Raw genomic sequence first — 275,364 nt, 5'->3', positions numbered from 1 at the left:
TGCTACTTGTCGAAAATTAAAATAAGAGAGCTTATAGCACGACGAACAAGAAAAATGAACAACGGGAAGCGAGACAAAATTATGAAGCAGCCAGATTATTTCATTGTTACCTGCAGGTAAGGCTGCATGTAAGAAAATCTTAAATGCTACTTCGACGGTATAAATATTTTATATGGAGTAGGTGTTGACGTTGCAAGTGCAGCAGATGTGGAACGCATCATGCAGGACGTGATGATTGAATATTAGTTTGAAGTCTCCTCACCTCGCTGAAAAATTTCGCCACATTTTCGGCCGGAAATCGGAAAGCGAACAGCTACCGACTGAACCGGGAAAACGGTGCATATTTACAAATTACAATATACTATTATGTAGGCAGGTTACCGAATCCGTTGTATCATCGGTTCCGACCGGTATGCTTTCCCATAGACTGTCTTGGCGGTAATTTATACGAGCGACCACTATGCCACATTCGTCGGATCGACGACATATACCCATCGCCGCTATATATATGATACACACGCATTGTATTATATTATATACACTATATATTCTCTAATAATAATAATTGATCGTTACGCGATCTCATCCGGATCTCGTTATAAGGCTGTTTGCTATACGATATATGTATAGGTATACATAATATATATACTGATATATAATATATATTATTATATTCTACCCGTGTTATGTACTTACGTTTATTGTACATTTGTATACACACACACACATATGTATATATATACTACCAATGGGCGACGACTATATGCGATAGGGATTTTGATACGAACTCTAAACATATACGCTCTGGTGTACACGGCAACGTATATATATATATATATATATACATTATGGTTTATATAGTGCGTATACTGTTTTGTGTATGTATAGATATATATACTGCAATGCGCGAATGTAAGCGTTAACTCGAATGAAAATAATTACGAAAAAAAATACACACTCGCGATACATATTGTAAATCAAGGCGGTCGCCTATATTGCTCGCAATATATAGGTACATCGCTCGTGGGACAGTGGCAGAATATCTTCCGTGATCCACGTACATAAGTGTACATTATAGGTGCTTATAGAAAACTGTTTTCTCGGAGATGGCCAACCGATTTTATTATCACGTAGCAATAAATGAATGTTTGACATCGTATATAATATAAAGGCTGTCGATAGTTGATGATACCTACCATAATATTATGTGTAGGTATACACGCTGACACGGCATTCAGATTTCCAAGTTGAAATATACGTGTATTGTTATAAACAATTTAAACAAAACACATTGCTTTAAAGTTTTGAACTCAACGTAGGTATATATGATATATAAATATATATGATAACATAATATAGATAGGTACTTAGAATCAGTGGCACTTACGTAAAGATGCACTTAGTGCATATTCGTACTATCGGTACGAACGTTTATCACAATCCACAAATCGACAAATAAGTAATGATACAGTTTTTATCAAATTAAAATTCCATATTATTACATAACTTTATCTAAACATTACCAAACGTATAAAATCAAAAGGTGCCAGAACCAAGTGCATTAAACTTATTTGGGCATTATAAAAACAACATAATTTCTTTCATTTGTAACTGGATTTCAATTAAATATGATTTACATATAATTCTTGAATCCTATCTGTATATCTTTAAATTTAATATAATTTATCTTTTAATTATTTTATTTTATTCATGATTTATAATCAATGTATTTAATATTTTCATCTCGCTTGATAAATCATTTAATTTTACAATTTAATTTATTTTTATATGCAATATATATATAGTATGACAATTGAATTGAGTATACGATTACTCAATTTGAATACAAAATATTGAAGTGATTCATGATTATTATTAAAATTTCATTAAGTATTTTATATTGTGTTATCTATAAAATATTATTTGATATTTTTGACTAGCTGTTATCTGTGGGTGCAAAATAATACTTTTATCCCCTCAGAAAAATTATCGTGGGTGCCACTGCACCGTCATGCCCCCTACTCCAGCCCAAAAACCTGCACCACAGTGATCTTTAGATGATTTTTATTTACTAGTTGGTATAGGTTAGATTAGGTGCCCTATATCGAATGAAATAAACAGATAAATAAATAATGGTATCCACTACAATCATTGAACTGTCACTAAAAACCAAAAGTGTATAATGATTTAATTTATCATGCCCGCAAAATATGTTTACCATACACATGTATTGTAGATAAATCGATACAAATATTGAGATTTTATCCGTGGCCCTTCGCCAATAATTGTGTTTTAAAATATTTGGCACATAATAATATGGAAATGCAGGTACGGATAGTGAGCACCTATTATACCTATATCATTTCTCATATTTTGTTCATGAGGCCTGCATTTAAATATTTTTTTTTCTTCAGACGCGTTATGTAATGTCAAGACTGCAATCTGCGATGACAATCACTATAAGCTGCTAGTTAGTTAGCTGCTAGTCGCTGACCTCTGACTATGGTGACAATAATAATAATACATTACATATTATACACATTTTTTCTATAATTGCCTACAAATTGGTCCACACTTCACTCGGTTGCATCCCACGCGATAACATGTATAATGTATACTACTATATAGATACCCTCGCCGCAGCCGTATCGAAATATTCGTGTCGCCACTGTTGTCACTTTATTATTATTACACGAAAACACGATATAAATGTCGTATTGGAGGCGGACAACACAACAATATTATGGTTTTAGGCCGCTGCAGAAGTCCATATAATAGTAGGTGCATTATATTTATTTATAATGTACACATTATACGCATTGTATGACATTTGTCCATAGCATTAAAAAAAAAAAAATAGTATTGAACTATAATATGACAATAACTTATACTATAGATTATTATGTTGACATAATATTATATAAATGGATTTAATCGGTTAATGGTTTAACCAACTGAAATTTAAAAAAAAAAAAGTTTAATTTTAAAATGTTTTAATAAATCTAAACATTGAAGTAAATTCAATACATGTCGTAATATCCATATAATGAATATTAAGATAGGTAATTTTTATAATAGACAATATTTTTACTATACAAAATATAGATAGTCATTTTGTGATTTAAACAGGAATATATAGTTACATATATTGAAAAATTTGAGTTGGACATTTGATTACATACCTTCAAGAACTAAAAAAAAGAACATATTTGTAATGGCATCTATGCTAGTTACAAACACACAAGCCAATAATTATTGTTTCGAATAACTTTCTCGTTAGCGATTAATGTATGAGATTATTGTTAATTTTTAGTTTATGGTGCTTATAAATGTTGAACTAAAATAAACTATAAATACAACTCAATCTTATTACACGCAGTATACGAAAATGCAGAAACAGAATTATGAAAACATTTTGAAATATTTTATTAGAAATAAAATATAAAAAAATTAACTAAAAATGATTTGCTGGCATTTTATTTTCTGTTAAGGGAACAAGATATCACTAGAAAATGAAAATATTTCATAATCTGTATGACTGTCAACTGTATATACTTATATAATATTATAATATAATATATCATTCAATCTGTACATAAAATATATAAACGTATAAAACTGTAGCCAACAATACAAAATTATATATACCTAAGTATATTTTTATACAACCAAAATTATTAGGTACATTATATTGTTAAACTGTCTCTATAATATTCGTAGAATCATATTTACAAGTTATTCGTTTAAATTTAATAGTAGAAAAAACTATATTATACATTACTATATAAATATAATACATATATTATTCGTATATATACTGTACCTATAGTAGGTACATACATTTATGAGACACGTGTAGGTATTATAATAATATTAATGATACAATAAGTGTGAAGGTTAAATTACTACAACGAGAAACTGCATAAAATAACCAAATATAATATAATAATAATGCTAATTCAACGATGTTCAACCCAACAATATTATAAAGTAGTATATGTTCAGGACATGGGTGTACATCTTGTATATATAGCAGGTATTATAATCTCGTATAGACGTATAGTGTACATCACCGATTTTGTGTATAGGCCTATAGGCGTAGGTATTGCGTATAATGGTTACTAAATTCACCTGCAGTAGATACAGATCCTTTCAACGCATATTATTATGGTAATAGTGCACGAATCTCTCCACATTTTGTATTTTAAATAAAATAGATATAATACGAATGTGAAAAGCACATAATTAGATTTTAATAGGATTTCTATTATTTTCTTAATACTACTTAATAGTTAATACTTATTCATATTTATTTTAATGTATACGTCATATTATTTACTGAACAATCGCTAAACTGTTTTTAAAAAACTACAAAAAATTGGAAAACGTACTTGGTTAGTACGTTTTTTATTACTTATATTTATGTATATTACTTGAGCACATGAATTTTTCAAAGTAAGCAATATATTATAAAATATGCTGTAAAGCACTACAGAATACGCCGTATGCTTGACTGGATTGATACTCCAAGTAACAGGAGTACGAGTTTTTTTTCGAAAGAAGCAAAAAACAATGATCGCAGAAGGCGGAGGACTTCTATGAATGCCCACTCGGTCCAACGACAATCAAGACTATAATATTACAATAACGTTATCGATTTACCTTATTCTCATTTCCTTTATTATTTTCATTTATTCGTTATTTTTCTGCCCTATTTGCATACACATTAATCTTCACCTGCTACGATCTATTCAAAAGTGGCATCGACACCATTACCCGGAGATTATATAAATAAATTTCAAATAATCAGCGTTAACAGCTAAAAAAAATAATAAAAAATTTCTTCGTCTTCATCTTTGATCGCGCTCGTTACGTCGGTGTACACAATAAAGAAGGTACGTGTACAAGTGTTGGTACAGCGGTCAGAGGGGAAATTATTTTTTTCCCTGGATGATATTTTATTCCGTCAGACACCATGGGCTGCCGTCGCAGTTGATTGGTCCGACGTCGATTATTATTGTTACCTACTGCTGATCGCGAATCGGCACAAACGCGTCTGGAAACGGAAATATATAAATATAAATGAAAAAAAAAAAAACTTTTGCTCGTTACTAGTCTACTGCTGATATTGTATCCGGTTCTAGTCGAGAAAATCTTGGACAAAAATAATATACTCGTTCCAGTTTAATATCGTACAAAGTAGCCGAGAATGAACTGAAATACCTGCCAATGAAAATTCGAGAGTACTTTCAATACCGATTTAAAATCGTTAAATTTAAATTGCACATATTAATATATTATATTCCATTTGCCGTATTTAAGTATCATCGTATAAAACAAGTCAACATAGTATACCTAGGTATAAGCCATAAATGTATAACCTAACCTACGCATATTAAACATAAATCATATTGGAATACATACTGAAGATTTTGATAAATAATAATTTTATTCAGTATTGTCTTTAGTTTGTCTGAACATAAATCGCCCCACTTTATATATCGAACTATATACAATGTTTAAATACGCCAACTGCAAACCATTCATAAATCATTAAAATTAATATAGACGTTCGTCGCTCGTTTAATGGTTGCCGTCTGTAAGGTTATTTTTTTTAATGTGACGAGTGGTATAGGTAATATTCGTAAATTCTGCAAAGATTTTTTTTTTACTCGTCTGGAAAAATTTATGACGCCAAAATTATTAAGGACACGATAACCCGCTGTTTCACGACTACCGTGGCAAATATAATGATATTACATACCACGCAAGTATGATCTCTAACATAGCGCCGAAAAATGGTTTTCACCGGTCGACCAAGAATATAGAAACAAAAATAACTAAAAATGCAAATGTTATTTGTTTGTATTATATCTCAACTCCCAACATACTAGTATAGAAGCAATGGGTTTCAGGGCCCCACATGGGGGGGCCCGGGTCAGAAAGATCCATGGTATACTGGGGCCCGGCGTTCATACAAGTAATTACTTCAATATATATTGAAAAAATGTTCGGCGTCCGGATTTAATTCTGTATCAGCCAAAAATACGATGTGGGGACCTGATGGGCGTATTATATAAAATAATAATTTTCAGTATGGACAAAGTCACCATTAGCCAAGTACAGCCATATAAATTTGCAGCTGATATAAATAATAATAAACATTACATACTACATATGATATGATAACGATTTTCGTTAAAGGTACACGCATAATTATAAAATTAGGAGGTGGGTACACGCCATGTACCCCCGTGTACCCTCCACTACACCACTGTACATATCCTATTATAGAATATATTATTATCTATATCTGTGAGAACATCGCTAACATAGCCATAACTAGACATTTTTTAGAGAGCCGTGTGCAGTGCTGATCCTAGAGGGTAGGGAGCTGTGAAGCCACATTGCAAATTATGTGTTCTGAATATCATTTTTTCTACAAATAATCATAATAAAATTGTCCTAATAATACACAAACTGCGAGTAGTAGGTACTTGAAAAATTATTTATTGTCGTCGGCGATCGATGATGGCAGAAAAAGTATGATATTACTTTTTTTCGTAATTTAATTATTAAGACGAGAAGTCTGATATAAAAATACCTTCATATTTGATTTTATTAAATTTATGGTTACAAATTTAGATTTTTAAATAAAACCTTGAAGTTTATAAAATTGTATGAAAATAAAGCAAGTCACCTGCAAGTCCGATAGAATATAAAATAAACATAAATAGATAAATATATAGATATTATATTTATATAAATATATATGGGCCCTGCCATTGTATACCTAGGCCAGAAATCCATCTAGTCAGCTGCACTGGTCGTGTGATTACAATTAGATATGACATAAACTGTACAAGTAGATTGAGCAATTTTATTTAAAAAATATTTAGTATTATATTATAAATATTATGTAAAATTAATTTTTATATACCTAACCTTACAATGAGTATTGTTATAATAGCAAGTCCTAACAATTCCTTGTTAGTTGTTTATTCCTCAAAAATTTAAAAAAAAAATCTATAATGTCGATATACTCTTGTAAATAGTTTAAATATAGGCTTGCCATTGGCCCCAGTTTTTACAGCATGTCCCGGTTTGTTGTGTACTTGTGTGAGATTTATTAGTGTCGCGGTCGGTCATTAATTTTGTCCCGGTTTTTGGAAGAGAACGAAAATAACTTTAATAATATTTTATTTAATAATAAAAGAAAAACATAAAATATTATTGTACATAGTATTTGGGCTTAACTTATGATTGTAATGAATTTTATTTAAAAATTAATAGTACCTAGGTAACATAGCTGTATTGAAAACAATTTATTCAACGGAAAAGTATGACATTAGCGATTAGCTTATTACTAATAATTAATAAATGTAAATGCAGTAAATGCAGTAAATGTAGTTTATGTAAAAAATTGTATTGGTTAATACATTTTTCAATAAAATAATGGATATTATTAATTTCCATATAATTATAAAAAAAGTAAGGGATTATTTTTATTTTTATTAGCTTCTAGTATTAAAACTATATGATGGCTCAACATTTACAATTGAACATGATAATAAATTAACTATACAAAAAAAGGTTACTTACTTAATATGATATCCCGGTTTGGTATTTCAAAATCTGGCAACCATATAATAAAATACGACAGTGAAGAGAAATCCATTTTTAAAAATAGAACGCACTATCGACTTACAATGTAAAAATAATTTTAAAGCATAGGTGGTTATCAGTAGCCAGTAGGGCCCACGTTTATATGAAAATACATATTTTACTGTTATAGGATAAATCAAATTCATAAGTGATAAATTCTTTCAGATGATTTTCGATACGCTTATATTGGTTGTATAAATTCATATAACTCCGAAACCTAGTCATTAGTGTTAACCACTTATCAGCGAGTATACAATTTAAATTCTAATTTTCATAATTCATATAAACTTAAAATTACATATTATATATTTAACTATATAAGTATAATATATTGCATTCTAAATGATTAACTAGACTACTGGAGGATGAGGTATTGTTCACCAGAGCATCCAATCCTTCCTGTAAGTTATAAATTCTACAATTATATATATCCACTAAACCGCCACTTGCTGATGTATAGTAATAATATATTATTTAATTTTTTTTTTTTATTAACAGAATCAAATCCACGGCTACTGTGGCTATTGGACGAACATTATATTTACAAAATTATACATAGTAATACATTTTTATGTAGAGATACAATATATAAAGGAGAGAAAAAAATGAAACATTGCGTTAACTTATTGTATTAAATTTTGTTAAGAAGTCCTGTGATGCGGAGAAATTCCAGGGTAGTTGTGAGGTTGCTCTGCTCGGGACTGAGTAATTCGGAGAGCTGGTCCGGAAGGTTCAAATCTCTCCTTGCTTTTTCGTAACATCGGCAATCCGCGAGGAGCTGTTTAACGGTGAGAGGGGAGCCGCAGACGGTACAATCAGGGGGTTCTCTCCTCTTCATGAGGTGTTGGTGGGTTATATGGGTATGTCCAATCCTGAGGCGAGTAATAACTGCCTGGTGTTTCCTGGATATGTTTGCAGGGAACGGCCAAGGGTATGTGGTTCTTTTGATTTCGTATAATTTGGTTGTCTGTTCTGCCCATTTTTTTTCCCATTGGTCATGTACATCTTTAGCAATGATTCTCTTAACGTCTTGATGTATAAAATCCAAGGACGTGAAAGAGAATATATTATTATAATAACGTGTACCTATATTGTATATAATATACAGTGACCATAGTATTACACATAGACATAATACATGTATGCACAACCGGTCACCGATCGAACTATAATCGCGTTATTTAGTGTAATGCAAAAATAAATAAATGTATAAAAAAGCAACAATCCACCGAGTGCCGAGCCCGGCAGTTAATAATTCGCGTTGTGTACTTGTGTGTACATAATAGGTTCGGGGACGACGGCGGCAGAGTCGGGGGTGTGCCATTCGATGCGAAATGTGTGTAGGTATATATAGATTATAAATTTTTTATAACATATTATTATACTATACGGGAGAGAGATAAAAGCTACTAATAAAAATATCATACATTTTATATTATATTATATAATATGTGTGTGTGTGTTTGTCGAGTTTCGCAGTCATGAATCTTGCGATCGCTCTACAGTTAAAACATGGGTAGGTATATATGTGTGTGTGTGTGTGTGTGTAGCGCGTGTGAAATTAATGTTTTTAACAACCGGCAGCCCGCGTGCCAATAAATGAAAAATGAACGGTGCCCAATCAACGGAGGCAGAAACCCTGCGGCGCGCCGGAGCCCAGGACGAGGTGATCACCACTGCAGTCATATCATAGCACGCTGCCACTGCGCAGGACGACGTAGTAGTCGCGTCGTATTATCGCGATTTCCAATCGTCTACGCGCGCTCGCACAATACGCTCAATGGCCACTGCTGCACACGACACACGCGACACACATAATATATATTATTATTATAATGTTCTACTGCGGCGAACCCGATCGACATTTTTATACTTCCTACCCGTCTGATATATATTATTATATTATGTATATTTATATCATACGAGTACACTATATTATACGCGTTATTACCCATTATGCTATATTTTATATACTCGTATGGAAAAATTATTTTAACCTTATGAATTCAAAATGTTTGTAGATTTTTTTCCCGTAATATAACATTAGTATAGGCATACATTGTCTGCGTGGGTGCATTATAATACGCTCACACAGGAGTACAGGACTTAACAATGAATTATTTTGCACTACCTATATAAAATATAATTATAGATTAAAACGCGGTTGCGTAAATATTATAATCATTGAAGGGTTGATAATTAACTCTATTTCAAGATTCATCGACTACCGAAAGGATATTATCTGAACACTAAAATTATGAAAACTTACACTTATTAATTATCACTGTTATTAATAATAACTTATTACGCTCGTCTTACATATAGTACAGAAACGAAATAGGTCGTACAACTTATTGACAACAACTCAACGTGATGCGTTTTTAATTCAGCGGCGGCGCCAAATTTTTTTCCGAGTGGGCAATATTTTTACAGTGATCATAATATGAGAGATATAACATAATACAGACTATGCCTTCAATATACTACAGGTTATAATATTGTGTAGTTCCCTGTCAGCCATCAGATAGGTTCGGCAGGGTCCTTTGATTGGATTCACGGATCATCGCCGTTAATGAAGATCCTGCAGGACTCTATCGGAGGATTATGTTATGTCTGTATGATTAATAATTACTTTATTGTTTGGTTGGTGGTTGGTCTGATAAACACGGTAAGTATAGTTGTGATTCGTACATTGCATTCGCTTGGCACATTTTGAGTACCTATTTGATACCCAAAAGTGTACGCTGCAATCGCAGGCTACCGCATTAATCGCGTTTTTAATGGTCTAAGCCGGAACTATACACGGCTTTTTGACGTCAACGAAAAGTGGCGGAAAATCCATAGGTGACAGGCCGGGGCTTTCGAGAACTTTTAGATTTACACGTTGTATTTGTATGGCTATGCCTATATAATATTATGTAAATTAAGGGGATTAGAAGCGGTGATTTTCTGTCTTTGTCAAACACACGTGAAACATACAATACGCCTGATAAAAATTAAAGTACTTCTAGTTGCTCGATTTAAAATATGTAAAGATTTTTGAATTGGTATACAAGTTAACTTTGGATCGGTCGAAGCATATTTTTAATATTTTTAATACAAAAAAAATTGACAAATTTATAAAATTTAAAATATTTATTCTTATCAAAATATTGCTACAATTGAAAAAGTGCTTCGACCGATGCAAAGTAAACTTTTATATCAATTAACACATCTTTACATATTTTAAATCGAACAACTAGCACTGCAGTACCTTAATTTTTGTCAGGCGTATTGTATGTCCCACGTGTGTTAGACAAAGACAGAAAATCACCGCTTCCAATCCCCTTAAGAACAAAACTACCAACCGAACCGTCTTTATGTATAATATTCTGTATTATTACTAAAGCATAAATGCTACATACTTAAATAATATCTATTACCTATATGTTATACTTAGATAGGTAGGTACCTATTAAAAGAACCGTGGGAAACTGCGATAACACACCCTCGCATATATTTCACCATTTATAGCAGCACCGCTGAAAATGTGGCACTATAAACGGCGACGTGCTGTTGTGGTATACGCGTATTAGGTATAATATAGCCAATATAGGTAGTCTGTAGTTCCTACCCGCATATTTTACCTGCACGATTAAAAATTATACGCCATACGGTAGAGTCTATCTGCAGGTATTTTGATTACAGGTAGACACATAATATGTATTATACTGAACACCTATATAAGCTTTAAGTCCGTGATATACGCATTGAATAGGTACATTATCATTGTGTAAGCACAGTATTATGACAACGTTAATAATAAGTGCCTACCTATATTATAATCGCAAGCACATTCAGCTGCAGTATAAAAACAACGATACTAGTGCGTGTACACGCAATAATACGCAGTCATAACGACATGCATGATGGGCATTTATATAAACTTTTATCATTATGTTATTAGCCGTTGAGTAAAAACGTTAAATGCGCTTATAATAACGTGTACCTTCCTACATTAATTTACAGTAGGTAGGCAGGCACTTTATATACTCACCATATAGAAATACTGCAGTATAAATGTGGGCATAATAGGTACTATTGCGGAATATTATTAGTATGATATAATTGTCGTATGGTACGTGACACTCGTATTGTCCATTATATAACTGTTGGCCGCACATGTTATTATAATGATATTATGTACATACAGTTACTATATACCTATGCATAAACTATAATACATTTGTAGGGAAATCACGCGTATTAATATCTGCGGTCAAAAACACAATAAAATATAATACGTTTACATTATATTAATGACGACAAGTATATACTAATAACCGTGTGCTGCTGTCGTGTGCAGTTTTGTGTGTGTGTGAATAGTGATTATAAAATACAAGATATTAAATAAAAACATATTATTTATTATAATATACGCGTTTATGTGCATGGTAGGCCGTGTCGAGAATCGCGTGCTCAAATGAAATTATTTCGCACGCGTGTAAACCACGCAACAATATTAATATATAATAATGAGCGGATTTTAATATTACAGCGTACACATTTTATTGAAAACTACCAAGTCTACAACGTCGAGTGTCGACAATATAATATAATATTATGTGAAACATTGGACTACCGCAGTGGTTGGTGCAGCGTTGCAGCGTTGCAGGCCTGCAGCCAGCAGTACAAGTACACAGATTTGATTATTAATATAAGACGAATCAGTATTATATATTTTTAATGTCACGTTGTTTATACCTTTTATATATTTATATACATGTATATTATGACGCATGAGATAATATAATATCTAAATATAGATTGTTGATAAATTAATATTATATGTTACATACGAATAAACATATCTATATGATATCATGTACCAATTGCGATTAAATAAACCATAATAATTAATAAGTCGTATGAAAAAGGAAAAATTGACCTTTACACCTAGTAAAAAATAATACGCTAGGTAGAAAAATTAGTAGGAGTAGGCTTACACCCACGCGTTCTGTTAAGCTAGCTTAAGATCTATAATTTATCATAATATTTATACCATTAGTCATAAGATTGATGTTTGGTAAATTTCAAGGCGTATAAAGTAATTATATCCGGCGAACAAAAGTCCGGTTTATTTATTATACATATGTCGTAAAATGGTCGTGATATACGATTGCGAACGGACCTTTTCCCGCATCACGATTGCGAACATTTTTGCCTGCCTTTTTCGTTTCAGGGTTGCCAGATTCGTTGTGAGTAAATTATATTTAAAGGTCGCCACACACTGCAGCGGTAGCGGTGACGGTGGCGGTGGCGGTTACGGCAAAATGAAGCCGGACTCAATTTTACCGCCACCGCGGCGGCACCGCCAAGACAAAAGAATTTTACAGCCACCGCTGCAGTGTGTGGCGACCTTTATACTATACAAAAGATTTTATGAATATATTATTTTAAGACAGTTTTATAACCCCCACCCTACAACACTAGCAATGTTTTCATTTTTAAAACAAACACAAGAACAAACTTTGACAATAATAAATTTTATTAAAAACACAGTACATAATCCTATGTCCAAAAAAGATAAATCCAGAATTGAATCAACATTAAAAAAAATTGAATGACTATAAAATCCATAAGAATCTAATTTTATATTTATAAAAACTGAAAATTCCTACCAAAGATAAAATTTAAATAAAAAGTAAAAATACAGAAAAATTATTTTAAAAACTATTAAAATGTTTAAATTTATTTGTGTATTTATTTGCTTGTAACATATTTAACGTTATTGAACAGTATTATTAATATTTATATAGATTTGTTTTAATCAATCTAAATAATTTTATTTTAGTTTGTAACGTAGTTATAATGTCACATTATATTATATATATATTTTTAAATCAAATTAAGACTAGAAGAAATCGTGTCTAATTATAATCCAACACTACGCCAGACCAAACAATTATTAAAATTTAGTTTTATTCTTTAATGTATTCCGTCAACAATTTAATTTTTAAGCCCAAAGAAAAACGATGATGATAACATGAACAGCTTTTACAGCTGTTACTACAAAGGTAGGAAAATGTAACTGTGAGGCATTTCTGAGAAATTTAGGAATTTCAGCCAGTGGGCCAACGCATTATTTATCATTTATTATATAAATTATTACTATTACACATCGCGCATATTATGGTATATGGGTATAACCATATTAAGCACTTAAATGAAATCATTTCAATAGGGTGCTACATTTATATAATTTGTATTTGTATAATACAGTGGTTCTCAACCGGTGTGCCACGAAAAATGTCTAATAATTATTTGTAACTATGCTAGTAAAAAATATTGAAAACAGTAGTTTATTCCATTACATTTGTGTTGAGTGTGCTGCAAAAACTTGTGCTGTATAATAGTGTGCCATGAATCAAAAAAGCTTGAGAACCACTGGTATAATATGTCAGTGATTATAAAAAATAAAAAATATTTGTAAAGTAGGTAGGTAATTGAAATTTGTCATGGATAATTTGGCGACGTCAAGTCAGTTCAAATTCCACGCGCAGTCGGACGCCTTTGAAGAATCAAAAACGTGTTCTTAGTTACTCCGACACTACACGCCCATTGTGTACCCAAAAAGGTAAAACGCGCGCAATAGTACTTCACCGGCCAATGGCAAGTCCCAATATGTCAGACGACCCGAAACATCGTGGTATCTCACGTTGGGCTAGACGTCTCTGCACACAAGACGCAGTGGCGCTGACTAGTATTTCATTTGGCCAAGTATAAAATTTAGTTACCACCACCACACGTTGTAAATTCAACTAACATAAAGTCACTCTAAATAAAGCCGGATTCACAGTTCCACACGATGAAAGTTGGTCTCGTACAGTTGAACTTTATCATTCATGTATGATTATAGTGCCAGAGCTGCTCTAACGATAGTTCGATATTTAAATAGAGTGACTGTTCGCCCCATAAAAAGACGTGTTCGTTCAGTTCATTGTCACTGACAATACATGTAACGCAACGATATAGGTATGATGACAAGCATTTGTGTAGTGTGTACCATATTTTGTTTGCATTCCATTCATCGTTTGCGTTCGGAGCGGAATGGCCCTCAGGTGACGGCAATGATATCAAATGAAATGCTATTGAGATTTGAGAGTAAAGGCGAATTCTTTCTTTATATTATACTATTGTGTACCATTCGTTTGTGGCCATTGAATGAACATTGAAAACACACCTTACGTTCTTATAGATAATACAATTGATTTCATAGCATTACGTTGTCCATTAGCTTGGCCGTAACTATGAATGTACAAACGAGAACGAAAGTCGTTCGGTTCGGCCGACAGAAAAGTTTTTCGACTTTACGCTGTCAAAACTTGGCTTCGGACAGCAAGGATGGACGAGAACCGTTTAATAGATTTATGCTTATCAAATGTATATCAAAATATGAATATTTATGAGAAATAATAGAAATATCTGCAAAACCAAAAAAGAGGGTTGGTGTTTGTAATCTAATAAAATATTGTAAAACCAAGTAAAATGTATATTTTTAAGTATAAGTGGTTATTTATCGACTAACTTTGCATTCCAGGTTAGGGTATTCTCAATGACCATTACTCAATAATTTGGCGCGGGCTAAAAAAAATGCCCCCCTGGCAAGTACCCCTTTAAAATTATGCTTAATTAGCAGCACAACTATGACTGACACTCATGAAACACACCCAACAAACATGTTGGACATTGTTGGATTAATATCAGAATTTGTTGGACATTATTTTCGCAGGAGAGCTTTTTTCAAAGTTGTGCTGCTGTAGTATATTTGGCAGCACAAGCCACAAGCGGAGAGCCCCTGCGAAAATAATGTCCAACAAATTGTCAGATTGGTCCAACAATGTCCAACAATTCACGTTTGACATTTTTTATACATTTTGATGACACAAAGTTGTGCTGTTGTAGTATATTTTGCAGCACAAAAATGTCGAAAGCTCTACCGGCGAAAATAATGTCCAACAAATTCTGAGATTGATCCAACAATGTCCGACAAGTATGTTGGATGTGTTTCATGAGTGTCTGTCATAGTTGTTATGCTAACTTTAGGAGGGTCTGGCAAGTCTCTGAAGCCACGCTTGGTTGCTCGTGGCATACAGTAAGCTGTGCTTATCGAAAAAAACCTATACTTTAACGGGGCGCGGCGCAGCATCGATGTTCAGTCTTCAGTACCGATAACCTGTGAATCACGTGATACTATAATATTAATATAATATTATTATTGTCTATTGACTTTATTGTATGCAGTGGCACTGTGTTCGACTATATTACCTACTTTGAGCAATATTATGTCACCAAAATCCTTATATTTATAAAAGATCAGGCCTTTTTTATGTACCAATTTTGTGACGACGACGCTATTTAACTTTTTTCCAATTTTTTTCACAAAATTGTTCCAAATAGCTTCCCGAGTGTCACCTCGTCATCCGATTTTAAATGGTTGAAATTGGCAACAATTCATTTTTACATGTAATTTGTATAATATATTCATATAATAATAATATTAGCAGTCGACTGATAACGGGAAATACGGTACGGCACGACGGCCCGAGGGTTTCCATCTACCTGGACCTGGACTCTGACCTTTTTTGGGTGTGTATTTTATCGGCGTTTAGATATTATGAATTATTTGGAGGTTATATATTTTGAGTTGTAAATTGTACCAGAAAACAGTGACTAACTCAATCACGTTAACTAAAACTAATAATTCATTTCTTATCGATATGGGAAATAGAATCATTTGTAAGTATTACTATTATTTATATATATATATTTTTTTTTTTATATAAATCAGCTACTACTACTATTTATCGCTTGATAGCATTAAATAAAATAATTTTTTTTTTTAAACACAACGATGGGTGTTGATTTAACAATTTAATTTTGAGAAAGCAAAAACTACACACGTTCGAAGCAGGGTAATTCAGCTAGGTATAGTAAATAATAAAATACAATAATGACTACCTTAGCATCGTTAGATTTTAATTTTTGTTTTTACTAAAACCGTTGACGGCTACAATTCAATACAGGTTTATGACTGTATAGGTAATATTAATGGTTACTTAGTACGGGATCTGTGCTTAATATATTAAGAGGACGCTACCAAATATTTGCTTTCTCCGTCTTACAAGTGGCTAACATGGAATATTTACGCTTAGCAGATGCAGATCACGTTTAACTCCGTTAGTTTAAAATTTAGAGTGAATTTATTATGAAACTTGATGGTAAGAAAATTATATGTGTTCGTTGGTTTTTTACGATAACTTGGTTTTTAATAAGTTATGAGCATTTTTAAATTTACGCTTTTTATATACACATGACTTGCTACAAAACTGAACTACAGTAAAAAAAAACCCACATATGAAAACAGATAATGTTCTTTCCACCAAGTTTCATAATAGGTCGATTCACTTTAATTTTTAAGCTAACGGAGCTAAAAGTGATCTGCTGAACGCAAATTCGCTATGTTATGCATTTGTGAGACGGAGATAACAAATGGTTGTGTAGCGTCCTCTAATTATGGGTAGTGATTTGAGACAACGCAACGGTATAGGTAATGCATAATATGATGTTTTGATGAGTGCATCTATAAATCTAAAAAAAGTATAATGGTTTTGGGTAAAAATAAAAAGAATTTATACTTTACGAAAAACTTTCAGAAATTAAAAATTAGAACAGTAATCGGAAAAATTTAAAAATCATTCACAAAAGTAAAAACTGGTGTACTTATATTATACAAATATATATTTTTTTAAATGTTGTTCAGTGTTTTAAAAAAAAGCTACATAAATTATTTCTAACACCATTGAAAAATAAAAATATCAAAACTATACAGTTGTTTTTTTATAAATGGTTGTCGCAATCACCCATCACAATATATTGGAAATTATATTTAATCAGAAATTTCTAAAAAATATACGGGAGACCATTTCAAGATGACTACGTATTTCACTTTCTACGTGATGACCTGCCCTCCTCATCCCTCTTTTCCACAAGGGGATGAGTGTTAGGTATCACGTGCTTTCGAGAGGTCTATTATCGTCTGTCACTCTCCAGGCCTCCACAAATGCTAATGTCTATCTGGACGTATTTATACATCATGTTTGACTGGTGCCGACACGTGGTAGAACGAACGACCGTTGATTCTTAGTTTAACGATAAATGATGCTTGTATTGTGCATCTGACCGCTAGATGTCGCTATACGAGTACACTGTTACATGTAAATATACTGAAGGCCGTTCTTACAATGTCCGGTTAAGTGTCGGTTAAGACTAACCGGTAGAATTCTATCGGTTAACTCATGATAAATTCTTCCGGTTAGTGTTTCAGGCACTAACCGAGCATTGTAAGAATGGCCCAAAGTATATTATAGGTGAAACAACTTATAATTTAGCAATTCAAATTTCAATAGCAGATGATCGAAAATTATTAAAGATGAAAAATAATTTATCGATAATTGCCTTTAGTTAATATAGACATTCATTTTAGATTCTGTGCGATGATTGTACCTTTCGAATTTTCCATAATGAATTCTAATTATTTTTTCTTATTACTATGTGCACGATAAGTAATTGAAATAAATAATAAGAAATAGCATAAATTGTGGTGAAATATTATTAAATTACCATAAATGATGATTACCCACACTTCAAAAAGAGTCAAAATATTTTGAAAATTTCATCATATATAGAAAATTATTATACAAACATTTGGTAAAAATTAAAAGAATCTATGGTTTTGATATTAGGTCAGAGCGTATTTATCGGAGGGGGGGTGGGGTTAGTGGGCTGCAGTCCCCACAGGAAATTTTGAGAAAATCTAATGGGGTCTGGACCCCCCCCCCCCCCCCCGAAATTTTTGTGCACCGGCACATAAAATCATTAGGGCTCAGCCCGTAAATTTTTAATAAATAAATAAAAAATAAAAATAAATAAATTATCATTTTAATTAAAATTAAAATGAAATACGTGTTACTCAAAAAAAGGTTATTGTTTTGTATCACAAAAATAAACCACTATAGAACGGTCAAATGTTATTATCTATGGGTCGAATTATATTGCGGAGAACCGACGGCCGACACACTGTCACGTCAATAACGTCAATTATTATCGTACAATATTATCGCAGATATGTGATATTTGTACATGTTATCGGAAATCTCGTATTGGGTTTCATAGTTTCATGAGATATTACTATATTAGTCATACATGAGTATTGAGTGCGACTGTGCGAGACAAACGTGAGTTCCGTTTTTGGCATAGTTTTATATAATAATATATTGGTACTTTGACGTTATTTTGATATATATATTTTTTTAATTTGACTTAAGTATTTGTATTAATTGTCACGAAGCGAGGAGCATTAGACAAATTTTTCAAACCAGCAGCTAAAAATCCGCGGTTAGACAATGACTCGAAACGTGAGCTTGAAGAAAATACGACGGTCACAACTGAGCTAACTGTGGATGTAAAAAATGTGAGTACTATTAATATGGATATCGGAACGGTCTCAATAGAATTATTTGAAGAAAAAAAATCATACCTCCAACAACGGTTTATTTAAAACTAACGTTATGAATTTCCTACTGCTTTAACCTACTGTGACATATGATTTTCCTGTTCGTATATTTAATGGGGAAAAACTTAAATTTCAATATCAATGGTTCCAAAAATGGAATTGGTTATCATACTCAAAAGTATTGGACGGGGCATTTTGTAAATATTGCGTTTTGTTTTGTAACGAAAATGTAGGAAAAGGATCCCATGAAAAGATTGGTTCACTAGTTGCCAAACCGTTTATTAAATGGAAAGACGCTATAGAAAAATTTACGTCCCATTCTAAAGCGGATTATCATCGATTCTGTATAAATGCTGCAGATAATTTTAGTAATGTGGTTAATGGTAAAATGAATGATGTTGCTACACAATTAATTTCACAAAGAAAACAACAGCGAAACGAAAACAGATTAGCTCTCAAAACCTATTATAGAAACTATAATTTTTTGTGGCGAGCAAGAAATTCCTTTCAGAGGTAATAACGACAGTGGTCCATTCTGACTTCAAAAACCAGCAAATAAGGATGGTAAATTTCGTGCTTTACTTCGGTTTAGGACTAATTCTGGAGACAACAATTTGAAAAAAACATTTATTAAGTTGTCAACAAAATGCTACCTATTTAAGTCCGGCTATCCAAAATGAAATCATTGAAATACGTGGAAACTTAATAACAAAACAATTAGTCACTGACATAAACAAAGCTGGTTGTTTTACAATTTTATGTGATGAAACTTTAGACGTTTCTGGAATAGAACAACTTTCTCTGTGTGCTAGGTATATAAATTTTAAAAACAAACTACGTGAAGATTTCTTATGTTTTATTCCAGCCTATGATGTTACTGGAGAAAATTTGGCTAATTTAATTTTGGAAAGTGTGAACTATTAGGTTTGGATATGAATAATTTAATTGGGCAAGGATATGAGTATATGACGGCGCAGGAAACATGAGTGGACAATTCAATGGGATTCAGTCTAGAATACGGCAAAAATATCCAAAAGCAATGTTTGTACATTGCGCAGCTCATAGACTGAATTTAGCACTCTCGTAAACTTTATCAATCTCTAGGGACAAGGATGTTATAAATTTATTTAGAAACAATGCCTTAGCCGGCCATACTCTTAAAAAAAATATTTCAAAGTATGTTCCTGAATCTAAAAGAACTCGTTTGGTTGGTTTATGTGAAACGCGTTTTATAGAACGACACGATGCTATCAATGTTTTTGTTGAACTTCTTGAGCCAATTATAATCAGTCTTCAAGATATTCAAGAAACAAACCGCTCAGTATCCTCAAGTGCATCTTCATTTTTAGCTGCAGTGGAAAAAAGTAGTTTTATTATTTCTTTGTTAGTTTGCGAACGCCGAACATCTTTTAAACTTTACGCTTCCGTTATCGCATTACCTACAAGATCCTGCACGTGACCTTTCATCTGCTATGAACTACGCTCACGACATTATAAATAAACTAAAACATTTAAGAAATAACTATATTGAAACATTCTCATCTATTTTTCAAGATGCTAATAAATTGAGAAAACTATATTTTGATTCAGAAATTGTATGTCCACGCATTATAAAAAACCAAAAACACAGAGATAATTATGATTGTAACACACCGGAAGAATACTATAGAACATCGATATTTGTACCATCGATAGACGGTTTCATTTTAAATTTGGAAAACCGTTTTAAACAAAACAATGTTGTTTTATCATCGATTGAAATCTTATTGCCAAAATTTGACTTAAACGAAAATGTTTCAAAACTTAAAAATTTTAATATATATATTATTACGAAGATCGTATATCGGAAAAAGCGGTTTGTTCTGAATTTTTATTATGGTGTGAAAAAAGGGTAAATGTAGAAAAAAAACCCACTGAAATGATGGATATTTTGGATGCATGTGATGCAAAGTTTTACCCAAACATACATTTCTTATTGAAAATCTTTGCAACACTACCAGTTTCAACAACAGCAGTTGAACGCTCATTTTAAACACTAAAACGCTTAAAAACATTGCTTCGTAACAAAACTGGAAATGAGCGTTTAACGGGACTTGCTCTTCTGTCAGTACATTGGGAAGTGTCTATCTCTACAGACGAAGTGCTGGATGTAATGGCTCAAAAAAACAGAAAATTAATATTATAGACATCACTACGACACTACATCAGTGGAAAATTTTAAATAATAATAGATTGTATTTTGTATTGTATTTTAACTTGTAACTTGATTTTCATTTGTCAGCTAATAAAAAAAAAAGGTTTTATACATCAATTAAGTATAAAAATTGTACTAACAATTTATTTCGACCCCCCCCCCCCCAAAAAAAAAAAAAAAAATCCTGGCTACGTGCCTGATGTTATACGTTTGTAAGACGGAGACAACATCACATGCGGGTGTGGCGTACTCTTAATCTTTATTGACTTGGTCCAACCTGCCAAAAAGGTTTGCGCACGCCTATATGCACATAATTATACATCATCATGAATATATTACATATTAATTGTATAGGTAAGTATTATTATAATATGTCACTTATTATAATCGAATGATAAGTGCATTATTTATTTGATACTTTTCGTTATTATAGTTATTAAATACAGTTGTTTTTGATTAAGACAATTGAAAATTCACAATTGTATGCAAATAATTTTTGTTTTCTTATTAATTTGTAGGTGGGTACCTAATCAAATTATTTTATTAATATTTTACCAATGTATAACTTTTCAATAATGTTGTCTTATTTCTGTCTTAAATGTATTTAGATATTAAACATATGCACATTATATACTATTTTGATACTATATGTACTTCTCATAGATATTAATTATTTTATAATATTTACATTTGTATTATAATAGACATATCTTAGTACAGCCTTGTTTCAATGTTCTTTAGATCATTTCATAAACATATAGAATCTATAATTAAATTGGATCAAGTTTTAAAATATTTTTAGATCTAAAGCCATTTACTAGACAATATTAATGATGATTAACTGATTAATGCCACATTAGTTTATTATTTAACAAAAATACCATGTATATGAAATGGAAACTCGGTGACCTGTAAAGTAAAAATGAATGAAAGCAGTAAGCACTCCCTATAGCTTCCTGTCAACTCCAATCTCGAGTTTCCCTCTTAATTGTTCTTATTTTCTTGCAAACACTTTAAGTCAAAAAATCAATATTAAATTTAGAACTAGTAATTTGAAGATAAAACAAAAAAAAACCTGTGAAAAACATCCCTATTGTCAAAACTCGTTTGCGCACACATTTTCCTTCTCACTTTAACAGGCTTAGGACTGTCTGTTTCAAACTTTTAAACAGGCATGATTAAAAATGTATGTGTGTTACATAAATCGTTACAACATCATTAGTCAATATAAAAAATATAAATACAAAAATATACTACAATTAATATGAAGTATCGTCGTAAGGTTAGGTTACGTTAGGTTATAAATGAAATTTGTATAATGGAATTTATTTTCAATATTTTTTATATCATTTATAACTTATAAGATAATATTGCTATAAAATATATGATAATTTGTACTGCAGTCTGTGGCGACATATACATGTGAATGTGTTGTAGTTGTGCGCAAACAAGTAATCTATTTTCAGGTAAACGACTGATTTCGTCATGCGCAAGCGAGTCATAGATTTTTAGGTAAAAAATTTTGAATGTGCGCAAACGAGTTTCAGCAAAAATTATACCTAAAATTAAAATGTACCCAGTAAGGTGGTATAATAGTTTGCTTGCCCATACATGATAATCCGTCAATTACTATCAAATTCGCTTGTTATACTAATTACTAATTATTAACTGTATAGATTGTAAATAATTTTAGAGATAAAAAAAAGAACTAATAAGTACATGAAAATTAACCATTTAATAACATGTATTTATAAAAGTAATTTTGTCATAAAAAAATATTCCATGTAGCTGTACATTATTTTATAAAAATATTCAAATTTATTCAATTCTTATATAGGTATATTAATATTTGGTACAAAAACAATATATACATTTATAAATCTCAAAAAATCATTAATATTTAATTTCCGATTGAATATAATTAACTTTACTATTTATATACATTTTAATTTCAATTTTAAATATTGGTAATTTTTATTTATACAAGTATAAAAATAAATTAACTGGAAGACATTTTATTTATTTTTGCCGATTTTGCACAACTTAATAGTACCTATTCAAAACTTAAGATATTTTTGTTTCCTTAATGCGAATAAAAATTACTGATTATTGGATCTTCCATTTCAACAGTAACTAGTACATCTTTGAACTTGTCCAACAATTTTAGTAATTCTGATCGCCTGATATTCTCTAAATACATTATTTCTTCTAAATGATGTTCGCCAGAAAGATAACCTTGTTTCAACAATCTCATTAATAAACGAAAGTCATCAGGATTTGCCGATGCAGGTATATGCATCAATGCTATTTGTTCATCTTCGTCCAAACTGTGAAACATTTCTTCAGCACTTGACATAGAAGAACTATATCCCCCTGAAGACAACTGCAGCCAATTTTCAGATAGTGTCTGGTATGTAGTCATTGGTGCTTCAGATTGGTGTTTGTTATTGTAGTCATGAAATTCTAATTCATCATTATAATAACCCTACAAAAAAATATCTACTTCAGAATGATATTAAATAGAAAACATATGATGATATTTACAAGTCCTTTACTGGATGGCATAAAATACACGTATGTATGAAATTGTAGTAACATTTTGTGCTGTAACAGCCAAATTATTATCTGGATTGTTGTTGAACCACTACTTTTATCTTCGATTGGACACATTTTATACTGCAATGATGTTGGAAAGGAAAATTCAGCCATAACCTATTTTTAAATTTAATAAGTCAATAAAATAAAATTTTCATAAAATGTTATACAGGATGAAATTGTTCGACAAAAACTAATTACCTCCAATAATTTTTGTCCAGGAAACTTCTTTTCAAATTTTTTGGCAAATTTATTGTTGCGTTCGGTTGGAACATTAGGAGCAATGGCATACATGTTTGTTTCGGATAATGGAAATATTACAATTGCGTCACCCCAATAAATCAAATGTCCAGCTATATTAAATACCTGTAAATATGTTAGATTAGATTGATAAGAATAATATTAAATACAGACACATTAACAGTTGTCTCACCTGAGCCAAGGTAAGATCCGAATCAGCAGATAAGGTTTCTAAACTTTTGACTGGGTTATACATATTGATTAGTCGAACAATTGATGGACTAGAATCTTGTGGTAATTTATCCAACAAAACTTTACGATCGGCCATTAACAGCAAACCATGATATGGTCTCAGTCCTTTTAAACACCTTCAAGCACAAAACATACTAATACTGATTTGCATCATCAAATCAAACATTCTCCCACTTGTTAATAGATTCCGGTTCAAAGTATTGTCCGTCTCTATAGAAATGATGAACCTTGTGTGGTAAACAGAAGCTGACATCTACCCAGTCATTCACTTTCAATTTGATTATACCATTAGTAACAACACCTTCAAACACAGATTTCAAATCCTGTGCCAATGAACTGTTCTCGAGGATACTTTCGAAATGTTTATTATTGTCGGCAGATGAATCTAAGTCGCATTCACTATAAGGAAAAATAATCTTGATGATTAAAAGATACAATGTTTCAGATTGTTCTTGAATAAATAATACTAAAATTCAAATTCACCAACTATATTAATTAGTTGGTACCTACTTAACTATTTTTATTTCAAGTAAATACCAGAATCCAGAGTCAATAGATATTTAAATATTTCAATAAAAATTTTATCCTGTACATACAATATTAAACAGCAACTGATTGTACAGCTACATAAAACTTTTTTGAGTTCTTCAAATTATATCAAAGTTGATGTCAAGTATTTAAATATTCCTAAAGACTATTAAGTACATTGGCACATTGTAATTGAAATAGGTTTTTATTTAGGATAAAAAATAATTTATAAATCACATCATCATATTGTAGTAGTAACGAGGGATAAATCACTAATTGAGATCTCACGGTCGTTTTGAAACTCATGGTATTTTAGAATCAAAAGTACATAATTTGTTGCAGTGATTTACCCTTCGAGTATCATCATACATTAATTATATCAACAGTATAAAATAATTGCATATAGATTATGCATAAGATATTACTTAGTACTCATGGCCATGGTATCGTGAATGTAGAGCATATCTTTTATTTGAGAGGATAGATATGCACAACGCTTTTCTTCGTGACGCAGGGCGACACATAATACTTTGCTTAGATCATAGTAGCAGTTTGATATCTGACGGCGGGCAAATGCATCTAATGCAAAAACAATGTTGATCATAATGATTGATGGGCTCTGTGGTTTTTTGTTGTTGCTTTCGCCGCCATTATCACTCCCACCAGTCACAAGCTGCATCGGATGACCAACAAATCGAACATTGTTCACTTTCAGTTCAAACTTGCGATCACACAGCTCCATTTTGACAGCGAATAAGCTAGATATGACATCGTCAGTGAAGATAGTGAGATCGTGTGGTCGTGCTGTCTTTTTCAATACCGAGTATTTGTGCAGAGACCGTTTACGATCGCTCAAGCTCTCCTTGACGGGTCCACCGAAACTGTGGAACGGGTAACGGAATAACAGTTTGTCACCTTTGCTGTCGTTTTTCACCAGATAAATGCACATCGGATTAGTTTCCGAGTCGGTCAAACGGAATGGCGCCGAAGACGATGAATGTGCGGGTCCCCGGTTTGCAGTCATCTTGAATTAAAAATACTTCCGTACAAATAATCAAATAAGTCTTACGCGGTTTTCAAAAATCGGATTAACATTTTTAACCGACGAATATGCTAAAATATAATAATGATTAATGAAAATGAATGGTACTGTACTACGGTCTACTGTCAGTGATCAAACGTGAACGTCTATTGGAATATTGAATAACGCCATAACGGATTCCGTGATAAACACGCCTTTACTGTTATCATGCATTTTGAAAATAAAAACATGGAAAACACAATCGTGATATCTATTTATATATAGAATCTTTTATAATCACTTTCATCTTGCGATGGTGGTGTAATGGTCAGCATAGTTGCCTTCCAAGCAGTTGATCCGGGTTCGATTCCCGGCCATCGCAGTCATTTTTTGCTTTTTTTTCCGATTAATTTAATTTTTGTATTGACACTGAAAAAGTGAAAAATATTCAATACTTAATAGCGAGTTATAAAATATTAATACTACTAATTCTTAAGATGTTTCACTGAAAACTTAAATTTTTAAGAATTATTATATTTTTTCCTGTTAGGTACAAATAACTTTACATATAAACACAACACTTTATCGTAATCAACTTTAATTTTCTTGTAATTTAATATGCTATAATATTATATTGAAGTGTACATGAAGTATGGGCGAATATTTAAGTATTAAATAGACAGAAATTCAGAAACATGCTCAATAGGTACCACGCATTTTTGTGCACATAATAAAATATATTAAATACTTTAATACTACATAATGCTCTAATAATGCTTAAGCAAGACAAATGTTGAACAAACTTATTTCTTCTATGATGTCTTCTGTATTTATCATTTAAAAATGTTATCCATAAAGTCGTAACTAGGCATTTGCATATTTATTTATCGTCAAAAATCCAAATCTGTAATTTTATGATACATTTTTAGACATAGGTATTAATAATATTGATTTTTTTGACATACTATTGAAGGTTATAGAACTAAAGCTTTGATTTTCAGAAAATATTTTCTTTTTTGTAACATTTCAACATTATTTAAACGATAATCAATTCCTAAGCCATTTTATTATTTGAAGTATAAACTGTTAAAGATGTGTCTATTAAAGATATATTAATTTATTTAATGGTTATAAAAGGTAATTCTTATTTAAAATGTTTTTTATTTATTTTTAATATTTACTTAATAGGCCGTTAGAAAAAAAAATTATAGAGCTTATTCTTATATCATATTTTAGTGTTTTTAAGTGCTTGTATAATTTGTTCTTTTTTTTTACTGTATGACGTGGCATGTCCTCTGTCTTAGTCCTTAGTCTAATGTTAATCTTAAATCACATTTTAAATATTTTTATTTAATTTGAAAATATAACTAATAATATAAAAACATAGCAAATATGCAATTCTGAAATGCTTACAGAATAATGAATTATAATATTAGAGCATGGATTTCTATACAACCACATATTTTTATCCTTTTCTTTATTTTGGATTTTTTTCGATATCTTCACGAATCATAATAGTTTGAATCTAATGCATATTTCTACATATTTAATCAGGGGTCTCATTTGGAGTAAAGTCATGGGGTAGCAACAGTAGAAACTCTGAGGTGGGAGAGCTACTGTGCTTTAGCCCTCCCCTCTCCCTCATGAACCAGTGTGAAATCTAAAAAAAACTTTTCAACATTAAATTAATTAAGACAACATTAAACTAATTAATCAATAAATTAGTTATCACTATTTTTTTTTTGTCATAGAAATAGATTTTTTTTTAAAGTAATAATATAAAAATATTATACATGTAGTGATTTTCTGAAGAAAAAAGACAAGAAAATTGTATTTTTTCAAAAATGTCTTGTACTTTATACTGGTTTGTAGGGTAGCATAACAATCAATTTGCTACTCCTATAAAAATGGTACGGTAGCAATTTCTACCCCTCATTACCCCATAATGACGACTATGTATTTAATGGTTATTAAATATTATTTTGCATATCTTTTTTAGCACTAAATAATAACTGAAATAAAGATAGGATAGATAATCGATTACGATAAACGTTATTTTGTGTACCTATATCAAAAAATCTAAAACAATGTACGAGGTGTGGCAAATAAATAACGAGAATTTTTAATTTTATAACATTTATTTAATATTTACAATGATTAATACACCCATGCCTTCACAGTACTCTCCTCCGAGTCTAACACACTTGGTCCAGCGTTCTTCCCATTTCTGGAAGCACTCCTGGAAGTCTCCAGAAGTTAAACTCTTCAAAACCGTTGTTACGGCATGTTGAATGTCCTCCAAATCCTCATAGCGATGTCCTTTCATTGGTTCCTTTAACTTTGGAAATAGCCAGAAGTCCAGTGAAGCCAGATCAGGGCTGTACCGTTGGTGGGGGAGCGTTGTTATGTTCCTACTGGTCAAAAACTGTTGAACTTTTAATGATGAGTGTGCAGACGCATTGTCATGGTGAAGGACCCAACCATTTTTGGCTAATTCCGGCCTCACACGAGACATTCTATGACACAATCGCTTAAGAACTTCAATATAAAATACTCCTGTCACTGTTTGACCTTGTGGAACAAATTCTTTGTGCACAACACCCCTAATATCGAAGAAACAGATCAGCATGGTTTTGATTTGACGTTGCATCGTCTTGCGCTGATTCTCGACTTGATGCAAAACGTGATGCCCATTCGTACACACGTGGTTTTGATAAGCAGTCATTACCAAACACACGCTGTAATTTACGAAAAATTTTGGCCGTTTTTTCACCAGATTTCACCAGAAACTTGGTGACGATTCGTTGCTCGTTTTTCACGTCACACATTTTTGTACGTCACGACACTACACTACTAACTTTAAAAAATCGGAGAGCACAAAATATAACACCGATCACTATCAAATTTGGCAGACTTGTGTATTACCTCGTGAACTTAAGGTCAACAAATTTTCAAGGTATTAGTGTTACCACTATAGGAGATAGAAACAAATTCTCGTTATTTAATTGCCACACCTCGTATATTAAGTTTGGAAAATTCCTTAGACATTTTTTCAGTAAATATTAAAGTTATTAATTTTGTTTAATTTGTAAATTAAAAAAAAAAGCGGATAAGTCGTGGATGTCGCTCTGCTGTACAGTAGGATCAGTAGGTTACAAGTGGGTTACTGTAATAGTGTAATGGATGGAATTAAATTTGAATCCAATATTATTATATCATTGTATACGAAAAACGATTCTGAGCGGAGACGGTTTATCTGTCTAGGATATATTATAGATTATTAAAAAATTTCAAATCTTAGATTTAAAAAGAAATTTTTTTATGAATTTCTATCTAAGATAATTTGAACTTTGCCGTAATTTTTACGTATTTAGTCAAAATTTGAACTATAAATGCTTATAAAAAATAATCAGTCCTATTTATGTTTAATATTTTTCAACTGCTATTATTACAATGTGTTAGAAGCCTTGTATTAAATTTTCAAGTTTTCTAACCAACAAATAAATTTTTATCGATATCTATAGAAAAAAAAACTAAAAAAGTTGAAAAATTAAAATGTCAGTAAACATCTCAAAACAAATCTAAATGTTTTGAAAATTTTATCATATATAGAAAATGCATATATAAAAATTCAGTAAAAATTTCAAGAATCTGCGGTCATTTGTTTTAGAGTTACACCAAAATAAGAAAATCGCCAAATGTGAAATCTAGAGAAAATCCAATGCTGTAAAATTTAAATTTCAAATGGTCATAAAAATTTAATTTGAATTTCCGGTGGACATTTTTTTTGTGATAAAGATTTACAAGCTTATAAAGAATCTTGTATTAAATTTTCAACCTCAGATTTAAAAAGAAATTTTTTTATGAATTTCTTGTTTAAAATAATTTGCGAATTTTTGTGTTTTTGACGTATTTTGTCAAAATTCAAACTTTGAATGCTCAAGGGTTAGGTGTCTTGTATTAAATTTTCAAGCTTTTCTACCCTACAAATACATTTTTATGGATATTAATTTTAAAAAAATAATAATGATCGAAAATTGCAAATACCTATGAATAGTTCAACTTAAGTCGAACTTTTTTGAAAATTGCATGGTGGATAGAATATACTTATATCAACATTCGGTGAACATTTTATGTATCTATGGTCAATTATTTAAAAGTTACATCAAAAACCAAAATCGATTTTATCGAAAAAACTGATTGTGTGTAAAATTTCCCATTTTTCACTTAATTTTTAGTTTGTCTATCCCGATTATTTAGAAAAATATTATAATAATTTTTTTACTTTTGACCCCCCCCCCCCCAAAGTACCAACTAGATTCACTTTCTGGTCGAACGAGGTACTGAAGTCAAAAATCTAAGCACTTTTACTGCCCCAAAACGTGATGACACACAAAAAAAAACACACATCATTGTAATATCAATACATTCCTCGCTCCGCTCAGAACCTAAAATACAATTTTTTTGCATATTTTTATTATTTTAACTGCATTTTATACACCATATTTTAATACTTTTTAGTGAAAAAAACCAGTGCTCTAATTATAATTAATATAAAAACTGTCAAAATTCAATGAAATATTGTAGATATTCATATTTGTCAACGTAATAAAATAATATAATATGGGAACAGGCAATTAGGATAAATAACCATTTCATTATGGAGTTGATTTAGATTACAATATAAAATAAATGGTACTAGTTCAGTGGTCGAAAACAGGCCTGCGTGAGGCGTGACTATTTTATACGACCAATATTTTTTAAGATAAGACTTAAAGATTTGGCTATCAGGTATGGCCATAAAACTTTTTTTAATTTTCGAATGCTTACTGTATTACTAAAAAGATGGTTCCTGGTTTATTTGTGACTTATTAGTTATTATCAAAAACTACAATATTTGGTGTCTATCCAATGTGGGATCTAGAAATCTGGAAGGAGGAATGAAAAGGACAAAGACAATTGATGACTACCATGGGAGTGTATAAAGCCCCCTCCCCAGATGTTATATTTAAATATAAAATCCCTAAAAAAATTCTGGTAAATCACTTGTGCCATTATGTTTATGCTGTATACAATACTGAATCCCAGTGCAATGCATAGACGGTTAACCTGGTTTAAACTGTGTCTACCCCTAGTGATATCTTAAACTTACCAGTTTTTTTTTATCCCACGCATATTTTTCAATTTTCTCCAGTTTCATTAGTTGTGCAATCAATTTTTTTTCACTTTTGTTTCTAAAAACCAGTCTAAAAGATATAAAACACTTGTTTGTATCACAATGTTTTGATATAATAATGATTTTAGTTTTTTCATATTTCCTAATCGAAATTCGGTAGAGCTAAATTGAAAGATAATTGGTTAAAACCCAGATGACAAACCATCACATATCTTATTTAACTTATTATAAAAAATATCGCTATAATCCAACTACATGATGGTAGAATGTAGTAACATATTCTGCGAGTTTTATAATATTATTATATTTATTTTCAAAATGTAGTTGTACAATGAATCCTTAAGAGTTTAAAATGTTGTGTACTTGTATTAAGGCTAAATACTTATTATGTCAGTAAAAAGTTATTTTATGTTGTACCATCATACATATAAGTATGTTCTAAAATCATGTAATTTTGTTTTAAGTATGATTTGTTGAGAAAAATTGCAAAAATACATATAATAAAAAAACCGGTGAACAAAAAAACCGTGTTAAAACAAATTCTGGAATACTTAGGTGGAACTAACCACAGATTATAATAGATTTTTATATAGATTACACGCTTAAAAACACCAGGCAATACCTGAATTTCACTTTTATATTTATTTATTGTTCAAAATTATACTACTATACTAGTTAATATAAATTAAATATAACGTAAATTATGAAAAAAAGTATAGTTAAATTTCAACTAAGATATATTGTTATAAGTTTTTTGTTACTTTTTATTAATATTAGATAAGAAGAATTAAATACTAACTACAGTTACCCAGAGAAAGTACTTAAATATTTAATTGATAAGAACATATTCAATAACAAAATTTTTCACGATTTATAAAACCAATTAAATTTGTTTAGCAGAGAAAGTAAACTCTTATTTAGCAACAAAAGGTACTTTCACCCAATTACAATTTACAACCATTAGTTCAATATATCAGTGATATGTCGTCTGTTTAGGATATACAAAAATGTATGGTTATGAATGATACAATTTTTTAATTCATTTAAATATATTCAGTTAAAAATATTAGTATTTACAAAAACAGTCACATTACAAACAATAAAAATAATGTACTACACTGTATTAACATGTTAATCGATTAACAATTTAAGAAAATAATTTTCACCGATTTTTTTGTGTATATATACATATATATATATATTTGTTTTTAACATAATTACAATTAAATTAAAATCGGGGTGGAGGAATTAAAATGTAGAAAACATTTGTGTCTGTTTAACACTGCTTAATAATTTATGGTAGAGTATAAATGATTCTACCATGGAGTAAAGATACCTTATATCAATCGCTTTCAGACGCAACTGCATTAATTTTTCTCCGTTTTTTTGTTTGTCTTGGTTTTATAACTTCTTCCTCCTATATGAATAGAAAAATCACATAAATACTTAAATTAAAAAATTCATTCAACAAAATTTTTTTACTTACTTCACTAGAATCTTCAGAGCTCTCTGACAGGTCTTTTATCACAGACTTGGCATTTTTTTTATTACTATTACCAAACGTAGGAGCTGCTTTACGACCACGTTTACCACTTGTTGAATTTCTATTGGTAGTTGGTGTATGTGTTTCATCTTCTTCAAGCAACTGAAAAAGGTTGCTAAACAACATGCGCTGGGTATCTGTACATGCAGCTTGTGCAATTTGTAAAGCTTTTTGCATGCCTTCAGCGCGAAACAGTACAGGACAAGTACCCCGACTGCGAATGCGTTCCATGTGACCAAGTATTCGCTCAGCACTAGGTGGCGCTACACCTCCTCTAGAACCTAAACCCTGTCCTGAAATAGAATATATTATATAATACAACTTTTTGTTAGAACAACCAGCTATATATAAACAAAATAAATTACCTTGTCCGCGTTTTCGTTTGGTTGGAGACACAACTGGGCATCTACTAATTAATAGTTGAGAAACAAGATTAGCTACATTATCTCCATGTTCCAAATACCAACTAGATATCACAGATATAACAAATTGGTCATTTAAAGGTTTAATTTCTCTACATAGTATAGGTTTCAATAATTCTAAAGTGGGCCTAAAAAAACGATTTAAAATTTATTAATAATTAATTTTTAATGTAGTGCATTTAAATTAAAACAAAATAAACTTACTTTTCTTTTTTTAGTGTGAGCAAAATACTAGTCAAGGTCTCAGGGTGGTTATTATAGTCTAATTTTGTGATATTTGATAATATTACTTTAATATCAATGTCATGTGCAGACACCAGTTGCCAAAAAAAGTATTGTTCCATTGTTTCCCAATCCAATGAACTAGTTGCTAATGATGGTACTGCGTCAGATCGAAACATGCTTAATTTACCTAATAAATAATTATGTTATTAATTAATAAAAATATATTTTTAAGTGTTAAAAAAAAAATACCTTGTAAAATCAGACAAATTATTTCTTGTATTTGTGAGCCATCAATAGTAGATACAACTAAATGTAAGAAATCTTCATTTCCAACAACAATCTTTGAAAACTGATCATAGACAGCCGGAATCAGCCAACAAAACATTGATGTATCATCTTCTTGGCACAACTGAAGATCACTCAATAAACATTCATTTAATTCAACTTCTTGAGTTTCACAAAATTCTTTATATACATGAGACTTGATACCACTTAAAATAAAAAATTAAAATTAAGATTAATTATTGTTACATTAATTTATTTTTTAATTTTAAACTTACTTAATTTTCCTATCAGAGTTGTTGTTTATTAAGCTGCTCACTTGCAAATAATAAAGTAATAAATATCCAATTCTGGTTTGGTGTGTTCTCATTTCAGCTAGCAATGAAAAAAGTTGTAACCTACGTGAATCTTCTTCAGCAAATTGGGTTAGACTACGGAACATAACAAATATTGGTTTACCAATACTGTCTTCCAATGCACTATAAAATTTAACATAAAATCAAAAATAATTAGTTTGTGTTAAAGTATGAAGGTAATCAATGATAAATAATTCATATTTTGTATTCCTAGATTTGATATATAAATGCATATAGAACATCAGTAATATATAAATTAATAATAATACATAATTTTAGTCAATAATAATTTTTTCAATATCTTCTAAAGTTATTACAAGTATGCTCATGTTTTTTCCACATTTATAAGTATTTTATTTTATACTTAATAAAAAAAATTGTATTAATATAAGTTAAAAGCTGAATATTCCAGCTTCACCCGTGTGCAGTTTTTTTTTTTATGTAAAAAATCTTATATAGTACAAACACTATATAGGTGTATCTCAGTTTGAGTAAAATCAGTTTTAGTGTAGTACCTTAGTTGACAGACAAATTGGCGTCAAGCTATTTAGCTATGTGAAATAATTCAAACTAAACTGGCAACTAAAAACCACGTTATATTATTTAATGTGGTTTAAACTAATTACTCTCTAAACTTTTCTTACATCTCTAAAGCAATTTTTTGAAGTGTCGATAAAATTTGTTTGGCCCAATCAAAATACTTGAAAATTTAATACAATGTTTTTCATAAGTTATTAAAAAAATGATAAGAATACATAGATACAATTTTTTTTTTATTAGCACTTGAAGTTCAAATATTGACAAAAATTCGTCAAAACCGTGAATATTTGCAAATTATTTTAAAGTTGAAAAATCATAAAAATGTTTGTGTTCATAACTAAGGAATAAAAATACAACATTATGTTTTCCATAAGTTTTTCTTCAAGCAGCTATAGAGAAAACTCGAAGCGTCATTATAGGAAAAATGTTTTGAGTGTTTGAGTTTTAAGTTTTTATGAAACCAGGTATATGTATATCTATAATAATATAAGGTATTATGAATTATGATAACTACATGCAATGTTTTTGGAAAAATTGATTAACCATGCCTTATGCGTCCTAATTGAAAAATAAAATATTTGTTTCAAAATAGAATATATGACAATATTTAAATATAATATATCCTAGACAGACAAATCATCTCTGTTCAGAATCGTTTTTCGTATACAATGATACCTATCATTGCATTCAAATCTAACCTACCCTAGTCAGAGGTCCACCCCACCACCTAATGTACAGCAGAGCGACATCCACTTACCCGCTTTTTTTATTTGAGACCATAGAGAAAAGAATTAGATGCATGCTTGTACTTGATCTGCCTGAGTAACTAATGGCTAACATTTATAAAAAAAAAGTTTTAACCGTGAATCTTAAGATTTGAGCTACCTTTTTAAAATGCAAGTAGAAAATCTTTTCTTATCCCACATCTACAACAACATTAGAGAAATCACTATTCCAAATGTCAAGAATATTCTAATAAATTATGTAATTTTTGAAATGTAGTTATAAATGAGTGAGTGGTAATTGGCTAAAATATACATTATATATTAGATATTTATTTTTAAGTACCTAATTATTATTAATTAATGACAACAATTATACAGGTTTTAATAAATTTCTAAATGGATAAAATAAAGATAATATTAAATTTTTTGGTTTGGCCAAAAATTAGAAGGGTATGATTTTGGTTCAAAAGTTTTTCACCTATTAGTATAACCTTACTCAGTTGAGTAATCCTAAGCACTCATCAAATGTATTCTATACATATTGTAGTATTAAATGAAATTAATAAAAAATAATAACTTACTCATCATTAAGGACAGATGGAAAGATCTTTTCTTCAATTTGATTTTTCAATAGACAAGAAATACAAGAGCCTAATGCTGCAATCATTTCTGGATATATATCATCATCTTGTACAATTAACTGAACTATTTTCTCCATAGCTTCACATTTTCTTTCGTTATCCTTTTCAAAATATAAACTTTCAGTCTCTAGTCTCAATTCTTTGGTTAGAGTTTGCAAAGCTTCTTTATCCAAATCAAGAGGAAGTACACTTTTTTCTTTTAGTTTAACTTTCACTGAAATCAAATTAATTTGAGTATTAATATGAATACATTTTTTGAGTAAAGTGAGAAAGGATCTTGGCGTAGGGTTGGGTTTTAATCTCCAACTAAGCTGATTGACACCAGGGACCCATTTCACACTGAACAGTGTATATTTACATACTACATAAAGTTATCCAAATTGTATTTTAATGATTTGGATAACCTTGTATATTTTAATTGATTAGCATACATGGGGTTGTTTTAATAGCAGGTACACTGTTATTTTCAAGAATAATGTTTTTCTTGGGGCTTGTTTCAGATTCTTCGTCACTAAATGAGATATCATCATTTTCTGAAATTAACTCATCTTTAAGTGATATAAGTAAATTATCCATTATGTCATCGTTTTTGATAGGATCACCTGAAATAAAAATTGGATAGATTAATTTATATTGTTTAATATTAAGTATACAATTTATTTTTTATTTTTAACTGTGAAATCATTATATTGAAAAACAGTTAATTTTTATAAAACTTTAAATACATGAAGTTATGAAATTTAAAATTCATTTGGAATCAAGCAGTTTATTTTATATGGTTTTAACATATCGAGTAATTTATTTAAGGCTAGACATTCATTATTCAAAAATATTTTTTTTACATGGTTTCAAGTCATTACAAACAATGTTTTTGTTAAAAAATTATATTTTAAATATTTGTATATTTTTTATTTTTTAAATTACAATTACAACAACAGTGTAAATTTAATATTTAAAGCAGAATTTTTTCCTCAGTATTTTAATACATAAAAGTTGAATTTAGAATTAGTAGTATGAGATATAAGTATTTTAATTTTATATGAACACTCTACTTCGCTCACATACACTTTAAATGACTAGAACCATATCAGATTTTTTTTTCAAACATTTATACTTTTTGAAATAATGAGTGTTCGGTGACAAAGAACCACCCATATTTAACATTGCTTGTTAGTAAAATAGATAAATGTTCAATTTGTACCCAACATTTTTTTTTTAAACAAAAAATATTTCGGATTAAGTAAAATAAAAAAAGTGGATTCACCTATAATTATTATAGAGTAGAAAAAAAGAAAATATAAAATGTTAGAATTTCATGTATAATAATTTCCAAAAAACATCATTACTTTTAGAAATAATAAATTTCCTTTGTTAAAAGATTCACTATTATAGGAATTTCTAATTTAATTATCATAAATAAAAATATATATTACCTTGAACGGCAGGTGGATCACAAAATTCTCGGAAAGTACTTTGTATCATGGCTCTAAGTTCACCATCTATTCGAGGATTTGTAAACAAAGGAACTAATGAAGCCAACACTCTTTTATCAAGAATTTGCCGTAATGAAACAAAAATACCATTGCGTATTCTCTCAGATTGAGCTGGATAAAAATTAGGAATAATCTGAAATAAAAAAATATTTAATAATAAATTATGAACAATGTTATTCATTTTATGAAAATAAATTTACAATTGCCCACTATAAGAAACAATTTGAATATTTCTATTAAACTAATAAATTAGAAGTATGACCTATACCTAAGTATCCAGGGTACTTTTAAACTATGACACAAAATTAAGATATATTTTTTTAGAGTACTACCAGAAAATTTAATAGTTACTTTAAAAACATAATAAGGGGCTAATGTAAGAACAATTGTTTTAACAGTTATTTCTTTGTCTTGTTTATACTCTCATATCTATATAGATGTTAAAACAGTACAGACTCTTCCATAAGACCATAAAACCACACTGTCTACCAGACTATCTCTATCATATACATTTATTCTTCTTTTGTATGCTTGATAATGATGAAAAGTTATATTTTGAATATATCAATGCAATACTTTGTACTATCATAATCTAACCTACCAAATAACCCCCTGCACATGTCTATGAATTGATAAAATAAATTTATATCAGTCATTGTTATCATCTAATATTAGTAAATAGTAATATCAGAATCTATTAAAAAATTAAGTTATAAAATATATAATTACTCGGCATAAAAAGTCCAGCAAACTGGCAGTTACTGTTGGATGAATACGTAATGAGTTAAGCATAACTAAAATTGCTGGTTCTGTAAAAAAAAAAAAATATCTATTATAATGATGTAAGTAATTTAATATAAACTATATAATCCAGTACTTTGATGTAAGTAATTTAATATAAACTATATAATCCAGTACTTTGATTAGTTAAAATACATTTTAATGTAATATGATAAATTAAAATACAAGTTAAAAGGATGAAGCATAATATATATGTTTTGTTTATGCACCAAATTCTATATTATGTAGTTAAGTAATACTAAAGAAAATTTACCAACTAACAAATTTGTAGAGGATAATATGAAATGGGCTCAAGCATAGTTTTTCTTCATCCAATTATTCTAACTCATTATATGAATATGACAAAAAACTTAGTGCTTAGGTCCAGTTTAAAAATATTTAAAAATCCAATAAAAATTATATAAATTTGTTTTAAAATTAACTATCAAAAATGTAATTAAAAATCCAGTAAATAAATTTGCTATTTTGTGTATTTTAAATAGACAATATATTTAGGTGTAATGTTGTCTTAAGATTTTAAACAGCTACTAATGACTTACCAATATTCATAATATTATCATGTTTTGGATCATAACAAACCCAATCATAAAATAGAGCCATTTTGGCATTTGCTAAAGCTATATTTGACGTACACGTAGTAATAAGCCAACCAATCACAGCCCAACGAGGTATAATGTCGGAACACAACAACTCATTTGTAGGATGTATTAGTCCAACAATAAATCGAATTAAATCACTTCTTAGAGATTGTGCTTCAGGTGTATTTAAATACTGCAAGATAAAAACAATATTATTTGAGAAAATAAAACTAATTTTTAATTTTACTTTATTTTGGAACCATTCCTGGTATCTTTTGTGATGACCGAATCGAACTGAAGAAGTGAAGAACACTAATTTACGTTCCATATCAGGTGTTAATCGTGATTGTAAAAACCTTCTAGATGTTCGGGTTTCTAATATTTGTATAATACCTATAAACAAAAAAAAAATAAAAAATAAAAAATAAAATATTTTAACAAAACATAACTTTTTGCTCTAACTATAACTACCATTTGTTAAGCTTGGACTTAATGATTGAGGATTATGTAGTAAATCTTTCCACAATGTTTCAAATTCTTGTATACGTGAAACATTTTGTAATAATCTGATTAGATCTCGCCCAATAACTAAACAATCTGTGAATCGATCACGTAGTAAAGATATAGTGAACACCACTTCTCGATTGCGTAGAGGAATTAAACTAGAGTGATCTTCAATAAAACGTAAAAAAGAATACACAACAGATGCTATCAACCAAGGAAATCTTTCTAACCATTTTCTAAAAAAAAAAAAAACCTCAAACAAAATGTAATTAAAATAAATATTACAATATAAATCATACCTATGATCTTGATAAAGATCAAGAAGATATTCAATGAGTGCAATATTGGTTGAGGAAATGTCACCACCTGCTGCGTTTCTCATCAGGTTCCAACATAAGTTATCTACACCAGCAATGTTGTTGCGCACCATTTCGCGGACTAGCCACAACAGTTGTTTGCGAGGAGGATCTAGAAGTCGACTCCATTTTTCTAATGTAAATTGTTGTAAATGAGATATAACACTTTGCAGACCATCACGTGATAACAAAGTTAAATCTCTGTATATCTGTAAAAAGAATTAATGTAGAATTAATATTATTTTATGTTAAAAATTGCAAATAAATTGGTAAATTGTACAGTCAAGAAAGTTGTCAACAAATAGTTAAATGTATAAAAATGTAGGTATATATTTTTATACAGTACTGAACAGACTACCAAGGAATATACTAATCTAATTGGAGTTATATTAAATACAGTACCTAACCTTTAATCAAAAGCAGTTATGTCATTCTCAAGAGCTATGACCTGTGTATTATAAATATTAAAGAGACCATATTATGGTTCTTTTTACTTAACCCCACCAAAATCAAGAACCTGTTGTTGTTTAGTACCTACTTTAATTCTAGAAAACAAACAAAATGAATACAAATTAAAAAAATATTTGTCTTTTAGGAAAAAAAAAGTAATGAATAAATGAGAATTGAGAATTAATGTTTACTGATTTTCTTGTACATATCAAAGTTTTAAACAACAACAATAACAGTTTTGAATTACTGTGTGATAAGTATAAATTATATTAAATGAATACGGCGCATATACCATGACAAATAATATTTATACAACACGCCACAAAACAAAAATGAAATTGAAAACTTCATAGTACCAAAGTAGGTACATACTTTAAAAACATTTTCAACAATATAAGGCATCAGCTCACGCATACATACTTTTTCAGCATTTTTTGTGTCTAGGAGCACAGCAGTCAGCAGCCCCAAACTGATGACTTCCTCTTGGCTCTTGTCCTTGCTGATGTGGCTGGTGAGCGCGTCATGGTACTCGCGATCGTTGAGGCCAGTCGTTAGGCTCTGGAGGGTTTGATAACATCGTTCATATTTCTAAGGGATAAAACAAAATAAAGACCCGATATCGATGGATACTACGACGACGGTCAACGCACACGGCTCGCGCACACAACGTACGATATTATACGACGACGACGTGCGGGTCGTGCACACACACACGGCACGGCATTGTTATAGTATCATTGCGTACAAGAGTGCGAGCAAGGTACGGCGCGACAGAGCGGTTGATCGTCGACGACTGCGCTTACCTCTTCGATCTCGTCCTTGCGTTCGATCACCGAATATGTGAACAACTTCAGCTGCTGTGGCTGCTGCTGCTGGGCTGCCATGGTTCCACGGTAATACGGCTATCATCAAACAACAATATACCGCAACACCACCACCACCACCACCATAATAATATCACCAAATCCTGTACAGTGTTCTTGATAGTACACCACCCGTTTTGCTGTTGCTGCCGCTCACGTATCGTCGACGCGCACATGGACCAGAATTTCGGTGGCCAGACCCATGTTCCGGCGTGGGAGGTCGGTGGTCCCTGCAGACCACGAGATTATGCGTAGTCTGCTATGACGTTATTGTAGATAGTCACTACCTACCTACGTGTTCGTCGCTCGGTTCGGTGACGCGCGCACACGCGATGCGTCTCGGCGAATGGTCCAATCGACACTACGACAGTGGCGACTGGCGAGCGACGAGTAATGACGACTGATAAGTAATGACAACGGGTCGGTCAAGCCCTAAGCTGAAGTGTTCCGTATGTGTGCGTGACACGATCGAGCCAAGGACGTCTTGAGAGCTGATCGTTGTCACCGCGCTCGAACAATGCACCAACGGTCGATGCAGACTCGGCGACGGTGGTTATTGTTTTGTTTCGTCTTCTGTGACACTATGGCAGCGACCAGCAATTCGCTTCGAGACACGGTGTGACGTTCGCTGAAACGTTTTTCGTTTATTTATGTATTTGTTTTTTTTTCGTAGTCAGTTCGAAACACGATAACGCCGCGCGCCCACCGGACTCTAACGCGCGTGTGTAAGTGCGTGCGATAATGAATAAAATAATAATAATAATAATAATAATAAATAATAATAATAATAAAAAATAATAATATTATAACGTCTCCTCGGTCCTCGGCGGACGACGGACGACCAGTGACGGCGACGGAACTATCGAGTGGGAGAGCGGCGCAAGGATAGAGGATTTTTGGCGTCGCACAAAAAAATTCTGTGCGTGCCTATAGGCTATATTATTATTACGATGGTGCCCGATATCGGCCACACCGCGTGTGGGATATTATCGTGTGTGCACTGTGCGTTGTGTATGTTAATGTGATAGTATTAAAAAAAAAAAAAAAAAACGAAATTTCGAAAGAAAGAGAAACAAATACACCGCGACCAGCCTACGGTGAGAGATAAAGTATGGGCGAGTGCCGAGGGGGAGTGTGCTGGGTGTGATAGCACACTGTGCCAGTGTGAACTGTTAGTGAGAGAGTGTGCGCGCGCACGCTTTTGGTAACGACTACAACAGACCAGTGTCGGCGTGGTCCACTTTAAAACGCGCGGGGCCGCTTGGGCTTCGGGCACTGTTCCGATACTCGATAGCGAATGCTGACTGTCGACTGCCGAGTGTTGAGCCTGACTGCCCTGACTGAATGTCGCTTGAGCGCTGAGCGGCAAGCGCCTCGCGCACCGAGCTACGGCTGTCGAGCCCCGGCGGCACTGCCGCCGTATAGATACGGACAACGACGACGTATGTACTATAAACAATGTTCGGCCGCCGCCAGTAGTAGTACTACGCTAACTTACGTACAGACGGTACACACGGCTATGAGCTATGACATCCCATGTTGTTGCCTGTATTAAGCAGCCGTCGTATTTTTTTTATTTTCTTCTGTCCTCAATATTTGTTCAAACGCCAGAACGTTCCGTTTCTGATTCTTTCCCCCACTCTGGTCCATAAAACAGGAAATATCATAATGATATTGCTCATGAAAAACCGTAAACACGATTAATACAATTTGTCTTTTCTGTTTATTATGATTGTCACTACGCGTTACTTGTCTTATACAACGACATTTCTCATATTCTTATTATAACTTAATCGCACGTTACTGCCAATGTATGAATACAATTTATTAAAGACCTATATGCTGCTCCTCCCTAACAAATTCATTAATATTTAATAATACACTGTAATTAATGGTAATTAATATTCCTACTACCTATATTAAATGCTGTTCTGGACTCCTGCTAGTTGTTATAATTAGGTATCAAACTATCAACGTACTGTCATAGGAAATTTCAGGGTTTTATATTATAGCTAACTTTAGTTGCCTTATTTATATTGTCTCCAGACACGCGACGTAAATACGTAATCCACTATCCATGTTCACGTATGGATTTCGGGCGGCGAGTGGGGTGAGAGCTGAGAGCGTAGCTCACTCTGTCGGGTGACCGCCTCTGCCTTGCCTTGCACTTCTCCCAAAAACGCTCCATCGAACCGGTGTGTGTGTGTGTGTGTGAAGCAAACTCTCTACTCTCTAGTATTAAAGTCGACCATAGTCTACACTCTACAGCCGAATTACCTCCGCTTCATTCGTTAGTCGATGTAATTTTGGTACCACTCAAATCGCATTGCTGCTGTGTGCCTGTGTCCCGCGAATACCAAGCACCTAGAAATTAGAATCGGTCATGTCCAAAATTATTTAATTTTAACAACTATTAGCGTTAAATTCCTCAGAATCCAGACACTTAATTTCACTGTAAAATATATAGAGTAAGATATTATACTCTACTCCTCCAAGGTTTTGAGATATTTGACATCATGTAGGTACAATGTATGCACTATGCAGGTTTTCCTCGACTGTTATGTACCTACTCTAACTAGGCTATATTGTGCCCTTCATGGACGTGTTTAAGGAGGGCAAAACAGGGCCTAGAATGAGTAGAATGACCCCCCTAGAATTATAAATTTATTTTCCAAAGTACTATCTGTAACACTCCAATTTAGTAAACATGGATTACTTTATATTAATTCTAGCGTTAAATGTATAAAAAAATCTTTATTCATTTTTAAAATTAATTCGCTCCTACTAATTTATAGATAAGTTTTTGAAAATAGAGTTTTAAAAATTGATGTGTTATATATAGGTTTAGGTAGGTTACGACCTAAGTATAAAATATTAAGAACCAAATTCGAAGAATAGATATCATTTAATATTTTCACGGATGCAAACTTTTTTCACATGAATATCAAATACAAAATCCCTTCTTTCAGAATATATCTATTACTTTTAAATAGTTGAATAACTTCAGCTGTCTATATAGGAAGACATCGATTAAAATTTCAGGTGGGCAGTGGGCTAACTAATTTTTAACATCAACGTGAATCGTAGGGCTTCGATCTCGCACAAATAAAAATCTATCTGTTTGGGGGACTTAGCCCCTCCAATATTTCCACCAATAACTATTAAAACTTAAGAAAGGAGATGGTTGTTTATAGATAATAATATAGTAGTATAAGTAGGTAACATAAATTTTATTAATTACCTGCCGGCTGCCGGTTATTCTCACCTAGCCGAATCCTGAATTTTGTTGGGTAAGTATGCTGTTTAAATATTGCCCATCCGACAAACAATTACTGGTCAATGTAAATTATAATTAATAAATGAGATGAGCGTAACAATTAGTTGTCTAACGCAATGTTTTTAGTCATAGTTTCATTTTAGGATAGTCAACAACAATTCAGCTTTCGTGGTAATCCTATAAAATATCAATATCTACTAGGATTCGTGCTTTTCTACCCACTAGCACCTACATTTACTAGTAAGTGGAAAATCGGTCTAATTTTATCGCAAATGAACGTTTATTTATAATATTATGAAGTATAAATTATTAATGTGCATTATTGTGAATATAGCCAAAGAGAATTGCATTTAAGCTTTGTATTGTATATTTGTATTATTATTTCTTTAATATTACTAACGCACCCTTCTATGATACAAACAATCTAATCCTACAAAACACTCTGATCTTGAACTACCGAATGTTACTGATGTGGCGATGTGGGATGTGTCCTCATCCTCTTCCAAGCGTTTCCGCTCTCGCCTTACAAACCGCCCGAATCCTGGTAATCCACCAAAAAGACTTAAAACGCGCTGGTGTCACGATTTTATTAGATAACCTAGTTACTCGATAAAAAATAAATTAAAAATTAATGTATGTATTTTATATGTATAAAATAGCCTGACAAATATCTCGTTCAGTGTTAGGTACTGCTTGGTAACTACTCCACTCAAGCATTCACTGCCGAGTGCCGATGTATCTTTTCATTCATATGATGTTTATTGTAATTATGTTTATAGATTGTATATTTTTTTAATCAATGCTAAAAAAAAATATTTATTTAGTATATGTTTGTACATAAATAATTTAACTATAATATTATATCTATTATCGTTCCCCAATTTATTATATGTATAATTATATGTTGTTAAACGTCGAATAGCGTTAATTTAAGAAACTTATGATTTAAATAATAGATAATAGTTTAAGTTTTATTAACTTTAATGTAGGTAATTAGTAGTTGGGTAAAATGAAAAAAATCATTCGTAGCTCGTAGATATATACGAATACTTTGTACAATAATGAAACCATGAAACACGGTAAAGCAGCCGTTATGTTTTAAAGCATATTAAACATAGGCAACGGTGCAACAACGTGACACAAATAAAATATACATCATATAAACTAGAAAATTCTATTGTAATTACTAATTTGTAATCGCAAAATATTTAATATTTATATTAGTGTTATGATTAAATAGCATAGAACACAAACTATAATAACAAAGACAACAATGATTAAATAAATTAAGATGGTTTATACAATAATTATTGTGGGATATATATAGAATCGATAAATAAACAATACACGTACCTTGGTAGTTGGTAGCTAAATAGTAAATACATATACTATAGGTATACATGTTAAGTTTAACATTACGTGTACACTATAGGTATTACAGTATTATTGGCATAAATAAACGTGTTATAAATTATATTCAAGCATTACACATTTACACATTGTGGCTTACCTATAGTTACCTATAACTTATAAATTGTAATTTATTATTTACCTATAAACTACAGGTACAACTATAGATACTAAAACCTACATATTTTGACAATTAATCGTATTAGTAAATAGTCATTAAAGCATTTAAATTTCTCAAACACAGAGTTTTAAATAGTTTTTTATTTTTAAATTTTTAAGTGAGTAAAGCAATAAAATATAAATTACATAGCAATAAACTTTCTGTCGATGTTTCTACATTAAGTACTGTTGTTTTTTTCTACTAAAATAAAGGTGCCTACATACTACAAGTGAAATACAACAAATGCAGTTATTCAACATTTCAATTACTTAAAAAGAATTTCTTCAATTATCAAAACAATATTGGTCTAAAATAGTAAAATGTGAGTATCAACTTATAAATTGTAACATTTTCTATTAGATATAGATGTCTAGTTTTAATAATAACGATTTCTTTGATTGGTTCAATAACTTTAAACTTATTATTATAAATAAAAGTTATATAATAACTAAATAACCTATAAATTGAACCTAATCTAAAATCTAACTGTACAGCCTATATTAATACTTAATATGTTAAATGGTTACAGACTTGCAGTCTGCAGATTAATTATTTATACAAACATTATGTTATTGGAAATATTTTTTCCTTCTATGATGATTTTATTTTTTTTGTGTATTATGTGGTTTGTACTGTTTGTAGTCAATATTGATTCGATATTCTAATACAATTAGTATAACATAATAATACTAATGCATACTACATATAATACATACACATAATGATCATTAGCCATTACTATACCTATGAACTTAAAATATTCTATATAAAATAAAAAATAAAATAAAATTAGAATAAAATGTATTATTATTTTCTAATATAAAATACTGTAGGTACGCCAAATCACTATTATTTGCTATTGTAATAGACAATACTATATATTAGTGTAGTATTATATATTATCTAGTTTCTAGTCCTTAACCAATAAATGTTTATAAATTATATCAAAAACCTACTAATAAACAGCTTCTGAACTTGTATTTTTCTATATTTTAAACTTAATAAACTTTGATATTTGTTTTATCTACACCTTATATAGTTACATGGGCTATCAGTTTACCATTTACGACACATAATCGACACATGACAGCAGTATGGTATATGTCACGTCATGCTTTATTATGACTTGTCATAGTAAGTAGGTAATCTATATTATATATTATCTATATTATCTATATATCCTGTTGTCAAAATAATTTAATAGTTCATTAAATAGTATAAATTACAGTAAATTACTTATCAGTAGTGTGGTAAAGTGAGTGGGGGTAGTAAATATTGATCGTTAGTATAGGTATTTTATCATGTGTTTCCTATTACTTCGGCGTCTTTGAAAGTTTAAACTTTATATTATGATATGTATATGTTACCGTTAATGATGTAAATAAATTAGGTTATAACGTAAATGCCTATAACCAATATCATGAACTTCTAATAACGTTCTATCATTAGTAAACGATATCGTCAATGCCTATGCCTTAATATTAACTGACAACATATAGACGATGTTGTAAAAATCAAATATTTTGTTAGTACATTATTTACTATTATGACTAGGAAATTATCACTATGTCTAATATTGATAGACAATGTCGATAATTTTGTATAACGAAATATTTCAATTGGGCCAGAAATTAAATAATAAGGGATAACTTATACATAATATTAATATTACATAAATAAAATAAATTGAATAATTTATTTTCACAATTGTTATGTACTTTGAAAGCAGATAGATTCTATAGGTAGATACTATACATATACATTGTACATGTTACACAATATGATAGTATCTAAGCATGCCTTAATTCGAATATTGTTATTTAATTCGGGGTGGTCAAACGCGCGGCCCATAAAACCTTTTTTTGGGCCCTCCTTCGTAGATTTATGATTAATAATTTTAGTGTTATAAGTGTGATGAATCAAAAAATTTAAAAACTAAAGTATTGTGAGATAGCGTGGCGGCATTATTAATCTATATGTATATTCTATAATATTATGATAACTTGGGTGTTATATTATTATAATATGTTTGTTATAAAATAAAATACGGATAAAAACTCTCATGTAGTTATGAAGTTATATTTGTTTTGTATAAACTAATAAAGATGCTTATTGAGTCAATTCTTAAAATTTTTTTATAAACTATACATAATGAATAAGTATTTTTTTTAAGTTTAGTTGGCGAAGCGGCAGTCCATACTTCTATACTGTAGGAGGTAGGGCATGCATAAGTTAATACCTAGGGGTCTAATTATTGCATATATATATTATGTGCATGGCTGAAGTAGTTGATATGCGATTTAGTAGGGAGGTAGGGAGTTTTTATAGGATTTTCATCTTTGTGTATCCTTGGTTTAGTTTTTTTATTTATGTTTCTTTACCAAATTATATTATACATATAACACGAACGTCAATATATTTAAATACTATTTAGAAATTAGGTCACCTAGTAATTAATAAAATAGTTAAATACCTATGATTAATTCTGTTTCAGATAATGGTACAGGTACATTGTCACAATAAACATTGTATTGATTGCAATAGTTGGAAATGGACCCACAACTAACCAAACAATTAATTCGAAGACGGTTGATTTTAGAAAATTCTTTGAAAAGTTCGATAAATTATGAAAATAAAATAAATAGTATTGACATATCTTCAATATTAGTAACAGATAATATACCATCAAATAATATAATAAAACACAATTTTCTAGAAAAAATAAAAATATTTGAATCATTTAATGATAATCCAATAAAAAAAACACATAAAAACATTGTAAACAAATCTCGTAGTAATACTGAAATTGTCAATAAATTTAATAATCTGAATAAAGACATAGTATCAAAGAGAATACAAATAACAAATAAACTTGAACTTGATATTTCCGAGAACTTATATTATAATAATAAAAATAAAGATAACTTAAATGAAAAAATCAAACAATTTGAAACATCATTTTTACTATCAGAAAATAAAATCTTAAAATTGAACACAAATTCTTTTAAGGAACATGTGCAATCGTCAAATGAGTTCACTAAATCATTGAAAAAAAAAAGATGCAGTAAATCTGATTATAATAATTGGGAAATAGACAAAGATTGGGTATTCTTTACGGATTATTCTAAGGCAAATATTAAAAAATAAATTATTAAGTAGGAAAAAAATACACTGGAATCATTAACAACAGAACAAAATAAGTAGATACTTAGGTAACTAAAAACCAAATTCCATCATCATACAGTAATGATATATTATATATTAGTGCCTAAATAGATACATGTTTTAATATATATGAGGTCCGGCATTGTTCAATAATATTTATTTGACCATTTTCTCGTTAAAAATTAATTAAATTTAAGTATGGATAACTGCCATACAAGAATGATTACTTCACACAATGACAACCCTACAATAGATAATATTATAACTGGTAACACACCAACATGTAACTTCATTTCGCTTGGTACAGACATTAATAATGAAGTTAAATTACACAATTCACAGCTCTTGTCTACAGATGGTTGGGAAAATTATCAAAAAGAACTTATGCAGTTATGCTTTGAATTTTGGGAAGTAAACGAAACACAAGTCAAAGTAAACAATAGTTTACTACAGTCTGATACAATAAGTGAACTACAAACTCCATCGTCCTTATTTGCCGATAGTTATCACAAAAATGTAATTGGATTTGTACCAGAAGCCACTATTGATAATGTTATTTCATACAATTTTCAAAACAAAGTATGTGCTAAGATTAATGATGATTCTTTAATAAGTAAGTACGAAAACGATCCATATATTCAAGAATTTTCTAAACCTATAAATAATAATATGGATGGGAAAACTAATGAAAATAGTTCAACAACTTTTGATAACAGACTAAATAAAAGAACTAAAAAAAAAATATCTTTCTATAAAAACACGAGCAAACAAGTCAAACCATCTAAAAATGTACAACCGTTAACTTTTGATGGCTATAGATCATGCACTTTAGAAGACTTGTGGAAATATAAAAAATGGTTGGACTCAGTTGATAAAGTTAAAGAATATAATCCAGATATAGATATTATAGATAACAATATCAAAGAAAACAAATATTCTGATAAAGTAAACAATTGCAATACATATCCACTAAATTTTGAAGCAAAAGAAATGGAACAAAAGGTTCGAAAACTTATTAAATCGTTAAGTGAGAAAGATAAATTATTCTCAAGTATAGGAATAAATAATGAGCAATCAACTAGATTTGGATCATCAAATAAACTTAAATATTTTTTTAAAAACGCTTTTCGAGGAACTCAGAACGAATTTGATACACAAATTTTGGATGATTATACAAAATTTATTAATCAAAAATTGCATACGTGGCAGACTTTATTGAATTGTTTAGAAGATATCAGACAAAGGAAATCATCTAAAATTAAAATGTGTGATCCTTTGGAAGAAACGATAAAATATAGGTTTTCTGAAATAAATTATCAAAATTTTAAAGTGACGGATGACTACGACGATAATAATTTCAAATTTGTTGTAATAAACGATAATTTCAACGAAATAGGAAAGCTGAAAAAAAATAAGTTTTTCAAATTGCTCAACAAAACAAAAAGTTCTATAGATTTGCGTACACTTGTTAAACGGCCTACAGACCGAAATATCACAGATAATATCCAAATGAATCATTCCCAATGTACTTCAAATGTAGCCATCGATGGTAAAATACTTAAAATGGACGCTGAGATTTTAAGCATGATCAAAAATCGGAAATCTTCAGCCAAGATTCGAAAAAGTTTATCGGATACTGATCTACCAGTCATGTCATCAGATTACAACAAAAAATCAAAACAAATTGATAATAAAACCACCATAACTAACGGAACAAAATTAATTACTGAAAGGTTGATGGCAGACGAAGAATATAATTGTCGTTGGGACGGCGTGACTAGAGAATTGTGGGAGGAACGACAAGAATGCTTTCAGACGGCTGTGGCTCGTTTAGAATACGTAGGAAGCACGTTTAATGAACAAGGTCGATTGGATGGATTAAAAACCCTATGCAAAGTAGACGTATTGGCGGGTTTTGGTTATTCAGCAGAAGCGGTCGATCTTTTTGTGTCTATACTGCCACTAAGTAAGACTCCTGATATAATGATTCGAAAAGCCGAAGCAGCGTACGACTGGAGGTTTTTCTATCATCTTTCTATGTGGCGTTATTCTTATAAAGATTGAAAAATTAATTAATATGTTATACATATTGCTGTATTTTCTATATTATATACCTATTAATTCCCACATTATTATCACATTTGTGGTTTTTAAATATTTAATATGTAATTCTAATATGTACATGGGCGCCTATTAGGAGGAGGGGACAAGACGAGGCACTTGCCTCTCTGAAAAATGTATATGAACTTATAATTTAATTACTATTAGCATGATTGCCATGATTCAAGATGCAATTAATATTTTCGGAAAAAACCAAAGAAATTCTCAATTTTTATTTACCAATACCGAAATATACGTTTGATTTTATTTTATTTTTTGAGTTTTGAATAGTGCCTAATACCTGTACTTATTAAAATGTATTTTAATTATAAGTATGATATACCACAAAAATATTAATTTTATGAATAATAGCATATTTATATTTATATGTTGAAATTACATCAAACTTATATTCAGCTTAAATTTGAGAACTTTGTTATTTTGCCCCCTCCTGAAAAGTTACCTATAGGCGCCCACTTCTACTAATGTAAAATGCACATAATTAGTTTTTATATCAATAACAATTATTATACTATTTACACTAACTAGGTACTAATTATTAGCATTGCATTATTTTATAATTACATATTAATAATATATAAATATAATATCTATAGACTATAATTTAAAAAAAATATTAAGATATAGGAACTTACGTGAATTACTTACTTTTATGATTTTGTTTGTATATAACTTAAATTACCTAAAGCTTTTTATATGTATAATATTACAGCCAATAGCCAATAGGTATTTATTTTATTAATTTATATAGACAATATAGATGTGAATATGTGATAGGTAATAATAAAAAAAAATAATAACTATTATATATTTAATTCGTAAATGGTAAACCTATTTTATTATTTTTGTTTTTACTTCAAAATATTATACATAATATTGAATATTATTTGATAGGTATTTGTTAATTAAAACAGTTTTAGTCTAGACTCGTGTAGATATCAATATAAAATAGATATTAATAATGTATATGGTTGTATATTAATATATTGTGTTATAATTATTGAAGTGTATTTACATCTACCTAATACCTATATTTTATAATCTTTTCTCAACGACTAAAAATATGTTGTAAGAATTCACAAAGTAAATGCCAATAAGGCTTATTAAATAAGTCATCAGTATAATGGTTGATTATAAGGATTCGATAATTTATTTAAAATTACCATCAAGGCATCAAACACGACGATTCAATTTACAGGTTACTTTAACAAAAAATGAAGGTACATACCTCATAGTGAATTGAATTGCAAAATCGAAAAATACAGATAAACACGTTTCAAAAAAGTAGGCGAATAGGTAATTTTCTAATTTATATAAGGTGTCTAGAGAAATCACGGACCACGGTAATGGATGTGTTCAATTTGAATTCAATGATATAAAATCATTATATCTATATGCAAAACGATTTTGCAGAGGAGGTCTGTCACATCTCACATATACAGGGCCGTATTTAAGGGGTGGTTTGGAGGGGCAATAGTCCCCTCTGGAATATGTTAAGAGGCGCCAATATTTTTACGGATATTATAAAAGTTTTCTGAAAAATTAAAAATTATATTAGTAATTCAAATATAATACATATTTTAATATTAAGGATTTTCAAGTAAGAAATTGGGGTGTATCTATATACAATTTTGAATGTTCTAAAAGTTACACGTTCAATATACAAGCGATACGTAGCTTACGTACAAGCTTAGACTTCGATACGAGTCGGTATACGTAACTATTCTCAGTCGATACAGTATCATTCCTATTTCACCATTTCACGTGTATTTAAAAACGGTGTTAAAGTTCGTGTAAATAAAATACACGGGCAAACGAATAATGAAATCCGTGTACCCGTGTTTTTACTTCAGTCCGTGTATCTGAGTGTTCATGTTAACATTTGTAGATAATATAATTATAGTAAAACCCCCCATAACGGATACCTCCTAAGTCCTAATAGTGGACAATATCTTGTAATATTTTCATTACTTTTCAATATAAATAAGTACTTCCAAATAGTGGAATGCAGAAATAATTTACTACCTATGCAAAATTTCGAAAAAAATTGCATTACCAGTCTATATGATTGTTTTGTACATTTTTTAATCTGATTTTAATAATACATAAAGTTTTTTTAAGTAATAAATAATAATACAGTTTACACAAATAATTAATAAAAAAGTTAAGGAAGTAATTAAATATGACAATATGCTCGATGATTGCACATAGTATAAAAATAAAAATAATATTAATTATTATAGTATTTTAAATAAACTAATAAATATATTTAATAATATGTTTAACAATGAAGAAGAAACCCAAATTAAGGAATTATTATTTAATACAACTTAAATACACGGACTCTCTAGTAATTACATATTTACATGTGTATTGTGTACCCGGATTTTAATTACACGGGTATTAATACATTTAAGTTACGTTGGTTAATATTCGGTCAAAATCGCGAGCTCTATATCAAATTCTTCATCTTGAAAATCTTGATTGTTACTATTATTAAAAAAACCGAAACAAGGTCTATAGAGCATAACTGGACGGTGCCTCCTTGGTTTATCAACTATTACAAATAATAATCGTTAATATCACGAACTATGATTATAATGGACTGGTCTCGAAATGATGAGGAGTGTATAGCGGGACGAGTCGCAAATGTCTGTATTCTTCCTTGATACCTGGGGTTTTTATGCTCTCAAGCGCAACCTGGTTTTTAAGCACGATACTATCATTTATTCGTTGATAACACTATACCGCCATATTTTTAATATTATATTGATAGCGAAAATAATTTATTTATTTATAAATTTATAATTATTATTTGATCTTCGGTAGTTCGATTTCGATACAAGACATTTTAGATTTTGTTTTTACATTTGAAAATTTAAAATGAAAGTAAGGAAGTGTTCAATTCTAGGATGTTCAAGTGTAAAAAAAAATCCTAAGATTTCTCTATTTAAAGTTCCAAAGAATAATTCTTTGGCATGGAATTTGGCAATCAGCAAGTATATTTGCAAAGACAATGTTACACAATTTGTGTGTGCTGATCATTTTCTTCCGGAAGATATGGTGTCTGCATACTCAATCCCACCGGATGTTGCTATTGTAATAGTTAACATTTTTACATTGTTAATTATTTATTATTAAATATTTACTTTTCTATAATCTACAGGAACTTGGAAATAGAAGCAAATATCGCTTAAAAATAGGAGCTATTCCTTCTATTTTTAATTCAAATGTTGAAGATAGAATAATAAATTATGATAATTTAAGACATTCTATTAACTTTGACCACAGCTATGCTAAACGATATTATGGTAAACCATCATGCCGAAAAAAATTATTTGAAAACAGGACTTCTGTGAGTACATTATTCTCTAGTAAAATGTGGTCCTAGTTATTTGATGTGCTTTAACATGCCCAATCTACTGAATGCTGAGCTCCATTATACTTAATATGTATTATTGTTTATAAGCTACTACATAATTTAACTTATTTAATGTTTATGTTTTAAAGGATGTTTTAAACTATTCATGTTATATTCAGGAGTGGTTATATTTGTAGGATACTATAATGTATTTATTTTAAGTAAATAGATACATGGTTTAAATATAGGTACCAAAATATTCAAGCCATGAGTAAACACTCAAATTTAATCTTCTATTGTTTTAAAATTAATTTTACCAAGTTTTATTATAGGCAGGTATCACTACTATTACTTAATATTCTGTTTTACATTTTCCATTAGGAAAGATCTGATGATTTGTCATTATTTAGTGAATTTAAAAGTAATTTCAATAAAGTAGTTTTGCCAGAAGGATGGTCAACATACATTAGTAATAATGAAATTGTTTTTTACAAACCAAATTTCAATGATGGTAAATTGCTGATTGAAAAACAGTTAGTTTTTAAATGTACATTGGAAGTATGTTTGTACATATATCAATTATCTGTCCAAATGGATAATTTAAGCTTCAAACTTGAATATCCTTTTTCCTTAAAAGATGTATCACAGACAATTGAAAAACTGAACCACAAAAATATTTGTCAAAGTGGTCCTAGTTCAATAAATTTTCCAGGTTACTATATCATAATTGTTTTTATTATTATTTATTTTAATACCCCGTGAGTTCTATATAGTTGCTGTAATAACATTTTTTTTTGCACGCATACAGGAATTCGTGTAAAAACGGCAACTTTAGAAAACAACAATGTGTGGCGTCATCTTAAGTGTCCAATTTTAATAGACCGAAGAAAAAGATGTGAAACTTGTGATCATTTAATTCAATATTTTAGAAGGTGTAAGCAAAGGTCATTAGTTAAACGTTTGTCTTACATCGGAAGTGTTCTTACTCCTACAAGACGTAGGACTTTGACAAAAATTTTAAATGACAAAAAAAAATTAAAAAAATCAAATACAAGGTACCTAGCAGTATAGTTCAAGTTTTTGGATATTCCAAGTATAAATAATTTGATAAATGTATTATATTTTCTTAATATTTAATGAAGTATATGTTATGTACATTAAATATATACTAAATTTTCAACAATTTATGTTGGATTACCAAAATAGGAAAGATTAATTATTTTTAAAACAATGCCTATAATCAGGTTCAAGGCCCTGATTAACATACCAAATTGTTTATGATTTTATAAGTTAATTTATTAACATTTATTTATTTATTATTAATTCATTCTCCATATTATGTAGATTACGTAATGTTATTGAAAAATTAAATTTTGAACTGGGAGGTATGCAAGAAAAAATGAAATCATTATCAGATACTTCTGTTAATCAAATACTTGTTTCATCAAATTTAAGTGATCCCCAAAAAATTCTAATTCAAGAAATTTTTAAGACGAGCCAATACAAAAATAAAAAAAACCGACGATATTCTGAAGATTGGATTCTCTTATGTATACTGTTGAAAATTCGGTAGATATACATTATGCATTACATTTTTGGAAATGTGAAGTATAACACATTTTTTTAAATAATTTAAAACTTGTTTGTACCTAAAAACAATAAAATTTAAATTTAAAATATTGCAATGTTGTTATTATTTTATATTATAAGTAGAGTTAGGATGTTGATGACCTAAAAACATACAAAAGAGCCCTAAAAAAGTGTAAAAATGACCTTAAAAATTATCTAAAACACTAATAAGTGTAAAAAAAGTAAGTGAAAAAACTTATTTATAAATAATAAATGCGATAAAAGTAATCACCAAAAAAACCCCACAATAATAATATTAAAATTATTTTTTATTAATAGTCCAAATTTAAAGTTAGATTTTAAATAAATTAAATTTGTTTCCAAACTTTGGTGTAACAATTGCCCTAAAATCTATAATTTAAGAAAAATGCCCAACATTGTACAAAAAGCACAAAAAATGCACAAAAAGACGAAAAAATGAAAAAATGACTTAATAAAATTAGAATATTCTGCATCAATGGTGCATGAAAACATTTTTTAGTTAGGATAGCATTGTATAAAGTAAAAAGAAAAAAAATGCAAAAGTCATCAACATCCTAACTCTAATTATAAGATTGTCATCATTAAAACTGAATAATAGATGGCACTGTTTTCCGAAAACTCCCTAATCATTTTGACATTTCGGTTCCACTGATAATGCTTCGAGACCAGTCCATTATAATCATAGTTCGTGGTTAATATAAAAAAATTACAATCCACTACACGTCATGTTCACGCAAATCCTTTGATGTGATTGGTTGGTTGGGTTAGGTTACCACATGATGAACTACGTTACCGTGAGGTTGGACACAGCTGAACATTTTACGTGTACACGGCACACGCCTTGGAAAAGTACCGCCTTTATGGTAAATTGGTAATAATATTCACTAATCACTATTCAGTAATCAGTTGTAGTTGTTGTAGTCGGTCGTGGTTGCAGCACAGAACTATCAAAAGTTGTTACTAACTTCTAACTTATTCTCCAAAAACTCCAAAAAATTTAAAAAAGGTTATCATATTATTTTTTAACCACTACCGCGGTCTTCACAGATCATTGCTTATATACTTTGTTTTGATAAGAACTAATTGTATTCAAATAATAATTTTATTTATTTTTTTTAACTGGATATATTTATTATTTACTATAATAAATATTAGTTATACAATTAAGTGTCTTATACCCATGTTAATATAAAAAAAAAAATGATTATTTATTCAATATTGTAAATAATTTATATGCACTTAAGCTTTAGAAATGGCGAATAATGATTTGACTAGAGTTAAGGTAAGATTACTATTGGTTTTTGTGTTAAATGTATAGTTAATTTATTTTTATTTTTAGGGAACTTCTATTGTTAAACCGATTGTATATGGAAACACTGCTCAATATTTTGGCCAAAAACGACATGAAGATGGTCATACTCACAAATGGTGTGTATATGTAAGGCCTTATGTAAATGAAGACATTGGCACCTGGGTTAAAAAAGTTCATTTTAAATTGCATGACAGCTATGAAAGTCCAACTCGAGTGGTGCAGAAACCTCCATTTGAGGTCTCTGAAACAGGCTGGGGCGAATTTGAATTAGTAATCAAGATATTTTTTCAAGATACAAGTGAAAGACCAGTAATACAAATTATGATATAAAAAATTATATTTAATATTATCTCACCATGACTTAACTATATTACTTATATACTAAGAGTTAAATGATATCAAAACTCATTAACATCTTAAAATGATTGTTTATTTAGTCAAATATTTTGTTTCTATTTAAATATTTCTAGTATTATAATAGTATGTAGTTAAGTTTATGGAGAAAATCATATTATACACAGTTCTTATACTAACAATAACTTAAATAATAATTTAAACATAACTGTTTGGTATTTAATAATTTATGCTTTTTCATTTTAGTTGTGATGATTTTTGGGGTGTGTCATTTAATAATATATTGTGAAAACTTTGATTCTTGCTTTATGCATTGAGAATTATATTATTATTATTTTTGAAAATATTCTAATTTTCAGGAACTAGTATTTAAACAGTTAGACAACAATTAGCACATTGACTGCCGGCTGCCGTAAATTAATTTGGATTTATATTACAGTAAAACTTCGCTAAAACGGAAAACCCCGGTATTATGGAAATTTTTTTTGTCCCCTTTCAAATTATATAATATAATTTTATCCTGCTAAGACGGAAACAGACACTTTTTTAATGAAAGTTGATAAAAACCCTCACTAAGACGGAAATATAACATGATTTTCAAGTAATAAATTAATTTTTGTATTGTTGATACCCATAGTTAATCGATATACAAGCGCGTATGATGATATTAAAAACTAATAAAATCGATATGTATACAGTATACACTATACAAAATTATTATCTGAGTTGCTTGGTTCAGTATCAAATTGTATATTATTACATTTGTGTCGTTTGTAATCTTTAATTTAATTCAATTCAATTTTTTTTAAATCAAGACGGAAACCTCGTTAATACGGAAAAATGTCATGGCCCCGTACGATTCCGCCTTATCGAGGTTTTACTGTATTAACTTTTCCGTGGCGCTACAATAATGATCTTGAAAATACGCTGGGACGTAGTGGGAAAAAATTGCAATTCTTTTGATGAAATAAACATAATTTTATCATTTTTTTTTTTTAATTCAACAATATACATACAAATATAAATTTACAATGACCCTGAAAAATATCATTGGTGTACCCATGATAAATATTCTTGTGGCCGCCGGCAGTTGTATGGCAGTTATTGTGTTAAATTATAACCAAAAAATAAGTTTTGTTTATTATTTTGCTTTTAGAAATTAAAAGAATGATAGTCGTATTCTAGTAAACATTAAGGTAATTAAATAAAAGCTATATTGAAAACCAAGTATAAAACTTATTTGTAAGAATAAATTTTCAAAAAACTTAATAAATTTCAAAACTTTTTTTATTGAAATATTTGCCTTTTACTTATATTTTATAATGATATATTATTTACAAAATGATTATTCTTATTTATTGAAATCTATTATTTAAAAACTATATTTATTAATTATTATATTTTATAGGTTACACTTTATCATGTACTTAAGTTATATAGCAATGGACCAGACTCTGAACTAAGTGAAAAACCAGTTTTGTCAGAATTTTATGAGGAAATAATTTTTCAAGATCCTTCAACTTACATGAAATTCGTACTAAATGACACAATGAGTAAAAATCCTCCAATTGATGAAAAAAATCTACATTGTATGTACCTACTTTTGTTATCATCTGTAACTTAATTTTTTATTTAAAACATTTTGTTTTTAGATGAAAAAATCAAAAAGACCACAGTTGAAAAAATGATAAAATCTAGAAAAAGAGTACAAGATCACACGGTTATGTATAAAGAACGCCTAAAAAAATTAAGAGAAACTATAAACAAATTTAAAGATGAAATTTGTGCATTGCAATCACAATGCAGTTCATCTACATTGCGATAAATATAAATAAATACCTAGAACCATAGTGATAATTGACATCCTTTATCAAACACATGAATATTAAGTACTTATTTATTCTAGTTATTATATTTTTATCTGTATTTATTTTCAAAATTATGTTTTTTTAAATTTAAATTGCTAAAAGTATAAACATAAATCATGATCTATATTTTATAAATGATTGAAGTTATAATTTTAAAACCATTATTTTTTCCTTTCGTTAGATTATAGAAGGTTTACAAATAATATATAACAAAATATATAATTTATTTCTTAAGTATCAAACAATTTTATAATTTCAAAATGTTTTATTTATGAAATAATATATTTTACGGTGCGTGCAGTGGCTGGGTGGATTTAGGCGTCGGTTGCGACGCGCACCATCGCTGGTTTGAATCCTGATCATGGGCGGCATTGCTTTCTGGGAAGCTCACACTGTCTTGAGAGAGAGGCTCCTGCTCCCCAGCCGGGCATGGCAGACATTTACAGGTGTCCATTAGAAATTCTGCCAAAACTACACACACGTGTTCCAATAACCTATCCAACCTAAAAACCCTACAGTACCCTCCTCAAACCCAATGGCTTATGTTGCAGTAGGTTAAAAAAAAATTATATATTATGTATGGTAAGAATAATATTTAATATAATTTTTTTTCAAAATGTTACCCAGATTTAAATTAAACCAGCTGAAGTAGCTTGTCAACTACACATAGCATTTAGAGTTTAGACCTCGTCATCTTTACTAGTGCAACAATTGAAAAATTAGAATAAACCATAAAAAATCTCATCTGGCTTTTAATTTAAAACATTATTGTATAAAGTATCACCTGTTAGTTGTTACTTTCATTTTTAATTGTTTCTAAGCAAGGCCCAGGTTGAGAAATGATAATATAGGCTAAGCAAGTTATTGAGTATCTATCACCATTGACTAGGCGGTAGTTTTTTTTTAAACGTTTGTCAACTGTCAAATTATATCACATACATTATTTATAATGTTTATTATAAATATTATATTTATATATTTAAAAAAATTTATTCATTTACTGTATACTCTATATTATATAGAATAAAGTAAAAAATAATAAATAATACATTTAAGTATTTATTAATTTAAACATTTCAAATATTATGTATGTAAAATTGTTTTGGTGGTATTAATGTTATTATATTATATTTTGCCAAATAATAGTTATGAAAATGGAAAAAAATGTTTTCCATAACATATTAACACATTAAATTCTATCTGAAAATAAAAGATGAATATTGTTATGAATAAAAACCCAACTCGATAACGTATGGAGTAGTATGGAATTGGAGAAACTGAAGTATTTGTCAGTGATTAGGTTTATTTGTAACATAACATTGACAAAATGAGTTTAAAATGTATTATATATATATAACTAAATATGGGTCGGGGGTGGAGTGGCCGAGCGGACTAAGGCGCACACAGTCGCCGGTTCGAATCTCGGTCACGGGCGGCATCGCTCTTTGGGCATTTCGCGATGCCTAGAGAGAGAGGCCGCCGGCCCCCAACCGGGCATGACAGAAACCCACGAGTGCCCATTCAAAATTCTGCCAAAAACCCACGAGTTAAAACCTTACAGTTCTTTCCCCTACAGTTCCCCAGGCTTATGACCTCAGTTGTCGAAGCCTTAACCATAAAAAAAAAGAAAAGAAAAATGGGTTAACAATTTAAATGGTTTGTGTATAGAACATTTTTGTAATATTGTATAATATATAAACAATAATAATAAGACATCTAGATAAGGACATTTTCGACAGGACAAGAAAAGAGTACATTGGTGATCAAATATGTCATAAAATTATTTACAACTTAGTTATTATTTATTTCAACAAAATCTTTGACGTTATATGGTCGACTGTCACCAGTACACCACTGACTGACACTGATTGTCGAATGACAATAATGACATAATATTCTGTGATGACGACTCAGAATATATTATAAACAAAAATATATTTTTATAAATCTATCAATCAATGGATGACACATTTACACATTGATCATCCCACAGATGTATAAAGTATATATAAATTTATATACTTTATATATCTGTGGATCATCCTTAATCCTTATCAATATTCAATACACTATACTACCTCTGAATAAAATATACTGTGATACTACTATAGTCAATTGTTCACTTCACAGTGATAACGTACTTAAATACTTTACCATAAATTTATTGTAAATTGTGATATAAATATTAAATAATACCTATATAAATAATTATTAATTAGTTAATAAATAAAAATAATATCGATTATGCATTAAAATGTCAGAATGTTTTATTCTTTTAGAATTAAAAAAATATGCTTTTAACGCAGTTTTGATACCTACTTAATTTATTATTATAAAACTTTTTGTAATTCTCATTATACACACAATTTAAAATGTTTAGGAATACAATAATGTTGACAGTTAAATTTGTTAATTATTTTATGAAGAAATTTAATGATTCACCCAAAAGTCCATCCCTTTGTTTTCTCCAATAAAAATATGACATCTACAATGGCATTTCTTTCATGTACAAAATTATGGTATGTATTTGATAAAAAAAAAAATTATTATGTACTTATTTATATTTTCATTGGTTTAACTAAGTATATTCTGAACTTTAGACAATGTATTTACTTTATTTAATCTAGATTCTATATAATATGTAATAGGTAATTTTTTTGCTTTTATTTAAAATTGTTTTTGTTAAAGCTTATCTGTGAAGAATTAGATTTTGTCTTTATGATTTATGTGGCTATGTTATGTATTTAAATAAAGTTAATTATGTTAGATATGTTGTACTTATTAAAAAAAAAAAGTAAAACTTACTTAATTATTAAATAATTACTAATTTTTAAAGTGATGAAAATCTGAATGAAATAAATTATTTTGTGGTATGTTTGGAGTTAACTATGATGTTGAAGACCTAAATATTAATTTTATAAATTATATATTATTTTTAGGTTTTCCGTTTTGGTATCTATTATTACAATAATTGTTTTACAAAATATATTAGCAGTATTGTCAAATTTTAATCAAAATGTATCTTCATTAAGTACTTTTATTAACAATAGTCTTGGATATTGCTTAATATTAATCCCTGGATATTGGCTTTACAAATTTTCAAAAAAACAAGATTTGGGAGGTAAATACTAAAATTGAATGTTTAAATTAATTTAATTCTCAAATGATTTAAGGAATTTGATTTAACATTGTCATTACTTTTTTGATGCAAAACAGATAACCGTTTAACAAGTAAGTTGTTAAAAACATTGTTTGGGGATAAGCATGATTCAGAACCTGAGCAACCTTTATCACCCAGTTACAATGGACCATCTAATTTTAGAAAAGACGTAATAACTTTTGCATATTGTTTTGGAGGCTTGCAAGCATCTTATTTGATTTGGGGTGTTATTCAAGAAAAAATGATGTCTGAGGTAATTGAAGCATTATTAATAATAATTGAAGGTAAACATAATTGATTAGATTTTCTTTTTTATAGTTATTTGTTTTTTTTTTTCTATTAGTCTTATGGTATAAACGAATCTTCAAAGTTCCGTGACTCTCAAATGTTGGTGTTTTTGAATAGAGGTTTATCTACAGTCTTGTCTGGTATATTTTTATTTATGAATGAGGGTATACGATCCAAGAAATCACCACCTTTATATAAATATAGCTATTGTACTGTGTCCAACATTATAAGTTCTTGGTGTCAATATGAGTCACTCAAATATGTCAGTTTTCCTTCACAGGTATGCACAATTTATCTTAAGGATACTTACTATACCATCTTATATTATAAATATTATCAAGGTATTAGCAAAAACTTGTAAAATTATCCCAGTTATGTTAATGGGAAAATTAATGTCTGGTAAAAAGTACCAATACTACGAGTATGTCACAGCAATAGGAATTTGGATTGGTATGGCTATATTTCAATTTTTTACAGAAAACAAACATTCTGGTAAATAATTATTGAGATAAGCTTATAATAACAACATTTTGATATTTATAATCCATGTTTTTTTTTAGACATCACAACTTGCGCAACCGGAGTAATCTTGCTTGTAGGATACTTAACAACAGACAGCTTCACATCAACGTGGCAAGGAAAAATGTTCACTCAATACCAAGTTACTTCTATGCAAATGGTTTTTGCTAATTCATTACTATCATCACTTCTTACAACTATACCACTGTATCAAGTGGGCTCATTCAAAAAAACATATGAATTTATTAAAGAGGTGTCTTATTGACATTAATTTTATATTATTTTATACAACAAAAAGTAACACATTTTCTGTTTTAGTATCCAGCATTTTTAACTGACTGCATAGTTTTGTCTGTAAGCTCTGCATGTGGGCAACTATTCATATATAGAACTATTTCTAAGTTTGGACCAATTGTGTTGACTATAATAATGACCATAAGACAAGTAAAACAAACAATAATTTAATAATATTGAAGTATATTTAATTAAACCTAATTTTATAATATTATTAGTTTTTTAAAATTTTAATAGGTATAATTTTTTTTATAACAATACAAATTTAATTACACTTAAAATTAAAAGTAAACCATAGCTGTAGTAAATTTTATCAAATTTATGTATTTTAATATTTTCCTAAATATAATTAATCACATATTTGTACTTGTGATAACTGTGTTTAATATTTTGGTTCGGTAATTTTATCAATTATTTGTATGATATAAATCAACTTAACTATCAATTTATAAATGTTTTGTATTATTTTTCAGGGTCTATCAATAGTAATTTCCTGTATAAGATACCATCATCCTATTGGTGTAATGGCTGCACTCGGAATCATTTTTGTTTTCATTTCAGTATTTGTACGCTGCTATTGTCATTTTCGTATAAAATCAAAAAAAGTTCCTAATCATACAACATTCAAAGTATAAATAAAGGTAATAAAATTAACTAGTTTATGATTTTTTATAAAAATATCTTGGGTTTATGTACAAATAAAAAGTAACAAATAATTGTTTTTAAATTACAATTTCATGTTGTTGAATCACTGCTTTTGAATGTCAGTAATGAGACAATGCCAAAGAACACTTGAGTTGCTTGAAGCATAAGTTGTATACATCCTAGAATATTTTCCAGCCGAAAAGTTCTTTGTTGCCAAAGCAAAAAATACAGTACTCCTATGGCTGATGGCACAGTTAGAATGAGTGACAGGATGACACATATTGCCTTGTCGGCCGCATTGTCCCGGCGTGATAAAAATGTGCGGAACACTTCAATGAGACATAGAAACACAAATACTGTCATGTTAGTCCCGAGTTCATTGAGAGAAACTGACTTTTTTTGAGCATCATCTATTGACTTGGCACATATCAGTGAGAACTCAAACATAGAAAACATGCCAAAGTAATAGGAATTAAGGTACATTAACACTTCGAACATCAGAGGCGCTTCCATTTTGCATCAAAAAATAATTTTAATACGAACAGAAACGTTTGCCGTGACTCGCTGTCTGCAGAGTTACTATTTTACTAACATACTACACATCTACGCTACTACACTCAAATACTGAATTACTATCTGGCTATTTTCGTCCACATGGACTGACCCTGGTAATCAATAAACTACAATGTTGTCTGGGTTGTATCTCAAAATGTTACAGTTTGAAATAAGGGAAATATTTCTTAACTTCATGTATGTTTTTTCGTTTCTTATTTCTCAACATAATACACCTTTTCGTTTTAACACGAATTCGTACAAGATTCCGCGTATTTTAATGGTTAATAGTAAAATAAAAGGTTTCTTATGATCGTCATTTAATGGTTTTACGTATAACATCGAATTTTGAGTACCCCTGAACTTTCGTTGCGTGGGTATATAATAGAGGGCGTTTGAGAATCCATTTTTAAAATTATAAGTTTTTTTTCAAATAAAACAAACAAGTAATTTTTTATAAATTATTTATATTCAATTAAAATTATATTTAATTTTAAAATTAGGTTATGTTTATTGTTTATTGTGTTCAATTATTGTACACGGGTATATTTTAATTTTGCTGCATGTAAGCTTAAATTACTTTTAACAGAAACATAATAGGACAAGTGGGTATCGCTCTGAATGCTATGCCAGGTACCTGCCATTGTACACAAAAACGATTCTGAACGAAGATGATTTGTCAGTCTAGGATATATTATAATGTTACCTATATTGGCTATATTTAAATTATAATGTTACCTATATTGGCTATATTTAAATTATAATATGTTTTTATACGCTCATAAAATGTTTTCTATAGGTATTGACTCTGGAGTTTTTTTTTACAGTTATTTGATGAAAAAGTTATGGAGGACTTTGTGTTGGGTTTTATATCCTTAGATATAAATCAACAATTTTATGAATTTTAAACTTCATAATTCCATGCACATTTTTGCAATTTTGACATATTTCGTAAACATTTGAACTTAAAATTCTTATATACAAAAATTGTGAATAACAACTATTGAGTTTTTTTTTACTACGATAGTATGACTTATAATAAACCTTGTTTAAAATTTTAAAGATTTTTCTATAAGCATTTCAAAAAAAAAACTTAGAATATAGAAAATATCGAAAATATCAACTGTCCATAAAAAGTATGGACCTATGGAGTCAAAATATTTTAAAATTTAATCGTAAATAGATAACGCTAATATAAACATTTTGTGAAGATTTAAAGTATTTACAATGATTCGTTTTTGAGTTACAGCAAAATAAAAAAATCGATGTTGTCGAAAACTGATTATACGTAAAAATTTTCGTTTTTTCGTTACTTTTTTTTAGGATTTTTCCTGATGTTTTTGAAAACTACTGGAAATCAAAGCATTATTTCTACCTAAAACGTGATGACAGACACAAAAAAAGAATAATAAAAAAAAAAAAACATACATCATTGTTAAATCAATATAAAATAATAATGTACATAAAAAAAAAATTAATATACGTCACTGCTATTATGTCTTTATACTATTTTTATAAATTTATCAAAATAATGGTATATGTATATTAAAATATATTGATTATCTAGCGGTCTTACATCTTTAGCCGGATTCACAGCTACCTATAGCTATGTCTTGTATCGTATCGCGCGAACCGTGGTAACTATGGCTACTACTCGTTACCATGTTGGTTTAAAGGTTGAACTATAAGATGTATTTCTAATACACATTTTCGCCCAAATCATTTTGATGTGATTGGTTAGTTGGGTTAGTTTACCATATGATTAACCACGTTACCGTGTTGTTGGACACAGATGAACATTTTACGTGTAGGTACACGGGCACACACGAGTGTATAGTGTAGTGGATGAATCTGGGCTCTAGTGATATCGCTGATACTTATTACGAATAATACCTATATATTTATCGTAAATTTGTATGAATAGCATGAATATTGAGTGGAAATTCAAGCCAAAGCTAACTACCAAACAGACAAGTAATACATATCAATCGCCGGATGAATTTGTGTAAAATATTAAAATTATTGTTTTTATTTAGAATAAAATATCCAAAATAATTATAGATTATTTAAAACAATTTTAAAAAAATAGATACGGAGAATTATAAAAAAATAAAACAAAAAATATGATTAGCTTTCTAATTATTCACATTCTTCTGCCCATTCTTTGGAGAAATGATTTTTCAAAAGATTTTTAAACTCCTTAAATGTACACGGATCACCGCAAATAGGTATTAAGACTTCTTTTCCTTCTTCATTGTCCCAATGGTCGTAAAAGAACATCTATAATAGAGTTTAAGTTATTGATAAGTATTAAGTATACATATACAGCTGCAGATTAGGTTAGGTTATTGCTACTATATGTATATATATAGTTTTGTATAAGACAGGTTAGTATAATTTATAATTAGTATATATGGATCATACTTTGATAGTGTGTTCATTGTTTATTTCGTCGTGATACAAATGGAAATGCAACGAACCACCAAAATCAGGTAATTTAATAGTGTTTCCTAGAAAGCTCATTGCCGTTTTTATACTGATATCGTGTCCCGAATAAAGATGCATTTTTCTTGATGTATTATCATTATTTGAACTAGATTGCATGATCAAACCAATTTCATTTAACAAAGGTCCTTCAATACATTTTAAACAAATAGACAAATTATTATTTCGAGCTTAAAAATGAATTATGTCAATACCTACGTGGAACATAATTCCTTAAAAAATTTTAATCGGAAAGGTTTAAATTTTCAAGTTGTTTTTATTAGCTTACAGTCAGAGACAATTAGGTATAGCTCGACAATTAAATAATTTACATAATAAAATATAACATTTTACATTAGATAATTCTTTAAATAAACTTACATTGTAACAAGAATGATAAGATAATGATTTGCATATGAACAACATTACAAATATCAAAAATGTTCAAGTTCTACTTTTTAAGAATAAGAAACCTCCACCGCAGATCACGATTATATTTAAAAAAAAATCCATTAATATTTTATAAATTGTATACAATGATTAGAAACCTATCACTTTAAGATACTAAATTTATGATGATGAAGTGGGGTAGAGTATTAGTTATTACAAACGACGATTAGAAGTAAGTAATAATTCTATAAAATAAAATAAACTAATCTATCATAGGTACCTACTATTTACAAGAATACAAATTAAAACTAAAAATAGGTAACAATAACAAATTATGAATCCTAATGTAATTCTTTAAACAATCAATTGGAAATACTAGATTTAATACAAATCATCGCCGGCCTTTCAGAATTGGGCCACCACGTGTCCACGTCACTAACATAGATACACAACGTTAAGTGATTAACGGACAAAACTTTTCTTTGTTGATACCCAAAAATCTACCAATAATTCGGATGTATTCAAGATTGAGTTTCTTCTCAACTCAAATATTATTGTTGAAAAGCCACATTCACCATTCAAAAGCCCTTTATAGTGCTGTACATGCCAGTCTTACGGTCATACTCAAAAATATTGTTATCATGATCTAAGTTGTGTAAAATGTGGAGAAAATCACGTCTCAAATTCCTACCAAGCCACGTGACTCTCCAGTCAGATGTGCCCTATACAATGGCAGCCATATTTCCTACTACAAAGGTTGCTCCGATTACAAAAAACTTAAACGTGTTACTTCTCCAATTAGACGAGATCCACCCATACCTACTCCTTCATCAAAAAACAATACTACCAAAACCTCTTTTGCTATCAATCAGAATTCTTATGCTCAAGCCACCTCCACTAGTCAAAACTAATCTAAGCTTCCTTCAAGTATTGAAACTTTATTATCCTCCTTCATCTCCGAAATTTCTAATATAATAAAACCCCTCCTCTCCCTCCTTGCTAGGTACACTTTTAAATAAGTCAATTATCAACAATTTAAATATATCAAATCGTGTTAATCACGTTTTATCTCTTTGCTTACTATCTGTTAATTCTGTCCATTAACTGTCTTTTAAATATTATTTATTTTATTCTCTGTACATTCATATCATATATTTAAATATTTTATATTTATATATAGATCTTAATGTCATTGTATGTTCAAACTATAAATTTATTGTATGATGTTATATGCTATTTAATACCTACTCTATCTTTGTTTGGTTTTCGGCTATAATTTTATATTTTATACCTAATCGTTACATAATTGGTATTGTTGTATAATTAGCTATTATAGTTATTCGAGAAGCTAATAAAAAAAAAAATTTAATTTTAATTATTTAGTAGGTACATTATTGTAGGTACTTATTAGTTATTAGATTCCTTCATTGAGTTAATTCCTATATCAGGATATATGTTCATCACGAGTGTTCACCAATTTAGGAAACACTGAATTTCTCGGCTGAATTATGTTGGAACAAATCGAATTTTTTTTATAAGCTAGTGGTACATAAATATAAATAGACATTTTCAGATAAATTTCAAATTTTTAACGGTCTCGGTACCGATTTTTTTAATAGCAACCGGAATTTTTTGATACCAAATTCGGATAAACTGAATTTTGTTAAGTCATTTCGACCAATTAACCATGGCTCTAAAACCAAAATTGGCTGAATGAGAGCCATCCAAATTTTAATAAAAATACATTTTTACAATTCATTTTAAAATGCATAAAACCATTTATATATTTATTATAATTATTTATTATTGGTTACTTTCTGAATATTTGTACGTACATTTATAGTTGTAAACAATTTTAATTAAATAATTTTATATCCATATCATGTTAATATTATTTTTAACACGTATAAAAAAAAATTCGTAAAATTATTCAAAAAGTAACCAATAATAAATAATTATAAATGGTTTTATGCATTTTAAAATGAATTGTAAAAATGTATTTTTATTAAAATTTGGATGGCTCTCATTCAGCCAATTTTGGTTTTAGAGTCATGGTTAATTGGTCGAAATGACTTAACAAAATTCAGTTTATCCGAATTTGGTATCAAAAATATCGGTTGCTATTAAAAAAAAAATTGCGTAGCGCATGCGCGTACCGAGAGGGTTAAAAATTTTAAATTTATCTGAAAATTTATATACTCCTAGCTTGTAAAAAAAAATTCGATTTATTCCAACATAATCTGGCCGAGAAATTCAGTCTTCCCTAAATTGGTGAACACTCGGACACACGGTACCTATATTATATTGTGTTTTGTATTAGATTGTTGCAATAAAATGTTTTGCTTACCTATAACAATTTTCTGAAAACTACGATTTTCAAAATACATTGCTGAACTGTTTTCATTCATAACAATTGATTTGATTGTTTCAATGTGGTAAGGCTTTATCCATTCCGGTAGTGGTAAACCATCAGACATCTTTAGGAATAACATAATAATAATACAATATTTAAATTCGTTAATGTATAATATAATAGTTAAATGTATGTTTTATACTTTTTTATGTATGTATGTATATATATATATACCTCACATATCAAAAGGTCGTATAGTTTGAATATATTCGTATAAGAGATGGGTTGACCGCATTTTTCAGATAAATACGACATTAATGCTGTTATATTTGAAGTATCGTCATAATAGTTGTTTAATTGATCACGTAACTTGCTGATCAAAGAATCAAAAGCCGGACATTTTCCCCTTTCATCAAATAACTGTAGAAAATTGTAGGAATGAATCATTATATAGTTTACGAAACTGATTGGCTTATTATTATGAAGGCTTCGTGCATAAATGTATTTATTTATTTTCAAACAATATACCTACCAATAGTATTTATTTTGTATTTTTGAATTAATTATTTATTAATATATATCTTTTTACGAAGCTAATTGATGGTTATTTTTATATTAAAAAAGAGCCAAGCGATTGTTTTAAAATTCACTAGAATTATAATTTATAGCCATATGTTTATATATTTAATATTATATAAAATATAATGGACTAATATGAAAAGGAAAAAAAACTAAAAATTTGCTAATATTGATGCTCAATAAATATAAAACTTATATAATGGCCTGGACGGCTGGTATAAGTATAATATAAATATATGCTTCACGTATTTTATGAATTATTGGTGTGCCGCGAAAATTTTGTAGTAGAAAAAGTGTGCTACATTGTTAAAAAGGTTGAAAACCACTGTATTATACTATTATAGTAATACAGGTATTAATTGAATATAATTTACACTTTTAAGACAATGAATTAATTGACTATAGGTCGAATTCCATAGGTGTATGATGTACCTATACTTAAAAACAAATAATTTTCTGGTAGCATCCCCTAAATATTTTTCCCATTTACATCACTGACAGCCTGACAGGCATACCTCATACTGACTAAAAATTCTATTCATGTTTAATGTTTATACTTCATACTTACATAATTTAATATTATATAAAATATAATGGACTAATATGAAAAGGAAAAAAAAACTAAAAATTTGCTAATATTGATGCTCAATAAATATAAAACTTATATAATGGCCTGGACGGCTGGACCTGTAATACTCTTGTATTTTGTACATAAAAGGATATTGGATATTGTATAATGTATGATTAACTACCAAAATCACATAAATAAGCAATAAATATAAATTACATAGGTAAATTTATAATAATACATACTGAAGTTGATATAAAGCTTATTATATATAAAATCAAATAAGTCATAATAGATTTAATATTAGATTATAGCTGTAGTGCTGAATGATTAAATTTAAGCACCTTATACTAAATTACGCAAATAATTATTTTTACAAGTGTAATACATATTATTATTGTAACTTATCAGTAATTCATAGATATACAACTTAAAAATGATTATTATCTCTTTCTGATTAATTTTACACTTTAATTCAAACAACTTCTTTAATTATTTTTAATCATTTCCCAAATGTAATATTTCAATTCTTAAACTAAGGTTGTTACCAAAATATAAAAACTGGAATTTATGGTTATGGAAAAAATATACATATATATTATTATATTGGCAGTAAACGAAGTTCAATTTTGGTGCAAAAGAGTGACGCCCGATGCATTAACACCATATTACTTGTTTTCTCCCTCAGAATCTCGCGTAACAAAACTAAACCATTCAGTAAAATCGTTTTTGTAGTGATTTATGTATAATTTTACATCTTACAGTAAAATCGCCTATACCAAATACTATTGAAGATAATAATTTTGAGGGTTTGACATATATGTTTTATATTTTAATGTTATTCGCTTATATATCTGAATATTTGATTTTATAAAAATAAAAAATAAATAATGCAGATTTAAATGAATAGGCAAGACCGTAGCAGGAACAAATTTTCCGGGAGGGTTTAAATAAAATAATATTTTCACTGCAGGTAATTAAAAAAAACCAGCTAATAACACTTATTTTTTTTTAACTGACATTTTACTATATCAATACATCATAATTATTTTAGAATATTTTAGTGTAAATTTAAATTATATACAATTATTATCATTTTAAAGAATATTTTATAGCACAAAATCTAGTTGTCGCTTTTTTTCTTTGGCGAAACGATTCATAATATCATCCGGATCGATTTTAATTTGCCTGTGCACGCTCATAAGAGATAAACCTGTGAGCTTTTCTTGAACTAATAAGTTGCGTAAATAATTTTTTAAACTTTTCACAGTTGAAAATGTGATAATAATCTTCAGGTGAATTTACAACGACATTAATTTGATGTTTTTGGTGTCCAACGGTTATTGGTATTTGTATGTCTTCTTTGCTATTAACTGATTTTATAAGATCCTTTGATTTTTCAAAAATCTTGGAAAATGTAGTATCCAAAAAATTATTCAGAAATATTAGGGGGTCGCAAGTATGTTACACAGCACGCACAAAACTGATACAGTGATACTAATTTGTTCCAAAATATTTGTACTGATGTACTTATTTAATGTGTACAATAAATTTATTGATAATGCTATTACTGTGTATATCTACTAGCAATATCATGGAGTTTTTCGATATGAAATGGTAATACAGGCGATAATTTGATAATTTAATGCTCAATAATATATTAAGTACCTTTCATATCCGTCAACAAAACGTCTTCAAATGTATAAATCATACTAGGTCATCTACAAAGCAATTATTTTTGTTATTTCTGTCTCTATAATAAAGTCATTTTAGAATTTAATAAATGCATTCTAAAAAAGAGATAGAAAATAAAAATAACAAGACTCTAACATTAGGCATTACTCATTTGTTGTCATGAAAAGGTAAAATAAATATTGTCCGTACATATGTAATGAAACCTTATTTTCCTGAAATGCATACATTTCATGAAGTGAGTGCGATATGAAACTATGAAAGTATGAAGTATAAACATTAAACATGAATAGAATTTTTAGTCAGTATGAGGTATGCCTGTCAGGCTGTCAGTGATGTAAATGGGAAAAATATTTAGGGGATGCTACCAGAAAATTATTTGTTTTTAAGTATAGGTACATCATACACCTATGGAATTCGACCTATAGTCAATTAATTCATTGTCTTAAAAGTGTAAATTATATTCAATTAATACCTGTATTACTATAATAGTATAATACAGTGGTTTTCAACCTTTTTAACAATGTAGCACACTTTTTCTACTACAAAATTTTCGCGGCACACCAATAATTCATAAAATACGTGAAGCATATATTTATATTATACTTATACATATATAGGTACACTATTTATAATCTACTCTATTACAGGGTTAATTATTGTGAATACGTATCTACGATTAATGATTAGCCTGCCTTTATATTTGATTGTTATAAGTTTTCATTGAATATCGATGATAATACTGGAAAATACAAAATTAACTCTATTAATAGATTTTTCGCCGCACACTTCAAGAGCGCTCGCGGCACACCAGTATGCCGCGGCACACCGGTTGAAAACCACTGGTATAATTGTAGATTATACATACTGTTCCGTGATCTGGCGAATTGCTGTAAATAGGAATAGGCTGCCACACCGTTTCAGAGTTCGACCATTTTTGATAATCTTTTGGCGGATACATTCCAGCCAAAACCATTGCTGCTGACATGAACGTTCGTCTTGTGTTGGTAGTTTTGACTAAAATCTCATTGTCTAAATATAAGTCACTTAAGAAACCATTGTATAAGCGTCGAAATATTTGCCCTTTTTTGTACATATTCTGCTTTCCTTTCTGTTGATTAACTCTGATTTAGAAATGAATACCATACATCACATGCATTTTTAATTTTACGTGTGTTTAAAGAGTAGATTAAAGAGTGCTCCAAAATATTTATGATGCCTTGTTCATCGATTGAAGGTTAATTTATTTAGTACTTGTTACTTTTAATAGATAGGTACTTTCATAAATTCAAAACATTTAAATAAAAATTAAAATAAAGAATAACCTGTATGTCATTGAATATTTGTACCAGATTTTATTCACATTTTGATTTTTTTATGAAAAAAGCGGTCGTTCATTTCAAATATTTCAATCAATTTATATTAAAATCTACCTATATAGTGTTTTAAAAAATGAATATACTTTATAGTGGCTATCTAGCATACTAAGACTATATTTTGTTGGTGCATATAATTAAAATATAAAAAAAATGTATAACTATTTTTCAATTTATTCAGAATCTGAATCATAAATTGTTGTTGACGAATTGTAATACAAAAATAATTGTTTTGGTTTTTATTAATGGCTTGTACCTACACATTTTTACAACAATAACGTTGCAATGATTAATTTATACGTACTTTAGTTAATTCCATTATTCCTTCAGGAAAAGTATTCTTGCGTGGATCAGTGTTGCATTTGAACACTGGTGCTCTGTTTCCATGGCGGAACATCTGAACAAATTTATTTGAGAAGCATGTACATTTTTAATATTTATTCATCTATAATATCTATATGTATCTATTATACTATTTATACTAAAACTAAATATAATTTTTATAGGATATATTTTAAATAGTTAGGATACACACTTACACACTTTTAAAGATTTAAAATTTTTTTGCTTATGAAGTAAACATTTCCACCATTTTACTATAAAATATTAATACATACTATGGTTACAAATTTGAGTGAAGGATCTGAAAATCGCCCTGGTACAACGCTGTCATTACTTTGTTGTCCCCATCGTATAGTGAACACATATAGGACACTGCAGACGACAATGACAGTTAAAGACACACCAACGATCAAGACAATCTTTTTGAAATCAAGTGCCATCCCGTGAACATATGAAAAGTTTGTGGCCGATTCGCGTATAGAATTGGCTTTTGTTTTTTTATTTTTACAACAACAGCATGCACCAATTACGTGATTTATTAAGAGGACGTTGCATCCGCATGTGTTGTCTCCGTCTTACACACGTATACTACTACATATCAAATTTACCTTCACTAGTTTCAATAATGTATTTTTATATTAAAGTAAATTGACATATTATCAAACTTTTAGATAATAAAATTATCTTTGTTCATTCGTTGGGTTTTTACGATATTTTAATTGTTAAATGAGTTATGTGCATTTTCAAATATTCATACTTGACATATATCATTTATAATTTGCAATTAAAAATTGAAATATCGTAAGAACCAACGAAACAACACAGATAATGTATTTGTTTAAATCGTATAATAAAATAGGCAACACATTTTCACAATTTGAAAATTTAAGTTTATCTATACAATATATATGTTGATGTTGTTATTGTATTACTATTGTGTTTAATAAGCTGCAGGACCGGGAATAAGCTTTTCGTTGTGTAACATCGCGCAGGTGATGGAGGTTATCCATTGTATGCCTGCACCTAAATAGTAAATACAGATAACACAATACCTTATTGAAACTAGACAAGCAATTTGTTTTAATGATTTATGATACTGTTAATATGTTATATTCTACTCATTTTCATATTTATAATGTGATGCGAAATTAACGCAGAAACCTATATCAACAAAAATATTTTATTTAAAATGAATTATCATACAAACAATTCCTATATTGTAGAAAAGGGGTGCCTATATAAACTTTGACAGTTCAAATTTTTTTTCGGAAGGAGAACTTTCCATATTTATATACTCGTTAATGTTGTCCATAAAAAGTTTGCATTTACTCGTGGTTGAAATATATAGGTTATAGAAAATAGCCACAGATTGTAATCATCAGATACAAAAAGGCTGCGTAAAAGGATATCACAAATATTAATTTTTTTTATCATCAAAAATAACAGTAGTAAAATAGTATATGATTTTTTTTGACTACTGATGGAACCCTAATTCGATAATTCAATCAATTTTTCGTAGTTATAAAATAAAAAAAATATAATATAATTATTTATAGCTACAATGGGTAGGTGAAAGAATAAACGAAAATTAGAAATTATTGTATAGGTTGTTTTATATTTTTTGACACTCATCTTCCCGTCTTCCAGAGAAATTATCGTTTAAAAGTTTTTTGAACTCTTCAAGTTTGCAAGGATTACCACAAATAGGTATTGAGATTTCTTCTCCTTTTTCATTGTCCCATCGATCAAAATAAAATACCTAAAAAATGTATAACAATTTTTCTAATTAGTTTTTACGTATTACTAAAATTTTAAACTCAACCTTATTCTGTATAAGGTAAAATTTGATCATATAAAACGGTTTATGAATACTAATTAGTGTTATAGGAGATTTGATAAAAAATGTATAATAAAATAATATTTAACTATACCTGTACACATTAGTTAGGTATTTTATCCTAAATTTACAGATCTCCAGCCGCTTGGAGCTATAAATTACCTAGTAATAAAATTGACCGTTGAATTATTCTTAAAGCCCTGAGGTAGCATGTTAAAGTTAAATAGACCCTGAGCGTCTGAGCTGTAGTAAAGGCCAAAAGCTCTTTATCTACATTACTTATCGGTACTTGAAAAAACCCCGAATTTAAATCGACTGTAGAAAACAATGTCATCCCTTCCATGGCCCTAAATAAGTCCTGTGTCCTAGGGAGTGGGTAGTTATCAGGTACTACCCTGTTATTGATTTCTTTATAATAAACTACTAATCTACAGCTGCCTGGCTCTTTCTTTTTAACTAAAAAGGCCGGAGCTGCAAATCTAGAAGAAGTGTGTTTAATGATGCCTGCGTCTAGAAGCTTATTGATTTGAATTCTTAACTCTTCCCTCTGTACCGGAGTTATTCTGTGAGGAGAGTTGAATTTTGGTAAACTACTGTTGTCATTTTTTTAGTTTTATGTGGTAAGGTTCAACTTTAGCCGCTTTAACTTTTGATGGGTCTGAAGCAAATACGTGTATATATTCTTTTATAAGTGATATCACTTTTTTATGTTGTTCACTCGAAATATCATGCGATATATCAATTAACGTGCCTTCCATGTCGAATACTTGTTCTTTATTTTCTATAACTATAGTGCTACTTTGTACATTGTTAATTGTAGGTATTGTATGAAGAAATATTTTTCGAATTCTTTAGTTTATTTTTTATATCTTTCATGGATATGAAATTTTCTGAGATTATTTTCTGATCTGGTATTCTAGATTTAGATTTACCAATAAATGTCCCTGGAATCCAGTGAGTTCCATTATTAGTATTATATAAAACTATTGGTGAGCGTTTACAAGTACCGTATACAAATATTATATTTTTCAGAGTAAATATATGTATCAAAATTATAGTGATTCCCTATTGCTGCTAGTTCATCATCAGACCACCAATAATTTGGTAATGCTTCTAAATCCAATAACTTTAATAAGCTAGCTATTGTTGCTACTTTACTATCTTTATTATCATTAATTGCGTTGCATATGGAATATAATCCACAATTACCATCTAAAAGTACATTTCCCCCCGATTTGTATGATTGGAATATTGAGATTGATTTATCGTGTTTATTAAAATTTGACCTAATTACATCGGTTGTGTTCGTATTTATTTGTTTATGAAATGTTTTGATTTCGTTAATTATTTTTGTCTGATGAGGTGTTTTCCATTCATTCAATATTGTGTTGTCATTATTATGATAGATAAGTAGGTCGATATTTGAATTTCTAAATGTTTTCATTATATGATTTTTTATTGCTGACCATTCTAAGTCTTCGCTATCTACTCCTATTGCCGGGATTGCAATTTTATAATTACTATATATTAACGCAGTTTTTTTTAAGTTATGAATAGTTTGAAAAATTGCCGAGTAAGATGTTTTGTCATCATATTTTTTTTTTTGTTAGCATATAATATATCGTACGCGGTTTAATTGAGAGTAATCCTACTCCCCCTACATCAAAATTGTTATTATTAATACATTTATTGTATATATTATAGTTTTTAACAACGTTTTGTTTGATTTCAATGTTTGTTTTTATATTAGAGGAGATGCAAACGGTATGAATGAATTGTTCTGGAACATCTTTTAAAAGTGTTTCTGTGATGTTTGATATATTTATTATATTTTGTATATTTTCCTTATGATCGTATGCACGGGTTATATGTTCATTAATATATCTGTTGTTATTGTAAATGTTGATGCATAAGCCATTTCTTAAACGAAGAGTTTGATTATCAAAGTTAATAATTGCCCTATGGCTAAAAAAAATGAATTACCTAAAATTACCATACTAACAAGATTTTTTATTACGTAGACTGGGATACTGAATGACACGCCTTCGATTTTGATGATTATGAATGCTTGGCCTACAAGTTTGAGTGGAGTATGATCGGCCCCGGATAATTGAATGTTGTTTGTAGTTTCTATTATTTTTAAGTTTTTTATCACCCCATGTCTAATGCAGTTTATATTTGCAACTGAATCTAACGTTATCGGAAATTCGGCATTGTTTATTCTACCGTTAATGAAGAGTGAATTTGATTTTTCATTGTTAGCAATTAATTGCTGTAAACTTTCTCAGATGCGATTTGCTAGTGTTGAAGGTATATGTTGTGCACTAGCTTTAACATTTAACCTATGTGTTAGTTTTTTTGTTCTTCGTCTTTGTTATATCTAAATCTACATTTTAATGCTGTATGATTAGTTTTTTTGCAAATTTGACAAGCGCCCCTCTGAAAACATTTATCAGCCGTGTGAAATGATTTTTCGCATATTTGACATACTATGTTCTCCCTTTTGTTGATATTTTTTTCTATGTTAGTATTATAGTTTTTATTATAATGTTTACTATCTCGTATAAATTCAATTTTTAATTTATTTAATTCATTTTTTAGTTCCTCAACTTCAGTGTTTGTGTGTTGTTGTTATTTGTTGAATTTGTTCTCTCAATAAAGATGTTTTGATCGAATTAGAATATTATTGTTATAAGAGTCTGCAGATACCATGAATTCTACCGTTTCATATTTCCTAATATTATTTTTTATTTCGTCAACAGAATTGTTATCTAGGATTGATATATATCTAGCTATTCCAGGACGTAGTCCTTTAAGCATATGATGTACAAGTTCTTTTTCTGTCATATTTTTGTCTAGCCGTCTACATAATGAATCCACTTCATTTAAACAAGAAGTTACGCTCTCATCTTCTATTTGTCTTTTTTTATCGATAAGTGTCCTTAATAATTCCTTGTGAGCAATTGGTTCAAATTCTAATCTAAACTTGTCTTCAATAGTCTCTCATGTTAATTTGTTGTGTTTACTTTCTAAATTTTCGAAAAAAACTAGAGCCCTACTCTCCAAGTACATTGGTAAATATGTAATCTTTTCAAGTTCTGTCCAATTATTAATTGTCGAAGCTCTATCAAATTTTTTGAAAAATTCGTTAACATTTTCGTGAAATTTTCTCGAAAACAAAGTCGGACTACAGATTGGAGATTATTTTTTATTCTCGTCAATTGTCATATTTTTGTTTTTTGTTAGTTCGTGACTACTGTGTAAAATGTTATCTTTCAAATATTGAACTAATTTTTTATCTGGTGATATTTTAATTTTATCTATTACGTGGTTGGAGCTTGCTCCCTTTTCGTTAAAGTTATTTTTATTGCTTAAAAAATTATCACTTATATCAAGACAAAGATCCACTTTTTCCTGCACACTAATTAATTTACTATTAACCAGCTCGACCTCCTGTTTTGTGTTATCTAAAACAGTAGACCCAATGGTACCTATTGATGACTCATCCGAATTCAAATCCGAATCTTTTATTCCTAGTTCTATTTCCAATTTGTCTAAGTCAATTCTATTTGATATTGATTGTTTTAAAATTTCGTCAATTTCTCGTTGATCTAAACTTTCATTTGTATCGGTTCTTCTTAGTTCACCCCGAAAAAATCTACCTATACTCTAGCTCTTAAATCAGATACATTCCCTAAAATTTTCAACTTGTTTTGTTCGCAAAATTCTATTAACTTATCTATTTTTAATAAATAAATGTCAGTTACTGTACTAATTTCTATGAATACTGATTTCGTTGTATGGTTAAACATTGCCTAATATACAAAATAGTCTTATTCATTTTTTAGAAATTTAATATATTTCGAGTCCTATTGGGCGCCACTGTTATAATTTAAAATAACAATAATCGCCAGAGGTCTAAATAGGTAATAAGTAATGATAAATAAATAAATAAATAAAGATATAATGCTTACGTATATACGGCAGTGACAGGAACAACACTTCACACAAGACGACCTTCTCCTCGAAATCGTACACATTCTTCACTACGGTCCCAGAGGGTCGGAGTCTTGTGTGTTACTCGCATGGCTATAAGTAGTGAATCGCTTTGACAATTATGCTAATCTATGTCTTTATAATTGACGAGTCACTACTTATTTTGTGCTAGTTGTGATGTCCACTTTCACGGTTGTTTATTAAATAATAAATATCGTACATTTATATAGATGTAATAATAGGTATTACAACAATGTTGTCCATAAAAAGTTTGCATTTACTCGTGGTTGAAATATATAGGTTATAGAAAATAGCCTCAGATTGTAATCATCAGATACAAAAAGGCTGCGTAAAAGGATATCACAAATATTAATTTTTTTTATCATCAAAAATAACAATAGTAAATTAGTATATGATTCTTTTTGACTACTGATGGAACCCTAATTCGATAATTCAATCAATTTTTCGTAGTTATAAAATAAAAAAAATATAATATAATTATTTATAGCTACAACGGGTAGGTGAAAGAATAAACGAAAATTAGAAATTATTGTATAGGTTGTTTTATATTTTTTGACACTCATCTTCCCGTCTTCCAGAGAAATTATCGTTTAAAAGTTTTTTGAACTCTTCAAGTTTGCAAGGATTACCACAAATAGGTATTGAGATTTCTTCTCCTTTTTCATTGTCCCATCGATCAAAATAAAATACCTAAAAAATGTATAACAATTTTTCTAGTTAGTTTTTACGTATTGCTAAAACTTTAAACTCAACCTTATTCTGTATAAGGTAAAATTTGATCATATAAAACGGTTTATGAATACTAATTAGTGTTATAGGAGATTTGATAAAAAATGTATAATGAAATAATATTTAACTATACCTATACACATTAGTTAGGTATTTTATCCTAAATTTAAAGATCTCCAGCCGCTTGGAGCTATAAATTACATAGTAATAAAATTATAGTAATATGCAAGAACTGGTGGTCCGATAGTGGAAATGCTTCAGATAGAAAAATATTTTTAATAATTTGGATTTTTAAAATAAGTACCTAATAAACTTCAAAATTTCTTTTTTTTTAAATTTATTTCAATGATAGGTATGTCCAAAATAGTTTCAAATCATTTCATAGATATTTCAATTATTAATTTGTGTTTATGATAATACAAAATTAGCAACTTAAAAAGTTTCTCAATTTATATTTAAAATGTTGCGAGATAAGCTGTTAAAATATATAGGTACTTAACAAAAACAAAACTTTTTTAGTTAATATACTATTTTAAACAATTATTGATTTTTTGGTGCATTAATTTCTACCTTAACTGTGTATCCATTTGATACGTCGTGATGCATATGGAAATGTAATGAAGCACCGAAACCGGGCCATTCAATTGTATGGCCAAGAAAGCTCATTGCCATTCCTATACTAATATCGTGTCCCGAATAAAGATGCATTTTTCTTGATGTATTATAATTATTTGAACGCGATTCCATGTTCGAACCAATTTCATTTAGCAGAGGCCCTTTAACATATATGAAACAAATTTGTAAATTTATAAATGAATATTTTGTACTTAAAACTCATTACATAAAAACGTGGTTTATAAGTGGAGTGTGTCTGATACCTATCTGAATTTAAATATTGTATGTTTCCATTGTTTTCAAGGCTGATAAGTCTGATAGCCTTAAACAAATAATTTATTAAATGGTAAGGCTAGGTATCTAAAAACCATTTATAGATTAAAATAAATTCAAACTTGGGCAAGTTAATGATTATTTTTATTAATAATTAAAAATTAATTAAAAAACGCGAATTTTTACACACAATAAAATTTGGACAAAATTGATTTTGATTTTAACTTTAAAACAAATGACCATAGATACATGCAATTTTCACCGAATGTTTATATAAGTATACAGGTGATTCTTTTAAGTGGGTACACTAATTATCTCAAAAAGTATTTACTTTTTTCAAAATATTTTTTTACATGGTTTCAAGTTGTTAAAAAACCAACGTTTTTATTAAAAATTATATTTTTAAATATTTTTTATCCTTATCATTTTTTTAAGTTTTTACTTTTTTGAATGACAACATAGAGTTTTAATTTCATATTACAAAGCAGAATATTTTTCTAAGTATTTTGATTCATAAAAATCGAATTTTGGGTTAGTAGTTTTTGAGTTATAAGTATTTAAAATTTAGATTGGCTTAGTGGAGTGTTACGGGGTTACCCCGAAAAATGTTTATCCACTACTGCGCTTGTCAAGTAATTTGCAAGTAATTTTGAAGTTGAAAAATCATAAAATTTTTTGTGTTTATAACTAAGGATTAATAATATAACAATAAGTTTTCCATAAGTTTTCCTTCAAGTAGCTATAGATAAAACTCGAAGCATCATTATAGGAAAAATTTTAAGTGCGTTTGAATTTTAAATATTTACGAAATAGCGAACGATAACGATTTATCTTCATACGATTTTAAACATTTGTTATCATGCAAACAGTAAAAGTCGTAGATACTTGAAAATTTTACAAGTTATTGAGATTGGCATTTTCTTCACATGATTTAATTCATCGAAATATTCTGACTTTTTTTGAGATATTTATAGACAACTGAAATTTCAAATTTTTCTGAAAAATTTTTTTTGAAGTGTCGATAAAATTTTTTGGCCGAATCAAAATACTTGAAAATTCATTAAAAAGTTCCTCATAAATTATTCTTATAGTGATTAAAAAATTATAAGAATGCATAGGCACAATTTTTTTTTATTAGTATTTGAAGTTCAAATATTGACTTAATACGTAAAAATTAAGGCAATGTTCAAATTATCTTAGATAGAAATTCATAAAAGTTTTTCTTTTTAGATATAAGATTTGAAAATTTAATACAAGGCACCTAACATATTGTTACAATAGAAATTGAAAAATTATATAAATTCATACTCACAATTTTTTTTATAAGCATTCAAATTTTGAATGTTGACAAAATACGTAAAAATCACGAAAATTCGCAAATTATTTTAAGTTAGAAATTCATAAAAATATTTCTTTTTAAATTTTTTTTTAATCATCTATAATATATCCTAGACAGATAAACCGTCTCCGTTCAGAATCGTTTTTCGTATACAATGATTTAATATCATTGGATTCAAATAATTTAGTTCCATCCATTACAGTAACCCACTTGTAACCTACTGTACAGCAGAGCAACAACAATACAACATCCACGTCTTACCCGCTTTTTTTTATTTTACTGTACCTAGCTATGACTAAATAAATGTTCAGACATTGTAATTTAAATCATTAAAACATATTTTTTTGTTTTACTGTATAACTATTGACTACGTTTATACATTTTGATCAGCCCCTTTTGAAATAAAATTCTAGATATGCCCCTGTATTAGGTAGTCTTTGAATTACACCGTTTTCTTCATTGAAGAGTTATTATTATTTTTTTTTTTTTTAGTAGGATTTTCTGTCGCTTTTGAAAACCACCTACGGGCTACTAGGAATTTTTAGTTTTGACCCATCAAAGTTCTAATTAAAAATTAGATCTACTAGACTATAAAATACCTAATTGTTCCCCAAATTATAAAGTATAAGAATTATATTTGTACTCTACATTTTCCAAGGTTTAAATTTTAAATTGATTAGATTACAAATCAAGTATAAATACAATATACATAGACAGACATAATACACATCAAACTTAGATAGGTACTTATAATTTGTTTTAGTAAGACCATGAAAATAATAACAGAAATAATAATGAACTTTTATTTGTTAGTCTCCAATAAAATAAATCAAAACAAGAATCTTTGTTGCACTTGACACTATCCATTACAGTAACCCCCTTGTAACCTACCGTACAGCAGAACGACATCCACGACTTACCCACTTTTTTTGAGATTTATTTTTTTACAATTTAAATTTAAAGTGAGTATTAAGTCGATTGACTTGGATAACATGTGGGTTTTTCTCTCACAAAATGTTTTGCTACCTCGACCTCCAAAATCATCATCATCTTCATCATCGGTGTTTCGATAACTCCTTGGTAAAAATCCATAAATCATAGACTAAAGCCACGTCTACCACAAGATGTTTTACTTGAAGCTCAAGAAGAGGCTATTCAGGCTCATAATCAAGCTAAAATGTATCCGTAAACTTATTTTAACAATATAAATAAAAAGTAAATAAAAGTTCTAACCTAACAATAAATACATAGAATTCACTAGATTGCGATAAAAATATATCAATATGTTTGAGAAATGAAATAATTCTATTAATTTATTTAAAAAAAGTAAATGTGTATCCGTATATGTAATATAATTATTTTTATAATTTAATTATTTATAAATTAACGCAACTTGAATTTGATTAAAATTAATTCGCTGTTTATTAAGCTTATATCAATTCAAATTCAGTTGATGAAAATGGAAGCAGTATTTCGAATACCTATTTATCATCATATATACAGACACAAACAGACACACACATTGTTATTAAATTAATCCAGTCATGGAGGGCAAAGTTAAAATAAAATATTTTGCTTACCTACAACTAATTTCAGTATATTCGTATTACTAAATAGAGTTTCTGACATTTTTGAAGAAATTGATTTCATTGTTACGAGGTGATAAGGTTTAATCCATTCTGGTACTGATAAGCCCTCAGCTTTCTTAAAGAGCATTAAAATATCATAATTAGGTATCGTAAATTAAAAATATGTATCAATATTATAATTTATAAATAAATTTGTGTTTTTTTAAACTTACACTACACAAAAAAAGGTCGTATAGAAGAAAAACATCTCTGCTGTTGATCGGTTGTCCACAATTTTCAGATAAAAACGATATCAATGCTGTTATGTCTGCTGAATAATCTATTATTTGTGAGAGGTTTGCTGCAAATGAATCAATAGACGGACATATTCCCATACTACCGATTAACTGTGTAAAACAGCATACAATTTATATTGATTAGAAATAGTTATAAAACTATGAACAAAAGATTTTTGCTTTCATAAAAAGTAGTTTGAATTAAGTAAGTAAAAATTTAAAAGCCAATGAAAGTCTATTTTCCACACCTAACCTAACTTTTATGACAGTATAAGAGGATATTTATTTATTTTTTGCACACCAAATAAATGTGATGTTATTCATACAGGCCTGTCGGTTGTCAGCCCTTATAACTTAATAACCGAATGTTACATAGTTACATAGTATGCTTTTTATAAATATATATTTTACAAAATATTACTAAGAAAATATTCTCTTGTATGTTGTGTAATTTTTATTTATTTATATTTTTTAATTTTTAAGTTATCATTGTTATAAAGTAAAACGTATTCGCTTTTATAATAATATTAAAAAAAAATATTTAGTAGATACATACTGTTCCGCGATCTGGTGAATTACTGTAAATAGGAATAGGTTGCCATACAGTTTCTGAGTTTGACCATTTTTGATAATTTTTTGGTGGATACATTCCTGTTAAAACCATTGCTGCTGACATGAACGTCCGACTGGTGTTGGTAGTTTTGACTAAAATTTCGTTTTCTAAATACAAGTCACTTAAGAAACCATTATATAAGCGTCGAAATAACTGTCCTTTTTTGTACATATTTTGCTTTCCCTTCTGTTAATTAACACCGGAAAAATATTATAATATAATTCAGTGAAAATATCTTTTTAATCTATATAAATATATTTATATTATTTGGTGTTCTCTTTAGATTTTAACCAAAGAAAACCAATGCATAGTATATAGTTATGCTGTATACGTTATAAATAAAACAATCGAGTTTAAGTGGATTACGTTATACGTCTATTTTGTGTCTGGGGAGTCACTGCGTAATAGATATTATGTTAAATTTGAATTCAATAATCATAATACCTATTTAGGTACGAAAAACGATTCTGAGCGAAGACGGCCTGTCAGCCTATTATGTTACTAATTAAATTTTATTATATTATTGTGATTAAAGTTATTTATTTTACTAAAAGGCATTAGTACTGTGGTAATACATTTTTGTAAAAAAAGAAAATTTCATTTGAAAATGTTATTATACGTATAGGTTTATTATCTTAGTGTGTGCAATATAATAATGCAACCATCATAATATACTCTAAAACAGTGGTCGGCAACCGGCGGCCCGCGAGTCAATTGAATACTTTAAATTGCTTTAAATTCTTTAAATTCTACAACAACGAAATTTAATTGAATATCATATCAAAAAAAAATCATGTTTTATAAATATAGTTGAAACGCGTTTCTATCAGTCATATTTTATAATGGTAGATTTAGTAGATATACCTTGACAGTTATCGATGAGAAAGAATAGATACCTACGACGAATATATTTTGGTTATAATCTTAATTTTTGATTGAGTTCGGTAACATAGCATTTTCGTACGGGTATGTACGGTTTACGTAGTGTATAGTAATTTTAATGTGGAAATTGAAAAAATAATAAAGAATATCCAACAACAAAAATCCCATATTCCCATATTAAGCCTAAGCAGTTGTAATTTCTGTACTTTATATTACAATTATAATATTAAAAACTGTAATTTTCATGTTCTATTATTTTGAAGTTTTAAACAGTTATTTTTTTTCTTAGTAAATAATTTAGAGTATATAAATTTTTTATTTTTGTTTGGCCCGCGAACTCTTTTTAATTTATGAATGTGGTTTCGTCCTTTCGGTTTAGGTTCAGGTTTTTACATTTGAAGATTGTACTCTTGATTCGGTTTAGTTTGCTAATCTGGTTATTATATAGTTTATACAACATTTTTTTTATATTATGGGTTTTCGTGGAGTTTTTGAAATCATTGTATACGAGAAAGTGTATTATGTTGTTTGACGTATTTATCTACAGTTTATTTTCCTATAAATTATAATACCAGTGTGTTCTGGAATCCATATGAGTGTTATTTTTAGGTTCATCTAGTTTATCTTGGATGGGAACTTATATATTATAATTTGGGTTGGTTTTGTTTTTTTATGCTATTTATGGCACTTGTAGATAGTCGGGAACGATTAAAAACTTAATGTGTAATACAGGTTAGGACGGTTAGGTGTCAATACATACATATTACATTCAACGCTGTGATCAGCATCTATAATTAATACTATTTGTTACAATTTAATTTATAATTTAAATAGTGCTCCAAAAATTTGATGTTGCCTTATTAATCGATAGTAAGTTTTAATTATTTAATATATATTATGCACTTTAAATTAGTAATTTTTGATTCTTTTGTAAATTAAATTAAAATGTTCGATATCATACAGTTTCAAACTGAATCAATTTTCATCATTTTATGGTATAGTTCAATATAATTTATAGATTTGCTAAGAATTATATTTACTATTTAGTTATAATTATTTTTATATACATTTCAAAAATGCAGTGACGGCCGCCGGGGGCGTCATTTCAATACTTTTCAGGTTAGGGCATAATAATGACCTAATAAGTAAAGACCCAATAGTATAGAAGTTTTAAGTAGTATAGGTATCAAAAAATGTAAAAAAAAAAAACCGCTCGCTTTGTTCTCTACGCTACAATTTATATTCATAAACTCAACGCGCTAAAGTTAGCATTCTCCTTATGCCGAACAGCTAATTTTTGGCGATACAATGTACGAATCACTCTGGTGATCAATTTCTATACGGTGTTGAGTATCTTGTATATCTTAAGTTGCGATATTAAGTAATAATACCTATATATATATATATATATATATATATATATATATACTATTGAGTATTAATAGACTGAATATTGAGGTTCGTATAGTAGGTAGTCGCGGCATTGGGATAACTGAAAATTATCATAAATTGTTTTCGACTCATAATGATTTGTAAGTTGTATCACGGTCTATTATGGTTCTTTCTGGCTGGTTGATGTTGACCTGGCAGCCGGAACGAAACTACTTTAAAATCTAGGTATGGGAAAATGCATACTTTTGCTGTGATTTACTGGCTGCTCTCTTACCCCAAATGATGCCTTTGAGCAGTCGTTCATTTAAATTGATTTAAATATAAATCTCTAAACTTGAAATTTGTAACTATTAAAAATAAATACAAATGTTTGCTGTTTATAATATTAAGATTAGTGTACGTACATAACAAAAAAGTGAAAAAATTAATTCAGTCCTCAATTCACTCAAAATTTAAATTATAATGTTTTGTTAACAATATATAATTATACCTATGATTTAAGAATATATTCTAATTTTTAGTTTCTATTAATGCTTGTAAACATTTCTATAACGTTATAATGATTAATTTATACGTACTTTAGTTAATTCCATTTGTCCTTCAGGAAAAGCATTCTTGTGGGGGTCTGTTTTGTATTTGAACATTGGTGCTCTATTTCCATGACGGAACAGCTATAAACATAATATTATACTAGAAAACCATTTAAATTTTAAATAGTATTTTTTTTTTTAATGTGTTGCGCATAATTTTTAAGGTATCTTATTTCATCTATTACATTACCATTTCCCATAATTATTACGATTACCTTATAATTTATTATGTACATTATAGGAAATAAGAAACATTTTAAAACACGTAGTATTTGCATTTTTTTTTTTTTTTTTGTTTGTTTGATTAAACTAAAATACTAAACTTATTCAAATTTGATATAATATGTATTTTAGATCTGAACTGATATTTTTTTAGAATAGAAAATTTTACTAATGTAGAAAATTGACAAGGTTTTTTAGAAGTGGTACTTATATATATATATATACAAAAAAATAACAATACAATAGTATCTAACAATCTTTTTTTATGACGATAAGGTTCTTAATAAGTTGTTTCTTCGTCCCTTTGTTTTAGTACTTCTAGGGGTGTAGTGGCCGGGCGGATTAAGGCGTCGGTTGCGACACGCACCGTCGCTGGTTCGAATCCCGGTCACGGGCGGCATCGCTTTCCTGGCAGTTCACGCTGTCTGGAAAAGTGGAAAAAGAGGCCGCCGCCCCCCACCCGGGCATGGCAGAAATAGCGTAACGATAAAGATTTTAAACATTTGTTATTATTCAAAAAGTATAAGTCGTAGATACTTGAAAATTTAACCAGTTATTTAGATAGGCATTTTCTTTACATGATTTAATTTTCAAAATATTTTGACTTTTTTTGAGGTATTTATAGACAACTGAAATTTTCAATTTTTCTGAAAATTTTCTTTTGAAGTGTCGATAGAATTTTTTTTGGTCCAATCAAAATACTTGAAAAGGTAATACAAAGTTTCTCAAAAGTTATTCTTATAGTGATTAAAAAATTATAAGAATACATATGCACAGTTTTTTTCAAATATTGACATAAATTCGTCAAAACCATGAATATTTGCAAATTATTTTGTAGTTTAAAATTCATAAAATTGTTTGTATTTATATTTAAGGTTAAAAAATTCAACACTAAGTTTTGCTTCAAATAGCTATAGAGAAAATTTGAAGCGTCATTATAGGAAAAATGTTTTGAGCGTTTGAGTTTTATATTTTTATGAAATCAGGTAGGTATATGTATACCTATCTATGATAATATAATAGGCATTATGAATTATGATAACTACATGCAATGTTTTTGGAAAAATTGATTAACCGTACCTTATTCAAAATGTGTCCTAATTGAAAAATAATATATTTGTTTCAAAATAGAATATATGACAATATTTAAATATAATATATCCTAGAGTCTAGGACCTAGACTGACAAATCATCTCCGTTCAGAATCGTTTTTCGTATACAATGATACCTATCATTGCATTCAAATCTAACATATCATTGTCAGAGGTCCACCCCACCCCCTAATGTACAGCTGAGCGACATCCACTTACACGCTTTTTTTCATTTATTACAATTATAATATTCAGATCTCTACTCATCGTCGTGTCCGGTTATCGTACAGAACCTACACAAGAATTGGTATGTTCTTTTTTATTAAATGAATAGTTATTTGTTATGTAAAAATATTTATGAATAGTAACTTATGGTTATGAACTATTTAAGAATTATAATATTATTATAATTTATAACGTACCACGGCGACGAATTGAAGGGAAGGATCCACTATCTGTCGGGTACCAATTACGATATTTCTGCGTTGTTCATCCCATCGTTCGGACAAGTACAGGATACTCACTAAGACGGTCAAGGACGAACAAATTATTAAGGACGTAGTTTTGCAATCGAATGCTACCATCCTGAACTATAATAGTAAGATTTAACTGCAAACGACGTTCACGTAGATTGATGACCACCAATATTTTATATTACTTCTATCGATCTGTCAGTACCAGTGCAGGCTGCTGTTTATATATATCCTGTATATTTTAAATTTTATGTTACACAACAAATAATGAACATTTAATAGAAATTAATTATTAAAATAACATATAAAATCAATTATTTTAAATTTTGAGTAAGTACCTACAAGGAACTAACAGAAAAACCAAGGAAGTTGCTTTGCTGTGTTTAAAAGTGTCTAGTGTATCTATATACATTATACATATAGTTATCGAGTAGGTTACTGTGATAATGAATGTGTTGAATTTTAGTTCAATGATAAATAATTATTTATGATGAAAAATGAATCTGAGCAGAGGTGGTTGGTAACCATATATTTCTAAAAATATTTTATCCAACAAACGTCAAACACAAAGTAAATTATATGCATCATCCGCAGCTATTAATAGAATGATGTAGTCTATCGAAAATTATGAACATATTGATTCAAAATTCCTTGGAATTTCTAAAAGAAAAAATTAATTGAGGAGAAAACGGGAAATTTTATGTAAAATCGGTTTTTGAGAAAATCGATTTTGGATATTGGTGTAACCGTGTGTTAACTCTAAAACAAATTATCGTAGATACAAGAGATTTTCACTAAATGCTTATATTGATATTTTCTATACTTTTTCAAAAATCTTGAAAATTTAATATGAAGTAACCCATATGTTGATATAATAGTAGTTCAAAATATTAAAAATACATAGATATATTATTTTATAACCGTTTAAAGTTCAAATTTTGACAACATTTACAAATTCTTCAGTTGTTAAAAATGTATAAAACGTTTAAATTTTATAGCTAAGGATTGAAAATTTAAAACAAGTTTTCAAGTAAATAGTTAATTCTACAACAAAAGAAAAAAATCTGAAATCTATACAAACACAGTTTATTTTTTAGATTTATTTTAAGTTCAAATTTAAATGAAATTCGTATTAAATAAGCAAAAATAACAATTTTAGTCATATTATTGTAATTTAAAAATATTATTCGTGGGTAGGTACCCTATTTGAAATTTCTAGAGTATACTTTATATTTTAATTGTAATAGTATAATCACCGTCCGCATCGCGAACGACGCATACCTCTTTATATAGCTCCTCGTAATCGCTGTATTTCTACTTTTTTGTAAACTGATAAGGTTAAAATAATAATAATAATATTTATTGGCCAAAAGAAAAATACAATTTCAATAAGTAATCATTGATTATATACATAATTTGGTTAGATGACCCATCTCACCACTGAGGATAACCTCTTATCGGTGATGATGGAGTACTATTAAGAGCTAAGTATATATAGTATATGTATATTCATAATTTTATAATATTTTAGATATTTTGTAAAATTTAGCTCTATAAATAGCTAACGCCGTGTGCAATCAACTGTCAATAATTGAATCTGCGTTTTCCTTATTATTTCCGTCGTACTTAAAAATATAGTTTTCTAATATTTTAACTAGTGCAATTACCTAATATCGTTGCGCCGCGCATTCAACACGTTATCGCCGTTCACCGGTCAGCGACTTGTGACCTTCGCTTACTAATTATGGCATCCAAAACAAATATAAACAGTTTATCAAATGTGAAAAATAATAAATCTGATAAAAACACTAACACTATACAGCCTGCTCGCCTAGCAAAAACACAAAACTCTGAAATGAACAACCCTGACCACAGTCCACAGCACCCAACACAACATTATACGAACAACCCTGAAAATGAAAACTGCACTACTCAAACAGGTAAAAGAAATCTGTTAAGCTCGTCATCCGGTTCTACACCTATCAATCCTCTTCTACAAAAACTGCTCAACCAAAAAAACAAAAAACTCTTTTCTCAACACGTAATCGCTACAAACCACTTACGATCACCGAACCTACCGACGCGGTTTTTGACACAGTCATAGTATCCGAAGATCCCGATATTGCGGTTCGAACCAAACCACCTCCCTCGATATTTATGAAAGGAATAAATGGCTTTCCAGGCTTCTGTATAACTTTAATTGAGTTGATAGGAGATGATAACTTCATTTGCAAAGCCACCAAAGACCGCTTAAAAATATAGACCACCAATACCGAATCTTATAGATTTCTATTACATTATTAAAAAGATTTTTCTTCTTCTTCTTTCTCGGTTTCGGCCATTTAAGACCATACCTCTAGATAACATACTGCCACCTATCATAATGCGAAATGCCACACATACCAACTCGATGAGAACAAATCCACGAGGATAGTTATCCGCAATCTGCACCCTACTGGCTACTACACCGATAGAACTAATAAAATCTGAGCTCGAGACGCGCCTATTCGAAGTCTGTCAAATCACGAATGCCCTGCACAAGATTAACAAGCACCCACACCCGCTGTTCTTCGTTGATTTAGAGCCGACTGATCACTCTAACCAAATCTACAAATTATCTTCCCTACTGCACACAAAAATTAAGGTTAAAGATGGTTTGATGGATACAAGCCTAAGTTAATTAGCCAATGTCAAAATTGCCAAGATTACGGCCACACCCGGGCGTATCGTGGTTATTCAGCACGCCACGTCTGATGCAGTCCGATTCAGTGTCTGCCTGGGATCTAAAGGGCACACGAGGCAATTTTTTCAAAGGGCCTCTCAAAAATACCCCTTTAACTTTTTTGTTAACAGCTTTCACTGTAGTAAAAAATGTTCAAAATGTTAACAATATCTATGATTATTCAACATGTAACCACAAAATGTGATATGCATAAAAATTAATTAAATAACTTAACAGAACTATAGATTGTTGTATTGTTCAATTTATATTAGTAGTCCTTTTAATAAATTTGATCAGTTAGCCACATTGTCAATCATTTTTTCTCAATATTTCTAAAAATAAATTATCAGTAGGTACTGACGTAATGTTTATAATATGTTTAGGTGACGTGGCTGTAATCAATGGCTTGGATATCAGCACGCAGTACGCACACGATCGGTAAATGTACGTTTGATTAGACATTTATACACTTGTATTTAAACATTTTCAACAAATGAAATAAGGCCTCATCTTGAAAAATACAGGTCGGGGCCTCGGAGGCGATCGCCTCCTATAGCCGCCTACGCCAGGCCGACACTGGTCATATTGCAGAGGAACAATGTTCTGCCGAACACCCAATTCGGATTCAGATCCTCACATTGTACCATTCATCAAGCCTATAGGATTGTCGATGCAATATCGCTCTCGTTGGAAAAAAAAACTTTCTGTACCTGTGTCTTTCTTAATGTATCTCAAGCGTTCGACATGTAGAGTTTGGCATGACGAATTACTGTACAAACTCAAATGTGTTCTTCCCCACCCGTTCTTTCTCCTAATTAAATCTTACTTAACCGATCGACACTTTCAAGTACATTATCGCTCTGCATATTCAGAAATAACCAAAAATAAAAAATAGATACCGACATTTTTTTGTTTGAAATAATAACAGTATAATTTATATATTAGAATAAAATATCCTAGACTGACAAACCCTTCTCCACTCAGAATCGTTTTTTGTATACAATGACATTAGGTATATTGTTGAATTACAATTTAGTACCACCCATTACAGTAACCTACTTGTATCCTATTGTACAGCAGAGCGTCATCCATTTACCTTACTTTTTTAATAGTTTGATTTCAATTTTTTATCTTAAATGTAATTTTCTGTTGATTCTTTCAATATTTATGCAAGAAAAAATATTTATTAGACTGTGGTTTTTAATTTTGTTATAATAACTAAAAATGTAGTTAGTTTTTCCAAATGTTTATTTATACATTATTTCTATGTATTAAATTATTAATCTCGTGTAATTGGATTCTTACCCGTAAATAAATAAATAATAATTATTATTATATATTTATATTATTAATGTTTGATAATATATGTGTGTTATAGTTAACCTTAACTTGTACCAATATAATAACCAATCCATCACTTTTTCGTGGTACAAATAACTTAAAATAATATAATTTTACAAGAATCTTATGAATTTTAGGCAGTCCACATCCTTAACATAAATTTATGTAAAAAAACACAAAACATAATTTTAAAATCAATATATTATCCGCTTATAATTTAAAATGTAAATATATAGGCACATTTATATGTATATTATAAAATATGACAATTTGAGTCATCAAGCTCCATCAGGAATATTTAAGATAAATTTATTATATCATAATAAAAAAGTGGTTTTACTCACATATATCCAGTAATAATAAGTTGCTAAAGCCTAAAAATCCAAATAATTCTTTATAATTACACAAAAAATCAGATATTAATAATATGATCTTAATAAAATGCGCGATATAATAATAAGATATTATGTAGAAAATATTATGAAAACTATATACCTCTATAAAAATATAACAATGAAAGTTAAAAGTTTGGTTAGATAATGTTATAAGATTAAACATAGATATAGATTACTATATAGAATAATGATTTTGACTATCTGTACCGACTATACTATTATGTTATGTAATGACAAATAAATTTAAGAAATAATAGCTCGTGCTGGTTCGACTATTTAGTTGAAATTATTGATATAAATTACAAAAAAAAAAAATAACCTTCACTAATGAATAATGATAACTAGGTATTTTTATTATAATATTCTAGTTTTTTATTACAAGGACTGTAGATTAAAATATATAATATTGTATGGGTAGGTACTTAAAAGTTCGAACTTACCTATACCTATTTTACCTATTTAATCAACAAAATGATACTTGAGCCATGATGTTAATGCATATTATCGAACTATTTAGTATTTGTTCGAATAAATACTTCAAAGTGAGTGCAGAAATTTATGATTAGTTAATAACATTAAAATCGATGGGTTATTAATTTATTATTTGATAAAGTAAACTAAATTACTAGATTTTCAATAAATTATAAATAAATTGAGGTATATTTATGTAAATGGACAAATGGTCTATATACAATCATCATCATATTAATATCAATTTTATGTACATTAATATGAGTGATATGTTTAACACTTTAAAAGTATTGGGTAACATTTATAACTATAATCATTAATCTCGAAAAGTATAAAAAAATTTTTTACATCATTTGAAATCTATAGAGATCTACATTTTAGAAAAATAATGATATTTAATTAAGTTTTTACTCTTTACTATATGAAAACAACACATATTTTTAATTTTATACTCAAAGCATAATAATAATTATTTTGACAAGTGATAATAACTTTGATATACACACATATTTCACACAATTCGTATTCATTATGTACCCAACAACAGCAACAACCCAACTCACTCAGTCATTTAGAGTAGGTATATACAATTTGTTATAAAGTATTAATATAAGTTATTAATGGCATTAGCTATAAATTATTATAATATAAAGTATATTCTAGAAATTTAAGTACCCACGAATAATATTTTTAAATTACAACTATAACTAAAATTGTTATTCTTAATTAATTAATATATAATTTCATCTAAATTTTGAATTGATATAACCATAAAAAAAACGTGTTTGAATAGATTTTAGATTTTTTTTTGCAGCAGGATTAACTATACTTACGTGGATCTTTGTTTTAAATTTTCAATTTTTATAGCTAAAAAATGTATACGTTTTATACATTTTTAACAACTGAAGAATTTGTAGTTTCAATTACATCATTTTTGTCAAAATTTGAACTTTAAATGGTTATAAAAAAAAAAAAAAAAACGTGCCAATGTATTTTTAATATTTTGCAATTGCTATTATATTATAAACTTATAGGGAACCTTGTGTTAAATTTTCAAGTTTTTTCACCAAACGGGTATAATTTTATTAATTAATAATAATTATAATAATAATATATTTTTTAATAGCATGTTAACATAATATATAGAATAAAAACTAAAAAACGGAAAATTTCAAGTTTATAAATAACTTAAAAATAGTTGAAATATTTTGAAAATTTTAACAATTATGGGAATTGTTAAGATAAACATATCGTGTAAATTTCAAGTTTCTGCAGTTATTCGCTATTGAATAACATTTAAATAAGAATATTAATACATGAGAAATTGAGTGAATCTCCAATGTTGTAATTTAAAATTTAAATGCTCATTAAAATGTAGTTTAACTTTCCGGTGGACATTTTGTATTAATAAAAGAACACAAACTCATGAAAAATCTTGTATTAAGTTTTTAAATCTTAGATATAAAAAGATACATTTTTACGAATTTCTAACTCAAAATAAATTGCAAATTGTTGTGATTTTTACGTATTTTGTTAAAATTCAAACTTTCAATGCTTATTTAAAAAAATTGTAACTATGTATTTATAATTTTTTTTTTAACTACCATTGTGAAAATATAATAGGAGGCATTGTATTAAATTTTGAAGCTTTTTTACCCAACGTATAAGATTTTATTATCATTTATAAAAAAAAAAACTACTTACTAAAAAGATTAAATATTTCAAATGTCTATAAATAATTTTAAAAGTTGTGAAATATTTTGAAAATTTTATCATGTATATAAAATGACAGTATAAACATTCAGTGAAAATTTCATGTATCTACGGTAATTTGTTTTAGAGTTACACCAATATCTAAAATCAATTTTCTCAAGAACTGATTTTACGTAAAAATTCGTTTTTTACTTTATTTATTAATTTATTTTTTGGTTATTCATGGTGCTTTTGAAAACTACTTGGAATTTTAAGTTGAAAATCGAAGCATTATTTCGACTACTTATCGTGTAAACAGACAAACAAAATCAGAATCTAAAAGTAAGGGGGAAGTAGACAACCGCTTTGCTGTATGGTAGGTGCGAGAGCATCTCGTCAAGACTCAAAGATGAGTAATCTATATAATGTTGAATAATTTTAATTCAATGATAAATAATAGCATATACGAAAATCAATTTTAAGTCAAGATGGTCTACCATTATAACTAAGACAACTAAGTACCTATCTGTATTTTATGATATATTTAAATTGTTATTAAAGTAATTTATTTTACTATTAGTATAATAGTCTATTTATGGTAATATATTAATATGATACTTTGAATCAATTTTTATCAAAAAATTGCTTCTATAAATTAAAAATTGTTACTGTGTATTTGTGTAGTAAAATATAATAATAATATAACCTCACGTTTAAGTTTCAAGAAGTACCCATCAAACAAAATTACAGGTTAAAAGTATTAAACAATTGCAATAAAATAACTAAAATCGTTAAATATTTAATTTCGTCCAATTTTGAACGAAACAATGTTTATAAAAACAGTACATGATCTAAGGCGTATTACTCGATGGTCTCGCGTCTCGATGATATTATTATACACCGTGTTGGTCGGCAGTTAGTCATGGAATCAGATTATCTGAAAAAATTAAATTAAAATCTAACATCATTTATGGCACTGAAATCTAGCGGTGAAGAGTAAAGTGAATAACAGTTACGAATTTGTGATCGGATCAAAGGTTCTTCGAGTATATTTGTTGACATTTTCACAACGATAACTGCAGATGACGCTGCATTAATTGTGTTAGGGATGCGTAACTGAAATACCCAATATATTATATAGAACGTCCGTTGGAAAAAACGAGTAAACACTAACACAAAATCACTACTTTTTACTTTAAAAAACGAATGAAAGAAATAAACGTCTCATTTTGGTAGTTTGCCTAATTATAGATCTATAATATTATCTTAAGCCTTGGCCATAGGATATAGATAACACCGTTGGCCGCACTGATACCGGGCCTAATTCGCTGGTTCTGTGGTTCGTGGTGGTTCGGCACTCCGCGATTTTGATTTCCGAGTGTTTGTCGTCGTTGTCGTACTGTCAGCTGTTCGTTATCGTCAACTGTTATGATGGCAGACGGGGTTACGGGGTAAACGGGTAAAGGGTTAACAATTATCTTTAGCAAAAACTGAAAATATTTGTTATTGATATTAATATATTATTACTAAAAATATATATCTGTACGTGTCGTTGCCGTTCTTGTTACAATCGTGTGCTTTTAAGTTTCAGTTGTACGCGTGTGTAGTTGGTTGGTAGAAAGAAAGACTAGAGATATGTCGGAGGACGACAATGGCCGTCACCATCGCTTCTGCCATCATTTTTATTGGTAGTAATTGAGCCTTCCAGCGATGGCCGCAGCAGATTCGAAAAGCTCAACGCCGCCGCCCCCGCTGTCGATAGTCGACGAGGACATGAAAGGATGGCTGTTCAAGTGGACAAACTACATCAAAGGTTACCAGAAACGATGGTTCGTTTTGTCAAACGGTGTACTATCCTACTACAGGTAAATATTAATATCAGAACTAGGTATGTTACGACTTAAGATTAAGGCCATGCACTCTATAGTACTGTAACTCATTGTGATTGGATTGACTTTGTCATTTTACGTAGACATATATTTAGAGCAATATTTCTGATTACCTTTCAGGTTTTAGGTTGATACCGACCTCTGTATATGGTATATCTTTTATGTGTGAAGATGTTCAGTATTTTGGTCTGTTATTATTTTCATATGATTTTTAAATTTATGTCAGTAAGTCACAATCAGATTGCCTTTCTTTGATCAGTATACAGTTGTATTGCATTCAGTTATATTCAAACAGCTTTATGTTCCTATGTGGCTTTGTACATGTAACATGTACCTACTTTCCCATTTTTTAAATAACTACCAATTAAAATTTTGATTCCTCTTATGTTATTTAAGAGCTTAAGAATTTTCAACCCTTAGACTTAATTTAAATTATTTATGTATGTACCTATTTTTTAATTTAATTAAAAAATGTTGAAAAAATGAATTATAGTAGCTACCTAACATGCATCAAAACATTTGTTGAAGGAAGTGTACCTACATTGCTCTATAGGTAGATAAGTTGACACAAATTCGATACGTAATATTTATTCAGTTTAAAATAAACAACTCATAATATATCTTATCAGTTCAAAACATAATTAGAGTTTTAATAAATGTTATAAATAGACTTATTATTTAAAATAATCAAAAATTAATAATATTGACATTTATTATTAATATTTTTATTATGTATCAAATTAAACCTTTCATTGTTTGATGTTTGACTGTCAAGTTGAAAATTAAATTGTTTAATTCAATTTTATAAACTATTATTTAAGTTTATTATTAAATAGGTACAAATGTAGATAGGTATTAAATTGTATCAAAAAATTGTCTACCAAATTATAAAACATCATAGGTTTGACTCTTTGTTATTTTATAAATTATATTATTTAATAATTTTAAGTAGGTGTTTTGTTTTATTACAATATTAATTGTTATAATCACATAAAATGTCAAATATAATTTTCATATCTAATATACATATTATTCACCTAAAATTCACATATAATTCCAAGTGGAATCCAACTTATATATTAAATCCGAGTTATACATTCATGCTAATCAATAAAATAACTACCTTTTAATAGAGCCCTTGCTTATGATATGTAGATTATAGGTATATTTGTACATACTTAATAAACATTGGTATGTGGTAGTAATAAAACTTACATTTTATTAATCATTGAATAAGTTGTGGATACTCTATATAAGTGAACCTTTTTCATGGTAACTACCTACCTATTCAAAAATATTATTTTTTTTTAATTTCATATTTGTTAATATATTGTTTGACTGGTTAGAAATTTACAGAAATTGGGTTGGTACTTCATTTATGTATATTTTAAAATAAGTAAAAATAATAATTCCATTTCAATACATTGTTATGAATGAATAATTATTAGGTAAATGTTTAAAACACAATACAAATTGTATGTTATTAGAATAACATGTTTCTGCAGTATTATAATTTTAATTTAGTCTTTCCCTATAGTTATTATCCAAATATGTTACTAATTATTTTGTTACCTACATAATGAAATAAACTAAACTGATTTTTCCTCTATATTGGATAGTAGTATTTTTCTATAAGTACCTACCTTTACAATATAACAAGAAGATAACTTTGGGTAATAAAAAAATATTAGTTTATATAAATTTATCTTTCAAACATTATCTTTATATCCTGTAAAATGTTGTGAGATTGTCTTAAATTTAATAAGTGATCATTTTGGAAAATAGGTATTTATTTTTTAGTTGTAAGCTTTAGTAAATAGCTTCATGATTGCTGTTCTGTTTTTATAGTTAATATATAACACATTCAAAGAAGTAGACTACTCTGGTACATAATGTATTAAATTATAAATGATAAATGTACTGTAAAGCAAAACATTCAAAAAAAATTATTTAAATCTGTAAATATTTAGATAAGAAAATATGCCATAATTTTTAATCAAATCACTATATTTGGGACAATATATAAATATAATATCTGATTTTAAAAATGTAGATAACAATTTAAATTGATATACATAGTCACATAGATAGGTAATAATTATGGTATTTTATATTTGGTAAGGAACTTTTGAATTAAGAAACAACTATAGACATTGAGTACTTAGTAGAATCCTTAAATCTGGAGAATTGTTCTACTGTATAATAGGTTTCAAGAGTACTTTGTCATTAAATAGAATAGGTACTGTTATGAAAATATTAATTTTTAGTTAAGTGATATGTCACTTTTGTCATTGCATATGAAAATCGATTCTGAGCAAAAATGGTATATTATTCCTTATTTTTAAGGGTATTTTATACTGTATAAATCTATTTGTAATATATTATATTGTATTGAATTCTACCAGTATTATTGTAAATATTATTTAATAATTGTTACAATATTTTACTATTATACATATACTTATTCGTACATACCTATTGATGTACAGTTTAATAGGGTAATAAGATTTATATGGTATACAGCGTGTCTCACGCTGATCTGTCATATGGAATAACTTTTGTTGTATTCAATATTAAAAAAAAAAAATTTTCCATATAATTCATAGACATTTGCGCTACATTTTTAGTATGATTATAGACTATGATTTTTTTTTTTTTATACTGAAAATAAAAAACTTAAAAATTAATAAAAATATTTTTGGACAAATTCAAAATAGCCTATTTGTGAATTTGATTATAAGAACTATTTTGATGATAAAAAGATTTATCTAAGTCAAGTAGTGTATTTCTTAGAATTTTTCAAAAATATGATTTTTGAGAATTTTCCAATATGAATATATTTATTAAATTATTTACTATCATATAATATTTATATTTTTTGTCATTCGTTTTATAAAATTGTACATATACACATTATTAAGTATGAATTGAAATCAGTTATAATCACTAAAAATATGTTATTTTGAAAACAAATTTATTCTTAAATTTTAACCAAAACTATTTATATACTGTGTAATCTTTGTTTTACGAAATAATGGAGGTTTAAAAATTCTGATTTTGTAATACGCCTCACAGGGATGAGAAATAAAATAATTTTATTTTTAAATTTTTTTAATGTTTTGTTAAAAAAAAAGATGATTTGAATTTTTCTTGAAACTAAAAAAAAATCAAAAAACAGGAAATAAAATAAAATGGTTTTAGTCAAAGAATAAAAAATAGTCCTTTTTTTGTTCAAAAATATTTATTCAGTGTTAACAATTTGTAGATTTTCTAATTGATTACTAGTAGGTGATATTGATTATTTTACATCCTATTTAACTTATATCCATGATGTACACTGTTCCAGTACAGGTATTCATATACCTGATATGAAGAAGTCATCAAAATTATGGACCATGTATGTAATTATATTTTGTCATAATATTAGCTCTTATTAAGACCACTCCTGAAAAAAATATTAAATTATTAAAAATAATATTATCAATATTTACCTAATTATGCTTATTGTATTTGTTCAAAATTATAATCTAGTTGATTTACCTGATGGGTTTATTATAACTTTAAGCTGTGAATCTGGTTTTAAAAACTTTTCTATAGTTATATCATCAAATAAATTCTTGTGAATTGTGGTTGATACATGAAAAAATAAAATAAAATATTATTATTTATAAGGTAGGTATTTAATTTATAGATTAAAATCATTGATTGAATATACATGTATTTACTTGTATATTTTATTTATATTAGGCCCATGTGCAAGGGGGTTTTGAGGGTTCAACCCCCACACCATGACAAAAAAAATGGTATATTTCATTTTTATCTATTACCTATATGTAATATGCTATTATTTTATTTGTCCACTCCATCTCTAGTACTTAATGGTGATAGCATATCTGGGTCTCCAATTATAAAATATCTCTAAGAGTTATCTTAGGTAAAAAATTAACACGTAACCCGCACATTTCTTCAAAACTACAGCAAGGCTATCAACAACTTAAAACTCTCTAGCACTTAATCAACCATCAAACTGCCTTAAGCTGGAATTGCTCCATGCTTCTTTATAAGCAAATTCTATGACCTTTAGTTCTCTATGCTGTCCCTATCTGGGGTAACTGTGCAAAACTGACATAAATAAGATCCAAGTTTTCCAATCCAAGATTTTACGTATAATTTCCAACACGCCATGTGGTTTATCAAAAATGAAGCTCTTCATACTGACTTCAAACTCCCAACAATAAAAACCTACATGGCTAAATACGTAATCTCACATTAAAATTTTTTGGGCAACTAAACAACACCAAAAGCGCAAAACTCAGTGATAAGTCTACCCTCTGGCATCTTAAGCGTGGACGTCCTCGTGATGCCCTTTCTCAACACCAATAATATCATTAAATAAAAAAAAAAAAAAAAAGAAAATACTACACTTAGTTTAATTAATTATTTTTTCTTGTATCATTATTTATTGATTTATCGATGTAAATTACTTTAATTTGTTGTAAATATCGTAATTAATTTACTCTTACCAATTATATATGTTATATTTTATATTATATTGTCAATATGTTTGATGACCCTGTATGTCAGTAACACTTTATAATAATAATATTATTTGTAATAATGCATGACATAATATAATACAATACTATAATAGTGTTATCTTCAGTATTTGCTAATTAAGAGGACGCCACACCCGCATGTGTTGTCTCCGTCTTACAAACGTAAACATAGCAAAATCTGTTTAGCGTGGGACAACTGTTCTCCCTCAATATTTATAATAGAATTTTCAAAATTTCACAACGCATAGGTAAGAACTTTATCTGTGTAATAGCGTCATTATTTTTTTTGATAACATAAATATAATTTAAGTTATAAGCTTAAGAAAATACATTTATTTTTTCATTAAATTACTTTAAATTATTGGTTTGTGCTATCAAAAAAATAACGATGCTATGACACAATTAAAGTTCTTACCTATGTGTTGTGAAATTTTGAAAATTCTTTTATAAATATTGAGGTAGAACAGTTGTCCCGCACTAAACAGATTTTGCTATGTTATACGTTTGTAAGACAGAGACAACACATGCGGGTATGGCGTCCTCTTAATGATTTATCTAGTTTATACATTTAACTGAATGCCTCTCATACAAAACAGATAGACAGAAGCAGGCATCTCAAACATCCTGTCAGAATAATAACCTTTATTACTAAGTCCAACCTTATCAATAGTATTTAAGATGTAAATTATATAACTTCTAAATAATTTAGATTTAAACCCATTGTTGCCAATGGCCATAGTTGCCGAGGCTTAATTCTAAATAAAAAAAAAGTTTATACATTTTTTTTTCAAACACTCCCCATTATGAAATCCTGCACACAGGCCTGATATGTATAAATATTATTTTTTTTTTTGCATATAAATGTTTATAATTAATTTAAAATGTTTCTTCTACTTATGTGAACATTATTTCATTATTGAAAATAGGGGCTTTAAGTTTTGAGTTAACATGTTTCTAAAAGAGAACTGGTTTTTAACCCATAATTATATGCAACTAATTATAGAAAATTAATAGTACTTTTTTTTAAAGTAATGAAGGGTCTTTTACTAAATCTTTTTTCAATCATTAGTGGATGTTTTGTATGTACTCAAGTATGAATTCATGTATTATCTTACTAAATAAATCATTATACCTTTATTATGTATCCATTTGGATTATTTAATCCTAAGTTATTTAATGTAATATTGTATAAAAATGGTGTTCCCAATGTCCGACGACTAACAAAAGCAATTGCATAGGAATAATATTCTCTCTCTTTTGGTTCAATTGGTTTGGACCATATCTCAATTCCTTGATCCTGAAAAACATTGATTATTTTTAAATGATATGATATGATGTTGTTTGTTTGATATAAAATTAATCATAAATTCATAACAATTATATCAACTGTTAAGTATTTAATCTTTTTCATATTTTGTTCATAGTACATTCCATCATTAATAAATATTTAAAATTATACACAACTTTATAGATCCTTTTGCCTTGTATGCCAAGTTTATCTTGATTTACTCCAATTACTTCGGTATTTTGTAATATTTTCTTGAAGTTTGGTTGGACAGTAGACAATTTATTTGACATAAATAAAGGTGCAGCTAATATAGCCCATAGAGCCATTTGTGTTTGGCTTTGATCGTGACTTAATGCAAAATTTCCAATCAATAACTTTAAAAAAAATCTGTACTAGTATTTTTATTGCTTGAGAATTTGAGTCAAACTGTTTAAAAATATTACCATATCAGGGTCGTTCCAATGTCCTGGACCTGCATATTGTGCCCAAATATCTTGTTTCATTGCAAAAGTATCAAGCACATCAAATAAGGAAGCATATGATTCTTGTATATCGCCATAATTTCTCCATAAATTACACGATTGAGATACCAGTGTATAGTTAACCTATTTTGACAGAAATAAAGTAATTAATTTAATTTTAAATGACATTTACAATATGCCATATTATTTGTTTCATTCAATATCAGTGCATTTTGTGATATAATCCGGTTAACGGTTCAACCAATTATTGAATATTAGATAGTGACCATCTATATTCATCTAAACTGTTTCATTCTTATTAGTTAATGGATCTGTGTTTGCCTGTATACCAGTCCATCTAAAACTGGTAAACCAAATTGTGTAGTTTAAGCACCAATAGTAAATATAGATACTTACATTTATTATTGGCAAAGTTAACCTCAATATTAAAAAAAACTCCCTTAAAGAAATCATCTGGTTACGATCTAACAGCTGCCGAAATAATTAGGAACCTACCTAAGAAATCTATCATATTCTTAACACAAATCTACAATGCAATGTTTAGGCTATCCTATTTCCCTATTCTTTGGAAATATTCTACCATAATACTTTTATTAAAACAAAAAAAACCCCAGACTCTCCAACTTCGTATAAACCAATCAGTCTTTTTCCAAGATATTTGAAAAGTTGCTACTTAAACATATCTTACCTATTGTTGACGATACCAAAATCTTACCAAACTCGGCTTTGCAATCAACCACTCCACCACACATTAAGTCCACACACTAGTAGAAAAAAATCTCCTCTGCTCTAGAAGAAAAACTATTTCACTGGTGCATCTCTTAATGTCTCCCAAGCCTTTGATCGGGTCTTGCATGTAGGTCTTTTATATAAACTTAAAATACTTCTCCTTAGTCATTACTATATAATCCTTAAACCCTATTTAGAAAACTGGCTCTTCTCTGCGGGAGTAGGTTCTACCTGTTCTGTTCATACATTAATCAATGCAGGCGTATAAGGTGCAGTTATAGCTCCCATTCTATTCAACTTGTATATATCTGATCAACCTTCTTTACCCCATACTCTTGTTTGTGACTTTGCCGATGTTAAAGCTATATTAACCTCTAATCTTGACCCTCACCTAGCCTCCAGCTATGTTCAAGACCACCTTCACCTTCTCCAAGTTTAGTACAATATATGGGAAGTTAAAATGTATAAATTCAAATCGATTCATTGTACTTTTACACTACAACAGGGAGTATGCCATGCCCTCCTCCTCAACAACAAATCCCTTCCTATTGCCTAGGGCGTACGCTACCGTAGAGTTGACATTGATCGCCGACTTTCCTGGTCAGCTCACATATACAGTAAAACTCGAACACTTAATGATCGCTTTTGCCTTCTTCGACTATTCTTAACTTCCAAAAATAAAAAACTACCTACTAAATTTCTGCTGTATAAACTACTATACTTAGATCCATCTGATCCTACGGTTTACAGCTGTGGGGTTCAGCTAAAGTATTTAATAAACCGTATCCAAAGATTTCAATCCAAAGTCCTTGAGGTCATCTCTAAAGCTCCATACTATGTCACCAATAATACCTTCACTCTGACTTCTTTATTACTTATAAGTTATAACTAGGGCTAGGATTTATATGCAATAAAAAATTGTAAAATATGCATTTTATTTACCAAAATATGCAAAAACAAATTTTTTTTATTATTTATTATAATTCATAATTTTTTATTACTTATTAGCTCATATTATTACATTGAATATTAGTTTAATTAGACGTAACTTGGCACTTTCACTTTGAACTTTCGGCATACTGGACACTGTTATTAAAACCATTCAAATTATTAAGTATAAACATCTACACATTTACGCAACACGCGACGTACCAATACATTTTTTCTGTGCTATCTCACTGTATAACAATGTGTAAGTAATTCTACCAGTTGTCCGACCAACAATAAGGTAACAAACGGATATTATCTGACCTAAGATAAAATAGGTAGTATTTATGCTATATATTTACGAAAATTCAATGGATAAACCAAAAACTGTCGGTTTCGTGAAGTACCATTTAAAATTAACAATAACTTATAAAAATTAAAAATGTTAGTTAAAAAATATAGAATTCTAAAAAAATCTATGAATATGCAATTATATATGCATTATGTTCAAAATATGCAAAAATATGCAAAAAAAAATTGGTCCTATTTAAACGAGAATAAGCCAAATCGTGGACAAATCTGACAACCAATCAATTTGGACTAAAGGAAAAAAACATGCAAATGCATATAAATCCTAGCCCTAGTTATAACAATTATGTATTTGTTGTTGTACTATTATTATTATTTCTAGGATTAAAATCTTAAATTCATATTCAAGTTGAAGTACCTCCCATTAGGCTTCTACACTCGGTTTTCTTCTGTCTTTTATCACTTAAGATTATTGTTCAATAATTGCAACAGATGTCGTATTATAACATTTTGTAAATTTTTATTAAAAAAAGCATTTATTATATTTTTAGCTCAAAATGATTTAACTACATACCTGCATTCCTTTACCTTCTTGATAAAATGGCCAACAACAAGAGTAAATCATCGGTCTTCCTGTTTCATTTAAATATTTTCCAAACTGTGGAAAATCTATTAAAATTATTAGGTATATGAATTAAATTTATTTTTCATAAAAGTAACTTTATCTGTAATTATTATTACAGATTTTAATGATTTAATTACTCTAAGCATAAAATTACTTGTGTCCATATTCCGTTCATCTGTGTAGCATCCATCTAGTTTCACATAATCAACTCCCCATTCTGCAAATGTCTCAGCATCAATTTTTTCGTAACCTTTAATTCCAGCATATCCTTCACAAGATTTTGTTCCAACACTTTCATAAATTCCAAATTTTAACCCTTTTGAATGAACCTAAATATATAAAAATTACCTATATCAATATTTTAGTAAAAATACATTTGTATTTGCGGAAAGAGTATATAAGGTATTTTGTTTGTATAATTTTAATTTAAAATTAATTTACTAGTTCATTTTGAATAGTTTATAAAGTTATATATAATTAAAGTTTCAACTTTATTATGTATATTTTTTTTCTGTTGCATGGAATTAATTTTATTCTTTTGGAACATTTCATACTCATTAAAAATTGTTACTTAATACATAATAATTATTATTTTTCCATTTTTATTTTAAGTAAAGTTGTTATTTAAAAAAAATATGTTGTTGTATTCTAATTTATAAAGATACATAATAGGTGTTTAAGGTTTTTATTAAAGGTATTTAGGTTGTATTATATGATATATTTTTCAATCAATTATAAATAATCTAAACATCTATGCAGGTACTAAAAATGCATTATCAAATAATAATATAACATTCTGCTTTTATAGTTTCTATGAGAATACTAATAGTTTATTTACTCACATAATCAGCAAGAGCTTTAATCCCATGTGGAAATCGATTTTCATCAGCTTGTAATTTCCCATCTGCTGTTCGATTGTGTGTCATCCAACAATCATCAATTACAACATATTTGTACCCAACTTTATCATAGCCTTCACTTACTAACAAATCAGCTGTAGTCTTAAACAATTGTTCACTATTTAAGAAACATTTTTCATAATGATTGTGTGTTTAATATGTATTTAACTTTAACTTTAAATTTAAATTTTACCTGACACATTCATCTGGAAAAGTATCACAATCTATAGTACACCTAAATCTTTGCCAAGCAAGCCAACCCATTGGTGGTGTTAAAGCTAATCCATTATTAAGTGCCAATGTAATTTTGCAGGCAACTAGTACACACAACCATACACTAGTTGTAGTCTTCCACGACAACATTTTTAATCAAAATAATAACTGCAAGTATTTAATTCACCTAATGATTATTGTACTAATAATAAAATAAATAATTTAAAAAAATTTAAAATTATAGTCAAATCAACTTAAAGTTTAATATTTTAACTCTAATGCTCTTAGTTTTTAGTCTGAATATCAGACAACCTCTGAGATAACCTTATGATAGTTATGACTTATGAATATATAGATAACGAACCATTGTTTGTGTTTTCATGGTATACTAGTTATATGTGTTTAAACAAAACTAAACTAATGAATATTAGTTATTACAGTTTTAGTCAGAAATTTACAAATCATTACCTTCAAGCATAATTTAAAGCCTTGTTAAAAATGGAACAATTTGAAAAAATAAAAAGTTAAACAATTTGATAAAAATTATACTTTTAAAAGATTAACTTAACCTACATTTTTGTTTTATTATTTTATTATTTGAACTTGGTGATATTTATATGAATATTAAAATTAATTTAGTTGAGAGGGATTTGGAGAGAATCAAATTACTTATTTCATACAGAAAACATAAATTCTTTAGATTCAATAAACACCAACTATCTAAATTGAATCCCATAAAAACTTTGCTTCTACAGCCTATATTGTTGCCTTATTATGTTAGCTATACTCTAAAATGATTTTTTTCTTTATTCAGGTTTCACTTTAGTTTGTATATATTTAATATAATATATTATGTTTGCATGTTTAATAAAATATCTGAGGTTTCAACATTTTTAGTTAATGCTGCTATTCTAAATCATATTTATATAACCTTGACTGTTTTAACAATGTGTTGGTCTCTATTTTATATGACCTTAAAAATTAATATTCTTATCATAGTAAACATAGTGTTGTTGTTTTTTCAATAAAAATATTGGAATTTGTATTTTTTATCGAATTATTTGGTTTTGTGCTCAATGTGTTTTTAACTTAATTTTATGGGCAAGATGTAATAGAGTAATAGAATTAATTTTAGTAATTTTTTTTAGTAGGCAGAATTTAAGTATACGTAGTATTCTATTTTTCCCTATTTTTTTAAAATTTTAACATGGTTTATAATACATTTTCTTTGGCTATATTGATCATGGCAAATTTTTAGCAATAATTTAATCAAATTTCTGTAAGCTAAATATTTTAGAGTTATTTTAAGATAATACAATTAAGTTGGCCCAATTTCATTTTTATTAATATTATTATAATATTATATTTGAAAGTATATTGAACATTATGTGAGCACCTAATTATTTAAAAAAAACAATACTCATAATTTTTTTAATAATAGCATAATTATATTGTTATTTTCTAAAAAGAGATTATGTATCAATTATTATTTTTATAAAAAATCTTAAAATTAATACTTTTTGTATATTTTTAAATAATATTGAAGATAACCTAATTGAATATTAATGTCTTAAAATTTTTTTTATGTGAGTCCATTGTTCATAAATATGTGCTCTTAATGCTGTATAGATATATAGTATAACATATTAGTATTTAATTTGTGTAATTTTATGGTGATAAATATTATATATTATTATACATTATAAATATTATATATATATAAATATTTCATTTATATAACATAATAGATACGATACATAGATATATTTTTTAATAATACCTATTCCTATTTTAGAACTCAAGATGAAATATCACAATTATGTCGGGGTACGATTAGTTTGAATGGGGCTACAATACACACTGAAGATTCATGCACAATTGTTATATCTAATGGTGGCACTCAAACATTTCACCTTCGTGCCACTAGTGAAGTTGAACGTCAAAGATGGGTTACTGAATTAGAGTTGGCAAAGGCTCGTGAAATTGGACATACAAATACTGGTAAACGTTTAACATTAAAATATATTTTTAATTAAAAACTTTTTTACTTCTCACTTATTAACTTTTTCTTCTATTATTTAATAGCGCATCTATTTAATAATAGTTACACTAACTTCAATAACTAATTGCTATGTAGAATAATGAGCTATTTAACTTAATAACCTTGCATATTCTTACAATTTGTTCACTGTAATGTAATAATACATATATTCAAATTGTTCATAAATTATATTAATGTAACTATTTTTAGATAGAAGCAAGGAAAAAGAATTGAGTGCAAATTTAGAAGTTTCATCAGTAGTATCATCGTTAAACACCAAATTATCTGAATTGCGATCACAAAGTGAAATTATATCTAAACATAGCAAAGCTCTTCAACGTTGTTTAACTGAACTAGAAACCATTGATATACCTCCTGATATCTCTACAAAAATAAAAGCATGGATGGAACGTGCAAATTTGATACGTATTGCATCAGTTGGTATGGTAACTGTAAGTATTCAAATATGATAAGAAATTCATAGTTAAATTGTTCACAATTTATTTAAGTTAAATAAAAGGAAACATTATTTGTATGGTGTGTTGGTCTCTCTTATGGACAGAAGTGTTACTCTATTCAATTTATAATTTACTTTTCTCTCATAATTTTGAGAAAAGTTCGTTTGGATTTTATGTCAATGCAAAGTGTATTTGAGTTCTATTTCTGAATACTATTGTAATGTTCTTGGCTTATTGTTTCCAATTTAATTTAAACATATACAGTTAGACTCAATATAACAACAACAATTTTAATATCCTACCTTTCATGTTTTTAATTGAATGTAGTAATATAATCAATGGCCTAACTTCAAAATTTAGGGCATATGGTTTTAATGTATTCAAGATATCTTAGAATGATTCATACTTTTGCCGAAATTATTTTATAGACATAGTTTAATATTCTATCTATTAACTCTTAGTAAATAATAACATAGGATAAAGTTTTTATTTATTAAAAATATTTTTCCTATTTTATATTTATCAAAAAAATTAATAAAAGAATTAAAGAATTTTAAATGATTCTGAGTGAAGATGGGTAGATCAGCATTTATTTCTAAGGATGGTTGATATTATTTTATTAGTATTTTCTTAATTTGTTATATTTAACTAATTTTTTCCATCAATTTTGTATATGACATAAGTCAATACTGTAGTAAAGTTTATATAGCATATACTTAAGTTAGAATAATATTAAATATTTAAAAATGTGAACTATATTCAAAAATAATAATATATAATATAATATAATGATAAAAAGTTTCAAATTCCTGAGATTTATATTTTTTTTTTAATTTAACAAAAAAAACAAAGCACATTAAAAATTGTCCTAGAAAAAATTATTATTTTTCATTTAGTTTTTTCATTTTCAAATAAAATAATTTAAAAAGAGAGGAAAGATTCATCAGTGGGTGGCTTCTTTCAAAATTTTCAATTTTCCTTTTGTCAATTAGCTTATTCTCTTATTATGCTGATTGTGTACAGATTGTGTATTTTATTAATAAAGAAGAAAAAAAAGAAAGTTTTTTAATTTTGAACTTCAAATGCTCTTATGATATTCTTATCAAATTTATTCTTATGCATACTGAACCTTGTATTTACTTTTTGAGGATTTTTGATCCATAATCAAAAATTAAATAAATATAAATCGAACAAGAAAAACTAAAAAATACTTTTAAAATGTATATAAATAGCATAAAATTAAGCTTTATATTTAAAAAATTATATTATATTATCTAAAAAATGCTGTCAAAAATATATAGTGAACATTTTAATTTTATAAGTATTTCTATCTGAATTACAACAAAATAACAAAATCGGTTTTGTCAAATTTCAATTTCTTATTGTGATTCCCTCCAAAGTATTTACTAGATTAATTAAATTTGTTATAAAACTTTTTTGAAGGTTAAATATTGAACCAAATTTCCAAAGTGACATGTATAAATTCAATTTTATAAAAATTTAAATGTATTTATAATATTTTTGAATGTTAGTGATAAATTATCATGTACATAAAATATAGTTTTTTTATAATAATTATATTTTACTTAAAAGTTAAAAAAAAATATTATGTATTTCAGAATTGTTCGGAGTATTTAGATTTGGCTCAAAGTCAGGGTAATAAATGGCAAAAGATGTTATATAATGAACGGCGACAGCGTATACAGTTGGTAGAAATGGTGGATCAAATTGCTAGAGAACAGAGTGTTTTGGAGCATGTTGCTAATAATGACAAACAAGGTAATTAAGTATTAATAAAATATTTACCAGTACAAATTAAGATATTTTATATTATATTTACATACAGATGTTGAGATGTATACATTTTAGTATCATATTTGACTATGGTAAAATTAAAACTAAATATATAATAATTTAAACCATTAATTACATTTATGTGATTATATAAAATAATATAATCTTATGTTTATAAATCAATAACATCATGAACTTGTATGAGTTAATTGAAGACCCAATAAAAGTTTATTAATTTACTATTTTATGCGTCACCCCGCGCATCACTAATATTTTTAGAATTTTTTATTTATGACACTATTTGTTTCTTACATCCATATTATATGATACAAAGATGGATTGAATTTAAGTGCAAATTATTATTTTAATAATTAAATATATATTAAAATAATAAAATTGTATTTTTTATGGTAAAATTAAGTAGATTGGTTACTGAATCATTATTTAAAAAAAAATTGAATTTTTTGTGTACAATTAGAATTAAAATGAGAGATCTAAGTTTTACATTAGTTTTACATCTTTAAACTATATTCTCTGTGTAAAAACTTTTTTTGGTGATCAACCACAATCAGAATCATTAAAATATTATATTTGGTGTAAAGTTGTAAAATTAACCCAAACTTTTAGTTAACAATAGAAATATAATTGGTAGGTATATAATAGATAATTATTAATGACATAGTATGATTAATCGTTATTATTATTATTATTAATATAATTATTTGAATCTTGATAACATTTATTTTTTAATTACCAAGTTATTAAAAATTATTAACAATTCAAATCTAGGATAAAATATTAATAATTCTATATCAATGTTTAGATTAATATTAAATAAGAAAGAAATACTTTTACCAAATTTATTTATTACAGTATAATAAAAATAAATGCTTGAATAGTTGGAATTATTTAAAATATAAATCAATAATATTTCCTACGTTTTACTAATAATATTTTATGATTTATAATCATTATTCATTATGTTATCACTGAAATAATAAGAAACATATTTTGTACCAATATTACATATAAATACTAATTACATATATTAAATTAATATATGATAATACTAGAGATCAAATTACCTTTATTTATACATATTGTTCTCAGTTTGATATTCTTTGGTATAACAAAAGACAAAAATTATATTAAGTTAATTAATTATTCCTACCTTGAATATTTTTATCAATTCCATTTTACTTTATAATTATTATATTATTTTATTTGTTTATAATAATGATTCAAAGGTTATATTTACATAACATGTTTTATTTTTTATGCATTATGATAAATGATAACCTATTTATAATTATGAAAAAAATTATTAGTAAAATAAATAATTGTAGATACCATAGTATATTTATATTTTCAACTTAAATCTATGTAATTATATTATTCCTGAGTAATTGTGATATAAATTGTGTATGGTGAACCTGTGCATATAATTCTTATACTATTATAGGTTAAGCTTATGTTAGCTTTATTTATACTTTACTTTTCCATATATTTTTTTAAACTTATTCAACTATATTTAATTTTTTATTATAATTATATTGAAAAGGTTAGTGTTAATAATATATTCTATATATTTTTTTGATTTATGCATTAGAATATACAATAAAATTACAGTGATGTATAATTACCTATATTCATTATGTATTATTATACATTATTGTAATCAGTTTCTTATTTAATATTTGAATACTGTGTTATTGTAATTTTTACATTTTATTAGATGATTCTACCGATGAAGATGATGCTTCAGACAATTGTGAATTTTTTGATGCTCAAGGTGGTGATTCCTTTGATGTAACCACAAATAATTACCTAGTTAACTGTCAGTCTCAAAATATTATCCAACATAAAACTCTTTCAAGCTCACAGGTATTTTTGTAGAACATATTAAAATTATAATTATTCTTAACTAAAGTAAAAATTATTTAAGGTTCTTGAAAAATTAGTCAATGAAGAATTAGATTGTAGTGGTGGATCTAGTAGTGATATTGATGATCCTGTTGAGTCATCAGCTATATTAACAGCTGCAATTCGTTCATCAACTGGTTTAAATACTGATCGTGTATGTTTATATATTATATCAACAATATTATTGTATAAATCTAAAATTATATTATTGTCATTATTAATTGTTTTTAGGATGAAAATAATAAATCTTCTAGGATGTTTCCTCAACTCTCTGAGCATGCAAAAAAAATACTAGAGGACGCGATTAAACATCCTTTAAAACAAAAAGATAAACGTAGATGTAGAGTGACTGACAAGCCAAATCACCCATTACATATTTGGAGTATTTTGAAAAATTGCATTGGAAAAGATTTGTCTAAAATACCAATGCCGGTAATGTAAATTTATTATATTGATCAAATTTTTAGTTTTACATATTGTAATTTTTGTTACAGGTAAATTTTTCTGAACCGCTTTCAATGTTACAAAGAATTACTGAGGATTTTGAATATTCAAATATTCTAGATACAGCAGCTCAATGTAAGGATTCATTTGAGCAGATGGCATATATTGCTGCGTTCACGATTTCATCTTATTCAACAACTGTCAATCGAACAAGTAAACCTTTTAATCCATTGCTGGGTGAAACATATGAATGTGATCGAATGTCAGACCTTGGTTGGAAAGCATTTAACGAACAAGTAAAAATGCTATTTGTGAATTATTTATATATAACGGTTTAATTTATAATTTTAATATAGGTTTCACATCATCCTCCAATTTCTGCTCAGTATTGTTCGGGTAAGGAATGGTCTTGTTGGCAAGAATTTTCAATGTCTTCGAAATTCCGCGGTAAATACTTACAAGCAATTCCTAATGGCATTGCTCATCTTGACTTCCCGGCATCTGGTTAGTTGTGAATATTCAGTTTATTTAAAATCAAATGTAAACTAATTAGTTATAGATAATAAGTTTTCATGAGTGTTTTTTTTTGTAGGGAATCATTATACTTGGACTAAAGTCACAACTACTGTTCATAATATAATTGTTGGAAAACTGTGGGTTGATCAAACAGGTGATATGACAATAACTAATCATAAAGATGGTTCTAAATGCCGTTTGAGTTATATACCCTATAGTTATTTCACTAGGGATCAACAAAGAAAGGTGTGTTAAAAATGTTAATAATCAATATTATTTTAATTGCATAATTATTATTATAAATGTATAATTGTAATTTATATAATTTTTGAATTTAGGTAAAAGGATATGTTATGGATAAAGATAATGAAATTAAATGGGTTATAAATGGTACGTGGGACAATAAAGTTGAAATAGCTCCTGTTACCAAATTTGAAGGTCCTATTGAAAGTCCTACGTGTCAAACTGGAAGTTATATTCTGGCCTGGCAAAGACAAGCACCTCCGTAAGTTTTGTATAATACAAAAACATATGTAAATTATGTAGTCATGATTTTTCATTTTATTATTATTGACATATACAAAGACCTGACAATGAAAAATACTATTATTTCACTGTGCTGGCAAGTCAATTGAATGAAATGGAAGAAGGTGTAGCACCAACAGATTCAAGGTTACGTCCAGATCAACGTTTAATGGAGTTTGGTCTTTGGGATGAAGCTAATATTGAGAAATTGAGGTTAGAGGAAATTCAGAGAGTCAGAAACCGCAAAGCAAATACCGAAGTAGCAGATTCTAATCAAGTCAATGAAAATGGTAAAATATTCAAATACTATTCTGAATATTTCTTAAACATGAAATTAATGATTAGTTAGGTTGTAAAGAATATTATAAATTCTTATAGAATACTACACATAGTAGTCCTTCTAAGAAATATACATTAATATCAACATTTTTTTGCATAGATTATTAATATAAATGTATTGAAAATAATTGTTAATATTCATCAACAAAAAATATTTAAAAAAAATGCTCTTATGTTATTTGCTATGCATAGTTTTGAGCAAATTTCTGATTAATAGTTTATTGCTATAGTGATATCAGCTTCTATATTCATAATTGCTAATACAGATAGTCTTTCTTTTCCTTTTTTGGTCTTTCAGTATAATTTTATGGGTTTTAGAGTTGAAAATGGTCTCTTTATTAAACAGTTACTAATTGGAGTGCATAATAATATTTTTAAAGCAATATTCACATAAAGGAAAATATCTGAATGTTTTTTTTTTATATATATAAACACTGAAATCTATTGTATACTTAAAAGAGAATGGGAAACTTAAGTCCTTAAATCTAAATTGTATTTATTTCTTCAAAACTTAGTAGGTACGATTGTATGTTTGCTTCTGTAATTTTAGTTAATTTAAAAAAAAAATTAATAATTATATAATGAACCTATATTTAAACCATGTGGGTATGTTGTCATCTTAAAGAGACCAGGATATAATATTTATAATTTTATTTTATAGAAGATGAAGATGATGATACAGTTCAAGAAAATGATAACAGTGCTATCAAACCATTATGGTTTAAACGAGATGTGTGTAAATGGACAAAAAAGCCATGTTTTACTTTTACCCATGAATATTGGGAGTGCAAACAGAAAGGAGACTGGAGCAGATGTCCATCTTTATTTTAAATACATGTGATAATTTGTTTATTTTATTAAGCTTAAGCAACATTATATGTGGCCATATGATGTTGTAAACTTAGATTTATTGTGAACAGAAGTATCTTAGAATTTAAGTATACCACCAAAAATTCCAAAATGCTCGGCAAATCTTTTCAAGTTCATATTATCTCCTTAACTATTTTATGACTTATAGCTTTAAGTATTTTTTCCACAATTTGAACTCTGAATCTATCGCACCGCATACATTTTGTAGACGAAATTAGCCTAGGGACAAGATTTCAGTTTATACATTTTCAAATCATTGTTTTAACCTCTTTTTTTTTCTTTTATATGTTTTGTTTGTTACCTAAGTTATTTACAACTTAGTTCTTGTATTATTTTTAATTTATTTTTGTCAATTTACTTCCAATTATTTCTGTTTCTTTTATTCAATCATGGTACAATTAAAAGGTTATATTAAAATTTTTCCTCTTAAAGATATAGTAATATTTTAATTATTTAAATGATAAAAACTGTGTAAGATTATCAAATTTTTAAAATATGTATCTTTAAAATACATTTTTTAATGTGTTTAAAAAAAAATTGAATACTACGCGTACATAAATTGTCATTAGATGTATTTTTAAAGCTAAGTATCAACACTATCAATTTAAAAAAAATTGAGTATAAAAGTTTATATTTTGAAGAAAAAAAAAAAAAAATTGTTGATAAAAATTATTTTGAAAGGTGATAACAAATAACAATAATTATTTTTTGTAACTCAATCAGTTATTAATAATTATTATATCTATTAATGTTTCTATACATTTATTTTGAATTTATTGTTTACACTAAAATAACAAAAATAGGGTTAACTTAAGAAGTTAAATAGATATTGTTTAAAAATGTTTTTATAAAAAAAGTTTTTTAAATTGACAATAACTTGTCTGATTATAAGTTATAATTCATCAACAAGGATGTTATGTGTGCGAATCACTGTTTAGCTCTAAATTATGTAATTAATTTTTATGAGTGGCATAATAATCAACGTAGTTTTTAGGTGTTTTGTTTATAAGCATTAGGAAAAAACCGGAATAAAAAAAAAAAATAATTATCTTATTTGACAAGTATTTTTAATTTATAGCATTCCATTGATATACCTAGTTGTATTTTTTTTTTTTAGAAATCTATTCAAAATTTTATTTTTGTTAAAGAATTCTCATATATTTATTATTTTATTTTATCTTGTTAGGCATACATAAAAACATTGGTGCTTATGTATTGGCTCCAGTTCTCATTTTCATACATTAAATTCATCTATATGCTCGTTATAAAAATTTATTATCCAGATATTGTTTGTTATACTAAGGTTGGCATGTGTAAAGCATAGGTCTATATTATATATATATTTTGTTTTTGTTTTGTTTTGTTGAAATGTTCATACAACTTGTATGACTAACTAGAATTCATGATTATTTTTGTTTAATTTTTAATTTTAAATTCGATTTGCAACTGTTCTCTTCATCTAGTTATTAATAGTTATTAATAGTAATTAAATATTTATTATTTTTAAAATATTAATGTTGTTGTTGGAGATTCACTAATAAGTATTTTTTTTTTTTTTGTAATTTATTTTATATTATCTGTGAAATTACTCAATCTAAAAAAAAAAACATGAATTTAAATTTTTTTTAACTACACATTTCTAAATGAAGTTCATAGTGAATGATTACAATTTAAATACACATATTCTAGTAAGTCGTACAACTTGATCTATGATTTATTTTGTTTAAATTAGTCAATCTGTGTTACCATATAATAATATTCTTTTAACCCAGTGTTTACCAATGTAATAGTAAATATTATAATTTTAGTCAACAGTTTTATTTAATTTAATTAAACTTAAGGGCTGTGAATAAAAATCAAGAATAAATGCTATAAACATAGCATAGGCTATCAGTATTATAAACAACTGTCAACTTCTTATTTGATACATATTATATTTTGATGTCTTTTTATCTGCGTTACTCCTTGTCAACACTAAGATGTAAATTTAATTACTATGCAAGTGCAATATTGTACAGATCAACAAAAATTCATTTTTTTTTTAGTTCAAAATAAAAAAAAAACGGGTGTGGGTATACCATTTCGTTTATAATACAGTTTGTTTTAAGGTTATTAATATTAATTTGAGATAATAACACGTACTTATAGTTTTTTTTTGTTTTATGTATTGTGTTTACAATTTACTAATTTTACTATCAAATAATTATCTTTAGTATGATACTATGATATGATATGATATAATATAATATTATATATTTATGAGAAATAAAATCTATAAAAACAGTGCAAAATGTATTGCTTAATTATTGTTAAAATGTGTTTAGCAATATTATAATTATTATTGTATACTTATATTATACTATATTATACAGGCTTATGAAAAATTATGTTATACAGGCAAGTAGAAAACAAATTCAATGTGTACAATATTTGCTCCAGATCCAAGATTTGTTTATGTGTTTAAATTGTTATAAAAATTATTTCATTCGCATTTAAGGATATATTTTTGGAACAAAGGCGTACTTAACACGTGCATTACCTATTAATCACGGTAGATTATAGAGGTATACGCATGGCCGTATATTCATAATGCAAACAATTGTCCCAGTGGATGTGTTTTATTCGCAGGTTTGCCGGTAGATCACGCTGCAGTCTTTTTGGCCCTAATTTTCATGCTTGAAATACAGATTTCATACAATAAACAAACAAAAACTCATCAAAAAGTTTCATAAAAAACAAAATTGTACATAAATTAATGTAAATGAAGACATGTATTATAAATTCGACGTTATACTAGATAAAATATACATATTAACAAATTAAGGTAAAATTATAAAATCAATAAATAATAATGGACAGTGCTGGAATATCAGCTTGTTCTTTATAAATAATATTTACATCCATAATAAGTCAATAAAAATTTAAAAAAAAATTAAATATATTAGTAATTAATTTTTGTTAGGTCTACCCACTAAATTGTTCTAGCATGCACAATTATAAAGCAAATTTTTGGATTACTATGTTGAAAGTTATCATGTTTAATATTGAATGAATTTAAAATTGTAAAATTATACATAATATAATATCTAAATATATTTTCATGTTATGAGCAAAAAATAAATTATTGTACCTACATGATAATATACTGTATGATTTAGCACTAATTATTTTTTTTTCAAGATCAATTTTTGAGATTGTGGACATATCATCTCTTTTTTTAGGACTTTTCCTATTTTTTATAATTTTTGGTATGCACGATATAGGGCATCCTGGAAATAATGAAGGAATTGCTCCATTCAATAATTTTGGCTTTTTTAATTGCACCTGTCAAAAATATATTTAGAAAGATATATTTTTACTTTGTGATCAAAGAAAATATTTTATAATAGATACCTTTTTACAATAAATAAATGAAAAAATATATATGGATAATTGTATTACCTGGAATACCTATAACTAGCTTCGTTACAGTATCTTTTATTATTTAATAATATTCATGTAAATATATTGGTACTTAATTTAACATGATTTTTTTAGTTATTGCACAGATTGTTATTTTAAATAAAACAAATATTAAGAACATATATTATATTATTAATTTATTATTATTATTATTAAATGCTTTTATTTGTGAGTCTCCCTCTCAAGAACTCCAAAACCATATAATTTCTTCTTCTTTGAAGTGCTTTGAACAAACAAATGAATTTGTGCTTAGTTCAATATCCCTTTTTGGTATAGCTTTTTTACATTTATCAAAATCTGTTTTTTTGTTGTATGAGCTTTAAACATTGAAACCTAATATGATAAATTATATTATAAGACTGTAAACTTTACAGTGTAAAGCATATGTAACCAGTGCTTGAATTGGGGAGGTTGAAGTCTTCTCTTTTAATAATATTTGAACATAGGTACCCCTTTAATTATATTCTAGTCAATAAGGTAGGTAGGTAGGTATATAATTAGGTATCTGCAGTTACATACAATTCTTTTCATTTTTGCACTACTGTACATTTTTTTTAAAATTTAACCATTGGATGTATCCAATAATTATAATTTCAAAATGTATATTATGATTATATTTTAATGGTTTATTTTCCTTATCCTTGCAAGTTGCATAACCAGATTTGCAATATACCATAAAACACTTAACCATCTTACACAAACACAATTGAAAACATTCAAATAAATAAACAATTTATTATTATATTTTAATTTCGTTATGGTGAAAAATGTATTACAAAATAAAATATAATTTATATTTCATTGTAGACAAAATATAATACGTACCTACCTATAATATTAATATCAATAAACATTTTAGTTAGGTCCAAAAGACTGTTACGCGATCTAGCGGTGAAAACCTTCTTAAAACATATTTCTTGGGACACGATTTTGATAGTCGTGCGTATTATACCTCTATAATCTACCGTGCTATTAATCATTGTAGTGGTTCTTTATATTGTCCTGCAGTAGTAGATAATATTTATATTTATTTATAAACGGGCGGATACAACAATTTCACATCATGAATTTACTTACAATTAAATAGTTAATACAAATAATTACATTCATGGATTTAACAAGATAATAATAACAATAATTATATATGAATAATGGAAAGTAGTAACAACTAATTTTACCAGTTTGATGAATGGGGCCCTCATTGAACAACCTCATCATGCGGTCGTGTAAAGGACTATTTCTTCCATAATTTGTAGTGCGCACAGGAACTACGAAAGGAACGTGGTGTCTGGTAATGTGTGAAGGAGCATCAATACAACCATCCATCAGTTTATTCAGAAACTCTATGTTAGCGTTAACTCTTCTGTCTGCTAGTGAGATGAGACAGAGTTCCTGCATTACTAATGAATGTGTAGGATGCTTTATTTTTAATAAATAAGCTGTGCAAGATAAGAATTTTCTCTGAATACGTTCTAATTATTACTGTATAAGGATCCCATAGGACAGATGCATATTCAAGAAGGGAGTGGACCAAAGAGCAGTTAAATGATTTCAGAGAAGACGATAGAGTAAATTCCTTTGATATACGCATTATTAGTCCAACAGTTTTCTTAGCTTTACAACATATCGTTTCAATATGGGAGTGAAAGTTAAGATCTGAGTTAAAAAAATGATGAATTGATGGAAGTCATTGAAGAATTAGTTTTATTGATTTAGAAAAGAATTAGCGCTTGACTTAAATTTATCAAAAGTTTAATTGCTTGTTAATTATTAAAAACAATCGTCTTATTTAAATTTAAAATTGTAGTTAGCTGCACAATGACAAGCACTTTTCTGTTTTCAGCACAGAATAACGATAAATTATTATTTATGAAAAGTATTTCTAGAAATTCCTTGACAAAACTCATAATTGTGGTAAAAAATTGAGCCCAAATTGACATGCATAATGTGGTAATAAAATATTATATTGAAGTAAAAACTTACTACGCCGTATAGGCGTCCGCAGAAATTGTAGGGGCAATATCAGAATTTGAGGATAAATATTATAATTTTACTAGGTATTTTAAAATGATAACCTTTTTTATTATACTCGTATACCTTCAATATGTGTTTTATTATGTTACAACTTATTTTATAATTAGTATAGGTATTACAGTTTAACTGTTTTTTACAGTTTATAGATTCTGATTAACTCTTTGGAGTACATTAGCAACTGGTTCCAACATAGTCTATTTTACATAGAAGAATATTTATTCAGCCATAACAAACAAATAAACTAAAAATGTTCCTTCAAATCTTTTATTGTTCCCATCGTGTTACGAATTTCGGAAACATCGTTTAAGTCATTAATAACTAAATTCAACTTATGAGAATTACAATGAAAAAATTTGCGTTCGGATATTTATCTTCATATTGATATTTTCTGATAATGTAGGTACCTACTTTAAATAGGTAGGTATAGGCGTATACCCGATTTATTTTAAAAATATTCTTCTATTGTTATGACATTCAGAAAAATTCTTTAAAATATTGTCAAAATGTCAATATTTAACAAATTTGCTTCAAATCTTTCTATAGCAATTAAGCATTTATACATAAGCTATACAGAATATTGTGAAGCAAAGATTTATCAAATATGTTTTTATCTTTTTCATTCATGAAAAAGTCCATTTACAATTTGAATAAGAAACAGGTGTTGTAATTGCAGGATGCTAGTAATATCATTGATATGTAGGACGTAGGTAGGTATGAATCTATTAGGTTTACTTTGTTTCACATTTAGACGCTAGTAAAACACCTTTTATGAGGCTTGAACACATTCCCTTGAATTTTTTAAACGATATTTGGATACATAACAGTTTTTAAATACCTACCTACCCACAGCCAAGAATACCTATATTGGCTATATTTATAACATGTCGCTGGAAAAATTCAAATATTGTTACAAAATGTTAAGATAGTGTTCAGAAAGTTTTTGAATATTGTCCACATATTGTCATCATGTTTTGGCAGTGGAAATCATGTTTTCAAAATATTCATAGATAATATTGTTAACACATGTTAGTAAGACATTGCCACAATATTATGAAGTGTATTTTTTCTACATATCTTATGAAATTGTTTATGACAATGTTGGTTACGAATGTTGGAAATATATTTTTGTAATTTTTTGCCATAATATTATAGAATGTATTTTTTTAAACAAATTTTATTAATTCTTTGTGACGATGTTTGATCATAAATATGTTTAATATATTAATGGTATTTGTTTGCCACAATATTATACTAGTAAAATGGGATGACTCCAGACAGATTTGAACGTTTTTTCAAAAATTAACCTTATTATGTATTGTTTCTAAAATTATAAAAAAATATCCCATGTTCCTTAGGTATGTTGAAATCATATAGCAGAAGAATAATCATTAGTTACTAAAGTTCAGACTTTTTTTAAAAGTTGAATTTTGTCCGGAGTGACCCAAAAAATGGAGTGACTTTGGACACGTATTTGATTTCATTAAAAACTGATGTTTCATTACAATGGACATAATAGATATTTAAAAAAAAATGTAATAAATCAAAATAAAATAACTCTATACATTTATCTCAAATACAACAGTATTTATTTAATATCCTAAAAAAATAATTAAATTATAATATTACCGACTTTAAAATTATTTAAAAAGTGAGTATACTCATAGGTAGTACAAAATAAAATGAAAATAAAAGAAGGTGTATACATAGGCGGTACTACGGGAGGGGCAGAGTATGCAACTGCCACTCCTGTGGACCGTACCTCGGGCTTACAATAATAACATTCATATATACCTAGTAATTAGTATAGTAGTATAGTTTGTTGGCTATAGGTGAATTGCGGCCGGGTCATATTTTATCACTAAGTTAATTGCGGCCCGGAAAATTTATTTATTTTCAATTTTGTGCCGGCAGTATCGGCACTATCTTATCTAAGTAGATACCATAACGTTAATAGTTCAAACGAAAAATATTACAGTGTTAGTCTGTTCACCGCTTATAGTATCTATAATATCTACGAAGACTAAAAATTCTGTTTGAGTGTGTTATACAGTTTATTATATTATAAGTGCGTTATGGAGTTTGTAAATAGTGAAAAATCAAAATCAATTATTCTCTACGAAGGCTACAAATTTCGTTTCCACAAAACACTAAAAAACGATGTACAGCGGTGGCCTTGCAGTGTCGAAAGTTGTAAGTGCATCTCCTCTAAGTGTATCTCCTTTAAATAAAATAGTTGACAGTAATACTCACTAATACTAATCATAACCACAATAAAAACGACGAAAAAGTCCTAAATAGGCAAATATTAAGTAATTCTCTGAAAAGAAAAGCCATAGAAGACATTTCTTGCAAACCTTCAAAATTAATTCGTTCAGAATTGAAGAAAGGCGATGTGTTGACATTGACAACGAATGATTTATCATTGATTCGACACAATGTTCATCGTGCCCGTTCATTTGTACACCCCCCTCTGCCAAAATGCATTAAAGAATTACATGCTGCTTTAGAGTCTACGAATATCAAAACTAATATAGGTGAGCCATTTTTGTTTATCAACGACAAAGTTTTCACTTAGGGCAAAGTTGGTGGAGGAAAATCCAAAGTTTAGGACTCACGAAAATGTATAACACAAATACAGATGAAAGTTATTTTTAAAAATATTTTTTTGGTTTGCCATTTTTGGATTCTGACAACATCATTGATTGTTTCACTGATGACTTTTTAGCAATACTGCCCGCTACAGGTGATCGGGTTGTACAATTTACCGACTATGTTTTCGAAAACTATATAGGTATCCCCGGACGCTATATGTTTCCCCCAAATATTTGGGCACAGTTTTCTGCTAGCTGTAACCGTACCACTAACGGCTGTGAAAGTTTTCATTCACACTTAAATTCATCGTTCTACTCTAGTCATCCTAACATCTATAATTTTATTGTTGTGTTAGTAGAAATTCAATCAGAAACGTATATCAAATGTAGAAGCAATGGAATAAAAACCAAGAAAATATGTGAAAAAGAAGCATTTATAAGACAATAGATGACAAAGCTAACACAAAAAGAAATAGAGCAGTTTGATTTCGTCAAGTCATTAAGTTTTAAGTTTTTGCCCAACCAATAATCTAAAAAAAATTCATTTCACCATATATTTTGCCATTTTTACATAAACAATAAAAAATAAAAATAAAATAAATTTTTGAGAGACGAATCAGCCAACCTCCTCGTGATGTCTTCTGGGTAACGCTGATAGGCTGATATGAAGTGATAAATAAAATGTAAAGTGTGGCCGCAACTCGTACATGTGTTTTATAAAAAATTTTTATTAATACATGAATACTTTTATTTTTTATTATTTATTTTTTTATAATTTATACTAGAAAATACGAAATATTGTGATGTTTATATACCATATATAGGCATATAGTATATAATACATATATGTAATATATACATCATTGTATGGCCGTAATTCGTACGTACCTTTCATAAAACCGGTCCGCAATTCGTACGTACCTCTCATAAACCCGGGCCGCAACTCGTACGCTATTTAGGGATTGGGCCGCAACTCATCAACACCGAGTTTGTTGTATGCTGGCACTGAGACTCAGTGTATGTGTTACGGGCAAAAGTCGAAATCGGGCAAACCTCAGAAATGCCCGGTCAAAACGCGAACTGCCCACAATCCTTGGGCAAAATGTCATATTTCGGCTTTTGACCATGAAATCTGGTCTAACCAACCTCATTTGGGCAAAACTGTATAGTGTATACTGACTTTTATTGTAAGGGAAAAACCAAATAATCATAACATAAATATTATTAAACAAAATATATAATTGAATACACTTAAATAACAATAAAAATATAATAATATTAAGTACTCCTATAAAAATTAACAGATAATAATATTAGGTAGTACTCTTATAATGTTAAAATAAAGTATTAAAAAAATTAATACATTTAAATATTAAACTTTATTTCAGCAAACCCGTAGCGCCTTAAATAACTTCACTAATATTAAATACAAATAAATAATGATCATAAAATATTGTAAAAATATAATTGAATACACATGAATAATAATAAAAAAATAATATTTTTGTTTATTGGCGCATTTATAATCGTAATAAAATCGTACGATAAAAATCACTATTTGTATTTAATATTAGCGAACGTATATTATAAAGCACTACAAATTTGCCCTTGAGGCCTTGAGATAAAAGTCAGTATACAGTTTTGCCCAAATGAAGTTGGTCATAACTAGGTTTGCACGGTCAAAAGCCGAAATATGACGTTTTGCCCAAGGATTATGGGCAGTTCGCGTTTTGACCGGGCATTTCTGAGGTTTGCCCGATTTCGACTTTTGCTCGTAATATATTATGCATAATGCAGCAGCTTGTTGGTAACTGAATCCAGATAAAGTGATTTGCGCGAAAAATATAATAATATGTACGATGTACCCATAGTTAATATATTATCTATGTATGTACCACGATTTCATAAATAATAGATAGTATCTTAAATTGTGATATGCACTAATCACGATTAACCTAACCTAACGGTATAGTTAAACTGTTTTCTGCCCCCCCCCCCCTGCCAAGAGGGTCTAGTACCGCCTATGGGTGTATATAGGTATAATACATACTAAGAAATATATTCTTGTATTAATGTGTATGAAGCATAAAATAAGTTATTATTACATTGTAAAAATAAAATTATATAAAAAGATCAATCCTATACAAATAAAAGTTTTTAATAATATAAATTATAATATTTCAAACTTTTGAAAAAATATTTTTAGAAAGTACTCAAAGTACAACTAGTACAAAATACAAATAAAAAATGGTAAAAATAATATACCTATTATGAAATAATAATATTAATATTATAATACTAAGAAATATTACTGACATTACTGATCTGAATAAGTTGTAGAGAAATACAATTCTCATAAAGTCTTAACTGCTATATATGAAGAAAAAAATATATAATACGTGTTTGAAAACCTATTATACCAGCTATACATTAACATATGGTAATACAATATTTGATCTGGATAACTTTTAGGAATATTCTGATAATATGTGTTTGAAAACTTTTTATTGACTAATATTTTCACATCGTTTTTGGAATATTGCTGAACACATGAATATAAAATGTTGCGAAAATATAAGTATTTTCCAATTGCTGTTTGGAAGGTACCTACATATAATAATTATGTTGCAATATTCTTAAAATCCATGAGATAATTTTCAATAGCTGATTATTATTACCTATATGATCTATTGATCTGATATGATTGATATGAATCCTAACTAAATTTATTTAAATTGTGGGATAGGCCATCAGAGGATCCGAGACTTTCTAAGGGGGACGAACCAACCCTGGCGCCATGGCAACATTCAAATTGCAGCCTCCCAAATTCAGGTGGGTAATCTTTTTTTCACTCGAATTGACTTCGGGTGTTTTCGGAGGCAATTCCAGTATACCCAAACAGTCTACTCGAATTGCCTCATAATATACCTTAGATTATCGATAGTTTTTACTATCGATGATATCGATTTCCATAATTTTCAAAAATATTATTTTAAGACATACAGTATTTCCCAGGCATATTAATTTGCCAAATGCAACAATCTTGTCGATCATTGATTATCAGTTAAAGATTAGTTCGTCATCACCGTTCAACACAGTCAGTTTCGTAAATAACAATTACACGCAGTGTTATAAAAATGAACATTATTAGTGTTATTAGTGAAAAAGGTAAAACAATTTTAATTTGTGATGGTTTTAAATTTGGATACCAAAAAAATTTAGCCAATGACGATAAGCGATGGACGTGAATAAAAAAAATATATTCTGCTTATTTAAAAACTAATAAGTGTAATGAAATTCAGTTCGAAAATAGTAAATTTATTCATTATACCTACGTATTATTATTTATTATTATTACATCTGAAAGTCTATTTATTAAAATATTTATTTTATGTATTATTTTCTCAGTTTATTCAATATGTAATATGTAAAGTTATACCTAAATCGATTAATTATAACTATTGTAGGCGATTCTAGTACAATAGGGTCACTACTTTTTTTTCGGGAGGCAATTCGAATTCGTACAACCTTTAAAAAAAAAACACGGGATGCAATTCGAGGGTCAGATGGGACTATGGGAGGCAATTCGTGAGTGCCCGGCGCTACTACTGATAGGTAGTAACCTAACCTAACCTATACAATTAAATGATATAGATAACTATTATACATTCAAATATACTTAATTTAAAGCAAAACGTATTCGAAATTACGGGAAAATACGACAAGCTACAAGCTGATAGTTGACCTATCCCGACTCGACGTAAGGCGAAATACAAAATATTTTATTTATTAATATTGAAGAACATAATTTGTTATAAAGTATGAATTTGAGAGTAGATTACTCGTATAACAAGTTTTCATTATCATTAATGATCGTTATCCACCTATTTATCTGCCTAATTTGTACGTTCCACAGACTGTCTAATATCAGTAATAATAGGTAGGCACCTACTATACGGACATACGGACTGTGGATCAATATAGTTTTCTATACGAGATTATCCATAAACTGATTTAGTTTTTCATCATCAGGCTTGATAGACGTAAAATCTTCAGTAAAACTTATTTTAATATCGTGTTCATTCAGTATGGGTAATCCAAATATATTCTTTAAAAACTGTCCTATTTCTGATACATCATCACAATAATGAATACTTAAATCAAGATTCTGTACTTTTTGCCACCATGCCTGTCCCAGATGAAACCGACAACCTTTTGTAATAATATCTGGCCAAACATTTCTTGCGACCATATGTATAGATTTTTCAAAATCTGCGTACATAATTTCGGGGTTAAGACATAAATTTAATTTTGTACATTCATTTTTTAACGCCAAAAAAACACGAAGAATACGATTCTATTTGTTTATTATTCAATAAAAAAAATACTAATGGTATATGATAACCATTATTTAAACCATGAATGGTAAAAAGTTGTAAAAAAAAATTTGGACAGTACTTAAATGTACCATCTACATATATTGTTTTTACGGTACATAAAGTAGCTAAATTTTTTTTACATGAAAACATAACCAAGTTTTTATTACTGCCATTTACTAGAAGAAATGTTTCATTATCAAATGTTTTAATTTCTAATGAATTTAATGAACTATGTAGGTACATCTTGAATACCTATTAGTTGGTTTTTTGGGTAGTATTGAAAGGAGAAGCATAAATCCTTTTTCGAATACAAGATATGTCAGTCGTCGTTAAAAAATCCGTTTTTTTATTTTTTAGTTCCAAATGAATTAATTTGAGTGGACGTTCACAAAGTTCTTCTTGAGCTTTTCGTTTTACAGAGTTCCTTATTACTTGTCTCATCGTTTTTCCTTCAGATTCTAAATTATGATTATGATTTAAGTTACTATCAATAATTGTCTTCTCAATCATATCTGTTTTCATGTAAGCTGTACACGTTTTGTTTACACAGCACTATCGTTTTACATCACTATTCAACATTTTATGAAATGAAATCTCATTTTATAATAACCATCAATAATTTTAAGTTCTTTACCGAGTTGGCTGATCATACTCGACGGCAACGACATCGACATCTTTCAAGTATATTATAGTATGTAATATTATGTAATAAAATAAATTAATGTAAAATGTTAGTTAAATATATTTAAATAAAACGGTTAGTTGCATACACATCACTATACACATCACTAAACATACTGCACGTGGTTGTCGAAGACTCGTTACAAATAGTAGGTTTTTACGTATTGAATATACCTAGTGTAAATACAAACTAATACAGTGTAATATTATAAGTTATCAATGCATTTTATCCATAAATATAAATATTGTTAGCAATAATATCGCGGACGCACACGGGATATTATACCAATAGTATATTTGCGATATTATCGCGGACGCACATGGAATATACCTACATTTTTAGCGATATTATTGCGGACGCAGTTGGGCTATTAAAAAGGTATGATATGATAAACGGGACGCACTCGGGAGTTGCCCAAAAATATACAATTTATATAATAGATATCAATTACTTTATTTCTTTGAGTTTTTGGTTACAGAATAAACTTAAACGGAATTAAATTTGATAAATAAAAATAAACACACACATCATTGTAAAAACAATACATTTATCACTTATTTGTCAGCTTAAGAGGCATTTTTTAAGATTAAAATATAAAAATTAATATTTTTTACAACATATTTATATTTTTATTTGTCAGTTTAAGATTAAAAATTAAAAAAAATCCAAAATCAAAAGCAAACATGCCGAAAGTCTTTTGTTAATTGAAAAAATGTTCGTTAATTTTATAAACAAATTTAAGGTGAATTTTGTCAAAAAAAAAATAATAGGTTTTAATCAGCAACATTTCAAAACATCAAAAAAATATGCCCTTGGATCAATATCCCAGCCCTAAAAGTTATTACTAAAAGTTAAGATAAATGACAACGTCGCTCGAAAAATCGTTCTCAATCGTGTTGTTAAAAACTTTCTCAATCGTACAACACCGAGTAAGTACCTACTTATTAAGAAAGCAAGCAATTGGTCTCCACTCTGCTGTGCAGTAGGTTTCGAGTAGGTATAATTGTATAGAGTACCTATACCAGAAACCTACGAAAAATGGTTCTAAGCGAAGACGATTTTCATGTAACTTAACATTAAATATATTTTTAGATATAATTATTGCTATAATAAAATAATTTTTGTTTGGTAGATATACTATTATACAGTAATGTAGGGTGAAAACATTGCAATATAAATGTAATTGTGTGTATAAAATATAATAATATCCTACTATAGAAGTCTCAAGTACCTACTACCTACTCAAAAACACTATATATTTTTTTTAATATTACAGCAAAATAACTTTTATTGTTATTCTTCGTTTAAATGTGTAATTTCCTTCAAATTCAATCTTCATTATGTCCATAAAGAAAAATTGTGTGAAAAAAAATTTTTTAGATTTAAAAAAGACTCATAAGTTATGCGAAACATTATTTTTAATTTTTAGTCCTTAGTTTGAAAAATTAAACGTTTTATACATTTTTAAGAATAAAATAATTTGGAAATTTTGTGATTTTGTGATTTTAAAGATATTGTGCAACATATTAACTTTAAATAGAAGAAAATATCATGACTATCGCCTATGCTGATTATGTAAGTTTATTATAACATTTATAACAATTTATGAGGTACCTTACATATAATTTTTATATTTTTTGACCGAGCAAACAATTCAGCAATAATTAAAAATTGAAAATTTTTTATGGCTATAAGTATATAGCTAACAAATTGTGTCATGTATCGAAAATGTTTGTATTAACGTTCAATGAAAATTTAATGTATCTACTATTAGATATTAGTTTTTAAGTTGGAAACACCAAAAAAAAAATAAAACTGATTTTATCAAAAATTAGCTTTGTGTAAAACTTTTGATTTCTCTTTAGTTTTTATTTTTATTTTTCCCAACGCTTTTGAAGGAAATATTTTACTTTTGACCCCCTTAAGTACCTTCTAACTAGTTTTATTATCCTACGAGAAAACAGAAAGCATTGAAAGCACATTGAAATAGATAATCGGATCTTTTTTACCATCCCAAAAAAATGATGACAGATGGAAGAAAAATACCATATCATTGTACAATCAATACATTCTTTCGTTTCACTCAAAATAATCTATTTCATTAGTCGAGTTATTCTGTTACATAAGGTGTACATCAGCATTTCGATTCATTTCAATAGAATTGTTTTCTTGCCAAATGGGAAAAACAGGATATTTTGAGTCTCTCATACAGTGTCGCTGTATTATTATTATCATTGTACGATTTGTACGCCGACCTGCAGGTAGCTATGGGTTATTGGGTTGGGTCTTAATAATATATTGTTGTGGTGTGCATAGGATATATATAGGAATAATTACGTAAACAGGACGTATACGCCTACCGCAAGGGTCTAATCAGTTTAAAAGGGTTTGATCAATTTACCCTACGTACACGTTTTCTGAGCCTATGCACATGATACCTAATAGCAATACGTTATAAGTACATAGGATGATTGACATCTGACGGTAACAAAAAACTCATCGTTTGGAGCTTTTTTTTTTGTCATACTACTTACTATACCATGGAGAACAGTCGGATTCAGTCCGTGAAATGTGGATTGAACGGTGTTATTCTATAGAGGCAGATATAAGGGGCGTTAGGGACTTCACCACTCAAATGTAGGTATACACGTGTTTGATTACTATTAATTTGACACTATTTTAGTATAGTTCAGGTGTTCTGAATTAGCATTGGCGTTTATAGTATATATTTGTTAATGCAGGGGTGGTATACAACTATGTTTTTGAGAACGAGTGTGTGGATGGTTGTTCCCAATTGCTTTATCTGGATCCTGCCTCTCACCACACGAAGGTACCTACACGTGGTTATTAAAATTACTTCTTAAATTTTCTACAAACTTTTTGTGAGTATTTGAATTGAATTTTCTGTAAAGAAAATGCCCAAAGTTTATAGGTGGGTAAATACTAAATTTTGAAATATCCTGTAAAATAAAGTTGATAATATACCTAAATATTATAATACATAGTAGGTAGGTACTTATAAGTATAATATATAGTATATAACCTATTGTACTCCGTGGTATAAAACATCATGACGGAGATACGGTCAAGATTTTATTTTGTATAAATGCACATACGGGTGGGAGGACCAGGTTAGGTCAGGAACTCTATGTCGGAATAGTTACACTTGGGAATTTATTGATTCCGCCGAAATTGCCTGCTTAGGAAAAAGATTTATATTGATTCCGCCGGCTACTGTTTATAAAATCTACATATTGATTCCGCAGTCTACTGTTTATAATATCTACACATTGGTTCAGCCGGACACTGTTCATCCCCCCCCCCGTCTTTGGTTGAATTAAATACGTTTAGCAAAAAATCCAGAAGACAGTAACACCAAATCGAAAAAAAAGATTGTACGCTCAATTTGTATGTATATAAGATTAACCACTAACATGTAGAAATATAGTAATAATTGCTTAATAATTTTTGAATGTTTGGGTAATTCATTTTTTTCGTGAGAAATTTTAAATAATACTGTAACCACATTTACACTCAAATTTAAATTTAAATGATCCCATTGTGAAATATGAATAGATCTAAAATGATACAATGATACATTTTTGATAATTTTTATGGTGGGGGGTTGGTGACACAGACGTTAAGCAATAACGGTCGTTATTAGAAATATTTAAAATTTAATTTTGGTATTTTTTCCTTTTTTTTTATATTTTATTTAAAAATTAAGGGTTATTTACAATTTATGTATGTTATAGTAATACAAATATACAATATGCAAATGAGATAAAATGAAAAAAAATGGGAAAGGAGAGGAGAAAACGCCTATTGTTAGCATCTCAATAGGTAGTTGTAGATATTATATTAAAATATGTATAGAGTGTTATCTAAATGATAATGATCTAATTATAAAATTGAAGTAGAATTTTGCCTTCTGCAGGTAAAATATATCATCTCGAAAGTCGTAACGCTTTCCGGTCGATGCGCGATGTTTAGAATATAGATAATATTATATTACAATATCATAATATAATGGTATATTTTACCGTCAATATTTAACCAAGTACGGATTCAGAAAGTAATCATAAGGGAGAGAATGGAATATTGTAGACATAATATAATATTATATACATTCAACAAAAAAATTTAAAAAAACGAAGTAGGTACTGGTATATTATATATATATATTGAAAATAATACTCTTTAATTATGGACAATTAGTAAAAAGTAAAAACAATTAAAAATAATTAAATATGACTGACCAAACATCTTAGGCAAAATCTAATTTTGCTATTGGTTTAGAAAATCTATTAATGACTTTAGTGACGTCGACGTCAATATTATGGTGTACATTTAAAAAGACAAGTCTACTTAATTTGATCTCTGATATAATTGATCTCAGTCATGTTTTGAGTCTTCGTAGTGAGGAAAACTTCCTCTCAGTCCTTGCCTGGCTTATTGGAAGAGTTATCAAAATAATTAGGAGATTATTGATAAACAGAAATATTTCTTCATCACTTTTTTCAAGTATTTTCGAAACACATATTGAATTTTCCGAATTATTTTCAAGTTTTTCACGCTTCCCTTTTTGTTTCCATAATCGAAATTTTCAACATAACAAAGTACATACCATGTCTTCATCATTTGCAAGAAGTGACTGCAAATTGTTTGCTAATGCTTTAATAATGTTTGATATTTTATTTGTAGTTGAATTATCATTTATAAACTTGTCAGGAAGCTTATATCTATATATTATATGAAAGATTGAAACATTCAAGTTGTTTCGTTGTGAAAAACGTGTTTTAAAATTATTAATGACATTGTCTAATAATGGAATAATTATGGCTAATTTATAATATTCTTCTGTATTATTGATTGGATAATTTGCACGATTCGTTTATCTTGAACAATTCTTTGGAATTATCTCCAAATCAACTTTTTTAGTTTTAACCATACTCTCAGACGATTTAGACATTTCTGTAATTTGAGTGGAAACATTTTCTCAGCATCCTGATAGGATATTCAGTGTATCTTTCATTATCGTCCCGACGATATAACGTAAGAATTGTAAGCTGTTTTATAACAACCTCGAACAACACTTAGTACCATATATTATACTATGGTTTGTGCCAGTCCAAAATGTAGACTCCAGTTTTGAACTTAAAACTTTAAACACATTTTTAGTCACCACAAAATTGTCACAATCCACTGAGTTTTAATCGGTAATTCGCCGGCCCAGTTCGGCCCTGTAACTACTTATTTTAAACACTTATTATTTTTTTCATAATTTTTAATGACTTTTGGAAGCTTAACTAATTTTCTTAGTTAGAAAGCAATTCAACAAAAAAGCTGCAAAATGGGTACTGGGATTTTTAGATTTTTTACCGTCACTTTGAAAATAATTATTTTAAGATTTACATTTTCACCATTATTTATTAAGGTGATATTTACATGTTATTCTAATTTTGACTTTAATTTGTGTGGAATTATAACTTAAAGCAGAAAAAAATGTAAATAAATATTTGTTTATTTCGTCACATTTAATGGATTTATTAATAATTAATATTTAATAACAAATTTAGATGATATTCTTATTTAAGTTATAAGTTTATCTATTAATCGCTCAAATTGTTGTCCAAATTGATCACCAATTCTATTATAAATAGGAATAGAAACATAATTTTGTACTCTACGTATTATATCTGGGATTTTAAATTTAAACATTTAGTACCTAAGTAATATTATCTTTAAGTTAAAGTTAAATGTTTATATTTATGCTACCAGTAGATTAGCCCTATTTTTATAATTGGTAGGGCTATTACCCACCAAAGTTATGCAATAATTTAATACTTAATACATTTATATGTATCAAGTATTTTTGAGTGAATTTATGTAAATTTTTCGTGAGATAAAAAGTATGTTAATTATTTCCAGGATTATTCAAACTTTACAAAGTTTTATATTATTATTCCAATTGATTTAAGTGTTATTTACTTGAAAATTATTACTTTGATTCTTGAATTCTTTAGTGTATCAATTCGAAGAACGTCTAAGAATATCTGTTTAAATTCTGAAAGCAACGTTTTTGCAAGAGTTTTCTATAAGATTGTTGATTTATAGATGAACTATTTAAACACATTATTTAATGTATTCTGTTTAAAATATTTTAATTTATTTTGTTGGCAGGTATTTAGTATTTTTTTTATATTCGAAAATATAATTTAAACACTTGAATTCAGTTTGTATAAAATGGGTGTCTTTTAATACATTGATAAAAAATCATTAAGTTCTGGAGCAGTTAATTACATATCGAATAATATGTACATTCAAATTACGTACCCAGGCATGAATATACAAATACAATAATATATAGTTCAGATTATTTACTTTTTACACTTTCTAAACTTGAACAAGTCTAATGTGAATAGTTTTCCTGACATTGGAATGGTAATCATACAGTGGTGGTAAATATTAAGTTATTATACTTGCTGTCACAACATGTTACTGGTTTTAACCGTGTGTGACTGTTAGTTACTGAGATAACGAGAATTCCGCGGTTCTACCTTTACCGCATGTGTCAGGTCGACGAGATTGTCGTTTTAGCTAATATTTTTGTTATCATGTTCACGTTTTACATTTTAGATTCCATGCAAAACCTCGGAATGTTTTTGTTTTAGGTAGGTGATCACTTTTTGTTGCTATATAGAAGTACTTAAAAAGTTTATTAATATATTGTACATCGGGCACAGATGTTGTACCTTAGGTATCTAGGTCATTTTTAAGATATCCCAGTAGTTTTAGAGAAAATTGCAAAAAAATTGAAGTTTTTGTCACACAGCATACAGCGGTTCAAGGAGAAAAAATTGTATTTACATTACCTATTTTACATTTTTCACATGTTTCAACAATATTATCTCTCGATTTGATTTTACAACATTCGAAAACAAAATAATATCTATATGATTTGAACGAATTAGCTATGAGTGAATTTATTTTATAGTGATGTATGTATTTTTGTCTATCATCACTTTTTGGAGCAGTAAAAGTAGTTCAATTTACATCAAAAGTACATACAGGAAGAACAAAATAATATTTATATGATTACAAACGAGTAATTTTAGATTCTGAGACGAGCGATGAATGTTGCTTTTTTAAATTTATGTATGTGTATTTATTCTGAGTGTTCGAGTGAAGCACACTAATTGTGAAACCAATATAATTGATGATTCACTCTATGTAATTTATTTATCCATATATTTTTTCTGTCTGTCATCACCTTTTGGAGGAAAAAATAATACTTCAACTTTGAGGCTATAAGTTTCTGGTTGAAAATTAGATCTAATTTCTACTATTGTACTTAGTGGAATTTAATGTAGAAAATACTCTGTATTTTTCAAAGTTACCACTAAAAATATAAGAAGCTAGGTTAATTGCAGGGTGCTTGGTAATTTGGTTATATTTTGAAAGCGGTAAGTTGAGTCACGGGTAAAAAAAATAGCAGGTAAGTCGGGTCCCGGTTATAAACCCGCTTACCAACCTAGCATAATTATTAATTTAGGGAACGGGTTTTATTCTAATAAAAAAATCTAAATATGTACAAAATTCAAATACCATAAGTCTGTTTTAATTTTACATAGTAAGTAAGGAGTTACAAATTTTGAAATGTGTTAATAATATCGAGAAATACTTATTACAATTATGTATATTAATAATTCATTAAAAAAATAATCAACTAAGTTTTGTTATATTTTTAATCATTTTTAATCATTCTTGATTAATTTTTATTTTTAATTGTATATTAGTGAATTATTTTTATTTCTATTTAGATTTGTTTTATAATTAAATATTTTTCTAAACTTACCATTACAATCTTGATTTAATAAAAAAGCCTGATTGAATAAAAAATCTATAAAAAAAGCCTGAGTAAAACACCTATAGTTGATAAAAAATAATCAATTTTTAATAAACAATTTATAATAAAAAACTGTATACAATAAAAAAATAAACTAATAGAAAAAATATAATAACCGTAGATACTTTACATAATTTATTTAATTATTTTTATCGGCAGTTTCTGAAGATCATTCAACTTTACAAATATTTTGACTTAATTTTCAGCAGAATATTTAAAAAATGCTTTTTTTTAAATATCATGGCTAATTGATCAATCATCAAGCTTTTAGGTTAGAAGATTATCTGTGTTCTATAAATCGGGTTATTGCGATATTTTAATTTTTAAGCGAGTTATAAGTATCTAAAATATTAGTGTTTGAAAATTCTTATGATTCATTAAGAAATTAAAACATTGTAAAAATTTTATCCAGAAACATAAATAATATTCTTACCTAAAAGTTCGATAATTGGTCAATTCACTCTAATATCAAAACTAACAGTACACTTTTGATACTGGTGATCGAACATTTTATATTTCGTACGTGTGAAAGGCGGAGAAAACACTTCTTGCGAGTATGACATCCTTTTAAGGAACACCAGTTTTTGACGAATTTTAATGTTATTAAAAATTGAATCACCGAAAGTACTTATAATTTTTACTAAATATTTTAAATGCCATTTATTGCATTTTAAAATTGTCTCGATTTTATAGTTTTATTTCAATATATAATGTTGATAATTCCACTTACACTCTACAATCTCTACACTCTAGGCGAATAAGAAAAAAAAACTATTTGCGAAACTCCACCGTTATCTCATCGTTGTGGTGCCATGTGAAACTCTATCTCTCCATTAGTCAAATTTATACGCCTTAAGAAACTTTAAACTAATTTTCGTGGTTGCAGTATACTGAGCGTGCCAAAATGTTGTATAACACTCAATATAATTAAGCCTATAGTGGGTAATTTGCTCTATAAGTCACAAAATTTTTTCATATCACATGATAATTTAGACAATTGAGTTTATAATACTAAACTAACAATGACTAGTTAGAAAGCATCACTGATCTACATGACTGGGTAACCTAACTCATCGCTACATTGATTTTCGAATGTATGATAATATTATAATGGTTCACATTTTTATTGCTTACTATATAGTTTTTGATTATAAAATAGTTAACCGTTCCAGTATATCCTATAAATTTTAAGATAAATACTTTTTTAATTATTATTGTTTTATACGTGGTAGCATCACTGAAATATTAAAAACCTGTATTACGCGACGCATAAGATGTGGCATTATAATCAATACGAAAAATACACGCTGTAGTGACGGAGGCCACATAAGACTTGCAAAACAACCATCATACCATTTATATATTATACATATTATATTTAAGCCAATATTTCACCCTATCGCCACATATGTGAGTATAGTATGGGTATTCGTCGTAAACGAGGGGTTTAGATAGTTTAATACTTTTGATACATATATTTTTATAGATTATATTCGAAGGGTGACGTAAATACTTATAATTTATTAAAAATAGAGTTATAACATTATGATACTTACCACGACTCCAAGTTAGAACTGAGTATCTACGATAAATGGAAATAGTGGACAATTGATATCATTTAAATTAACTCATGACATTTTTAAACTTTTATAAACAAACACGTTTTATACATTATATTACAGATACCAACCTAAACTCAAACTACAGTTTTCAATTGTCACCAATGTATTACTCTATAATCTATAATATTTATGATTACATCGACTGGTTAGTATACTGTGACCTGTAAAAATTGGATAAATTTGAACTGTATACTAGAGTTACTAGAGCTGGAGGTTTCAAATATATTAGTTCTTACAATAACTGCCTACGTTCTGTAAACAACAATATCGTCATGACTGCAATCACCCTTACCGACTCGATGCTATCGCGTTTATCTCTGTAACGACGTGTTTTAGGCCACACAGTCGGCGTTTGGACCCACCCCATTCATTTATCAAATAGACCACCACCGTCAACCACGTCTGCTTTAAACAACGTTGGCAGAGTATTGTAGTAAAACATCAATTTATTTATACAAATGTATACGCCTTTTGCTACTGTCGTATAACCCGTATTCCGAATAATGGGGTATTTGCAGTGTATCTGAATTCCTGAGAACAAAGAAAGAAAGAGAGAGAGAGAGAGAGAAAATAAAATAGATCATACAAAAACGACCTCTGAATTTTTTTTCATAAAGCCTTCATATTTCAAATGTAGAAACTAAAATTTTTGGATAAAATCAAAAACAAAAATAAATTGTAAGGTAAAATTTACAGAACGATTGATAAATCATTGATGATTGAATGTATTGATATTACCTAAAAAGTATCAATAAACATGTTTTTCAAAACTCAAATGCATCAAAATATTTCAAATTTATTAATTGACGTATAGTCATTTAAGTATATAGAACTTTCGAAAGCACTATGGTTGTCTAAGTTTAAAGTTTTTTTGTATTTAAAATTATATTTTATATTCATTACAAATGTTTGCAAAAACGAAATAAAAGAGGAACAATAATATTCAAAGAAGAATATTAAATGTTTTTATACGTGATATAATGTATCATTCTAGCAAACAATTTTTTTTTTTTAACAGAGCCATTTTTCTGTCTTATAAATATCTATTATATAATTATATAAATATAATATCTATTTGTGTATTATACATAATATAGTTCATATATAAGTACCTATATTGTAATTTGATATGTTAAATAAAATGAATGACAATCTTAATATTACTAAATCTGCTGGAAAGAATTTTGACTATTTATGGTTAATATTGTAAACGTGTAATTTCATAAATTATTAACACTAGGTATTTTGTATTTAACGAACATAACACTACAAATTATACAGGGGAAATCAGAATTTCTATTTTAAATAAATAAATTAGACTGTCTATATTATGATAGATGTGAAAATATTACGGTATATATTATAATTCATATTTTAATATGTATATTAGAATTTTTTTTTTAAGTTTATCATGTTTTTCTACATTATTTATCCAAATGTATTTTCCATAAACATATTTTTTTAATTTAAATACAAGCTAATACACTTTTTGTATACAATTAATATTTATATAAATATAATTATTCATTTAGTAGGTATAAGTATTTAATTGAAATATTCATTTAAACATAAACATACCTACCTACTAATATTGAAATAATTGTGTTATATTTGTTTCAAAATATATGATAATAAACATAAGAAATAACATAATTATTATCATAATATCTCAACTGTAATTATGTAATTATAACAAAGTTTATGTTACATACAAAATGTTTTTTATATGCTATATATATATATATATATATATAGTGGTGTTTATTATTTTAGAAAACTGTTAATCAATGTTATTTTTAATATTTCATTTTACAATATATTAATTTAAGTATATAAAATCTTAGTTTTACCATTATACACTATAGTTTATTAACTTATATTTAGTATAAAAATAATATTTTAGACATATATTAAACTTCTTAGTTTAAATTATTTATAAGAACACTTTGAATAGTTAAATAATTTCTCTTCAAAATGTTTAGCTTTAAAATAAAATATTTATACTTAGAAGACAATATAATTATTTTAGATTCTGAGCGAAGCAAGGAATGTATTGATTTTACAATGATGTGTGTGTGTTTTTTTTTTGTATTATTTTCTCTCATCACGCTTTGGGGCAGTAAAAGTGCTTCGATATTTAACTTCAGTACCTTGTTCGATTAGAAAGTGAATCTAGTTGGTACTTTTGGGGGTCAAAATTAAAAAAATTCTTAATATTTTTTTTAAATAATCGGGATAAACAAACTAAAAATTAAGGGAAAACGACTTAGTTGAACTATTCATATAGGTACTTTCAATTTTCGAACATTATTAGTTTTCTTAAAATTAATATCGATAAAAATTTATTTTTTAGGTAGAAAATCTTGAAAATGTAATACAAAGCTCTTAACATATTGTTACAATAACAGTTGAAAAATAAAAGAAATGCATTGCCACATTTTAGATTCTGAACGAAGTGATGAATGTATTGATTTTACAATGATGTGTGTTTTTTTTTTTGTGTGTGTCTGTGTACAGCATAACTAGTCGAAATAATGCTTCAATTTCAAACTTTGGGGGTGGTTTCTGATGTAAAAGTGAATATCCTTGGTGCATTATAGAGGTCAAAAGTAAACATTTTCCAACAGTTTTCAAAAAAATTGAGAAAAACAAAAAATAAAAAATTCAGCACTAAGTTTTCCATAAGTTTCGCTTTAAATAGCTATAGAGAAAATTTGAAGCTTGAATTTTGACATAATACGTAAAAATCACAAAAATCTTAACATTTTGTTATAATAATAGTTGAAAATAAAAGAAATTCATAGTGACAATTTTTTTTATAGGCATTCAAAGTTTGAATTTTGACAACATAGGTAAAATCTACGAAAATTTGTAAATTATTTTATGCTAGAACTTCATAAACAATCTTCCTTTTATACCTAAGATTTGAAAATTTAATACAAGGCTCCTAAAATATTTTTACAATAGCAGTTGAAAAATAAAAGAAATACATACGAGTAGTCACAATTTTTTTTTACAAGCATTCAAATTTTAATTTTGACAACATACATAAAAATACTAATAATCACGAAAATTCGAAAAATTATTTTAAGCTAGAAATTCATAAAAATTTTCTTTTTAAATCTAAGATTTGAAAATTTTTAATAATCTTAAATATATCCTAGACAGACCTAGACAGATAAATCGTCTCCGCTCAGAATCGTTTTTCGTATACACTATACAATGATATAATATCATTGGATTCAAATATAATTCCATCCATTAAAGTAACCCACTTGTAACAGTTGTAATCTACTGTACAGCAGAGCGACATCCACGACTTACCCGCTTTTTTTTCTATTGTTTACAATACCGATTGAATTGCACCTCGTGTTTCTTTAGTTATTAGAAGTTCTGTGAAAAGATAGGCTAATTTGTTGTGGAGGATTTTTTAAATTGATAAAATTTTCTTTGATTAATTAATTGGGTTTTATATGGAAACGCGGATACGATAACTATTGTATAATATGAATATTGAATAGCATATAAGTGGTATTAGCTTACCTATTAATTAGTCGGGTTTTTACACTGAGATTTCTTGTATACCAGAAATATTTTATCAAAATTTCTATAATTTGTTAATGATGTTTAAATAATGAACTTATCTATAAACTTCACGATGGAGTAGTTTAAAATATGTAAATGTCTATATTTACCATTTTTAAATTAACATCGAAACTTAAAATTTTAGAAACTGTTAAATGATTTTTTATTACTGTACTTAAAAATCATATTATTTAAAAATGAATATATTTTAATAGATCTATTATTATCAATAAATTGCTTAAACTATTATCTCATATTCATGTATAGTGTATATATTATACATTTATAAGACTCGTTGACAGTTGGCTAGAAAATAATCTAAGTTTTCCCTTATAATTTTTCTTTTAAAGGTCCATAACATTGAACTACTACGTAGCATTGTATTCCGAAAAATAAGATAAGCACAAAGTTTTTTTCATTCGTGACTTTCTAAACTCAATTTCGAACATTTTCAAAACAAATTTGTTTCCGTCAAAACCACTGAAACTTCAAATGGAGAAAAATCAAACGCCTGATTTATCATTTCGTTCGTATATTGTATAGTGTTATCTGTATAGTGTTAAAGGCCCAATCGATTTTCAATATACCTAACTCACCAATGATAAAACATAATATATATTCAGTTTTTCTCAGTTTCAATTGGAAAATACTTTTTTCCGCTGAATGTGCGTGTGTTTAAGTTACCAGGATTGGGCCAATACGCAATTGTTATAATTTTAAGATAAACGAGGTAGGCAAGTAAATAATAAATGTATACTACACAATATAGAGTTTATAATATTATAATACTAATATTGTTAATCTTAGTCATTAAAATCATGATTTTATAAAATGTTAAGTATAGAAAAATATATATGAGGAAAATTATACAAAATCTACACAATATATATGTGTTCAAAATATTTATAGAACTGTATACTTACGTAATAAATGTGGGCGTATAATATTTGATTTGATGGTATTTAATTATAGGCTGATGATTTTAAATATGACGATTTTACACCAAGACTATTCTCGAATAACCAATGTTGTCGAAGTGTTTTTAAACAGATTAAACTTTTTTTCTTTTAGATTCTGAACGAATTGATGAATGTATTGATTTTACAATGATGTGTGTACAGCATAACTAGTCAAAATAATGCTTCAATTTCCAACTCTGGGGGTGGTTTCCGATGTAAAAGTGAATATCCTTGGTGCACTATAGAGGTCAAAAGTAAACGTTTTCCAATAGTTTTCAAAAAAATCGAGAAAAACAAAAATAAAATGACAGAAAAACGAGAATTTCCGTGGGACAACCTGCACCTATGTATAAACATTTATATTTATAACAATATCAATTGAGCTATGTACCATACAATATAAAATATTGAGTAACCAAAATTGACTATTGAAACCTTGACGTAATTATCGGTATTCTATAAAGTAATTCAAGTTAATTAAAATTATATTTGTAACGGTTATTACATATTATATAACTCTTTAAGGGTTTTGTAATTCACGTAACTTTATTATGTCTTTATACAAATTCTCTTTATTAAGCTTTTACAATATTTTCTTTTATATATAGGATGCTCTTCTGGCTACAATTACGCTTAGAGTCAGGTGTATAGGCGTTGATCATAGCGTATAGGATTCTGAATACACAACATGTACAAATATAATAGGGACAGTGGGTGAAGTTGGTGTAGCGGCGTTAATCCTCTATTGAATAGGATTCCAAATACACAACATGTACAAATATGATAGGGATGGTGTATAATCACTCTCATTATAGGGTCCGCAGCGGTGTGGTCGTTCCTGGGCTCGCTCATCGGCAGGTGATGGCTGTGGAGTGGAGTTGATGGTGGTGGTTTGTCTCGGCGGCGACTGGAAACGGCTGTGGCTCGCACTGTCGACAGCGGTGGCTCGTACTGTAGGATCGTCGGTGTTGATCAACTTATGAACGTAGTAACTCAAACTGACCAGTAGTGTCAAGTTGTTAATACCGCTTTCGGCCTTTCGGCATTCTAGGTCTTGGTCGTTGAGTTTTTCGGCCCGACAGTCAATTCAAGGGATCTTTCCGGTTGCCGACGGGTCGTATTATACTCGTATATGCATGTTCAATGTTCATGGTTATTCTGTTAGTGTAGTATGCGGAGTACGGTGACTGGCGTTTTCTGACTTCTTATTGTGTTATTTTGGAATAACTTGAAGTTGATATGTCTTAACTGATGGTTTGATGAGTTATGTTCGTTATAAAGCAGGTCAAACATGATTTACGGATATATATTTTAATATTTAGTCGCTGGACACAGCGACGCGACGTTCTTATTACGACGCCCGTGCAACGCACTCTGTTAGCGCTGTTATGCCAGTTGCGTCGACAGAAAGCATAGTTGTGTGAAAATACACCACTTGAGTGTGTACTGGACTAAATGGAGAATGTTATACTCGTTACATATTACATTGTATTTTATAAATAGTTAGTATTAAATAATATAATATAATTTTATTTATAACAGTTTATAATACATTTATAATGTGGTTATTTCACACAAAATATAATATTTTATTATAGTAATAATTCAACGTGTCTAACTGTCTAAGTGTAATATATTTATTAAAAACGATTATATAGTTATGTATGGTGTTATATATTGATAGATAGATGTAAAAAAAACTCATCTTATAGTTAATATTATTAAGTTTTAATGTAGCTTGTCAATTGTCATGTATATAAACACGAACGATAAACTATGATAAATTAAATTAAAAAATAATTAAATTAAAATCAATGGAAATATTCATCATGTTAAGTTGGTTACATTTTATTTACCGTATAGGTTTCTATGTTTTAATTTAAAAATAATAAACCAAGTAGGAAAATAATGAAATAATAAAATAATATAAATATATGAAAATATATAAATATAGAAAACTATTTGATACGTTTTAAAACTTGTTTTGATTAATTTTATTAATCGCTTGATTTTAAAGTTTAGAGAGGTTAAACAATAGCAAAAGTTTGAGAGTGCCTTGGAAAAGTTTTCATACATCAGTTTTAATTAACAGTAAAATAATTAAACCATGTGATAAATATTAAGTGAAATTGTCACATAAAAAAGGTCACTAGTATAGGGGTTTAGTGATATGGAAATAATTATCATATTTTTATTTTTATTAGGTTCAAATATAAACGTAACTATATAATGTAAATTTGGAAATAGATATTTTAAGTCCAGTTATCAATGTATTATTTAAAGTTAAATTATTTTCAAAATAAATTTAAAAAAATATTTTATCATATTATGTAAAATGTAACTGTAGCATAAATACGAATTTGCTTACGTAATATTAATATCAATAAAGTAAATAAATAACAACAATAATAATCTTAAGAAAAAAATTTAAAAAAAAAAATTTAAATAATTTAATTATAGTAAAACGGCGTCTTGCATAGGCAATATAGATACATCAGGTCGTACAGTTAAATGTTTTCACCATCATATTATTTTATTAAAATCACAGAGTAATGAATAAATATTACAAATAATATAGGTACTCGTAAAATTAATTAAAAACTAAAAATGAATTAATAATACCATAAAATAACAGAACAATTTAATAATTGATTAAAAATTGATCTAAAAAGATTATTCGAATTAATTACTTGCATTATATAATATTATGCGAATACAATACAACTCTTTGAGGTAGTTATATCTTGTCACCGTGATTTTTGTATGTAACTTGACCAATCCATATTATAAAGTCTATACTAAGTATATTAGTAAGGGCTATACGTTCAAGTACTCTAGTAAGTTATTGCCAGAGAGTAGTGGTTCACACACTCCATGTGTTTACCGAGTCTGAATCATAATGTTTAACCGAGACCATAGTAGAGAAGAGGTATAGCTGTAGAATGCTAAAGAACCGTCCAAAGCTGGGTTCTTCGTCTGTCGTAACATAGTAACCTTACCGGAAGTAAGCTTGGCTCAACTATGGCCATTTTTTGATAGATTATAGTTATAGTGAATGATACCACAATTACCAATAAAAGTCAAACGTCACGGTTAAAGTCGAGAAGTTATTTTCAGAAAAAATTCATTGATGTGGTTAGTTGTTGAATCTAGTGGTTAGTAAGTGGTATACCATACAATGCTATTGTACATAAATATTAACGTATGTACTTTCATACTCTCAAAGGTAGAACCAAATTCTACTCATGGCTCATGTTATAGTAATTACTGCACTTACTATTAAACTACATCAATACAAAAACTTGAAGCATTTCATGCCATTATCATTCCTTGATATCATACATAAAAAATCAAGAAATCACGGGAGGGGGACGTGAAATATCCTTGAAACATGATGTGAATCATCGGATCATTGGAGTGGTCGCTGAGTCATCGTGGTACTTGGAGACCCGTCGCGCTAATGAGACACTCATTAAGTGTTCCAGCGTAATCCATGGTCGTCGTCCACCAGTAAAGTCGGCTGCGGCGTCGACGATGTGGCTGTTACCACCAGCGGCGGTGGTGGATGCTGTGGCACAACAATCGATGGGGGTCGATACGAGTAGCCATTTGCCATGCGCCACCGCTGCCGACATCGACGACGACGACCAAGGCGGCGCCGCCGCCACGGGCATCGCCACTGCAGCCGTAGCCACAAAAATACGCACGTAGTGTGTCAGTCAGTCGCGTACGTACGCCGGCGGCCGGTCCGTCTGTCGTGTCCGTCTGTGTGTCCACACGTTTCCGTGGCCGTGGTCGTCCGTTCATCCGTCCGTCCGCTGCGTCTACCAGCTAGCCAGTGTCCGCTGTCGTGTGTTTACAAAAAGCTTTCTTTTTTTTTGTTCTCGTTGCTACCATCGCCGTAGCATATTTTGAATTTTCTCGGTCTCGGCGCCATTCATTCCCTTGCCACCTGTTTGCCGAAAACGCGACGTGACGTGTTACTCGTCTGATCGTTTTATGCATTCTCTGTCGGTTTTCTTGTTCTGCGACTCTTCGAACGCCGACCGGTCCGCCACCGCATCCGAGTCTTCCGACCGCCGCACTCGATTCCGCCTTCAACGTGACCGTGGCCAGCGACTCGTCGTGATCTACAAAGAAGTTTTTCCGAGCACCGTTCCTCCCCTGTGACGTGTCGCGTGCCGTATCGTTGAAAGTTATAATTTTGTAAAATATTAGACTTATATACGACTTTCGATCAGTTCATTTTCAAGTCTTGTGTGTTTATAAGCGTTGCAGCAGCGTTATCGCAGAGCACTTCCATTTTCCGATGACATGTGAGTAATACATACGATAATTATTATAGTACCTAACTGATTAAGACCATAAGGTCCAACTCAATCATATGACCTTCAAAAGTTTTTATGCATACACCCCGCACAAGTCTGATTTAACGGTATAATATTTAATATGACAGCTCTACAATGACTACAATCATTTTAACACCATAATAATTTTTTGCTATTATTTTGTTTTGCATGACGTGCTCTTGAAATTCGTTTCTCCTCGATATCTCCGTTTGCCCAACCGGGTCTTATCATTTCTTTTATCCTTCTCAAGTCGATTCATTAATTAGTTGGACGATGTGCCACGTGACGCCTACATTCATATCACGATGATTGATTCCTTTTCTAAACCGTTAAGTCCTGGAAATTATTATATAATGAATAGGTACTATGAGTAATGGAGACTATCGTATTAATTGGTATTATTTTTATAATTTGTCACTTATCTTATGCGTTGTAGCTTAATATCACGTGGAATGTGCAGCTCTGTTATTCATAGCCAGCTAAAGAATGCATTATATTTTAATTTACGAAAATTCTAAAAAGTGCTAATTATCCTCATCGATGCAAATAGATATGGTTCATATTTATTACGTTGTAATACATGAAAAAAAGTTTTCTGTTAGGTTTTATTACAATATTGCGTATACCTAATATTGTTTTATCATCAATTGCCATCGCTATTACTATATTACATTAGCCGCTGTACTAATAATTTATAACGTTGAATAAATTGTTTATCTAAGTGCGTAGTGTAAAATATACATATTTATATACTGTATACTTTTGGTTTAAAACTGTATGGTATTATATATACCACTGCACTTATAATAATGTACTGCGATTATGGTTTAAAGGCCAGACCGGTACACTTATAAAGAAAAAGTGGGAACTTTTCTGGATACGAACTCGACGAGGCAGAAGTAAAAGTATCGGTAATACGCGTCTGCAGTGAACTTAGTGTGACAGAGACGAATACGTGGTATACTACAGTATAAAGCTTTCGAGCAACTATTTAATTGCGTATCGGGTAATCGCTAATAGTGTGTAAAATGGGAATCAATGAAAATGTTTCACTTGAATGCCTGTTCGATATCGAATTTATCTTAATACCGTCACATTTACAAGTAAATTATTAACATAAATTATTTATGTGTGACTTTAAATGCAATCGATAGAAGTTTTTAAAATCATTATGATAGCCACTATATTATGTGCCAAATTATTTATAAATTGTTCGCGCATATTATTTATTTACTGAATTTGACAACATTTCAAAGAAATAATAATTTATGGATTATAAATATAATATTTTAATAAGCTAATAGTTTTAATATTAATTTAAAAGCCAAAATTGTATAATAATAAGAATTACCTAATAAAGATTAGGTTCGTTTGCGGAAAATAATATGTTTCATCAAGTATAAATAAAATCTATAATGTGTTTACTTATCCAACAATACTTACACCAAGCTCAATTATTATCTCTTAACTCTAGTATTTTTCACATTTTTAATCAACGAATTTACATATTAAGTTTGGCCTTATTCTACTATAAAACGTTATTAAAAATAATTTTTTAACATAGAGTATTGCATTTTGTTTGCAAATATGACAATTTATTATATGACGTCTGAATTAGATTAAGTGCTTTAATTTTTGATTTTTAAAGATATGATTTTTTCTCTGATCGCATGTATATTGTATAATCTATACCTATAGTATATGATATTTATATATATATATATATATACAATATTTGTTTAGTGATAAGAAAATAAATTTAGTACTAAAATATTTTAATTCCATTGTCTATCGCAAAAAAAATAAAAATAAAAACGAATAAATTAAAATATTTGATGAAGAATTAAAATAATTTAAAAAACAAGTTGAAATATTTTTTTTTTATCATTATTTTTTTTTTTGTTATCAATACATTTTAAGACTATATAAAAACTTGTGTTTTTTGAATAATAATGTGTTTTATGATGCTATTTCTGAGTTAATACTTTTAAATTTAAGAAAAAAAATTATCAAATGTCTAAAAAAATCGAATGAAACAAAATTTCAATTTTTCATTGAATGTTACCCAGGATATCCTTGAGAGTTATCGCAGTGAGGTTCAGTTATCTGTTAATGGATTTTAGATAACAGTAAAATATTAATGACTTAGTTTTATAACTGTTTATCTAACTTAAACTTAAGTGTTTTAAATTTTAAATTAAATATTATTATAAAATATATTATATTATTATATTTTATGAAATTTATTGGAATAATACGTACTATGAGAATTATATTGTTATTGCGAATTTGCAAAGATTAAATTGCTATTATAAAATATTATTTGGTGAATAAATTAATTTGATTTGATAATATATCTTCGATAATTTTTTGTTTTTATTTCTATTTATTTTTGTTTAAATATATTCAATCTGTTTATAATAAAAAACAATAAGTAATAAGGATAACATAGAAAATATACAAACATGAATAATGTGAAGAGGAGACCGTTCAATAACAGAACCTCAGAAAATTTTTTCCCCAATTTTAGGAGATTTCTAGACCAACTTAGATAGTTATAAATATTGAAAAAGTTATATTACATTTTTATTTTCTATATTTGCTTAAGAAAAAATATATACCTCAATATTATAAGGCACCATTCTATTACTACTTGTTGCTGTTGCTGTAATATAGTCTAATACCTGAGTGAAAAATGCGTATTGCACAGTATAAAGATTTCCCCTGTTCTTCTTTATTATTCTAATAAAGCCTACATGAAATACAGTTCTAATTATATAAGATTACTTATTTTATCACTGCTAACTACCATTGTTATAATATTTAACTTAAGAATTTTTTTCTTACAATACTTAGAGATACATTGTTTATACGTAATTTTATGTAAATACTCTTTAATGTAACTAGGTACCTATATAAACATAGATAGGTATGTATATATAATTGTTTAACGCTATGTAGGAATAAATACAAACTAGGTATGCTTATAATTTATAATAATACGATTCTTGATTATAAATTTACTGTTTTAAATTAACATTACTGGCAAGGTACGTAATCAATCAAAACACAAATAATTGAAGTATAAATACTGATCAGTTATTGTTAATATTAGGTTGATAATATATGAAAATTAAGTATAGTTTTCATATCTAATGATTTGTGAGTAATAAATAGTTTCATTAATTAATGGAACAAAACATAAATTTATCAATTGGTTTAAACTTAAAAGAAATAACAATAATTTATTCATGTGAACAAAAAATTATTATTAGTATCGTCCTTCAGTGTTGTGTTATTTTTATGATGTTGTTATTTACTTGATGATATAGTAATTTTTATTATACAAATTAAAACTTGTCTAACTACTACTGTATTGAATTAATTTTTTTACAGTAATTCGCTAAAGGGAATATTTCATTCCAATTTCCATTCTTACGGTAAAAGTAAAATGAAGGTTCAACTATTAAATAACTTCAAAAAAAAAAAAAAAATTTTTGAAAATCAAAGATATTTCTCAAGAGTTGTTCGAATGATTTTGTCTAGCTTTTATACAACACAATGTGGAAAGCGTAGTATTCTGACCAGAAATGTTCATATTTCGTTTCTTGGAATGTATATGGTGTATGCATTTTACATATTTTATTTCCGAAAGAAACTTCGGGTGACATTTAAACTTTAATGTGGTATACAATTTTATTATTTCCGTGAGTTAGACGCGTGTTCTAAACGAACTAATGCGATAAATCAGAACAGCTGCTCTTTGACCCGTAAACACCAAATACTTACGAACCGAATATTTTCGTATGCGTTTGTTTTCATGGTAGGAAGTGGAGAAGTTATGGGGGGTGTAATTTAAAGCCAACGACTGTTTGTATCGCCCTGGAATTTCGTTTACCATTTAGATGTGTATGCCATTGTAAAGAGAGGACAGTCACACACGAATAGCCAGGATAAACAATAGGACCTGATATTTCTTATTCTGGCTATTCATCCAATCTATTCTTCAGATTTCTCTTTTTTTCGAAATTGTTTTACCATTTAGGGAGATATAGATGAGGGCATTTGGTCGTTTGGAGTGGTTCTTCTCGAAATCTGGTAATAAAAAATGGCGATAAAATATTTATTGTCTACAGGCATTTAGCATTGGTGCGTTTGTATTTTCTATAAATTTCATGTAAGTAAAATTAAATATTTGATTTAATACACATAACACATAAGTAATATAATATTCGAATAGCTAACATTGTACATTTAATAAAATATAAAAGTAATACGTTTAACAAAATGTAATTTGTAATTTTTAAGTTTTTAATTATTTTTTGTTGTAGATTCAAAACATTTACAATAGTTGTATACAATATACAATTCATATCATATTAATATTTAAGTATAATAATTAATATTATTATATAATATAATTTTTAAAGATGTGGAATGTGTATATATTATAAAAAATTGATTTTATTTAACGAGATAAAAGAAAATTTATTTTTAGCTGAATATGTTTTTGTAGATTAGGTTAAAAATCTAAATAGTTATTATAGAGTTGCTTTAACTATAACAGACAACATTTATACATTTTAATAATTTTTTTTTGAATTATGCTTCCGCGTTTTAAATAATATATTTATCATAATAATATTGAACAAAGGCGTTTAGAAATCCATTATTATATTGTTCATAAATAAATTACTTAGTTTTAAGTTCATCATATTACATCAACTAATGATATCGATATGGTCAGTTTTAACATTTTGAGATTTTTCATTCTGACATTGGATACAAATATATAATATTCTAATAAGTCTAAATAATTATAAAAAAAAATTTAAAATACAGTTTATAACTAGAAAGTGATCCATTTCCATAGAGTATTAAAAATATTATAATTAATGAGTTTTTAAAACTATTGTGAATGATGAACATTATACTCCATAAGAAATAATATAGTATTTATATTTGTTAAATGATTGTTTTATAATTTGATAAGTACTTATATTAAGATATATTAATTTCATAAAATATTGTTTTTCAGTAACTCAAATTAAACTAAGCTAAATTTTCAACTATAACATACCTAATACAGAAATTAATATAGACCATTAATTACACCATTAATAGTTAAAACAAAGATTAAATTAATTGTTTAGTTAATTTTTAACTATACAATAAAATAATACCTTTTTTAAATGATTACAATATAAATTAACTGTAGATTTTATAGGATGTATAAGTTACAATTTTTAAAAATTATAAATAAGCAATTATTTTCACCAAAAAGAAATCACAACGAGTAAAATTTATCATCATCATCATCCTATTCGGATGAGAATTTTAAAAATACAATATTTTAATGTATTGAATAACCAATATTTAAGACATTAAATAACTTTATGGTGTTCATAATTTACTTTTAAGTAAGTTTTTAATGAGAACATTAATTTTAGAATTACAATGATTTTTCCATCTAATTATAATTGACTAAGTTGTAATTGAATGCTTCTAGAAATATTTTTTATTTGAATTGTTTTTTTAGTACATTTTCGCAATTTTGTATTTTTGATCAAACGTGTGCAACAATGAATTTAAAAATGTGGTCATTTTTTGATATAATATGAGATATAAGTTGTTTTGATAGTTTAGTTAGTTACAAAATAAATACTCAAAAACCTCTTTAAAAATCAAAAACATAAATATTTGTCGAGTAAATGTGTGTAACAGCTGTAAATCATATCCCCAAAAATTAGTACTAGAAATAAATGAGATTTTATCTGTAAATGACTATCATTAAGCCTACACAGACGTTTTTAATATGCTATGTTATTTTTGTCATGTTAGGTTTACATACCTAATCTTTTTTTTTATTTCTGTTATACAGTTTCTTATTTCATTAAGAACTTTAAATATTTTTATGAAAAATTATTATTCCAGTACAAGTTTATTTTATAGTAAATAACCAAATTGGTTATGCAATTTGGTTATAATTGTTTTGGGTTTTTTATACCAAAATACGATTTAAATACATGGTTTTGGCAGACAGTCATATAACCTGTCACAAAAGATTTTGAAATATGATCTAGTTGAGAGTTGAGTAGGGGAGAGAGTTATTTTTTTCGTGTTTATTTCCTTTGGGATTTCGAATATAAAACTTCATAAGTCCTTCACATCTTCGTTGCGTAAATTGTCTACGATCCACACAAATAAGATCTACAATTATGTTTTGTATATTTTTAATTTAAATTTGATTTGTATGTACCTATATTTTAAAATCTGGGTTTTACATTCCTTAAACTATATTAATAAGTTTAGTGGTAAAAGAATTCTATCTTTGTTTTAAACAACTTATTTAATTTTAATGTTGTACTTATTTTGTTGTTTAAACAAAAAATATTGTATACATTTTTCATTTAATTATAATAACAAAATAAATTCCACATTTTTCTTAACCATTTGAATAACCAACAATATTATGAAATAAAGTACTTTAATTCTATCGTTTTTGTAAACGTTTTTAATAAACATTTCCATAAGCATAATATTTTGAAAGTACCTATCAAAATAAAATTTTTTTTTTTTCACATGGCCATCATTTTTGTATGATTTGAATTAAATATTTTCTTTGTTTAAATGTAGTATTACTTCGGACATTTTGTTAGTAAGTTATTGAATTGTACGAGTTGATAAAATATTTATTATATTCTGAGTTATGAAAAACCATTTAGTTTAACTTGATAAGAAAACCTAAACTAATGGTCATTAAAAATTACACATTGTGGTCGAATTATCGATAAGATATATGTCCCAGGCAAGAGTATGTCTTCACGTGCCAAGTTTTCTCCTCATAGACATATATCTTCCTTAAACTAATATGACGTGTTCTGTAGGGTGCAGAATACAGATCACGAGAAAGATTTAATATTTTTTTTTATCCTGTTTTTTGTTTGTTTGTGTGGGAATGTAGTTTTTATACTTTACAAATGAAAAAAAGTGTGAAAATGCCAATAAAAGTCTAACGGCTCGTTGCACATACCCATTGTATAAACTAAACAACAATGTGAGGTTATATCAGAATTTTAAGTTCTGAAGTGTTGCAAGAAAAGTTTTATTTTTATACCTCAATATTAGGTACCTAATCGTATGTAGATATAAACAATATAAAATGAAAATGCTTGAGATTGCTGTTAAGAAAAGTCAAGATTATAAATTCAATATTATTATTAATATTACTAATTAAAATACATGTAAAATAATACAAGTTTATGAAAATATTAATAATAATCAAACTTAAGTGAGTAAAATTACATATTATCAGGTTTTAAATTATTTATATTTATATTTTAATATCGTGCGAGCAATCGTACCGCCACATTTTTAAGACACGGCTGCAATCCCGATTATCTACGTAATTATAAATCATTATAATTGCCTAATAGCCGTCGCGTTATCACGCACGCTGCGCAGTGGAGGGAGTGCGACCTTTATCCACGAGATAAATATGCCACCATTGCCAAATTAAGTTAAATCAAATGGTAAAAATAAAAATACTATTATTAAAAAAAAACAACTAATATACAGGAAGCTCACCTAAATAAACGTACAAATATTTCTGGCTTGAACACTTTACCTCTCTAAACAAATTAAAATAGTTTAAATAACGATGACTTGAAACAACTGACTGGTGACTGGGAAAAGAAACCACTCAAGATCCTCAAAGTCTAACTCTCAAACTAACATACAAAAAACATCAAAACTAAAAAAAATATTTATAACAAGAAATTGGTTTGAAGTCCTATCGCTGAATCAATTGAAGTCGACACAACCGCATCAAACCCAATTCCTGAAACAATCATCCCCGAATCAAACTCATAATGGTCAAAAGAATTTTAGACTTTGTAAGCTTACGTATAGAACTCATAGACCTCGTTGGTGCTGAAAACTTCACTTTTAAGTCGAGCATTAACAATCTCAAAATCCAAATGAAAAATCCAGAATCCTACAGAGCAATCATTCACTTCCTCTAAGAGGACGAAGCAGAAGTTCACACCTTTCAAATGCAAGAACACAAAGCCTACCGTATAGTAATCAGATACCTCCACCCAACAACCAACACAGCAGAAATAAGAACAGCCTTAAAAGAAATCTGCTGTCAAGTACGCCAAATCACAAATGCCTTACATAAATACATAAATCTACAAAAATAAACCTACCTATATTTTTCGTCGACCTAGAACCTTCTTAATTAAATAAAGACATCTTTCATGTATCAGTGACTTCTAAGCTCTTATAAATCCACTCCTCTTCCTTCTTATAACAGTTCTAGCTAAACTTGCAGTACAAAATGGCAAATAATACCTCAACTTCTAAATAATTGTTAGTTCTCCTTTGGAGCATTCCATTGGTATTCATAATCATACAGCCGATCTTTCACTTACACTACACGATAAAAGCATTGACATAGTACTCAAATTCGAAACACATCTTACTAATCTGCGGATGGAACCGCACACGGAGGGTGGCAATAATAATCAGATCCACAATTCTTTTTCACAACGTCTTCTCTCAACTAAGTGAACCCCACATACAATCCTTCACCATACAAATAACATTAGATCATTCCCATATCTCTATCTCTGCAGTATACTGCCCCCCTAACAAAATAATCTCACCAATATTAGTTGAGCAATTTTTCAACACCCTCAAAAACCAATTTATTGCAGGAATTAACCTTAATGCAATACATACTCAATGGGAATGTCACTCAAACTCACCCAGAGGTAATTCTCTAAGACAGGTTTGCATCTCCAAAAAATACTCAATAATTTCTCTCCCCCCCAAAACCCCACATATTGGCCAACTTCACCACGGAAACAACCAGATATCCTTGATATATTTGTCTATAAAATACCGAACATATTTAACACTAGCATAGACAATCTATCAAGTCCCCACTCAGACCACTTACCAGTACTTCTCTAGCTAATCAATGGAATAATAAACTTGGAAAAATTTCAATTGACACATTAACTTAAAATCCTCAAACGAACTTGAGGAATCAATTCAACATCTAACATCATCAATATAAAACGTAGCATGGTCCCCGTGTAAACCAAAATAACAATCAAAATAATTTCTTACTGCCTGCCTATTTAAGATCTCTTATTGTTCAAAAATGTCGAGCTAGAACAACTTGGCAGAGAACAAAATATCCCAACGATAAAACTAACCATAATAACTTATGCACTCTGCTTAAAGACAAATGGCCAAACAACGCTCTGAAGACTTCACTAAACAACAAACCAGTCTCCTCTCTGAAAAAGACTTTGGTGGTTCACTTTGAAAAACAACCAGGAAAATCCTAAAAATTAAAACAATATTATTTCCAATTAAAAAATCTGATGGCAGTCTTGCAATAAATGACAAAGAAAAAGCAGAAACACACAGACAGCACCTCTCTGAAGTCATTACTCTTTAGAGAACATCATTCAACTATCCACCAAATACACCGTCTGGCTGATACTATCGCCTGTTCCCTAGAAAAGAAACTTTACACTTTAGCAGTGTTTCTTGTATTTCACAAGCCTTTGACAAAGTCTGGCACCCTGGCCTTTTTTTTCAAATTAAATTCCTTTTTACCAAAATACTCTAATTATTGCCCAATATGCTGACGACAAAGTAATATACTTCTACCATACCGACCCGGGCTTAGTTTCTACCTCTCTCCAAAACTAATTGAATGACCTATCACACTAGTACTTTCACTGGAATGTCAAAATAAATAAAACCAAATCTGTATACACTACCTTTACTCTCCGTCACTGCTCGTCCTTGGTAAGTTACTATAGGCTATTGTCCGCTTATAAATCATAAATTAGTTTATAGCTGAAGTAAATTAATTTTTTCTATACATTTATTATACTATAAACTATTTAACTGATATTATATTATGTGCATTAGCATCCATGACATTAAATAACAAAGATAGCGTTTTATAAAATGGTAGAGTTTTGGTAGATAGATGCATAATATAACAAGAATATTAGAAAATTTATAAAAACTTAAACCGTTTTTAAAATATTATGTCAAAAACTGCTAAAGTCAATAAATCAACATTAATTAATAAAATATTTGAAAATAAACATAGTTAGATATTTTTTGATGCCCTGAGTTATTTGAGTGTCTATAATAATAATTGTTTTTATAATTTTGATAAATGTTTAAATATGTGATTATAAAGTTTTCACCATGCTGTAAAAATGAGATAACAAACTAAGAAAAAAACAGTTCGTTTTTGACTCCGTCAACAAAATGAAATCTTAAAAATCCAAACTGGGACTCGGATAAAAATGAATATGAACTATCTCATAACCCTTTTAATTTAAATATAAATATTAACTAATTAAAAATAGACTCAATAATCACAAAATTTACAAACATTATTATAGATGCATCTAACTTATCAATTGGACTAAAAACATGCCAAAACACCAAAAAAAACAGTAGCATGGTGGAATAAAGAATGCCAAGAGGCTATTCAAATCTATAAAAAAAAGCCTTAACCAATATGAAAAAACTAAATCTACCATAGACCACACCCAATTTAAAAAAAACCAGAGCGATATCGCATTTTATCAAAAAAAAGGCAAAACTCTTTCTTGGCAAAATTTTACTTCAAGTATAAAACACAAAATTCCTCCAATTATGGAAAAATATAATATATATATATATAATATATTATATTATAATTATATATTTAATTATATATTATAATATATTATAATATAAATTCTATATGAGGCAATCAATACATCACCTTGTCCGAATCTCATTTATACAATCAAGAAAAAATAATATCAACTCAAAATTCCACCGAATCGTTCGCACACTTTTTTCATTAATAAATGATTTCAATAATAATGACGAAAATTACAATTCCGACTTCATCATCCTCAGAAACCTTTCCCATGACATTCCCGTATCACTTTCCAACTAAAATAATGTAGCCTTCAACAAATATTTCGATAATTCTGAACTACTTACAGCACTGCAAAGTTCAGCTTTAGCTTTAGCATAGTAATAGCCCTGGAGCGGAAAACATTCTATACATTGTTATAAAAAATCTGCCACTTATGGGACTCAAAATTTTCCTCTAAATATACAATATGATATGAACCCAGGGGATTTTTCCAAATCAATGGCGCAACGCATATATAATATTCATCCTCAAAACGAACAAAAGCGAATTCGACATAGAACTACATACCGATATCATTGATTGGTACTCTAAGCAAACTCGTTGAAAAAATAATAAAAAAACGTTTAATATGGTTCTTAGAATCATCCAAATTAATCATCAAAGAGCAATGCGAGTTTAGAAAAAATCACTCAACGATAGATGCTTTATCTACGTTACACATCAACATTAGCTTTGCATTCAGACGCAACTAGCATCTAATCATAATATCATTGAACATTTCAAAAGCGTATTACACTGTCTGGAAAAAAAGAGTGCTAACAATACTCCATTTGTGGAATATTAACTTAAACCTCTTCAACATTATTAAAAACCTCCTAACAGACCGAACATTAAAACAAATGTAAAAATCTATGATAAGATCTCATCTACACACTCCATTAATAATGGACTCCCTCAAGGGTTTGTACTCAGTGTCACATCTTTTCTGGTAACCATAAATGACATGCAAACGCCTTTCCAATCCTGTAAAATATACTCTTTTCGCTGATGACTGTAACATCTACTGCAGTGAGTCACAAATCAAAAGTTTAACCCACTTTCTGCAACAAGCACTTAATTCTCTCTCCAAATGGTTTTCAGAAATCGGCTTCAGTTTTTCTTCCACTCAATGCATCTTAAAAAAAAAATTATCCTCAACCATCAATAAACTTAATAAATATTCAAATTTCTTCTCCAAATAGTATTCGTGTCCTAGGGTTAGCTCATTTGAAAAAACTAAAAACTGATTAAAGACGATCAAAATACTCGGAAACAGCACCTGGGGATTTGAGACACAAAGAGCCTTATCACAATTTATAAACCTCTTATACTATCATCAATTGACTATAGAGACATCATATACAATTCAGCAAAAAAAAAAAAAAAATCTAAATACTCTGGATTCTATCCACAATCAAGGCATTCGCTTGATCATTAGAGCCTTCAGGACGAGTCTTGTAGACAATATAATCTCTTACGCAAGAGAACCGCTTCCCCCTACTATAGACGCCATAGTCCCTTTCTAAAATATGTGACTAAAATTAAAAATCTGGCTAATCACATAACTGAAAATATCCACAGCCCTCAATATACTGCCCCCCTGAAGCACAATACTCGAAAATTTAAAAATAATCAGCGATGACTTAGAACTCCAATCACAATCTCTAAACAAAATTTAGCCTCCACTCTCTCCATAGATCTGGTTGCCAAAAATCAACACGCATTTAGCCGAATAGTGAAAACATAATAAAAATAATCGAATCATACTAACTATTTTTCAGAAATAATATCGAAACAATTTCCAAACTAGACACAAATAGATGCTTCCAAAAGTAAAAATAATAGATTGGGCATCTCTGTAATCACAGATTGGGAGAAACATTTTTTGAAACTACCGTTGACCTTTACTATATACACAGCTGAAACTCATGCTATTTACCAAGCAATATTAATCATCTCATCTTCAAACTCTACAAACTGCCACATTGTTACCAGGTACTTTTTGAATGCCCACACTGCAATCTTCAACCCCTACCCGAAAACCGAAATTATCCAATACATTCAGAAATTATTATCTGAAATATACAACCCCACATGTTTCATGTGGGTCCTCTCACACATTACGATACCCGCAAACGAAAAAGCAGACACACCATTTAAACTATATGTTTTATATTATATATCAAATATTAACTTTATACTAAATATAAGTTAATAAACTATAGTGAATAATGGTAAAACTAAGAATTTATATACTTTAGTTAATGTATTGTAAAATTGATATTTTTATTTGATATTCTTTCTACTGAATTCTAATACAGTAGGGTCTCGATAATCCGAAAACAGGCTAATCCAAAAGACGTGGTAATTCGAACGGGCTTGAGAATTATCTTATCGCCATATTATTTACATATGTATGTATTTATAAATAATATTTTCCTGTAGTAAAATTTTTCAATTATGTGGAATAAGGCTACTAATCCATAATGGGAATCAATGAACAAAAAAAAAATCAATATTTTAAATAGTAAAATAATATAATACTCATAATTATATTAATATTTTTATATATTCATTGTCTTTTGAAATTATTAGTTTTTACACGATTAATACAAATAAAAATAAAATTTCATATTTTAAATTACAATAAAATTAATGTTTTTTTTAAAGCTATAGGTAATCTGAACAAATCGCTAATCCGAACAACCCATTTCCCCAATCTCGTTCGGATTATCAAGACCTATTGTAATTGTATAATGAGATATTAAAAACAACATTGATTAACAGAGTTTTTAAAATAATAAACACCACTATATAAATATATGTATACAAAAAACTATTTTTATGTTACAGAAATTTTGTTAATATAATTACAGTTGAGATATTATGATAATAATTATGTTATTTCTTATCTTTATTATCATATATTTTTAAACAAATATAACACAATTATTTAAATATTAGTATGTTTATGTTTAAATAAATATTTCAATTAAATACTTATACCTACTACAAGAATAATTATATTTATATAAATATTAATTATATACAAAAAGTTTATTAACTTGTATTAAGTTAAAAAAAAATGTTTATGAAAAATACATTTGAATAAATGTAGAAAAACATGATGTGTCTGCATGCTATATTAAGTTATAAAATTGAAAAAATGGTATACAGCATCACGTAACTTATAACAAGTTGGTATTATGTAGGCTAATATATCCAAACTTTAGTTAAAACTTTTGATTTGTTTAATCTAAAAAGTTATCTATATGTTTATGGCCTTACCAATATTTCCGTAGTCACGTTAGTTATATAGAGTGGAGTCGTGAGGATAAATTCGATTTTGAAACGTTCACCTTGTGTGGATAGGGTAAGGCTATTATTTTCGACAAGAAAAGTTGGCCTCGTTGTCACCACCATCCACGTTTATTTCATTTCATTCTTTGACCTTTTATTCGGTAATAGGAAAACTGGCGATAGAGGTAATGGATCGGAGAGGAGTATGAGGAAAAAAGTTTTGCCATTATGACTCGGTGGCTATGGCAGTAAAAGATAAACCAATATTAATTTTTATTTACTGCTTGTGCAAGAAAATTCGGATAACTATCTGTTAGAAAGATAGTAAAAGATTCATTGTGCTGAATTTTATAAGAATTTGCGCATTAAGATGATAATGTTTGTTATATTAGTGATATATTAAGGATAACTAAATTAAAGCTTTATTTAAAAATTGAATCAATATAATTTTGATTTTCACCTATTTCTAGAGTACTAGTGACTCCCATAGTTCCATATTTATCTTAATATACAATTTCAACCTCAACCACGTATAAAAGTGGCAGTTAATTATTTTTAAAATTTTTTATTATTCATTGTAGTATAAAAAATAAAACACTATTATAAACGATGAAATGTAAATATGCAATGAAAATACCAATAATATAAATAATATTTTGTTTTAATAAATAAAGCGAACTAATTTATGTTTAGTTCGTTTTTTTAATATTAAGTCGGAAGTTTATTTCATATTTTTAGAAAATGGGCAGAGCTAGAATTTGATATAAATATTTATTTAAATGAATTCATCGATTGGTTGTTTAAACAAGAGATTGATTTGTAATTTCTTAGAATTTTATCATTTTTTGCTCTCTTGTCATTATAAATGTATTTATATTTCTTAGTATTTGACATTAAAATTATGATATATATTTCTTCCCACTATCTCGAACTTATTTAGGTAGGATATTAACATAAATTTGCATGTCGACTATAGAAATCTGTACGTTATATATTTATTAAAATAAAAATCTTTAAATGATAGTTTGTTTTTTTTTTAGCAATGTTTATAAAATTCATAAATTATAAATTTATATAAACTTTATACCTACTAAAATACCATTGAGAGCTTGGGAATAAAGTTCTCTGGAACTCAATCTCCGAATTTTTTTTACATATGTTTTTTTATTGTTAGTAAAGCCATATAAATTCATATGATTGGTACAAATAACTAAATACATTTGTCCTAACTATTAGCTATACGATAATACCTTTAAACGTTTATTATAGAAAATATTATGCTGAAATAGAATAATATGAGACTAAAAGTATACATTTTTCAAGTATGTAGTTAACTTTATATGAGTCTTATTTAGTTACGGATCAATATTGTAATAATTTATTTAGCACGTTATTTAATTTCCGATGGACTTCATAACTATTGTATTGGCATGACACATAAAGCATAAAACAGTGTCCATTTCATACATTGACATAAGGAGAGTTAAAATTTATTTTGTATTAAGGCTGAGTTATAAAATATTTAATAATGCACATTTTAATTTTAATCAGTTTCTTGCCATGCATGATTTTAGATTATAAAATAAATTGCTTAAAACAAGATAGTTGAAAATAAATTCTTTATTTAATACTCTAATGCCGTTTTAAAATGTTAAGTTTAAAGATTATAATTATTTTATATTATATCACGTTATTATTCTTATATTTTGCTTTTGGTATTTCAACTATTTTTAATCGTAGTCAAATAATAATAGCTAGTGATATTCTATTTAAGTTGTAGTTTGATGAATTTTAAATAATAATTTATTAATTATATAATTAATAGTATGCAAATTCTCAATCAATAATAATTCATTTGTCTTAAGATGTAGCTTATCAAAATTTGGTTTTTAATAATTGCACTTACGACCTTAAATTCTCTTATACTTTATTAATATTTAATAAAAATCAGTTGTATAGTACTAGATACACTTTCAATAATTATTTTTATTAAAAATACAAATTGATTACTTATATGTAATTTTATATCAAATTCAAATTAATTATTTATAATTACAGATTTAACTTATGTGTATTTATATTGAACTTAAACTTTATTAAAATCAAAATAAAATATTAGTGTCTATTATTATTAATTTAATAAGAATACATCATTAATTTTTATTTATGTACAATGTGAATGATAGTTGGAGTTATAAAATTAACACAATATACATATAACATTTGTAGAGAAAATAAAATTATGTAATGGCGTACATTTATTTAATATTATCTAGACATGTGGTTAAACATTATTTCATTACTTCGCATAAAACTTTGTGTTAATAATACATTTTGGTAGAATTATCCTGAGGATAGTTAAATAATAATTGAATATTTAAGTGTCAAGGTAGGTACTTATATTATATAGATGTGACAACATCGTATAAATGTATGTATCACATAATAATTTAGTACCTATTATATTTGAAAGTGGATGAAAAAGTGACTAATTTAAATGTCAGTTTTTAATATAAAATTGTTTATGAGAAATTAATTAAATGTTTGCATTTCTAATAAAATGTTTTTTTAATCTTCACATAATTGAATTATAGGTTATACGTTATTAAATTATTATGTATAGAATAATTATTATGTTTATACAAAATTCTACTTAAATATAAATACTGTACAATGGGATTTCAATTCTTTTTTACATTTTATCGGACATTAGTAGGTTTATTTTGTTATACTGAATTACAGATTAATAGTTATTGTATTTAATTATTATTTTTTTACATACCTAAAATTATACAAATTCTTATGAAAAAAGTTTATTTTATTTTATCGTATCTTTATCAGATCCCGTCGGCCGTCAGCATTTTATTCAATGGAATATGTATTCATCATATACAGAAACATTTAAGTATAGTAGTTCAGAATAAAATAATACCGGATTCGGCAACGCTATAAAGTTTACTTTTTGTCAAAAAGCTGAAATAAAAAAGGTTCAAATAAGCCATTTTATATGCAGGGAGACGCAGTGTACATTGATAAATATTTAAATAAATTCTCTTAAATCAAAAACAAATATTTTTTGGTGTACAATATGATAAGATCACATTGATAAACTGAATGTATTGAATATTAATGTATGCATAATATTTATAATCGATCGTTTTCTTAATCTTGTGTGTGGCAAGATTTATCAGGATTATTCTACAATACATTCATTGTGTTTATATTTTAAAAGTGCCAATTTATCGTGTAATTGAGTTTATTTTAAACATAATATTATAATCATATTCAGTTTTTGTAATGCATAATAGCACTACAAATCATGGACGAAAGCAGACAAATTATTTCTCTAGATGAACGATAGTGGTGAATATTTATTTTAAACGGTGATTTACAATGCACGATTCATGGCCAGAATTGGCATACTTACCCTCGACAATACACGTAGGAAAAATTCGAATCAGTATACAGATATTACAAATATTACATAAGATATTGACGAGTTCGGGGACAGAATTTTTTTTTGTAGGAGGGGGGTTTGTTGTTTGAACGAGTTGCTTTGCATACATTCATGTTTATAAGTATTCAAAAACATTTGATTCACATACAATTAGTTATATTTGTGTATTTATAATTATTCATTCTCATCGAATGTATTGATATATTAAAAAACATATAGTGTGAGTCTTGCTATTTATCTTATTGAGTTGTAATAATTGTGGTATGAAGAACAAACTAACGCAACAAAAGCTATGGTTACAGCAAAAAACATGATGGTCTACTGTCTAACCGAGTTTGTGATTTTACATAACTACAATTTATTACATTGTTTTTTTTTTTAACTAGCTCTTAACTATGCTTTAAACAAATTAAACCTTATATAATTTTTAAAATTCTAAATAAAATGTAATAAATTAAAATATTTCTATTTGTAGAACTTAGATTTTTATGTAACTCATGAACAAAAATTAATTTTGTTTTTTTTATTTAGTGTAACTAGGTGTAGCTAAGAAGTAAGAAATAGGTACGTAAAATGTTATTAACAACAAATGATGCGGTTACTACGAAAACAGTTATAATTAAAAATAACAATATCTCAACAAGTCATTTAAATTATTTATCATGCGGTTATATCTTAGAAAAGGATTTTTTAAAGTGGGTAGTTACATTTAATTAATTAAGAAACTGTAAACTTAATCATCAAAGTTGAATTGATGGAGTTTAATGATAGCTAGATAGCTAATGAATGGAGTTTTAAAAATTATTCAATTTTATGGTAATCATCTTATCCGCCTGTCGTTTAATTTGAAAAATGCTTTGTTATCGAACAAATTGCAGTAGGAACGTGTGAAAACGTCCAAAGCATGATATTCAATGAATTGTGCTTTATTTGATTAATATACTTATTCGTGGTAACTTTAACTTATTAATCTAAATATGGTATAACAGTTAATACTTATCCACATTTGTTATTATGAGTATTGAATAAGTGCCAATAACATGAACTATCTTTATACAATTTTTAACTTACGGATATCTGAAAAACTATGCAATCAAAATATTTTTGGCAATGGTTAGCAATAGTTGGCAGAAAAGTATTTTGTGAAACCGTTAAAATTACTAAATAGGGTTTCAAGTAGGTAGATAATTTATTTCATTAATGAACCAACTGTATATTTTAAATAGTAACTATTAAGCACATTGCATAATATATAAATTTATATAGTTGTCGAGAACATATTAAGTATATAATATGTTATGTGCAGTTAATGAAATTGTATAAAATATATTATGTTTGATAAAAAAAAAGAAATTGCTGATGACTTGAATATTAGACCATATGATGGTCGAATGTTAAACATTTATTTTTAAATGTTGTATACCTAATTGGTAGTGAAAATTTAATGAATCATTAAAGTTTTAAAGTTTTATTCAAATAAAATATAATCATACATTTTATAATAATTTGTTATTGAATTTTCGATTGAAGAATGATAAATTTACCATGGCCTAATAAAGTCGTAGTTTTTTTTGCTACCATTTTTATTTAGGCGCACATTGATTTTTAATCATTTTTGATATACGAAGATACATGCCTCATTCTCAGTGCCGTAACTAGGCATTGGGCAAGGTGGGCGGTGGCCAAGGGCGCAGTTTAAAATGATCGCGCTAGGGGCGTAATTTTTATTTCATATAATAAATACTAAAAATTCATTATTAATTTATAACATTAGTTGCCAAGGGCGCACATAAAGCTAGTTACGGCACTGCTCATTCTCTAGACAGTTTTCTGTCTAACAAGGGACATACTATGCCATGACTGTGTTTGGAGGTGTCACTTTTATCCAATCGGCCACCCTTTGGTTATAGTGTTCATTCAACATTGTGGAATTTTATTCATACATGAATAATAAAATTAATGATTTTGAATTATGTTTTAGGTGGTTTTTACTTTGATATCTACTCTTCGGTTGGTAAGTACATTTCGATTATACAGCTTTTAAAATTTTTAGAAAATGGATTTTGATTAAATTTCTTTTGGAAACAATATTCCATTAATATTTTATTGGAAGCTACTGGTAAATTAACCATAACAAAATATACAGCCATTACCTATATGGTATACTTTTTCAATCATTAGATGCATACTTTGTACACGTTTGAATGTTTAATAGTATATTAATTAATGTAAATGATTAATTTATTAGTCTAACAAAACACTATATTATTCGTGAGTTAGGTAGTTCAATTGTTTGAATAATAATAATTTAGAACAATTTAAATTGAATTACCAATAATATGGTTATATGATTATAACTTACTCCTTGAGTGATGGATTTATTATCATTTTCATATTGTTTTGATAAAATTATACCAGAAACATGATATAAATCATCCAAAGTAAAATTAAATATAAAATGTGAATCAAAAATTCTACATACATTTTATTTCAAATACAAGCCAAAATATCATCACTGGAATAAGGTTTCATTAAGTAAGTCATAAAAAAAAGTAAACCTATACAGAAATTAGATGGTATATATTTTTAAAATAAAATAAATACAATATTTAATTGTAATTATGTTTAAATGTAAAATACATTAAAATAAATAATGTTTGTAAAATGCAATATTTAGAATCTGAGCTTAACTATAAACCGGTTGGTCTATATGAATATGTATCTTAATAATAATAAAAAAAAAATCATTCCATTATATTATATTAGGAATTCTACAAGTCATATGTATGATTTGAAAGCTATTATGTAAATATATAATACAAACTACAAAATTATAAAGTGTACATATAAAAAAAAACCAATTTATTTTATCGAAAGCGTTGACAATGATGGCAAATTAAATTATTATTATAATTATTACACATATTAAACGAATTTTAAAAGATTTGTGTGACGTATGATTTAATTGTTTTTTTTCATGAGCACTTATAATTTGAATAATAAAAACTTTAGTAAAAAGCTTTACTCTATAATAGATGTTTGTTAATCTTCAGAGATATATTCATTTAAAACTTTTGAAGTCATATACAAAAGTCTTAATAGTAAGTAAATATTTTTTATTATACAACATAAGTTAGTAGTATGTACATTGAAATTATTTGATCCCCAAACCAGATACTTCGAGAACAATGACATCCTTGGGTATTGTTGTCAAGATTTCAATCTTTTTTAAGTACTGTTCATCAGTTCTTAAACATAAAACATAAATTATTGCAGTAAAATTAAGAAATAATACTTTTATAGTGGTTAGAACAGTTGCAATTGTTAATATATAATAACTTTTCTGTCTGTAACGCTATTGCCCAAAAACATTAAATTTCTTATTATAATTGTTTAACATACTACGAATATTTATCTTGTACTGATTTAACAACGCTTTGTATGAAAATATATTGTTCAACTCTAAATAAAACACATGTATAACAAGTTTTTTTCAGACAAATAAAATGTATATTGTAGCAAAAAAATTATATATGGAATATAGGCCAGTCTTTTATAAACTTTTTTTAATGAATAAATTCTTAATTTCCTAAAGTTTTTGAGTAAAATATATTGAAGTATGGAAACCAATCAACAGGGAATCTTTAACACAATTTAACGTTTCATAAATATCTTCAATTTTTGACGAAATATTAAAGGATTCCAAAATAAAGATAGGTATATCAAAATATTTTTTTACCAACGTGAAATGTTATGTCATGATTTTTTCAACTTTAGGATTTGAAAAACTTGGAATATTCTAAGTAATAAAATATTTTGACCACAGTTTTAGTAGCTAATATTATTGAAATTGATAATAAAAAATGTTTCACCATTTCCGCATGAATCTACTTGGTATATTTTTAGGAAATTTACCCATGATTAATTTCTATTTTCAAATCATGCAATATTATAATACTGATCAATTTATTGATCTTTGAGCAATACTTTAGTGTAAAAATATATCCTATCACCATGATTAAAACAATAATAGTATCCAAAATGTTATCATAATAGAGGGAGAGAGAGAGAGAGAAAGAGAGAGAGAGAGAGAGAGAGAGAGAGAGAGGGAGAGAGAGAGAGCTAAGTTAGAATATCATTAAGTTGTATCTAAATCAATAGCGAGTATCACATTTTATTGAAGTTGGTCAGAACTATATGTCTGTTTTCGTATGCATGAGTTTTTATACCAATGACCAGATTCTTTTCCACGTTTGATCATTTTCGTGCTACAACAAATAACGATGCGCCCACCAGTAGTAGTTTTTGCATAAGCGTGAGAGATTTGTAGCAATGGTAGGAAGGACTGCTGCATAACACACACTTTAATGATCATTTATATTCCACACGCACGCACAAGTAAATATAATATATAGCCTTTATTTAACTCATTAAAAGTAGTGCGCTTCAACTCTCTTAAATTGTAGGTATTGTTAAGAATTAAACTTTATTCTGATTCAAATTAAGATAAATATATGATATAATTTAAATAAAAATATCTGTTGCACTAATAATTACTAATTATTTATATGTGTCCAACAGTCTTGAATTCAATAAATTTAAACTATTTTACGGTTCAACTAATGTATAATATATGGTAGATGGTAGTTTGAATTTTTAATTACTATTCATTAAAACTTTAAAGGAGATCGTCTAAATTGTATTCTTGTAGACATAACAACAGTTTGTACATTTTTATACTGACTAATAACTTTTTCTTTTTAATCTTATGAAAAAGAGTGATCTAGAAAACGCTTTTAAATTTATCCTGAACTTTTTTAACGCTAAAATGTCAAAAACAAATTACATTTTTTTTTTTTGAAAATTATAGAAACTTCGTTCACAAGTCCCTCAATAAATTCAATTAGCATTAAATCTTTTTACAAGTCATTACATTTTCTTTTAAAAATGTGAATGATGATGGATATTAGTCACTTTGAATATAAAATTATTTCAAGATGTCTAAAAAGTTATTTGTCTTGGACGATGATCAAATACAATAAAATAATAAAAATATAAGATTACTAAAAGTTAACATTCAAGGATTAAAAAAATTGTAATATTGTATATTTTGATTTAAAAACACTAAGAAAATTGTATAAAATATATATTATTATTATTAATGTGCTTAACACATGAATTGGTATAACATTCATAAAATTTTGTAATTTTTGTAAAATCAATTTATTGAAAAATTAGATATTGTACTTATGAAATAATTTATCACTGATAAATGTATTTCTGATACAGATATGGTTTCCAATATTGAATTTGATCATCTAAACTAATTTATGATTTTTCTTTACTATTTTTAGTTGAAATATTATTATATTGATTTTATGATTAAATTTTAATACATTTTTTTAATTTTCGTTAAAACTTGAACTCACTTAGGTTTGAACGTGATTGTGAGTAGGATTGGTCTAGTCGATGCGACACCATTTGGTGGTGATACCGTGAACACTTCGTCTACGGAGTGAGCAACAAAACGTTCATGGCCTATAGACAAAATCAAAAAATTGTTTAAGCGAACACCATTTGGCGATAAGCTCACAGACGATTTGATGTCCAACAAGGCGGAAATCGGGTCGACAAAAGTTAATCTATACGTTTATTATTTCACGTCTTGTGAGTCTGTGTGAGTATATATGCGTGTACCTGGATAAGAAGATAACATCACGTTTATGCTTTTATTCTCCGTTACGACTACTTGACCAAAATTTATGTGGCTCGTCGACAGTTTTAGTACAGGGAAGTATACGTGCAGTTTGAATGTAGCAACTGTCTAAACAAAAGACTATAATATCATGTACCATGAATAATAATATTAATTAAATTGATAAATCGGTAGCAATTTTTTACATTAGAATAATATACATATTTCCTTATATTTTTAATATGCAATTAGTTCCTAGAAGAAATGTGTTAAAGATAAGTTTTTTCTCATTTTTCTTTTAATCAAAAATTAGTAAACTACGAAAAAAATATAATAAATAGTAACTGTAGTACATAAAATATAAATTAGTATTTAATTATATTAATATGACCCTCGAGTGTTAAAGTGTGGTTAGTTAATGTTTTTTAGTAGAAATATAAAATATTTATAATCATTGTACAAATAACTTTATATTCTATAATATATAAGTGGTCTTATTTTATTATTTTTATTAGTTAGTTTATAAATTTAATAAAAGATCTTTAGTTATCTCTTTACCTACCATGCTACATAGATGAAATAAATAATATAGGTAGGTAACTACAAAAATGGTTTTTAGGAAAACTCATTTATTACACGTTCATAAATAATATATGCTCATGTATATCAATATAATACCATATTATGGTAAACCATTATATTTTGAAACCATGCAGGTCAAAATTCAACCTTTACCAGATGCTTTTTATGCAGTTATATAGGATGGTAATCCGGGAAACATTCTACTGTTTTGGGAAATAGGTAATAGCTTTAAATTGAATTTTGTATCGGATATTACGAAAATATCATTTTACTATAAATATAATATAGTCCAGGATTTAACGTAAATGTTTCTATACAAGTTCAAACTTTCAAAAAATCAAATAGGTACGTAAATCCTATAGAGTTGAACCTACTGATATTTTGTAATAATTTATGTACCCCAGAGATCATAATACATAAAGAATACTTGATATGGGTTAAACTTAACGAGTGACAGTTTTTTTTAGTGTCCCTTGAAAGCAAATTATATAATAAATCATTAAACTATTTGTGGAATTAATATTTATCGCAATTTGCACTAGACATTTTAAATACTTTATAAATAAGTTAAATGTTTAATATTCCAAATTCAATTATGAATAAAACATATAACTCCTTATTTAACTTAAATACTTAAGATAATAAATTTACCTATTTTATTGTTTTATTCATTTAACTATCAAATCAATGTTACTAAAATTAAATACCGAAAATTATTATTTTTGATATAGGTATTTTGATATAGGTAGTGATTTGGTTTTTTTCTTCTTATAGATACCTTAGGTTTAAAATAACTGTTTTCACAAACAGCGTTTAAGTATCCTATCCTCTCGAATTTTCTGGGCAACATTTCTGTTGGCATTTTTGGTGGATAAACTTGTTTTATATTTATAATAGCTTGCAGTTCGATCTAAAGGCGTACAATAAACAGTTAACATACTATGGGAAGGAATACTTATAATTTTAAATATTGATATTATTATTCAAAGTGGTAAAAGTAAGCCATATTATTATGTAATAAGTATTGCATACTTCAACCAAATCTTTATGAAATAAATGAATATCATCATTTCCAGAACGAATACCACATCTCATTGTTCTCAAACTCTTTATGAAGAACGGACTACCGATTTTGAACGAAATGTTTGCAGGATATCGTAAGCGATTACACATAGTAAACAACCGAGTTACTGTATAATTGTGTGATTGAGAGTTATAAATTTCCGAAGCTGACACCTGAAAATTATCATAGCAATATCTACTAACGTATTTGATCAAGATGTCTCTTTTGGAAGGAACAAGCAAAATAATAAATTATATGCAATAAAAAACAATATAACCAAATAAATGCTTCCTAGATTTTTTTTTATCCCATTAAAATTATACTTATGTTATTTTTTAATGACACGTAACATATTATTTTATTACTTGGAAAATATTATCCAACTCTCGTATGAATAAGTTGGGTTGTATTGAATGTCTTGTTTCCGAGTAAAGTTTAACAACAGTAGATTTCATTTTAAATCCATCTTTTCTTATGCAATATTTTCTGAAATAATTACAGAAATATTTTTGTACTATACTATAAATTTGGCATAAATATCATTAGGTATTTAGTTACGACCTAACTCTTTCAACGTATCTAAATATTTGAAAATGCTATAAAATATTTCATAATTGATAAATTTCAATATTTGAGACTCATAACAAGCATGAAATTAATACTAATATAATTATTATTACTATCAACAAAATAATTAATTTAATTTTATAGATAAATTTCAATAGATTACAATAAATATAAAATAAATAATTATATTTTTGTGATAATAATTTACACAGTTAAATATAAATAATTATAATTGATATAAAATGTACCCAGATGGTTCAAGAGCAGTCACTATTCCAACCGCTTTTCCATTAACTATATTATTTTTTTCATTACGGTTTATGGTTAGTTCTTTAGTCCGATCTAAGGAAAAAGTTACATATCCTAGTGTTTTTGGTTTTAGTTTCAAAATAATAGGCTTGATCTGAAAATGAACAGTTAATATTTGAAAGTAAAAGTTAATTGTTCAATTAAAATTTCATAATTGCACGCGTTGGACTATTACATAAAAAAAAATCATGTAGGTTAACGTATCCAGCCGAAAACTGTGGTATATTTTCAAGAGTTCTTAATTTGCTGAAAATAGATTAATCATGTGTGTCATTAGGATTTAATGATTATAATAAGACGTTGGGTATTTTTATATTACGTTTATATCACGTTTAATGGATGCTGCGGATAGTTTCTTCTATTAATTTCTAGCGGACGTTTTTCTTAAAAAAAATCTAAATACTTTATCATCTTAATGTCTCAGCATATATTTATTTATTTTTTATATAATACATAGATTATATCGTAATCAGATAGTCGAATTTTTATGATAATAACAACTCAATATGAGTCTTAAAATGTATATAAATTATCACGATGGTTATGTGAATATTATTTAAATAGCCATGATATGTTAAGACTTATTACTAAATTATATTATTCTATACAATGAGGGAGTAATTGGTTTTAATTAACTTACTATAAAATATCGAGGATTTTCTAATCCGTCGTAATTGGTAACCCTGAAAGACCAATGATCTGGATAGTCGGGAGTTAATGTGTCAATCAATACTCTAAGAGGTTTATTTTCTGTACTTTCATTGTATATGCGCCAAGATATTTGAACCGGAATTTCACTATTATTGAAAATTTGTAATCGATTTTCTGATTCCATCGAATAGAGGCTAAAGCTTAACAAATAATTCAGAAGCGTTACCTTTTTAACATTTGTATAGTGGCATAAAATAAATCTCATATAATACATTAGGCTTCTATTTATTATTATGTATACAACAAAATATCTTATATCACATTTAACTCATTGAACACAATAATTTTACATTTTTTCTTTCATTTTGGGCATTTTTGTTGATACATAAGTAAAGTAAAAAAATATATGCCGGTAAATATTTTTTCTCAATAAGAGTACTTTAAAAGTTTCGAGTAACTCTTTATATAACACCTTTATTATAGGTTCGTATTGAACACAGATAGAATTTTAGAAAGGTCATTATTTATATTTTCTGTTAGTTTTTGGAGAAATTCAAAAACTTTTGATAATTCGTAGGAATACTTCAAAATGTATGACCTATTATTTTTATCTAACATGTATTTTGGTTGTTTTTTACTGGTTAGTTTCTAAGATAGTTCAGTAGACTAGAAATGTTTATTGTATTTACATTAAACGGTTTTAATTTTTCAATGTATTTTTGTTTTTGAATATAATATAGGCAGTTACCCTAAACACGAAGACTTAATAAATTTAATATTTTAAAATTTTTTCGATGAGACGTAACCGTTTGTATATTTAACGTACTTTAAATAACTTAAGTTTTTAACTAGCTACTTTACATTTATATGATTTGTTTAAAAATAAATTGTTGTGCATATTAAATTGTATCCTCGTTTCAACTTCGCTGTAAATTTAAAATTAAAGGTTAATTAGTTGAGTACCAGTTCCTCTCATAAATTATATTCTAATATTCATCTTTTTAATTAAAAAAAAATATTTTTTTATGCTTGAAAAATGTTTTATAAATACCAGTGTAAACTGGGTTAATATGGCAATAGATTCCCTAATTAAACTCAATACTTTTTTGGTTCAATTTGAACAATTTGATGTGTATTAGTTATTGTGTATTAAACCGGATTCACAGCTACGTCGTACGAGGACATGGTAACTATATTATTACTATGGTAACCATACTGATTTAAAAGTTGAGCTATAGTCAATTATTTATATACTCGGTTATAACTTGGTTATTACAAGATACCAAACTAGTAAGTATAATCACAATATGATTTGATTAACATGACATAACACGACACACAACGTAGCTCTGAATACATCTTTTAAGTTGTAATAGATCCCGACGTATTATACTTAGCCGAACTTAGGTACTGTTATAAACGAACAGTATAGGTTATTATTTAACAATTTTCTCAGAGGGTAACTGAATAAGATTGATATACTTTTTTGTGTCAAATAATTTATAGTACGTTACATACAAATTAACGGTTTTTGTAATTTAGATTCTGTACCTACGAATTTTTGAAAAAGAAGTATAACAGAGTAATAATATGAGACATTTTATATAAGTATCCGTTGGTCTTTGTTTGTTGTCTCAGTTGACTACAAATTGAATTATGCTGTGAAAATATCTTGACTTACTGAATGGTCGGTTTGTGAATGTCTTTGGATAAAGGGTATTCTATAGGGAACGTAATAGCTTTGATGATGAGTGGTATGTGGATGGCCGGTAGAATATCGGGTCCTACGTGTAATTCAATAGTCACCACGTCTTCATAGCGACCCCACGCCGTGGCCAACACCCATACGTACACTTTGAATTCATCTTGTCCGTACAAAATCTTGTCATCTCTCTCTATCCATATTGAACAACGTTTTATCGATGCAATTTCCGAGCTATTTCCGTAGGCGTCTACGAAGTAAATATGATTATAATTTTGAAATTGCTTATTTTACTACCAAGTAAAATGCATTGCATATACTATAATATGTAGGTAGACTTACTCAACACATTCTAAATAAATACCTTGGTGAATTTTAATCACGAAACTAAGAGTACCCATCTGTGTTAATAATTATCTTGATCAGATTGAGATTAAAATTACTTTTATACAACTAAACATGATACGAGTATAGATTAAATAATACAAAAATTGGTTGAGTGTACAAAATAATACATTTAGTAATATGTTTTAAACATTACCTAATATATTATTATATATATTTTTTTTATCGAGATCTTATAACAGAATTAATAGTTAAAATAATTTATTCAACAGTTTTCATGATGCTCTCAAATGTTATTAGAGCTCTCAAATTTAAAACCAAATTTAAAACCAAACTTAATAGTAATTAATTATAGGTGAAAATATGATTAGAATCTTTGAAGTTGAAATATTATTATTACTATTCATAACAATAAACTATGGAGAATTACATTTTGCTATAACATCAGTTGTCGAAATTAACTTTCGTATTACTACTTGTTAATGTGTACTATACATTTAAGTACACAATAATAGAAAATAAAAACTTATAAAATAATATAAATACATAAACACTAATAACTACTTGGAACTGCGACATGCATATTTTATTAACATTATTTTAAATAATATAAATTATAATTTCACCGTTAATAACTATGCGTTTACATAGGATTATAAACAGTTAGTAAAAATACGATATTCATGTAAATATTTAATAATATACTAATAAAATAAGTATTTATTAATATATTATGATTAACATACAAAACTCATATTAACATATTTAACTAAAGAAGATTTATTAGAAAACTATATAGTAGATATGGAAATGTAATTCAGTTTTTATTATTTTGTTTTACAAAGTCAATTAGTTAAGACAGATATACTCTTTACTATATTATGTATTTAAATTGGCTTTAGAAATCTTAGAATGCCAGGTTCTTAATTAGAATTACAGTTTTGATATTTAAATATTAAAAATAGATACTCAGCTAGCACTTCATATTTTTTACATTGTATTAAAATATTATATGGCTTTGTATGTATTTCATAGGTATATACAATTATACTTTGAAGTTCATCACTTCGATAATTGATTTACACAAAGATAAACAGTTTTAAAATATAGGTATATGATGAAAAGTATCAAATAAACGAATAATTAAAATATGTATGAATAGTGAATACACTGAACACTAAAAATGGATTAACTCATACTTAATTTTTTCCAAGCATTGTAATAAAGTATATATTAACATAATTAATCATTAGTAAAGGAAATAATGTCTATTTTATTTTAATATAAATATTGAATATATGTATATAATACCAGGTGATTCTTATATCGTTGGACTCTCATTATTTCAAAAATTATTAATTTTTTTGAAAATATTATTTTACATAGTTTCTAGTTGTTAAAAAACCGCAACGTTTTTATTAAAAAATTATGTTTTTAAATATTTTTTTTATCCTTATAATTTTTCAAGTTTTTAATGACAACATAGAGTTTTAATTTCATATTCCAAAGCAGAATTCTAAGTATTTTGATTAATAAAAAACGAATTTAGGACGAGTAGCTTATGAGTTATAAGTATTTAAAGTTTATACAAGCGGAGTAGTGGACAAACATTTTGCGGGGTAACTCCGTACCACTCCGCTCTGCCAATCTAAATTTTAAATACTTATAACTCATAAACTAGGTACTTATCCTAAATTTGATTTTTATGAATCAAAAATATATCTTGTTCTATGATAATAATCTTACTAAGTTTTTTGAAACTCGTGTTGAATGGTATTACCGAGTATATATATTATTATAATCATGATCTTTGACTGTATTCTTAAAAATTATTATTTTAAATATTCTGAGTGAAGTGAAAATAATATATCATAATAATATCATATTTATTCCATGGGAAAACATTTTTTAGATTTTAAAAGAGTAATACAAGTTTTATAGAATACTCAATAAATTTGTATTTGGACACAGTTATATTTGGAAATTCGAATATGTTATAATTTAAGAATTCTCATTAGTTATTTTGGAAATTGAGAAAAACTAATGATAATTTGGATTTCAATTTAATAAGTACATTAACATAATTGCAACATTTAAGTTAAAAATAACAGTAAGAACTGCTTGGATATCATTAACTAGCTATTATAAACAAATAAAAAATATTTATATATCTAAGATATTATGATAAATAAAAATAATAATAATCTACTATATTTAAATGACAAATTTAGCTGCAACTAATATTACCATTAGGTTTTTTGTTATTCTATTTACAGCATAAAGTATGAGTTTAACTGATCGATAAGTTGTTTTGTGGAAAAAAATGTTTTTTTGAAAAGAAGTGTTTTCGATGTTACTTCGTTGGATACACAATGCACTAATCGAAAATTCCTAAGACATATTTTTTTACTCATTTTGCTCTTAATTTTAAACCACTTAACTTTCCAACATCTTAATTTTATATCTTCATCACTACATTCAATCGGTTTGCTGTGTGAATGCAGTTGTCATTCGGAATCAAGAATGAAAAAAAGTTCGTTTTAATTAGATTATTTTTCAATTGAAATATCTATCCTGCATAGATATTATGGAATACAAAAGTATATCACTATCCATTCAAACTTGCTATAGATTTATGACACTACTAATAATAATAATTGTACGACAAATTTATTATATTTAAATCTCTAAAGTTTAATTTAATTTGAACATTTATATTGTAATATTTTTATCGCTTGTAAAAAAAATTTATATGTTTGAGATGTATTTCCGGAAAATATTATTGTTAGTTAATTTGCTTTAATAATTGTTACTGTAGGTACCTAAGATAATCTGTTGGATTAGGAACACTCTGCTGACTCTAAAACATGTAAATATGTAAGATAGTTACACGAGCTGTAGCTTAATTCTTAATGTCATACCTAGTTTGAATTATTAAAATAGTTATACCTACTTATTACATTATTATTGCACTTACCTACAAGATATTAAGAAAGAGAATAATGGATCAGCCACAATAAACCTATAATAATATGTTATCATTCAATAACGTATACTAGATTCTATGAGGTATATTTTACATACACATTATATGAAATTAAGTGTAAAATAATAATATTATATGTTATACTGAATAAACAGTGATAAAAAAATAAGTCTATTTTTGAAATTTCAAATTATTTTTAAAACATATATTAGATATATGTGATAGATATATGCAGATATACTTAGTTATTGATAATAATATGCATATTCAATTTTTAAACAAATAATTTTCAAAATTTTATTTCTGCTAACGCTGGATAAAATACCATGTAAAAATCACACCTGTATTTATAATAATTATGTTTAAAAAAATGACCACCACTAATGTCAAGCCTAATATTATTATATTCTGTATAATGTTGAAATTAACTATATTTATTTAGTACACAACTAGGGACTAAATTATAACTCATTGCTAAAATCTTTTATAAGTATACCAAGTATCAAACAATAACTTCTCTTAAGTGCTACGCATTATTATATAAATTAATGATCTATAAATGTGCTGCATGGACATTTTTCAGCACTAAATACCGATCGTTAAGTTATAACATACAAAATAGTAAATATATATATTTATATATTAGTTATGTAATATATAAAAAAAAAATGGTTTGAAATTTTAAATGACCGATAATTAAGTGATTTTATTATGCATATATTATTATAGACGTAAATCGTCTAATAGATGGTATTTACGTAAAATGTTATTATTTTACCTTTTTTGATCAATCATATTGAATAACTCAATATTTGGCAACCAATATAAAAAAATTTCAATACCCAGTTTTTGTCTTCCCCACTCGTATGTTTAATAAAATTTGTTATCAAGTTATTTCAGTCTCCCTCGTGTGTCTTTCTAAACGTGAAACTCTATATATTTAATATGGTAATCAATGTCTGCAGTCTTCATTAATGCCCAATATTACGTTTTATAGCAATTAAACGATCGATACAATAATTGATAAGGTACGATAATTTATCGTATTTTAGTTTATACCAAATACCCATGTGGCTATGTACTCACTGTTTATTTTGTCCGTTGAATTAGAATAGCCATGATATCGAACTTTGGTTTTGACTTGACAAGGAATTTTCGTAGTGTTTTGAATAGTTATACTCTTTTTCACGGCTAAAAATAATTTTAAAATACATTCATAAAATAGACTGTCGTCAAACAATATTTAATAGAATATTTTGGATGTTTGTGCCTGTATTGCATTCTATGTCTTTAAACGCCATTACGGGGTGGTAGTAGTCCGGATTTCGTTCAATTTGTTCGACCAACGGTGTGCATAACGGTGTGTCACGTCTCGGCCATTCTCCAAAACGCCATTTGGTCGGTTTCTGGTCTTCCGGCCTATATACACCCCAATCGTATCCGGTCATTTTATGGTTTCCCTGTTAGGTTTTATCAGAGCTTTTATGCTCAACGAGCTACAAACTTTTATGCGTAATCGCTTAGTGGTTTACCGTTGTTATATAATTATTATAAGGAGATTTTTTTTTATCATATAATTTGTGACTGTATAAATGTAAAGTAAACTTTCTGATTTAAATGTTTGTAGACATACTTGATAAGGGTCCTTATTTATTTTCCTACTTAAGTGAATTGAAAAGTTAGCTTGGTTAAGTACCTAACTAGTAACTGTAACTACGTTCATTTAAAATTTAAAAATAACAGATAATATTGAAATTCGAGGAAGGATTGAAGTATAGTATGGAGTAGGTACATAAATTAGTGTCAGTTAGAAATTTACCGTTGAAATCGTTTTGAAAGATTTATAATTATAATATTGGATTAACGATAGCTTAGGATTCTAACAAAAACTTTGACTGATATAATGCCTATTTTTAATATTAAAACCTTACTCGATTTCATATTCTTCTGCATTTTCGGCATCAATATTATTTAAATATTTGGTTGTTGATGTTTGATTGCTTTCGGTTTCTAATAAATCAATTTCTGTATACTCTGTGTTTATAATCCATTGTTTTTTACTAAAAAACGAAAATGAGAAAATAAACAATGAAGGAAGAAAGTTGGAATAATAAGTTGAAAAAATATCCTTTGAAAATTATTATTACATTTTGAGTTAGTAAAAGGTACCTATTACAGATGAAGTATATTGTACAATATTTGTTGGTTAAATTGTTATAAATATAATTTCCAAAATCTATACATAAATTTAAAGGAATACTCATTCCTATTTTTACAAATACAGTGCAACTCTCTACAACGAATCTGAAGGGACCATGTGATTTCTTTCGTTATTGAGAGTTTTCGTAATAGAGAGTAATATTAATAGGCTTTAAATCAAACCAACCAATATAAGTTAACTTAATGCTATTTACGCAATTTAGAGTTTTTCGTTATAACGAGTTTCGTTATAAAGAATTTTCACTGTAATTATAATCAAAATTAATATTAAGTTAATTAACTAACTTAGGTACATAAAAGTAAAATAGTTGGAAAATATATTAAATCAAATGTAAAGTCAATTGTAAAGAAGTAAGAAATAATGAAAGTATAGTTCTTAAAATTTAAAAATTCAAAACAAAGAAATATTGGAAATTGTAATCATAATTAAAGGGAAACAATGATGATCATAGATTTACTTTTACATAATTTGTACATTATAGTCAGGTTAACCTACGAAAACTTAGTTAGATTTCAGTTAGTGTTTATTGTATTTAAAGTTGCCATCGACAGTAGGTACAGTATAGTAACTTCCGTCTTATAAGTTTTAATTTAAGGTATACATATAGATAAAATAAATTACTATTGCATATTTACTATACTAAACTAAATAATATATAGGTACCTATTAATACAATTAAATGATTATTCATGCGTAATAATAATAATAAATAAATATATCTTATTATTTTATAATTCTAAAACAATACTTGGGTATCTGACAAATAAGAAAAAAAATCATATAAATCAGAGCTAATACAGCAATATTGTACAAACTTTAATACAATTGTAAGAGTGTTTTTTTGCCAAATGAAAAAAAATATCAATAAGTTATTATGCTTACTCATCTTGCCACACAATGCTGTATACCGCGTCATACACGTCGACATATGTTACTGTAGCACTAAAATCATATATCCAACATTCGAAACTTATCGTCTGTGGTGCAAGCGCATTGCACTGTACAAAACAAGGTATATGGCATTTGTTTAAATGACCCTAAAAAAAATCAATACGTCTTTGGATCATGTTTCTTTCGTTAGAGTTCAGTGTATATAGTAGCCTTACGATTTTTTTCGGGATCAAAATAAATTCAAATTCTACGTTCGCGTCGCCATTAACAGTCCCACTGCTGGGCTTAAACAGACAATCTATTTTATCCGTATCCAATCCCATTGGGTTGCCCCAAGAGTAGATGAAATCACAATGTGTATTATTGAGCAACCGAATTCCTTTGTGGGTGTGAGGTATGCCCTTGTAAAGGGACTCGGAAATGGTAATGGTGTTAACGTTCAAACGCACATCTGGGAGTGTCGCGTAAGACACGGACTGAGTATGGACCGTCTTTGACCCAGTGAAACGCCATACAGCTAATTGACACGAGATCCCATTCGCCTAAGGGTTGACAAGATATTATTTTGGACTACTTACCAGATGGGTACCTTTCCCTAGGTGTTTATGAATTAATAAAGAAATACCTCGTACTTAACATAGACTAAATTAAGCAGAATTGTATAATCACTTATCCGCAATATTTAACTAAAACTCGAGACTGGAAATGATTCTCATTTCATATTTAGGTACTAATTTTCAAAATATAATTTAGTCTTTTTTTTTATTTTTATTCAGGTGTAGGCATTTAGTAGCATACAAACACTATGTATATATTTCATTTTAATACCTACAATATAATTTTCTCTGTAATAACTTAATTAATAATAAACCGACAATTATTAAACTGCATGGTATTTATTTGATGACGGGTTGATAATAATAATAATAAAATAATATACCTACGTTATTATTGGTATTATGTTGTGGATTTTATTTTAAATACATTATGTATATAGGTCAAGTTATTATTTTTATCCAATCTTCTCATTAGATATTACTTTAATTTACTTTTAACTAAGTATATTTTTAAAAGTTATTAAAGAATATTTCACTCCCTGGAGTAATTATTGTACTGAGAAAATTAAATAAAAATATGACTATTGTCGATTAATTAAGTGAAACTGGGTTATTTAATGATTTTAATATCACTGAGTTTCTATAAATAATGACCTATGGGCTATAGTCACTATTATATTTTTATATAAAAAACATGCATTTATAAAGGTATTTAGGTATGTAATTAAACATTTGTATTTACAGGCATACAAGTAGAATTCGAGAAATTTTACCATCCAAAGTATAATTTAATAAATTAATTATTATAATTACATTTCATGGTACAATATAGTAAATGAATATCACTATATTAGCAAAAAATGGAACTAACTATTCTTAGAATTCATAAAATCATTTAATAATCATAATAATGTGTGATGTGTTAAAAACGTTAGATCGTTAGAACAAAAAATATTGAACGGCAATAGTAAAAATTATCATCAATATGTTAAGCGATATAATATATTCTACCTTATAGTTGCACACCAAATTGTCTACACCTTTAATAATAACATATTATTATTTTAGTGCTGGATTCTAAACGCGTTTTAACGAAATATGTAAATTAGGGTTGAAATAATATAGTTCGATCGTGAACTACTACTTTTGTTTTGTTTTTCTTAGTCAGTGGATGTCATGAGGTACTATAAACGACGTTTAATTTCTTACAAGCTACGCGTCGTTAAATCGTTTTTTTTTTTCGAGTCACCGTTTTTTCTCTTTATTTTCTGCTTACTTGGGTTTCAACTGGCGTCTTAAAGTTTAGCTTGGCCAGCTGTGGAATCATCGTTGTATTTTCGTTTCCGTACGGTCCGAAGGACTTGACAACACCACTCAGACTCAACTCACCGACAGCTGTGTCGAGCGCGTACAGACTCCTTTGCACGTGAAACGGACCCTTTGTGGTCACCTCGAATTCGACGTCGTACGACTCCAGAGTGCCGACGCAGATGTGGTCGAGCGGCGCTATGGCTGGCCGGACGCGAACTACGGGCGTCTGTTCGATCGCGCCGCGCACGTACAGCACTGTCTCGCCGGTGACGCCGTCCCGGTTTTCGGCCGAAAACCTCAACGTCTCCCGCAATCGACTTCCCGGACACAGGGGTTCGACCTGCACGCTGATTTCCACCCGATCCGTGACTTCGAATGACTGAGGCGCCACCCCCACGGCCGCGGCGGCGTTCTCCGGGCTGGGAATCCACGATACGCGCACGGGAGAAGACCCACTATTGGTAAAGGCCACCGTTTCCTTTACGCACAAATCGGTTCTAAAATATTAATAATATTATGCGAAACGAGTCGATATTCATAGATATTTACGTCCAACAACGTCGGACCCACCAAATGTGTGACGTAGAAAATTTGCAATTATTTTTGTATTTATATTTTGCTTAGGTGCCTACCTCAGTTGATGCCAGTTCAAGTCCAAAATTATGCGGTCAGTACATAATGATATGCGCTCTTTCCCTGTATACTCGGATATTACTTCGATTTCAGCCATTACTACTGACAGCAACTAAAAAACAGACCACAGATATTATACGCATTATACGGCCGTATGGAGACATTGGTTTTGAATCAATGTCTACAGTTGTACCTAAGTAAGTAGGTATATCAAGAATTTTTTTCCTTCATTTTTTAAAAATCGATTTTAAATTTCCGGAACATACAGTCATATTTATTCAGATCAAATAAAAACTAGAAATCTAATACCATAATATGAAACGTTGAAACAAAATCGTCTTGAATAATAATATTTAATCAGACGAAATAATGTTTAATTTTCTTTCTTTTTTTTTAGTAGGCATAAAGCATATTGCAATTAGCGTTATATTATTCAATGATATTCACGATGTAGAATAAAAATATGAATTTTCAATATTTTTTATCATTTGAGCATAGCATTTTCTGAAACGGTGGTAATTTATACTGCAATTTCCGTTGATAATAGTCTCTAGCTTTATAATGTTTGGTGTCAAATATAATGATATGTATTTATAAAAAGACTAAGTTCAATTGTAGTGTAAAAATGCTTCTATTTATTTGTATTTAAATGATTAACTGACTTTTGATAGTTACTAGTGAATAGGATAGTAAAATAAATGTTAAAAAAAAAATATTTTACGATCTCAGTTTCTCTGATATCTACAAAAACAATATCCGTTTACGTCTATACATATGTTAAATAATATTTGTTTATTTTTTAAATTTTTATTATTTGATTATTGATAAGTACCTATGTATTATTTGTAATAATAGGCTTATCCTATACGGTTATTTTTACATATTAATTAACTACGAATAACTTAAAAACTATTGTGCATAATATTAAATTGATGCTTGACGCATCATGGCATTGAAGTAGGTATTTCTTGTTCAAAACAATTAGTTACTATTTGTGATATGTTGTTATACGTATAGTGTTTAATCAAAAACATTTGAAATAAAATGTCCCCCTCTAACTATTCGCACGTTAAAGTTATTGTTATTAATGATGTTAGATGCAGACGGTCATCTCATAAAACTGTTCTCGTTCTAAGAGAGAACAATCGCCATAAATTTAACTACATTTAGTTCCATAACATGGAGGCATTATATTTATAATGTACGATTCTACGGGTTTACCACCGTGTTATATTTTATTGAGTAATATTATGTTCAAAGTTACTGAAATGACCGTGTCCAAGTCGTCGGTAAAATGATAAAGCGACAGGAAACCTATCTAATATTAAACTCGCATACTTTTACTACAAATATGTGTATACTACAATACAGTAACTACACATATCGATCTACATAATAATATATTATTATGTATTATATTAACTGTCGTTTTTCACCGTTGTATAACATTCTCACGGCTAAGTGAACATTTTTAAATTTAATTAGTTTTATTCTTATATAACACAATCTTCTAATTCGTCCCTCCCCAAATTAGGCATATTTAGCCAAAATACTGAAAAAGATTATCAAAAGTGAATAGAGTCAATATAATTATAACTCTATGAATATTATTTTAATTTTAAGATAATTTTTGTAAGTATTAAAAATTAGGCTAAGGATAATATATAATGATCCGAATATAGCCCTTTCATTCATATCCAAAAATTTTTTTTTGCATCATCTATATGATTTTATTATTAACTATTTTCAAGTAATATTAAAGGAGTAAATAATGTTTTTTCTCTTGCAGTTTAATTATGTCATTATAATATATACTACAGTCTATATAGTATATGCTTATATTTAAATTACCAATTCAGAAGGAGATTATACAATGTGATGAATAAACTCTTGTTAATCTTAGATAATTAATTAATTTTTAATTAATTATACTTGGATATTTTACCTCTGGGTTGTCCTCTTGTTCTTTGAAAAATATATTTTGATCGTCGATACTTTCTTTGGGGATATCATCAATCATCATCCTTTTTATTTCCATAAAAAAAAAAAATAATAATAATAAATAAATAAACAAACACGTAGGTATAGTTTTATATTTAAACCACTTTATAATTTGGTTTAGTTAGTAGATATATAATATATTTTCGTAAAAATATATAATGTATAGTGTTAAAAAAATTAAAAATATTGATCCAAAATATTTTTAAACTAATAATTTTGTAAACCGGAACTCATAAAATGTAACCATATAATGTGTAACAAACTTATACGAAATAAAGATAAATTTTAAACAAAGTTTTGATGCTATTAACGTTTTATGTATTATTTATTTATTGGTGGTACTCTATCAGTTTTTAATTCTGATATTTTATGTTCTTTGAAGAAAATTATGAAGTTTAACTATTAACTATTAATGACTTTTGTCTAATTTGTTCTTATTGTCTATTCGTAGCTTATCAAGTGGAATAAGGTTATGTAAATAAATTATAATAATAATATTTGGTGATCATTGTGTCATTGTGTAGTTATTAATAAAGTATAAAATAATACTCTTTAATTTTTTTTCTTTTAACTTATGTATAGAAATTAAATCAAAGGCGACTATCGAATGTAATAACTATACTCATTGGTTTGCACACATTTCATTTTTGAAAATTCATAAATACAAATCAATAATAACCGAACTAATTACATTCATTCAATTCACATAAACAAGAGTGAAATAATTGAATCAAAATTGGTGAATTATAATTCGAGTAATTAACTTGTATTTCCAATAATGCAAGATTTCGTTTTAAAACTGGTATAGTATGTCATGTTCATAATGAATTTATTAGTAGATATTCTGTATCCCTTATAAATTACTAAATAATGTATACGTTTAATTACTTTTAGCTATATTTAAACTTCACATTAAAATCATTTTTATTGATTATGCATTAAGTCATTGCGTTTGCAGTATATTGCATGTTAAATATAATTTAATATAATTGCTGATAAGATTACTAATTAGTAATTTGTAATTAAAATTATGCATTACCATATTATGTGTAGTACTCTAGTACTAACTATAGAAAACATTTTTAGAATTTATTGAGTTGATCACTGAGTCGAGTACCTATCTTGAAAATTGTATCGTCTGATGGTAAATAATTATTGTACCTATTAAATTACGAGTCAGATCCCTAAACCATTTGGATCAACAAGGATTATTGGGAAATGGTTAAGATCATAAAAACTGCTGTATATTTTTCATTTTTCATTTGCCATTTATCAAAATTATTCCGAAAATTAATGGATATTAATGGAGATATTTGCATTTATAAAATTCAAGTTGTATTTAGTTTACAATCTATAATAATATAGCAAAATAGCAAAATACAACTTATTGAACTCTTTGTATTTTACCTTATGCGTTTTTCAAAATATCAAATCCAAAACCACAGTTTGTATTGTAAAATTCTACATTCAATGTAGGTACCTCGCACTCCATAATCAGTTATAATATTGACATTGAATAGTAAATGGAAATCATATAAATTTAAAAATATTAACAAGCCAACGTAAATGAATGGTATTTTACGCGGACTATCTAAATAGTTTTATTTTGTGAAAAGAGTTAATTTATCAATTTTAACAATAATAAATTGTATTTCAAATGTATATATTAATCTTAAATTCATAAGTTTTTCATTACATCTACGGAATCTCATATTTTTTACATACCTAGCAAAGATAAAATTGTCAGTAAAATGCTCAATACTTTTCACTATATATCATTAATATTTTAAATAAACATTAGTAAATACGTTGAAAAAAAAAGTTTCGAGTGAACAAATAATAATAAAATATTATACTATCATTCAAAAACCAATACTAAAAGAGGAAATGAAAGAGAAATATTTTTATAATTCATTCATCCGATTATCTAAGATAAAATATTAACCTTTGTGTTATATGCAACACTATATATTTATAATTGTATAATATATATTTTATAAAAATATAAATTATATTATATTCTTAACATATTACGCGTTTAAAAATGCACTCAGCAAATCAAATTAATTGATTAAGGTTTATTTTTTCATCTGAAAAACTATTTTAATTCAAATATTTAAAAACTAAATATCGTATTTGTATCGTAAGGGATTTACATTAATATTTTGAATTATTTTAAATAGTCTTCAACCACTGACTTGAAAACAGATCTTTGTATCTATAAAATTCCATTATTAACGATATTTGGGTTTTTATTACAGTTATGTTTAATGGTGATTTACGAAATTCATCATTATATTGTTCCTATTAGTTTTGAAAAAAATTAGCGTTCATAATCAAGTCTAGGGAGATTATACAATTTTTATAAGTTTTAATAAAACTGGGGTATAGTTAAAATTACGAGTTACCTTTATTTATGGTACACATCAAAATTAATGTACCAAACCCAAAATTAGCATAAAAATACAATCTAGAGTTCTCATTTAAACGTTCTAATTTCAAACTATTTTTGTTTTAAGTTTAACGACTATGACATTCGCCGTAATCCTGTTTTTTTCATTATAAAGAACCCTCCCATGAATTCTATGGATGACATGTACATTTATAATAATGCATATTAAAGCATCTTTTTTATATAAGGAATTTGTCTTATAAATCTGTTTTTTGTTGAAATTCGATCGCACATGCCACAATTAACATAAGTGACTATTTTTATTTATTTATACTTAAGATAATTTTTAGAACCATTCATATTTTAATCCACATGCTTAGAGTAAAGGTACTAAACACTCTGATTTATTATAGCCACACGCATCTAAAACAATTTTTCAAAGTTATTTCCATCAATATTATTCAGCAACTGTTTGCGATGAATCTAACAAGTGATTGTTTTGAGAAAAAATAATGTTTCTAAAACTATTTAATAAAAATTATTTAGCCAAAATATTGAAGTTACTTAAATATATCAATAAAATAACATAATACATCGATATGATACGAATTATTATCCGAATAATTAAACTGAATTATTTTTGGTGAAAATATATGTTGTCGTTTACTATTATTAACTGATCGACGATCTAACGTTAACCTATGCCAATTTTTTTTCTGTCTGTTTTAATTGTTGACTCTTTCCACAACCTTATGCTTGTATCTATTCTCATAGACAAAATATCATCTCCTCATTCATGCTATAGTATGTGTCATGTAAGCGTTATGGTCATTACGGTCATATAATAGTGTCACAGTTGCTTTGTTATAATGTTATTTATGCACAATTTTCGGGATTAATTAATTATTTCAAATATTCAAAAATCAAAAAAATACAAATAGTTATAGTAAATTAAAAAGTATATACATCAATATTCAGTTATGAAGAAATATTTAAATTAATTATACTTAGTAATACGAGTATGTAGGTATTCAATATTTATATATTACATTTTTGCTTTCCCTCACATTATTATGCCATACTAAATTTCACTGATATTATTATAAGACATAAAATTATTGAAACATTTTACAAAATTATATATAGGTCAGATAAGCAAACAGAAATCATTCTTTGTATGAATCAACATCCATATCACCCTGTATTTGTGCCTGGTATACATATACACTGTTATTATTGATGTTGGTTTTGTTAAAACTATTTTTATAAATTAATGCGTTTGATCAATAAAATGTAAACGTAATTACCATTTATAGATTTTATTTAGTAAAATGTTTTTTTGATTAAACGGTTCAACTGATTATATTACACCTTGTTATAATATATAATATATTGTTGTTATATATTATAAACACTAAAAATAAAATAAATAAATAAATTTAATTGATCTATTTTAAGTAATTTTTCTGGTATAATGCAATGTTCTCTTAAACTTTGTGGTACCACATATTATGATAATAACGAAAACTAGTTTGTGTGGTTAAAAACATATATTTTTATCCATAACTTAACTGAAATAGTAATTCTTGTTACACAACTGTTAACAATATTTAGGCATATATTTTATATTATTTTTAAAATCTTATGACATGTTTTTTAGAATTTTTTATTCAGTAAATGACATAAAAAGTAATTTAGTAACGTATAATACCTACTTATATTAATTTTTTTTGATTAATAAATCTTATAATATAATACCGAATCGTCGAAGATTCTTCTAATAATATCAAAGTGATTTAATTTGTGAAAATATTATAGAAATGTATCGTCAAGAGACAATAATTAAAAAAAACTTAACTCATTACACAATATATTGGTTTGACTTGGCGCTTTGGGAGGTTTAAAAAGCACAATTTTAGAACATTATAATAAACAATAAACATTTAGCAATCAGTGTATACTCTATAGTCTATGATACGCTATTTTAACGTTTACTTTTGTGTACCTTTCAACGACATAGATAGGCTTTATTCCGTCTCTATATTTATAATTATTGTTGTTTGGTCTTTTATTATATTATTATAAAACAATGTAAAAACACGTAACACTTACGTGGCGATTACACGATACTTGCCCGTAAGTTGTTCATTGACTATCTCGTCGGAGACGCCGCATTCCACTCGAAACATCGTTTTCGAGAACTTGTCTAATAACCCAGTTGACGGATGAATGTTGAAATTTACTTTGGCGTTTTTGGAACCTGGATTGTCGATTGCATGATTAATGATCCAGCGATACGGATATTTGATACGACTATTTGAGAGGACAAAAAAAGAAAAGAAAAAAGAACAACAACGAAAAAAGAGATTTATGGTATTTTATATCGAACAAGCTAATAATTGATACGTTTTATGTCGCACATTTTCCTCTCACTCGCATGTATTTAAGTGTTGTAAAACTTCATAATTCATTTTTTTATAATATATTTTTTTATAATTTTTTTTTTTTACATACTAACTCGACGTTCGAAAAATGACGTTATTAAAAAAGAACGAGATGCTTACGATAAAACCGGCTCATGCACAAAGCATAATATAGACCAATGTAAGAAATCATTATAAAGGAAAAACTTGCAAGCTATTAGTTTTATTGTTAACGGATGTAATAACTGTATTCATTAATAATGTACTTGTTTTTTAAATATTTTTATAAAAATCATGAGTTACTATTAAAATGGAAATATTCAATAGTTTACCCATGATTGACTAGTATATCGACAAACAAATTTTTTTTTCGTACATCCTTTCAATGCATATTTTTATTCTTATAAATTTCAATGATTTACTGAAAAGTGAAATCCGAATTCAATAGGTCCGAAGCACATTATAATATAGATTCTTGTTTCAAAAATATATTATGATTTTAGCTTAACGATACTTTTCACTCGCAATATTTAAATGAAATGCGGTTTGAATAAATATCTATTAGTTTATTAACTATCTATTCAGTTTTATAAATTACCAGTAGGAATTGGAAGAATTTAGAAGTGTAACAAAAATAGTGCATATATTATTATTTTAATAAAATATGTAAAATAATATGCATCATGCATTATTTTACTAACATCTAAAATTTCAAAACATAAACACGTCTAGCTAAAATCAAAATTTTTCGATAATCATAACATGAAATTTAGCAACAATATTATTGAAGGATTATCTTGAAAAACATTATTTAAATAGTTAAACATGATTATTTGAAACTAATTATAACTGGATTTAGCCATTCAGATTGTACTGAATCTTAGTAAATGTTATTTGCAATTAAATTACATAAGTAATGAATTATTATACACAGTAAATACGATACAAAAAATTATATAAATTTTATTTTAAATTTTTTATAATAATTAGTTTCAAAAATTAGGTATTAAAAAGAAGAAAAATAATAATAATATTAATAATAAAAGTTGTTTACAAAAAAGAAAGTACAAATTTAATTAAATTAAAAATCTTACATGGTTAAAAAAAGATAATATATTAACTAAGATTTAAGAATGGATTTTTTTTTACCATTTTGGTTCCTAAATTATGAAGTAGGTAGGTACGGAAATTGATTAAGATAATAATATGACGACGACTGCGGTAGAGAAAACTTCTGAAATTTTGTCTTGTTTTGACATTGTATTTATATTTTATCTATTCAGTTTCCCCTTTAAAACACATCACGGCTATTTTTTTTTTCTGACATGTCAAAAACAGACCACTGTTTCGATTTCTACTATGTACAATTCATACACAGTCTAAAACATCTCGAACAATAACAAAAAGTGTGCTTTGTGTGTGACTCAAAATCGATACTTGATTGCACGTAAAAATGTCTGTATTTTAAATACTGGCTTACGATTGCAAAGTGACGAAAAATATTAACGATTCAGAGTCAGCTTATTAGTGAATTATACTACACACCTAGTAATATCCACATTTGCACACGTAACACAATTTTATTCGTAGGTACTGTTTTTAAGTAATTAAACAGTGAACAGCGAGTGTTAAGGGTACTGATCAAGATTATTTTGTAAATATTGTCGCGTCACTATAACTTTGGATGGCATTAAATGTTAAACATTAAACCAATATGTGGTACGAATAAAAAAAAAAAAAAAAATGATGTTTCATTAAATATTTAAACGCGTAGAGGTGATTATAAAATATATGGGTTGTACTTATGTATAAGTTGTCTAGCGTAATAAATGTTGCTTACACGTATCAAGTTTTCAGACGGAGATTGTGTTTAATTTATTAAAACCAACGTTTTCAAACAACACATATTTCTCATTGTGTGATTTTATATTATAACAATACATAATATGACACCTATCTACGGTATTTGTTTTTGCGTCGTATGTGCAGTGTCCCGTTGTTATTATTATACAGACTTGTTTTTGGATTGCGATTAGCGAATGCTTTAAAATTTACTGTGGTCCACCTGCAGCTCATCCCAACATGCGAGTAGTATACTATACAATATTGTATACCTACACGCTGGGCACGATTTTAATTTTATCACGTACGACCCATCCATTTTCTACACACACACACAACACACACACACAACACACAACACACACACACACACACACACACACACACACACACACACACACACACACACACACACACACACACACACACACACACACACACACACACACACACACACACACACACACACACACACACACACACACACACACACACACACACACACACACACACACACACACACACACACACACGCACACACGCACACACACACACACACACACACGCGCGCGCACACACACACACACACACACACACACACACACACACACACACACACACACACACACACACACACACACACACACACACACACACACACACCACCCGCCCACCCATCCACCAGATAGTAACGATCCCCCGCTTATGAATACATGGGAATCGGTTCCAGATAATTATAATATATAATAATTGTATCACAATAACCGAAACATTACATCAACATACCAACACACACACAAATATATCAACTAAACGATCGTAGTCGTGCCGGTCACTTGGGGTTATCCTTTAGCGCGTTTGGCTGTACCTCGTGTTTTTCGCGTACACGTACCGGACGACCTCGCCAATTTTTCCCATGTCGAGCACGTAACTTCTTGCTTCCGCCTCGGTGCACAGCAAACCCGGTCCCTACGGCAGGTCAAATAAATAGGTAAAAACGTACACACACCGGTGGACGGCGGTGTATGGTGGTAGCTTTGTAGCTGTTTCGTTTTCCCTGTCCACCACCGGCTTCTTACCGTGAGTCGTACGCTCCGAGCGCCAAACATCTGACCATCGCCAAACACGTTCACTTCTTGCGCGCACGAATTGTCCGCCACGATTATAAATCTGGTACACTGCGAACCCAAAAACACACAAAGTCGGTCGGTTATCGATTTTCGGATGGTTGAGCGGGTTGATGGGGAGTGAGGGGGAGGCGGTTCGTCGCGGAGCAGTGCGCGTCTTCGACCGAGACAATCGGCACGCCGCCAGTACTCGGCGAACGAACGTGACGTCCCTCCTGACGATCGGTATATAACTTCATTATTATAGTCTATATATATATTATATAGGTGCGTAGGTTATTATGTATATAATATACATTTATTGCTACGGATTCACGTAGTCAAATTGAGTCTTCGAGCTGAAGTGCAACGACAAAACGTTCCGCATAACGGAAAACGTTTTACAACTTTGTACTTTGTAGTATCCGGCGCCTTTTGTCTAAATAATTGTGTGTGTGTGTGTGTGTATAGTTTTGCGTTTATAATGGCAGAGTTCACACAGGGATGAAACGACTAGTGTGAAAGGTAAGCGTAAAGAATCAAATTTAGTATATACCAGGGATGGGCAACTCAAAGTAACTAGCGGGCCACTTTTAAGTACTTTAAAATCTAGCGGGCCGCAGTGCATAGGAAAAAACAAAAAAAAAAGGTCCTTCAAATTAACTAACGTTTAATTTTTTATCTTTATTTATTTATATATACAATTATTATTTAATGTGATACTTGAGGATGAGGTTTTATATGTTTATATGAAGTAATTTGAAAATGTAGCGCGGGCCAGATAAAAAAGGTACGCGGGCCGCCAGTTGCTCATCCCTGGTATAGACCATACTTAAGTATTACAAAAATCAGACGCCTTAAAGTTTTATATAATTTTTGGGCACGCCTGGAAACACATGTCTGCACATGGCATTGTAGCTGACGTGAAGACAAATATAAAATGAAAACTAGAATTAATCTCGACCGGAAAACCGAAGAAACTTTAATTTTTATTATTCATATGCATCAAAAGTCGAGAACTGAGGTTTGAGATGAAAGATCATTTTGGAAAAGTTATGTAACAGAACGGGCGGTAAGCTTGTGAATATTACTATTATTATGTAAGTACTCGACGTGTAAACAAAGCCAAAGTAGATAGAGACATCTCAATGGCTTTTGAACATGTACCAAATGTAAATAGCTTCTACATGCAGACCGGTAAAACAATGTGTGTATTTGTAATATAATGAGGATATATTTCATAAAATAAACACGTACGACATACGACATTGATCTGAATAGAAACGAAATAAGGGACCAATAATAGTGTAAGGCCAGTAGGAATGGTAGTAATAATAATAGTTGTAATAATAGTAAGAAGTTTCTAACCGTAACTTTTGGGAAAAAAGCATCTAAGTCAATATGTTTACTTCGAATCCCAAAAGTAGAAAGTCCAAGGGAACAAAAAAATTTTGAGTTATTGAAAAACAAATAATAACGTATTATATTTAGACAAATAGAAGATTTCAATGGGGATTTTACTTTCAATTTATCGAGTCATACATACTGAACTTAAAAGTACTAATATTTCAAATAAATACTTGAAAAATATAGTTTGAAGTTATGGTTGATGATATAACATATTATATAATATCAAATAATTCTGGAGTTTAACTAAACATATCTGTTATTGTATATGTATACAGTATAAAAATATATAATCAAAAGTAAAAGTGATTACAATTTTAAAATTGATGATATTAAAATAATTTAAAAATATAACACGATTTGAACATAAATTGTATGTTTGTAGGTTGTATTTTATTTCAAGGGGAACGCGCTGTGAAATTGTTCAACTATATTGAATTACTGACTAAACTTATGATTTATGACTCTAAAAACTTATTAAGCACGACCGTGTTATCTATGGAAAGGTTTAAATTCTTACTAAAAAAGAAAAATCGTACCTTTAATTGTTAGTGTTTACACAATTTAAAGTATTTTTTACTAAATCTTATATTCGTAAGTTTTTATTTTTTTATAAAACATTTTATCTGTTGATTTAAAATCTGTGTATTTTTTCGAATGAATATTATAAAATTGGACCAGAATAAATATCAATTCATTATAATAAACTACAAAATTGATTAAAGCATTGAAAAAAAAAAACGCTATATTATATTTTAAATAAACGATTACTTATATTTTAAAAAGAGTTAGCTTAAAAAATTTAAATGTGACATATTTTTAACATAACACCCTACTTAAGATTCTTTTGGTCATCATTTTTTTGAGATAAAACTTCTTCTTTCTTGAGGTCTGGGTGGAAAAAAGTTGTAACAAAAAATGAAACGCAGCAATTATATTACTATTATATTTTTATAATTTATAATTTATAGTTATATATTTATATAATCTGTATAACTGTTTGTATACAGTGGTTACTTGTTTTAGATTGAAAATAAATTTCTATTAAATTTGAAATTTATCGATTGAATTATTTTTATTGACATTTTGAAATAATTTTATAACCTTTTTCTATTGTAATAAACATCTTACTAAAACATTTCAATAAGAATTTATAGTTGAATACTCAATACACCTATTCAACGACAAATACATATTATATCCTGTAGTACCTGAACATTACGAAGTTATAAGTCTTCTGGAATTTAAATTTAATTATTTATTTTTATTTTAACGAAAATACCTTGTTTGTTTTCTAGGTACCTAACTAATTTTAAAAAGGTTAATCGGCTTACTGCTTAGGGAAAAAAGGAATACATAAATAAAATACTCTCAGATTTTCAGATTTGATTCTTGTAATGGACTGCATTATTTATTTATTTTTTGTATGTGTTATGGATGACTATTTTACTAGTTCACTACTTTAGATAATATTACTATGTATGTATTATATAAATAAAATGTTGAACAGCGCTATCCTCACCTGACTTCAATTATTATTTATTTGTTATTAAATATACGGGATAAACCATTTGGATCATATTATATACAAATTAATTGTAAAATGTATGATATAAATATTAAAATTAAGCTATATACAGTAATTTATAGATATAGAATACATGAAGGCCAAAGAGTTTACATTGATATTAGACAACATACGACCAATTGGTTCATTTTTAGATGATTAGTGGAAGTGAAAGGAACATAGAAATGAGCAACAGATTATGAAAATAAAATTATGTACAATATACCCATTTCGTTAGGTATTGGTATATACTAGTTTGACCAATAGTTTTTTCTAACTATTGTTCCACGTTTAAATTTGTTCAAAATTTAACACACAGATATCGCAGTGTATTGTAGTAATTATTAATAATATTAAAAGTGATATTTTTATATTTTAAATACTTAAAATTTCTGTCCAATTTTAAAAGTTTATGTTTAAAATTAGAATAAGAAACATACGTAAAATGATGACGAACGTGGCTCGAATACAACAGTGAGTTCCATTGTCTGTTCATAATCGATTTCAAATATTGATGGTGTAATTGTAAATGCATCTAAAATCATTGTTTCTTTCCATTCAACCTCCTAAAACATACACATTATCTTATATGTAGGTAGTACACGTAGATATTTGTTGATTTATAAATTGTATATGAATATATATTATATAATAATGCCAGGCTAGATTTAATAATTTTAAAATTTAGCGATTATGGTTAGCAGTCTTTCACTGATATAGATCAAAAATACTTGCATCGACACATACTATTAATGTAACTTCGCCTAAAATAACTCATAAAATATTACCCTCAGGGATAAATGATTTCCCATCCTTAATCAACCTTATAAAAATGTATATTTATGTAAAATAAAAAAAAATAATGGCTAATTATGACCCTTGTGATATAATATTCATCAGATAAAAATAAACATGCAAGGAAACAAAGCAATTTAAAAAAACAAAATTATGCGTTTGTTACACAAGAGTTGTTTTTAAAAAATTGAGTAATTTCATATTTGAATAATAATTTGTTGCTTAATGTTCATTGATATTTATAATCCTACATAATATTTACTGTATTTAGTAATATGTTTTTATTAGCTCACATTTAAATAATTTGACACTAATGACAATCATAGTTTTATAAAAATAAAAATATGCATTTCACTGAAATCTATACAAATTTATAATCGAGATAATATATTTAACATTTTTCTCTTTCTGTTCTTATTTATGAGCTTTTATTGTTAATTATCCTTTTTATTCATATTATACATATGTAGTTAAAAATCCAATCCATTCAATCCACCCCGACCGAATTTATCGATGTAATCATAGAAGTTCCTATTATAATTTTTGAGTGTGATATTTCACGTAATATCGATAAATATCAGACATTTAAATGTTAAATTTCTATTTCTATTCTTGAATTTATGTAGCCTTTTAAACTCAAGTTAATCGAGAGATTTAAATTGCTTATTTTTTTTTTATATACATACAGTATGACTTTCTAATGTTCCTCATTTAAATTTGGTGGATAAATAAATCCCATTAGCTGAGTGAATAATTTTGTATACATCACAGCTAAACTTCGTAAAAGCAAAGACGATATTCGACTAAGTGTAAGTGTATATTATATTTTACTATGCGTCAAACGTATTTACTACCACATTAATTATTCAGTATTTTAATAGAAGGAGTAGTTTGATAAATAGTTTTACTTGTTTCATGGATTTCTTCACTTATACACCCAATTACTCTTGCAGCTTATCGTGTTACACTAAACTATTTCTACTTTTAACCTAAATAATTCAATTCCAATACCGAATGTATTATAAAACTGTTTTAAACAGCAAAAACATTATGTTCTATTATTTTAGTATAATCAACGTTTTATATTTTAAAGTTAGTATTGCAGCAGTTATTGTTACAAAAAAAAAAAAGTATATTACGCATCAAACTTCGTGATTTCAATATAAACCTATCTACACCAATATTTTTATGATTATATTATTGAATAATATGAGAATAATACCAATTAATTTATATAAGGTAGATTTAAATTAATATATTTATAAACAACTACATGCATATTGTAATATATTCTGATTTACAATGTCGTTGGGAATAATCATACATATAGGTAAATTTGTCTAACGTTTACTATAAATATTATTATTAAAGCCTATTTTTGATATTATAATGCTTCACTTTTTTATGGCTGTGCTGAATATTACAAAAATAGTATACTCACTTCAACTGGTTTTGTATACCATACGTCTTCAGGGACTAAAATAAATTTTGATGATCGTCCAACGTTTTTTATATTGACTATCATAGTCTTACGAGCGCCCACCAAACAAGCGTTGCACTCGAATAAGCAAACATTTGATGGTTTTTGAAGGGCTAATGTTTTACAGTCTGTGTGTTTCATGTCATCATAACATTCTAGAGTATCTAGAAACACACGAGTAGTTTAATTAAAGTTTTATTGCATTTGTGTGGATGTGAATACAATGTGATAATAATAATGTTGTCAATATAAATTTTTTTTCAAATAAAATAATAGGTACATTATATATACTATACAATTTAAATATAAGTTGTTAATTTATATTTAACATGTTGATTATAAATTTCTAATTAATACACACCAGTTGTCAAAACGATTTGGATAAAACTTGAAGGCTTGAAACTAAGCACTCGAAAGTTTTTAAATCCTCTTAAGAGGACGTTCACCCGTATATGTTGTCTCCGTCATACAAGTGCGTAACATTGCGAAAACTGTTTTGCGCGGGAAAGAACCGAGAAAGATACAGTTATAACTAAGAAACTAAATTTTCACCACATGAAAAGGAGAATTTTGTCTGTGCAATATCGTTTTTATTTTTTCGATATCACTTATACAAAAAAAATTCTTATTGTTTTATAATACATTAATTTTGGGTTTTTTAAGCATGAATAATTTTTTTTGTAGTTCTTATATCGAAAATATAAAAACGATATTGCACAGACAAAATTCTCCTTTTTATGTGATGAAAATTTCGTTTCTTAGATATAAATGTATCTTTCTCGGTTCTTTCCCGCGCGAAACAGTTTTTGTAATGTTACGCACTTGTAAGACGGATACAACACATGCGGGTGAAACGTCCTTTTAAGTGTGCTCATTACACACCAAAACCCACCAATTTTAAGAATTACATTTGTTTAGTTAACAATTTTTATTTAAAATACATATAAAAAATTATTATTTCTTTCTTGTTTATTGACTTACAACTATTAGACTGGTTTTTGAGAGATTCGGGGAAGATTTTTATTATTTTAAAATTTCACCCCGTGCAAATTATTAAAATAAAGTGGCTCACGTATACGTAGTCACGTATTAATTTTGTTTTAGCTAACAAAAATTAAATATTGTATTTGTTTATTTATTTATTGGGTCACCACATTTCAAATTATTTGCATGATAACTTTTGTAATTTGCATATTTTTATATTTGCGTAGTTTCGATAGTTTAAGAATTGCAATGTGGGAGCGGGGACTGGAGAACACAGAAGTGGATTTCATTCAAATTACAATAATTTTAATATTTCAATGCACGTTCTAATTTAATTAGGTACGATTTACGTTTAATAATACACATGGACAAACGATTTGTTTGTGGCCTTGTCAGTATTTAGCACATAGGTTCTTATACGTTGTGAATAACTATTATAGGAAGCTATTCGAAATTACTTCAGGTCAAATACTTATGGCTTGTGGACCTAACGAAACTATTGACAAACTACCGTTGTTAACGCGCTCGATGCGTGATGGCTATAGAAGGTGCTGGTGGGTTGGTGTGGGGTATTTTTGTTGTCCAATAGTGTTCAGAATCGATGTGACGTATAATAGTGTAGTATAGGTATATTGACGATCATGGTAACAATCTCGTTTCGGAGATCACCGAGGGACCACGTCAAGTCCAAAACGTTTGTTCTGTCTTGCGATCTCTCGCGCGTTCTTCATAATATAATATCAGCTGCACCACATCACACAGTGCGGCTGAAGGGTTTGTTGGCAGCGATGCTCGCTCAACACGCTAAAAACGTACATTCTCACTGCGCTATTCGAGTTGTGGTTAAACGATGGTGCGCGTGAACGATTTGACCGGCATCTATTTACGCTATGCGACAATCGCGCATAAAGGCAGCGAGAAATTCCAGAACTCGGTCAGAAAACCGCGGTCCACACGTATATGAAAATCAGCCAAATTTTCTTATAATATGATGGTGATGATGATGAGATGATATTGTTATATATTCACCTATAGGAGTTTAACCATGTTAAAATGTAACGAATTCCAATGTACGCTAAACTGTAATTATTTACCGACGAATATATTGGAAATATTTGTTGAGTATTTTAGCACTACACAAATTTGCAGTTTCCACATACACCAAACGTGAAATATCTATTATTATTGCTATAGGTATATTGAAATACTATAATATTATATTATTAAATATGTATTCTATTTTTTTTTTAATCGCACAGAAAAAATAAACCATAAAAACACACTTAAACAAAACATTATAATATTAAAGTTATCTTTGTTGCTAAGTAAAAATAATTTTTTTTTTGTTTTTATGTGTGTGTGCATTGCGATAGTGGTGATTTATTTTTTATCAAGCATAATAACTAACGTAAAATTCACAAGTTATTTTGTAATATTAAAATAAAAGCACTACAGCACGGAATCGAGGAGAGTAAAAATAAAAAAAAAACTGAAATATTATCGTAGGGAATGCGTGGTTTTCAGTATATTCTATTATACTTACAGTGAAGTATTGGTGACACGTTTTCCGCGCCGACTAGAATATTAATTTTTTTATTCTCTATAGTTAGAAGTGATATCAGTTCGTATTTATCTTCCATCGAAGTACATATAAATGTTATAGTGAGTTTCGCGTTCATACCCGGTGCAAGTGGACATCTAGGCTTGTAATCGTATTGAAACAATGATAAATTGCTTGTTAATAATTTAAATGGCATCATTCTTTCGCCCGAATTCGTTATGATAACTGTTTTCTGAAAAATCATTATTTCCAATTAAAAGAAGACGTCTTATCTGCATGTGTTGTCTCCGTCTTATAAACAAATAATATATCAAAATGTTCGTCAAGCAGTTTCTATTGTGTGTTATTAGCTTGAATATTAAAGTGCATTGACCTATTGCAAAACTTAACTTGAGAACAATATCTGTTTTATTTCGTCGGATTTTTAATGTATGTAAAATATTTATATTTCAAAAGGTTCATAATCCATTTAAATATTTTAATATCCAAGAAAACAAATGAGAGAACACAATTAATTATGCTCTTAGAGTTATATTTGATAATAATACGTCAATACACTCTAATTTATTTTAAGTTAATAATACAAAGTTGGAACTGATTGATGTAAATTTTGGTATATTTTGCGTTAGAAAGATGGAAAGCACAAATAATGTACGATTGACATTTTCTAAAGTTTTACTATCTAAATTACTAATAAATAGCGGTTAGTTATTAATATGATATTATGTCTAATAAATTCGTTTTAATTTTAGTTTAGTACTTAAAAAAAATAATTCCTGGAATTCTTTAAAAGAATATTGAGTAGTTAAATCAAGAAGAATTTATAATTTTAGTGAAATAATATGCTGATTTAGTGCTGTATTAAAAGTTGATTTCTTTCTACATTTCCATTTATTATTTGAATGTAAGTTGGTACCTAAGTGGTAATTCAGAAACTAAAGTTCCACAGACCGGCAACTTTTTTCTATTTATAACATTTAAGTCAAGTTTTTTAATTAATATTACTCCTTAAATTGATACTTTATAACTTTTACCACAAACCAGAAACCTAAATAAGTTATTCATCCTCAAATAATGTTATATAATTTAAAAAAATGGCCTTTGTATATTTTCAAGAAATATTCTTAAATTATGCATTCGAAACTGAATCACAAAAATGTTTGTATAACCCTCTTTTTTAATGTTAATTCATATTTTGTTTATTTTATGACTTTCGGTTAAAAGTATTATCCTATTAAAACTGTATTCAAACGCATTAATGGCATTATAACCACAAATTACTTATTCAAGTACATTTTTTACACCTTGTTAATAATATTTTTACATTTGTAATATATTACAGTGATTTTTCTTTGTACATTTCATTAATCAAAACTTTTTAGGTTCTTATTATAAAGTTTCACACGGTTTTTATTTCACCCAAATTGAATACTTTCAATAGTTTAGTAAATATCATATAAATGCTCTTACCTTGTAAATACCACCAAGTGTGAAACGATTAAACTTCACAATATTGGTATTTACGAACAATTCGCTTTTCACAGATTTATTCAAAATAGGCAATTTTCGTACAATTTTGGGATGACAATATTGTAAGTTCAACCTGAACAAGATGGTTTGCTATTAATCTGGATAATACCTACACTCGTTTCATTAGTTCACTAACATGTGTCGTTCTTTATTTAGACCCAGCCTGAGTCGCCTCATTTCGCCGTGTATACCGTAAACTTTTTTTGTAGCAGAAGTATCTGCATTTGAAACACCTAATATAAAATTTACATGCTAAACTAGTATCAAAAGGCATTATAAAAGTAGAAAAAAAACTTAAGTACATACCTCCCTTTTGTGCGTTCGCGTCGAAGACGAACATTCGCGGACACAGAAGCGAGTAACTTTCAACGTTAAACGGCTTCAGTTCGATCCAATCACCTTTGTCGCCAACCCTTAAAAGACGCTCTTGCACTTCCATCACGTCTTTTTCCGCACACCGGATGTCTTCAAGCAACGACAAATGTTCTTTGAACTCCTACAATACATACTCATACCGTTTAACTGTTCAGCCAATTATAACTTTTTATGAGTAGTTTTTTTTTTTATTTGTACCACAGTGATCAATTAAATTCCCTTAGTATTTTGTTACAATAAATTACTGTTACTAACATTATTATTATTTTATTTTATTTTATTTATATACTATTAACAATAGATTATAATAAATGTATTAATTTCAATCGGTATAATTACCAGTGAGTTAAATAGTTTTCTCTGGTTTCCGGGAAGTTCACGATACAAATGATCTCTAAGTGCATCATTTACAATATGATGGACGTCATGCATTGTTAGAGGTTCAACGATAAGTGGAACTCCATACTCCAATTTTGATGGTTTCCCTATTGTTAATTTAAAAACGAAAATATTAACTCGTTATAAACATTATGGGAGTATAAAAATTAAAAAAATGGTGGAGTGAAGGATATATGAACAAGTTATAGGAATTATTTTGGAAAAAAAAAATAAAGATTAAACATTAAGACATTTTACTTGTCAATAACTTAATCATTCTTAAAATGTCAATCAAATAAATTGATTCAAATCAAAATATCAGAAAACTATGGATTTAACCAAGATTATTATTTAATAAACAAAAATTACATTTTAGATTTTATTCTTCTATAACGAGAAAATGTTAATTTTGAAATTGATTAATACGTGTGTAATTGATTCTTAAAATGAACACAAATTTAAATGCCTTATTTCATGCCATCTTTTTAAATATTTTGTTTTAATATTACACCCAATATTCGTGCATATAATTATTAAAATATTCGTCTATTTACGAAACCTACCCGATGTTTTTTCCCATACATGTATATCCATCCGTTTTTCTTCTTGTGAAGAGTTCACTGTTTTAATTATGTTTTCAATCATAACTATTTTAATCATAGACATCAGACACATATTATATTTCATAATATTTAATAAGCATTTTAAAATATAGTATAATATTTCCACCTGACATTTGTTGTTTGTGTTTATTCAAAATTGTTACGTATGCTTTTAGCTCCGGCATGCCTCTCAACGAATTTGAAACATTCTCTTTGACATTTGAATATTATAATAAATATAACAGTAACTAATTAATTCATTAAAATATATTAAATGTAAAAAAGTTACCATTTGAAATCATATCCAACACAAAACTTTGATCCATGTCTAATTGACGTTTATCAGAATTTTCTGAATTAGATTTTTTCTAAAATAAATAATAATAGAAAGTTTCAAGTCAACTTTTACGATAAAAAATTAAACACTGATTATGTTTACCACAATTTGTAACGATCATTAGTGGAATGAAAAGTAATTTATTGATGTAGGAACAAAAAATAAATTATTTTACGAAAAAATAAAATATCAAAAAAAAAAATCGCACTGCCAGGGTTACGTCATGTGATGGCTTTTTGTTAAATTAGCCAATATTAAAATTGTTAAGCTCTACCGTTTTGTTGTACGATGAAACATGCGAAATGTGCAATGGTCATTGAAATTGTTTTAACTACCAAACTAAAATCATATGTACATATCTAGTTAAAATAGTTGATGAGAAAATTTACTTGAGTTAGGTGTTTAAGTTAAATCAACTACGCCAAGTTATAAGTTATTAGTTAACAGAACAAAAATTAAATTCTAATAAAATTTCAATGTCAATGTGGAGATAAATATGAACTTTACTCAGTTAAAAAAAAATTTGTATGTTCAATTAATGTGATTATCATCTGGGTCGTGTCGTATAGATAATGCGAAAATAATAACTAGAATTTTTGTTAAAACTGCTTTCTATTATACCTATTATTATTTTAGTTTAGCTTCAGTGTTTCAGGCTTCAAAGCAGTGTTTTCTAGTTTATATTGTCTTAACCTAACTTGAGGCAATTAAAAGCTTGTGTCAACTAAATTATCAAGTGAATGAAATCGATTTTGTTTACTTTTATTTGAAATCATTGTGTACAGCGTGATTAGACTTTGCATTAGTTAATTAATTAGGTAGCTTTTACTAAAGTAATGAAGTTGTTGAATGTAATATTAAAGGGACCACGTAATCCGGTCAAGTTAACAGTTACACGAAACGATACGAAGTGTTAACCGATGATGCAGTAAATTGCTTACAACTTAAACAAATTAAACATAACGGTGAATTTAACGAATTAACTGAGGAATCGTTAGTACTTATTATGATAATGGTTACATTAACTGTATAGGTTATAAAGTCAATAAGAAAAATAACTAGGTAATAAGTAAATTTAAAAGTCAAAAATTTTATTTTTAACATTTTAGCTTCATAATTGGTAAGTTAATAGCTTAATACCTTTATTTATTCACGATTTGTTGTCAAATGTACGTACACGAACAACCAAAATATAGGTTAATTTTAATGTCGTTAAGTTTATCTAATGGCTATAAAAATATTTTTTATAATTTTTGTTTCTCATTAAAGTGTAGAGCATTACGCACATTATATTATGCCACCGTGCATTTATACCTACGGTTAGTTGATTAGGTGCCGTTGTGAAATACACGCCGTTTCTCCGAACTCGTGTATAATAATAATATATACAACCCGAAGAACTGCATACATCATCCATTTTCTGGTAACTGTCATTCACACAATATTATAATACTATAATATTGTTATTACCATCGAACAAATACTACCTATATGATATATTGTATGTTTGCCTGAGCTGCGTACGATGGCGTGTTGTCGCTATTTGTTTGCTTATTATTGCGCACACGTTTTCGATTGTCTTTGGAGATTATATTTCCCCGGACTTATTCCTTCAGCTCTCTTTATAATAATAATAGTATGGCGTATTACTTAATTCATTTTTATGGCGAGGAGTCAATGCCCATTTTAGTGCGATCAATTTTAGAGATGGATCACATCGGTTCGATTTAAAACGCTCAATTCATCCACTGATTAGAATATGAAGTCCTATTGTCAAAAAAAGAATCAGAAAAAAATGACAAACAAAACATGTCAAGCAGTAGCTGTAAAATCCGCATTGAATCGTAATCGAAAAAAAATAAATAACGAGTCGACCCATTTGCAGCCGACTCGATTGTGTACGGATGAAAATTATAAAAAAGGAATTTCCCGAGTGGTCCCGAAACGACTCTCATTTAATGTCTCGAGTGCGTTCGGAATAAGGTATCACCTGAGAGTAAACCAAGAAAAAATATTATATTTAGTTTGAACGAGTCCCAGTTAATTTAAGCTACTCATGGTAGATCATGAAGGGGTTATTATTATTTATTTTGTTAATTTAGTTGACACATATTTTGTTTGTTAAGTATACTAATTTTTTTTATTTATAACTTAACTATCTATAATTATACTTTACATTTTTGGTAGTTAAAGACACGTGTATTTTGTAGTAACTTGGAGTAACGCACGTAGTGAACTTTGAATGAATGGTAGTCATTCTCTATTTATTGAAATTAAAGTAGGTGAGGTGTTCAAATGAGAGTTAGCTGTTTGTAAACGCGAAAATTTCCGGAAACTCGGGAAACTGGACGACGCGGCCGTGGTAAACTAATAGAATTGTAAAAAATAAATATTAAATGCGTTGTTGTTATTATACCCTTAGTATACTGGATTGGTTGAAACCGATGGTTCGAAAATCGTTGCGTGGCGGTCCAATATAGTCGCATTCGGTATTTCCAACCACACGAGTGATACCATTATAATATTAATATAATAATACAATAATATTATGTATTATGATTTACGACAGCGTGTAGGGCTTAAGCCGTCCAACACTCCGTGACACACGCCGGCGCGTCGTATCGATTCGACATTAACGCGTGGCGGCAGCGGCAAAACCTCCTTGGCCCGCTACACAAACATGGTTTTTACATTTGCCACCATTACTGGCAGTAATACGCGTCATCGTACTTAGCCCCTTCCGAACACCGGACGCCACAAACCCCTATACGCCACCCCATCACTCTCGGCACCCCGACGAGGTGGCTTTTGTGCGTGTCCGGACCGGTAACCGTTTACCACTCGCTAACCGCGCCCCATGTTAACACTCCGGTTAATATATCCGGACGGCGTGGAAAATGTGCGGTTGGGGCTTAATTCATTTCTCAGCCATGTGGCGTACTCGTATGTATCTTGTTGAAGTGCTTACGCATAGCATCCGGTAAAAATGGCGTGAAATTAAAACGGTGAATATGTCGAGGGACGCGGTGAATTATTGAGTTTATTAGAAAATAATAACATAATGTTATATTACCTAAATAATGATTATGAACAATATGTAATTTTCTAGAGCTAAAACCATCGCTTGAATAATATATTATTATACCTACGTTCCGTATGCGTTTTATCGAGTTAAATATTTTTATTAAAATAAAATGAAGTGACATCATCGTGTTGGTAAGTTTTGTTGACTAAATGGCCTATGTTATTAACTTTTCAAAACAGTATACAAATTATAAATCATACCTATTGTTAGCCGTATTTAATATATCATAATATTAAACTCTCTAAAGAGAACTTAAAACGATAAATTGTTGTACAATTGATAACGATTTTATGATAATGGGTTAGGGAGCTTTTGAGTCTAAGAGGCTTTGATAATTTAGTAATTTTAGTAATTACCTTTAATCTATAAAAAATTTTCATAATATTTAGAAAAAATCTAAAAACAATAATTAATAATTGATCTAAATATAATATACCAAATATATTGTTTAGGTTGGTATTATCATTGTTATGGATTACTATCCTTAATATAAACATTTTGATAATTTGGCACTACTTACTATTAATATACATGAACATGGTTAACTTTTTAAATGTTAAAATCAATGCGTTATAATGGTATGGTAGAACCACCTATGAATATGCTCTTATATGACTTCATCAATTCGTTTTTGCGATTATTTTTTTAATATTATATAGTGCAGAGAAAAAGTGTGTTTCGAAACGTTTCGATGTTTTCAGTGTTTAAGGAGTAGCTTAAATATTATACGGAATTACGGAGTGGTGTCGTCGGTTTTCTTCAGTTAATCAAACCCACACACAGTGTACAAATGCGATAACACATCTAAATCATTATACCAAGCGACTTATAGACGGTTAAGTGTATCAAAATCGAGGGTTTCTTCGTCTCTTCACCGACGTCATCACCGCAGCATTGAACCGCGACGATATCCGAAACTGTTTTCATGACTTTGTTAATATGTTAAAAGCCTTTTGACAATTTTATACGTTGATTGTAATTTTTAATACTTATACATTTATCGGCTGAATTAAATTTTTGGTGTACGCCAAGGTAAATTGTGTAGCTTGTTTAAAGATCGTAACATGCTTATCAATTTTTATTTTGTATAACCTGACCAGTGACCAACCTATACGAGGGCTTAACATATACGACATTTTACTGTGGCATATTATGTTTGTGACCTTAAATTGTATTTTTGCAGTCTCATCGTACTCACGCCAATTAGTCGTTTGCCATTTGGTCCACCAAAATGTAGGGAGAACGATTTCCCGTGTGCATTACCGACAACGGACTTGTGACACTCACACAACTCTTAATTATTGTTGATCAGCTAATACCTCTTATTTTAGACTTTTATTCTTATATTCTGTTCTATACACCGAATGTGTAAGTGCACTTAACATAAAACAGCTAACTGCTGCAGTATTTCCGTGTCTTTTTTCTTATTTAAATCATAATCATATTAACACTAATAATTGGTCGTTTGCGTTTCGTTAATCATAATGTAGAAGGAGTGATTTCATGTGCTTCGCCCATTATGAACTTGTTTGACTACCCAAAATCTTAATAAATATTGACCAAATAAATGTATTACATTCTTTGAGTTTTTATTATATTATTCTTTATGTTTACTATTTTCTAACATTAAACCGAACATATTGTACATTAAAAGCTCACAGTAACGATTTCAGTTACCTATTTTATCAGTGCATAAAGTAGTTATTTATAAATGCAAATGCAAGACACGGTGGATGTAATTTTAAGATGAATTTCGATTAATGCAACTTTATTACTACTGTGAACTGAAACATTTCAATAGAAAGTCGAGCTTTGAAGTAACCCACTGGGTAATCAAAAATCTCTCTTTCTTTTATCTTCCTTTCTAATCTTCTCTTCCAGAGGAATCAAATAGGACGTTCCCGTGGGATTCTATGCTGCTATTAGGGCACTATAAATATGTTGTATGAATAAAGTAGTTTATATGAGAAAATTGTGTGTTTACCAGGGAACAACGTAATAATATATTCTTTTTTATGAACGGTATTACATTTTATTCGTGTTAAATTGGTCGTGTTTGACCGATTTTTCATTTTAGTAAAAAAAAAATTAGACGTGTTTGGCCGATTTTTCTTTTCAGTAAAAAATAATTATTAAACACTTTCTTCTTTTCGGTGTGTTCATATCAACTCTTGAAACTTTAATACAAACAATAAATTCAAGACTAGAAGCAAAAATATGTAAACGTTATAAAATATTACGTTACCTACAAAAATTTGCTGCGTTATATTTTATTTTATTTTTTGCTTTGTTACTACATAAAGGCGAAGGGTTGAAAATAAAATAAATAATTTATGTGCATTTTCATTTTTGTTCTGGTTTATTTAATTCATTGATTTTTTCGTTTTTATTAAATTCGTTATACGAAAACGGTGTATAGAGTTCAACTAAATAGATGCATATAACATGAAATTAAATCTTATATACCTACTTAAGATTTAAAAAATATAGTATTGTGCTGTTGCATTTATATAATAAATAATACAAATTAATCGGTTCTGTGGAACTCCCTGGACAACCTTCTCATATAAAACACTGCAGACACTGGTGTCATTTCAATCGTATAGTATATGGTTGATTCTAATTAAATAATTTTGAAAAGCTTTGTAAGTGGGAGTGGATTCATACCATGACATTACTACTACAATATAAGTAGATACTAGATATGGTAAATGAAAATTCCAGAAAATATACCTTACAAAGAATAATAATTAATAAACTTGACGCATGTGAACGTTGAAATTAACCTAACCTAACACGAAGCACACTCAATAGTAACACCCATATAATAATACTTAAGGTACCTACAGCATATCAAGTCATTTAAAGAAGTGAAAAAATTAATTATTAAATATGTCACGTTTCAGTTTGTTATCGTATTGAACGGAAATGTCGAACACATTTCAAAGGCTGTTCGTGCGAAATGTTCGAGACAAAAAGTGAATTGCGCAAGCGAAAAAAATCACTTCCAAAAATTATTTTTCTTGTTCGTAAATGCCGTGTAACGATATAATGGTTTTTGGGTCTATAAAGCTACTCGGTAATATCAACCGGTAGAATCCTTTTAATACAATATATAACAAAACGCACCGTTATTATTACTTTCAAAGTTTCAATATACCTGTCACTCTATGCATATTATTATATAATATCACATACGTATTATATTATAGAATTACACGAATAAATTGAGTTAACGGTGGTCTCTGGAGCAGTGGTGGCGATGGTATATTATATATAATACCGTCTCGTAATAATTAAAGGCTTCAGCGGAAGATGTGCCCATTATCGCGCGTAAATTGTTAATAACAGCTGACAACGGCGGCGCCCGAACGTTACTTAAATTTAATTTTTACGAGAATACCAACACGTTATTATAATATAGCGTGTACTCAATATAGACTAAGGCAAGACACGAAAACCATCCAAGGGAATATGTGTGTGTGTGTGTGGGGGGGGGGGGGAGATGATTCCGTTATGAACTGGAAGTTAACCGACGATGACGGCTTGGTAAATCGTGTGATTTGTGTACGACTAAATTCGAACCGATTTGAATTATTATTATCATATTATAATAATATTGAGAAATACGTTTCGCGAACGTCCGCGTCCGTTATCCGCACTCGAGTGCCGATCATTTCACCCCACACACAGTTAATAATTAATTATAATATTTTTATTTACAGCACGGTGCATACTACAACCACGGTATACAATCTTGAACGGCCGTCTTGAGTCACAATAATTATACATACAATATGATTGCTTTAGGTATATTTATGTCATTATATTTTGTTTGTGATGCGATTCGATATTTTGTTTACAATGTAATAAGACGTATTTACGCGTGTGTAATATTATAATATGTAATTATAAGAATCGATGGAAAACAAAAAAGTCATAACAGTAATATAGAGTATAACAAACAGCCCATCTCAGAGTATTTCATTTGATATAACATTAGCGCCCTACTACCCTCCGATCGACGTCATGTTTCTAAACATACATCACGTCGGTCAATAAAACGATAGTACTTCATCGACTTTCTACTTTCGACTTTTATCTGTTCATTTGTCAGCAATTAAAGTAGTAAATTTATTTCAAGTTTTCATAGCTGGTATCTATATCTCAGGCTATAATGTAATATGATCATAAAATAAATTAATCGGCTACCTTTCATGTTGTATAAACATTTTTATTTTTCAGCGAAAATATTCCTTTGCCAAACACCGTCGAATTTCTAAAACGTTACTTAACTTCTTTAACCATTGTAATATAATATAATATATCATGGTGCAATATTATGTATGATTTCATTTTTATACGTTTTCGTTTGTTATTTCTTTGTCACTTGGGAGTAGCTCGAGATTGAACGAACTTAGTTAAAAAATAATAAAAGAGAGTTGACAGGCGTAATATAAAGTAACTACACTAACCCTTCGGTGGATATCTTATGTCTCTTATTATGACTGATGGGCCAGCTGATATCCCTTTCGCTGACTTGACACCTAATAAATATTATATGCCTACCTAGTTTAATAATAAATATGCGATATTAGCGTCGCGTGGGAAACCTTCGCACGAAAAAATAAAGGTACAGAATAACATCGCAATAGAACAGAGAATAAAAAAGTTACTCATTTAGGGTGTAGAAAAATAAAAAATTGTTGAAAAAAATTACTAAAAACGAATGTTACGATTAATTTCTGTATGGTCTCTTGGCAGAGAAACCACGAGTGACTATAGGCGGAGTACATCGAGCACATAATATTATGTAGGATAAAATATAGTAGATACCTATATATATATATATATATATATACGTCGACTTTGTATCGGTGAAACGGTACAATATTCAGGGCGCCAGGTCATAAAAAAAAAACGGATCGCTGTTCTAGAGATTGTTTTTTGAGTACTCAGCCTATTTTTACTTCTATGTTTTTCTCTCTTTTTTATCATCTAGACCACGACAAACCTGTCGGATGAAATCGCTCGATCGGCCGATAGTACCTCAAACGTTACAATATATGTTTGCGTGACGGGGCACAGATGGTGTTGGAAAAACCGTAAACTATCCAATTGGTGAGTTCGCCGGCCATCTGCGCCTCACTCTCGCCAACTCGTCTAGAAGGACAGGGTAGGTGGTCGGATTCAGAGCACCAGAGAGAGAAGGTATCAAGTTTTACATTATCGAGTTTCCGACGGCGTAATATGCAAAACATCGGTTATTGCCTGTACACGCCATACACGAATAGATACACACCCCCACCTCCACTTCGTCCTCTAAACTAACGTGCCTATTTCACCGCTAACGTTGCACCAGCGCTTTTATACGTCAATATTATTATTTTTGATGTTTCAAAGAAAAAAAATGATTATAACACAATAGATAGGTACTACAATATTATATTATATTATAACACGCGTATAATACACTATACGCTTATAATATTATATGCTGCAGTGTACATATTACAAAATATTCGGATGTATACGCGCACAGAGTAGTTAGGAATTATTTTATTTTATTTTCCCAGACCGCCGTAAAATAACTTTATTAAGGCAACCAAACGAGAAGGGTCTTTCAGTACCGCTATAAAGCATGGTTTTCTGCAGCACGAACCATTGAAACGTACCAATAGACATGCAGACGCGTATAACAAAAGAATATGATATAATATTTTTATGGAGTCACCCGTTCTCGTCTAAGTATTTCCCGGGACTTCATTCGTAAAAACGATTTTCAGGGATTGTGTAATACGGATTTGGTCATTTTGGTCGTCTGATAGCCTTGGAACGGTCGAACGGTCACGAGTATTTGAATTCTTTGCAGATTTTTTGACTCACGTGGTTTATATAATTTAGGTACCATGGTTAATAATATACCTATACTATCGTTCTTTTAAACTTATATGGTCTGAAGGGTGACATCATTGTAGGAGTCGATATTAATTGACTTGCTGTTTAACGCAAGTGGTTTTAGTTTCAATAGTTTTGGGACGCGTCTTAATTGGTTTGCTATTGGTGACGAACAAAATACATTTTTGTTTGTTTATCACCAATTACATAATCGGACTGTCGTCCATGGGATTTTTAAATTTTTTTTTGTCTCATGTCACAAAACACACTTCTAATTTAAATGAGAGCCTTTGCTGCATTCTCGCTGATCATTGTTTGAATATTTATGAATAAAATAGATTGTAAATTTTTATATAAACTCCAATCATCTGAATGATTAAATGAAAAATTTTCATAATTCAATAATCGGGCTGTAGGTACCAAGTACCAACAGATGGTTTATTTACTATTTATGTGAAATAAAATAATGATACGTTACGATTTTTCTCAGTACTGTTTACACTTTCATGGTCCAAGTCACTGTATTGCAGTGGTAAAATTGTTTTAAGGATAAAAACTGACACAATATTTTTCTATTGTTAAAATTAACGATTTCATTGTTCAATTGCTGGACACTGCACTGGCTACAGCTATAGTGAGTGTTAGTTATTTCACTTCACTCAACTCGGTGAATGAAAGTAGAAAGTATTTTATAGTAAATCCCAATAATACATTGTTTTATTACAAAAACTGTACAGAAGATAAGATTTTTTATTAAACTATATGTGTGGTCGGTGGGTATCAATATCATTAGTTAAAAAAAATATGTACGATGACTCTCAGCAGTTTTTCTTTACACTTATTAAAATTACATCGATAATATTGGGATTGAGAATATTACATTTACACACGGTTTGTGATTTATAATAGATCTTGAGAATTTTTTGAGTAATATTGTTATCATAATCGTATAAAAATATAACAATTCCTATTAATATGGTTTTTAAAAAATATACGATTACATTATAAGATTTGGTTGTTACTAAGTGTTCATTTGAAATAGATTTTTTTTAATATAGTCACCCTCGTTTTATTATGTTTAAATTATGCGAAATCATTAAATTTTGATAGATAATTTTTCTTCTTCAAATATTGGTATTTTAAGTTGGAAATAACCAATTGCGGAATAGATAATATCTAATTAAATGATGTATATTTAACAAAAATTAACTTGGCAAAAATTTTGATATTATTAATTATGGTAACATATTAGATATAAGTTAATAAAAATAGGTCGTTTCTTTCAGCGTGTAATATAATTTCTTAACTACCTATTACAAGTATCTATAAAAAATATAGTTTTTTTGGTTTCTTTATAAATAATTTATTGATACTGACTATAATACTGGTATAATGTAATTACATAATTTATCCTAAACCATATTTTTCTTATAGAATGTAATATTACAATAATACTTACCTTAATGTATTATTAAAAAAAAAATATTTAAAAATCTTGATTATTTTCTATCATAATTTCTAAATAATCATAATTCTGTTACCTGTTATATTCGTCCGATAGTAAACAGTAGATACATACATATTTTAGTGCTTGTCATTATTTATTTATTTATTATCCGTAGTTATTGTAAATAAGTTGTTTATGGAATTATAGTTTATTGCGTTGTATTAAAATACGTTTAGAAACAAGCTATTCAGCACACTCCCAAAATGTAACTTAGTTTCATTATTAATTTGTGACTACCAAATTGGGTTTGAAATCTGCTTAAGTTTATGTTTCAAAAAAATTTTCTTATACTCTATTCGGAGAGTAAATATTTTTCCATGGCTCATAAAAATCCTTTCCCAGTATACTTAATTCATTGCTTACTCATAAGATACCTTTACTAGGTTAATCCTTTTACGAAATAATTTCCCACTATACTACACTATTTTGTCATCTTATTTCCACACTCATTCTCCCTTTGAACATCAACTAAGATAACGCTAGAAACAGATCTATCCTTCGTCCTTTTCTTCCATACCACATTTCCCACTGGGAATCTATAAATCTCAGTTCTGACCCTACTTAGTAATTGTTTTTCCCAGTGCAGAAAGCCCAAATTATACTCTCTATGACACCTTTCCATTCTATGTAATCTCATTGGATTGTATTAATGTTGTGTTTTACTATACCCACAATATTTTACCCTTTCCGCGGCTTGTGAAATCCACTCAACTACCATTATTTTCGTCTTGATATTAATTATTCATACAATATTTTAGTGCATTGTGTTCTGTTTATGGTCAGTAACTGCTATAGGTTTACAATTCATTATAAAATATTTTTATTTTTTTTAAAGAAATCAAAACATAAGTAGTTACCATACGTTAAAAAAAATAAGATAATAATGATATTAATCATTACGAACAAATGCTAAATAATTGATATATTTATAGAATATAATTTTGCACGCGAATATTTATTATTTATCATAATAAAATCATCCATTGTAGTTTAATACACATTAAATCATTACGTTATTTTGGAATGGTATAAATAAATTACACTTTTCAAATTTATCTTTACTTCCTGTTTTTGTTTTTTATTTCATCCTAGCAAACCCAAGGAAATTGCAGAATAAGTTTAATATTAAAATGGTTACTAAGGATATTACCCAATCCAAAACATTAACTGATTTGTTGTTACCGTTGTATAGGTAATACAAGATTTCTATTAACATTTTTTAATAAAACATTGGAAATATGCACTTTAAACCTGTAATATTGATTTTAACATCAAACAATATTTGTAGTGCTGTAGATAGAGGAGCATTGAATCTTAATATGTATATCGCTTATTAAACATTTTCATTTTTAAATCACCATCAGTGTTTTGGTTAGTAGAGCGCATAAATGCTAATATTTTTCTATAGAAATTGATCGAAAACCTTGTACGAAAAAAAAAACGCTGAACTTAGCGTTTTTCTCCGACTTTTTTCCTATACGGATTGTCGATGAATACGTGGAAATCTAACGATGTGTAGTGATCAGAATAACCTTTAAGCCGGTAAAATTATTTCCACTGCATTAGAATTTATTACCAACAGATCGAATATAAGCCGAGCGCGTTTGATATTGAAAATCTTCTACGTGAATGAACCGATTATGCATGGCCATTTCTACTTCCTCGTCCTGTAAGATAGAATCAAAGACCAAATAGCGATTATTATTATCCGTTTTTTTTTCGTTCCATGTTGATGTAGGTACTATTATAATATATGTGTGTATTATATACTAATAAATTACTAACCGATTATTTTTTTTTAAATTTATTTTTTTACATAGGTACCTATAATTTTCTTGTAAATATCTAATCTTGTACGGTAATAAAAATTATAGTATAGTTTTATAAATTGTATGTTACTTTCACAGTGACGTGCCTGGGGTGATTACTCATCTTCAGATTTTTTAAACATGTTAAATTATTCACCGTATTTTTCACTTGATGCGGATCATTATACTTCCTTATCTTTAAGATAGGATTACCAATAAAAACTAAACTATCGCGATGTTATCAACATTGTTATGCGAGTAATCACATGCAAAACGAATGTTCAAAAAAAAAATATCTACTGTTATTTAATGAACAAACATTATCATATACTTGGATAATGGAATAAAAAACACCATCATTTTGACAAATATGGCCATTGTTTATACATATTATGAATAAAACCGAATTATTAAGGTTTCTATCTGTGCTATTTTTTGTAGTGGACGTGTTTTAATACGAGAAAACTAATGAGATATTTATAATTTATAGATTTATATAGATTATTCTCGTAAAAAAATCATAAGAAAAAATAAATATAAAAACATTTATAATTTACCCATCAGGTTTTCTGAACAGCATAAATGCTTAAATATATTTCATTAAGCGCATAATAAATATTAATCAATTTTGAGATGATTATACTTATCGACAACATGTTTTATTTTTAGAATCACAAAATTACATAATTTGGTCTAAGCTTCTTATTCTTCAATAATTCTAAGATCTCTGACTCTTATTTATTTAAGTACCTATAACGTATCTCATACAAATTTAATGTCTGTTTAATGCATTCCCAAAATAAAATTTTTTTTAACACGGCACTATGGGTAGGCAAAATAGGTACACCTCATCGTAACATTATTTTTAATGCATTTTCATTTTTAAACATAATAATATGAATTATGATTACACAATATAATATATAATGCAAAGTAATTCACCAAGTATGCTCACCCCTTATATCTATTGATAATGCATTTATTCAAATTTTGAAATTCGTAATTTTTTATAGTGCTCAGACATAATTTAAATTCCAAATACTTAGATTTTGATTAACAATTTATAATAAAACGGTGTTTTTCAACGAATAAAAAAAGTAATTTGTATCTCCATAGTATACTGTTTACATTAATTTAAAATGTAAGTGTACAAATATTTTGGTTTTAAAATTTAAAGTTTATTCAAAAATTTTAAAAATCGGAGTTATAATATTTATATTATTAAAGGGCGAAGGGAACATTTCGTAATGCACCATAAATTACAATGTATATAAAAAATAATTTCTGCAGATCTGGCTGTATCTGTTTGGATGTACAGAACCATAACGGATAGATGTATGATAATAATAAAAATAATATAACCATGATATACAAATAATTACATTGTAAAACGCACACATTTGTTCTATATGATTTTTATGGACAATTAATGGTTTTTGTTTCGATTTTTATCAATATTAGCCATTATATATATATATATATCATAAAAGTTTCATACCATATACATATATACCCACAAATTAGTTTTAAATCATAATTATAGGTAGTATGATGCATAAAATTCAACGAGCACCGAACTTTGCCTCTAATTTATAAATTACGATGAAAATATTTTAGTCATTAAATGTATTTAGAAACAATAAACCGGAAGTTTAGGTGTAATAAAAGAAAATAGTTGTTTAAAGTTTGTTTACCCACTTTTGAAAATGAATTTAAAAAAATATTTGAAACATACAAAAGCACTTGACGTGCAATAGATATTGTATAACCAATTATAATATTATGAAAATGTATTAGCAGTATGCCATTAAAACGGAATTATTAATTTTAGCCACGTTAAGATTTGATTTTTTACCAATATTGTTTAACACATTTGCGCCTGTTTTCGATACATACAATTTCATACGGTGTTATAACTTAATAAAGCAATATTGTACGTATAAAATATATTTAGATCTAGTTTTTCTATAGCTTATTACTTATAAAATATAGTTATAGAATTTACAAATCGTTCTGTATATATCTCATGAATTATCGTAAAAAATATTTATTTCATACCCGTAAAATATACATAAAAATTAAACTGCGGAAAACATAGTGTATGCGATTGGTATTTGCGACAACTTCTATCAATAATACAATAATAAATCGTATTTCAATTAACTGGAAAATACATTTTTTACAATGACACCGTTTTGCGTAATCTATTGCCATTGATCGATATCTTATCATATCACTGTTATGGAAGTTTTTGGAGTCTCGGTAACAATGAATTCCTGTAAATACAAAAATAATAGTTTTTATTTAAATTATATAATACCACTTTGCAAATACTTTTGTTCGTAAATCAAAAACTTTTTAGCTCGACATGACATTTTAACATAATATTATATACCACAAATTAATTTATTTTTTGTTTTTTATTTTTATGTCTTATTTCGTATAAAAGGATTCTATTTTCACACTTCGATGTACATACTATACCTATATTAGATCGAGTTAAATTATTTGAAAACATATATTAGCACACGCTATATTTATGGTTGTTTGAAATTGAAATTGAAGCTAAAACGTTACAGTATGTGAAATAGAATCAAAACCGTATTATTTTCTTATACTATCTATCCTAGCATATTTTAAAGATTAATGTATTGCATGATGCTATACGAGTATTTAATATTTTTATAGATCTGTGGCTGTTATGTTTTTAATTTCATTAAAGTCACTGTAGAAAACTTCTGTTATTCCTGAGAAAATAATAATCTATTCCAGTCTAAAATATATCGATGGTATTTAATCTGAAAGCTGCAACGATGACTTTCGTTATATACGTTACTAAAAAGAAAATCTTGGTATAATACTTTTCCTGAAACATTCGAGTACAATATTGAACCTATAATACTTAGTATAATATGCATAAAAGAGATACATTTAAGTGTAACATAACGCTTTAATTATTTTCCTAAAAAAAAATCTTTGAATTTGCTTTTTAATAATTTTCTGACAGTACCTACCAGCTACGTGAAACGCACATAAATACATTTGTTCCGGGATTATGCATTATCCAGTTTCGACCATTTGGTTCGTCTAACAAAATTACTAGGCTTATTCACACAATGTGTAATGGTATATTATTATAATTTAAATACACCAAGAAATAGTAGAAATTTGGGGTAATTTCGAGAAATGCGGTAGTGTTGAGACATTTGACGTCAGATGCGTTCAAAATTGCTGGAATCGACGCGTCCACGTCAAATTTACTTCAGATTGACTCAAAAACGTCTTGTAACTCGTTGCAATTGTATTATAATATTATGTATTTCATTATGTGTATTATACGAGTGTGCCCATGTCCATATGAATACGAGAATATTTTAAATGCACTCGTGTTGGTATAAATCGTTTTCGAGGCATATGCTCATAGTAGTAAGCTGTAGTGACCATTGTTATTAATTAGATATACGAACGCTCGTTTACTATGAATGGGTTCTTAATGACGTCAAACTTGAATATTTTATACAATATTATTGTTGCTATAATATAGGTGCAGCCATGCAAAACGTTACATTTCTTTTACTAGTTAATAATATTGTAATGCAATACAAATGTGAAAAAGTTAACATTCTAAATCCTCCATTGATGACATACCGCTAGAGTTATTACTACTTGACATATTATCATGACGTAAGACGAAGTTATCGCTAAAAATTCAAGAACTATGTTAAACAGATTTCATAGAATAGTGTAGAATATCATAAGTATATACCATGACTGCGATTTGAAAATATTTTAACTCCCACTCACATTTCAATATTATTTAAACATTAATCGTCCGGATTTTTTATTCTCTTGCTGAATAATAGTTAGCCCTTTACCTATACCATAATAGGCATAATATGCTATATCATAATAATTTTTTACGTACTAAAACTATGTTTGTTAACAAACAGATTTCACATATATCGTTATTATTTAATGAGGCAATTTAAAAACCAACCGTGAAAACTCAAAATAATTATTTTTAATTAGAACAACATACTATTTTCAAATAAACATAGCAGTTGTAATTTTGTTTATTTAAATTTAATTCGACGATGGTTACTTTTAATCTCTACAAGAGCGGAAAATGTATAGGGAGTATAATGAAATTCGAATAATAGACTGTAATGTAATTTAGCACATAGATTAATGGTAATTACTGTTACAATCGGTGCATGCCATCGGCAATCAATTTCAAAACCCATTTTTGTTTTTGTTTTATTCAACGCGTGTTTGAATAAGTTGAAGGTATAACCACTATATTATGCGTATATGTGTGAATATAACTAATTCAAACCCTTTTTGTTTTGGATTTCAATTTCGTTGTATGTGAAGTTTAAAAAACCCAGAAAATGTTTCGGTGAAAGAGAGAGAGGGACATCATAATTACTATTAACAAGACATGATAATACTGTTTATACGACATATCGTTACCTATGCAATGAAATTTATTTCAAACATTACAAATGTTTTGAGGCACACTGCTCGGTGACTTATGTTGTATTGGTCATAATATTTTTATGAACACTGTTTTACAAGAAATATAGGAATGTATTCCGGTGAGTGAGTGAGATTAAAGATTAACATTTTTATTTTGTTCTACTATAAGAAATGAAAAAATTAAACGGTTAACGCCTTCATATCTTTCATTGTAAAAGGTACCTACAGTATCATATTATAATTTAAATGTATTCGATGGAACACGATCAATAACGAATTCAAGTGTGTGAACAGCAGTTGGAATTCATCAAGCATAATGTTATATAGACTATAGAGCACACCGACCCAGATTATTATGTTATATTATATTATAGTCCTTTACTTATAATATGACGTATATAGCTAACTGCGGTATACTTACACAAGTGAAGATTGCTGCTTGTGCTGCAGTTGTTACCACGCCACGTAGTCTGGTATCGAAATGTAATATATTATATTGACGTAGTATTTTATCATAACAATAAAATTGTAGGTCTACGGCGAAAGCAAATAGATATAGTTTCGTTACTAAACTCTGATTGCTCGCATCGCAGGTTTTGAAATTATTCGATATCGGATTTTCAAACATCTAAGCACGTAGCTGTCATTCTTGTTTCAAACGTATTTATTTCAAAAAAAATTCAGATTTTTAATGAAACAATATTTTTCACGGAGACTCGTGTTTTTAAATGTTTTCAAGTTAATTGATCTCAAATAATGGGTTTAACTATAGGCAAATAGAACTTATCCGAGCCGTCGGTGGTACTTCACGAAATTACAGCGTGCGCATTTCTGTATATTTGATCGTCTGAATAGGAGAAAAATAGAATAAAAAATAGAATAAACTTAAAATCTCGACAGATAACCGTTGGCTTTTGTCGTCCATATATACAATCGCCCTGTATAATATTATATAAAATGTTAATAATGACATTAATGATATTCAACGTCCGTTTGTCGGTTGGTGTTTTGCAGGTCACGAGGTCGTTGCGAGCTATGCCGTAGCGGCGGTGCGGTGCCGGAATGACAAACAGCCCTGGGGCTTACCATGCCGCCGCCGCCGAAAACAACCGTAACATCGGTCACGCAGCTGCAACGTCTACGTCGACGACAGCGCAGGGACGCCGCAGTCAGACCGACGCTTCTCACTACATCATGCCAGCGGACCCGTAAGACCTTTTTCGTAACATCGTTATTTTTTTTTCACCACAATCTCACACGCCACATAGCCTGTACCTGCGCTTTTTTTTTTTACCAAGAACTACGATGACGATAACGAAATCAATAAATTTATAAATACATTAAAACGTAGGAAAAAATAATAGCTATCAGAAAAAAAGTCTGGCAAATAAATCCGTCATTAAATTAATATAACATTAATAATTATATCACAGCGTGATGTATAGGTATAATACGGTAATACGTGATGTTACGCACGAACACATATTGATGAACGTATTGATGTTTTAACAAATACCTAAAATATTGCGTGATAAAATAACTAAAAAGCTCTACATTTTTTACCGTAATTTAATGAAGTAATTATTTTATTGCAAAATAATAATATGTAGCCACCCTTCTTATTCTCGTCATCACCATCGATTCGAAACGTATTTGTTTCGGCTAGAACTGGAGAGCATTATATTGTTAGAGTACGTACATAATGAGAGATTTGGTGGCAATGGGTAGGAAATCCAGCAAATCATAATGGGGTTATTATTTTAATTATTCAAAATCAATGTTTGTTCAACCTAACTAAAAAAAATTACAATAACGATGAAACCGAAACTCTTAGGATAGAAGTAAGTAAATATAAAATTACGAATATTAAAATCAATTACTTTAATAAAAGTTCCGATGTGACGGTTTAATCGACATAGGATATTATTTACGATTTTGACCCTCCCTCTAGTCCAAGTATACCTACATATTATAGTGTTATAGAGTAAAATAAATACACTTACGTGTTCTAGATCAGTGTTTATCCCGAGCAAGTTCCATAGAGCTGTTATGCATCGTTATTTTGCTGCAAGATAATTTTGTTCACCTCGCGTGGATTTTTCTCATTCGATATCGTATTATATTAATGGTAAATATTTTTATTTGCTTTTCGTTTGATCGGCAAGGCGTTAAGAGTTTCAGAGGACTACATTAGTAAATTGGCCAAAAACATGCCTTGGCCATGTTATAGATAAAGGCTACCTGTGGGGGGAGGGGCTCAAATGGGTAGTTAGTAGGGTAACATACATGAAATGCTGAAATTTTGAATCGTTTATATAGTTAACGTTTGAAGCGAATGACGCGGCCGTTTACGCATGGATGAATGCAGCGAATCGATAAAAATATTACTCGATCGAGCAGAAGAACAGAGAGAGATTTTGTCACTATAGTACAGCGCAAGCTCCCTCCCCCCTCGACAAAAAAAAAAAAAAAATGTTTTCGGAATGTGATTATCGTTTTAGTTAATATTATCATATGCATTTTCTAATATAAATATGTATACATATACCCTCGTGAATCCACATCAAATCGAAGAGTGGATAAAATGACACAATCGTAAAAATTTGAATATCAATTCCAAAAGACGAACGACTTGCGACGACGAGAAGAACGAGAAGAGGTGAACCCAAACGGACGACGTGAACAACTCTTTTGCTGAAAAGACACCTTCGAACAATCGTGTCCTGTATAATTGTCTCGGAACATTAATAAATCGAAACTATAATTTACCATCGGGGATGTATAATTATATCCGCAATGACAATCGAGAACTTTTGCGTTCACTCGATTCGACTTACACGTCAACTTCTCCACGGTACACGTACCTATAGGAGGCCATAATATTAGTAATAATAATATTGAAATTACAACAATTTAATATTATTATTATGATGGTGATACCACAAAATTGTTTTTGTTGTTGTTTACCACCCCGTTTATTTCTATATATTATTTATGTCTGTGGTTTCGGATAAACTTTATTTTTATTTTCTACGTCGACCCTCTTCAAAAATTAATTCTTGTGACGGCCGAATAGGTGTATATGCATTTATATTGCTGGCGGAATAGAGTTGGGTCCTCGAGACCGGTATGAAAGTCACACTATAGAACCTTGATGAGCTGTGGGTCAAGTACGTGGATTCCGCTGTCATGTGTGTTTTTACTCCGTAAATTTCTGTTTTACTATGTTTATTTAATATTAACAGCAATGAAAAAAATCCTTAGAAACGTGTCTGAGTCACGCACATCGGATACGATGAACACGGAATGGTGGCTTAGTTTGAGCAATGATCATCGTACATTCTTAAGGCGATGTATATCATACAGATGCGTTTAACTATAGAAGCTAAATATTACTATAATGATTCGATAGAATTAAACCATAAGCGATTAAACTTATCGCTGAGATTTTTTTACTACGATACGTATGCTATAGTTCCGATTATCGCTTTAAATGGAAGCACTGCCGATGTTCTTAAAATATCATGTTAAGGTCAAGATATTATCATTTTTTCCCCTCGAGTTTAATGGACTTTTAAGACCATGCTGTCTCACAACCAATATTTTATCCATATCTGTCCGAACTTAGATTGTTCCAATTATAACTCTCCCTAAATGTTGGAAATCCTTTTTTTAAGACATCTTCCCAGAGCATTCTCCGGCCTTTCAAAGGTTTTTTTCCCCATCACTCAACGAATTGTGGTTTCTGCCAGCATTGCTAGCCCATTACTATCTTCCTATGTAGATAACTTTCAAAAAGTCAGGCAAAGTATGCTATGTTGTTAGCTCTATATTGTTTCTTCATCTTCACTTTCTGTTATAGTATTACCATTGACTAGGCAATAAATTCTTTGTACAATTTTTTTCTTTGAAAATTAATGAACTTATATTTGTTCATTTTTCTTAGCATTCAACTTTTATTCTCATACGAGTCATAACTGGTCGTATCTGAAGAGACGCATATAGCTGTTTTTCATTCATACCCTGACAATGCCCGTGACTATGGAGCAATTATTTGAGTCCATATACATATTGTAAAATTTATTTCCCGCTTGAATTCTTGCAGCTACCTCTCGTTTGTTGTTTCATTATTTTCAGTTTATATTTGTGTATATCATTATAATATGCGCGCTGTAAAATCCCGATTATAGGTAACACGACATTTTGTAGTTGGTTGTTTTGCAAATAAATCTCAAGCTTTATGCTGGGTAGTTTATATTACAATACCTATATAGGTGGTCAGTGAACGCGCAGTCGTAATGTATAGTATCGTAATACGAATACGTTTTGGATTAACTTTCTTCAATGTTTAAACAAAAATGTTTGATAATTAAATGGACTGTATTTTACTTTGAAATTGAGTGTTTAATTTGAATATACCAGGGGTAACCACGAGCCACATGCATAAATACAATGATATAAAGAACCAAAATGTTTATAAATACATTTTATAATTTTTATGATTTTATCTTATTTTATGGTTCATAAGTAAATATTGTTTTTTTTTTTAAATACGCAAGCCGCAAATTGGCCATCTCTGCAATTTACGTTAGTATACAACGTTCGAACGACCATGGTGGACGAATGAACGGCAAACACATTGTCATTTAGACTGCCAGTTATATAAATGTTATCATGGATCACAACTATAGTGATTAATATATATATATAACCTGCCTAACATATCACATACTTCAAAATAATAATATCATAATATACGAGCGTAAAATACTGATTATACGTGACACTTGAAGTCAATCGTTTGGCGAATAAATGTCGAACTTTATTCTAGGCCGTTTATATTACAATACTTATACAGGCGGTCAGTGCAAACACAGTCAATAATATATATTATAGTATCGTAACGAATACATTTTTGAATTTTGTTCTATCTGTTTTTAAACACAGTACACCAGCTATACCATAAGCCGATAAACGCAGTAGACATTTGCAAGCACAATAATATATAATATATCATCTGCTTTTACGTTGCATTAAAACGCCCGCGGAGCTTAAACGTCGATTATGTTTTATTTATGCAACTTAAACACCGTGCGACAATATAATAATATCATGTTGCCATGACGAGCCCGACATAAGCACGATTTATATGGGACAAAAGGTATCAAAACCAAAATCGTAATAAGAAACAATATGATATCACGAAACCCTCAACCAAATAGTTCGGTTTGGTTTATATATATATATATATATATGTATATGCTTTGTATAAAACTATGAAAAATAATAAAATTTAATGACCCAAACGAGAATAACAACAACAATACATGTATCGTAGGTATAACTTTATTATTATATATGGCGTAAGTACGTTGTGTTGGAGTTACACGTATATAAAATTTAATGAGATATCGTAAAAAAATAGAAATCCAAAGTTGTATCAATATGTTTTTGAGGTGGCTGGAGGGAAGTTGATACGGTTACAATGAAAAGGATAATAGCGTAGCGAAATATTAGTTTAAAAAAATAAAAGCTCTTATACTGTGTAGGAACTTTTTTTTTATAGCACGTTCTCAAGAAGAACCGTACTGAATACAAACTAACACTAAGAGAAATTCAAATACTTAAAAAGTTATAATCCCGTTTTCGTAAGATTATAATAGTATATAGAACGTAACGTCTGACATTAAATTCCGGGTTAACAAGTTGTTTAGTTAGGATTTAATGATTTAAATATTGTTAAATAAAGTAAAGTTTCAGCATTTGAGATTAAGCTTGTTCATTTTTCAAAACACTTAAAGCATTTATTTTCAATCATCAGGATAATATACGAGTTTAAAATGATTTAACTCTTTTCGTTATTATGTGAAATATAATTTATGGAACATTTTGAAATTATAGCAAAATATTAAATCTAAAATCTAAATATTAAATATATACATAATATATATATATATATATATATTTTTTTTTTTAACCGTAGATCTTGTTCCTGTTCCATGAATAATATGTTTCGAGTGTAAATACACATCGTAATTTTATTGTTTAGGTCCTAATTTCAGTACCTAATGGATATAATTTTAGTTGAAAGATAAATCATTATTCCAATAGGTACCTATATGAAATAATAATGCATAATTCTAAGACTAGCATCTATAGTGAAACGTCCCTTTCGGACATCTCTGAATAGCTGTTAAAGGTTAGAACAAAATGAATCCTCTGAATAACGTACACCTGCGAATAATGGATACAATTTCAGTAACCGATAGTTGTTGGTATTTAAAGATTATAAACAGTGTGTACATTGAAATTTTTATGTACATAGGTAGTTTCTGCTTGCCAGCTGCACTCCTCAATAATTTTTGAAATTTTTATTATTATTATCTTTATATATATAATTCTATTGCGTACGTGGGTATGTCAATGAACTTTTTTTAAACGGCTGGACTGATTTAAATACATTTTTTCGTATGCCTTTGAGTGACGCTCTGGATGGTTTAGATTCACAAATCATCACGAACAGATTAAAATAAATTCATTAAAAAAATATATAAATGGATTTCTGTCTGTTTGTCTTTTATGCATTCTTAAACGGCTGGTCGATTGCAATGAAATTTGGTACAGAGATATATTAGATATATGAACAGAAGATGGGCCAAGGCAAAAAGTGGATGGTTGCTTATTATTATTATATATTTCTTCTTATTTAATGTATTATTGTTATAAAATATATCCCTGAATTATTGCTAATAAATATGCGATCGATGAATCAGTACAATGCATCACACTGCCAAATAATTTCTGTAAAATATCAATAACGAATAAAAATTTAATGGATAACATTTTTCCAAATCTAACACTTATTACGTCAGTAGTGAGTGGCTCATTGCACGAGCTATATTGGTGTAAATACCTACAATCAATAACACCATTCTAAACGAAATTCCAGGAAATACGACAATGTAACAATAACCCATATATACCGTAATGAATCAATACAAAGTTGTCAAATATCCAACTGAATTCTTAAATTCACTTGATTTGTAAGGCACATACACAAAAAACCTACTCGATTATAAACATTTACGAAAAGTCTACGAAATATACCAAATACCAATTCGTATATTATAATACACTTATATATAACTTTAACGGACTTTTAAAACATCCCGTTTAAAAATTATTAACCAGGAAAAATATTATTATCAATATAACTAACGCATCGATATGTCTCTGTCACACACTGCTTAAAGGGAAAAGGGTTACTCACAAATTAATGTGATGTATTATTTCTATACAATACGGCATGGAGTGCATAGACAGCTAGCTATTATATTATGTCGGAACACGTGGTAACAATACGACCTGTATTTACGCCGTTTTGTAGGGCTATGTACGCGTATGACAGAACATCTAAGCTATTTACGTAATGAAAATAGATTCAGTCGAAACAAAACCGAAATGAAAAATAATAATAATGATAAAATAATATATAACAGACGTACAATACGAGCAAAATCGTTTGGCAACCAGCCCTGAAGCCGCTACGACTGACCTGCCGCGACGACTCGTGCCAGGGTTACAGGTCCGGATGTTTCTACACGTTTTCATCTTTTATTTTCTTTGAAACGACCTAGTTTCGTATTTTGAAGTCGTCGTCATCGAATACAGACTATAACAGCTATAACGCTTGACGCATGAAAAATATGTGCGGGCGCGTGTGAGCGGAAATCCGGAAGTCAACAAACAGCCTTTGCCTCGACGACTCCGTGATCGCGACTCGTGATACACGTCCTCGCAAGTCACTCGAGGTGGAATTAATGGAGGTTCGTCAGCGTTTCATGGTGGCAGATGTTGAGACGCGCTAAAAAATTTTCCATTTTGAGCGCGTGACGTAATGGGCACGCTGTAATAACTATAACGATGTAATATATTACACAATCTAATATGAACAGTATAATAACGTATTATGTGTAGCACTCCTTATTGTGCATAGTATAATAATACACACACGCCTAACTCCGGGTCCAGGTTATCCGCACACTCACCGTACACTCTTTCGCACACACAATGAGCCGATTTACATGTGACCTAAAATCCTCGGACCTTTGCAGCGCGAAAACTGTGAGTGTATAACAATAATATTAATGGTAACAACATCATCGAGAAAGGCGACCTGCGTCCGACAAAAATGACCATTAACTATACATATATATGTATATATATATCCGGTGACGTGGCGGGGTGCAGTTCAAAGTCAGGTGCAGTTATAATCTGAACAATATACGAGAGTGGGTATAGTCGCATGTTATAACATTTAATGGTCTGTGTGGCTGTATGCGTTCCACCTACACCACCACGTTCTAGGTTTTAGGTTTACCTACTATTATAAGGACACGTACCTAGGTATATAGATAGATAACTGTTTTACATGCGATTACATCGATATAATATCATTATTCGTATAATATTGATATGTATAATGTATATAGGCTGCGCGTTTAGTATTATGGGTATAGTGTGTTCAGTGCATGCTGGGTCGTATACAACAGCTCTCCGAATAAGCGCCACCCCACGGCGTTGTTTGGCCGTAGCGAAAATGTCCTATCTTCGTCTGGTCTTATTGTCTTACCCACACGACTATAAACAACATATTATTGTGAATAGTTATATTATATAAGTTATCTATACCAACGATGACTCTATAACATGGGCGCTGTCTCTTGGCCCATTTTTATAATATCCTGCGAATACCTATATTTAGTATTTTTTATTGGTATAAAAAATAAAGAAAAAACAGTTATTAAAATATTCGAAATAAAATCACAAACGATAAATTATATGGTTCTATACTTTGGTAATATGTATGTGTTCGTAATTATTAACAGGTACCTAATACCTAAATCAGTTTTTGTATTTGCGATTAACTACTGCGTATGGTGGTATTTAGCTAATAATACAACAAAATTGAAAATACAGAGAGAGGTGTCAAAAATGTATAAATGGCGATGTATCATAAATAATAATAATAAATTATTACTATTAGTCTATCAGTTCGAACATAAGCTAGTAAAAAAAAAAAAATTATAATAAACAATACATTTTTTTATCTATAAAATTTTACAAGTGTAATTTATAGTATTATATACATGCAGTATGTAACAAAATAAACGAGAAATACGTGTACTATAGTTTATTGAAAACGCTATTTTATGCACATGGTGCTTATTTATATTAGCATACATAATATAGTAAATTAATGCAGCTTATAGTTTATGGCAAAATTAATGTACGGATAATAATGATTACACAAGCGATTACTGATAGCAATTTGTGACAGATGACTTTGAGCAGTACCTACACATTAAATTAATTTTTCTTTACACCGTTATTAGGACTATAGATAGTCAGAGATATTGGTATATTATGAGATGGAATTCATCGTTTTACGAAAAACTTCCTAATTACGTGGTTAAACATGATAAACGTAGCACTTCACTCCACGAGAAAATTGTTACAATCCTGTACCTATATGTATAGTACCTATTCATATTTAGTCCTTTTCATTTTTCATTGCACTTCATATACTAATATTAAGCAATATCTTAAATAAAAATAAGTCTCTGCCTATTACTACAGTAATATATTGATACCCAAATGTTCAATGATAATAAATCTATTTTTATATTGTTTTTTTTTTTTATAATATCCATGATTTTCGAACACATTGAATCTGTAAAAACGTCATTATATTGGTTATTGTTCCAATAATTGTATTTTAAATTGTGAATCTATCTTTTTTATTTATTTATAACAATAATAGATCTTTGTCAAACATGCGGAGAATTGTTCACGGTCAAACATATAATTTGTCACTGCTGAACTTCAGTAACATAAGAGCCAAGCTTAAACCATTTTAACTTATTGTTGTATAATTTCATGAACCAACAACCATTGCAGCTTTAATCGAATAAAAAATAATAATATTATATCCCTTTAAATTTAAATCAGTTATATCGCTTGTGTACATCATAGATAATTAATTCAAGATATAAGTACTTTTTTTAAATTTATATTTTTATGATAATTTAAAAATCAAATCGAGATTTTGTGAAGTTTTAAAATCTATATTATAATTTCAACATATTTTTAACTAACTTTTATATAGAATATTATAAAATATCGAATTATAATGCATTATTCAAAACTTAAAACGATAAAATAAAAAAATGTTCACACATTTATATAAAATTCATAACAGGATGGTTCGTTATTATAATTTTTTTTCTTTGCTACAGTAGTAGAATCGACAAACGTTTCGAATCCGAAAATATTTATTATGGTAATAATGGAGCTCGCTGAGTAAATATGAAATACCATTATAATATAATATAATATATAGGTGTGGGTAGTTTGGAATTCATTCTGGTTCAGGTGTTTCACCCGGGCCATTAAGGTGGTTCAGCTCTATTAATTAGTTTTCAAAACGCAATACGGAACGGCAGAGCTGTATTATATACACAGTAATAGTATATTATAACTTATTTAAGAGCGTAGACACTCACACATACCCTTTCACACACACACGTACTCGTATATATACAAGGTAATTCATTTTAAGTCCATTCAAAATTTATTATATGGCATGGTAATATTTGAAGTAATTATAAAAAATATTAAAAAAAATACTTTCATTATTATCATTACTTGTGGTTTCTTTAAAATTATTTGTAGTTCTTTACCTAAGTGATTATTTGTACAAAAATGTATTTTAAAAAATGGCTGTACGCTGTACGGGTTTGCTAGTTTCAATGTGGTACACGTGGACTTGGATACTTATAAACTACGCTTAGAATCATAAACAAAAGCGTACAGATGAAATTTCCCACAAAGCAGACTCTACGGAGAAATGGAAAACCATAATGCATGCACCCCGTATGCAAAAATACATAAATGGATACATGTTTATTAGCAGTAAGAATTGCAATTTTTCACTTATGTAACTGTATTTAAACATATCAAATCTTAATACATCATGTACATTTTGTAAATCCAGTGCGTAACTTAAGTACCTATTGTAAATTTTGAAAGGGGACACGATTATGCGTTTTTTCTTATTTATAATTATCAATAAGAAATGAGAACCTAGAAAATAGAATGACTCAAGATGACCCATCAAAAATTATTACACGGTTATTGTTTACTGTAATAATAGACATATTTTAGTTAAACTAAATATTTTAATAACTCATGAAATATTATATTTAAAATATTAAAATTAGTAATTTCATTATTTTAATCTTTTAATCTATAAATGTATCTAAAAATATCAACTACCTAACATCCTGATAATATAATTGTTATTTTTAAATATAAATAGAATATTTAATATTATGTACAATGGAGCATTCTAGATATAAATTAACGTAAATGGAGAAGGTATAACGTTTAACATTTAAAAATACGCTGATTTGCATGCTGAGAAATTAATATTACATTTTCTAGCGTAAATTAGCTGAATAATCCAGAAACGAAGGAAAAAAAACTTTAAATTGTTAAAATTTCCTACCTAAAAATTGATAAGTAACCACGATAAAATATACGTGCACCCTCTATCCTCATGGCCCAAATTGGGAATATAATGATTATATGGCATCTAGGGATAGATGAGGGTGTTTGCAACAACTAAATCTGTAAAAAAAAAATCGTGGAATTATTCATACACCTTACCGAAAAACTTGAAAATTTAAATGCAATGTGTGTCATCTTCTTTCTTCCTCACACCTGGCCAAAAAAAATGTGGGAACCACAGTGGGGATTTGGCATTTGAGGAAGATAGGGTAGTATATATTTGCAAAAACTCATGATCTGTGATAAAAAAAATTCGTGGAATTATTCAAATAACTCTCTGAAAAACTGAACATTGAAATACAACGTGTTGCCTTCTCCTCCCCCTCGATACCAAATATTAAAAAAAAAGTTGATGATATGACACTTTTAAGGGTTAGATATTTTCAACGATAAAATTAAATAATCGTTAGTTATTCAAAAGTTTCATTGGAAAAATTAGATGAAATGTGCACTCCCTCCCCCCCCCCCCCCGAGTCGTTATTTTGAGCCAAAAACAGGAAAGGGACACCGCGAGAACACTCAAAATACTTGGACACGATGCTCGTAAAAATATTATGCTTTTGTGTGCATTATATTATATCAAAAAAAAAAAAATAATATTATTATTATATGGTGGTCGCCGAGGTTTGGTGAGCGCAATAAACGAGCGACGCTCTCGGAACATACGACGCCACAAATTAGCTAATGGCCGTACTTCTATAATTTGATGTTTTTCAATTACCTTATACTACTAATACTACTACAGAACATAGAAGTATCCTTCAGTATGAGATCGGTGGTTACGGTTTGGTAGTATACATGCAGTTTCGAAGGTTTCGTGTGGTTGTAGTCGTATAGGACGTGACCAAAATAATTTTATTACTCGTTTGTTTTAAGAAAACCAAAATGAGATTTTATAGTCTACCCATATCCCTTGTATTTCACAGTGAGCTACACACACACACACACACATACAGATTAACAGATTATATTAAGTAAGGCTTCCACGATACGGTCGGTCTCGGCTGCAGTCTGTTATACTAATGTATAAATCATTTGATATCTACCTACGTTTTACGACGGGTTGGTTGATTAATTATTTGTTTCTTTTTCAATTAATCTCGAAGAACTGAATTTGAATAATGCAGCGCATTATGTAGAAAGCAAATAACACAGCTCCACACTTCTCCGCAGTTATGTTTACAATATTATTGAAAAGCATCGACCCAAACTATATGTATATTAGATATTATACTACAGTGCATATTATATAATATAATAATGTACACTCTAAACGTTAGAGTCTAACGTATAAATATAGTTATAGTCCTTGAGTATATTATTAATTCTAAGCAGTCAGATAAATTTACATATTTCATTGGAAAATGTGTTTGCATTACCGGTAAATTTTATTTCAACGTTTTAACAATATTTTAGTTGGAACCAATGACTTTTATTTCGTTTGAACTATGTGCATAAATAATGTCACACAAATATTTGCCAAACCAACATGATATTTCCATCGGATTTCCTCGTACAGCCGTCGTACATACCGCTTAAAGTTTATACGTTTCTTCTCCTTACTGTATTGTTAAACTTTGAACGTTCGTTGTGATACGAGTATCGAAGTATGCACTAATAAGATTCCGATACCTCCTACGAGGGGAGTAAAAGCAATTCTACTAAATTAATAATGTTGTCGTAACATTGTGTTTTAGAAAGTTCTACAGACATACTTGACTACTCATTGTTTTTCGAATAACGGTCTGTGTTTAACAATTACACTTTGGTTACGATCGCACCAACGTTAAGTAACAACCTTAATAATATTGATTACATTTTAATTTAAAAACGAATTTAGACATTTTAGGATCTTTTATACACAATTAATAATTATTATATCGTTTTATTAATACCTAAAACATTGCCTTATGCTCCAGCTAAACGACGTCGTAATATATTTAACGTCAATGTGTCTTTACCTGTAATTATTATGAAAAGTGAATAAACTAAAAATAAACCGACATATTACAATTTTTGTATTCTATGGATTAGCTGCACGAAGAGTTTTTATTAATTAAAAATACATTTTTATGTTCTTGGTTATGACTCCAACTGGCGAGAGGCCATTATAATTGGATTTCGTTTATGAACCAGTAAATTTTTGTGTCACTCAATCTCTTGTCTTAGGTCGTGACTAAAAGCAAGAACGCGTAGGCACGTCAACCCTGATGTGGGTGAGATATTTAATTTTTCGTTTTTGCGTGCCTTTCCACGATTTCAAATTTGTTCCACATTTCGTAACTCACCTATCAACATTCCACTTCTTGTATACTTTTTTTCTCGTTCTTGTTATTTGTCTTTTTAATTTTCTTACACTTCAAACTCTTTTGGTATCTTCGTACCGTTTACGTGTGAAGTTTGTTTTTCATTTTAAATGCTAAACAAATCTCATATTGTCTAACTTCGTATAATGTTCGCCTGCAGTCACCATAGTGACGCTTTTCTACAGTTGTGATTTTTAAAATATAACCGTTTCGCACTGTGATCTGAGATTGAAATAGTGTCACGTCGTTCCATTTAAACATTTCCGAAAAGTCTATTTACAATTTTAATGGTGCAAAATGACAGTTTAAACCGTATTTGCGTATTGATAACAATTTCCCGTACTTGTGTACAATAGTTATGCATCGATACGTTTTACCATTATTTTAACCACTCATTTGGAGAGATCCAATGCAATATTTATAATTCCCTTTTTTGATTAAGCAAGATATTATTATATATGATAAATAAGTCACGTACCTACCTGTTAATTATTAGTTAAATTGGCAAAACAAATAAAGGGTATAAAATGATTCCTAAAACTGTAATGAGTTATTGTCAATCGATATTTCGTGTCATAACAGTCAAATTATTTTTCCCACTGATTAATATGATTCGTGAATCATATTATGTATATTATTACAGTTCAAAAGTTGATTTCAATTTTTTAAATTATGACTATTACTATCGTGTTTAAGAAGTATTGATTTAACAACCTATATGGTAATTATAGATATATTAGATTGAACGGTTGAACTCCTGTATAAATATTTGTAGTGATGGAATATTTTAATTTTATGAAACATTCGAGTAATTGTATTTTTATCATGATGTGTAGTCGGTATATATATATACTTATCAATTCTTACAATAAACCCTAAGACGATCCAAATGGTTATGAGAAAAATATTTATATAATATATATTTTAAATAAACATAAAAAACAATACTTTCTAAAGCAGATGGTATTGCGATACTCTTTATATTAGTTTATTTAGTAATATTGAGATGTCACGTGGTTAAAGAACAAAGTATTAGCCACAGCGGCCACAGGACTATTTATTCTAACACTAACAACTGGAATACAATAGAAATATATTGTTCAAATATGCCTGGATTTACAGTAGGTATGTTATCTCCGTTTTCTAACAAAACATAACTAGATGAAAGTTCCTTTTTTGTTTGCCATACAAAACTTTACGTCCATAAATATTATTTTTACACATTTTACATTTATAAATTTAAAAAAAAACGCTAACAAATGTACTATATATCCGTATATTGTACGTACGTCCCACGGCGATATATGTAATACTTTTACTTCGAAAAGTCTGTTTATTGTACCTATATTATGTATGGTATTGACCAGTGACAAAAGTACCGAAATAATAACTTAAAGGTGGACTACACCAAAAACCGTATATATAATATATGCATGATGTTTAAAAATGATTGGTTTTTTGAGTTTTTTCTTTTTTTTAAGTCTTAATAACGCGAAAGTTGTTAGCATATAATTCTATTAAAATTGTAGTATTATCGTGACGCACCCTAATTGGTAGGTAAAATTTAAATAAGCATAGTTTAATAGGTAACAAAGTTTATTATATCATTTATATAAAAATGTATAATTACAACGACAGTAACTCTTTTTTACATTATACAGGGTGTCCCACAGAGATCTGACATTCTGACAAATGAAATAACTTTTGTTCTAATCAATATTTAAAAAAAAAATTCTTTTAAATATAATTCACAGACACTTGCACTAGATTTTTAGAATACATTTTTTATTTTTTAATACTGAAAATAAAATACTTAAAATTTATAAAAATTTTTTTCGAAATATTCGATATAGCCAATTTGTAAATCTGATTTTTAGAAAAATTTATATGGTAAAAACACTTATTTAAGTCAAATGGCTGATTTTTTACAATTTTTTTAAATATCAATATTTTCGTTAAGTAAATTACGATCTAGTTTATGTTAGAAACTTTGTAATTTCAAATAATAATAAAGTTTTTAAAAATATTTTATAAGAACATTTTTAAATAAGTGCATGTTAAAATCTAATTTTTTTTTGTTGTATTTATTTTAATAATATGTGATGTATAAACTATAAATTACTATAATTTAAACGAAAATATTGATATTTAAAAAAATTGTAAAAAATCAGCCTTTTGACTTAGAAAAGTGTTTTTACCATATACATTTTTCTGAAAATCAAATTTACAAATTGGCTATATTGAATATTTCAAAAAAAATTTATCAATTTTTAAGTTTTTTATTTTCAGTATTAAAAAATAAAAAATAAAAAATGTATTCTAAAAATTTAGCGCAAGTGTCTATGGATTATATTTAAAAGAAATTTTTAAAAAATATTGATTAGAACAAAAGTTATTTCATTTGTCAGAATGTCAGATCTCTGTGGGACACACCCTATATATCGTTGAAATTTTGTCCAAACTCATTAACAACAAAATGTACACTTTTTTTTCGAAATTCACACTTTTTACTCACTTGTTGTTGAATATTCACAGTGTATTTACAGATATGCCTACCAAAAACGGCACATGTGCCCGATGATTAAAAGTGATATTAAAAACACACTGTTTTCGTTCTGTTTCCAGGCACAGTTGTTGTGACCCCGCACCGACCGTGCTTTCTGGCGCCGGCATATGTCTGATAGTGTTGGGCTACACCATGTTCGGCGCTTTCACGTTTATGACGTTGGAAAACGGCGGCCGGGACAGCGTGCAATCGATCCGGGGCGGTCAGCAGCAGCACCCGCAGCCACAGCCTCAGACCCAGCAACAGCAACCACAGCAACAGCAGCACAATCAACCGCAGCAGCACCAGCAACAGCAACAGGAGCACCAGCAACAGCAACAGCAGCACCAGCAACAGCAACAGTCGCAAGCGCAGTACCAACTGGCCCGAAACGACAAGCTCAGGGCGCAGACGGTCGAGAAGCTGTGGAAGATCACCGAAGACCTGAACATATTGTACCGCGACAACTGGACAAGGCTGGCCGAAGAGGAGATCCTCAAGTTCCAGGACTCGTTGATCAGGAAGTACGGGGGTCCCAATCAGACAGACCGAAGACATCGGTGGAATTTCGCGTCGTCGTTCCTGTACTCGTTGACGTTGATCACAACTATCGGTGAGTCCAATAATGTATTGACATACAAAGCCATGGAAATTTAACCTACGTGGAACCTTAAAAAAATAATCTGTTTCTCTATTATACTCCATTTACATCCAAAAAATAATAATGTAATGTATCGATATCGATTCAAATGGTCCTTTAAACATGATATATTATGATGGGCTTTATGATTAAAGTGTAGTGAACCATTAAACTAATCAATATTTATTTTATTATGCATCATGGTATAAATATTATTTAATCAAATTAGATAATATATAAATACATACTATACGTAGATATGTTTGTACTTTTTATGAGATTCGTATAATACAATAATGCTTTTTGCAGTGTATACATATTATTATTATAAAAGGTAGGTAGGTAGGGCATAATAGTGCATAATGAAAAATATATAATAGTTATTGGAAAATAAATAAATATATATATATATCTAAAAATTGAAATTAAAATGCATACAGTTAACAATAAAGGTAATCAGTCTGATGTTATTTAAATTTTATTTGATTGAGGCATCGATCGACTTATTTGTTAATTATTTCAATAGTAGAACCGACATGGAACAAAATAATTAATAACAAGAAAATATCATGTTGTTATACTACACACAGAATAATGAAATTGGTTTGTTTGGATGATTTCTATACACCTACTACGAGTACGTGCGTTGATTTAATACGGTCTCCGTGATTTTTTTACACTTCGAAACTTACAACAGGCAAAAAACGGTTAGGTATTAATTGTTTTGCCTTCAACTCTTGAAGTTTCCGTTGTGCATTTTGAAGTAAATCTTAGTGTATAAGGCAAACGAAAAACCAATTATAATTAAATATTCCATGTGTTATATTTGCTATTAAAATGTAATATTTAGTCAACGAGTTATGTCAAGAACAACACGTTTTTTGTCATAATTATACCAAACAAGTTACGGAGGCAAAAGCACATTTTAACCTTAATTATTCAAAATAGTTTCAAATGAATCGTTTGTAAAAGAGTTGGTACCTACATAAAACGTGGTTTGCATATTATTATGAACGTTTATAATAATTACATAAGTGATATTGTACGTAAATGTGAAAATTATTCTATGTTTTACGCTTTTACCATATTTTGCGACGGCATTGAAATTTTATTATGTTGAAATACACATGCAAAATGTCTTTTTCACTGACACGTGTCAAATCTGGACGCTTTTTCGGTGTCATTCGACGTTAATAAATCATTAATTAACTGCAAGATGTCTCCTTTTGCTGTAGGGTACTACAAATTAAAATATTTTACTGGTCAATGAACGATCTGACAAACGATATCATAATATGTGCATGACATTGATCATATTGATCGCAGTTGAATAGGTACCTAAGTAAATAATAGTTTAAACACTCACTTGGGATAAAGGAGAATTTAACTAAGTATAAAAACTAGGCTAGTGGAACTGTTTATCGAACGTCCAAAATAATAATTTTTATCCATATACTATGTTTTTAAATGGTATTTTAAGGAATAATGAAAAGAGAAATATTTTAGGAATCACTTATAGATTATTTGTTTATTTTAGGTAATTGTCTATATTTTTTTACATTGATAAATAATCGTTTAATTAATCTAACCTAATGAATCTTATATCATGTGGGTACTTTTTATTGTGGAGGAAATAATAATACTTGAATCATCGTTGCATACTTATACATAATGAATTATTAAAGTAAAAAAAATTATAAAACAGAAAAAAAATTAAAAAATAGTTCTAAATCTATGTTATCCAATTTGATTTAGTTGTTTGATGACTATCCGGTACCAGATTTTACTTATATTTTATAAAAATTATGACAAATTGAATTATATAACTATGTGTATATCTTCGTAATAAAATTTGAAAACAATGTCACGTATTCTCATTTATTAAACAGTCTTAGTAATATTAGGCTAATTTAATAATATAAAATACTCCTACACACGTTATAAGATATAATATATTATTATGTGGGCATAGGTATTAAAGATTTAATTGCGTGATGGAATGGCATACCGTCTTGAAATATGTATATGGTTATTTGTAGTTATGAAATAGAATAAGCGCGTGTGTTTGTCATCTCTTAGAATTCAGAATTTTAATTATCAATTATACCGTTCGCAAAGGTCACAACTCTAAGTTTTAAATAAGTCTTGCAATGAGGGTCGTTTCGCGATATGAAGGAAATACAATGAAAAAACAATAATTTATTAAACAAACTACAATTTTAATCAAAGAAATAAAATGGACATTTTAAGTACTACATACATCAGCTTAAAATGTTTTGTATTGATTAGATTTATTAGATATACAGAATCAATGAATAACTGCAGCTACGTGGTATGTCACATTGCTGTGAAAATATAGAAATATTTATTAAAAATGGCTATTAATATTGACATGGTTTTGCAGTTGTGATTAAAATGCTTCATTTCCATAAGTACATAATCTCACGGTATACATAATTTTTCCTGAAATAACACTTGTAAATTATATTTATTTATTAATTAAAATGTCCCATATGTATAGCTCTGCAAGTCAGAGCTTAAGCTATCAAATTATAAAAACTAACCTCAAATTAAGCTGATTTAAAGCAGAAAACTAATATTAATCTATTTTTTTTTAATAATAAATAAAGTTATAAATATTTTCTGAATAGGGTGACATTATTTTTGCATACATGTTAAAAATACTTTTCGAAAGTATTTAAAATAGATAGGTATTCAAATACAAGTATATACTCGAAAAGTAGGTATTCATAATTTTTATCAAATTTTCTGACCTGTATTAAAATATTTAAACATGGATATGGCTAAGATGAATAATTATTTATAAATTTATAATTTAAAAAAAAACATTGATCCGATTGATACTTAAAATTTAAAGCTTATGTCCTAGTTACTATAATAGTATTTAATATTATGTAGTTATTTAAGAAGCAAAAATGTAAATGCTGTTTTCTCATTGTATCCTATATTATACCTAGATGTTATAATTATATTATGTAGAAAGTTTAATGATGTAATAATATGTATTAAGACTTCATAGATATAATATTTTACAAATTATTTTCGTTTTAAATATTTCAAGTATAAAGTATAAAAATAAGTTTTAGAAATATGTTAAAAGTACATTAAAAAATTAAATACTTAACAGTTATAATTTACACAATTTTGTATAAATAAACTCACTATAGGTAATCTAATTATTTGTAACCCTATGCTAACTCATATATATTGTCATCAAATTAATTATTTGTTGGTAGACAGACAGATTCATTTAGTCATAAAATAGTTATTTAATGATTTAAACTAAATTAGACCGAACCATAATTTTTTTGAAATTTTTCAAACGCTCCTTACCAAACAATATTGTGATAACTATAATTTTCAGCGTAATATATATGGGGGATATTATAATATTTATACGGTGTACTAATCTCGAAGTTGACAAATATTACCTATATATTATAATATAATTATGAATATTGCTATATTGTTCATTTTTGAAATTGAAGTTTAATAGACAATTAAAACAAAATAATATTGGAACATTATGCGCTTTAAAATAATTTTGGCTTGAGAAATAAACAATTGCCAAACATAATATATATTATTATGCAGCTCAAACGCATTAATAATTATTTTCTCTCAAATAAATTTTATTATTATTATATACCACCCAAATTATTCAGATCGTTTAACCAGTAATTTCGATTCGTATACGAAACTCGGCGTACCGTCGAACTCAGCGATGTATGTTAGAATGATATTATGATGCTAAAAAACCACATTTTTTTCTCGTTAATTTGTTTGGCGGTGGTGAAAAGAAAAACGTTACTCCATCTTATAGAAACATACGCACATACTATCGCGTCTATACATCATTCGAGTATCTACGCGGTGAGACGTTGCTTTTCTATATTATTCTACATTTTCTTCTCCCTATCACTAACTCGAGTGTATTCAAAGTGCAGTATACATTATATGCTATAAGTATATTATATCGTTGGATAAATTACCATCACGAAAACCAAGCGCATAATAATAATAATATACATAGTGTGCGGCGGGTATTTTATTTTGCTCGCGCACTTGGCGCGTTAATAATTAATATAGGTGCCGTTCAATATTTAAGTTAAAATTTAATTAGATAAAATTAAAATTCTAGCGGTGTTCGCACGTAGAACGTGTGACGTTGTATTCGCCGACAAACAAACAATTTGCTAATCGTAATAACATTAAAACGATAATATATTATACCCCAAAATACGGAACACACCGCTCTAAAATCCGTTCCCAAAACCAGCACCGCCGTATAGCTGAGATGGGTAAACACCGTCTGATGCATTTCTCATTAATCGATTTTCGGCGACCTACCCGCGACTTTAAATTATTGTACACCACTATAATACACTGTCCTCGAATATCGCTCCATGTTTACCATGTTTTCATTGGTGGCCTGATAATATATAATTGTGATGCATCACACGCAGGACAAATCGCAAACGATACACTCGAAACGCCAAGTCAGATAATTCCAATGAATCTCGCCATCGGGTTTAAGTCGTCGTTACGTGACGACTGTGTGTTTTTTAATTTGATTGAGACACTCTGCACTATTGTAGGTACCAATATAATATAAAGGTAGTGTATACTTTTTTCCGCATTTGGCATAACGTCTCACGACGGTGAAAAATGTATATTTATTCTAATAAAATGATATCGCACGTCGTTTTGTATACATAAAGCGTCCTAACTTGTTTCAAAGGCAATTTATTTAATATATAATTTACTATCACCGTGTAAATGTAAACTTTATAATAGTTGTAGCAGAACACTGCACACTTAGGTACGTGTGCGTTTGTGCTTATACGAGTACCTATACTAGACTCGTTTTAAAAAAAATATAAGCTGCTAACTGGCTGACTTAAGTGGCACATGTATGTAGATATACTGTACATCGATGTATATAATATATATTCAGTGAAAACGTTTCTGAATATTGAATGCGAGTAAGACGTGGAATGGGTTTTTCTTTCTTTCTCTCCCTTATTTTAAATAAATATTTTTATCAGAAAAAAAATATATATATTGCACTATATAGTATAGGATAAGAAACCCCCTGACGGTGTGACCCTTAATAATTCATCTTAATTTGTTGCGACTTTTCTGTGTAAGGTTGTTCTTATATTTCGTAAAAATAAGCGCAAATATAATTTATATACGTAGTTTGGGCGTCTACGCTGCAGTAGGTGTCTATATAATATGCTTGGAAATGAATAAAGCTACACGCTTCGCACACGTACCTCATAAATAATCTATAACCATTAGACATATAATTTTTCTATATATTACCAGTTTTATTTTTCCATGAGCTATTTTCCGCCGTATGGATTAAAACAATATTCAAAACTAAACAGAAATAAAACATCATTTCCCCTATATACATCAGATATTGTCGTAAGTTCATTGCGTTATTTTATTTTTATTATTATTATTAGAAAAATATTTGATTTAATATCGTACGAATCTAAATTGATCTGAAATAAAAACTGTTGTAAACAACACTACAATTTGTTTCATTGCGTCGACCTGCAATATAATATTTTATCGATCATCACAATTCATAACAATAAAATAAAACGATAATTCATGTGGTTAGATTAAAGTTTTACGTCTAATAATGATAAAAATCGCTATTGTCATATACCATGTTATTTATTTGTCCAGAAGCCACGCCTTGTTCTCGCATGATTGACATTTATCGTATCCCATCTTTGTAATTCGCCTGTATCTACTAACCTTTTTTTTCAATTTAATGGTCAGATTGGATTTGTAGATGAGTGATATATAAATATTGTAAATTCAATAACTGAGCTGTACAATATAATGCATGCTATTGTGTTTCACCCTCTTTATTTATAATTTATATAATACCTACCTATATATTATATGTTTATTTTATAAAATCGTCATGAATTTTTAATATACTTACCTAAGTGTACCGGTATACAATATATATATATATATATATATATATATTAATTATTTTAATTAAAGCCTTGGCGTCTAATCGATCCTTATTGGCTGCTATAATTTATATATGTACACAAAAACAATTATTATAGAATATTATGATTTTAATTTAATATAAAAAATACTGCAATAATTGTTGACTTTTACCTTTAAATATTGGATACTCAAATTTTTCGAAAATCAATTATATACGCTTAAGTAACGTATTGGGTGTTTTAAAATACTTATATTTATATTTATTTTCATACTATAAATATATATATAAGGTTAACTATCTTTAAAGATAATAACTAGAGGTCGGATTTTTATGATTTTACATATTTGTTTCTAGTCTATGCAGTTAAAATGGGAATGAGAAATCTTTACGATTCATAAAACAAAGAAATCATAGGAAAAGATTTATTTTGCATAAAAAAGAATATTTTTGTAATATCGGCATATAATGAATATATTTCAAGTATATCAGCACTTTGATAGGTATAATGTTCACTAAATAATTCTGTTTATAAATAATTAATTTCTGGGTTTTAATAAAAATTAATCTACAGGTATTATAACCTTATCGATTGCGTGGTCCACGTAGGTTATTTCCTTAGCTAAAATAAATTTAAACTGAATTTTTTTTTAATATTAAAAGAATATTTTGCATATTTAAGAACATAAAACATCATATATCTGGTATTTTAAAAGAATATTAAGAGAATATATTGCCTAATTTATGCGACATAAAAACATCATATTTTAAGGATTTTAAGAGAATATAAATCCGATCTCTGAAAGTTATTTGAATATAGTGGGTATAATTTTAATTTATATTTAGCATGCATTTATTCAACATAGTCAATAAGACTTAAGAATTATAAGCAATCATGTTCATAACATATAATTATTCTGATATATTTAACTTAGAAAAAAATTTTAAATATTTTATTTAGTAAAATATACATAGTTAAAGAAAAATGTTTTTACATCAGAAATTGTTCCACGAGAATAATCATTACACTGTAGTAAAGTTAAGTGTTGTTCCTGTCTTACATGTGCAAAATATAGCAAATGTTACGCTCAGCAGTTAATGTTTAACTCCGTTAGTTAAAAAATTTGAGTGAATTGACCTAAAATAAAATTTGAAGATAATATTATTATTTAGACAACATCGTGAGCTTTTTATTTAATTTTAATTTTAAAGTTAGTCTTAAGCATTTCAAGATGTAAAAACAATTTATAGTTTTGAAATACTTATAACTCGCTTCAAAATTAAAATATAATTCAAACCTCATGCATAAAGTCATCTAAATAATACTTCTATATTTTAATTTAATAAGAGGTTAATTCACTCTAGTTTTTAAACTAATGGAGTTAAACGAGATCTGCTAAGTGTAAAATGTGCTATGTTACGCATTTGTAAGAAAGAGACAACGCATGTGGTGGGTATAACTTCCTCTTAAATTAAAACATGTAATAATAATTCATAAAAATATAGAATGTTGATAAGTATAGTTGGTATCTGCATATATTTTGTTAGGTATAAGACCGATATCCCACGTGACTTTCGAGTGTCGTAGAAGTAATGTAAAAACAATTAGTTCATCACTTTAAAATAGTACTAAAATAGTAACCTATACTGTATATATATATTCTGTTATAATTGCATACGCATTTTTAAGTTAGATAACGTACTGGCTTTAATAAATAATTGTTTGATTAATTATTTATAATCAAATAAATATTTTAAGTTTCATGTCAAATCATGAACGTATTATTGACTTTTGGCCATGTGAATCTTTTTGTATCTACATAATATATTATATTATAATGGGTTTTATCAAATGCTTTTATTTTTAAATTCTTAAATTTACAAAAAAAAAATGTATATTTAAACAAAATATACTTATTGCATCGTCGGAGTTTGATTATTTTGAGACTGATTTTAGGTTACATAACCACTCTGTGTATTAATAATATCGTTCAATCATAAAAATATGGCGTTCGGAAGTTGGTTATGTTTGTATAATATTTCAGAGAATCGTCAAACAACTGATTACAATTATTCGTAACTAAAATGACGATAATAATAATTTTGAACGAGAAAATCAAATAAATATTCAAATTAGGAAGCTCATATAAAGTCAGGCATAACCGTACCTTCGGATTGCAAAAGAATATTATTAGAAAATAAACGATGGATTATGCAACATTAGTATATATCAATTATTTATAAGTGATAGTTTTTTTTTTTCAGGAATTTCGGAGAATAGAGTTCTGGTTTCGAGAAAGTTTTACGCGCGTTTAATGAATGCGGTGAACTTTTTTTTTATAAATAATACGTTTCTTCTGCGAAATACAGAACAAGTGCCAACGAACAAAAGTCGCAGAACTCGGATAGGTTGAATATATTACTTAATATAAATCAAAGTGAAAATATACAATAATATAATTATTCTGTTGACAATCGGTTCGTAGCACTGCACTAATAGATCGGCTATCGTATTTACGCGTACACAAGTAACGGGATCAATCTACGTTAAACACCAAAGTTTTTTGCTAGCGCATCATTAATCTTCTGTGTAAAAAATTCAGTTGGACGTTTGTGCATTTCATGTTTCAACAATTTAATGACAATTGACAGTATATAGCGAATACTATAATTTTAATTCGGTATTATGGACGGTTGCACACTGATCACATTATACGAGTAACTATAGTACATATTATACAATTTAAAGTTTGAGGAGATTTAAATTTAATATTTAAATATTTTTATGTTGTTTTTTTTTTTTAATTCGGCCACTCAACAAATTTGATAAACTTTAGATAATTGTAATATGTAATTTTAATTATTTCGATTTTTAATTCTTAGTTTGCACATAATACTGTTATATTATTATTTATGCATCCACTGTCCCAGACGTACTAGCTGTTATGATCCTATATTTTTAATATTATATCATTTGCCAGTAATCATACAATTTTATGAGATCCTAACCCTAATTATTTTAAACTTAAATCTTATGATTAAAATTTTTAACTAAAAAAAATATATATATATATAGCCATATACCTAGGTCGTATAGCGTACACAACTAAAAAGATTGGAAAATAAATAGATAAATACTATAACTGTGAAATGTCAAACGATGTGGGCAATGTAACTGCAATAATTATGAACAAACAGCGAATAAAAAATAGATATTTTGCAATAATTTTTTTTGTGTGCATCATAGTTTCATAACCAGTAGTGCATTGATTTTATTCAACTTTGATAGTTAATTTCAGTAATTTTATACATGATAAAATTTTCTGATTATTTAAAAATACATTTTACATTTAAATTTTATAGTTTTTTTTTTTTCCAAAAGTCATCAAAAATAGTAAGCTCAGTTCAAAACCTTGAAAATCTCATGAAAGGTTCCGCATAAGAGTAAAACACATCTATACTAGTTTAAATATATAAAAAATAATGTATAAAACTCTTGATATTTTTTATTAGAGTTGAAACTTAGATTTTGACAAAACTACGAAAACGTTCAATGTATTTTGTAGTAAAAAACTCATCCAGTAATTAATATTTGAAATTTCTCTTCAATCAAAAAATATTAAATATATTTTATGAATTGTATATCTAGTCAGTATATTTACCTGTTTACAAATGATTACGATATTTTCAGTGATTACAATAATAAATAGGTTATTATTTTTTATTTTAAACGAATTAGATTTAATACATTCAATCCAACTCGTTAGCTCAGAAGCTTATAATGAATTAAATACTAATTAGGTGTTACGTTAAAATGTTTCATTAAAAGTAACTTTTCATTTCAATTATAATTTTCTAACTAGATGTTGGCCAACTTTGATAGTATGTTTCCAAAAGGATTTAAAAAGCAGAGATGAGCGAAGTAATAATTCTATTACACGTGAAAATAGATGCGGGCGACGGATGCTGCAAAGAGTGCAAAGGAGTGGAGCCGGCCAGTGATAAAAGTTATAAATAAAAAGACGATGGTAAATCGATATAGTAAAATTTGCCAATTGTTCGATGAAAAATACATTATTCTACATACCAATATTTATTTATTTTTCTTATTGCTCTCTTTGGTGATCAAATATTGTTTTTTTTTTTCATTATCGATATTATTTTAATTTTGATGTTCTATATTGCGTACGTATATATCATATTATGCTTTCGTCCGTCCACAAAACGAAAGAGTTTCGATAAATTTTTACGCATTTTCGCACTGAGTTTGTTGTCGAATCGTTCAATGTTTTCACTGCACGATTGTAACAATCACGTTTATTATTTTGTATTACGACGTCAACGGCGTGCTCCGTATATTATCATAAACATGTATTAACTTCGTATTTGAGGTTCGATACGTGCACAGGGAGTAAATTCAAGAAAAAAAAAATAGGACTTCATTTCTTTAATATTTTCTTGTCGTTATATCCCCTCCCCCCCATAATTTCCATGCATTTTTTCCGAATTCCCAATGTAGGTATCTACGCTACAGCGTTTTGTACACATTATAATATTTCATAAGCTATATAACCGTGGTAGCTGACGTAAATGATTCTTTTTCTCTCGAGTATAATATGTATAATACTAATACTTATATTTTTTATATACTGTAGCTGATTTAATTTTATACGTACCTATCATATTTACCAGTACATACTATTTGATTTATATGCACGTGAAACCCAATTTGGGGCTGTGGTTATAAAAGAAAAAAAGACAATATAATTAAATTAGGCATGTTTCCTCTAGTCGAGTCTGTAAAAAAGCTTTTTTTGTACACGTTAACCAAAGTGTGTAATATTATATATTTTTTTTGTTCACATAACTTTAGCTTAAACTATAACGATCACGTCCGTTTGCATTGTATTAGAGGACATAATAATATTTATATTTTTTGTTCGGTTTGTGCGCTTCTGCAATCGCCGTTTGTGGTTCTTGCGTACAGGAAATACACCTATCTACTTTCAAACTATTCGATGATGTCCATCGTTATTCTTTGGTTACTATATTATGTCCTATAGTGGTGGTATATAATTCTATAGCTGTTATCCATTAGTATTATTGCGAAATTATTGGTTTGATTTAACGATATTCACATTGACGTCGTTCATATATTATTATACTTAATGAGGATATTTTTAAACATTTTGTTGATTTCAAAAAGTTTTTCATTGATTTCGGTTTGCGTTTACCCACTGTTTTTGTTTATCGCTATAGCCATCACACTCATCCTGATGTCTAAGGGTGCTATATTTAACCAGATAGAACTTACCCTAAAAGCACAAGTATGGGACCCATGAGCTGTTAAATGACACGTTTATGTAAATGCTACATTTACCTTCTTCGCATGACACCGCGATTTGTTCATTACTGAGTATATGGATATTCTCCGGCTTAATATCATGAAGCAAGTGCCGTTGTTAGTAGCATCTGCAAGGATTAGCTCTCTCAAATTATTCGACCTGCGATTTCCATTCTTAATAATTTTGTTTCAATAATTTTAAAATGTCCTGCCAAAGTGACTATAGTAACAGATAATTTGTTGCGTGTTTATGTTTAGGATTAATTTCCAACCATTTTTTTCAATTTCTAATTAGTTTTAGTTAATTTCCTACATAAATAAAATGTTTTGTTTAATGATATAACGCATTTTTTTATATTTCAAATAAATCCTTACGTTATATCATCGTTATATTATCTAAACATTAAAACGGTAAAACTCTATTATCATCATTATTATTAATATTATGAGGTATTTAAATATATTTCATAATTTTTAAAATATTACGTAAAATTTTCAATGATCACAATATTATAGTATAATGAAATATTCTACGATTTTGGCGAAAATCATTGACGAATAATTTCTTTTTGGAAATTACCTATAACAATTTATTCACATAGCTATCACCTACGCACACGCAGCTGTACAAAGTCAATAATAATTAATACGTCCAACTCATAATCACTGGAACTTTGTAGTTATCTAATATGGGTACATAGTATACTCTGGTGTCTGTGAACAGGACCCGCGACTCTACATCCTTTAAACTAGGTCAGAGTGTATAATTATTAATTACTGTCGTATATTATATCGTTGTAGCGTAGGTAACAATATTATATTATTGGTTTGTTGAAATGTAATAATTATGATACGACCGTGTTTTTAGTATAGATACTATACAACCGTACTTCGAAAACGCGCTATGTATTATAGTATGGTATGTTCGCACAGAACAGTGCGATATTGATGCATGTCGTCCAATGTAAATAATAATAATAATAATAATAATGCACGTAGATATATATATATATATATATATATAAGTCTCGTCACATATTATATTGACATTATAACATAAATACTCGATCATAACAACTAACAAAAACCGATATCGAAATTATAATATGACGGTGGTCAGGATACCATTACCCATTACAGTAGGTATTTCATAGTAGGTACCTATATAATATTATTATAAATGTTGTTGTGCACGTGTGCGTTCCCTTAACATAATTATATAGATACTGCGGTCCTGGTACTTAAATTACTTCGGCGATGAACTAAATATGTAATGAATTTAAAAAAATATTGAACAATATTGATTAAAAACGCGCTACTGTCGATACAGTTCACGTTTTCTAAAAAAAAAATAAAAATGCTTTACCCAGGATTCAATTATTGACATTTTCATTTCCTGGAGTTAAATTGTCAAAATTTAATACAGTCTAAATATTATGAGCCACGTGAATTAACTAGTTTCAATAATTCCACAGTGATTATGAGAATCTATATAATTTAAAAAATATTTCAATCGTCAATTGTTGTGGTTTTCAAGGAAAAAAGTTGAAAGTATACTCAACTTCAACAGAAATAACTATTATTATTTTTAAGTCATATACATTTTTAATATGTCAGTAAATTAAAACGTTAGTATCTCTGAAAATGTTAACGTTGAAATAATTTTTTCAACAAACGATAACCATCACTTACTCTAATATACGGTTTTATTTTATAAAATGTAGAGAAAGTACTTCCATAAAACTACGAGTGACACTTAATATATTTCTGATCAAGTGTTTGGTGAAAATATGTGAATATGATTTTATGATACAAATTTTTATACACTTGTACACTTAACAATATTTTGCCAGTCGATTTATTATTATAAATCACAATGATACTACAACAGTTGAGTCAGTTGGGTTGATCAAGAGTCAAAGTACTTTATATTATATCTGACGGACGACGGCCGTTGTATTTGTAAGAAGATCACTGAAAAATAAATTGTAGATTTACATTTCACCTCACATGATAGAAAAAAATCCTGATTGTTGCTTATATAGTCTGAATTGTGCAGATTTTTTTATAATATTATACTGTACACTCAACTGATGTAGTTAGAAGATGTAGTTAGTTATACAATAGATATATACAATAATATTATATACTATATCATTTCGCCTAAAGTGTGATATTATTATGTTATGCAAGCAATTAAAACTTGAGGTAATCACAAGGTAAAGTGTGTAGGTATAGAAACTTTGGTGTATAACTATTAACTATGCATTGGTAGTACAGATTACACAAAATCTCTTATAATATATACACTAAATGATAATTTACACTCAACGAAATAACAATTTAAAATAAGGGATTTTAATTAATCATAAAACTATCAATTTAAGTCGTTAGTTTTGTTATTTTTCGTTGAAAAATAGTACTACTAATTTAGGTGTTTACAGACAAATTAATACGACCAAACCCCAGTGAGCATGTTAAGACCGTGATTGGTTTTAGTTATTGAGGAGTTTCCGTCATACATAACCAGATCTTTCATGCTTCTGCGGGAGCTACAGTACTGGGCCACGATATAATTAGTAGTCTCTAATCTCTAAATATTATTACTGTAATACAGTCATAATCGTTTTATTTATATCAATCTACATAAAATAATTACTTATGGCATTATGATACAATTTGTTTTTTCTTCTTCTTCTTGAGTTTTCACGGGCCGTGAAGGACTTTCGCTGCCTCTACTACACTCCTCCATCTATCTCTATCCACACTGTCTGCTATTTTCACACCCTGGGTGGTGCACTTGTTGAGATTATCGTTGACCCTGTCTATCCAGTTCTGCCTAGGGTGACCCCTAGGTATTTTCCCATTTATTTATCTTTCCTTTCAGAGCTTTATTTAAAATTCCATTTCATCTCCATACATGGCCTGCCCACTCGATTCGTTTACTCATGAGGTAAGCATTAATACCGAGTTTTTGGTAAATCTGTTGCACTTCTCTATTAGTTCTTTTCCTGTATACTTTGTTTTCTAAAATAGATCCACATATCCTTTTAAGCACTTCCCTTTCAGAACGGGCCTTTTCCTCATCACTTTTACTAGTCGATTATGTTTCACATGCGTATATTAAAATTGGGCATAAGAAACTTAAGTACAGGCGTTCCTTTCATCGTCTTGAGAGAAGTTTTGACTTAAATAACCATTCAAAAGCAAAGTAACCCTTGTTAGCGGCAGAAATCTTTATTTTAATTCCATTATGCATATTGTTGTTTTGATTTATGCTCACCCCAATATATTTGAAATCATTCACTTGTATAGTTTTTAACTACCAGATCTGAGTTATCTCTTGTTCCCCTAATCATGACTAAATATTTTGTTTTACCCGGGTTGACTTCCAGGTTCATTGGCTTCGCTGCATTAATGAAGTCATTTGTTCTTGTCACGTATTTCCTATAATAACTATATCGTCTCCATTGGCAAGGAGCGTACTGTTGAGTAAAATATCCATGCCTTGACACATTGAAATTGCCCTGACCTCCTTCTCAAGCACTAAGTTAAAAAGGACTGGCGACAACGCATCACCCTGTTTAATGCCAGTTTTAACTTCAAAACTCTCCGAAATATCGTAGCTAAACTTCGTCTTGCATTAGGTATGCGTGTTGCATTCTCTTACCAGATGAATAAGTTTTTACGGATTTCAAATTCCTCCAAGGCCGCTCACACCTTATCTCGATTTATGTTGCAATATGCCTGCCTGAAATCAACAAAGCACAATATGTGGACATCCTTCGCGAATTCATATAATTTTTCCATTATTTGTCTTTACTTTGTCCATACTTATTACTAGCCACACTATTAACCATATGATTTGGCACTACTGGTAGTAGTTATTATAGTAAAATTTAAATCGACAGTTAGTTAGTGTAGTGTTTTAGTTATTTATTATATTTAACAAAGGTATAATAACATAACCATAATATTATATTATAATATTATGTCTGTCTTATAAGCCATAGATTTCCAACCAGTCGATTTTTACATGAATATTAGTCGATCGTATAGATTAACGATTCCAACAACTTTTGATTATGTTAAAATCTTAACTACAATCTTACACATTATAAATACAATTTAAAGTATGTATTAGTGAAGAATTTTTCCGATGAAGAAATAATAAAAGAAGAATATATATTAGATGTATAATTTATTATTATACTGTATTTTATATAATATAAATAATATACCTACCTAAATTAATTGTGGTCGATTATTGCAGATATTTAAAATTTTAATGTAGCTCACTAGCTGTAAAAAGTTGGTGACCCCATCTATAGGCTATAATATAACCATGAAATTTGTTGTTGGAATTATTATAATAACAATAACATCAGTAATCTGCATTTTTTCCACACATATCACATAAAATATCCTTATAATAATACACCTCATATTATATAATAATAATCATGAATGAAAAATACTCACTCCGTTTATGTATATAGAGGTACCTACTTTCTGATCGTCAAACAACTGTTTGTTTTTCAGGTTACGGTAGCGTGACGCCACAGACACCATGGGGCCGAGTGATCACGATCGTATACGCACTGATAGGGATACCTCTCATGTTGCTGTACCTGTCCACGATGGGTGAGACGCTGGCCAAGAACTTTCGGCGCATTTACTCGAGACTATGTTCGCCTGGACACCACGAAGACAGAGACGAGGGAGGCAGCGGTGGTGGACGGGTCAGGCCGGGTGGTGGCAAGCGGGCGCCGCCCAACACGGTTTCAAGCAACCACGTGGGTGGGAGTGACTATTATCGTCATCCCTACGAGTTCGAAACCGTCTCAGGTGCGGCCGCATACGCAGACGTCACAACCGTAGGCCTGCCGGTCGGTGGTGGACAGAAACGTGTGCCCGTGCTGCTGTCGCTGTCCGTTGTCGCGGCGTACGTGGCACTGGGCGCGTTCATATACCAGAAGCTTGAACGGTGGACGCTGCTTGAGGGCTCATACTTCTGTTTCACCAGCTTGGGTACCATCGGGTTCGGCGAGCTGGTGCCGGGTGGCGTTGAGTCCACCAAGGATGTATCCGTATTCGTGTCGTCCGGTTACATATTGGTTGGCATGGCCGTGGTGGCCATGTGTTTCCAGCTATTGCAGGACGAACTTGCTGCAATGTCGCGTAACTGCCGGTGGTGTTGCTGTTGGTGGTGGATGTGGTCACAGCAACAGCAGCAGCAGCAACATCTGCAGCACAAGGACATAAATATGGTCGTGTGCACGGTGGCCGGTGCCGTGGACGGTGGCGGGGGCTGCGATGATGATGACTGTGGCGGCACGATTTCGTCCACTGCGCCTCACCCTCACAACCGGGGACGGCAGCCGCCTCACCCGCACAACCGGAACAACGGCTTAGTCGCCGGTTCCTGACACGGGGATTTTGGGCCGCCGCCGCCGGACACAACTGCCGCGGCGATCGACCTGAAACCGTTGGCCCCACCGTTGTCACCACCTCTTCCACCACCCCCTAAACTGCCTCTATTGCCACCACCCGCGTTCGACGACCGCGACGACGGTGGTGGTGGCAGAGGTGACGATGGTGGTATGCAGCTCCCCGCTCCACCACCACCGTTCCAACGACAGTCGGCCGGCCGTTGTTCCGTGCAGCAGCCCATGATGGGCCACCACCGGACCACGGGCCACTATTCTGGCGGCGTCGTGTCAGAGTACTTCATACCACGCAGCGCCAGCGCGCATGACCTGTGCTCGGCAATCGAGATGCAAAAGATCCCCCCGCCGCTGCCGCCGTCCGCGTTGCGCACGGCCGCGGCCACGCTCGCCCGGCCGCCACGTCAACCGACCACGTGCCGTGACAAAATGGTCACGTTCGAAGACGAGAAACGGGCGGCATTCGACCACCACCAATCGCAGCTGCAACAGAACCGCCGCCAAAACAATAACAACCTGCATAACCAACAGGATCAGCAGCAGCATTACAGGTCTAGCGGAGATTTGATCGTGTAGAGGTTTCTTCTCCTCCGAGGCGGAGTGTACAGTTATCGTTTTATACAAAATTATTTATAATTAAATATTATATTATATATTATGTTATACATAAACACGTTAATGTAACTATATTATATATATATATTATATTATAATATTATAACATATTATTATCTACCTATTATTATTATTACTATTATTATTATTGTGTATAATTGTCGTAAAATAAGATTTTTGTAAAACTCGCCGTGACGCGTCGCTCATTATATTATTATTGATATATTATTATTATTATTATTATTATTTTTTACAAATAATGTTCCGTCCGCCTCTGCGTGATGTCAGATCGTGTCAGGCCTCCGATAATCGTTATAACTTAAACAACGTTTCTAAATCGTGGTTATATTTGTACCTACATAGACATTGCAGGACAAATACATTGGACGTAGGTCTCATTGGAACTACTATAATACTGCAGCAGACATACCCACCAAATCGAAATTGTACAGTAACCATATTATTGTTTGTTCATCCAAGGGTTGAAAGTTAAAAAAAATAGATTTTTTGGTTTGTAACCATTATTACCTGTGATAGAACATAATAATGTAATATGTTTATCAGTATAGTTAGGCCAACCGTTAGTTTTAAGACGATTGTACTAAACGATATTACATGTAGATTATGGCGTCGTCTGCGATGTTGTGAGGCGGCGGTTGCGGACCTCCACGAACTATAATATGTAATAAATATAATATTATATTATATTGTATACTATATTGTTAAACGCGTATAATATTATAATACTAATATACCTGCATTAAAACTATGTAAGCCGATTTTAGTCGACACCGTTTGGAAATTCGTTTTTCGGATTTCCGTTTATTTTTGTTTTGTTTTGTACTTTTTTTTTAATGTTCCAAACTGTTTATTGATACATTAGTGTTATTGGGAATAATAATAATAATATAAAATTTGAATTCAAGGCGTATCCGACAAGTTGTTTTTTATTTCTCCAACCCTCGTCCGCGATAAGCACTTCTTCCGTTTTATTTTTTATGACCAAGACCACATTTACCAAAAATTACCTTTCGCTTTTCACCAATGTTGCTTGGTTAATTAGCCATTGTCATTGTTGGCCCGCGTTCAGCTTTCTCCTGCTGTTGGAGAATATTGCTTTAACGGCCTAGAGATAGGCAATACAATGCACTATCAAATGTTCAATTAATTTAAATTTCAGTATTAACTACTTTAGTTAGGAAAATTTGTTGTTGGCAATAAAAATAAAATGTATGTAATAGTTACAAGAATATATAATAAGAGACCATAGGTTTACAATTTTTTAAATACTATTACATAGGACTTATAATAAATAGGCCATATACATTAATTAATGACCCGTTGGCCATAGAAAACACAATTTACGGTCGACCATACTCACTGACTCGTGTATACCTTTGGTGAATTTCATCCCACGTGACCGTGCTGGGGACGTAGGTAATAGACAATAAATATTGGTTACAACCCGCACACGTACGACCACTAAGTATTCACGACGAAGAAAAACTGTATACAAGATGTCTGACGCTGCATATGCAAACAAACGACTCAAACAAGGCAACACAACCACGTGCTGAGGAGTGGAACTGACGACATATGACAATACTCTAGAACTAGGGGAAAAACTATTAATACAGGGCAATAAGAATTGCGAAGAACGATACTTACTAGAAAGTACTTAGATGAGAAACGTGGTTTTGTAACAATCGCCGAACAATAAACAAAAGCGACATGTACAAAGGAACTAGAAGTTGTTCGGCGAGACGCTAAAAACGCACAGAAAACCGAACACGGACTTGAATGGCAGTTGAGCAATGCGCTTGAAAACATAGTTACAGTGTCGCCTGTAGAAGAACATGAATAATAAAATAATTTTACACAGAATATAACGTGCTGGTCCTACACACATTGGGCAGTTAGTACGTGACAGCTGATGCCGCTGACCGCGCTGCAGCGATGCATGATAAGGCTATTAGAAATTACGAACAAAAACAAAACATAACAATATAGATTGCTATACTGGCACTAATAGTCACATAAACTTGGTTTTTCGTTGTTAACAGAAAAGGTTACCGTTAATTTTTAAGTAGCACAGTATCTACACAATTCACTTTGGAGAGTAATAAAAGCCACCTCGTAGTACTCTCTTGATAATGCTAAATGACTTTATAAAACTAATATTCACAAATAAATAATAAAGTGTTTACCAAACTGTATATTATAAAAATGTGATCAAAAAGTGCTTTAATATTCTTAGGTAAATAGTCCCGCCCAAGTTTTACTACTACAAAATTAACAAGTGATGTGTTTAAGTTCTTTGGTCGATGACTCTGTTTACAATCTATTTAACTCGTAAAATTCCACTAATTCTATTGGTTTGGTGATGATTGGATATCAAAACAAAATACTTATAAATTAAGAATACAAATCCGTCAACTAGAAAGTCAGTGTGGCAAAAATGTTTATTAGTCCATTAATTGTTGATAAACTTATATAGAGCAAGGGTTTTCAACTATTTAGATGCACGGCTCTATTGATTTTGAAACCAATTTAAATTTCTCTCATACAAATCATGATAATAATAATATACATTTTTTTTTCTACTGATGATGCGGTTTTCTTGATAATAATCGGTGACTGCACCCCAGGGAGCCGTGAACCACAGGTTGAAAATCCTTGCTTTGTGAACAACATAAAGGTAAGATTTTTCCAGGTTCGTCTGCTTTTGGGGATATATCGGAGTTCCATCGAAACTCATGTTCACGGTTATCACGTGATGGTTGTACTTGGTATATCAATTTCAAATATTTGATTTGCTTTTAATTAACAAATTGAACTAAAATTAACTTTGTCAAAGCAAGTTGAAAATCGATCAAATAAAGCATAAAATAGTTATTTCCAAAAATATTTAATAATAATATATTCACTTGAATTATGTAAACACCTTATAGATCGTTGTGTGCAGTATGAAATAGCCAACGTATATTATAAAATATACTGCTTGATAAATATTGTTAAAACGCTCGACAAATTAAGTAATATCATGTTGAAAAATATTTTATAAGCCTCGCGTAATCGATCCTATTCTTATATTGAATCACCGACAAAATATCGCAACTAAAATATCGCGAAACCATTATATCACATGGAATAAATATCGCCAGTATATATGTATATATACCGCCAGCATGAAATAAAGCAGTAATTTCATTTTAAATAAATATTATATTTCAAGCATATAGTATTGTTATATTAATATATAGTAGAATTGATAAAAATGACAAATGACAATTGATTAAACATGTATAATTTAGTAAAATTGATATAAAATCGATAAAAGTATTAAAAAAAAATTAAATATGTATATTAATTAATGGAAGTATATACTCAATGAAATACCTTGAAGATAATCTTCAAACTCTCGATTATGATAATCTGCTACTATTTTCTTTAATCGTTCAGCCCAACTGACTGTCTTGTTCTTTTTATTTGGCTTATTTGGATTTCCTACTATACTTTGACTTATTTTAATTTCCGTTAGGGTTTGTTGACGTCTCAAACCATTTATAAATTTATAGATTGAAGGATGTTGAGCAGAAAGTAAATGAACAAATCCTTGTTAAATCCTTCACAAATATTGTTTGTTTTGTCACTTTGTATTGCCTCATAAACATTCCATAGAAGTATAGGAAATAACGGAGGATATCTTCGCTCTCGTTTTTTAGTACCAATCCAAGTCTCCTCAAAGTATGTTAGGAAAGGAAAAATAATTTGATTATTTTTAACAAAAAAATCTAATTTTAATATTTTTTCATAAGCATCACAAACATCTGATGGTGGTATAAAAGCCAGAGAAGCAAAATAACAAATTTTCGAAGAGAAAATTATATTTTCCTTGTACAACTTTTGCATTTCTGGAATTTTTTGTATTTTTTTCCAAATAGCTTTTATTAGATTAAAGTAGCAACCCCGTTGTTTAGTATTTGGAAAACACTTACTGTATGCTTTTCTAGAAGCCATTTCGAAATCTGTCATGATAGACTCTGGTTCAAACTCTTCAAGTTCATCAGCTAGAAAATTAAACAAAATATTGTAAGCTTGTTCTGTTCTGTCGTTCTGTATGTCATTATACTTTATATCAATGGGAATATGGATCCATCATTTAATTTTCCGTGAATTACAAAAAACTAATTAAAATGTGGCGGAGCAGATTTAAATGTTCCAACCACATACCGTTGAGAACATTTTTTTAATATTTTCAAATTATCCTCAGTACAAAATACTAAAACACGTATGTTTTCACTTCCAGAGTAAAAATATAAAATTTTTTCTTTTATATCTGTTATTTGATATATATCAGGAATTGTTAGTTTTTCCACATAATTAGGGCGTAAAGTTGGAAATTCCTTCTTCCGTACTCGCTGAATTGTTCTTTTTAGGGAGTCAATTTTTGGAATATAAGAAATTATTTGACGAGGTAATTCTTTTGAAGCTGAAGCTAAAACCGACGCTGAAGTACTAGTAGAAGTTGTTGCATTTTCTTTTATTTCTGAGATAAATTGGATTGCAGCCAATCAGGATGCCTCTGGTAAATGAGTGTGATCGACAGAGTCCCAAATAACGTTATTTTATTGTGTATGACACCTTCCACGGCATTTTTTACTGGCATGTTGGCTGCACTTCCAAATAATCTGAAAATAATAAATAATGCATATAAATGCATATTTAATTATAATTGACGAGCAACACAGATTATTCTAACACGAACCACCACACCCACACGGCTCGTAAACGATGGACGACTAATTACGGCGGCCGTGTTATTCGGAATAATCTATTCCGCGCGCCCACTATTATAGATGCGAACATAGAATGTTATAAATAGTAATATTATTTATCTTACCTTGGAATCAGCACCATATTTTTCTTTTGTAAAAGTATATCCGTTATGAACTAATACATTTTTGCCTCTTGCAGTTTTTAAAAAATTTTACTCCATTTAAAATTAAAAGTAAAACTGTATAAAAGTGTGAAACTGTATAAGCGTCAGTCACAGTGTCACAGTGACAGTACAAAGTATTACTAAATAGAAATTATAAAATGAAAAACCAGTATACTTGAATGCATTACCATAACTTTCACCAATTATATTGACGGGAAAAGATAACCAATCCATACTTGGCTCATCTGCTTTTATTAGCATTAAATCTGTAACTCTCTGTTTCCTTGGCCATCTACAAAAATCACCTTTTTGTGTACTATATATCCAATTTTTTGGTAAAACTGAATATTTGTTCTCATCTTCAAAAAATCCTATTTGCCACTAAACGTTTTATAATTAAAATTATTAATTATATGTTTAGTTAGCATGTACATTAAGGTATATCTAAACATGAATTAATGTACCTAACAGTTAAAGCCTGGAGTCAACTACTATTTATTTGAGTACCTATTCTTTGTTAAAATTAAATATTTTAGATATTGGTATATCACAATTTCAATATCCTATAACCAGTATATCGTATACCCATCACTGTATATATTATAGTATTATATAATAACGTAGACCTAGATAAGTTGCAATACCTAACAACCCTACATTATTCCTTAAAAAACTACATAACTTAAAAACTAATTGTTTCAGCAGGTTAATTGTTGTGCCATCATTTTTAAAACGCTGATATGCTAAGATTTAAAAAAAAATTATATTTGTTGAGCACCAAAACCAAACTAGATTTGTAAATTTATTCCATAAGTTTTATTTGCATCGTACCTATTTGAAAAGGTTTATATGTAACATTGTAAAGTACATAATATTAAATGCTTCTTTAAATAGGTACCTACTTAACGACAAATATCATACCAAGCCAACTGATTTAGTAAAATAATCAGTAGGTAGGACAGTAGAAGAACTAAGTATACATTTATTAGATATTAGGTAATATTTAAAAAGATTTTAGTTATAACAGCTGGCACAATTCAGTAGAAGAGTTAAATTTTTTTACATTAATTCATTTTTAAATATATATAATTTTATCTCTCTATGTTGAGGTGCAAAAATCACCTGCAAAATGAGGGACCCAACTTATTATGCACTCGCCGGATTTTAAATATAGCTATTATTATGGTTATTAATATTACCTGTTTCTTTACTGGGTCCATTGAAATGCTGCTTCTTGTATTGATGAACAAATGTGTTTGACTGTTGACGGATAGTCAATAAAGAAATTAAACAGTAAAAAAATCGTAATACGCACTTAGGCACTCTGCATTTACGGGATGCAAGGTACAAATAGTATAATTTGCAAAATACAAATTGGTATAACGAACAACAACTGTAAAATATTACTCACGTCGTCACACGAATAAGTACACGATAAGTATACATAAACAAATAAAATATATAATATATTATGTATGTATATTATGGTTGTGACTTGAGACACGTATGTCGTATAAAATCAGAATGCTGCAGCCTAGCAAGTAGAAACCTGCAATTATGCACTATGCGCCTATGCAACGACAAAATATGACAAAACAACTGATAACAGCGCCACAGCGGTAATGACAATAAATGATTAATCTTAATAAATTAAATATGTATAAAAATAAATACTTCAAATTTAAACCCGCTCATTTATAAATATAGCTATACATATATTTATAAACTATATATGAATATAAATAGTAAATACCACGCAAAATTTCCATACGTTATTATATTGTACCGTGATGATGCAGTACATGTGACTTCCAAAAGAAGTTGAAAAATTAATATCAATTGAAATTATTTTTATAATTTATAAATATATAACATATAGTTATTTATATAGTTTGAAAATACCCAGTTCAATAAATTATAATACTTGCACCTACCTGGAGACGTTGGAACTAAATGTTCCTACGCGTAACTAGTATACGAGATTAATTTTGAAACCTATTATAGCTTATGCTTATGTGATATTAATTATATGTTAAGAAATTAACATTGAATAATTAAACCTCTCTATAACTATACAATTTAAAATTATATCAAACATTTATTTAGCGCACATTATTAACTACATGGAGAAGTTAAATTTCAAATAAATATAATTTGTACATGTATGCGAGATATATTTTGGGACTTCCTATGGTTTACATAATTAAAATGTCTCTTAGACCAAACGTTATTAATAATTATTTTAAAATGTATCCTTAATATACTATAGAAGTCTAATTGCGAGGTTACGATTTAGAGTTAAAACGACCATCGCCGAGAACTAATGTTCATCATTCTGCACACAGGGTTGCTAGCTAAAAGGTGAATACGATTAGATAAGATTAAGTCAAATGCAATATACAGACGCGATAATAATGTACGGCAGTATTATTTCTTTACGATATAATGATTTTGCGATATTTTAGTTGCGATATTTTGGTCACACGATATTTTACTGGCGATATTTTGTCGGGGTACCTTTTTATATTTTTGTTTTATACTTTACAAAACCACATTAACGTGAAACTCTTTTCTAACCCGATTTTTGAAGACCGGGAAAACTAGATATTGTAAGCGGCATCGAATCGACAGTGAAAACGCCTCAGCCGATTGAACTGAACGCGAGTGATCGTCCGTGAAATCGAATATAAAAACATATTGTAATAATAATATTACTATTGTACACAATAATATGGTAATACGAAAACGGGGTCCGCAGCAGCTAAGATGCATATGCATAAGGGCGCGCATACCATGCAGTGTATCGAAAACAGGCGGAAATGAGATAATATTCATAGAGAATGCATACCAATAGTGGTAATCGGTCAAAATACCCAAGAAAAAAATATATACGAACCATAAATATCCAAAACAAAGTATTAAAATTTAAATATTCGTTTTTATATTTCAAACTAGGAAAGTAACCACACATTTTAAATGAACACGTAATTTTAATATGGAGCTATACTTGATATATAAAATAAAATATGCTTTAACTAATGCGTTTAGGCATTTAAAAAATATTAAATTCATAGATTACAACATCAAAGTGTGTTTTGTTAAAAGACCATCATACATATTGAGACATGCACACAGATGCAGCACATTTTTGGGGCCGATTGATTGGTCTGTGGGCCCACTTTGCGAAAGCCACATAATCAGTGTCGGTGTATGGCCAGCCAGAGCGATTCACCATTCAACTAAGTAGATAAAATGGATTTGAATCAAATTGCCTATTAAGAAATTGAAACTTTATACAATTATTGTACCTATAACTGTACATCCTACCTGCAGCATATCAAGCAATAGTTAATAATTTTGGCAGTTCAAAATGTATTTGGCCAGTGGTAAAATAAAAGGCTGCTTTATTCTGTATACCTGTATCTTTGATCAAAGTTCATAGTATCGTAGATTTAGAATGATATCCACACGTGTTTTTTAGTAGCCTGCTCACGACTAAAATACCCACTCAAAACCACCGAAAAAACCACCCGTCCCCACACTAAAACGCAGTTTCACATACATTTTTGTTCGGCTAGTTCGATTCGATTTGTTTTGTCACTGATCCCGGGAATTTTACATTAGAATAATTCTGAGTGCGTATAACAATAATATGTAAAACAACGCTTCAGGGGTATCTTATCAACAAAAAAATGTTCAGCGTCAGAGATAGAAATTTACGTTTTTAAACACGAAGGCCAAAAATGCATATTATTTGGAGAATCCCGGATTCCGCATAATTTTATCATATAGACCCAAACCGTTAGAATTATTTTCAACAATTTACAAGGACTATGTTTTAAATATCAAAGTTCGGAGGGTTTACAAATTTATAACTTACAACTTCCTCAATCATGCATTTCATGCTAAAATATATTATACACCGATACATATATAGGGTGTATGATACACCCTAATCCACATTGTAATGTATTAAATAACTGCAGCGCATATATTGTTTTGTATTTCGATTTAAAAATATAAATTCTCTAAAATTCCTAAATTCCGATTTTGAATGAACAGTGAATAATTTAAGGATTCCATGGCATTGAGCACGCTTAGTGAAGCTCCCTGCGTTTAGTTTCATTTAAATATGTGTATGGTAGTGCTATGGTCTAGCGTCCCGCATTGTGTAGTTCACGGTCAACTAGGTACCAGCCACACCAAGCTAGGGTAGGGTGCGACCAACTTTGTAATTGTAGGAGAGAAAGCATTTCTGGAAATCATTAACATTAGGGACATACTAATTCATGTGAGCAGACGACTATAAAAATGTTCTCAATAAAGGTGCACAGGACGTAGTTTTATGCATCATTACAAAAGTTCCAAGAACCAAATGTTCAAATGTAATATAATAATACATATTCTTAATGTTAATTATAATATCAATCACCAAAGCCTGCAGCTGCACGGGATGCACATTTGGCTTGTATGTGGGCGAGTAACATTTCCCGTCAGTCTAGATAATTATACCACATCCGTGAGAGCAGCGACAAGAACGGGTAGACTATTATGGGGAGTAGAGTGTAGCACTATATAAGAGACCCCGAAACGGCCTGTATTCAGACGCGACTTGACTAGACTAGCCAGAGCACCTTCACGCCAGTCTGTTCTTTAATTAATTTATTGGACTTGGAAAAATTCTTATAAATAATATTTTGAACTTAGAAAATATTCGAGTCAAGCCGAATTTATTCTAGTCATTCAGAATACTTAACTTGTTAAATAAATTCAGCTTTTATGTTATAAATAAATATATATGTTTTGTCAAAATAAATAATCAAATAATCTAACTAAGAATAATTCCACGTTGTTTAAATTAATTCAAGAGTCACCTTCCAAACATTATCCTTGACTACTGATACCTGCAGTAGGCGATGTGACCACTACAGTAGGTATATACGATGACGTCTGATGGTGGTCCGATCTTATTTCCTCTAGAGTTATTCATTATTTGCAACATCATCGCCATACCACGTCAGGTGCTTGAAATGTGTTTCCGTTTTGAATTCTCGTTTCCTGTAAACCCGGCGTGCAAACACGAATAGGCATGTGCGTACCTTACTGCAAAGTATTACCAGATAAGAACTCATGGTATAGTCATGTTTATCGTTGCAACGTTATTCCCTCGTGAATCCAGCACATAGAGTAATATTATATACTCTATGATCCAGTAACAGTTTACGGTGCAAGGTATAAGGCAGTATACGTTTTTTTTTTAAATTTTGAATCAAACATCAATCGAACGGTTCATTAAAAACATCGTGTAGTCGACTACCCGCGTCTTATATCTTCCGTATATGTGTGTCTGTGTAATTTGTTTGCAGTCGATTGTCACTAAAACAACGATACGAAAATTCAAAGGGATTCTTGTGTCTACGTATTCGTTGAGTGCGATATTTTACAATATAATAATATAATATAATTATATAATTATGTGATTAAAACCATATTGCGAAAAATAGTTATACGCTATTTAAACCTATTATAATAATGCAAATTGTACACTGACATTAATAATAAGCGTTTCAGACTTTTGTCTGTTGCCATTCACCGGCGTCGTCTGTATCGTAGGTTTTTCTTGAAACTTTGTCGCCTGTCGTCTAGAATCGACGTTGATTTACGCGATCACTCGTTGCTACCTGCAGCAAACATGCCTCGGTAACGACACACAATAATAATAATAATATCATTATTATTTATTAATAATGATATGGTGAAATCCGCGTTTTCAAGAGCTCCAGTGACGGAGAACTGCGACTTCGAAAATAGTCCGTCGCCGGATATTCATCATTATAACAATTATATTGTGACAAAGACAACGACGATGCACCCAAAACGACAAACTGTTGAAATAACAATATATAATATATAGTGTCATGTCTTGTATTGTAGACAGTTGTTGTCAGTATAATATTATTTAGTATATAATACATAAAATAGATGGGAATATTTTAAGCAGTTAATGTTAGGATAGGTCAGTAATTTGAAGCTAAATGTGCTAAGGTGACAATAATATTCTACAACATAATATCATCGCCGTACGCGCGGGCACGGACAGTCCCGTGGTCGTTGAGTGATTAAGCTAGAGCGTAATTCTAAGTGTACGACGACTGAACGTGTGAAGTGACGGTCGTAGTATGGGTCAAGTGTTTGAATAAATGTTAATTTTATGTTTGTTTTATACGTGAGTAAAAATGTTTCCGGTCTGAAAAGCCAAGTTTGAATATCATCCGAAGTCTTTTGCGCCCTTACGTTTTAATAGAATCAGTGCTATAGGACATGATATATGCCTATATAGACTATTTAAATTTTAAACTGTATAATATGAAATATCTATAATATATTAATCAATAGTGTTTACTGTAAACCTAAACAGCAATCATGAACATATCAGATACCTTTAGTAAATGAGGTTTATTTAAATTATATATCACTACGGACGTTATCTGAGGCCCTAATAGTCATTCCGATTCCGAATAGAATCTAAGATTCGTGTATCGTCGGTATACCGATTCATGCACCAAAAAAGCTAACAGCGCAAATGTGAATTTATTCTAGAAAGAGTCATTCGATCATGGCGAAAAATGTTAGCCATATAGAAAGTTTTACTATGACGTGTCATTCTAAATCATAATACAATTAATAATCATAACAAGTCCACGGGAGTTTATATCCGGTGTCCCGATCGGATAGCTGATGTGGTGCGATGAGATACGCAATTTTCGCGTTTTCATATAAAGTCACGTGCGCATACGAAAACCCGGATCCTAAACTATATGTGGCACGTTTTTACTATTGAAACTTGGTCAGTGGATTTCGGAAAGATTTACGACTGCTGCCGCGCGTATATATTATATAGTATGCGTCGACGGTATGAAGTAAAATATTCCAGCTAAAACAACGGCTATAAATCGCTGCTGAGTCGTCGCGAGAAATCAAATGCTTAGAATGGCAGTAATATTATTATTATTATTATTATTATTATTATTATTTAGCATTCGGGGCATTCCTCGTTGTCTGTCTTGCACATAATATTATTTGGTATCTAGTAAGTCGGCAAGTAATTTCAGTTGTCGACCGTTGATCTAATCTGTTGATTGACCATATCGTTACGGAATTCCATAAATACACCGAAGCAGGTAAACCTTTGAGTACTCATCATCCCTTCGTCTTGCTTTCAATGAAGATAACATCGATGCAATCTACTAATTTTTCCGTTGCACTAATTCCACGAACTGTAAATATTTGTAAATATTTTATTCCTACTTGTTTCCATTGTTCTATTATCTTATCAATAAGTTTGATGACCTTGTATGTCAGGAACAATTTATAATAATAATAATAATAATAATAAAATTGTAACTATTGTAGGCTAATAACCTTAAACTGTCAAAACATTTATCTTAAGTAAAAAAAAAAAGTAATAATGTCTCGATACTACGCAATATTATTGTATACTATTTATAATAATGATAATAATAATACATAATATTATGTGCCGTAGACGAAGTGTGTTTTAAAGTGCGCTCAGTATACTCGGCTATTCCATTAGGGCAAACAACGGGACATCGACAAAAATATATATCCAACAAGAGCAGTATAATAATAATAATATAGAATTTCGCGAACTTTTATGACGTCCTGTACACTAATAAACGCGTTTGCGTTCCGTGGAAAGAGTACACGCAATATAATAGTATAAAATATTATTGTGATGTAACTGATGTCGACGGTCGTCCGATCGAGTAAATATGACCCGTATATAGGATACGGTCTAGTCCGCGTCCGTCGATGACTGTGGTGATGATCATCATGACGGTAATAGTGCGTAATTTATGTGAGTTTTCCGGTAGAAGAGCGGGGTTTTGGGATCGATGATTTTCGAACCAACGACTATAATGCGTATAGCGCAGCGTCTGTTATCTCGTCCAAACCGTCGTCCACGCCTTGGCTCCAGATTCTGTGACCATATTCGTAATATACAATATTATTATACTTATATATATGAAAGTACGTAATCGCGCGTGAAACCAGCGTGATGTTGTAAAGCGTGTGAAAATCGGCCGGGACCATCGCGTAGGGCCGCAGCGAGCACCCACAACGTTTCGGTAGGGTTCGATAGGTCGTGGTGATGGGAGTGGTGAGTAGAGGACATGGTCGCGAGGATAGCAGCTCTCGGAAGACTATATCGATCGCCGGCGAAAACAGTTTTGTCGTGTTGCAGTGTGGTTGTGTACGATAACCGTCACCGCGCACACGACAGAGATAGACAGACGGACTGCAGACGAGAGGATGGTGTGATAGGTCGCGTGAAAATATTATTAAATTATCCATGAAAACGACCGCCGGAAGCAAACTTCAACCGAAGAGCGAGAGAGAAAGATATATTATTATAGCGACAGAGAGTGAGTGAAAGAGAAAAAGTTAGGAAGAGCGAAAGACAGAGATAAACCGTTTCGAGGGGTTTTTTTTTTTAACACGAGACGCTCGTTTTATCAATAAAATGATGTGTTTTCTTCTTATACAAATAACAGTTTAAATCACTAAATGATGCTGATATTTTTAAACAGTGGTCCTTAAGATTTTTTTCATTTTCGGGTGCCGTTTTTATTTTAAATTTTACGTCCTGGAGCAGGCTACTTTTTTGAAAAACTCAGTATTTTATTCAAATCACACTTATCTATATTATTATATAAATATATATATATATATATATATAAAGCTTCAACAAGATTAAACCTAAGTGAGTTTGAATAAGAGTTTTTGACCTTGTTTTTGATGTTTCACTTAAACTTATAAATAATAAACTACTAGTTTTTAATATTAGATATTTATGTATAGCCATTGATATTTTTTCTTGAAAAAAACCTGTGACTTAATTATGCTAAATCAAAAATAAGACTTATAGTTAGAACAAAATAGTTGATCGATATCACTAGACGAATAGTTAAATAATATATATATATATACCTATATATATCGGTTGTCGTTTCTTAAATCATCTGAATACCAATAAAATCTTCAAGTACACTAAACCGAGAGAAAAAAAGGGGTGCCTTGCATTGAAAGAATAAAAATCCTCTCGTTTATTCAGCATAACAATAATATTATATTATTCACCAAAACTTGTTCTGCAGTTGTCATTCGGTGTGTTTTGTCACGGTTTTTGTAGTGATATTTTGTTTATACGGAAAAAAGACGGAAATAAGTTCCCAACTAGTCGTTTTCCTTGCACTCTTCATAATATGATTTTTTTCCTCTTTGGTGGCGCTGGTGGCACGGCAAACGGGCGTGTTGTGCATGATGGAACGTTTTCTCTCGATGCGACACGAAAAAAATGTTCGGCAAAAGATTGACGACGACCTCAGGGAGAGTGGTGTAAGAGATAGATATATAGATAGAGAGAGAGAGAGAGAGAGAGAGAGAGAGAAGATGAGTGAATGAATGATATACAAAAATATTGACGGACAAAATAAAAAGCTGTGCATCGTATGCGTATGATTCAAAATAAATATTTAATGCAGAGTAACGGTCACAATCACGGTTATATTATGTGTAAACAGTAAACACATTCGTACATTCCAAGTGAGTCTTTCGTCTGTATTTCCAAGAAAATACTTGTATATTATTTAGAATAAAGTATATTATATTATAATCACTGTATAACTTGTTCATTTCCGACTCATACTTTAAGGAAACATTTCATACACATTTATTTTACACGTATTTATTCAGGTTCTCACCACGGAAGTCCCTATACATCAGAGGTGCCAACTCGGAACTTATGACTTACCTATTACAAAAAAAAAAAACAAGATTTACTTATTATTAATTTAAATTTTGTGCACCAACAAATATAAAAAAAAATAATAAAAATAAATTCTACTGTAATATAGATAAATAAAAAAAAATATGTAATAAAATATAAACATAATATACGAGTAGGTTATTAACTATACATTTTATATAAACTGTATGAATACATTTTTTTTGGATACGTTAAATTATGTTTTTGCGATGAGGTAATTTTAGTGAGCTATTTAAATTCTGATTGCATTGGCGAAAAGAAAATTTGAGTAGTTTTGTGAGATAACCATCTTTTACATTTAAACGATGTTTCAACCTAATGGTGTCGGTGCTGATTTTTCCGATTTTTCACAATTCTATAAAATTTGAAAATTATATTCTATACATAATATAAAATGTTGCTACCTTAATATTAAAATCATTTTCCAATAATTTGGTGCCCGATACCTATTTAGGTGAAATTGATACGGTGTTATATCATAGAAAATAACTTTACGAGGTATAAACTCTCAAGCCTCATTAATACATCAGCTTTTGATAGTTATTATTTTATTTGAAAGATGATAGCTTTTTCAAGTAGGATTGAAGTCTAAATTTTCATTTTCATTTAGCTATTGCTAAAAAATACATTTGAAAAATAATAAATATTGTACATTATTGCATATTTTAGCTTCTAAAGTAATACATTTTTCAATTTATAATAATTTTACCACACAATTTTTAATATTTTTGTACAACCAATATTTTGGTATTCGGTGAGCCACGATTTATGTGTTCTGTCAAACGCGCTTGCGTATAATATAATCATTACATGTTATCATTAATATTATTATTAGATAATATAATAATATTACCATTTCATCATCAGCACTCTCGACATCTATAGCAGCACCTTGCTCTTATCAGTCGCGAGACAATAATAAATTGTCCGGAGACAAAATCCGTCTCACAACTTTGTTTAATATTTATATAATATCTTTCCATCCGGGTGGGATTTTCTCACTTGCTTATGCATACATTTTGACCGGTGAAATAAAAGATATTATTTTGGCATCAAACTCACACGTGGTGCATGGAGCATGTATGTGAGACACATGGGCGCTATACCACGTTTATAGCCAGTAAGTGGGATGGTACGAAATTATACAGTTCTTCTTTTTTTTATCTTCCTTTTGAACCCAACCTTTATAATGTCCATCTAACACACCCAACATAGCCTTTTAGCTGCATCCGGCCATTCGAAAAGATGTCTCAATTTGACGATAACACCAGCTGTGCACAATGCCAGCCGTCGTTGACGACAATATTAAAATGTTCGAGAATTAAATCCCAATAACAATTCGTTTTGAATCATCGAAAACGACGATTCAATGGTCTTACAATCAATGGGCGTTGGAGTCAACGCACTATAGAAAAAAAACTGTATTCTTATCTCACTGGAAAAACTCTCGCATCTAGTAAAAAAAAAAAAGAAGAAGTAAAGATTTTGATTGTTTTTTTTATTAGAAAGATATTAGGCTATGTGTAGGCCGCATTGGGCTTTAAAATGTATATTTTCATAGCAAGATGCAGTGTAATAAATGCCTATAAAAATTACACATTTCCTAGTATTTTCAAATAATATGTATATTGTGTAC

The 275,364-nt window shown here is 28.8% G+C and overlaps 13 protein-coding genes, 1 non-coding gene and 3 pseudogenes across 20 annotated transcripts; 8 read left to right on the top strand and 9 right to left on the bottom strand.

Annotated features, from left to right (window-relative positions):
- Window positions 1–23,208: 23,208 nt before the first annotated feature.
- Nprl3 (GATOR complex protein Nprl3) lies at window positions 23,209–26,478 on the bottom strand. Its single transcript, XM_015515168.2, has 6 exons — window positions 25,454–26,478; window positions 24,675–24,899; window positions 24,442–24,616; window positions 24,210–24,374; window positions 23,958–24,125; window positions 23,209–23,898 (listed from the first exon to the last, which is right to left on the bottom strand). Exons 1-6 carry the CDS (start codon window positions 26,050–26,052, stop codon window positions 23,497–23,499), a joined length of 1,734 nt encoding a protein of 577 aa, XP_015370654.2. The 5' UTR covers window positions 26,053–26,478; the 3' UTR covers window positions 23,209–23,496.
- On the top strand, window positions 26,360–26,431 carry TRNAG-UCC (transfer RNA glycine (anticodon UCC)). The gene has a single exon. It is a non-coding gene; the product is annotated as a tRNA-Gly (tRNA).
- Window positions 26,479–31,848: 5,370 nt separating the features above from the next.
- IntS3 (integrator complex subunit 3) lies at window positions 31,849–42,313 on the bottom strand. The gene is made up of 17 exons (XM_015515178.2): window positions 41,296–42,313; window positions 40,945–41,234; window positions 40,562–40,729; window positions 39,635–39,900; window positions 39,303–39,571; window positions 39,079–39,224; window positions 38,793–39,024; window positions 38,182–38,261; window positions 37,393–37,585; window positions 36,391–36,561; window positions 35,900–36,173; window positions 33,976–34,176; window positions 33,665–33,906; window positions 33,395–33,602; window positions 33,134–33,318; window positions 32,712–33,061; window positions 31,849–32,642 (listed from the first exon to the last, which is right to left on the bottom strand). Exons 2-17 carry the CDS (start codon window positions 41,023–41,025, stop codon window positions 32,568–32,570), a joined length of 3,141 nt encoding a protein of 1,046 aa, XP_015370664.2. The 5' UTR covers window positions 41,026–41,234; window positions 41,296–42,313; the 3' UTR covers window positions 31,849–32,567.
- Window positions 42,314–45,787: 3,474 nt separating this feature from the next.
- LOC107166481 (uncharacterized) lies at window positions 45,788–51,851 on the top strand. The gene is made up of 3 exons (XM_089227803.1): window positions 45,788–45,969; window positions 46,064–46,173; window positions 48,346–51,851. Exon 3 carries the CDS (start codon window positions 49,215–49,217, stop codon window positions 51,078–51,080), a length of 1,866 nt encoding a protein of 621 aa, XP_089083929.1. The 5' UTR covers window positions 45,788–45,969; window positions 46,064–46,173; window positions 48,346–49,214; the 3' UTR covers window positions 51,081–51,851.
- A 2,055-nt stretch (window positions 51,852–53,906) lies between these two features.
- On the top strand, window positions 53,907–55,984 carry LOC149055788 (uncharacterized). The gene is made up of 4 exons (XM_089226802.1): window positions 53,907–54,236; window positions 54,304–54,492; window positions 54,880–55,210; window positions 55,307–55,984. The coding sequence occupies exons 1-4, from the start codon at window positions 54,021–54,023 to the stop codon at window positions 55,567–55,569; spliced, it is 999 nt and encodes a 332-aa protein (XP_089082928.1). The 5' UTR covers window positions 53,907–54,020; the 3' UTR covers window positions 55,570–55,984.
- A 1,218-nt stretch (window positions 55,985–57,202) lies between these two features.
- LOC107166484 (YEATS domain-containing protein 4-like) lies at window positions 57,203–59,778 on the top strand. Of its 3 annotated transcripts, none has more exons than XM_015515170.2 (5): window positions 57,203–57,391; window positions 57,449–57,537; window positions 57,616–57,730; window positions 59,184–59,364; window positions 59,428–59,778. In XM_015515170.2, the coding sequence occupies exons 1-5, from the start codon at window positions 57,362–57,364 to the stop codon at window positions 59,598–59,600; spliced, it is 588 nt and encodes a 195-aa protein (XP_015370656.2). In that variant the 5' UTR covers window positions 57,203–57,361; the 3' UTR covers window positions 59,601–59,778. The 3 variants fall into 3 exon arrangements, with proteins under 3 accessions (XP_015370656.2, XP_089082929.1, XP_015370655.2); XM_089226803.1 differs by having other exon boundaries at window positions 57,449–57,547; XM_015515169.2 differs by having other exon boundaries at window positions 57,449–57,730.
- Window positions 59,779–61,870: 2,092 nt separating this feature from the next.
- sll (adenosine 3'-phospho 5'-phosphosulfate transporter 1) lies at window positions 61,871–66,396 on the top strand. Of its 2 annotated transcripts, none has more exons than XM_089226831.1 (9): window positions 61,871–62,162; window positions 62,583–62,764; window positions 62,860–63,056; window positions 63,147–63,371; window positions 63,433–63,583; window positions 63,652–63,863; window positions 63,929–64,054; window positions 64,378–64,545; window positions 65,929–66,396. In XM_089226831.1, the coding sequence occupies exons 1-8, from the start codon at window positions 62,077–62,079 to the stop codon at window positions 64,537–64,539; spliced, it is 1,341 nt and encodes a 446-aa protein (XP_089082957.1). In that variant the 5' UTR covers window positions 61,871–62,076; the 3' UTR covers window positions 64,540–64,545; window positions 65,929–66,396. The 2 variants fall into 2 exon arrangements, with proteins under 2 accessions (XP_089082957.1, XP_089082956.1); XM_089226830.1 differs by lacking the exon at window positions 65,929–66,396 and adding an exon at window positions 64,673–65,888 and having other exon boundaries at window positions 61,872–62,162.
- LOC107166485 (transmembrane protein 216-like) lies at window positions 64,071–65,062 on the bottom strand. The gene is made up of 2 exons (XM_089226838.1): window positions 64,636–65,062; window positions 64,071–64,513 (listed from the first exon to the last, which is right to left on the bottom strand). The coding sequence occupies exon 1, from the start codon at window positions 65,060–65,062 to the stop codon at window positions 64,640–64,642; it is 423 nt and encodes a 140-aa protein (XP_089082964.1). The 3' UTR covers window positions 64,071–64,513; window positions 64,636–64,639.
- Window positions 66,397–67,101: 705 nt separating the features above from the next.
- Window positions 67,102–75,684, bottom strand: LOC107166479 (testicular acid phosphatase homolog). The gene is made up of 7 exons (XM_089226833.1): window positions 75,161–75,684; window positions 74,848–74,940; window positions 74,036–74,278; window positions 70,563–70,748; window positions 70,323–70,452; window positions 67,526–67,734; window positions 67,102–67,381 (listed from the first exon to the last, which is right to left on the bottom strand). The coding sequence occupies exons 1-7, from the start codon at window positions 75,323–75,325 to the stop codon at window positions 67,241–67,243; spliced, it is 1,167 nt and encodes a 388-aa protein (XP_089082959.1). The 5' UTR covers window positions 75,326–75,684; the 3' UTR covers window positions 67,102–67,240.
- A 5,008-nt stretch (window positions 75,685–80,692) lies between these two features.
- LOC107166478 (lysosomal acid phosphatase-like) lies at window positions 80,693–98,675 on the bottom strand. 4 transcript variants are annotated; one of them, XM_089226835.1, is made up of 10 exons: window positions 95,381–95,515; window positions 95,230–95,277; window positions 91,008–91,054; window positions 90,772–90,939; window positions 89,025–89,117; window positions 86,116–86,358; window positions 85,497–85,670; window positions 85,276–85,399; window positions 82,039–82,244; window positions 80,693–81,429 (listed from the first exon to the last, which is right to left on the bottom strand). In XM_089226835.1, exons 4-10 carry the CDS (start codon window positions 90,931–90,933, stop codon window positions 81,283–81,285), a joined length of 1,149 nt encoding a protein of 382 aa, XP_089082961.1. In that variant the 5' UTR covers window positions 90,934–90,939; window positions 91,008–91,054; window positions 95,230–95,277; window positions 95,381–95,515; the 3' UTR covers window positions 80,693–81,282. The 4 variants fall into 4 exon arrangements, with proteins under 4 accessions (XP_089082961.1, XP_089082962.1, XP_089082960.1 ...); XM_089226836.1 differs by having other exon boundaries at window positions 95,230–95,259; window positions 95,381–95,508; XM_089226834.1 differs by lacking the exons at window positions 95,230–95,277; window positions 95,381–95,515 and adding exons at window positions 98,290–98,380; window positions 98,460–98,675 and having other exon boundaries at window positions 90,772–91,054.
- Window positions 92,122–93,084, top strand: LOC149055787 (uncharacterized; annotated as a pseudogene).
- A 212-nt stretch (window positions 98,676–98,887) lies between the features above and the next one.
- Osbp (oxysterol binding protein) lies at window positions 98,888–120,220 on the top strand. Its single transcript, XM_015515175.2, has 14 exons — window positions 98,888–98,902; window positions 99,029–99,308; window positions 111,156–111,361; window positions 111,612–111,853; window positions 113,479–113,638; window positions 115,389–115,537; window positions 115,599–115,730; window positions 115,808–116,008; window positions 116,071–116,316; window positions 116,377–116,524; window positions 116,613–116,782; window positions 116,875–117,041; window positions 117,122–117,351; window positions 118,062–120,220. Exons 2-14 carry the CDS (start codon window positions 99,154–99,156, stop codon window positions 118,229–118,231), a joined length of 2,376 nt encoding a protein of 791 aa, XP_015370661.1. The 5' UTR covers window positions 98,888–98,902; window positions 99,029–99,153; the 3' UTR covers window positions 118,232–120,220.
- LOC107166489 (alpha-N-acetylgalactosaminidase-like) lies at window positions 102,555–109,647 on the bottom strand. Its single transcript, XM_089226832.1, has 9 exons — window positions 109,341–109,647; window positions 109,091–109,265; window positions 108,403–108,577; window positions 108,198–108,292; window positions 105,620–105,781; window positions 105,353–105,550; window positions 105,021–105,185; window positions 102,873–102,948; window positions 102,555–102,777 (listed from the first exon to the last, which is right to left on the bottom strand). Exons 1-9 carry the CDS (start codon window positions 109,508–109,510, stop codon window positions 102,719–102,721), a joined length of 1,275 nt encoding a protein of 424 aa, XP_089082958.1. The 5' UTR covers window positions 109,511–109,647; the 3' UTR covers window positions 102,555–102,718.
- A 28,955-nt stretch (window positions 120,221–149,175) lies between the features above and the next one.
- Window positions 149,176–258,303, top strand: LOC107172933 (uncharacterized). The gene is made up of 5 exons (XM_089227282.1): window positions 149,176–149,809; window positions 169,316–169,348; window positions 225,419–225,612; window positions 240,967–241,499; window positions 257,417–258,303. Exons 3-5 carry the CDS (start codon window positions 225,467–225,469, stop codon window positions 258,301–258,303), a joined length of 1,566 nt encoding a protein of 521 aa, XP_089083408.1. The 5' UTR covers window positions 149,176–149,809; window positions 169,316–169,348; window positions 225,419–225,466.
- LOC149055786 (uncharacterized) lies at window positions 170,295–193,429 on the bottom strand. Its single transcript, XM_089226899.1, has 18 exons — window positions 193,353–193,429; window positions 188,793–188,871; window positions 186,847–186,959; window positions 186,180–186,711; window positions 184,562–184,888; window positions 184,338–184,492; window positions 183,166–183,294; window positions 182,505–182,653; window positions 182,321–182,425; window positions 177,883–178,153; window positions 176,191–176,401; window positions 175,490–175,644; window positions 175,040–175,160; window positions 174,644–174,847; window positions 174,390–174,521; window positions 173,032–173,158; window positions 172,764–172,872; window positions 170,295–170,582 (listed from the first exon to the last, which is right to left on the bottom strand). The coding sequence occupies exons 1-18, from the start codon at window positions 193,427–193,429 to the stop codon at window positions 170,489–170,491; spliced, it is 3,090 nt and encodes a 1,029-aa protein (XP_089083025.1). The 3' UTR covers window positions 170,295–170,488.
- Window positions 255,581–256,133, bottom strand: LOC149055785 (uncharacterized; annotated as a pseudogene).
- Window positions 258,304–262,306: 4,003 nt separating the features above from the next.
- Window positions 262,307–263,078, bottom strand: LOC149055784 (uncharacterized; annotated as a pseudogene).
- Window positions 263,079–275,364: the final 12,286 nt, after the last annotated feature.

Source organism: Diuraphis noxia, unplaced genomic scaffold (genome assembly GCF_037042655.1).
Source record: "Diuraphis noxia isolate RWA-SAM2 unplaced genomic scaffold, SU_Dnox_SAM2 contig0004, whole genome shotgun sequence".
NCBI lineage: Eukaryota > Metazoa > Arthropoda > Insecta > Hemiptera > Aphididae > Diuraphis > Diuraphis noxia.
The sequence above is the reverse complement of the archived record's forward strand: the minus strand, read 5'-3'. Positions and strand labels throughout refer to the sequence as shown.

Excerpts from the sequence above, each read along its gene's own strand:
- IntS3 (XM_015515178.2), bottom strand. The coding sequence starts at position 41,025 with ATGGCAGCCCAGCAGCAGCAGCCACAGCAGCTGAAGTTGTTCACATAT. Across the intron at positions 39,572-39,634 it reads GATCTTTATCAAGATCATAG|AAAATGGTTAGAAAGATTTC; the intron begins GTATGATTTATA and ends TTTTTTTTTTAG. Across the intron at positions 33,603-33,664 it reads AATTTGTCTGATTTTACAAG|GTAAATTAAGCATGTTTCGA; the intron begins GTATTTTTTTTT and ends ATTATTTATTAG.
- LOC107166489 (XM_089226832.1), bottom strand. The coding sequence starts at position 109,510 with ATGTTGTCGTGGAAGACTACAACTAGTGTATGGTTGTGTGTACTAGTT. Across the intron at positions 108,293-108,402 it reads TGAACGGAATATGGACACAA|ATTTTCCACAGTTTGGAAAA; the intron begins GTAATTTTATGC and ends TAATTTTAATAG. Across the intron at positions 102,949-105,020 it reads CAAATGGATACATAATAAAG|AATTTATTTGATGATATAAC; the intron begins GTATAATGATTT and ends ACAATTCACAAG.
- LOC107166484 (XM_015515169.2), top strand. The coding sequence starts at position 57,362 with ATGGCGAATAATGATTTGACTAGAGTTAAG. Across the intron at positions 57,392-57,448 it reads ATGATTTGACTAGAGTTAAG|GGAACTTCTATTGTTAAACC; the intron begins GTAAGATTACTA and ends TTTTATTTTTAG. Across the intron at positions 57,731-59,183 it reads AAGATACAAGTGAAAGACCA|GTTACACTTTATCATGTACT; the intron begins GTAATACAAATT and ends TATATTTTATAG.
- sll (XM_089226831.1), top strand. The coding sequence starts at position 62,077 with ATGATTCACCCAAAAGTCCATCCCTTTGTTTTCTCCAATAAAAATATG. Across the intron at positions 62,163-62,582 it reads CTTTCATGTACAAAATTATG|GTTTTCCGTTTTGGTATCTA; the intron begins GTATGTATTTGA and ends TATTATTTTTAG. Across the intron at positions 63,584-63,651 it reads TACAGAAAACAAACATTCTG|ACATCACAACTTGCGCAACC; the intron begins GTAAATAATTAT and ends GTTTTTTTTTAG.
- LOC107172933 (XM_089227282.1), top strand. The coding sequence starts at position 225,467 with ATGACAAACAGCCCTGGGGCTTACCATGCCGCCGCCGCCGAAAACAAC. Across the intron at positions 225,613-240,966 it reads TACATCATGCCAGCGGACCC|GCACAGTTGTTGTGACCCCG; the intron begins GTAAGACCTTTT and ends TTCTGTTTCCAG. Across the intron at positions 241,500-257,416 it reads GACGTTGATCACAACTATCG|GTTACGGTAGCGTGACGCCA; the intron begins GTGAGTCCAATA and ends TTTGTTTTTCAG.
- LOC107166478 (XM_089226834.1), bottom strand. The coding sequence starts at position 90,933 with ATGGTAGCATTCGATTGCAAAACTACGTCCTTAATAATTTGTTCGTCC. Across the intron at positions 85,671-86,115 it reads ATTCACCAGATCGCGGAACA|TTAATCGGTAGTATGGGAAT; the intron begins GTATGTATCTAC and ends TGTTTTACACAG. Across the intron at positions 82,245-85,275 it reads TATACTGAAATTAGTTGTAG|GGCCTCTGCTAAATGAAATT; the intron begins GTAAGCAAAATA and ends TATATGTTAAAG.
- LOC107166481 (XM_089227803.1), top strand. The coding sequence starts at position 49,215 with ATGGATAACTGCCATACAAGAATGATTACTTCACACAATGACAACCCT.
- Nprl3 (XM_015515168.2), bottom strand. The coding sequence starts at position 26,052 with ATGACTGCAAACCGGGGACCCGCACATTCATCGTCTTCGGCGCCATTC. Across the intron at positions 24,617-24,674 it reads GAACCGGAATCTATTAACAA|GTGTTTAAAAGGACTGAGAC; the intron begins GTGGGAGAATGT and ends TTGTGCTTGAAG. Across the intron at positions 24,375-24,441 it reads CGGATCTTACCTTGGCTCAG|GTATTTAATATAGCTGGACA; the intron begins GTGAGACAACTG and ends ACATATTTACAG.
- LOC107166479 (XM_089226833.1), bottom strand. The coding sequence starts at position 75,325 with ATGGCACTTGATTTCAAAAAGATTGTCTTGATCGTTGGTGTGTCTTTA. Across the intron at positions 70,749-74,035 it reads ATTCGCCAGATCACGGAACA|TTATTTGATGAAAGGGGAAA; the intron begins GTATGTATAATC and ends AATTTTCTACAG. Across the intron at positions 67,382-67,525 it reads ACAATGAACACACTATCAAA|ATGTTCTTTTACGACCATTG; the intron begins GTATGATCCATA and ends ACTCTATTATAG.
- Osbp (XM_015515175.2), top strand. The coding sequence starts at position 99,154 with ATGGCCGCAGCAGATTCGAAAAGCTCAACGCCGCCGCCCCCGCTGTCG. Across the intron at positions 111,362-111,611 it reads AATTGGACATACAAATACTG|ATAGAAGCAAGGAAAAAGAA; the intron begins GTAAACGTTTAA and ends AACTATTTTTAG. Across the intron at positions 113,639-115,388 it reads TGCTAATAATGACAAACAAG|ATGATTCTACCGATGAAGAT; the intron begins GTAATTAAGTAT and ends ACATTTTATTAG.
- LOC149055786 (XM_089226899.1), bottom strand. The coding sequence starts at position 193,429 with ATGTTTCGAGTGGAATGCGGCGTCTCCGACGAGATAGTCAATGAACAA. Across the intron at positions 186,712-186,846 it reads TTGAACTGGCATCAACTGAG|AACCGATTTGTGCGTAAAGG; the intron begins GTAGGCACCTAA and ends TTAATATTTTAG. Across the intron at positions 182,654-183,165 it reads GCAGAAGAATATGAAATCGA|GCCGGAAGACCAGAAACCGA; the intron begins GTAAGGTTTTAA and ends GGGTGTATATAG.
- LOC149055788 (XM_089226802.1), top strand. The coding sequence starts at position 54,021 with ATGAAAGTAAGGAAGTGTTCAATTCTAGGATGTTCAAGTGTAAAAAAA. Across the intron at positions 54,237-54,303 it reads TCCCACCGGATGTTGCTATT|GAACTTGGAAATAGAAGCAA; the intron begins GTAATAGTTAAC and ends TATAATCTACAG. Across the intron at positions 54,493-54,879 it reads TATTTGAAAACAGGACTTCT|GAAAGATCTGATGATTTGTC; the intron begins GTGAGTACATTA and ends ATTTTCCATTAG.
- LOC107166485 (XM_089226838.1), bottom strand. The coding sequence starts at position 65,062 with ATGGAAGCGCCTCTGATGTTCGAAGTGTTAATGTACCTTAATTCCTAT.